Source organism: Ictalurus furcatus, chromosome 5 (genome assembly GCF_023375685.1).
Source record: "Ictalurus furcatus strain D&B chromosome 5, Billie_1.0, whole genome shotgun sequence".
Classification (NCBI taxonomy): Eukaryota; Metazoa; Chordata; class Actinopteri; order Siluriformes; family Ictaluridae; genus Ictalurus; species Ictalurus furcatus.
The window spans coordinates 19,631,482-19,846,706 of NC_071259.1; the positions used below are offsets into that span (position 1 = coordinate 19,631,482).

At 39.5% G+C, this 215,225-nt stretch overlaps 2 protein-coding genes across 2 annotated transcripts; both read right to left on the reverse strand.

Moving 5' to 3' along the window:
- Window positions 1-4,579: 4,579 nt before the first annotated feature.
- Window positions 4,580-117,451, reverse strand: LOC128608269 (IQ motif and SEC7 domain-containing protein 1). Its single transcript, XM_053625904.1, has 17 exons — window positions 116,449-117,451; window positions 24,093-24,381; window positions 21,900-22,242; window positions 21,518-21,522; window positions 20,998-21,174; window positions 19,605-20,270; window positions 19,201-19,553; window positions 18,530-18,691; window positions 16,449-16,571; window positions 16,154-16,320; window positions 14,374-14,513; window positions 14,105-14,230; window positions 9,846-9,945; window positions 9,209-9,370; window positions 8,457-8,651; window positions 8,021-8,070; window positions 4,580-7,605 (listed from the first exon to the last, which is right to left on the reverse strand). The coding sequence occupies exons 1-17, from the start codon at window positions 116,949-116,951 to the stop codon at window positions 6,439-6,441; spliced, it is 4,728 nt and encodes a 1,575-aa protein (XP_053481879.1). The 5' UTR covers window positions 116,952-117,451; the 3' UTR covers window positions 4,580-6,438.
- Window positions 117,452-131,565: 14,114 nt separating this feature from the next.
- Window positions 131,566-201,020, reverse strand: magixa (MAGI family member, X-linked a). Its single transcript, XM_053625072.1, has 16 exons — window positions 199,917-201,020; window positions 193,756-193,872; window positions 184,441-184,560; window positions 170,550-170,723; window positions 169,657-169,834; window positions 169,315-169,385; window positions 168,211-168,378; window positions 162,693-163,137; window positions 160,127-160,598; window positions 159,699-159,762; window positions 156,390-156,791; window positions 142,442-142,642; window positions 140,173-140,249; window positions 138,165-138,308; window positions 137,813-137,951; window positions 131,566-134,342 (listed from the first exon to the last, which is right to left on the reverse strand). The coding sequence occupies exons 1-16, from the start codon at window positions 200,218-200,220 to the stop codon at window positions 133,516-133,518; spliced, it is 3,903 nt and encodes a 1,300-aa protein (XP_053481047.1). The 5' UTR covers window positions 200,221-201,020; the 3' UTR covers window positions 131,566-133,515.
- Between the last annotated feature and the right edge of the window lie 14,205 nt (window positions 201,021-215,225).

Here is a 215,225-nt window from a genome sequence, read left to right on the forward strand (position 1 = left end):
AAACCACCACTGCCTCTAGTCTGGATCCTGTCTTAAGGAAATGCTTTTAGGAAATATTAGACCCCAGCACAAATTTTATCACGGCAAAATGAATACCCAGGCACAGAACCAGTACGTGTGTGTATTCTACATATTATATATGCTCACTGCATCAACTGCGAAGACAATGTACATTCTGGAACTAAACAAATGTTTTGACAAATTTAAAGCAAATGCTGTTACAACAGAAAACTGCAGTAAAGCACACAGCAAGACCGATCTAAATTCACTCCATGTTTCATGTCATTATCCAAACCAATCCAAATTGGGGCTCCTTAATACTGTAACTGCGGAATCCTGTAACGGTTATTTAATGGTTACTCAGTGCTGATACAATCATAATAAAATCTAATTTTAAGCACAGTTCTCCCCCTCAAAAAACATAATAGAAAAAAGCAATTAAATGCCAGTTCTTGCCAGAGACTACATTTTAGAATCACTGAGGTTAGAGAGACAACATGGTGCTAAATGGGCATGGTGCATGCTGGAAAAATACAGCCTATAACCTATAAACTAGGACAAGGTGAATGTGCATGAAAACACTAAGACCAGCGTAACATGGACACAATGGAGCGATGCCTTTTTTTGCTCATTGAAAGTAAGGTTACACAATATGGACACAATATCCTACTGTGCCATGTTTAATTACAATTAATGTGACATGGTTAAAGCCTTGAAACACTGGTGTGAATAATTCATTACCGATGATATTGGTTGCTGTGATTCTTCATACTCGAGCAGAATGGTAATATTAATCACAGCACACAAATAAAAGAAAATAGTCATTATCGGGATCATTTAAATGATATCGGTGATATTTACTGTTATATCAACATAGATAAAGCAAAGATAATATTGTCAATGGGATACACGGAGAGCGCTCATTCATGCAATTAACCAATCAGTCAGTTTTGTAGCAGCAGTGCATAAATGCAGAAAAAGAGTTTTAGCTAACGTTCACAGCAAATGTGAGAATGAGGGGAAAAATGTGATGTCAGTGACTTTGACTGTGGCATGGGTGTTGGTGCCAGATGGCCTGGTCTGAGTATTTCAGAAACAGCTGGTCTCTGGCATTTTGGCGGCTGTGGCTCAGGTGGTAGTTTGATTCCCGGCCCACATGACTCCACCTCCACATGATGAAGTGTCCTTGGGCAAGACACTGAACCCCAAATTGCTCCCTACAAAGGCAGCTCTGCTACCATTGGTGTGTGAGTGTGTGTGTGTGAATAGGTGTATGAGAACCAGTGTAAAGCGCTTTGGAACCACTAAGGTTAAAAATAGCACTATATAAGTGCAGACCATTTACTATTACACAGAATGGTGCAACAAAAAAACCCCCCCGACCACATCTACTAAGCGGATGTTCTGTGCGTGGAAATGTCTTCTTCATGAAAGAGGTCAAAGGAAAATAGCCAGACTTGCAAGAGCTGATCGGTAGCACAAGCCATCACTCTTTGCAACCATGGTGAGTAGAAAAGCATCTCAGCACACTGAATCTTGAGGCAGATGGGTTACAACAGCAGAAAAACACATCAAGTCTACAGTGGGTACAAGTTCACAGAAACTGGACATTTGAAGACTGGAAAAAGACCAAGTGACCATCTTCAACTGTCCAGTTTGGATGAGCCTGTGCCCACTGTGACCTCACATTCTTTTTCTTGGCGGACAGGAGCGAAACTTAATGTGGAAAGACCATTAGAACACACAAGGCTGTTGTGTTGTGCATTCTGGGATGCTTTTCTGCTCACCACGGTTGTAAAGAGTGGTCATTTGAGTCAATAAGATCACATTTTTCCTGCCATTCTGATGTTTGATGTGAACATTGACTGAAGCACCTGACCTGTAGCTGCATAATTTTATGCATTGTGTTGCTGCTGCTTCATAATTGGCTGTTTGGATTGGATAAATGCATGACTGTGCAGGTGCACAGGTTTTCCCAATAAAGTGGCCAATGACTGTATATTGTGCAGCTCTAAATGGAAGGTGCTGAGAATGGGTGTACAGCCATGTTGTCTAATAACTAGAGCAAACATGACCAGCTGCAACAGCTAAAGCACAAGACCAAAAAAAAAGGCCATATCTGTATTTCTGGTTGATTGATACCCCTCTGAGTGACCACCTGAACTCTGGACTACAGTTAGAGTTAGGTGTTGATTTGTAAATAATTGTGTGAACAAACTGCTTTGCTAATTATACTGACCACGCTCACCCTATCCATTCTATGCTTACAAAGTGACTTTTCCAACTTTTCGGACTGTGAAACATTTTTTTGCATGATTTTAATAAGTACACATTAACAGAAATATTCTATGGATTCTATTGATGTATATCCATTGCTCAGTATAGTATTTATGTGATCAGTGTTTCTTACCTCAGTTTCTATGGATTTGTTGGTATGTTAGTTACGAGTAGATTTCTATTCTATTGTTAGTGCAGTTGGTACCTGTTGATTCATATCAGTGGTCCTATTTACACAAGCTGTAACATGCATTCGATGTTAAATGGTCATTTCAGTGTGCTGTTAACATGGTCTTAATCTATGGCATTTTAGGGAAATAAAATCATTTTGTATCACTTAGTATAAATGCATTTGTCATGCGGATTATTTGGATCATTCCGCAATTGGGATTTGAGGCAAGAGAAAAAAATGTAAACATGCAAACACATACACAAATCAAAGTAATTGATTCATACAGATGATCAATCAGAAGAAAAACAAAAAAAACAACAATTTTCCAACAGCAAGAACATATTTTATAGAATAAGAGCAATAAATAATCACATAGAATTTCTCTGAATTAGGTTGTGATGGAAACGTCATACATATATACAAATAAAACTTCATACAATGTCATCTCTTTAAATATAGGTACTGCTCTGAAACACACACTGATACAACTATACAATTACATTTTGTTCCCCAGTCCCTAAAGTGTAAACAATAGCTCATCTCCCTGCTCCCAGCCAGTTATAGACATTATAACACAGCCCATTCCAGAGTAAATACAGAGTATTTATATTAGCTTATATGTACATTCAAGTTTTTATACAGCGTCATTCAGTTAAGTGCAGTAGAACATGCAACACATTGGCACACTGGCGCAAGACATCAGCATATCCAATCAGGAATAAAGACGCTTTCCAAAACTACTGAATCTACTCTAATAGGTCTGTTAGTCGTCTGTGATTTTTGTTTTTGAACCTGCTGTCCTTCAGGCCTCGTAACACTTAATGCAAGCACAAGAGTGAAACAAACTAGCTCATAGGAGGATCAAGAGTGATGGGAGAATGGTCAGAGTTGTGCTCAAAATTTAGACACGACATCCTACAGCCACATATTTCACACGTCCTTTGCTAAGCAGCCCCGTAACGACTAACGTATCCTATCCGAGATTAGATTACTCTAATGTAATTTCCACATAGTGATACGTAATGAACTATGAAAACAAATATGAACATCATCTGATGGTGGGTTTGCTGGTTTAAATATTATTCAAAAACCTCTAGAGCCATATTCAGAGTTGGCAACTTACACTTGCCGCTAAGTAAAAATAAATAAATCAATAAATCAATAGATTCACAGGAAAAATCCTTATATATCCTTATCCTTATATACTTCAGGTTCTTTTCTCTAGCGTTAATGCCTGGGACGTTCCTCAGTTGTGTCTCGGTCGCTCCCTTAAAAACACATATACGCCTTTAAGCTGAAAAAAGGCTATAGAAAATATATCAATACAAAAAATATACAAAGGCAAAGTCAAATATACTTATAATAATAATAATCATATATGGGTATGGGGAGATATTGATTATATATATATATATATATATATATATATATATATATATATATATATATATATATATATATATATATATATATAATAAACAAATACATTTAATTTATTTTTAATTTATTTATTAATATAAATTTCCCCTTAAATCTACATCCCATATTTGGGTGCCTGAAATTCCCCCAGGGAAAAAGAATTGCAAATTCCTCCGTCCTGCAAATTCTGATAGCACTTGATAATTAGATGATTCTGAAGTCTGGATGTCACTGTGCTCAATTTCTGTATTAACTCCTCAACTCAATAACTCAACTCTGAATATGGCCTTGTACTGAAATAAAGTGTATAGTGACAGAACGCCAAAGAGGATTGGGGTGTGTGTGTGTGTGTGTGTGTGTGTGTGTGTGTGTGTGTGTACATATATTGGGGTGCTGGAGATGGGAAATGATCTACTAACAAGGCACTGCACTTGTAGGCCTTGAGTCTTTGTGCGCAGACTAAAAACTCTTGTTTTGCCTCTAGAGCAAACACTATCTGCAGAAACATAAAAGCAGCATACAAATAGATGCACTGACAACCAAGTGCGAAATGTATTAGCTGGTGTGCACAGATGCACCAATCATATTAGCATGCTGTCATATATAAACAAGAGGGCAAAGATATGTAACTTGATGTAAATTCACATTCTTTAAAAGAGTGACTGGCTTAAGTACAAGTGTATGGCTTCTGGTAATGGGTTTGGTGTAAAATACCGAATTATTAATTTTTTTCCAAGCAAAACAATTTCCTGAAATATGTAGCCCAGTTAAGTTCTCAAAAGTTCAGTTTGTACACTTGAAATACCACTGTGTTAGATTGAAAAAACCTCTAATAGAAAACAAACCAGCACAGAAACAATATCCATATTAGTAGTAAGTGTTACATCAAAATATCAAGGATAATAGCAGTAATATTTGACATCGTAATATTAATAACGAAAAACACACTTGAATCATATCATTCTTGTAAATTGTACTGTACAATCAATGCTCGAGAGAACGTCTATCTATTTATGCTTATAATTCAGTCCAACTTACCGTCGAGTAAAAAATTAAAGTATTTATACAATTAATTCTGCAAGATTTAAATTAAATAACAATACAGTGCTCACCTCGCAAGCACTGTAAATATATCCATTTATTTATTTATTTATTTATTTACTTTTGTGGGAAATTCAGTTGCTGCACATTTAGGATCGAGAGATCCTAAAACCTTACATTAGGCACTAAGGCTATGTAATACTTTGCCAAATACAAGTAATTAGCAAATCATGTGAGCCTGTTCGAGTACTTATTGATAGCTCAAAAGTGTGTTAAAAGAAAAATAGTCATTAAAACAGAATTACCAGACAAGTCAGACTTATCGAGTAATTTTGACACTTAAATCACAATGACCTAATTACATCATTCTGGAAAAAAAATAAATATAGCTGAAATAGTACATAATAATAATAATAATAATTATATAATAAAAATATTAAATTCTTCACCTAATTGTAGACACAAATCCATTTCATCCAAAAAAAAAAACCCCCAAAAAACAAAAGCAAAGCAAACTGAATGGAAAGAATACTAAAGAAAACTAAAGAATCATTAAGAATTGAAACTTTTTTGGTTTATAAATTAGTGGGCTACGCCTCGATTTTGCAGATTTGAAATTCAGAACACAATTACATATTACATGTGCTGTTCTATATTCAAATATTTTCCCTTTTAGATTCCAAACATAGAATTAAATACTGGAATGCTCCTCCTGCATGGCTCTCTCTCCTATAATGGTCTCTTTCCACTAAAAAAATGTTTTATTACAAAAAATCCTTTAACATAAACAGGATGTGTTACACTTAAGAGTGTGTGGCTGAGACTTTTAAAGCTGTAGTCCAACAATGACAGCCATTTAGTCCAAGGTATGGGAAGGAATGTGGAATGTATCACTCAATTCTGTAAAAAAACAAAACAAAAAAAAACAGAAACAAAAAACAAAAACAAACTTGCCTCGACCTGTAATGATTGTCATTTGACATTAAAAATTAAACGCTGAAATGGAGCGAACAGGATTTCCATGTAACCTCAGTTGCTTTAATGTCCATGCTTTTTTTTTTAGTGCTGTTCATTAAAATTGATGCTTCTTTTGCGTTCTGTCCTCTCCTCAGGCTGCCTGGTAAAGCTCGCTTCCTGACCTCCTCTGTAGCGGAACAGTTGGATCCCTTAAAATTTTGAGTCTTAGTCTCTCACCTTATAGGTTGGCAGCAATCTCTCACAATTTCCACCTTTGGCAACACTGCATTTCCAGCTCATGCGTCTGTCAGCTTCTGAGGAATAACAGAATCAGCGCTTCCTTCAAATATTGATGAAATATTGTTTGGATGTTATCATGAGTACCAGCATGAAACGACAGCAAATGGCGTATGCATTTAGTAGCCCAGCTATAGGTTACCCTCCATCACCCTCACTCTACACATGTGGGAAGCGGATGTGGAAGTAGCAAAGTCGGACCACAGTGTGTTTCCGCTTGCGTGGGCTTCGGCTCCTCCTTCGGTGAACTCTTGCCCTGCGAGCTGTGCCACGTCTCACACCACTGTACTGATGCGGCTGATGGGCTTTGACTTGGAGCTGCCGGTCGTGCTGGCGCTGCCCCCTGTGCTTCCTGCTCCCGGCCCCTGGTTGACCACCTGTGGTGGCAGCGGCGAGAGAGGTGTAAGCGGTGTAAGAGGGGTGAGGGGGGAGGTAGGAGGGGGTAAAGGCGAGTGCGGCGGAGGAGGCGGGATGGAGGACAGAGGTGGGTACTGAGGCAGGTAGTGTGAGGGGGCCTGCGGCACGTGACGTGCTGTGATGGTGGATGGGGCCTGTGGAGGCGGGGCGAACACAAAGTGAGGTTGATGGGCGGAATGATGCAGTAGTGGATGGGGACTGTGGATGTGGCCGGCGTGACTGTGGGTATGAGAGAGAGCGTGGGAATGGCCGTGAGGGTGGGGGTGGGGCTGAGAGTGAGACAGTGTCAGTGGCAGCTTGGCGGGATGTGGCAGTGGGGTGTGAGTGTGGAAGAAGCTGAATGGGTTGATGGGCGAATGTGGTGAATGAGGAGACAACGGAGGAGGGGTGCAGCCCACGCTGGAATGGCGGCCGTGCTGATGCACGATATGATGGGAGTGCTGCTGCTGAAGTGGAGCGTGAGAGGGTATGGGTGAACCACGGCGGGGAAGTGAGCTGCGCTGCAGAGTGTGATGCATAGTGTGTGGATGGCCAGCGGCCGAGAGCTGTACGTGGTAACGATGGTGCTGATGGTGGTGGTATGGAGGTGGAGGTGGGCCGATATTGTTGTGGCAGTACTGTGCGTGTAGCGCCTGGATCTTGGAGGGCCCGCCGAGGTCGGATTGACTGAGAGCGGAAGGTGAGGGAGGAGGCGGGCCCCCGGTAGTAGGCGGGGCCACGGGAGCAGGATACGGTGGCCCTGGAGGAATAAGCGGGGCTGGGGGTTTGGCACGCTTGTTGCCAAACAGAGAACCCAGGAAGGAGCCGGAGCTGCCCCCTCCGGACCCTCGGTCGCCAGTGTTGGGGAGCACTCCTGCCCCAGCGTTCCCTACGGCGTTGTGTAACTGCCCCGGCCCACCCCCCACCCCTATCCCGGGGCTCAGGATGGGGCGGTGAGGCCGGTAGTCTTCCAGCCCGTAGCAGCTGGGAAGAGCGCCCCCCATAGGCAGACGCTGGTGAGGCCGTGGGCTGTTAATGATGGATCCCTATAAACACAAAATAAATTGTGATTAGATTTCAACAGTGTCAGCGGGTAAGGCAGCGTACTAATACATGCACTCACTTACATATTGTACACATCCAGTTTTCAGATGGAAACAAATCAACAACTAATAATGCTGAGAACCTCAGAGAGGACACCACATTATGTAAGATTGAAATAAATTCAGGATGTTGCACATGCCATGACAAGACAAGAGTCACAGTGAGGACAGATCCGTGTGTTTCACTCAAACACAGAGACCAGTACAGACATCAGGCAACGTTAAGGGAAATGTGCCACAGGACAATGTACACAAAAAACTCAGGCAGGGCCATTTTCGGAGCCATGCAGGGAAATGATAACATTCAAATATAATAACGAGTGAAAGACAATAACTTAGGACACCATCAAAAACTTACTTCAATGGTACTATCCAAAGAGCCCACACTGTTTCTCCGACCCCGCTTTCCTGTACCCGGTCAAGAAGAGTAAAGTTGTGTGTCAAAATTATAGTCTGCGTTTTGTATGTACTATTGGTACTTGTCAGTATTTGTCTTTTCACTACTTGACTTTTCTCTCCAGGGCTTAAAACCATTTGATCACTGTGTACTCATCACAGTCTCTGTTTACTCCTGATAACACACTGCATTTTTCACATCCTAATTTTCACCCCTAAAAACAGATTAACAAACACCTTTTCAAACACTTTCTGAAATGCAGGATGCCAAGTCTACTAAAGTGTAGTCTGAACCGCACCATAATTTCATATGTGTGTGTCTGTCTACTAAAAGAAATCACTATTTATTTATGGAAGCCTGTTAATGCACGACATTTGTGTGCTATTGTGTACTTTACCTGTCTCTGAGAGATCTCTGAGTGATGAGCTGAGCGCTGTGCGCTTAAGCCCATCCCCTGTGGCATATGTGTCATCGAGGCTGGGCCTACCCAGAGTGCCATTCACTGCCTCAGTCTTTATTCCATCCACCCCACCACTCACTTCTCCACTCATGAGCCCAGGCCGCATAACGCCTTTCTGCTTCTCTAGCTCCGCTGCAGAGATAGACAGACAGACAGAGAGACAGACAGAAAGAGAGAGAGAAAGAGAGAGAGAGAGAGAGAGAAAGTGAGAGAGAGAGAGAGAGAGAGAGAGAAAGTGAGAGAGAGAGAAAGAGCGAGCGAGAGAGAAAGAGAGCGAGAGAGAGAGAGCGAGAGAGAGAGAGAGAGAGAAAGAAAGAGAGAGAGAGAGAGAGAGAGAGAGAGAGACCAATACTATCTATATGATCAGGAAACATTCAGTTTTGCTTAGTTCATCACTGTTTATATTTAAGGAATGCAAATGTACATCACAAGACTTAGTTACATTGCAAGATTAGATGTTAGTGAAGAGAAATTCTGAGCTAAGCAATGGGTAGAGAGCACAAAAGAGAGAACAAGGGAATAATGGAATATCCATACAGTCTCATTACTGGTGTAGACAGCACACATCCTTAACAAAATTGGCAAATTAGTAGTGCCTAATATTCAGCAAACGTTAATTTATAATCGTTTGTGAGAATGACAAGGAGAACTTGTATAAGCTCCATTAGGAAAAGCAGAAAATGGCTCACACTCTACTCGATATTTTTCCATATCTTGCACTTCAGCAATGCTCTCTCTCAGGTCACTGACAAAACGTGTCCGATCTTGCTGACTCGGTGCTGTGAAGACAATCAGGACCTTACGCTCCCCTCCTGGGATGGCTGAGGTTAACCGAATCCCATGAGGATAGTCTGAGAGAGAGAGAGAGAGAGAGAGAGAGAGAGAGAGAGGGAGGGAGGGAGGGGGGGGGGGCGTGGGGTGTGAAAGATGATAAATCATGAGTATTATAAATAAACACACTCCATACACTTCAAAGCTCATTTGATGAGACAGCATGACTGATCATAATGAATATAATTTTGACTATATTCCAAGCTACTATACAGTACACCACAGACCAATGAATTCAGTACAAATAAAACAAAATGCCACCCAAAATGTTTTCCTATTACACAAACTGCACAACACAGTGAAAAAATATATATAAACAATAACAGTACATGATGAACTGGATCTCTTTTTCACTTATCTGTCATCAGCAAATGCACAAGGGCCAAGAGAGAGTGGCTAAATGTCACACTGAAGCACAGAGCCAGAACGAAGTGATAACATAAATAAAGAAGGAGGGACAGATGGAGAGACAGATGGAGGAATGAATATACTTACAGGAGTTTTGGAACATGTGAACCTGCATCTCCACTAGAGGAAAAGACTGTCTGAAACTGTATGTCACTGATGTCTTCTTCTTCTGGAAGATCTTTGTGACCTACATATGGAGACATGTAGGTTAAATCTAATAACACTATTAGGTTTAGATGTAATAACTGAGCTTTTAGAAGGGAGGTGAAATTGACTGTTGGATAATAAGGTGTTGGGAATAAGGTCAGCTATATAAGCTAGCATAACTACCAAAAGATTTTCGTGCCTGTTTCAGACTGCATTCTTTGTGAAAAACCTTTACTTGTAATGTACAAAGCTGCCAATCAAGCCTAAATGCCCAATTTAATCATCATGTGCAACTGCGTTTTTCCCCTTCATACATATGCATTTGAGGAAGGATTCTGCAAAATACTGGTAAATCACTGCGAAAAAAAAGGGTGTGAAGACATAGGAAGTGATTACATTTTCCATGAACATTTAAGCAATTAGCGCCATCCAATTTTGTGAGTGATTTTGCACACCTCCCAAAGCTGGCTGAAAAATCAGAGCTATGCATGTTGCGTGGAGTTAGAGTTGCCAGGTACAGGTTTTGTGCAGATCTGGGATACTTCTGAAATGTCATCAAGGGCCTTTAAAAAAAATTTATTCCACTTTAACACACTTAGAAGGAATTCTGACCTGTCCTGCAATTATTTCTGTTTGTACCCCCCTATGATATTTTCTAATGAACTTGTTTAGTTTCCCAAAACATAAAAGAGGTAAGGAATTTAAACCACAGTGACCCTGACTAGTAACAAGCAGTTTCTGTAGATGAATGAAAAATGAATGCATGAGCAAAGTCCCATTTACACCAGATGTGGTAAAGATACTGGGAGCACCACTAGAGCACTGGCCCACATTCATTATGCTCCCATGTTAATCAAAGAGCGACACATCAGAAAAATGTTTGCCCTATTGTCGGTATATAGCACGGTCAAATCTGGATGATACCAGCACTTTGTGGCCAGGAGTCCAAGACAGCAAAATTGCCTGTGCTCTCTGATTGGAAGACGTGGCATTAGGAATGGAGTTAGCACTTTCCTCTGATATGTACAGTATATGTGTACATTTATGTATAACTGTTTGTTCAGCATTGCACCATCTGTAGGCTATAAGAAAATATATTCAGTCCGCTCTGAAGCTATTGGAACGAGGCCAATTTGTTGGGGATTTTTTTTGCTGTAGACTGACGACATTTCTGTTTGAGATCAAAAGAAGAATATGAGAAGAGAGTTCAGAATTTCAGCCTATATTTTCTGGTATTTATATGTAGATGTGATAAACGACATAGAACATAGCACATTTTGTATCAGACCACCTAATCTGTCTGATATATTGGAACATGTGACTGACCGGTGTTTCTTGTTACCCAGATGTGTCCTGTTAGATTGACTGTTTAAACAATTAAATAGCTCTGAACATCTACTCTTGGTTTCAGCCTTCAGTTTCACCTGTGAAGACTGCGTTTGTTGTTAAAAAGGACAAGCCAACATGAAGATCTATGGGACACAAGCAAGCCATTTTGAAGCTGAGAAAAGATGGAAAAAAATCGATCAGAGGCATTGCACAATCATCGGGCATAACCGATACAACAATTTGGAATGTACGGAGCAACAGATACTGAATGGGTCGGCCAAGGAAACAACAGGGCAGGGGTGAAGGTCCACACAGTCCACCGTTTGAAGAAGACTTCAAGAGTAGAAATATAGAGGCCATACCACAAGATGCAAACCACTCATCATCAGTAAGAATCAGAAAGCCAGATTGGAATTCACAAAGAAAAACAGAGATGAGCCACAAAAGTTCTGGAACCAAGATTAACCTCTACCAAAGTGATGCAAAGGCCCAAGTGTGGAGAAAAAAAGGATCTGCTCATGATCCAATACATACAAGCTCATCAGTCAAGCATGGTAGAGGAAGGTGCTGTCATGGCTTGAACTTGTATGGCTGCTTTTGGAACAGGATCACAAATCTTTATTGATGATGTAACTCATGATGGTAGCAGCAGAATGAATTCAGAAGTTTACATTAGTCTTCCAATTTACAAAGAAATACATCCGATCTAACTGGGAGGAACTTTATCATGCAGCAATGACCCAAAAAGCACAGCCAACACAACGAAGGTCTTTATCAGTGGGAAAAAAGTGGAAGATTTTAGACTGGACAGGTCAATCACCAGACCTTAACCCAGTTGAGCATGCATGTCACCTCCTGAAGAGGAGAATGGAGGGAGAAGCCCCCCAAAACAAACAACTGAAACAGGCTGTGGTAAAAAGCTTGGGAAAGCATCACAAGAGAAGAAACCAACAATCTGGTGATGTCAGTGAGTCGTAGGCTTGATGCAGTTATTGCAAGCAAGGGATATGCAACCGAATATTAAGTGTTATTTACTTAAATTTACTTCAAGACTTAGGTGGTCTGATACAAAAGGTTCTATAGTGGGAAGAAAAAGTATGTGAACCTTTTGGAATTTCATGGTTTTCTGAATAAATTTGTCATAAAATGTGATCTGATCTTCATCTAAGTCAAGGGTATTGACAAATATAATGTGTCTAAAATTATAACACAAAATAAATTCTGATCCCTCATGTCTTTATTGAACACACTCCTTCAACATTCAAAATGGCAGTGGAAAAAGTAAGTGAACCCATAGAATTAATAACTGGTTGACAAAAACCCCCCCGCCCCGGCAGCAATAACCTCAACCAGGCGCTTCCTGTAGCTGTGGATCAGACCTGCCCATTCTTCCTGGCAGAACTGCTTTAGCTCTGTCATATTCTTTGGATGTCTCATGTGTATGGCTCTCTTCAAGTCGTTCCATAGCATCTCTATTGGGTTGAGGTCTGGGCTCTGACTCAGGCCCCTCCAAAAGGCAAATTTTGTTTTTCTGAAGCCATTCTGTTGTGGACTTGCTCCAGTGTTTTGGGTCGTTGTCCTGTCGCATCAACCAACTTCTACACAGTTTCAGCTGACGCACAGACATTCTCACATTATCCTGAAGAATTGTCTGATATACTTGGGAATTCATCTTCCCCTCAATGATTGCAAGCTGGCCAGGCCCTGATGTAGCAGAGCAGGCCCAAATCATGGTGTTTCCTCCACTATACTGTACGGTTGGGATGATGTTTTCATGATGATATGCCGTGCCCTTTCTACGCCAGATGTAGTGCTGTGTGGTTTTTCCAAATAGTTCAATCTTAGTTTCATCAGTCCACAAAACATTTTGCCAATACTGCTGTGGAGTGTCAATGTGCTCTTTTTGCAAACTTCAGGCGTGCAGCAATGTTCTTTTTAGTAAGCAGTGGCCTCCTTCGTGGTGTCCTGCCGTAGATATCCTGCTTGTTCAATGGTTTACATATTGTAGACTCATGAACAGAGATGTTAGCCAGTTCCAATGATGCCTTCAAATCTTTGGCTGTCATTCGGGGTTGTTTCTTTACCTCATTGACGAGTCTTCGTTGTGCTCTTGGTGTCATTTTGACTGGGCGCCCACTTCTTGGTAGAGTAGAAACAGTCCCAAAGTGTCTCCATTTGTAGAATGTTTGCCTAACTGTAGACTGGTGAATTTCTAGTCTTTGAAATCACTTTGTAACCCTTGCCAGCTTTATGTAAATCAACAATTCTTGATCGTACATCTTCTGAAAGCTCTTTTTGGCGAGGCATGGCTCACATAAGCGTGTGCTTCTTGTGCAGAGCAAACTCCAAAAATTTGAGGGGTTTTCATCAGTCAAAGTAGCTGTAGTCCACACCTTCAAACTCATTTTCTTAACGAGACTCCAATTAGCTTTTTTGAGGTCATTAACTCAAGGGTTCACATACCTTTTCCACAAGCACTATGAGGTTTTTTTGGTTGTTCTCAATAAAGACATGAGGGATCAGAATTTTTTTTGTGTTATTATTTTAGACACATTATATTTGTCAATACCCTTGACTTAGATGAAGATCAGATCACATTTTATGACAAATTTATTCAGAAAACCATGAAATTCTAAAAGGTTCACATACTTTTTCTTGCCACTGTATGTTTTATGTTGTTTAACACCGATGTAAATACCAGTATATAAGAGCTGAAATCTGAAACTCTCATCTCATATCCATCTTTTTCTTATCTCAAAGCCAAATATCTTTGGTGTATAATACAATCAAATTAATTGGCCTTGCTGTTCCAATAGTTTCAGAGGGGACTGTATGCATCGGTTTTCAGAGAGGTAGAAATATATTCATACCACCAGTAGGTCATTAAAGAGAAAGACTTCTCTTTGATGAACCCCACTCCGCTGTGGCCTGTTAGGATCAGGAACCTCATAAAGCTGGCAACAGCACACCAGTCTGCGGTGGGGTAGAGAGAGCACCTGACCACATAAAACACAAACACAACCACAAGAAAATGGGTAACTACTGTATAAATACCACAAAGCATAACCAATTGCAAGTTACTAAACAAATGCAAATACTGTTGTGCACTCATTCACACAACTACGATTCCTGAACTCACTGGCTTTTTGCCTACAATCACTCTCTCCACTGCCTGCACTTGAGACACATGATCATCATTGGTCCTCAGCTCCCACTTCTGGATACGATGGTAGATTCCTACCAACAGGTCCCTCGGGATGTCCTGTCCATTATCCACCCCTGGCATACATAAACAGAGAGAAAGAATTGAGAGCACAAGAAAGCACTTCTACTTTAACTCCAACCGAGCAGTGTTTATTATCACTGGACATTTTACATTTACATTTATTCATTTAGCAGACGCTTTTATCCAAAGCAATGAGGAAATACAAGCAAAGCAATATATCAAGCGGAGAATAATACAAGTAGTGCTACCATACAAGATTTATAATTGAGTTTTAGAGAAGCAAAGTGCGCAGAGTAGAGGTGTAAGAGTTAAGTGCTCACGGAAGGTGGCGGGGGCGGCGGGAGGGGGGGGTTTGGGGGGTGTGGGGTGGCGGGAGGACCTTTAGCTGTTTTTTAAAGATAGTGCCAGATTCTGTGGTCCGGATTGAGGTTGGAGGTTCATTCCACCACTGAGGGACAGTTAGTTTGAAGGTTCTGGAAAGGGACCTTGAGCCACGCTGTGTAGGCACTACTAAGCGTCGGTCGTTAACCAATCGCAGATTGCGTGAGGGAATGTAAGCCTCAAGGAGAGTGTTAGGAGAGGTTTGGGGGGTGCTGTTCCAGAGAAGGTCTTGTACGTGAGCATCAAGGCCTTGAATTTGATACGGGCGTCTACAGGAGGCTTCCATGTGGAGGGTATGACGTGGGTTCTTTTAACATGTTACTTTTTATTGCCACCAATCCTGATTCTATTTAATCATATTTTAAAAGTCCATCAATACATCAAACACTTAACATTCTTCTAAAGTTGCCCTGAACTCAAAATCACAAAGTCATCCAACTCCTCCTATATAATTGATTCAACACCATTATGTGTTTAGGATTAACATGTAATCTTTGGTTCAATTAAATTCATGCAATTATTCAATCCGTCAGTCATGTGGAATCAGCGCAATGCATAAAATCATGCAGATACAGGTCAAGATCTTCGGTTACTGCAGTTTGAGTATGTCAGAAACTGTTGATCTGGGATTTTCCCGCAACAGTCTTTAATGTTTAGACAGAATGCTGCGAAAAACAGCTCTGCAGGTGGAAACACCTTGTTGATGAGAGAGGTCAGAGGAGAATGGCCAGACTGGTTCCAGCTGACAGGAAGGCTATGGTATCTCAAATAAGAACTCTTTACAACCATGCTGAGCAGGAAGCATCTCAGGTTGCAAATCAAGCCTTGAGGTGGGTGGGATACAACAGCAGAAGACCATATCGTTCCACTCTGCTCAGCCAAGAACAGCAATCTCAGAGGATACACTGCGTACAGGCTCACAGAAACTGTGCAGCTAAAAATGGGAAAAAGACCAGGTGATATTTTCCAGTCTTCAACTGTCCAGTTTCAGTGACCATGAGCCTCAGATTCCTGTTCTTGTGTGACAGGAGTGGAAGCTAATGTGGTCGTTTGTTGTTGTTGACTATCCGCCAGAAGGTTCTGTGTATTATGCTTTCTGAGATGGTTTAAATCCCATAAATTAAAGTCAAGTCTCAAATAATAAATCATAAGTTACATTACAAGTCAAGACAATCACAACTTCAGCTGAACTTAAGTCCAGAATTTGAGTACCATATTACTGCTCTCATGCTGAAATAAAGCCCAACTTGTCTTTAGAGGCAAACAGTAAACACTCTACAAATGAAAATTCGGTATATTGAGGGACTGGTACCTCTTAAGTTCTTGATGAAGTCATCCAGCTTCATCTTCCTCTCTGGTTTGACGTTAGGGCTGTACATGTCTGTATTGAGAAGGATGATTGCGAAGGCCAGGATGAAAATGGTGTCAGGGTTCTGGAATTGCCGCACCAACGCAGGGTTACACACACAGTACCTCTGACTGAAGAAAAAAGAAGGACAGAGAGTTAATACTATGCCCTCTTTGAAACCGTTTCTAACACAATATACAGACGTTTAAAGTGCATAAATGTAACACTAGATAGTTTATAAAGGATGATCTGAGGGCACCTGAAGGCTTCCACCAGCCTCTCCACTTTCTGTGCTTCTCCTTGGACCTTAATCTGAGCCTGGAACTTGCGCAGGGCATCATCCAAATCCATTCCAGAGAAATCCATCTCATCCAGCACACAACTGAGTAAGACAGACCACTTATTTATCTTGTTATTTACCCTCCTGCATGCATTTCAATATTTCATACTTTAGCATATTTGCTATGGCTCCTTTTTTATAATTGTGCAACTGAATGGTATTTCAAAGGCAGAAGAGACTATATACAGAATTATGGCTCTCTATGAATGTTCCAGCCTAGTCTACTTATTCTGACTCTCCATCTACAGTGAGGGAAAAAAGTATTTGATCCCCTGCTGATTTTGTACGTTTGCCCACTGACAAAGAAATGATCAGTCTATAATTTTAATGGTAGTTGTATTTGAACAGTGAGAGACAGAATAACAACAAAAAAATCCAGAAAAACGCATGTCAAAAATTTTATAAATTAATTTGCATTTTAATGAGGGAAAAAAGTATTTGACCCCCTCTCAATCAGAAAGATTTCTGGCTCCCAGGTGTCTTTTATACAGGTAACGAGCTGAGATTAGGAGCACACACACATTGGGAGTGCTCCTAATATCAGTTTGTTACCTGTATAAAAGATACCTGTCCACAGAAGCAATCAATCAGTCATATTCCAAACTCTCCACCATGGCCAAGACCAAAGAGCTCTCCAAGGATGTCAGGGACAAGACTGTAGACCTACACAAGTCTGGAATGGGCTACAAGACCATTGCCAAGCAGCTTGGTGAGAAGGGGACAACAGTTGGTGCGATTATTCGCAAATGGAAGAAGCACAAAAGAACTGTCAATCTCCCTCGGCCTGGGGCTCCATGCAAGATCTCACCTCGTGGAGTTGCATTGATCATGAGAACAGTGAGGAATCAGCCCAGAACTACACGGGAGGATCTTGTCAATGATCTCAAGGCAGCTGGGACCATAGTCACCAAGAAAACAATTGGTAACACACTACGCCGTGAAGGACTGAAATCCTGCAGCGCGCGCAAGGTCCGCTGCTCAAGAAAACACATATACATGCCCGTCTGAAGTTTGCCAATGAACATCTGAATGATTCTGAGGACAACTGGGTGAAAGCGTTGAGGTCAGATGAGAACAAAATGGAGCTCTTTGGCATCAACTCAACTCGCCGTGTTTGGAGGAGGAGGAATGCTGCCTATGACCCCTGGAACACCATCCCCACCGTCAAACATGGAGGTGGAAACATTATGCTTTGGGTTTTTTTTTCTGCTAAGGGGACAGGACAACTTCACCGCATCAAAGGGACGATGGACGGGGCCATGTACTGTCAAATCTTGGGTGAAAACCTCCTTCCCTCAGACAGGGCATTGAAAATGGGTCGTGGATGGATATTCCAGCATGACAATGACCCAAAACACACGGCCAAGGCAACAAAGGAGTGGCTCAAGAAGAAGCACATTAAGGTCCTGGAGTGACCTAGGCAGTCTCCAGACCTTAATCCCATAGAAAATCTGTGGAGAGAGCAGAAGGTTCGAGTTGCCAAACGTCAGCCTCGAAACCTTAATGATTTGGAGAAGATCTGCAAAGAGGAGTGGGACAAAATCCCTCCTGAGATGTGTGCAAACCTGGTGGCCAACTACAAGAAACGTCTGACCTCTGTGATTGCCAACAAGGGTTTTTAAACCAAGTACTAAGTCATGTTTTGCAGAGGGGTCAAATACTTATTTCCCTCATTAAAATGCAAATCAATTTATAACATTTTTGATGTGCGTTTTTCTGGATTTTTTTGTTGTTATTCTGTCTCTTACTGTTCAAATAAATCTACCATTAAAGTTATAGACTGATCATTTCTTTGTCAGTGGGTAAACATACAAAATCAGCAGGGGATCAAATACTTTTTTCCCTCACTGTATATAGGTCTGAACCCACAATGCTAGCTGCTGTGTGTCTGTCCCGAGGCTAACATAGCTAATTGCTGCTTGAGCCGTCAAACTCAGCATGAAACCTGTCTGAATTGTTGGGGCTCCGAGAAGTCAGGGTGTGTACATGGTGGCACTCACTCCAGCACGTCCTTGTTGAACTGCTTCTGTCGGTTGCCCAGGAACTCCCCGATCATCTGACGACTCAAGCCTTTCCTCTCCAGGATAAAGCGTGCAATGCCCACTGGGGTGTCAGACATAAAGCCCCTCTCTATCAGGTACTGGATGCCCTTCTCCGGCTTCCTGAGATAGAAAGAAGTAGAGAGAGACAGAGATAAAGAAAGAGGGGGAGTTAGTGATGGGGGGAGAGAGAAAACTCAGAGGCATGAAGACAGTGCCAGCCAAACAATCACTTCACCCTGAATGCTTTACAGCAAAGACACTGATGAAACGGTTTTATGTTTGTTTTGTGTGTTTGCATACCATCCCTCTCTTCTTAACCTCAAATGGACTGTTTTTTTTAAAAATACTGCATAGCTTATAGCAAATATTTTGAAAATATTTATTACTAAAGGGGTATGTCTAACAATTCATTATTCTTATAAAAACTGAAAATGTTTTCATAATACATTAATACTAAGAGGTTATTTTGCGAAAGGGGATAGCAGTGTTGAGCTATAAGCTGTGAAGTAAGGATACAAAAAAACCCCTAAAATGTTATTGAAATTGAATTCTATTTGGCAAAAACATGTGATACCAATGTCTCCGACTGAAATACAGATATGATTTCACTCATTCTTCATGGTCCTTACTTGTTGAAAAGGTTGAGACCAATGCGGTACTGCCTTCGCTGCACCACGTCGTTGTTAAATGCGGGTGAGTCCCAGCTGTGGCGGCTCTCTCTCTGGTAGGTCTGCTTGGTGAGTGCGGGTAGCGGTTCCCTCAAGCTGTCCCGGGAGGACGAGCCAGAGCTGCAGTTAATCGTCTCATTGGAGTTGGTGGTGGAGTTAAGAGAGTCGTTGTCGCCATCAGATGGCTCCAGGCCAGTAGAAGGCAGCTGCGCTGATGAGGTGGAAGAGAGCGGCGTCAGTGGGGGTTGGGAAGGTGATACAGATGAGTCCGGGTACGGGTGATGAAGATGGGCCAGTGGGTGGTGGTGATGGTGCTGCAGTGGGTGATGGAGGTGTGGGTGGTGCTGCTGGTGCAGCAGGATTGCATGGTGTGGTGGTATGTGTGTGGGGAGGGGTGAAGGAATAGGACGACCCATAGGGCGAGTCTGGCCCTGGGCTGGGTTGTGTTTGAGAGTTCCCTGGGGTGAACCTCCACCTCCTCCCCCTCCGCCTCCTGCTGGTTCCTGCTCATACAGTAACTGCCTGCTGAGGGAGCCTCGGTCCGAACGGTCACTCATGTCCACGGAGCTGTCACTGGGCGGCTCGATAGTCAGAACGGGAAGGTGGGCACCACGGAGCCGATGGTCACGGCACTCGGTGCATGGTGTGCTGCGCCGGCTGTTGCTGCTGCCTCCACCCTCTGCATCTCGACTGTCCTCACGTCCTCCTGCTGTGCCGCCTAGCCCCCAGTACTCAGTGTCAGTACTGCTGGGTGCACGTTCCATGGAAAGTGGAGATGAAGGCACGCCGTCTTCCATGTAGAGAGTTACGTCACTGTAGGATGTGGCTGTACTGTCCTCGTGCATGCCCCCGAGTGTCCCCGCTGTCCGCTCTCGCTCACTCGTTGGTACTCCACGCCGAGATGGGATCTTGCTGCTCCAGACACACTCACTGAAATCCTCAACTTCGCCTCCACCATCACCCTCCTGGGAGTCGCCACGGCCAGACTGACATGTTAGAGTGTCATCCATGGAGTCTGCCAGTGATGTCACCTGAGACACACGCACACGTGTAACATTTAATGTGGAGGAAACAGCACTCCAATTTTACTATGCATTTATGCTGTATTTTTACTTGGGCTATTTGTCCATACCAATTCTTGGGAAGACCCACAAAAACTTCACCTCACCATGGACGATGGCTCCTCCTGATCATTATCACCTGCACTTGATCTCGTAATTTCCATTTATGGCATTTGGTAGATGCCCTTTTCCAGAGCAACGTGCATTTATCGCTTTTATACAACTGAACAGTTGACATCCACATATTTCTAATTTGCATGCAAGTCTTGACCATGTCTGGCTGTATGCTCAACTTTAAATTTTCTGGCCTAGTCCTAAGAAAGCTAGTGTGCATGTCCATCCTACCACCTCATTACAGATTTAAACATGTTCATTTCCCTTATTATAACACTGCTCCATAATACTGACATCATTCTGACTGGGCTTCATATATGAAATACCACAAGGTTTGAAAAATGCCAAAATCTATTGTGTTTTGCCCTCAATATCTGCTTATGCTATACCAACAAAAGCAATGTTACTTGTACCATCAATCGCTTAACATTCTTCCACAACTGGTCAGATGTCTTTCTAGCACCATACAATGTTTTTAAACAATAATCCTCAGTAGTCCTATACCACATTAAAAACTACTGTCAAAAACTATAAATGTACTACTATATGTCTGATTAATCTATATCACACACAGAGTTCTCACTTGTTTGGTAAAGGCATCGTCTGCATGTGAGTAATCCTCCCGGTCAGAAGGGCAGTGTGAAGGTGATTCTGTCTCCTGCTCTGTGTCAGCCGAACTCTGCTGGCCGGCCATGGCCAGGGAAGAGGGATGGCGAGGAGGGTAGAGCTGCTGCTGTTGTTGGGGGGTTTGAGGCTGCATCTGTGATACCAGCATAAATAATATCGTAATTTTTTACAACAATGTATTGAGTGTCATTATTTTGCACCTCTGAAATGATGGGTTAAAAATAGGGTGTGACGGCGATAAGGTGATACGATCTTATGAAGGTCATTCACGTTCAAAAAAATCAGCTATGGCTACGGTCAGCAGCAAGCAGGAACTGGAAGATTCCCCCATATCTTTAAGGTCTGGCATTTGGGAGCATTTCGGCTTCCTGCCAAGTTACAACACTGACAACAGAGTGAAGACGCACTGAGCTACATGACTCTGACAGCAAAACTAGCTAACAGCAGAATGGGATAAACCCCATGTCCTATCAGACACCAACTTGAGAGTCACACCAGTATAAGCTTAGCCATGTTTAAAAGGATCATACAAACACTGTCATTCTTAAATTTTAATTATTGTACTTTAATAATGCAGAATGTTTTAATCAATTAAATACGGCAACCTAAAGCACATACTCAAGCAATACTTATTTCTGTTGTGTTGACAATGTATCATATCGAGTCAGCATTGTATTGCATCATATCCAATTTGGTGTATTGTTACACCCCTAGTTAATGCATGTTAAGAGGTCATGAAGACAGTTGTTAATGGATGATATAGGTCAGGTCTATCTTGTAAAATGTAAGTCCAAACCCTTATAACAATAATTTAATGTCAGTATCATAAACTCTGCAGGATTATTTATGGGGTTGGACATATTTGTAACCGTAATCTCAAAATGCCATTTTTGGATGACTGCATTTGGATTAGCTGCTCTCTAAGTACCAGGGGAATTACTGTTAGACTAAAGTTAACCTCCTGACCACGGTGCGTTACGAGTTGCCCAGAATGAAGTACCTGCGGCTGGCGCTCGTCAAACGAGTACTGCATGCGCATATTAGAGAGGATAATACGGCGCGTCATGCGGTTTTCTGAGGCGGAGCTACGCAGCCGCTGAAAGTTCTTATTCATGCGGTACTGCCGGAAAGCGGTCTGGATGGTGCGTGCTGCTCGTCTGCTCAGGAAGGAACCACCATATTTCTTCTCCAGCATCTCCACCTGGCAGAGAAGATAATCAGAAAGGTTATTTCCAAATGACATTTCCTATCCTCACTACACCTAAAGCTGTCTAAGAAGGCTTCATCTGTTAACTGACATGTGTTTAAATAAAAAATTCCTAGTGTAGAAGAAATTTCTGTAAGATGTACTTATATTCTGAGACAACTCACACCATATAACTGTAAACACTAACTGTACTGATTTTTCCATAATTTCTTGTTTCCTTGTCTCTCTGGTCAAAATCGGATTTGATGCTTATATTACTGAGAAAAGCATGTGCGCAGAACTGAGAGGATGAAACTCTACTCAACGATTGGCTCATCATGTGCTTTCAATTCTCTAGGAAAGCAGAGCATTCTACGTGTTATTAAAATGCAGTAAGACCAGAGGTTCTCAACCTTTTTTAAGTAAAGCCCCCCAAGACCCCCCCCCAAAAATCCCCTATCACGTGGCACGCACACCCCCCCATATTGGAGGAGACCAGGTATAATGATATATATAAAATCTATATATAACCTAATCTATAACCTGTTTTGATAGATAGAATTTTTTTTTTGCTTTTGTGTTTTTGTACTTTTTTAAAATTACTTTTCATAACTTTTATGATTTAAAAAAAAACTTTTATGACTTTTATAAAACTATATAATGGACAGGTATTGAACATGAATGATCAAAAATGTTTCTGAACACTATAACTACTTTGAACAAGAGAACTAGGCTGTAACAACGTGTACTATTTTACATGTAAAACATGTTGTATTCCATTTGTCTTGCATTCTGAAAACATTCGCATATGAATGATGTAAATTGGGACGAAGGGCACGTCTCGTTATCCATGACATTGTTAAATCAATCAGTGGGACACCTGCACTTGCTTCTTTTTACATTCACGTCCATGTCAGCTGCCGTGCGATCACCGGGATGTGCTGCTCCGGCTCTCAGCCCCTCACTGAACAGAGCAGACACAGAGAGAGGTGAGAGTGCAGCGGGAAAGCAAGACTTCGCGCTTGCAGGACAGTACTGGCGACATTTGGAAAGTCGCTAAGGTTTGTCCAAAAAGTCGCTAGATTTGTCGCTAAGTGCTTTTATTATTTTTTTTTTAAAGTCACTAAAGGGGTCTGAAAAGTCACTAAGTTGGCAACACTGGTCTGCACTGACAGCTAGATAAAAGGCAGGATAAGCTCCACCTCTCCCCAGCAAAAAGGAAATACAGAAGGAGAGGGAATGCAGGGTTTTTCATTTACTCACATTCAATCTGAAAAGCAATAAAATACACCGAGTACCCAAATGATGCTCTGTCTGTGATTTTTTTTTTCTTCTTGAAAACAATTTGCGCCCGCTTTCTGATCTCTCCCATGTTGAGAACCACTGGGTAAGACTAAATGATATGCTCTGATCAAATCATGAATGCCTTGCTGTTTGATGAGGACTGACAGTTAGAGACAGTATGCATGAACTGCCAACAGTGTAGGATGGATAAAAATTGGTCAAAACTGTTGTAGTCGTGCATCTCTCAGGTGCATTACTACTACATAATATTAATAATAATAATTTACTGTTAAGATTGTAGGACTTCCTTGCATAATTAAAAAGAATATTCATCGACTCGTCCTAAAACAATGTAAATAAACGCTTATGTTTACATTGGCTGTGTGATCAAATGGAAGGTGTGAAAAGACATAACAACTGTCAGTAAGTTGAGTACATTACATAAGTATTTGGCTGCATTAGATAGCTTAAACACTGATAGACTGCTTTTGAATCGCTTGAATTAAAATTCACTCTGAATCAAAGAGGCACTAAAATTTCTCTCATGAAAAGAAAATTGTTCTTTCTGAACACACAAACACCTTCTTATCCTGCAGGTCTGTGGAGAGCTCATAGCTGTCTGAGAGTGCTTTGCAGCGTTTGTTCTCCTCCTCTTCCTGCTTACGCAGAGCCAGGCTGGCAGGCTGGAGGCGTGTGCGCTGGGCCCAGGCCAGGCTCGCTGGGCTTGGAGGGGCCACAGAAGGCCCCTGGGAGCCCAAAGGCTCTCCTGTAGCCTTGATGTATCGGTCCGAAATGCCCAGGTACGGGACCTGACTGCAGGAGCTGTCTGAGAAACTGCTTGTGTCCCCACAGTGAGGATCCCCTTCCACACTGAGATATATATATGTATATATATATGTAGAGAGAGAGAGAGTGAGAGAGAGAAAGAAGGAGGGGAGACAAGAGTATAAACAACACTTAAAAAAAGCTTAATTAATCGAGGTAGAAGTGAAAACAGATATAGAATGACTACATGTGTCAATTATGCCACCATGTTGCCAACAAAGCAAGATCAAAACAAGACCACTGACAACACTTACAGTGTGTAAACAGCCATATTAGCATGCTAACACAACATTAGCCCCACAAACACACAGAGCTCAGCCATCTGGCAGAAAACCAGAGGAACCAGAGAAGAGCGTGAAACAGGAATGCAGGGAGGGCATGGTGGAGAGCAAGAGAGAAACTGAGACAAAGAAGAGAGAAGAATGCAGAGCACCATGTGTGCCACTCTGTCATGTGAGAGAAGTCAGGCACCATGGGTAGCGACAGCTTTGCAGCTCTGAGTCACTCGGCGATGAGTCAGAGAAAGTGCGAGTAGGAGAGAGGAGAGTGAGAGAAATACTGGACAGAGTACAAAGACAGCGTGAAGAGCCATTCCACTGTACCTGCACCCACTCTGCTCTCTTTATTAACTAAAACAGTACAGCATAAATGATTCATTACTGAACACTGGTCCTGCTCAGCAGCTCCAGCTTTCATACAAATCACCTACAGAAACACACCTGAACCACATTCGTTCACAATGACCACATCCCATTATGTATGTCACATTGCATACACAGACTGTACACATACAGGCAAAACGTGTAGCTGGTTTTTCTGTCCCCTCAATAATGTTGGGTCAATAATTAATATTATTTTATTAATATATTGTTGTTATGTGACTTAGTTTGTGTACAGCATCCTGTAAATGATGCAGCGATTCCGGGTCCCGCTGTAAGAGCGGACGTTCTTGCGATACACAAACTAGAACAGTCACATAGAACAATCATTGTAACATAGATGTCTGCAGATTAGTATTTAATGACAGAATTTTCATTTTTGGGTGAACTATCCCTTTAAGTTAAAAAGTTACGTAAGTATTTAGACTGGGAAAGTTCCTTGTACTCAGACATGGATTATGCACATGCTTAAGTCAAATGAGAATGTGGCAAGCATTGAAATAAACATCTAAGTCTTGACAATACAGTCCCCTCCAAAACTATTAGAACGGCAAGAACAATTCATAATTTTTTTTGCTGTAGACTAAAGAGATTTGGGTTTGAGATCAAAAGATGAATATGAGAAGAAAGTTTAGAATGACAGCTTTTATATCCTGGTATTTATATATAGATGTGTTACACGACATAGAACATAGCACATTTTGTATCAGACCACCCAATTTGTAGATGAGCAAAAAGACTGGACTGACAGGTGTTTCTTGTTACCCAGGTGTGTCCTGTTAGATTGATTGTTTAAACAATAAATTGCTCTGAACATCTACTCTTGGTTTTAGCCTTCAGTTTTACCTGTGAAGACTGCAATTGTTGTTAAAAAGGACAAGCCAACATGAAGCTCAGAGAGCTGTCTATTAGGGCTGCACAATTAATCGAATATCGATCGCGATTACGATTTTGACTGCCCATGATTAAATGAACATGATCGACTGCGATATTAACGTTTAAAGTTCGTCCTCCGCTCATAGAAAACTCCATTGCAGATCAAATCATGCGCTGCCTACACTTATAGCCAATCACCATAGAGCGGCGCAGGGATGGCGTCATTTTGTAGTGCCAAAACCCCAAAACGCAGTTAGCATTTTAGCCCTCAAGCTGCCAGCTTCGCTTTGAGCTTCAGTGCTTTGTGCGAGGAAAAATCATGACATTAACATGATGCTAAATGGCACTACAGAGGTTGTCAGGGACATTAAACATCATCACGCAGAACGGGAAAAAACTTTGCAGATAAATTCAGGGCTCTACAGTGCGACCATTTCACTCGCATTTGTGACTGAAAAGTATTTTGTGCGACTGTGAATAAATATTTATTTGCACCGGTGCGAGTGATCTGTTCGAAGTTGTATAATACAATCGGAATAAAAACTACAACTCCAAAATGCATCTACACCGCGCAACAGTTACTTTCACACTGCTTTTCATCTCCTCAGTCAACCAAACAAACGTGGAAATACTGCAAAGAAGCCATTATGATGACAAGTAACTCTGTACATCATCTGCTTCAACTTCCCGATCTCACAAACCGCCGTCTTTTATTGATGCTGCAAAATGGCCTAAACTTGCACATGCTCGTGTAGACACAGCGTCTTCGTGTGGAGTAATTAATAATAATGCTAACGCTACAAGGTGGGTTTAATTCAAACTTCTTTATTAAATAATTCCTCACCAATCATAATCAAGAGTAGCAACTGTTCAGTCTGTAAACATACAGTACGCTGCAGCTCTCCATTCACTAACTCTAATTCACTTCATTTAAACTCACGGTTGCCAGAAATCACTAGAAAAGTCAACTCCAGTTTCCATGTTTTGATTTAATCCCCCCAAAACACCATATTATCAGCAGACATGGACACTGTACTGGGGAACCAATCTAAAACTGATAAACAAACAAAAATAAAACTACTAAAATGTAAAGACAGAAAATGTGCTTAGTTATAAATAAATCATTTAATATAAAAAATAGATATTATAATAACTTCATTAAATATAAATAAAATGAGAAATGAAATAATGTTTAATTACTATGGGTTGCATTTGATATCAATTTGACATTAAGCTTAGTTCGCTATTTCCTTAGAAGGCTATTAGCCTTTTTCCTAATATGGATCATTTTGTGTTAGTCTACTTTTAATTAGGACTCTTTATTGTTTAAGATATTTAAAAATAAATATTTTATGCTTGTTTATTTATCAATTAACCAACAGTATTTCTCATTGCTATTATTATTATTATTATTATTATTATTATTATTATTATTTTAACTCAATTAACAGTGACCATGAGCAGAGAGCTTACATTTAACTGTTTATGACCTCCTGATTAAAGTTCAAACAAAAAAGATCGGTATCTGGATCGGTATCGGTCGTAAAAATCCTGATCAGAGCATCAGTAATGAACACCATTAAACTAAAGCTCTTTGCATCTGATGGGTAAATGAACTCACCCAATCACATCCTATATGAGATTATTCAGATATATACACAATATATACAGAGCAGTTCGAGAATTGGCTCCAGCCCAGAACCATGACAGTGGAAAATGTCTAATAGTGTAGCTTTAAATATATTTAAGAGGAGTAGACTTCAAACACTGAACATTGTTGTATTTGTTTACAAGGTGGAACAGGTTAACGGTTGTTTTTTTGCATACAATCTGTAAAATTAACTGAAAATATTAAATTTAGTTTATCAAAAGGTAAATGAATTTGTCATGGCTCACACTATGTTCCTAAATTCTGTCATAATTGACCAGCTCAAGTTTTCTCATGCTACTTGTGTGTTATATTGTGGCATGAGAAAACTTAATAAATGTGAAAGTGCAATAAAAATATGTTGTCCCTAAAATCAATGAATAATCGTGATAAATATTCGAGATCTCAATATTGATCAAAATAATCGGCATTATCATTTTGGCCATAATCGTGCAGCCCTACTGTCTATGGGAGAAAAGCAAGCCATTTTGAAGCTGAGAAATGTGGGGAAAATCAATCAGAGGCATTGTACAAGCATCGGGCATAGCCAATACAACAATTTGCAATGTCCTGAAAAAGAAAGAAACCACTGGTGTACTGAGCAACAGACACTGAATGGGTCGGCCAAGGGGATAACATGCAAACCACTCATCAGCAGTAAGAATCGGAAAGTCAGATTGGAATTTGCAAATAAGTAAAGAGATGAACCATAAAAGCTCTGGAACCTGTACCAAAGTGATGGAAAGGCCAAAGTGTGGAGAAAGAAAGGATCTGCTCATGATCCAGTGCATACAAGCTGGCCTTGCCGTTCTGGTAGTTTCGGAGTGGACGGTATATTATTGCATGAATAGTCTTAGTTGTAATTATCAAATTAATTACTGCAAATCTGGATTAATTTAACAATATAGCTCCCATCCTCATTATTCAGCAGCTTCTTCTTCTTTTTTTTTTTTAAACCACTCGATCCAGCACATCCTATTATTTTGCTTTTTTTAATATTGTGTGCTGAATATCGACGTGCACTGTTTTAGTATTAAATCCTTCCTACGCCAGTTAACTCAACTCTGAATACGACCTATAGTATGTAAGTCAGGGGACACAACACTCTATAACAAGATGTTTCTGAGCTTCTGTGAGTCTCCTTGACAATCCTGTAATAGTAATTCACAGTCAGAGCTGTGTCAGGGGTGTTGGGTCAGAATTGGCAGGAAATTTGTCATATGCATTTGAGGAGGTCATATGCATAATTCATAACTCAGACTTCAGGCATGAAAAAAGTTCGACTCCAGAGTGAGAGACAGGTGCAGAATCAAGAGACTGAGTGTCCAATATTAATCAAGTTCTTATTGCTCTTTTTTTTCTCATAACACTTCTCACTGTAATTCTGAGGAAACGGCAATAGATAATTATATCCTCAGAGTCGCAAATACTTGGAATGCATCCTGCATACTACCATACTAAATAGTACACAACTGTAGTGCACAGTATGCTTTTTGGAACACAGCCCTGAACTCACATTGAATGTTTATTGACTTGGCACTCACAACCATGAGGCTAATCCATGGAGTAGAGAAATAATGGGAAAATAAAATAAAAAATATGACATTTTAGCAACTGAAAATATCTTGAATATAGTCTCATTTATCTAATATTTACTATTATAAGATTACAACAAATGTAAGATTATTAAACCAAATATAATTTTTTTTGCAATGAAGGTATAGCCAGTGAACATGAAGATCTCTGTTTATATAGAAACACTGTTTATTATACTTAACCTCTTTTAGCCTGTACATTTTTATATACAATGCCCTCCAGAATTATTGCCAATCTGCATGAAAATGTGAAAAATCTAACAAGAATAAAAACAATGACACAACCAATAACTGATATTTTGAGCTCAATCATAACGGAACATTGTAACTTTTATTTATACATGCGTCTTCAAAAGATTTATTTATTTATTTATAAGTAGTGCCATTTTTTCCCCCTACAAAACAAAATTACCGCCATTCTTACAATTAATATTTTGTGACACCTGCCCTGGAAAGAATAACAGCACTGAGTCGCTTCCTATTATATCAAGCAAATATATTGTTCCACCCCAGGCAAAAATACATTTTAAGCTCCTTTATATTCTGATCATGATTTAATTATAGTTGTCCTCATAAATTATAAACTATCTAGTCCAGAATGTAAATATATACTGCCATGAAAAAAAGCTATAATCAACATAATAAGCACATACAACAATCAGATATGAGCTGATGTAATTGAGTTTCCTTAATCTTTAATTGTGACAATATAACAGATGATAAATGAATAGTTAAAATCGCATTAACATCCCATTCTATCACAAGTCTTCATTTTTCTCTCTTTCCTCTTCATACTCACATGTAGGCTTGCGCCCTAAGTGGGAGTTTCTTCTTCCGATGGAACCACATGGCTCAAGTCACACACACACACACACACACACACACACACACACACACACACACACACACACACTCAAACGCAGTCCCAGTCCCAGCTACCTCTGTGCCTGGCATGCAGGATAGAGCTGAATGTATACTGCATGGTGGAACTCGCAGGACTTAAAGTCTGGAGCTGTGCTGGATATAGAATAATGCTGCATAAAAACTCCTGATGACTTGTCAATCAGCAATGACTGTTATGTGGTTTATCTGCAGCTTCAACACTCCCTCACTACTAAAAAGCACCAGTAGTACCAGTAGTGGACTCAAAAAAAAAAAAAAAAAAAAAAAGCTCCACGCAGTTCTCAACTTGTCTTTTCTATCTGATTCACTTCCTCTTACTATATCAATCTCACAGCATTGCAAATCTCTCTGCACAGCAAGCGGCTGGTAACCACCAACATAGCAGCACAGCATTAGCAACCGCTAAATGCTTTAGAAAGCAACAACAAACAAAGCATTAAAACACCCAAGTCATTTAAAAGAAAAATCGCTACAGCAACTGAACTCTACTGGTATGCCTTGCCTTCTTCTCTGATTAGATGTCTAATGAATTACGTTCTGTATTACATTCGAATTCATATGCAACACACACACACACACAGAGGAAGGAGAATTTATGTACTCATGTGCACGTCGGTCACACCAGAGCAGCTGCAGCAACCAATCACATGGTGTGTATATGTGTGTGTGTGTATGTGTGTGTCTCCCTCAGGGCAGCACCCACTGAGACCTAGGTCAACTCCACACACAGACACACAGACACACAGAGTGAGAGTGAGAGAGAGAGAGAGAGAGAGAGAGTACACGATCTATTTCTCTTTTCAAACATCTTTTCAAGCCTGTTCCTGGTCCTGTCGTCTAACACAATGATGTGCTGTAATGAGCAGAGAAAACAGCTACAAAGAATACATTTATAAGAACAGTAACAGATTTTTTTCTTTTTTTTTTAAAGTGCAAATAATTTTCAAGGCTGCAACAAACATTTGAAAGCTTTGACAAAATTGAAAATTAAATTCATTGAAAAGCAGTAAAACAATTTATTGAACATTTATCATTTGATACTGTACACACTACGTATCAAAACCATAAATATTTGGGCATTGGGAAAGTTATCGTTATTTGAGCTGTCTACAATAGTGTATTTGGAGCTGAAATTAAATAATGACGTCAAAGTGCAGACCTGCAGCTTTAATTCAAGGGTAATAGAAATCCAAATCAGGTGAACAGTGTAGGAATTACAGCACTTTATATATGGGGTCCCCCCTTTCAAAGGGACAAAAAAGTTGGCTGTTCAGCTGTTCCGTGGCCAGATGTGTGTTTATTACCTCATTATTTCATAGATCTAGAGTTGATTTCAAGTGTGGCCACATTAAAGCCATCATTATGCTGAAAAATCAAACTAAATCCACAAGAGAGACAACCAAAACATTAGGTGGGGCCAAATTAACTATTTAGTACATTCTTAAAAAAGAAGGTACTATGCCACTTAACTCAAGTCTGAATGCAGCCCACAGTGCCTTGGAATTTTTGTTAAGTCAGGAGAAAAACACTTTAGACTAAGATGATTTTGAGGTTCTGGCAGTCTCCCAGACAATCCTGTAATAGTGATTCACAGTCGGTGCTGTTTTATTTACAGCTACATTTTATATAGCGTTTTTCAAGACACTCAAAGTGCTTTACGTAGTACGGGGGGGCGGGGTCTCCTCCACCACCACTAGTGTGTAGCATCCACCTGAATGATGGGACGGCAGCCATACTGTGCCAGAACGCCCACCACACACCAGCTCTGGTGGAGAGGAGAGAGTGATGTATGTAGCCAATTCATAGCTGGAGATTATTAGGGGGACATGATAGATAAGGGTCAATGGGGGAATTTCGCCAGCACACCGGGGTTATACCCCTACACTTTTATGAGAAGTGTCCTGGGATTTTTAATGACCACAGTGAGTCAGGACCTCGGTTTAACGTCTCATCCGAAAGACGGTGCTGTTTTTACAGTATAGTGTTCCTGTCACTATACTGGGGCATTAGGACCCACACAGACCACAGGGTGAGCACCCCCTGCTGGCCTTCCTAATACCACTTCCAACATTAGACTTCACCAAGCAGTCTCCCATCCAGGTACTGGCCAGGCTCAACCCTGTCTAGCTTCAGTGGGGCACCAGGCGAGACCTGCAGGGAGATATGACTCTGGCTGTGTCAGGGGTCGAAATTGGCAGGAATTTTCTAAGGACGTTATACTTCAGTTCAGATGTCAAATTTCGCCCCGACACCAGACATGAAATAATGGAATAATGAAATTCAATTAGATAATTAACCCTCCTATTATGTTGTCAAAATGACTTCCACAGTTTAAATACACACAAAAACAGCAAAGAACAGCTTAAAACAGTAATTTGCCTATTTGAAGTTCATGACCCTAAATGAGGAAGGTCAAAAAATTTCAAAGACAAAAAGACAGATTAACCAATATTTCAGACATCTCAAATGTGGAAATGGGTCCCATAACATAATAGGAGGGTTAAATTAATTAAAAATGGTAAAAACTTTTACTAAAAACTCCCATAGACTTCTAGGGATGAAACAGTCACCGGTTTCACGATAAAATTCCCTGACGGTTAGTATTACCGTGTCACATTTAATTATCATTAAAATCGAGAGTGATTATCATGATTTGTACAACTCGCAGTAAATGCTGTCCACACACTCCCAGCACGAGTCTGACGCAGGCGCAGCATGCAACATTGTTTTTTGAGCATGAAAACGGACGCTACAATTAAAAACTGAACGTGTCTGCTTAATTCAGCATGAATGAGTCAGAGTTGCAGCACAGATCAGCAGGAGTCAGATTTCTTTCCTGACAGGAACAGCCAAGCGAGCTGAATGACTGGAAGATTGAGGCGAGCTGACTGACAGGAAGAGCGAGGTGAGCTGACTGACAGGAAGAGCCTGGCAAGCTGACTGACAGGAAGAGTGAGGCGAGCTGACTGACAAGAGAATGGCGGACGATTTGGTTTAATATAAGCGAGTTTGTCATTGTACTGTTTTGCTGTTGTTGTGTTTTTCATTAAGAATAATAATGAACCCACAATTCAAGCAATTTTCGCCTCTGAATTGCCCCTAATTGAAAGCGGAAGTGAAATGCACACGGCCGCAAGGGCATTCATAAGCAATTTAAAAGCGAGGGGAAACGTGCCAAGTAAGCGCCAAAGCCCACTTTCACAGCAATTTACTTCTAGTAAGCTCTGCAGACGGGGTTACCATCTTCTATTACGTTTCCCTCAGCATTTTTATAAAATCCCTAATATGACCACACTTCGGATTGGGTCCTCTTGGAAGGTTGTGAAACGTCCCAAACGCCGTCACTGCCTTCCGCTGTCACGATCTCGCCGGCAGATGGAGCTGCGGCGTCGACGTGCATGGACAGCTGCAGTGAGCGCGAGTGCACGAGATTACGTAATGAGGACTGTTTCCTATGGACACGTGCCTTTGTTTTGGTTTTGTTCTCTTCCTGTTCAGGTATTGGTTGATGTTCGAGGGTATGTCATGATTGGTCCCAGCTGTCTGTATTCAAGCGTGATTATGTTTGTTATTTAAAGCCCTCGTGTTGCTGTGCACTTCGCGCAGTATTAACTGAATGTATAGGTGAATACGTTTAAGTATGCTAAGTCGTGTTTTCGTGTCCTGTTCTTGTTTCATGTCTCGAATCTAGTTTCATGCTTACACCTCGTTTATCTCTTCCAGTCTAGACTGCGTTTCATGTTTATTGACTTCCATTTGAAAATAAAGACTTTGATCTGCACTTGCTTCTGCTCATAGACTCATTTCGTAACATCCGCCATGTTCTCTAACTGAACTAAATGATCACAGTAGGCCTAGTGACAACCGTCCATCACTTTATAGTATAATAATAATATAAAAATAATAATATAAAACCTGTTTAAATTATTTCAGTGTGTGTCAGTACCTTTTTTACATTTTCAGCACATTTGAACAAAACCGTGATAATACTCATAACCGTGATAGTTTTGTTCATGATAATCGTGATATGAAATTTATATACCATTACATCTCTACAGGCTTCCAAAGAGTGTGTTTTCTAACATCTTAATGCATGTGGTGCCTATAAAGACTCTTTCCATTTCACTAAAGGTTAATCCACCTGAAAATGTGGAACCACATGCAAACTTCCAAAGTTTGGGGAAAACTGTAACATTTTGTGCAATCTACACAAACATGAATTAGCCTGGCCCAACAGCACAACTTGTATGAGTAAGCAGCATCAAGTCATCAAGTGCGAATGACTTTTCTTAAGCTGAGGAGATGACTGTTAACAACTACTATTAATATGCCAATTTGTCATGTATTACAGTAAGGGAGGATGTAACAAATATTCTTTTATACAATTGTGGAAAAAATGTAACGTTAATTTAGTCATTTATAATTTTATTGTTGTTTCTGTTACATCTGTCATTTTACTGAAACACACACTTTGATCTGCCTTGTATATCATTTTAGCAATTTCTATTATAAATTCTATTATTTGTATACCGAAAATATACAGTCTGCTGTGAATAAGTTATGCTCTATAAGTGAATACGTTATGCTTTTATAAGTGTAATGGGGTGATGATATTAAGCCATTAAAATCAACCTTGAGTTTATTAGTTTCGTACCACAGTGCTGTTGAATTCTCAAATCTGATTGGGCAGAAAGTTGGTCGGATTGATTGGCTTATTTTTCTGTAACAGTAGCCCTGACAGTAGTGCTGGCTGTAATTCAAATCGCAGGTTTATATTAATGTGCTCGTTCTAATACTGTACATTATCATTTCTATAGTAACAACTCGGTCAAAGGGATTTGTATGCTCTACAAATCTAGGTTAATAATAAACTGACTAAAAATCACGTTATTTACCAAAGAAAACTATCTATTCGTTGATATGGTGAAGCTTTCTGTAAGGAGAAGTTTATTTAACATTTTTGGAAGATGTCTCAGGTCTCAGCACTTTGTACTATGTGCGTTTTGGTTTCTTGGTAACAAGACAAGACAAGCTGCAATTTTTAACACTGTTTTTTGTCTTATTAACCTCAAGAGAGAGAAAGACAGGCTGGTGAGGGAACAATATAATGTCATAACGGGAACTAACATGTCTCATGGATGGTCCACAACATTAAACATGACTATACATGGTAAAAAAGTATGACGTTTCACTCGTTAATACATTTAAAAGTGTAAATATTGCCAAACTGCTGTGGTATAAGAGAAGTAAAACAGTTCTTAAATTAGCCTTTTGGAGTGGGCCACACAACACCACGTTGACCACATCCTTTTAGAATATTCAAATATTCAGGGCAGTATTCAGTAGAATATTTGAAAACCAAAATAAGCAATAGTTGCCCTAATAATTAGCATGCACTATGAGTGCAGGAATAATCTTTTACTTTACAAGAAACAGCTCAAATAACTCACAAGTTAGGCCTCTACATATTTCATACAATATTAAAAATCTCCAAATTCCCACCAGACCCCATCAAAAGAAACACGCAGATATCTCAAACCTTCAGTGCGCACAACATCTGTCAGTAACGCCAAAAGGTTCTCGTATTCATGCTGTTCTCTAATAGGACATTTTTGTGCTTCCCCACAGAGCCTCACGCTCTGAAACTACAGCAACAACAATGCAATTGAGCTCAAATACAGAATCTCATCTCAAATACTTCAGCTGGAAGTCTCACTGCAGAACCTGGATCTGCAATGCAGAGGCATGGAGTTATTCCCACTTTCACTTCGATGTGGAACAATAAAGAAGTACTTTCAGCATTTTAGCCCAGATAGATAGTGAGGGGGCAGCCTTGGGCTACACTGAGACAGCTGTGAGGATGTCAGTTACCCCAATTGATAGACTCTTGTAGCATGTCGGTACATTTTCATTAAATCATCGCTGACCTGAGGAAAAAAAAAAAGCAATCAAAGTTTTTCCCCCTCTTCATGGACAGGATGAGGTGAGAGTCAGTGTTCATCGTACAACCCATAAGAAGTGTCTGTGTGAAAGAATATGTATATGGAAGAACGCGAAATAAAGATGGTGGGAAGGACAGAGAGGGAGTTGAGATTTCACAAGGGCACAGGCGGTCAGTGCTGGCTATAATTAACAATCCTGTGTGATTAATGGAAAGGCTGTTAATTAAAAGTGCTGCTCAGACTACTGCTGAGGTTTCTGTCTAGAGAGCCTGACAAAATGCACACAGCTTGTTAACTCACTGCTCAAACTATAATGGATACAAATCTTTATTTAAAAAAAAGAATTATTTATATAGATCTGGTTATAACAAATGGACTACACTTGCTGATACAAATGCATGACTAACAATACAAAATACTAAAAATCACTGTACTGTTAATTGTTATATACAAAGGGGGAGAATGTGCACTGGTTAGATTCAGTGATCGAGTAGCAATTGTGGTAGTGGTAAAGTAAAGAGAGAATATTCTCCTAAATGTAGTTGATCAGCCAAGATATTTTCAGTGTCTGAAGTTCCCTTCTTTATTAATTACCCTCTCATACGCTACAGTACGAGAGGAATGTAGCTAACATACAAATATCTCACCCTAATGACACCAGTAAGTGATGTAACTGTCAGGGATCATGTTTTACGTCACAGTTCCCAAGTGCCATGTGCTTTTGTTTTGGTCTCTCTGTCCCTGTCTTGTCGCCTTATTGTGTTCACCTGTTCTGTGTTACTCCTTGATTACCACTGCTTATACGTTCTTATCACATGAAATTAGTTACATTAAATCCAATCCTTGTTTCCTAGTTCAGTTCCATGTTCCAGGTGTATTACTTCCTGCCTTTGTTTGCCTCATTTATGAATACAGATTGCCCTGTGTTATGAATATAGCATGCTTACTTGTATTTTGACCCCCGCTATGGACAGTGACTACCGGATTGCCCACACTAAATATTATTCAGAGCACCCAAACTTGCATATGTCTCTACTCAAGTTACACCTGTTACAGTAACCTAATTTGCCCAAATGGCAAGTACATCGAGTCGAGCCATATCCTCATCCAAACCTCTAGCTTTCCAAAACAATTCCACCTTCACAATTTATGGCTTTAGAATCTGTCCAAAATGTTACCGCCTTCAGATACACTGTGAATTTTCTTCTTCTTTTCTATAGACTACAGTTGGTTGTGCTTTATCCTTAACCACATCAGTATGTCCGGGAGATACTTAAACTTGAGGTTTGGGGCAATTTACAGCCACTCTACCATTACATTAAAAATGAAATATATAGGAATTTTAAAAGTAGACAACAAATTCAGCAAATATATTCTCATAAGCTACAACATTATTGCACTTTTTATCCTGTCTATTAATAAATAAAAACAGCAGATGTATTAAAACAGTCATTACTGTTTACTTATATTAATATCCGTATCAGATTCAAAACTCCCATATAGAGCTGCAATAACCGATTACTTTGATAATCGATTAATATGTCGATTATTTCTTTGATTAATCGATTAGTTGGATTAAAAGGCCAATTTTTATTTTCTGTAATTCGAAAAAACTGCCCAATGTTGTCCTTCAAACATGGTGCAAATTGAAGGCTATGAAAAAGGTATTAAATGTATCTCTGTTTGCTGCATTTTGCTATACATTGTGCAAAAGGATTTTTTAAAATATTAACATTATATTTTGAAAAGAAAAAAACAACTGATTGTCCACAAACTTTAAAGCAGAAGTTAAATCACTATATTAAAAATGCTAAAAAAGAAAAACAAAAGCACAAAGTGTTAACTGGTAAGACGATGAATGTTCTGCAATAACACACACATTCACTCATTTGAACACGCTAACAAGTTACTTTATTCTGTAAATGTATGACGTCTTTACATTTATATATAATTACATGATATAATCCCTTTACAGTTACTCCTCTCATAAAAACACATATTTTCTTTCAAAAATAACTAAATATAGCATCAAACAACATATTTGAACAAAATGAATATTTTAGTCAGAGTTATTGCGCTTCCTTTCTGTTGCGTGCTGTTTGATTGTCGCGCATGCGTGGACTTGCGCTCATTCAGTGAAGGTTAATGGAGACTCGCTCGCTGTCAGGACGAGTCTTTATGTAAAATGGAAACACAGGTGTGAATTTCGAACATTTATAGATAAGGATATAAAGGTAAATATGTCATTTCTGTGCTGAAGAAAACATGTCTGGAACACATTAAACAGCACACGCATCTGTTTCAGCATCTGACACCACGAGCCACGTTAATACACTTACGAGTTTGTTTGAAGCGCTTAATATAAAACATTCTCATGTTTTGGACGACCTGGACCGTGCACTTTTACCACAGCAGCTCACTCAGTAACCTCTGCTGTTTTTCAGTGTTTTATTCATAGAAACGCGTTTTTCACCATTGTGAAGTGACGTCACTGACTGGGTTATCCACAGTGACGTCACAGACCCGACTAATCCATAATCAAATTCATTGTCCATTATTTTAATTAGCCATTATTATCGATTAGTTGTTGCAGCCCTACTCCCATATACCATTTTTTGCAACAAAAAATGCAAGCTACTACATACATTTGTGGCATGCAGTCTGTTAATTTTCCTAACCCTAACTCTAGTCTGAACAAATACATATCGATGTGTTATGAAAGAAAGGTAGAAGAGAATGTATCTCTGGCTCACTAGATGTATCAGAGTGACAACTACTCATTGTAGAAGGCTTACTGAATTCCATCACAGCTCATTGTAAATCTATATATCATATAACAGTTTTTATTTGATTTGATTTTTATTTTATAACAGCCAAAAACTGTCTCTACCAAGTTCACTTTTTCAAAACTCTACTCTCAGATAATTCAACAGTGTTCAAACTGTATCTGTAAATATATTTTGATTTGTACCACTAGCAAAACTATACACATTATACGGCCAAATGTTTGCGGACACCTGACTATCACACACCACCATTCCATATTTAGTCTCCCTTTGCTGCTATAATAACCTCCACTCTTCTGGGAAGGCTTTCCACTAGCTCTTGGAGTGTGGCTTTGGGGGTTTGCGCTTTCAACCACTAGAATATTTGTGAGGTCAAACACTGATGTCAGGTGAGGAGGCCTGGGGTGCAGTCAGAGTTCCAATTCATCCCAAAGGTGTTCAGTGGGGTTGAGGTCAGGGCTCTGTGCAGGTAACTTGAGATCTTCCACTCCAACATTAGCAAACCAGGTCTTCAATGGGCTTGTTTGTGCACAGGGGCATTATCATGCTGGAACAAGTTTGGGTTATTGCAATGCTACAGCATACAAAGACATTATATACAAGTGCACGTCCAACAGTTTGATAAAAGGCCACACATGGGTGTGATGGTGTATAGTGTATATCTACAGAGCTATTGTGTCTGATTAAATGAAAAACTGTGCCAAATGGATAGGAGTTCAGAGCCACAAGGATAGGAGATTGGATGCCAAATTGATAGCAGTTAGCTAAATAATAAATAGTATATTGAACTTAATCAAAACTGTGTAAGCCACAATGAATACTCTGAGTCAGAGCACAGTGCACAGTACAACAGCACAGTGTGTACCGAAACATCATACCACAAATCCTGAACTGGCTCGTACAATATAAAGTGCCTCGTTTCATTTTTGGATGACCTCCATGGAAGAAAAACACACACATCATTTGCATAGGACAACAAGGGATTTATTTCACCATCCTAATACAGTCGCACACTAGTTTACTAGTCCATTCAAGAATGGAGTGAGTTTTCCTCCTATATTATTTACTATCAATTAACCACACAGGAGAGACGGAAAGCATATGATCAACTGTCGTTTCTGCTACAGTTAGAATTTTGTTCTTTTTTTCTAGCACTTCATTTATTGTTTTTCCTGTTTTTTCCCCCCACTGTTGTTTACTGTATAATCCATGACACAGAATGCCAGTAGGATGCAAGTGCAGATTTGATTGAAATAAAACAAAAGTACTAACACAAATGATTAAACACATAAACTATAGACTCTAGGCAGAGAAACGAGACAACATAACAACGGAAAAATAAGACCAATGTATAACAACCAGTGTAGCGCAAACTGTGGCTGTAAATACTCGTTAACATGAATGAAGTTCAGGTGGAGGTGGTCATGTGACATGACGGTGTGGTGCAGTGGCTGCTGGGGACTGTAGTCCAGAGTTCCTTCTCGGATGTTACATGACAATATACCTTTCTGTTTGTAATCAAAAGTAAAAGAGGTGCTTTTCTAACAAGCAAGAGAAATGAATTACAATATGAAACTAACTAAAGAAAAGATTTGTTTCGCAACATGTACGGTATATACATTCTATAGCACACCTCCTGCAATGACTCTGCTCAAAACTTTGTTATTTATTTATTTATTTTTTGGTCATGAAATGAACTGATGTGCTAAGCTGTGTGTTTGTATAGAAAGATTTAATGAGTTTTGAAAAAAGGGAACTTGATAATGACTAATGACTCATGCTTGTTAGTAATTAATAAATACCTAATATGTGAGTGCTACTTTCACATTATAACCTATAAACATAACACAAACTCACCAAACCGTGCTGTGCATGACATGCCATACAGAACCGCAATGCACTGCTTGTTGGGTTAGCAGCCCCAGCTCGTTTGTCAATTTCGCTGAATTTCTTGTGATTGTTGCGGCCAAAAATCCTTGACTTTGCTGTGGCTTTGTTCAAAATTTGCGAAGCAACTTGCAGAGTTTTACAAACTACTTGAACTGTCTTTCACAGTATGTGTGTTGGTAAATGAGTCCTCTTAGTTGTACTCATGTTCAACACTCGTGAATGAAAACGGGCTTTGGCCGGATGCGCGTTGCCCAAATCTGCAAAAAACCGGCGGTAATTTAGAAAAATTGCGAGCTCCTCCGAATATTGCAGAGTTTGCTTGATTTCACGTTCATTTCTCTGCGCGCAAGATTGCGAAATCCTGGACGGACTGATTTGTTATGTCATTTCAAACGCTTTCAACCCACGCTGTGAATCAAGTCAACTTTGGATCAATAAATAATCAATCTCATGAGAAATAACACCGTAACTATTCATGCCAGTACTTCAGCAGGTGCTTTCTTTCTATTTCATTTTTACCTTCATTAGTCCACATCCCTGCTGGCTCATTTAGCAGACATGATCGTGTCCTGTGGTGTACTGAAGAAATGACTCAGAGAATTCGAGAAAAAATATGGCTTATAAAGCGAAATAAGAAAAAAAACCTTTTCCCACCAGAAAGCCTCAAGACACGTGTTCGTTCCACTAGAGTCTAATTTTAGCTCATGTATTTTAATCAGTCTGATAAAAATAAAATAAAAACCCTGTGGGGGTGTGTGTGTGCATGTGACAAGTGCATATGTGTCCATATATGCATACATCACAGGCTAATTCTGTACGGTTTCCCTGCAGCACTGTTTTTTTGTTTGGGTTTTTTTTATATAGAGACAAACAATCAGAAATGCCTTTAATAACAGGAAATGCTGTGTCATGTCAGGAAACACTAGAAACAAATGGTCTTTTAATTCAATACATTTCAGAGAAAGCTGGAAAAGCAATTACTGACATCACTGCACCTGTATCCATCTGATACAGCCAGAATAACTGGGCAGCATGATGATCTGCTAGCTCATCCTCTACATACTTACAGACAAGAGTAAAAATGGCACAGCAGCCTGTACAACCAGACAATACTTGCTGGAGCATAATATATGTCTACACGGCTCAGTCTAGTGACATGTTTATAAGAGCTAGGAGAGGGAAGAAGAGACATTTTATTTTCGAATGGCCATAAGTTTACTGAAGAGGGACTATTGCACAGGCTGACTGAGACAAGATCAGAAGCAATATAAAAGCGAATGTACTTTGATGTATTTCAGTTAACTTTACCGACCTGATTCAAATGTGCACGTCGGTTCCATGTGAATGAACTGCGTTACATAAACACAATTTGTTTTCTTATATCCAACTTGATTTGATCTTTGCATTTTCAATGTCCTGAATAAAACGGAACCCTCCACTCTCACCTGAGCTCAGGATCAAACCCAGGTCACTGGCCATATGAAACTTTACCCACTGAGCTGTACATAATATAATCAGTTTAGACTACAGTTACAGGTGCATCTCCAAAAATGTGAATATCGTGGGAAAAGTTCATTTTTTCCCATAATTGAATTCAAAAAGTTGAACTTTTCATATATTCTAGATTTATTGCACATAAAGTGAAATATTTGAAGCCTTTTTTTTGTTTTAATCTTGATGATTACGGTTTACAGCTCATGGAAATCAAAAATCCAGTATCTCAAAATACTAGAATGAAGAATTTATAATGCAGAAATGTCGACCTTCTGAAAAGTATGTTAATTTATGCACTCAGTACTTGGTTGGGGCTCCTTTTGCATGGATTAATGCATCAATGCAGCATGGCATGGAGTCAATCAGCCTGTGGCACTGCTGAGGTATTATAGAAGCCCATTCACACACTACCGACAATTTGGAAATGCCAGTCAGTCTGTACCGCTTGTCTTTGGACTGGGGGAGGAAACCAGAATACCCGGAGGAATACATATTCCCTCTTTTTCCATGTATCAAGCTGATATTCTTCATATTTGATCATATTTAGCATCTGCTATATAAGTTACATTTGTACAGACTTAACCCCAGTCAGATCAGGATGTCTCCTCTAGCTGCAGACCTCAGTAACCCAGAAGAGACCATATTACAGAGGAAGGAACAAGTATAGGATTATCCTCTTCTAACAACCATTCGAATGTAACATATCATGTTTGCACTCTTGACAGAATCAGCAGGTCAGTGTTTCAGCTATGAGATGTAGTGTTCTGTCCTCACATCACACATAAAAAAGCAAAGGTGGAAAAAGTACTGAGCAATTATACTCGAAAGTATAGATAATGTGTCAAAATCTTACTTAAAGTGCACCTATTATGGTTTTTCAGATATTACCTTTCATGCAGTGTTATGTAGCTGTTTGTGAATGTAAAAATGTCTGCAAAGTTTCAAAAATCAAAGCGCACGACAAACAGAGATATTGATTCCCAAAAGAAGGAACCGATTCTGATCAGCTGAAACGAGTCGTTAGTAATTCCAGACTTACTTCCTGTACTAACCTTCATAGGTTTGTAACAAAAAGCCCCACCTCTGGTGTTCATCGACTGCTGGCGAACAGACGGAGCTGAAACTCGTTATGGTAGTGGGTGTTTCCTTTTCGACACACGCTGACAGCGGTAGACAAATCACAACAGACTGGGACATCTGACCAATCAGAGCAGAGTATGCTCTCTGAAAGGAGGAGTTTAGAATGAATCCTTTAGAACGGATCATTTAACAAGTCATTTGTGACACTGGGGGGAAAAGGGTAATGCTGCAATTTAAATTATGCGCACATTAAAGTGTTTTTTTCAACTTGGATGCATGTAAATCTATTGTATGAGACCTTTAAAACAAAATTAGGCATGTTTCAAACCCTAATAGGTGCATTTTAAAGTGGGAGTACAGGGAGTCGAGACAAAAAATGTACAAGTCAAAGTGGAAATGTTGCTACTTTTTAAAAAAGTAAACATATACTTAAAACGCATTAAAAAGTCAATGTTTTTAACTAATGAAATTAAGTAAGCTCGTGTTTTCTTGTTGAAAGTATCTGTTGCTTATCTAAAACTGTTATAATTTTCGTTTTTTAAAACAGGTACGCCATTTTGCCTGTAAAATCTAATGTAAATAACCAACAATTACCATTAGCTAGAATTCAGTTGTTCACTACTGGAATCTATGCTCATCTAAACTGGTATTAGTAAAGAAAGCAGACTAACTTGGTTAAATATAGGCAGTTAATGTTAGCAAATTAGTAAAACGTCATAAGGTAAAAGTTCATGCGGCAGGAGGATGAACACCAATCCTACTTTTGACCACCCTACTTTTAAAAAAAAAATTCCATATATATAACATAGGACTACTGTACAGTACTGTGTGAACATTTTATTACGTCATTAGCATATGTATGTTTAATGTAAGTGAGTAAAAACCGAAGGAATATTCCTTGCACTGACAATGAGGTGTTGAACCTGGCTTATACTTGGGAAGTGATTTTGCGTGTATGCATGTGCAGAAACAGCGGCAACGTGAGCGGCATTATTATTCACATGCTCAGGCCATATGTTATGTACATCTGGAAGATTTAAAAGTGCCACGTAAGAGGCAAAAAGTCCTGTCTGACGGTTTCCAAGTCAACCTGTAAAATGTTTATCGACTTTATGCACAACGGTGCCAAACAGACTGATGAGCGCTGTCTCTCTTAAAACTTTCCACCATGGTCATGATTGTTGTCATAGGCTTCGTCTTAAATCAAAAACTCTGACCTTAATACTCAAAAGTATTTACTAATCTAGAAAATCCAGACGATTAGTATGCAAAACAGATCTGATTGGCACACTAACTGTAATAGGAAAGTGTTGGTACTCAATAATGGTCTAAAATAGTACATAGGCCTAAGTATGTGATTTGAGACTCAATGACTACGTTTACATGGACAGCAGTAATCTAATTATTGACCTTACTCTGAATAAGACAATATTGTGATTAAGGTGTTTACATGAGTTGCTTTTAGAATATTCCTTTCATGTTCCCGTTTTACATGTGATTATCGACACACGTCATTACGTCCCCACGCCACGCCGTCCCGATGTCCCTCCAGAATTTCACGTATTAACATACAGTTGGTCTTCGTTATATACAGTTTTAGGCGTTTCATTTTTAATTTTATGAAAGCTTCAAGTGCAGTTAATTATTTGTTATGCTATACGTTAAATAGACGACTATGGGCTGCATCCCAAACCGCATACTTACCTACTGTATAGTAGCCGAAATACATGTTTTTCACCTACTATATAGGTAAGTATGCGGTTTCGGACGCAACCGTGCTCTCTTGTTTACCGTCAAATGGTTGAGCACTGCCGTGTGTGTACGTGTCCTGTCGGAAAATGCGGTGAAAACTCCCACACGATGTTAATAGTGTGATTAAGGTGTGTACATGTCTGTAATAAACTTCGATAATGTGACTAAAACAGGAATACTCCACACGTCTTAATTCAATTTGTGTTTACTTCGAGAATGACTTTAGTCGGATTAAGGTCATCAATAATCACTGTTTACATGCTAGTTTCTTAATCAGAGTATTGTCTTAATTGGGTTAATATCCAGATTATTGTTGTCCATGTAAACATACTGAATGTTAGTTTGCTTAGCGGCGGTAGATGGATACGGAAATTTGTCAATTTTTATAGCAAAACGCTAGTGCTGTGTGTCAGGACAGTGGAAAAGCCTAAAATAACATCTACTCTATTAAATGAAATGTGGCTTACTGAAAGTGACTCCCATTAACAGTTTCAAATAATATTACAGAAAATCCACCTTCAATATATCTAATATCAATTTGTAAAATAAACGAATGAAACAAAAGAGGACATTGTGAATTTCTCTCATGACCCCATATGTAAATCAAGTGACCCTACGTAGGGTTGTGACCCCTAGTTTGGGAACCCCTGTTGTAACTGTATAGGTCCTTTATTGTTCTATATTGCTTGCCAAGTACTGGACACTCAAGGGCACTATTTTCAAAGTTGATTGTACCCAGCAGATCACTGCTTTTGGCTAGATTTTGTTTTATTATGGATTTATAATTTACGACTTGTTCGTTCATATTCCACAAATGTTCTGGCATATTTTTATGTTTGTGTTCTTGGTATCTGTTTTTCCACTGAGCCAGAGTCACTCAATGTTGTTGAAGAAATAGTGGAGGTAGATGAATGGAGAAATTTGTTTACTTTTACTGTGTTAACTGTGTGAAAAAGACTAAACAACAGTAGCATGTGCACTATTCATTTAAAATGTGGCTTGTTTAATTGTGATTCCCAGTATTATTTTTTAAAACAGATGAATAAAACTGAACAGGAGGTGAATTTCTCTCACAACCCCATTTATAAATCAAAAGACCCCACTTGGGGTCATGAAGCCTACTTTGGATCAGATTTGCAGATAACTTCGTTCCTTCCTGAAGTAGCAACTAAACACTAATGGTACACTTCCTGCACTTGATTCAACAATCAAATGGAACCCCGCTAGTGTTAATCTGCAACCAGACAGAACAATCCATTATGGTATCATTATGTAACTAATCTGAGCTTATGCTCCCAGAAACAACCAAAATATACGGAGAAAGAAATACAAAATGGTAAAATCCACTAACTCTAGTGTCAAGTGTGCAACCGAATGTGATCTCTGGGATGATGACAGGATTGTAAAGGGTTCTAGACCTACTTCTTGTTTGTACAGAGCTCCAAGGCCCAGGTTGGAACCCTGGCAACAAATGGAGGCCCTCGGGGGTTTTTGTGTATGTGTGTTAGTTGGCGAGGCTTGCCTCTGATCAATGCAACTACTGCCCTTAGACTGGAAAATATCCTGCAGTATTTGTGCCTACATCATGTGTATTGTGTATGTGTCCAAGTGTGTGAGAAAGAGACAGTCTTCATGCTTAATTCTGACTCCTTAATCATGCTGAGTATCATATGCTATAAATTAATTCTTAAAATAGTACTGTAACCTGTCTGAGTCATCAGTGTCTAAATCTGATGCTATATTTCTCTGTGTGTGAATTGTGTGTGTGTGCAATCACACTAGGCCAAGTGAGAAAGCTGGGTGTTGCACACTCTCTAATGTATTGCAGGTATACGTGAGAGACGACACACGAACGTGTCGATTGCAATTATTTTGAAGCAGACGAGCTCAAGCGTCTCATCATTTCGTAATGTCTACCCTCTCTCAAAAATCATGGATGAATCTTTTTTTCTGTACAGTATACAGTTTAATGGCAAAAACAAATGTACGAATATATGGAAAAGAGCTGTGAGAGGCAAGACGAGGAACGACGAAAGAGTTAGTGGAAGAGAAGAGCAGTAGGTGGATTGTGCATTTTAGGTCAAGGCCTTCGATTCAGTCTATGCCAATCAGAAACTATTTTAAATAGACGAGTGTGACGCACCACCATCTCAAAATAAAAAAGGATACTGGCGTTCAACAGCCAGTATAACAAAAAACTTATAAACAAAAAAAAAAAAAACTAATGTCAGTCTGAACGTCTAAAAGCCAATAGAGAGCATCAGGCGTGTAAAGCAATAGAGTCTAGGCTTGTGAGATCGTGTGTAATATACCATCGTCCTATCGAACCCCCCAAACTCTCGCAAACTGACAGTAGTGGCTTTGAGGATGGAAAAGAAGGGGGCGTGGCCAGACAGCGGCAAAAAATACTGGAAGCTGGTTCTTAGTCGACTGTAGCTTCAATCACAATCAATCAGTTTTTTAAAATACCCCTTAACAAGGTCAGGAATGTTTGCAAAACTCAAGTCAGGACTGTAAATAAACATAACAAGTTAGTAGCTGTGACTAAGCTCATTATTAAATCGAAATAAAATAACTACACATGTATGTGCTCTGTGTTCAACAGCAGCGGAGATACTTATTGAATTCTTGTACAGCGAAGTAGCCCTGATAAATAGCACGCTGTCATATTATCTACTATATTATCTTTATATATTACCTGGATGTTTTGTGAGCAAAGACATTCGCTGCTTTATCTGTTCGGCAGTATGGACGAGGGAAGCTGAGATACGTCAGAGAAAGATGTTTTGTTGCTCTGCTACGAAGTTAAAAAAAAGCAGCTTATTAAGGTTCATATAGGATACAAAACAGAAGAAAAGGAAACACATATTAGGAGATACAATGCAAGTTATTTTTATAGATCTTAAAGCTGCAGGCACCACATTCTCCAATAGACTTGATAATGGTTGTGACTTGATAATGACAGTCGCGATGTTTGGAATTGTTCTTTGATTCCCGATACTATCATCAATCATCCCAAGCCTAATACAGCTTACAATCGTTATTTTAAGAGCGTGTAATTGACTTTACGTCAATTGCATGATTATGTGAATTAAGGCCTTGTAGGTGGCATTCGACGATAACACATTTGCACAATTACACACATTGTTAAACACACAAACACTTAATTTTTACCTTAGCAACAATCACTGAAGCGTTTTTTTCATACAATTACTGAGTTTTTAGGGGGAGGCGTTCTTGGAGACTTCTTTTTGCATCAGACGGTCTGCTCTTGGGCTGAATTTGCTGGGACGGCCAGTCCTGGACTCATTGGCAGTCGTTTGAAATCTGCGCCGTTTGTAGATTATTTTCCTTACAGTGGAATGATCTTTTTAAATCCCCTGCCAGACTCATAGGCACCCACAACCTTTTTTCTGAAGGCCTTACAGAACTCTTTGAATCTTGGTATGATGACACATATCTCAATAAGAAAGGGAACACCAGACACTAGATATGAGAGGGGTTTAAATAAGACCAGTTCCACCTGCACTCTAATCACAGGTTTTAATCACTGGAACCGAATCTTGAACACCTGATTCTAATTTTATGGATTTGAAGGTGTGATAAATGCAGGGGTATACTTATTTTTTTGTTCATTTAAATTGTGAAAATTACTACAAAATGTCAAATTTATGTATCATTTGAGAGTGTATCAACTTTATTAATAGGCACTGTTTCAAAGAGGATCAAATGTTTGCTTGTCCAAATATGTCAAAAAATCCAACAATTTCCATGGAGTGTACTTATTTTTTCACACCTGTATCTTAGTGCACTGATTTTTTTTTTCCCTACTTTTGGAGACTTTCTCCAAGAGCTCATCAGTGGAGACCAGAGTCCAATACAAAAGAGAAAGGAAACTTAATTGCACCATGGAAGTAAATAGAGGAGAAAAAGAGAAGAATTAAAACAAAATGAACAGATGAACTATGATGATGAAAAGTAGGAGGAAGATGAGGAGGAAAGACATGGGTGTGATCTCACTGAAGTACACAAGGACCAGTCAACCACTGTTATTGGCTGGAGCACAGGACGAGCAGACAGGTGGCCAAGGCAGAATGAGCGGAGGATGCCTCATGCAGCGAGAGAGAGAAAGACAGAGAGAGAGAGAGAGAGAGAGAGAGAGAGAGAGCAAAACACATGCCTGAGATCATTTCAGTATTTACACAGCAGCAGTGAGAGTATTAGAGCTTGTCCATTTCATTTTAAGCTATGCAAATTAGAACACTAAAACCTATTTCCTGCTTGTCATTTTAATGAAGAAAAGTAATAGTCATTATTTGGTAGCGCTAAAACACACACGATTAAATTTCCAGCACTGAACTATCAAAGCAAATGATGCAAATGAACAATATAAAAGTGAATGCAACATTTTGTTACGCCAAGGAGCTCAGCTCTGAAAACTGCCCAGCACACTGAATCAACACATTGTCCTCTGCAGAGATACTCTGACATTGGACCAACACCAACACTGAGAGCATGCAGACAGACTTGGCAGTGTATCCACAGTCCTGCTGCCCACATCTGGACCAGAAAGACAGAGAAAGAGAGAAAGTGAGGGAAAGAAAAAGGGAGAGAGATAGAAAGAAAGAGACCCTCTTTGTAATCTAGTTTAGCTACCATAAAATACTTTGGGGTTTTTTTTTTTTTGATCATCTCAGCCACTCACCACTATGAGGTTCTTCAAATCAGAGTCTTAAAAAGATTCAACCAAAGACCAACGTAAAGACCACCACTGGCTCTGGCTTGTTGAACTTGAACACTAACTTCATTTAGCTTAATCACAGGCTCTCATTCTCCTGCTGTTTCACTCTATTACCCAGAAAGCATCTGAAGCTCAGTAAAGATAATGAATGTTTCACAGTTGCACCCTACAATGAATCTGTGCTCTGGCCTCGATCACCCAGTTCACCATAGATCACGATTTTGAACTCAAATCTCAAATTGACCAATCCAAAGCACTGCCCATGCCCAAGGCCAAAGTCAAGTCAGCTACAACACATAATAGATGTCGTGGGTGTAAACGAATATTATTCCATTATTTGGATTGAATGGATTATGTGCCTAAAACAAATATAAATATAGATCTGAAAAATAGTATTTTGGTTTTTTTCTTTTCTTGCCAGCTTCAGGGACTGGAATACCAGACAAAACAAAAAACAAAAAAAGTCATGTGAGTTTTTTACTTTACTATTGAGCAGTTCACTGAAGCTGGTGTGGAGGGTTGCCAGATATCAGTTAAATTCCCGCCACAACTTCAATTTCAAAAACAGCACAACATCCCACCCCCAAAAACAAACAAACAAACAAACAAACAAACAAACAAAAGCACTTCTGGTACTGACCACTCCCACTTTTCAGTTTAAATTCGAATATGAAAACAGATCTAAAGCACTAAATAGATACAGATACAGATACAGGCATTGCTTTACAATCCTAATAGATACATTAGAGATGGGATAAGACAGTAGAGCTTCAAGACAATTAGAACCTTGATCCACAATTTAACATTTAAAATTGTTAGTACAAGGTATTACTCAAAAATACATCAAAAAACCAATCTTTTTCTTCCCAATAAAATAGAAGATATCTACAGTACACCGTAAATGTGCAATGAGTTGTGCAGGTTTTTTGAAACCCTCACTCACAAGCAGATAGTTAACATCAGTTACCTATATTTATTAGGTATGCCATTTTTGGCCAAAAGAGTAAAAGAGGACAAAGATTTTGACTGAAAACAATGAAATAGGCCTACTTCAAAGTGTCAAAGTAATGCTATTGGTGACGACAAGAAAATTATTAAATACGGTTATTTCAGATTCAATTCAATTCAATTCAATTTTATGTGTATAGCGCTTTTAACAATGGACATTGTCTCAAAGCAGCTTTACAGAAACATATAAACACAGGATACAGATTTTAAGTGTGTGAATTTATGCCTACTGAGCAAGTCGGTGGCGACGGGGGTCAAGGAAAAATTCCCTAAGATGATATGAGGAAGAAACCTTGAAAGGAACCAGACTCCGAAGGGAACCCATCCTCATCTGGGTAACAACGGATAGTGTGAAAGTAAAGAAAAGTTCATTATGGTTCTTATATGAAGTCTGTTTGTTGAACTAGTCCACTGTTCACTACAGGAGACCTGAGTGCAAAATTGTATGTGGCAATTGCAGTCCTAAGACCACAGCAGCAACCGTAGTCCCAGCGACCACAGCGAGAATGTCCGCGTGGAATTTAGGTCCAAACCATTTCCATGGTACTTAATGCGTTCAAACACACTGAGCAGCAGCATCAACAATGAAAATGTTGACCATGTGGACATTAGACAAGTGATTTGTAAAAAGATTTTATTTAAAAAAAAATGTACTGGTATGTTATTTTTTCCCCCTGTTTAATGTGTATCACTGCACAATCACCTAAAAATCCACCATCCAGATGGAGTTTAATGATTCTCGCAGTTCCTGAATGCACAGCTGATAAAATTAGCATGCCCTCCCCTACTCTCCTTAAACCTGAAATGGTGGAAATGCTCGATTTCCGTCGGGACGATTCTGGAGAATAAAAATGTTTAAATGGCAAATCATGTGCAGGAAATAAAAAATCAATATCACACAAGCCTAGTTGGAAGGCTAAATCCCAGCACCACCAAACTACTGCTGTCCTTAACCTTCAACTATTTGCGTTGGAGGCTATACTCTCTCATTTGCAAGATTCTTTGGAGAAACGTGTCTGCCAAATGAATCTAAAAATACAACATAAAATACTTCAACTGCTCCTAGTCTGAGTTGCTCTAGATTACTTACTTCATCTAGTTGATTGAGCACAGATAATGTATAGTGTGCAATAATAAAGGGTAGTCACAGCTGAGCAATCAATATTACACTGGATTTTTAAAAAATTGTATTATTTCTGTTAACACCAATTCAAACATATGTCGATCATACAGATGTGTCTTTTGTTATAATGTCAGTGTTCAGCTGATGATGAGGCGTATCACATAGACATCACATGTATAAGCCTTCCGTTTCGTATTGGCGGTGGGCAGAAATACTCTATCAGGGTATAAGTGGTTGCTTTTATGGGTCCTCCACAGTCACGCATTTTAATGGAATTATATTGTAAATCCAATATAACTCCACGGAAAATGCTGGCCTAAGTGCTAAAAGCATGAATGATGTAATAGCAGATAGTAACAGCTGCTAAGCAGTGACTGGATGCCCAGGAAAACAAGGCACTCAGTCAATCGGTTAACTAGCAGCCTTAACAGGATCAATCTCTAAAATCATTTAGCTTTAGACAAAGTGGACACTGATAGTTTATTAATTAATTTAGCACAGATCCATTATGAAAACCCTTGGCATCATCCACTTACATGGTGTCATAGTACAGTCATTATTAAATCATATTACAGTCAACAAAAATCCCTTCAGTAAAGCAGGGTGTATTATAAATATAACACTCTAGCTCATAAATCATTTCTAAAGTCACACGATGCACCTTCTGGTGTGAACAATGACAAGGAAGTACTGCGAAAGCCTGAAACATCACTTGGCAGTACAACAGTGCACCTTCCATCCCTACAGCCCTCTCTGCCTGACAAGTGCGCTAATTCAGAGCGGCCTGTAAAAGAGAAATGAAATGTCATCTGCTGTTTGATCACACGAAAAGTCTTTCGGAATCAGACGGCCCCCTGCTAGGAAGGTGAGAGAGGGAAGGGGAGAAACGCTCCAGTATGGTATGTTCAGTACATGTCCCGCCTGTAGTCATCGTCAGAGTGTGCAGCGTTACAGCTTTCGGATTTCAACAGTGTGCTTCGAGTGTGAAGTAATGAAACAGACAACCATGTTACAAAACACAGTATTTGGATTTGTAATTTATTTGGATATAATATTAGGAAACACTACATGTCTCATCTATGCTGTAACGGGCAGAAACAAAATGTTCTCCACTGTTATATTCAATAGCACAGAAAGTGGATGGATGGGTGAAGTCATACATAAGCTCTAATTGGATAGGATTTAGTTTCACAGGACATGTGTAATAAAATATCTGCAGGTCTCCCTCGCATCTAGACAACATTGTATAAATGGGCTTAGTGGGTTTCCTTTTTTAATAAACCCAATGTTTGCAGAACTTATAATTACATTATAGATTTACATCATCGTTTATACACGTACAAAAAAAAAGTTCTTCTTTAAAGGTGCGTTGGATAATTAAGTGATCTTACCTTCCTATTGAGAACCCTTTCTGTCAAGGAAACGGTTTCAAAGACAACCGAAGAACCTGAAAGAGTTCTGCATTTTCTAAGACTGTAGAACACTACAATTCGCATGATATTCTGGCATATTCATATGAATATGAAGTGAGATTTAATAAGTAGCTGTCACCATAACAGAGCATTTAATCAGCTCGTTCATCTTCTTTGATGAACTTGATTTGCCTTCTAATGAGCTCTCAGTGAAGACAGTAAGGAAATGATGGGATACCACCCAAGCCATCTACGCTTTTTAGAGACTCGTCTAGAGCATGAAGCCCTTATTTTGTGACTGCTGGATGATGATTGCCTTTCTTAAGATTTTAGGTTAGGCAATATTGCAATATGTCATGAATATCATGCTAAATAACATCACAGTTCATTTTTCTGAGATATTACAGATATCAATAGTTTTATATCACTGAAATCCATTGCTGCTGACAAAAACACTAATTAGATGTTATTATATATATATATATATATATATATATATATATATATATATATATATATATATATATATATATATAAAAACACATAAAAGACTTTTTTCCTCATTTTCCATTGACTTTTTTTTTAATAGAAATTTTTTTTTTACACAATGATTGTTAGCAAACCTAATATGAAAAACAGCAACACTAATGATTCAGATAGCATGGGAATAAAATCACCGTAAAAATACCTTGAAGATGGGCATATGTGTCTAATATTTTTTTTATTATGAGATCAAATCTAATATTATTCAGCCTATTTTTAGATGATTTTTTTAGACACATTTCAGTATTTACATTTCCTTACTTCGTTAGCCGATAATTGTACTTCTTTCTGGAACTAAATACTTAAAATGAGAATAATTAGCATATTGAAACTTGAAATTAGTAAAAAAAAAAAAAAAAAAGTCTACAAATGTGTAATAATCATATATTTAGTTAATTCTAATTATATAACAGGAAGACTAGACACATTTGACTATATTTGAGATCTTTTCACATGCTAAGATGTCAATTCGTGTGGACAGTGTGGTTTTGCCTCATCTCCCAGTGTAAAGATAATGCTTTTTGAACAAACCCAATATTTGATCAGTATTTATACAATATCAGTGATGTCAAGTACATTTCTGAAAACAGGGTTTGTGCACAATACAGAGGAGCGATTACACAGAGATTAAAATACACACTGCAAAATCTGCAGCACTGAATAAACATGCTGGATTAACACCTACAGTGTTGGACTAACACCAACCAATAGTGTTAATTTAACACCAACATATAGGTGTTTATATAAATCCAGATGGACCAGAGACAAAAAAACTGTAAAAAAAAAAAAAAAAAAAAAAGCACCGCATAACAGCGCAGCACGTGGACGCAAAAGATCACGATGCGTGTCTCACATGCGCTGTTACACACATCACCGCTTCACTGCCTAGAAGGATTATACTGTAATTCAAGTTTAGACACATCAGCCTTACAGTGCCAGTTCGAGCATGTCCGTTGCTGTTACTGCTGAAAAAAGAAACAGATGCATTTGTGCACAGAGAACTGACTGAACACTGAAAATACTGAACTCATCCATCCATCCATCCATTTTCCATGCAGGGAGCCTGGAGCCTATCAAAGGGAACATGGGGCACAAGGCGAGGGACACCCTGGACAGGGTGCCAGCCTTAATCACACACAGGGCACAATCACACACACTACAGACAATTTGGAAATGCCAATCAACCTAAAACGCATGTTTTGGACTGGGGAGGAAACTGGAGTACCCCGAGGAAACCATCGAACACGGGAAGAATGTGCAAACTCTGCGCACACAGGGGGGAGGCAGGAAACAAACCCCTAACCTTGGAGGTGCGAGGCAAACGGTTAAACTCATCCATTTTTTTTTTAAAAATACACCATTTATGTTCAGTAACTGGTGAGGGTTGCAGTGGATCCGGAGCCTGTCCCGGGAACAACGGGTGAGAAGCCGGTTAATAGGACTCCAGTCTATCACATTCACACAATCCTTCATACTTATGAGCAATGGGAGAACATGCGAAAGACAGCACGCCGACATGAACAGACAGTAACCCCAGCTCGGATGAAACCGGGGACCCTGGACTACCCACTGCACCGCCATGCTGCCTCGATCTTATCCTGATCTGATCCCACAGCACTAACATAACACCTGCGCATTCAATCCGGCTGGACAACAAAAAGCACTCGGATCATTAGTAAATCACGATTACGCATATTTGATCATTTTGACCTTATCATTGCTGTACTGACGTGACAATGACATCTAACATGCTGCTGATGTTTTCACACCTGTTTTTAAAAAATTTTTTTTTTTACCCTTGTTCATTCTGGTCAATGCACAAAAGGGTTACAGTGGGTGTCGTGTCAGATGTCATGTTTCCACTGCATGGATTCCTCATGCTTAAGGGATAGGATGACAGCCTGCAGTTCTACCAGGGCACATCTGTATGCGAGCTGATCCTCTCCACACCATCCTCTCTGTCTGAGTAACAGCACCAGACTAACATACAGCAGATATCGCAGCACAATATCAAATAAATGCTGCATTTACATGTTCACCTGCCTGGCATCCTCTCCCTAACACTGGACCATGCAAAAACAACACCAGCAGCACTCAGGCTCACACACACGCGCACTTGTTTTGCAGTGACGCCGTGTCCTTTTCCAGCTGCTATTACACACCACGAGTAGGATTCAAAACATTATTACCTTCAAAACATGCCACCCTCGAGCAGCTGAATTCTGACTGACAACCGTGCGATAACCACAAACACGATACACGATTAACAACATCGGCGTCTTACCAGTAAACAAGCTTGTTGTTGAGAATAGCAGGAGTCTTATCCGACGCGCAGTTGATGCACCACATTGTTGCTAAAAACGTGCAGCCGTTTAAACCGCTATAATGATTTAGTGCTCATTTGTCTCTGTCATCCATTACAGCGCGCGCGGGAATAAAATGCAGGGTTTGGGAGCTGAACTCCTGCCAGAGAGCTGAGGGGAAACGTCAAAGCATCTCTCTCTCTCTCTCTCTCTCGCTCTCTCTCTCCTTTAAAATCCTCGACGCGGTAAAATCTGGCTCGCGCGCGTTCAGCGTGACACAGCACTCACACCGCTCATACTCAAAACGATTTATTTATTTATTTATATACATCACAAAATTAGTTCAGTAAAATGATTTGACTCGTTGATTCATTCAGTTAAATCCTTTAGAAAAGAAAAATAAAACGTAAAGAGGGTCAAAAAATACCGTGTCAAATGACTAGTAACATGTAGACTAAATGTTTACAAGCGTTTTAGTATTTAGCCTGTTACTGACAGGGACTAGTATACTCAACAACAACAACAACAACAACAACAACAATGTTGTTTAGGAGTCCATGGAGGTTACTGAAAGATGGTCAAAAATATGTGCACACTTGACCATCACACCCATACGCATTCCAGAAACCATGGGCATTATCCCTGCTGAAAAACAAACAAACTCTATTGGTTTCTGTGGGTCTCTACTGGCAATTTGTTGCCTTCTATTGGTGACATTGTCTAGTGGATACCATTAAAGAGCACCTATTATGGTTTTGAAACGTGCCTAATTTTGTTTTAAAGGTCTCATACAATAGATTTACAAGCATCCAAGCTACAAAAAAAAAACAACAACATTTTGATGTGCTCATAATTTAAATTATAGCTTTAACTACCCCCCCCCCCCCCCCCCACAAACGACTCATTTAATGATCCGTTCTAAAGGATTCACTCTAAACTCCTCCTTTCAGAGACCATACTCTGCTCTGATTGGTTAGATGTCCCAGTCTGTTGTGATTGGTCCACCGCTGTCAGCGTGTATCGGAAAAGGAAACGCTCACTACCATTACTAGTATCAGCTCAGTCTGTTCGCGAGCTGCCACTGAAGACCAGAGGTGGGGCATTTTGTTACAAACCTACGTAGGTTAGTACAGGAAGTAAGTCTGGAATTACTAACGACTCACTTCAGCTGTTCAGAATCGGTTCCTTCTTTTGGGAGTATAATAACTCAGTTTGTCGTGCACTTTTATTTTTGAAACTTCGCAGACGTTTTTACATTCACAAACAGCTACATAACACTACAAGAAAGGTAATATCGGAAAAACCATAATAGGTGCACTTTAAGGACCAATACTGGTAATGGTTTTGATGGTTAGCTGATGGTTTGTAACGGTATTTTTAGTGGAAACCATGGAATTTGTCTGATGGTCTTTATTGTTTGTTTTTTTAAGAAGGGATAACAATAATAATAACAACACTCTTCTGGGAAGGCTTTCCACTAGATTTTGAAGTGTAGCTGTAGGGAGAAAAGGCATTCCTGAGGTCAGGCACTGATGTCGGGTGAGGAGGCCTGGGGTGCCTTCAGCGTTCCAGTTTGTCCCAAAGGTGTTCACTGGGGTTGAGGTCTGGGCTCTGTGCAGGTCACTTGAGTTCTTCCATGTCAACCTTGTCAAAACATGTCTCTATGGATCTCGCTTTGTGAACGGGGTATTGCCATGATGAAACAGGTTTGGGCCTTTTAGCTCAAGTGTAGGGGAATTTTAATGCTACAGCATAAAAAGACATTCTAGACAGTTGTTAGCTTACAACTATGTGGCAACAGTTTGGTGAAGACCCACATGATTGTGATGGTCAGCTGTCCACATACAGTACCTTTAGTCATATAGTGTAATTTTGTCCAATTTAGAAAGGTAAATTACCACAACCTTTTCTGGCAATACCTTTCATGCCTTTTCTTATAGAGAAGATTCCATGCCAAAGCAAAATGCAAACTCATTGGTGAAGAAATTACCTAAACTAAGTTGGTTTTATAGGTTCAGTGACCTACAGAAAATGTTACATACTGAAAACCAAAATCTTCATACCTCTTACCTGTCAGTGAGGTATTGTTGTTTTTTTTTAAATAATGAAACGCTGACTTTGCATCAGAAGTGAATGTAATTCCCTTATTGCACTGCATTTCACTTTCATCACTGTGATGCATCATTTCCCAGGAGAAGTTCCCTTTTATATAAAGGCATGCCCTTTATAGTTTCTTGTTGGTTTCATCATACTACTGCATTGACTGGTAAACCCTTACTCAACAGCTTTTCAGATTTACTACAAAAACAGTGTTAATATGACTTAAAATACTTACAGCTCATAGTAAAGAGTTATGCTATCCATGTTCTTACTGTGGTATATTTTCTGCATGTAACTAAAGAAAAGCAGTATTGTTTGTGCATTGTATTACATCCTTTTTTCACTAGTGAGAGTGAATTTCGCAATAACACTGAATTTCATCCATATGTTGATGCTAGTATTTTTATTCTTTATTTTTATGAACCACGCCACTCCTGTGTGACCTAGACATTTTTCATTTTTTCAGGAATCACATATCCCTGTTTTAATTACCACTGTTTTTATTTTTTATAAAACACAATAGCCTGTGTGGTTATGAGGTCAGAATTATAAAACAGTAATGTATAATGATAATGTACATGATGTATTTGCATTGTTTATAATGTACATAATATGAGAATTTTGTTATTCAGTTACGGACACATGTGCCTATGATTTAAAGACTGTTTACATTTAACCATTAACCATGCTAAATTAGGAATGCTCTTAAATGGCACCAGAATATATATATATATATATATATATATATATATATATATATATATATATATATATATATATATATATATATATATATAAGAAACTTAAATCTTTCGCAGTTGAAAGCTCCCAGTTGTTCAGCTTACTACTACTACTACTCTTTGCTTTTTTATTACTCTTTAATCCATACCTTGTAAGGAAGATCAATCATCATCTGAGTCAATCAAGTGGCTTTATTGTCATTTCAGTCATATACAACTGTTAGAGTACACAGTGAAAAGAAACCACATTCCTCCAGGACCATGGTGCTACATAAAACAACAGAGAACAGTCACATAGTTGAACCGCAAACTAGCCTGAGTGGTTGAAGTATTTTCAAGGCTACTCCAAAAAAACAAATCCACACACACTAATTAATTAATCCATTTTCAGTGGTCTTGCACCACTGCTCTTAGACCAATGAAGCACATTCAGATTGCATATCCCTCCCAGCAGGGACACAAGCAAAATCACTGGCTCTCCTCCCCACACTGGCATTCTCATTATGACAATGGCCGGGAGGACACGTCAGCCTCCATCTTTCATCCTTGTTCCAGGGTAATTGTATAATTCATTACATTCTGCATTAACCACCATTTTGATGATGCATCCTTAATCCACTAATTTTAATATTGTATACATACAGATTAATAACATTTACATTTATTAATTTGGCAGATGCCTTTATCCAAAGAGACATATGGCTTTTTTTTTTTTTTGGATTGACAACAGGTATTGACAACAGGACAATATACTCTATGTCCTGATATACGGTATATCTAATGCATTAGCAATTGAATAGCAATTTCAATTAGCAATAGTATGTGGGAGCATTCACAATCATCTTTGAGGTTCATAGACAGTATAAGAGATGACAGCCTAGAGCCTTTCATATCTTTCAAGGATTTTATACCCTACAGCAATAAGCGGACAATTTTATTGAGCCTGACATTCACACATTTCAAATCTGTATATATGCTTCTGTAAAGCTGCTTTTGAGACAATGTCCATTGTAAAAAGCGCTATACAAATAAAATTGAATTGATACAAATTTATCTCTACTTTATCACACAAGAACAACATAGATGCCCTTAAAACAAAAAACATCTGAGCTAGCTGAACCACAAGAAAGCTGGCTTTACTGCTTTCATTAGAAAGTTGCTCCTGTCACGTAAATGAGGCAAAGGCAGATGCAAGTGCAGATGTGAATTGAATGAAAAGTAATAAAAAGACTAAACACACATAACATGAACTATGAACAATGGGCAGAGGGAAGTACAAGAACTAAGGAACTAGACAACAAAACAATGGCAACATAAGACAAACGCAAGACAATACAGTAGGTGTGTTCGACTTCGGCTGCATGTAACTGATCGGCGAGAGTTGCCGTTTGTAGTTGAAAACGGAGCTGTCTATTCGGACACTTTCGGCTTCCCGTATGCACGCTTGTGTGGTGTTTGCTTTCTTTATCGCAGAGGCAGTGGATTACACGTAATATTTCTCCGATCAGACATCTGAATTTTACCATGTAGTGACCAGAAACACTTTTCACTGAATAGGTTAATACAGTGCCTGTATGTACAAGAAGAAAGTTCACCATAATTCTGTATTATTTAAAAACAATAAATAGGGTCTATATATTTTTTAAATCCATTTTATTTTGATAAACATGACACAATATAATATTAAGATTACATGAAAAGTTATAAAAATAAAAAAAACGTATTTGTGAGCCTTAGTGGAACTGAAGGTGTGAGAATAAACATGAAAAGCATGTCATCGTTGACGTCGGTGAGTCTGGCCAATCGTGAAATAGCTGTGTCGTCATCAGAGCTCGTGCAGCCGTTCTGGAGAAGCTGCGCTGCCTGAGGGAGCCGGCTGCTCTCATATCGCGGTACTACTTTGAAGCCATACGTCACAGTGACGTGGCGTTGGTGGCGTCTCAAGTTGGACGAAATTTCTAACCGGCATGCGCTGCTTCAATCAGTCTGCACAGCGCCACATGAAGTCGAACACATCTAATGTGTGCAGTGCAAAACGTGACTGATATACAAGTGCTAATTAACTTCAAACGGGAATCAGGTGCAGGCAGTCATGTGACATGATCACGTAAGATGCAGTGATGGGAATCGTAGACCGGTGCCTATTTCAGCATATCCATGACATCTCCAAACAGTTCACACACTTAGGCAGGGGTTTGGCCTTCTTGGGAACACTTAGGAACTCAAGTGTTACAGAACACTGCTCTTTTATGCAGTTATCTAATCAGCAAATCATGGGACAGCAGCACAATGCATAAAATCATGCAGAGCTTAGAGTAATGTTCACATCAAACATCAAAATGAAGAAAAATGTGTGTTCTCTGTGACTTTAACCGTGGCATGGTTGTTGGTGCTACATAGGGTGGTTTGAGTCGTTCAGAAACTGCTGATCTCCTGGGATTTTCACACACAACAGTCTGTTTATCCAGCATAGTGTGAAAAAACAAAAAAACTGCGAAAACACTGAGTGAGTGACAGTTCTGTGGGTGGAAATGCCTTGTTGATAAGACAGGTCAGAGGAAACTGGCCAGATTGGTTTGAGCTGCCAGGACGGATATAACAACTCATACTGTATAATCATGGTGAGCTGAAAGGTGTCAGCATGCGCAAAACATCTAACCTTGAGGTGGATGAGCTACAACAGCAGAAGACCATATCGGGTTCCACTCCTGCCAGTCAAGAACAGGAATCTGAGGCTATCACTGGTACAGACTCACCCAAACTGGACTGTTGAAGATTAGAAGAAGAAAAAAAATCACCTGGTCTTTTTCCAATCTTCAACTGTCCAGTTTAGGATGGCTTCTAGTTAAAGTTTACCTTTACAAAGTTTACATCAAAGAAATATATTATTTCACACCACACAAACTGCACAAAATAATAGTCTATCATATATCAAGTCCTATTTGTCAAATCAGCTTATCAAACTCATACAATTCATTTATGTCATGTTAAAAGTTCCTATTTATTTCCTAACATTTATAATTCATCTCTTGGCATTTCCTTCCTCCTATTTCTTTAGTTTGCAACCGTAAATTGTAATTACCCTTGTGTTCATTTTTTCTCTCTGTTCCTCCCTCTTTCATGCGTTCCTTTTTTTTTTTTATATCTCTCCTTCCAAGGCTGTCACTCTATCCATCCCTCCTCTTTCATCCCTATGTTGTCATTCTCTCCTAATCAAGTCAGACTGGAGGAAGATACAGAGAAATGGAAGAGAGCAAGAGAGGGGAGGGTTGCTTGGTAACGGTTACCGAGTAACGGATGTGGGAGGGTGCAGCGAACCGGAGTCCAGAATGGTGTTGCCATGGCAACCAAGGTTTCACACTGTCTTATTGAATTTGTCGCAAAATGGGAGGGCTTAAAGTGCAGATAATTCCCATGCACATTCGCATATGCTCTCTCTCTCTCACACACACATACACACACACACACACACACATCCACACATGCACATATGTGCAAAGCCCCCTCCACCCCATGCAAATATGCAAGTGATTCCTTCATACTACACACACACACACACACATATAAAAACCACTTTACATAAGCCAGATACTATATCAACAGTAAGTGCAGAGCTTGTGAGTAAGGAAATCAGTTAAGCAAAGAGTTAACCCCATGCTAAGACAACAACATTTAAGACATTAATTTCAGATTTTGTTTCAGCATTTTTATCATGGTGGTAGGTAAAGTAAATAAAAAGTCACATGTGCCGATGGGTAAGAGAAATAAAAAGTTATCTCCATGCTTATGAGGATCTGTCCATGGTGCTGAAGAAAGCCAAGGTGAAAATGAGGCGGAGCAAATGTGAATGTAAAAAAAAAGATCATATTTTTAGTAAGAAGAGAAAGGAAAATGTTATTAACAAGCCACTGAATATATGTGAGAGGTTGTCCAGCACGATACTGCTTGGAAGTATAACAACATAATGAATTTCAATACGGTAAAAAGCATAAGACTGTTGTGCTGTTTATTTTTAGTGTGGAGTAAAAAGGGTTGGGTTTGAATGAGTCTATAATTAAGAGGTGTGGGAAGCACAGTATGGCAACAGGAAAAGAAAAAGGTAAACAAACCTTTACCAAGTGCGTGCAGAATTCTCACAAATCACCCGAGCATGGAGAACACAGAGTCAGCACTCGATAAATTAGGAGATAATTATATATACATCTAGATTTACACATTTTGCCTGATGCCAGCTTTGATTTTTTTTGACTGAGACTCATATGGTATTGGACCAATCATTTTCTGTATGTGAACGAACCCTTACAGAATGAAAAACTAGAGAGAACTGATAAAGCTTCTCTTTCCCTGCTAACTCATACACCCTGTAGGCATTCACTAAATTTCAGGGGTTTCAGTACCACAAAAAGTAGAATAGGTGTTTCTGGAGGTGTGGGGAAGACGACCCCCTTAAAAAAAATGAGAGGTCATCAAACATGTGCAGAACACTTTGTTGTTTTTGTGCGGGGATTCCCAGGATCAGCGATGTATGATGAAGTACAAAGCAGTCATACCAGTAACTATTTGTTCGATGTTTAAAAATCCTGTAAATCCTGAATCAATTGGTTCTTCAAACTGTCATCTTAGCTCTTTTTGTGGAAATAGAGCAAGAGTTGAGTATGAAACTGTGGATAATTATGAGTTTTTTTTTTTTTATAATGGAGCAACAGTAGTGGAAATAATACTGAGGAAAAAAAAACAAAAAACAACCTAAGATTTCATTGCAGATTTTTAGTTTTGCATGATAGGACACATGATGGAATTGATGTAATGTCAGTAAGACTTTCAGCTTATTTAAGTGAAACAAGCATTGCATAACTGAATATTATTTTTAAAACATGAAGCCGCTGCGATCGTGGACAGGTATCTGAAGTTATAGCAGTATGAATGTAATAGGGTATTTGGCACGGAACCCTAAATCCTAAATAGTATCCGAGATTAGACTTAGTGTGTCCCAAATCGTAGTATGTTGAAATAAGTTTCCCCGAAGGTACACGGATGGTCTACTATTTCTAAAGTATGGCTCCGTGGACACTTTTTCTGCTAAGATTGCCTACAACTCCTCGCAAGAGGGAGGGAGGAGGAGTTTTGTGGTGGTTTGCTTCAACGAATTCAACTTGCAAACATGGTGGACTAGTGTAATGTCGGTGATGCGTCTTCGGTATTTACAGAGCAAAGAAGGCTGAGAAAAATTCTTCACTGTTTAACCTTTTGATCTGTTGTTTAAAAAAAATCACAAAAATACTCTGCTCTCATGGATATCAAACAGTTGCAAACACAACACAGGTTTATCAAAGAAAAAACTTTGTTAAATATAGGTGTGCAAGAATTATTGGCACCCTTTTAGTCAATACTTTGTGCTACCTCCCTTTGCCAAGATAACAGCTCTGAGTCTTCTCCTATAATGCCTGATGAGGTTGGAGAATACATGGGAAAGGATCTGAGACCATTCCTCCATACAGAATCTCTCCAGATCCTTCAAATTTCGAGGTCCACGCTGGTAGACTCTCCTCTTCAGTTCACCCCACAGGTTTTCTATGGGTTTCAAGTCAGGGAACTGGGATGGCCATGGCAGGACCTTGATTTTGTGGTCAGTAAACCATTTTTGTGTTTTATTAATATCTGTTGATATTTGATAGAGTCCATAATTCCATGTATCCTAACAAAATGTCCAGGTCCTCTGGCAGAAAAACAGTCCCAAAACATTAAAGAGCCACCACCATATTTAACCGTGGGCATGAGGTACTTTTCCATATGGCTACCTCTCTGTGTGCACCAAACCACTTCTGATGTGTATTACCAAAAAGCTCTATTTTGGTTTCATCTGACCATAGAACCCGATCCCATTTGTTCCACAATTTCCATTAGTGTTGGGGCAAACTGAAGAAGCTTGAGTTTGTTTTTGGATGAGAGTAGAGGATTTTTTCTTTAAACCCTTCCAAACAACCTGTGGTGATGTAGGTGACTTCGAATTGTAGTTTTGGAGACTTTCTGACCCCAAGACAAAAAGGAACTTCTGCAATTCTCCAGCTGTGATCCTTGAAGATTTCTTGGCCACTCGAACCATCCTCTTCACAGTGTGTTGAGACAATATAGACTCACGTCCTCTTCCAGGTTGATTCATAACATTTCCAGTTGACTGGAACTTCTTAATTATTGCTCTGGTGGTGGAAATGTGCATTTTCAACGCTTTTACTATTTTCTTATAGCCACTTCCCATTTTGTGAAGCTCAACAACCTTTTCCTGCACATCACAGCTATATTCCTTGGTCTTACCCATTGGTATGAATGACTAAGGGAATTAGGCCTATGTGGTACCTCATATTTATACCCCCGTGAAACAGGAAGTCATGGCTGAACAATTTCCTGGTTCTAGTCACCCAGGTGTACTAAAAAAATTTTAAATATCAATGGGAATATACTTAAAATATATTTTTCTCATATGAATTCATAGGGGTGTGAATTTATAGTGGTGCCAATAGTTGTTACAAGAAAATGGACCAAATTAGGAATCACTGGTTACTGTTTATTTATAATGCTGTTCCTGACCAGTACAACCTGAAAGATTGCTTGTGCACAGCACATTTTACAGAGGACAGCTTTCTGAACCTGGGCGAGTACAAGGCAGGCTACACACAAAGGCTTATCATGAAAAGTGGGGCGATTCCCACTTTGCTTGGACAATCTTGTGCTTCTAAATCAGACCCTGTAAGTGTGTGATTATTTTATGAAGTATCTGCTATTGACTGTTCAAATGCGGAGTGTTGTGTTGTGTCTCAGTTGTAGACCTCTGCTAACATTCTAGCTAAGGTTTGTTAAGATGCCTCAGTGGTTAATGTTTGTTTGTATGTTGGTCGTCTCACAGAGACGTTGATTCTAGCTGCTGTTGTGCTTGTATCTTGAAACAGTTTATATCAATCGAGTCACAAGAATCCTAGCTTTCCAAAGCTATATGGCATGGGTACCCATGTACACACAGAGGCTGTGTACAGCACAGTTAGTCCCGGCTGGCAGGGTTGGAATTTACATCGTAAATAAAAGCTTAGAGGGTTACAAACTAAAAACTTACCACTGTGAAACATTCTGCTCTGAACTCATTCTGAACTCATGTTTGCAAAGTCTTGATCACCTGCATTTTCTGAATCTGACTCAGACTCGAAATGATACGGTAAAACCGACGACATGTTGCTTAGGAACTTAGAATTGCTCTAGAAGGCTTGGAGGCTAAGGTTAAAGCTAAAGCTAAGGGGTGTTACATTTCTGACAAATCTAAAACTTTTGGCCAATCACAATGCAATGGATCAGCTGGCCAATCAGAGCACTCTGGGCTTTTCGGAAGGGGTGGCTTTAAAGAAATTGGAGTGTTTTAGGCAGCCTGGGAATCGAAATACTGCAATAATGTCCATTATTTCACAAATAATGCGTTCTTTGAACATTAAAGCACATTATCCTATTTTATTACACCCAATAAACAACATTATTAACATTTTTAAAAATCATGATATGTCCCCTTTAAATTTTCATTCCCCAATGGGCCAATCAAACTTTTAAGCTGGCTACCTGTTTATATAAAATATAAAGCAGGGTTAATAAAAGAAAGTTTCAATAAGCAGATTTTAATAAGCAGTATTTAAGAGATGTAATCATAGAAAATAGCAGTTGCTTAGTAATATGCTGTAAAATCAAGAACTGAATATGAAGCTGAGCGTTTAAGCGGTTAATCATGAGATATTTTCTTGCTGACAAGGGCTGAACACGGTTTTTGTGGTCGCTAATGAAGAGAGGCAAAGTGAGCACAGAAGTGGGTGGCTGGAATCTGTGCTTTCTGTTTTTAGCAAGCACTTTACAGATAAATGACCTGAAGCAGGCAGTGGAACAATATACCAAAGGGATTCCTAAATTTTTCATAGTTAATTAGCTTTGGTGTTATTTGTATTTCCAAATGCTTAAACGACTGATTGTATTTTTACAGCAAGCATGACAGGTCTAACAGCTGAAATTGTGTAAGCATCTCTTTTGAGTATCTGAAGCCCGGCACAGCTATTCAAAGATGGCAGTCCTTCTCTCAACAAAGAGTTACATTATAGTAACTTATCTTCAAGCCATCCTTCCGCTGTAAGAGGTGATCATTTCCACACATTTCATCTTGTCTACATTTTTCTGTCCAAAGCACTTTTAATTTCATTCCAAATCCGTACCTTCTAATTCATATCATCAATTCTTATTTTGTCTGATTTCAAGCCTTAAGCATTTAATACCCATTAAAAGCCTGGAAGGCTGACATCACAGAGAGCTGACTGTAGACATTGTACCACTATTGCTGTAAAAAGCACAGAGTAAAAGCCAAATCAGAGTCAATAAAGAGCTTTTGAAATTAATTAGTTCATTTAGCTTATTCAGATAACAGATAAGAGTTTATCTGGAAAACAGCCAAATGGGAGGAAACCAGTGGCTCAGAACCAGGACCATGCAGAGACTCATAGAGGGCCAAGTTAAAAAGGGCCACAGGGCAGTGGTGGCTTGACGGTTAAGGCTCTGGGTTACTAATTGGAAGGTCAGGGGTTCAAGCCCCAATACTACCAAACTGTCACTGTTGGGCTCCTTGAGGAAGGCCCTTAACCCTCTCTGCTCCAGGGGCACTGTATCATGGCTGACCCCAGTTTCCTGAAATGCTGGGGTATGTGAAGAAAAAAGAATTTCACTGTGCATATGTATGTGATAAATAAGGACTCGTTATCACAGCAGAATTTTTTTTTTAAACACCAACTACAGCATACCTGCTGAGCTATTTGCAACTGATATTCAAAACAGAACCTAACAGACCACACCATATATGATTAGGCTGGCTATATAATTAGTTATAGCTATAATTAGGATAATAATCACACAATATGATACACATCATAAAATAATTTAAGCTGAATTAACCTAGCCAGTCTGTGATGAAAGGAATGACGACAAGTTCTCCAGCAGTAAGTTAGCAAGTAGATTCATTTTGATGCAAAGAAAAATAAAAACTGAAGGAACAGCCTAAACCTGGACAAAACGAGATCTAACTGCACAGGAATACACATGTGAAATCAGCAATTAGTTGGCTAGCCTACCAGTTGATTAGCTTAATTACTGCAGTATAGTGCAAATACATTTTAAGGCATTGGGTTTGTCTTACTATATAAACTCAAGTTTATAAAATTAATTCCAAAGGACATATTTTAGTGGTGACTTTACCTTTCTGCTAGACTACTGTAGACATACTACTGTATTTGACATACAGGGTGTCCCAAAAGTTTCCATACATAGGGGAAATTAACACTTCTTAGCAAAATGTTTTCCTAAATGTCTTCCAATACTCAGTTTATATATATATATATATATATGTACACACACACATATATATGTGTGTGTGTGTATATATATATATATACACACACACACACCACACACACACACACACACACACACACACACATATATATATATATATATATATATATATATATATATGTATATGTATGTGTATGTATATATATATATATATATATATATATATATATATATATATATATATATATATATATATACATACAGAGAGAGAGACAGAGAGAGAGTTCTCTTCCAGATAGCCTTTAAGAATGCCTTTGACGAAAGAAGACCGTATTGAAATCATTCTCATGGCTGGATCCGGAAGATGTTACAAGGTTGCGATGGACTTTAACAGGAAACATGGCGAGCACAGCACACACACGACACTGTTGCCAAACTTATTAACAAATTCAAAAAGACTGGAAGTGTTTTGCGGACCATCCGAGAAGTGGACATCCACGGACATCCACTGATGAAGGCACGATCGATGTGTTGCTGGCATACAGTCCCCTATGTATGGAGACTTTTGGGACACCCTGTAGAGGATGATCTTTTTTTTTTTTCTAACCAGAGGCAAAGTATACCCTTGCATCCCTGACAAAGTCCTGTGTATATTAAAATTCTTGGCCCAGCACTATTTCTGGATTTTCATCTTCTGCAGTGAGATTGATGTTTTCTGTTCATCCATACACAAACTGGAATACATATAAAGAATCTAAACACTCCAGCTCCTAAAATCACTATTTATATACATGCCCTTACCTGCTCTTGCCACATCTATCACTACTGTTGTCATGTCTTCCTTTTATTTTTACGTTAATATCAATAGGAAATATCGATCTAGCTGGTTCATCATTGTCTGTATATCTGGATGTAAAAGTCCTACAGGATTGTAGCTCTGTTGTTTTTCATCACTCCCTGTGGTTCTTCCTATTTAGATTTATCAAGTGTGCAATCGGTAATCCTTACAGATGTTCCTTTGTACGATCCATACTTCTATATTATGCATGTAAGGGTATGCGGTTCCCACATCCAAGCAAGTGTTGGGCATACACTTTTTGGTCAAAAGTATGTGGGTCTTTCCCAAACCGTTGCCACATAGTTGTAAGCACACAGTTGTGTAGGTCGTGCTTGTATGCTGTAGCATTAAGATTTCCCATCACTTGAACTAAGGTACCCATGTTCTAGCATGACAATGCCCCTGTACACAAAGTGGTGTTTGCCAAGGTTAGTGTGGAAGAACTCGAGTAGCCTGAACAGAGCCCTGACCTCAACAACACTGGAAACCTTTTGGATGAACTGAAATTATGACTTCACCCCAGGCCTCCTGGTCACCTCAATAATGCTTTAGTGGATAAATGAGCAAATCCCTACATCCGTGCTCTAAAATCTAGTGGATAGTCTTCCCAAAAGAGTGGAGGTTATTATAACGGCAAATGGGGGGGACCAAACCAGGAATGGGACGTTCAAAAAGCACGAGTGTTATGGTCAGGTGTCCACAAACCTTTGGCCATATAGTGTAGTTTCCCCAGCATTCATTTTTCTCCCACAATCCATTTAAAATCTTTTCATTTCCTGATTTTTTTTAACATCTTTACTTTTTTCAGTTTATTATTGCGGTTAATACTATCCCAGTAACTGAAGCTCTTAACTGGGACTGTGCTTTGAATGTGTAGCATTCACCTCTTCCTTTCCTTGGTTCCTCATTATGCGTGTCCTTGCCGTGTCGCTCAGTGCTGTATTCGTTGGTCTTACGGAATATCTGATTCACAGTAGTCGCTGGGTTTCTGCATGGCCCTAAACTTGGCTGATAATGATGCGTGTCCTTGATGGGTTTGTTGTTTTCATTGACTGTCAATCAGTGTGCTTGGAGGCTTGATAATGTACCAAAACAAAAACAAAGCTGCTGTATTTGCTCAGGCATGGATTTGATTTGAAATCATAATGAGCCTCGTATTCTCTGCGTGCTCTGAAGGACCAGCTACAGCAGGGGGTCAAACTGCAGTACTGGAAGATCAAACATTGCTGACTCAATTTATCAGACTTTCATTAACTGACTTTGGTGTGCTAGTACAGGAAACCAATCTCTGGAGGTCTGCTGCCCTAAAGCAATGGTTCTTTATATTATTTTATTTGATAAAAATGGTTCTCAAAGTGGAGTTCAGGGACCCCCAAGGGTCTATGAGGTAGAGCTGGGGTACTCGATCCTGGACTCGAGTCCAATTATGAACGAAAGACTTGTCACGCACTCGGGCAAATTTGTACTTGAACTTGACACGGACTCTGACATTTTGAAATTTTTCAGAGTACAGTCGAGTGTAACATGAATAGAAAGACAAAAAATTAATAATAACATACAATTAAGATAACAAGAAATTAATGAATGTCTCCCTGCCTGACCTGACAAGCCGTCTGGTCGTACGAGTACCGAATGGACTCTATGCACCATTGTGCACCATCGTGCGAGTACCGAATGGACTCTATGCACCATTGTGCGCCGTCGTGCGAGTACCGAATGGACTCTATGCATGATCGCTTCCACATTTTGTCTCAGCCAGCTCCGTTACATCTGGTGCCGCGCCGGAAGCAGTTTTCGCTATGGGCGATAACTGTATGAAGATTGCACAGGAGAGTATGACATTACACTCGCTGTTTACAAGAGCTTCCCCAGATTACCGTGAATGAAATTGATCGTATTGTGAGGCAGTCAGCTGTTACACCCAACAGTAAGAAGGAGAATTGCTTCAAATGATATATTTCGAGTTAGAGGGCGAGTATTCTCATGTTATATACGACTAGAGAATCAAGCCAAGTCTCCATTTCTGACACTTCATACCTGTCTTTGCGTTATTTGTATTTATTTATATAATTTAAATTTACATTACACAATAAATTATCTGCACTTGCATCCACCTCCTCCTCCAGTCCATGACAACTTGAGTGCATGGTTCACTGTAATGGTACCTTTTTGAGTATAATTAAATCATAGTACTTTTACTTGTTTTTTTTTTGTTTTTTTTATAAATAGAACATTAACCTTCATTACATTTATTTTGAATCACTGTTTCAGATGCATTTAAACATGGAAGACTCTAAGAGTTGAACTTTGAGGAGGTCTCACATAACGGGACACAACAATGTTCAGCTACTGTCTACCCGCCGTTGATACTTGAACTTTCTGCAAGCCATTAATAAAATGATTTATTATATTTTATTTATATTTTATTATATTTATTATATATATAGTGTTAATGTATTAATTAATAATATATAGTGCTAATGTATAGTATTAATGTATAATTTATAGTAATAATGTACTAATATACATATATATAGTGTTAATGTATTAATAATATATAGTACTAATGTATAGTATTAATGTATTATTTATAGTGATAATGTACTATTATACATATATATACAGTATTAATGTATCAATTAATAATATATAGTACTAATGTATAGTATTAATGTACTAATATATATATATATATATATAAAAATGAGTTATACTTTGTATACAAGCATTTGCTGTAGGTCAATGAACCTACAGACATATTCGCCTGTTAAATCGCCTGTTAAATCTATAACACTGACTACACAGTTCACTGTTTTGAGGAGAAAAATTGTACATCACTGATTACAGTTATCTGGCTAGCTTCTTGCTAACAAAACATGAACCTACTTTGTAGCTCGAATACACGGAAGTTGAAAATGATGTAATTCCGAACGCTGATTTCCTGCTTCTGAGGAAAGTTGAATGCAGCATTAGACTCTGTGGTTTGTAATGCTATATGCTGTGGCTTTCAAATAATTTTTTTTTTTATTTTAATCATCTTTGCTCATTTTTAATCATTTCAATAATTCTGGAGGGCATTGCATGATGTGAATGGTTTGCACAAAATCAGTTCAGTAATTAGCTTTTAGTAATTTATTTATTTTTTTAGACACAGGATAATTGAATCTTACTTTCATGGTGGAAAGTTGCCATGGTAACTCCATTACCGGCTACGAGCTGCAAAAACACAGGCCGAGCTGGTTGAAATGGTACATCGTCTTTGCCAGGTGGTAAGGTATTTTCCAGCTTCCTAATTACTTGACTAAACTGCTCAATAAATATTTGAGATTACCTAATTGCTTTATTATTGTTACAGCTTTGATGCAGCATTAGTAGTGGTAATTCAGAACCATTTCTTTTATTTATTTATTTACTTACTTACTGACCAACACTTACCAGCTGGAAGAGATGCTCTACCCGTTAAACCAGCTCGGCCTGTATTTTAGCAGCTTGTAGCTGGTCAGACCAAGCAGGATTTTTCAGCAGGGGAAATAAACTACAGTGTTTCTTCAAACAAGCATAAAAACGTTATGTTTCTTAGAGAGAAGAAGAGAATAAAAACTTCGCCAACAGCCTTGGTGGCTTTGATGTGTGTTCCCTAATCTGCTGCTTCATTCCCTTTCATGATTACCTGACAGCCAAGGCTTAACCAGCCGGATTATCCTTCTATGTACTCGTTCCTTCCAGAACATATTAGCAAATTAACACTTCACAAATTCCATGCTCAGCATGGTGTTTTAATCCGACAAAAAGTTCCTACGCACTTTAGTAGAATGGGAACCATATTGTGTCACCATCACTGATCATAACATTTACTGACAACATACTGACTGCTTTTGTGTATTCTAATGAATAGCTATAAACATCTACTGCCAAAAAGACACTCGAATGGCTGTGGGGCATTAAAACGTTAGTGACTGGGAGTGTTTTTGTGTGTTAAAATCTTATATACGGACTTTAGCTGCAATTATACATTTGCTAGTATCTGTGTAGATGGTCCACCCATGGGTCACTGAGCATCGTATGAACATTTGAGCATCATGCAGTGTTTCCCAAAGAGTTCCCAGGAATATACTTGGGTGGTGCTCTGAGGGGACCGTAGCGTGGAGACTCCATGTCTATCTCTCTTTCTCTCACTTCCACACTCAGCACTTTCTAGCTCTCTTGTCAGTTGGAACTCACAAAAAACATTTAAAATGTTTATCTTTACTTTTTGAAAAAGAATCTTTGCAATTGTAGTCTAATTAATCGTAGTCTAATTGTAGTCTAAATGGTTATACACAAAATAAAATCCGGGTTTTTTCAAGATTTTCTTCATATTAACTAATAATATATTAACTCTCTCTCTCTCTCTCTCTCTCTCTCTCTCTCTATATATATATATATATATATATATATATATATATATATATATATATATATATATATATATATATATGTATACACACACACATATATATTATGTTTCCCCTCTCACACCCATCCCCCTTTCATTTCCTTAAAGACCCATTTACAGCTGGTCGTTTTCTTCATATCAAGTTTATATCTGGACAGAGACTAAATTGCGCACAAGACTCATTTGTAACAGATTAAATCCGGTAACCAAAACCTTCAGGAGGTGGTTTAGCCACATATTATGACTGTAAATGCATTCATCTTGTCAAGCCACATATGACAGCCAAAACCTCTCCCAATAGGTGACGCACATGCACTGTTACTGTCCATGTCTATACTTTTAAAACATTAGCAAGGCGAAGAAAAGGTCACAAAGAATCACTATTTTGGTGCAGCCAGCATATTCATAGAACAACTAAAAATGACAAACAACAGTGGAAGGTGGCGTTTGAAGGTAATGAGCTTATTTGCATGTCGACGTGCAATACAGCTATCAGATTTCAGTCTGCCTGAGCAGGGATATGAATTGGACTACTAGTGTAAAATGCATGGGGTTAAAATCTTATCGGGACACATTCCAGATACAAGGCGCAAAAAAAGCATGTCTAAGTAGGGTCAAAGGCTCCTCTTGATTTCTCAAGCAGTCACTGTATTCCTCCAGGTGTCATTTCATCACTATCTACCCACGAACAGGAGAAGGAAATAAAAGCCACCGTGGATAAAACCATTATTGATGTTTTTCTCCTTCTTAACCGTCTTAAGCCCACACATTCTGTCAAAGAAGCAGCAAAAACAAGTTTCATTATCAAGGAGATGAACCTCTCTTGTTTAAGGGTAACGTAATGATGTGTGACCTCTTTTCTGTGTTCTTCCCTCAGCATCAGAGCAATGAGAATTCAGTCAAAGAACATAAGCAAAGTGAGAGGAGGGAAAACATCCTGCTCTTTCCGTTTCCCATCTACCCCCACAGCAAGTACTAAAGCAGGCTTGCAGCTGCACAGTGCTAGTCCAAACTGGTAAATTATTGAGAGTTGCTTTGCTTCGGTACATTGCACTTTGCTTCGTTCAGGCCCTGATGGGTTGAGGCTTTTATATTTCCAGCAATATTTACATAAAGCCTGCCATAAATAAACTCACAATAAAATCATATTGAAACAAACTACTCAATAAGCTCACATACAAACATATAGTTCAAAAACGACAGCCATTTATGGATCTACAAACACTTGAGCTGTGATGAGGAAAAAGGCAGAAGAGCACAGAGAATAGAGATATAACACTGAAGGCATTTACCGCTATGCTTAATTAAAGCTGTGCTACTGCTACAAAGCTGCGATCTGTATTTGGAACTGTCCCACACACAGACACTGAGATATCCATAGAGCAAGGCACATCTTGCTGATAAAAATGCATGTAGAGCAAATATACAGTACATAAGCAAATGACAAGAACTATTACACTACGATGCACTTCTACATGCACACATGCTTAATGTAAACATAACAGTACAGGGAATCTAGCAAACACAAACAGAGTACGAGAGTGGTGTATTCCTGAACAGAAAAGCATGCAGTTAGATAATGAATGAACAGGACCTTACCGTTGAGAGAGGTGTCCCACAAAACAAATTGATCTTGTATATCAGGATACTGGAGAACAAGCAAACCCTCTCAAACCCCCCTTAACTCACTCGTTCCCTTTCTCTCTCCCTCTCTCTCTACATCATTCATTCTTGCTCTGACACACTCACTCTCTCTGGCGAAATGCATGACTGCATTCCTCTTCAATCTTCTGCACACACACACACACACACACACAGATGTGTGAATGAGGTGTGAGCTGTGCACTGCATGTGGAGGAAATGCAGAAATTAGATGAGCATGCTGCCATGCCACAAATCAGATGAACAGGCACAGTGCACATGAATCTGGATTGAAATGCTTAACCGTATTCCTCTAAAAGTGGCCCATGCAGTTCAGATAAACATTCAGTACTGTAATCCAGCAATTCAGTACTAAACCAAACCCATATTCTTGTTTTTCATTGAAAAACTTGCTGCATGTATCTCTATTAAGGTTGTAACGGAATACAAATACATTATTCTCACTCGAACAGATTAACATGTTCGAAACAGATAGCGATGAAGTCATGATCGATTAGAAGGTGCACTAATCGATTTCCGTTTGCACTACACATTTCATTTTCATGCATCAAGGCATGTCAGAAAGGTTCACACAGTAGAGAATCTTGCTGAGGACTGTCCATATGAGATGGATTTGTAACCTTTTCCAGCCTGATGAGCATCAACTCTTTTTTTCCCCCCCGAGGTCCTCAGAAATCTTCCTTGTTCGTGCCATGATACACTTCCACAAACATGTGTTGTGAAGATCAGACTTTGATAGATCCCTGTTCTTTAAATAAAACACGGCATCCCAGTCATCCCATTGACTGAAAACACCTGACTCTAATTTCACCTTCAAACTAACTTGTAAACACAGAGTTCACATACTTTTACATGTAATATTGGATAATTTTCCTCAACAAATAAATGAGAAAAGTTTAACTGGGTTTCCTATTGTCTACTTTTAGGACTCATGTGAAAATTTTATGTTTTTAGGCCATATTTATGCAGAAATGTAGAAAATTCAAAACAAACTTTTAAGCAACACTGTATAAGGACTGGGATCCCGTGGGACAAGTCTTGCAAGCAGGAGGTTTGTACTTCCATGCAGGCACGAACAAACAGTCAGATGCGAAGCTTGTGGGACAAACAAAGACTCTGTTTTCAAATGTGATGTACGTTAATGTTAACATGATTCCATGAGTTTACAGTGTCCTAGTTTGCATTAACTGCCAGTTGAGGTTTGCAGAGGTTTAAATTAGGGTACAAGTTGTTTATATTTTAGGAAATAGAACCAACTAAACACTCATTAGAAAACACTGTAATAATAACTTTCTGTAGCTTCCAGTTTAGGCCACGCCTCACTTTAGGTTTAAAACCAAATGCAGACACAGATATGTGCAGTACATGGAATCAGCCTGCTCACGTGCATGAAGAACATTCCTAGTTCAGATGCATTTCATAAGCTGCATGTGTATAGGCAAAAATTATTGTGGACACCTGACCATCACACCCATATGTGGGACTTCCCCAAACTGCTTTCACAAACTTGGAAGCACACAATTTTCTAGAACGTCTTTGCTTTTATAATTTACCGGAATTAAGCGGCCCAAACCTGATTCATCATAACAATGCCCCTGTGCACAAAGCGAGGTCCATGAAGACTTGGTTTGCCAAGGTTGTTGTGAAAGAACTTGAGTGGTCTGTACAGAGCTCTGACCTCAACCGCACTCAACACCTTTGGGATGAACTGGCACGCCGACTGCACCCCAGATCTCCTCACCCGACATCATTTCCCAACCTCACTAATGCTCTTGTGGCTGAATGGATAAATCCCCACAGCCATGCTCCAAAATCTAGTGGAAAGCCTTCCCAGAAGAGTGGAGGGTATTATAACAATAAAGTTTTAATGTCAATGGTTTTGGAATGAGATGTTCAAGAAGCACATATGGGTGTGATGATCAGGTGTCCACAAACTTTTGGTTATATAGTGTACATTTATTTGACCAAATGAGTAGGCATATTTGAGATATAAAATCTAAGCACCTGTCATAGACATGGAACCAGGAAAGGAAAAGCAGACGTTATGGCACATCAACATTACATATATCATTTGTCATAGTTCATAACAACTACTAGCATTGTAACAACATTCAATTGTAAAGGCCTAGTTTGCAATTCTGAAAAATACATTTAAAGATCTATGTCATATAACTTAAGAAATACAGTAATTTCCGTGCAATTGATTTTGCTAATTCATTTTGATTTCAGTCTTCAACTGACATTTTTCAGGCCTGGAATTGAGCTCTACCACAAGCTGGAACAAATGTAAATCAGCCATGAACCTTTTCTGTCACAGGCATATATAATTTCAACAGATGGATTGGGTTAGTCAGCAGGATGGGAGTGTTCATCAGTATTTTCATTAGAAGTGCGACTTACTTTGTAGGTAGCAGAGGACATTGCAAATCAGAAACTGCTCATTTAACACTGATGAAAAGCTGGTGTTATTTTCAGCACATTCATGGCTAAAAATTCAAGGCTGCAAAGACAGTGTGCTCGAAAAACAAGCGTTTTTAAATGTGTAATAATGATAATGAATTTTTATTGGTCACATATACATTACAGCACAGTGAAATGATTCTTTCTTCACATATCCCAGCATGTCAGGAAGCTGGGGTCAGAGCACAGGTCAGCCATGATGCAACGCCCCTGGAGCAGAGAGGGTTAAGGGCCCTGCTCAAGGGCCCAACAGTGGGCTTGGCAGTGATGGGGCTTGAACACCTGACCTTCTGATCAGTAACCCAGAGCCTTAACTGTCAAGCCACCACTGGCACTGAATGTAATAACTTACATACAATGACCTATTAAACCACTGGGTGAACAGGAGTCGCATTAATATGAGTTTGTTGGAAGAAATCAAAAGCGCATAACACAATTTCACAAACTTTAAAGCACTGTACAGTTTTCAGATACAGGTACCAATTAAATCCATCAGCCAAACAGAAATCCCACATACATGTACATTCAGACTGTGTGTGATTTAAACCTTGATAACAAATGTCACTAGAAATACACCCTAGGTCTACTTGTTTGTTTGCTGACAGGAGCTCATTCACCTAAACATGGGGTTGATAATCTGCTAGATACGGTGCACCTGTGCTCACTTGCTTGCATGTTCTCGCCTGCTAATTGGCCACTACCACCATAACAAAGGCTTGTTAAAACACCTTTAATTAGCTCTTAGTAAATACTGCCTTAATGGGCAACAAAACTTACTACCTGAAATGTGAATCATGAAAACCGTACCATGAGTTCTGGAGGTGATTTTCATACATTTAAAAATTGCACAGGAAGAGTCCTTGAAGGTTTTCAAAACAGTAACATTGACCCATCATTTCTCTCTATCAGTACGTTTACATGGATGACAATAATCAAATATTAACCCGATTAAGTCGTCTATTTGCACGTACAGCATGACAAATAATTAACTGCACTCGAAGCTTTCATAAAATTAAAAATGAAACACAAAACTGTATACGGTACCATAATAAAGATGAATTGTTTGCTGATACGTGAAATTCTGGAGGGACGTCGGATGGCGTGGCGTGTGGACATAATGACGTGTACCGTTAATCGATCTATGTTCTATAACATGTAAAATGGGAACATGAAAGGAATATTCTAAAAGCATCTCATGTAAACATCTTAATCACAATATTGTCTTACCCAGAATAAGGTCAATAATTAGATTATTGCTGTCCATTTACATGCAGTCTATATATCTGTACGTTCCACACCACTCCACTCCACTGTCAAAACTATCTTTCAATCAGAGATTAAATTTGGAAGAAGTACAATAAATACTAATAGAGTTATACTGTTTCTAATAACTGAACAGAATATTTACTAGGATTACATTGTTTGTTTTTAGTCTTGACTTAAGTTCTAGAAAGTAAATTACTTCTCGATCAATAACCTCTGTCCTGAACACAGAATATGCTAGATATGTATGTAACTGTAGTTCTATTGACACCAGAAATTTGCCAGGGGTGTTGAATATCATAAGAACACCTTCTTGTATATGTGCCCATGCATGCTAAAACCTTCAGTAAAGTCACAAAGTGACTGTATGACAGTATTTTATATAAATACTGTTGTCATACAGCCATTGTTTCCCTGTAACCTTCTCAAGAGTGGGATCGCCAAATCAGTTACATGTAGTTATATGCAGTTATATGTAACCAGCATTCTATTTCACTCCTCCTTACAACCAGGACAATGAATATCACCTGGATAGCATATTCCACAATGTCATGAGGAAGCAATCCACTTTAGCAGTGGTTCTCAACCTTTTGTGAGCTCTGGACCCCTAGCATATTTCGAACAATCCACAAGGACCCCCTCACTCCACAACGATTATAGGCTATATATTTAACAGTCATTTCTATATATGCTACTTTATTTTATTAATATTTAACATGAATAATATTAACATTGGACATTTAAAATATTAACAAAACATTTCAACATTTTATTGTTGGTGTGACATTTTATTTGACTCTCTGAATTATCTTTTGTTTATTTTATCCGTCAGTGCGACACTTGAGCTTGTCTACCGCTCATAGGTTTTTGCAAATTATCATTTCATTTGTAAACAAATTTAAAATAAATCCATCAATGAACGATCGTCAGCTCAGCTAACGTGATAATTGTGAATGCACGCGAAAAACCAAATTGGTTAATTACATCTGATGGACGTGTTATATATTTGAATATATTTTGATACATTTAACTATTTTTTTTATAAATAAATAAATAAATAAATACACTATATATATATATATATATATATATATATATATATATATATATATATATATATATATATATATATATATATAATGTGTGTGTGTGTGTGAAATATTTAAAAATTTTAAAAACTTTCCCACAGACCCCCTGCAATTACGCCACGGACCCCCGATTGAGAAACACTGCACTATAGGACAATTGGAAAGCTGTTTGGATATAATCAACACATTAATGTCACTGGGGCAGGTGGTGTTAACCTTGTAGAACCTGGAAAATGTCCAGGGTAGGAGCAGCACAGACATCCTAATGACTGTGATGGTTTGAGGGTGTCATGTGCCAAGACTTCCTATAATGCTTTCAGTACAAATTGTTATTGAAATGCTGTGTATTTACTGGTGCTGTGCAGAAGAGCACATGTGCTGCATGTCTGCATCTGGTTCAATTCAGACCCAGACATTTTGAGGTCGGATGTCAATGGAAGGAACCACCGAGAGAGGAAATAAATAGCAGAGAGAATGAGGTCTGAATGGAGGACACCCAACTCCAGCCCCGGTGTGTTGTGTTAGTAATTCGGGTAATATCGTAGGTTTTCTATGTGCAGAGACTTCAACATGCTGGCATCACTTAGCAACATGCCCACTAGTTGGCTAGACAACAAAGCATGTAGAAAGTGAAATAAATTAAAAAAAGAGCGGAGATGCAGAAGGAAACCCTACCTGCACAGATGAAAGAGGGTGTATTAAGGGAGAATCCTAATACCCACTCCAGTAGTAAGTTGAACGTCCGTCCATGAGACATCCGTCCATTTTTTGTACCGTTCATCTTACACAGGGTCACTGGGGAACCTGGAGCCTATCCCAGCGAATATGAGGCAGGGGACACCCTGGACAGGGTACCAATCCATCGCAGGGCACAAATTCCGTGGGGGGGGTATGGTATGGTGAGGGAGGACAACTCAATCATGTGCTCCCAGGCCTGCAGATATTTACAAGGCTGGCAAAGTGAAAAACTCAGAGTGCCGAAAGGAAAAAAAAACAAACCGAGAGAACAGTTCGTAACTAACTCATGGACAGCACAACAGTGATAGTTAACAAGGCTAGCAAGCCAACTATGTAACCCAACTGAAGCTAGTAGCTAGAGTTCTAAATTGACTGATTAAATACAATCACAAGCTGTTAAAAAGATAGCTAAAAGATGCAAATAAAGTCTGGAATGTGTATGAGCAGAGAACAAAGGGATACAATGGATGTAAAACAACAGTACTTATATGAAACACTACATCATACAGTCTTGTTGTGACTTTGTTGAAAGTCTCAGCATGTGAGAGTATGCGTACAAGAAGGTATCCAGGTGATTCACACAGCCTCTAGTGGTTAGAAAAAATGAAACAGAACCACAATGTCTGAATAGCCCATTTCATTTATAGATAATCAGTTCTTTTCTACAAGTGCTCTTTTATTAATAATGTTTCATTAGTATTTACATATGACTCTACCACATTACGAATTCTGAATGGTCAGAAGGTTCATTTTCTATGCAAATGCGACTGGCAGTAGTGCCAGCTGCAGTGCAAATCACAGGTTTATCATAACGTGCTTGTTCTAATTAACAAGATAATAAGTTAGTACAGCTATACAATACTGTGCATGAGACATATTTCTTTTTAAATACCAATTTTAATATCCATATTGAATGTGTTTATTTTATGACTTCTACATTATTGGGTCTATTTAAAAAAAAAATCGATTTCCAAATGTTACTTTTCCAACCAAAATGAAATGTTTTACATGATAGATGACGTTTCAGAGAAGAAAAAAAAAAGAAAAAAGAAAAAGAAAAGAATGGTTGATGTCAGGGATTACCTGCGAAACTAGAAGCAAGCATGACAGTCAAAGTCTCCAAGACAACCGTGGCAGATTCTTAAAAAAGATGCTTAGAAAAAGCAGTCTAAGCTGACCGAGCAGTCAATTGCCTTATAAAACTGCACAGAATGTACCTGAGACTACTGACAAAGGGTCATCATGCCAAGAACTGACTTTGTGTAGTTTAGTGCTGTCTTTATAGAATGTAGAAAATGCTGCATTGCGTTATTTTCAAATGCTTATTTTTCTTTGCATTACTTTTGCTTGCCTTTCTTTACATGTGACTTTTGCACAATACCGTATGTCAGAAAATGTTTACATGTTTATGAACGTTGCTGAGAGATTCACAATTTACAGCTGTTATAAACTGTTAGAAGTTATAAAACCAAGAATTAACTTGCTTCTGATAAATGCAGAGACTACATTACATTCTTTATTAGGAACTGGAACTATTAAAGGATAAAATTGTTTGTTAATGAGGAGATTCTTTATTGAAGAGAACTGTGTGTTCATTTGCAGTGGTATAAGAATAAAGCAAGTCCAGCACATGCAGTTATAGGAAATAATCCACTCTGGGCTAATTGCTGCATCAACATTGAAATGTCATGTGACCGGAGAAGATTTTAGGGCGGAGAATTAGGGAATCTCTAAAGCCAACAAATTTTGAACCTTGGAATGACACATTACAGAATTTGCATTTTCATTATATCCATAAGCTGAATTTGAATACTTTTCTAGGTCTGGACATGAATGTTTTTCTAGACCTGCTGCAAGATCTGCCAGAGTATCAAAAGCCTTACACACAGGGAATAAAGCAGTACAGGTGTAGACATCAGTGACTACGTTTACACGGACAGCAGTAATGTAGCCATGGGCTGCGTCCCAAACCACATACTTACCTACTATATAGTAGCCAAAATACAAGTATTTCACCTACTATATAGCAGGTAAGTACACGGTTTGGGACGCAGCCTTGCTCTCTTGTTCGTTTATTTCACCTACTATAGTAGGTAAATACGCAGTTCCGGACACAGCCTTGCTCTCTTGTTCGTTTATTTCACCTACTATAGTAGGTAAATACGCAGTTCCGGACACAGCCTTGCTCTCTTGTTCGCGGTCAGACGGTTGAGCACTGCCGTGTGTGTATGTGTCCTGTCGCAGAATGCGGTGAAAACTCCCACACAACGTTAATAGTGTGATTAAGGTGTGTACATGTCTATAATGCACTTCAATAATGCGCCTAAAACAGGAATACTCCACATGTCTTAATTCGATTTGTGTTTACTTCGAGTATGACTTTAATCAGATTAAGGTAAACAATAATCATTGTTTACATGCTAGTTTCTTAATCAGAGTATTGTCTTAATCGGGTTAATATCAGATTATTGTTGTCCATGTAAATGTACTGATTGAGAAATACAATACACATGACACTGACACACACGTCACATTTTTCCCTGGTTGTTCCCAGAATGACTAATATGCAGACAAGAATTTAAGCAGTTATCTAAACACTATATATTGAAGATTTTAAAAAATAACCACAAAACAAATATTTCTCAGCATGTCAGGGCACAGGCTGAACATAGACTGCGTTTCGCTGACCACAGTACAAAGCTGCCCACTCGTTCAATCAGCGTAAAAATGCAATCAATATAACGTGCAATCAATAATAAATCAGGAAGAATAAACAACACCGACATGCCACATTAACAGACTTGTCCCTCTAGGCCTGCACAAAATATCACTTGTTTATGTGTTATTGTAAAATATACTGTTATTGCACTATCGGATTATTTTTAGAACAAACTAATTTGCTATGATTTCTCTCCAGCAGCAGTGTGGGATTGGGATTGCCGAGAGGCTGATAGATTGAGATAAGCTTGGTTTCATTAACTCAGAATCGGGGGCTTCGAGCCTCAGCAGGCATTAGCGAAGACAGGGAAAAGAATATCTTAAAGTGATTCACTGATAAAATAAAATAAAAAAATCTAACACGCTATTAGGAATGCATTTACCACAAGAAGTAACACACTCGACATGTTACAAAGTTTGCTTATTTGTTGATATCACTGAAAACGTTTGCCATCATAGGCTGTCACAGACTGAGATAAGAGCATTGCAAAAATAACATCTTAGCCAATGAAATGACCTTGAATGTAGTCAGATTTATCTAGTCGTTCCCTTAAGAGTACAACAATACAGATATAAGATTATTAAACATATTTCTGGACCTTTGTTACTAGTTTCTTCACATAGAACTGGACACAGTCATGATCATTTTGCTAACGTTAAGCATTTATTTCTACAAAGAAGCAAAAATATGCCAATTTAATAAGAACAAGCTTGAAATGAGTAACACAAATGTCTAGAAATGGGTTTAATAATCTTATATTTGGTTTATTGTAATCTCAGGTAAGAATAATAGGAAATATTAAATAAATCTGACTATAATCAAGATACATTATAGGACCAAACGTTTCTGGATACCTGACCATTATACAAACATGTGGGTCTTCTACAAACTGTTGCCACAATTGTATAGGATTGTATAGGAGTTTGTATGCTGTAGCATTAAGATTTCCCTTCACTGGAACTAAAGGGCTCAAACCTGTCAATGCCCCTGTGCATAATGTGGTGTTTGCCAAAGTTGAGGTCAGAGCTCTGACCTCAACCCCACTGAACATCTTTGGGAATGAACTGGAACTCTGACTGCACTCCAGACCTCCTCACCAGTGAACATCAGTGACTGACTTCACTAATATTTTTGTTGCTGAATAGGCAAATCCCCACATTCAAAAATCTGGGACGTTCCCAGAAGAAACAGGGATCTGGGCCTTCCCAGAAGAAACAGGGATTACATCCAGAACAGAATGTTCACCACGCACATATGATTGTGATGGTTAGATGTCCACGCCTCCTACTTTTAGCCAAATAGTGTGTTTTCACTTTCTAATATGTTTTTTTTTTTTGCAGCGAGGCCTGATTTTGCAACCAAACCCACAGGGTTGCCTGCATGGCTTGATGATTTCCCTGCTGTAATGCATCTCCTTATATTTATGAGCTGAAAAGGGAAATTGCCAAACTCACAAATATCAACAAGACATCAAAACATTTCAACTATTTTCTGCAGCAGAGTCTGTGTTTGGTTAGTCGCAGCTCTTTTATCCTACCGGTGGCAGGCTCCATCCGAATGCAGCAATAAAAAAAATAAACTTTCTCTTCTCTGCACAGCCACAGCTACTTGCTGACAAGCTGACACTCTTATTCCAAACTACTCAGTCCTGTCAACACTCTGCAGGCTGTGAGTGAGTGAGGCGTGCCCAACAGGACCACAGCATATCTCTCAAGGCCCTTTTGTCTGTCCTTGTTGTCCATCACACACACACACACACACACACACACACACACACACACACTCTCTGTCTGGCTTATGATGATGGAGCTGAAAGCCTGGTGTTTATTCTAAATTACATTCCTCAAACTCAAGGTCCATCCCAATACAGCTCGCTATATTATATATCATTCAGCTCACATGAACTTTTTCTCAACTCATCATTTTCTCGTTACTAGAATTCTCACCAGACCCCCAGAGCAGCGGTCGACTGCGTTTGATGGGGTGAGGAAATATACTAAATAAAACCATGCTCCTTTTCATGATCTGTACAGCTAAATTGAGATGTGTGAAGCCCTCGTGCATCTTGGGTGCATACCACACAGTAATAAAAGCAGTGTTGGCAAACACTTGTTATTTAATCATTTAAGGCACGATCGACCGTCAACCAGTCTTGCCGTATTAATAACCTTTATGACAATTCAGTTGAAAATGATTCAAATAAAACGATGATTAAAAACAACAACAACAAAAAAAAAACAGACATACTCTTCATTTCTAAATAAGAAGGAATGGTAATGATGATTTCGTTGCCCTTTGTTTATGAACAGCCTTGTAATGCAATTATTTAATCTGAATCTATTCAGCTGCACTGTATGTATATGTTAATTCCCCACGAATAAGCATTCAGAACTGTCAGAAAATATTTTAATTTGATTTAAAACCCAAAATCCCTTCTTCTTCAGCTTTGCCTCTGGGGTGTTGGCCTTCAATGTGTTCATTGATTGATTCCAAAACCAGAAGTGTAATTCACCCAGTGTAGAGATCTATAAATATGTTGAAGAAAATCTGAAGACAAGAGAGCTCTATGAGAGCGAAGTCTATTTGAGTTCTTCTTAAATCTTGCTCTTAACATTATATGTTTACAGTATTTAGAATATATATATATATATATATATATATATATATATATATATATATATATATATATATATATATAAACAACTTTAATCAGTATAATAAATTTTACCACCCGATTAGATCATATATCTGAATAGTTTAGTTTAGTTTCAGAGCCAAGGATATTGGCTTCAATTGATATAAATAATATGTTTAAAAATGAATAGCGATGGATTATGGCCCTTCGAAGGCTCACAAAAATGTTGAAATGGCCCGGGCAGAATTCAAGCTTGACACCCCTGTTCTAAGTCAAGGAAAGTGGTGCAGACAGCCAATGCGTACACCTGGCAAGATAAGACTATCTTTAGTGGAAAGTGTCCTTTCCTGATGCATTCTTTTTGAGTTTTAGACTTAGTTGTGGACATTCCCATGAGAATCAAATAAGTATCACTTTCTGATAGATATATCAATAAATACATGTATAGGTTGTATGTACATGTATACATGTCAGGTTGATAAATATATGGACATTGACCAAGGTATTGTTATTTTAACTGTCTACCACTGTATACTGGAGTCCAAATGAAATAATATGAAATCAAAGTGCTTTAAGGTTTCAGATTTCAGTTAGTTTCATCTAGTTTATAACAAGATGTAAACCATTGGTAAGCCTCAAAAACAGAAAGTACAGATTAGGGTTTGCCAAAAACACTTTTAAAAACCCTGTACAGTTCTAAAACCCCATCCTATGGACAAATGGGGAAAAGATCTACTTGTACCAGAATGACAGGAAGAGAAGAGTATGGAGAAGGGAAGGAACTGCTCATGATCTGATATGGGCATGTATGGGACTTCCAGTGGAACTGGTTCCCTTGTATTTATTGATGATGTGACAGCTGACAAAAGCAGTAGGATGAATTCTGAAGTGTATTTGGTTATGTTATCTGCCCAGCTTTAGCCAAATGCTTTGAAACTCATTGGACAGTGCTTCATTGGCAAAGAAGTGAAATGTTCTGCAATGGGCAAGTGAATCACCTGACCTGAATCCAATTGAGCATGTATTTCACCTGTTGAAACTGAAAGCAAAATGCCCCAAGAACAAGCAGAAACTGAACGCAGCTGCAGTACAGGTCTGGCAGAGCATCGCCAAGGAAGAAAACCATTGTCTGGTGATGTCTATGGGTTCTAGGGTTACACTGTTCACCTGACTTGGAAGTAAATACCCTCAAATTAAGGCTAAAAGTCTGTACTTTGAGCCCATATACATTATTTAATTTAAACTTGTATATACAGAGACAGCTAAAATAATGTCCTAGTATTTATGGACCTGACTGTAGATATGAGAGCTATCATGACCTATTATATCATTTTAAATGATCTATTATCTATGATTAAAACTCTTATTATCAATAGTGAGAGCAAAAGAACTGCATCGTGGATGAATGTCCGTGGTACTGATGCTTCTTGTCTTTATCTTCATTCCTCTTTCCACTTTCTAAAAGGAACAATCTTCTGCACTGTTATAACTGTCCTTATCTAGCACTAGTGATTTACTCTGCTCTTCCTTCACCCCACCACCACCACCTTTCTCTCTCTCTCTCTCTCTCCCTCTGTCACTAAGACTTTAATCACATTATCCCTGCCTTGACCGTCTCTTATACAGTGCCTTGTGGTCACATGTGCACACAGCCTCACATGCAGGAGTCTATGTCACCAATTAACCAATTGCCACATATGCAGAAACAAACAAAGGTCTCAGGTTTGAATGAACAATGTACTTGTATGTTTTCTTTGGAAGGTTCATCCGCCATGATGGTTTTCGCTACAAAGAAACAAACTGTATAGTCCACTCTTATGTTATCTGAATAACTGGAGCTTTATTCATTGTCAACATCATAACCATCATTAACATTCTTATAGAATTCAGTAAATTATATTCTTTAATGGTTCAATATTATATAGCTGTTATCATTCATGAAATATACAGACATCAATGAATGTCACCTCCTTAGGTAACCGGAGTAAGAGCATAGTTGTATATACAGCACTGCAATGACAGATGGAAAGGGAATAAAAATAGTAAAGAAGGACTCTCTTTCATCATTCATTCCCGCTGTAAGAATGTGCTAAATACAGATAATATGGCAACCCTGCGCTGTTTGCAGTCCAGGCCATGCTTCCCAATTCTCCCTGTAGGGTCGCGGTTGTCTTCTGTTATCTCCTTGGGTCAAATGCCATATTTTTCTCTTTTCATTATCACAACCTGCTCCATGAAACTCGACTGCTAGCAATGATGTGTTCAGTAGAGGAGAAACACTTTCACGTTCAATGTCATGTTCACTCCATGAGATTGCTGTTTGATCTAGAGGGCTCTTAGTTAGTCACCTAGATATGGACTTCCCTCTAGCAAAAAGCTTGTTTGCAAAAAGCTTGTTTTTTTTTTTTTTAATCAGTAATAAATAAGTGCTTAAAACAAAATAGCATTCTGCATTTCCTCTTGGCTTATTATTTTGTAAATCCTATACATAAAGGTCCTCAGAATGCTGGAATTAAAGTGTTAAACTCAAATATTCCCAAAGGAGAATCCATGACTTCTATATTTGGGAACATTTCATGAGGCATCATGGTGGCAGGTACTGTATAGCCCAAGCAAGGACAGCCATGGGAATCTGTCATTCATCTAAAATTTGGCTATTTTCAAAATATATTACACATTATTACTGTTATTACTTCTGCATTATTATTTAAAAAAAAAAAAAAAAGCTCCAAATGAACCATGAAATCCTTATTCCGGATATGAATAGAAAGGTTAAATGGCCAGATGGAGCATAGCAGTTGGGCTGCCGGGTTGGAGGATGGAAAAAAAAATAAGTGTCTGTAATAGCTAATAATGGAAACACTGCTTTGTCATTAGTATGTAAATATTTCTTTTAACCTCAATTTGTATTTGCAGATTTGTTTTTACAAACCCCAATTTGTATTTGTTAAATTTTTCTTACATTATTTTGTTATTCAAGAAAGATTATAATTTCGTTAACACTGTTCTAAGCATTAAGTAAGGATTCCAGCATCACAGACAGGATTTCGAAGTGGATGTGAAGTAAAAGCCTGGAGCAATTCAAATTCCAATTCAAAATCCATTCAAAGGTCTTAAAAATACTCAAAATGTTATGCCATATGCTCAATGCCTGGCACTTAACAAGAGGAATTAATAGCCAGTTAATAAGTTAGTATTGTCTTTTTGCATAACTAAGAAATGCAATTGATGAATGCATGTCAAATAAAATTAAAAAAAAAAAAAAAAAAAAAAAACCCTCCAGATCATGGCAAACAAGTGTAATTTTTGTACCACAGCCATCAAATCTATATGTCAAATTTATATCTGTTCCTGCATTTTTCAGCTGCTTTAACTGACTGCAGGTAACAAACAGATACAGACAACTGTCAGAGCTGTCTCCAAACAACTGATGGGAAATGGGAACATTGTCCCTCAACCAAAAATGCCTATATAGGAATTCTGACTAAATCTCCAGGCTGAGTAAAATAAAGCTTACTGAGAAACAAGCCAAGAGCTGGATGCATTCGTGTTGGTTCTGCTCCACTTAAACAGTAATGCTTCATCAAAGAAAAGAAAATAGAGTCTGTTAAATGAAGAAAACAAAAAAGTCACAATGATGAAAAAGTCTAGCAATGAGTCTGCATGAAAGAAACTCACATTAATATTTTTGTATATTTCATTTACAATCAGCTACTCAGTTTGTGCAAGTTAACAGTACTGTCAGTGTTACTCTGGAGAGCTTCATTACTGAATAACAGAGCCAGTCAGCATGTCTAAGTGTGTGAGTGCGACCGAGAGACAAACATGTAGAGACAGAGACACGACAACATAGCAAAACAATAAATTAAAAATAGAAGACGATGAGAGACAAAGAGCTCAATTCTTTGTAATAAGAGGTGAGTCATTTTGCAGAGATATAATTGTTTTCCTTTACAGAAACGTCCTTGTTGTATGACATCAGGCCAGCTGTCACGCTGCCTATTAAATGACATCAGCAGTAGTATCAACATGCGCAGACCCATTAGGGTTGATCAGAGAGAATAGAATACCTTGCTTTAAAAACGAATGGTTTGATTTACAAGAATGATAAGCACTGGATTTTATACTTGATTTGTATACCTGAGGTGTGGTAAGCATTATAATACAGTCAAAACTTTAGACGTTAATATTACATCAGGATTACTTTGATCCAAATGTGTGCAAATAAATTGTCGACTGTTGAGTATGGTCTGATTCCTCAATCGTGTGCTAAAACGAATTTGTTTATCACTAGGTATACAGTTGAATCTAATCATGTGTTATCACTGCACTCCTCTCAATAATCAGCATAGTGTCCTGCACTGTATTATGTTCTTATATCCACATCATGCTATATAACGTACCATATATGTTATTATATTATTGTGGATGGTATGGTAATGAGAAGTGGGAAGGCCACCAGTTTGGCCTGCTCAAATACACTGCGTATTTCATTCACTCATCTTCAGTAACCGCGTCATGGTTGTGGATGCGTAAGCCTATCCCAGGAACACTGGGAGACAGGCAGGAATACACCCTGAATGGGACACCAATACATTGCAGGGCAGCATGCACATACATTCACACCTAAGCCCAATTTAGAGTAGCCAATTCTCCCTACTGGCATGTCTTTGAGAGGTAAGAGGACACCAGAGAATTTGGAGGAAACCCACACAGACACAGAGAGAGTACACAAAGCTACACTCAGACCGTAACCCAAGCTCAGGATTTAACCGGGGATCCTGGAGCTGCGAAGTTGAAATGCCAGCTGCTGTGCCACCATGCCACCCCCAGTGTATTTTCCAACATGAAATGCCAACATGGTCACCTGATTAATATGCAAATTCATAAATATTTCCACATGACAAGTTATGCCTAGAACAAGGGTAGGTTAGCAATAATGGGTCTTCTTACAACACCAATGAAAATACTTCCATTTGTTATAATTCATAGGGATTTTGTCTGAGATCAGGTTGCAAATATATGCCAAGAAACTTAGCAGTGCGAATCAACAGCACAGCAGAAGAGAGACGAGAGTGTCCAGAAACAGGAGAAAAAGGAGGTAGCGAGAATAAAGATGCTAAATACTGAAGTCGTACATTCAAATATGGCTTTAGGAGAATCCCCATGTCACCTGACCCTATAGTCGACCTGAAACGCCGCACATCAGTGGTATGAAATATCGGCCCCCTTCTCTTCACTTTCACACTTTTGCAGTTTCTTTGACAGTGATGTTGATGGCTGACATAGTTTTCCTACTGAGAAAAAGAAGGAAAGTAACACACGTACACGCATATTTTTTTTAACAAATAATGTGACTAGCACAGGACAGCACAACACAGATGACACTGTAGCATCACAGTGGCTTGGTGGACAAAGCAAGAGTTTCTAGAGAGCAGAATAAAACAAAAAGGCTGAGAATACGTGAATGGGACGTGGAGGGTAAGGGCTCGAATGTCCCTTTTGTTGCTTTTTCATCCCTTATTTCTTCAACTCTATCGCTCCAGCTTGTAACAGTCTTTCTTTCCTCACATTTTTTTTCCTTTCCATCAGCACACAGAAAGCGATCTGTCCATGTCAGAGAGGTGGCAGGATGCAGGTGGCATGCTAGTGCAAAGAAAGGAAGTGTTTTTTTTTGTTTGTTTGTTTATTTGATTCGTTAGTCTGATGCTTTCAGTTCAGTCAAAGCACGTTTTAGAGTCAACCTGCTGAGCACTGAGTTTGAGATCCAACATCCTGCTGATGAGCGTTTATCCACCGCTTCCTGGTTGAAGTAGATGCTGAGAGAACAAATCGCAGACCAAGGTGCTGCTGGTTACCTAGAGGAAGGACTACTGCACTCTGAGGCGGGGCAACAGAACTGATGGGCGATGTCATCATCGTCCTCTTCTCTACCAACCAACAGGAGGACGAGCAGAGAAAGGCAGAGAGAGACAGAGATTCAGACACTGAAAATGGATGAGTGGAGTAATATGGTGAAGGGGAGTTGAATGAGAGAAGATGACAGCAGAATGGTCAGTGCACTCTGATTTGGCCTAAAACACCCAACTGGTTTCTTCCTTTTAGATTTATCATGGTTTTGCTATAGTCAGAGGACACTTAATAGCACGAAAATGTCATCAAACTATTCAGTCAAGCGTACAGTAATTCCCAAATCCAGTGCTCAGGGACTTCAGGACAGCACACAATAATTGAATGTGCTAGAATCAATTATTTTGTTCTAAGACAGAAAAATGTCCTACTCTATTTGCAAAAGAAGTATGTGCATATGTTGTGCATATTTCCATCCAAATATTCTTTAATATATTAATTCTTAATATAATTTGTCATTTTTGTTCCTCACATTTTGTGCTACAGTTTATTCTGAAGTGATCATGACTATACCCTACTCCTTCCAAAGGCTCCAACCTTCACACTCTGAAATGGTCCTCTAACGTCCCTCTAACGGCCATTTGGAACGCACCTGAACATCATTTTTCAAAGTGCTTTATTGTTGCACATTGGCCGACAGTGAGGTAAACAAGAACAAGAAGTATCACAATTTAATAATGAACAGTTTGTTTAAAAAAAATAATAAATCCCAGGCTGCCACCAATTTCATTTAGTTCACGAATTAGTCCATTTTGTAAATTTGCAGAGGCAAACAATAGAGATAAAAATATGAATCCTACATCGAAGACATTTAAAGTTGCAATTTAATCTACACTAAATTTATTTAGTGTACTACAATTTATTTATTACTGAATATAATGATTCTTACTTGGGCTTGCTCTTGACCCTACAAATGGCGGCCATCTTCCAAGTATCTTATTGGGGTGCATCACGTCAGAATGGGTCGCAGCATATGAGTGTGTAATTTTGAACAATTTCATCTCAAGCTAAGATATTGAAAATCAAGTTTGATGTTCCTTGTTTGCGACGTTGTACAAACTTTTTTTTTCTTCACATTTTTGCTTTCTCTCATCCACTAGCACTACTGTAGCAGGCTGTCACTGTGTTACAATAAATTGTAGAGGTGGCATTGAGCAGATATCCAGAATCAGTATTGGCTGATATCAGCAGAAAATACTACACCAAATTTCACAGGAAAAAAATAACAAATTTGATTCTGTAACAAATCTAGCCTGAAATATTTCTGCCATTCGCTTGTGATTCAAGGTAACATAATGGCAACATAAATTAGGTCACGCAATAATAACTGTAGCCACCTAACTTACCATAACAATGAAGAGTATCTACTGTAGTATCTACTGTATCTACTGTAGCTATCAAATCAGCTGTAGAGAAAAGCAAAACAGCAGATTGCAATGTATGTAAAGCTAGTGTATGGAGCGGTGTCACCAGCGCTAGAAACCTTAACATGACCAAACTTAATATTCCACTTACAGAAGCAAAATGCCAGAATGGTATCGGATGATACTCAAGGATTTGGTATCAGGATTGAAAAGTGAAAGTGCTATTGTGCCATCTTTAATAAACTTACTGATCTACATTTACTTCTTAGTGACGTACAGTGCTGTGAAAAAGTATTCGCCCCATTCTGATTTCTTCTTCTTTTTATGTATAACTCATACTAAACAGTTTTAGATATTCAAACGAAATACAACATAAAACAAAGGCAACCTGAGTAAACACTCAGTACAGTTTTGATTATTTTTATTGAAGCAAAAAAGTTATCCAACACCTATCATCCATGTGAAAAACTAATTGCCCCCTTAAAACTTAAAATCTGCTTGTGCCACCTTTAGCAGCAATAACTGCAACCAAACACTTCCCTTAACTGGAGTGGTGGAATTTTGGCACACTCTTCTTTGCAGAATTGCATTAGTTCAGCCACATTGGTGGGTTTTCGAGCATGAACTGTCCATTTAAAGTCCTGCCACCCACAGCATCTCAACTGGTTCAAGTCAGGATTTTGACTAGGCCACTCAAACTTTAATTTAGCTTTTTTTGAGCCATTCAGGGATGGATTTACTCCTATGCTTTGGATCATTGGCTTGCTGCATAATCCATTTGCGCTTGAGTTTTAACTTACAAATTGAAGAGCGGATATTCTCCTTTAGGATTTTCTGGTAGAGAGAAGGATTCATGTTTCCCTCAATTATTGCAGGTTGCCCAGGCCCTGAAGCATCAAAGCATCCCCACACCATCACACCTCCATCACCATGCTTGACTGTAGGTATGATATTCTTTTTGTGGAATTCTGTGTTTAGTTTACACCAAATGTAACGGGACTCCTGTCTTCCAAACAGTTCCACTTTCGACTCAATTCACAGAAAATTCTCCCAAAAGGTTTGAAGATTATCAATGTGTGTTTTGGCAAAAGTCAGACGAGACTTAATGATCTTCTGGGTTAGCAGTGGTTTTCACCTCGCCACTTTTCCATGGATGCCATTTTTGCCCAGTGTCTTTCTGATAGTGGAGCCATGAACAGTGACCTTTATTGATGCAAGAGAGGCCTGTACGTCCTTTTATGTTGTCCTTGGCTCTTTTGTGACTTCCTGGATGAGTAGTTGCTGTGTTCTTGGAGGAATTTCTGGGAAGGTTTACTACTGTGCCGAGTTTTTCCGTTTGGAGATAATGGCTCTCACTGTGGTTCTTTGGAGTCTCAGAGACTTTAAAATAGCTTTGTAACCCTTCCCAGACTGATGTATTTCAATCACCTTCTTCCTCATCATTTCTGGAATTTCTTTCAACTTTGACATAGTGTGTTACTGGGCAAGACCTTTTAACCAACTTCATGTTGCTGAAAAAGTTCTCTTTAAGTGTTGATTTGATTGAACAGGGTTTGCAGTAATCAGGCCTGATTGTGTCTAGTCCAGCTGAACCGCGTTATGAATGCAGTTTCATGGATTTAGGGAATTAGTAACTACAGGGGCAAATACATTTTCACATAGGCCCAGTTGGTATTGGATAACTTTTTTGCTTCAATAAATTTAAAAAACTGTATTTTTATGTTTACTCAGGTTGCCTTTGTTTTATCTTAGATTTTGTTTTAATTAACATGAGATCGACACAAATACAGAAGAAATCAGGAGCTAACTACAGTGCTTGCACAAATATGTACTGACTTTAACTAATTCCCACTCACTGACTTTTACTGCATGGTCAGAAATAGTTGCAGTTGTGCCGTATTCTTTCCATTTTCTAATAACGAATTGTGCTCCATGGAATATTCAAAGTGTGGGAATTTTTTCAAACCAAACCCTGATTGCTACTTTTTCCAGAACTTTCCCCTGGAATTGTTTTGATAACTCATTGGTCTTCATAATGCTGTTTGTTCTACTTATGTTCTCTAATGAACTCTGGAGTCTCCGTCCAACTAATTATGTGATTTTCGCTGATATTTGGCTGCGCCGGAAGTATTTTAGGGGTTTCGCAACAACGTTCCTGAACACTTAACCAAGAACAACTTGTGTTTTTATTTGTAAATAACTTTGTTGTTGATTCCATTTCAGTTCCAGATTATTACACTACAAAATGTGGAAAGGTTCAAGGGGGTGAATACTTTCCAAGGCACTATATTGCAATAAATTGGTATATTGCAAAGTAAATATAACAAAGCAATATCCATCATTTATAGATGGAGTACTTGGCTAAATTACAACTCAACGTGGAAAGTGTTACATTTTACAGACGTTCATTATTGAATTGCTGTTTATGATTTTAAACAAGAGTTCCCTTGAAAAGGAAACCGTCATGCGACTGGGTTAGTCCTGCTCCTGAAGTGTAGCTACGTCAGTTTGTTCCGATTGCTCTCTGAGGGCTCGTCTCTAATGCACTTCAATCGAGCTGATACAGTAATGACACAGCCCGTAAGATGAACGCTGGATTTTCCCCGAGGGAGGATGGGTAAGTACATGTGGATGATTGTGTTGTAAACAGTAATGATGCACGAGGGCTGCTCTTGATTGCTTTCTTTGATTTTGTTGGAAGGTGGAATAGAGAAAAGACATGGATCATTAGCGATCCCATGGACTGGATTTGAAATCACTGTTAGAAGATGTTAATGTGTTCCATTGCATGTTTTTTTTTGGCAGCACAAAGCTGTGTTAAGTATCATGTCCAGCAGGTGGCAGTCTTACATCATTAGCCACTTGAACGCCACCGAGCTTCCCTGCATCTCCCCACAGCTGCTCGATTCTGAACCCCGACCAATGAAAAAGGCTCTCTAATTAATGTAATCACCAAAATGTTTTTCAGCTGTATATAAATACTGAATACAGTCTCTGTCTAAAACACATCTAACGCAAATGTATAATTCAAGCCACACTTTTAGCGCTACAAAAGATCAAATACATATTTATAAGTCACTGATATAATAATAGGCCAAATAGAGATGCTCAGTGTGGAAATGATTAAAGGATAGACACAGAGAGGGAATTTATGACTGGATGGGTCATGCAGTGACAGCATGTGGGAGAATTCAGAGTGGGTTAGAGAATGTGTGTGTGTGTGTGTGTGTGTGTGTGTGTGTGGGAGCAGGGAGTATCATGTCCGTTGTGATCTGTATCTGTGTATGATTCATGCCTGAAGCGGTAGGAGGTACAGTGTTCAAGTAGCTGGTATCAGGATGTAGGCATGTGTGCTCGAGTGTGTGTGTTGTTTAGCAAACTAATTTAGTCCGGTGTTATTTGTGTGTGGATAGAGTAATTGCACGCTGGGGACCAGGAGAGACTGAAGTAAAACACTGAAGCACTCATTAAGAGAGAGGCTCACCTCAGCATCTTCATGAAATCGGAGGAAGAGATCAAGAACTCAATGTCAATCTGGATATTATATAACAATTGCCTCTTAGAGCTGTGAGCTTTAAAGGAAAACGCCACTCTGAAACACATTCAATGTGTTTAAATTGAAATAATTGTGATGTGTTCAGTGAATCTGGTGCTAATTTGGTGGCTGGTGCCGGTACAGTATTTTTGTTATTCCTCTGAAAAGTTACAACAGTGTTTAACAGGTGAAAGAAATTCAGAGGCCTCAAACATAAGGGATAACGGGCAGGGTTCGCAGTTAGCTACTAAATACAAAACAGCCGTCGCTTCTTTTATCGTTCACTATTTTCAAACAACATTCGCTGTCATATTAATGAGAAATAAAGTGTAGGATTAGTGGAGACAGCAAACGTTGAACTTAAACCAGAATGCAATGCAGCTCTACAACACAGTTGTGCTGGGTTAAAGTGAGCAAGGGATAAATCCCGCTGGCACCACGAACAGCAGGTAGCCGAACGGCATTGTGGGTAATGTAGAAAACCTGAAGCACCTGAAGTAGACGAACATGTTGATGAAAGAAGTTTAAATTATTTACATTTTTTGTTTTACAAAATAAATATTGGACTCCACTGAAGCTCACATGTTCATTATAAAGATTAATATGGAGGTTGTTCAAGGTGGATTTTCCCTTTAAATGTGCTCATTTTACCATCACATGCTTTACAAATAGTATTCGAACTACCTAACATTAATAGAACTGAAGTAGTAATAGTGGAAAAGTATTTATATTAAAGCCTTATAATTGTCGACAGTTAAATGATTATTTTACAGTTGGGGTTGAGGTGAAGATTAACTGAGGAAATATTGTATATCCACAAAATAAAACGGATTAAAACGAAATGACTAAATGGCAATTATAAGTTAAAGAGCAGTTAATCAAATCAACTAAATGTGAACTGGAAAAACAAACGGGGATGTAAACTTAACGTCATAATGTCTATTTATATCTAATAATACATAATCTGTCAAAGTTGAGTATTTCACTTATTTACTTTGAGTGCTATACGATGTTTATTAAACTGTTTAACTACTGAAATGAGCTAGTGATGTGTTATAAAGTAAGAATTTCTCTTGTCTATCTTATATTTAGTGATGGGTGAGGACTCTGGGGTGATCAGAAAGGTACTATGGGTATTGTAGAGCTTACTGACTGGCTAGTCTGTTGCTGGCTACATGAGCAGAGGAGGAAGATGAGGAGTGAGATTGTAGGCAGGTGAATAGAAAGATGCAGGGTGTAGGGGGACAGGGGGGGTTGAGTTTTAGGGGCTCTTGCCCTTACCTTGCCTGCTCCGGATGCCGGGCAGGGGGGAGGGCATGGCATGGCGGCTTGGGCAGGAGAAGCCGCGCGGGGCAGCAGTACTGGTGCTGGCTCGAGTGGCTGTTTGCGCTCAGACTGGTGTGGAGAGAGGTAGTAGTAGTAGCAGGAGGAGAAGTAGCAGGAGTGGTGGTGGTAGGATTGGTACAACTAGTAGTACAGGTGGAATAGGGTGGTGACCTGACAGAGAGAGAGAGAAAGAAAGAGAGAGAGAGACAAAGAGAGAGAGAGAGAGAGAGAGAGAGAGAGAGAGAGAGAGTGGGGAGGAGTACAGAGGAGATGATAGAGATAGACACCGGAGAAGAGAGAGAAAAAAAGAGAGAGAAAAAAAGTCAAGAAAGAAACAAAAGGAAACAGACAACAAAGACAGCCACATGCATACAATACAAACACTTTAGCAGCAGCAGTAGAAGCACAGTTAGGCAGCATTATGTTGAGTTATGTAGTATTATGTTATGTCTAATGTTTTAATGGAGTTACACAGGCGCATAGTCACAGTTATGAAGTAGTTATGTACTGTATGGTTATGTAGGATTTTGACCTGGAGTAATTGTCTATGTAATTATTGCACGTTATATACTTACTTTATATACTCACATTCACCACTACTGACCACAAGAGAGCAAGTTAACAAAACTCTACAGCTGTTAAAACTATCATAGAATCGTGCATTAGGTAGTAAACAGTGGGTGGAGGTGCAGTGTGGAATAAGCAATAATCCAATAATGAATCAAGTCACTGAGCAAACTAGAGTAAATTATTTCTCCAGAAACACTTCTAGCAATTCTGAGGCACATGTCAGAGAGCTGGTAAAGGCACAAAAAATATAAAAGCAAACAAAAAAAGAAAAAAAAAAAAGACAGCGTTCATAACGGCAAATAAGGAAAATAAGAATACCTCGGAATTAATAAATCATGAAGAAAAGTATGGTATAAAGTGTTTACCAAGGCTCAGGTTGAGCAATGTAATTACATGTTTATTTAAGGTGCACAGTAATTACATTCAGACACATGCACCCACACCTCCATGCAATTATGCATGAGCTCAGTTAGATATGCGCAGAGCGGCCTACGGGAATTAAGATATCTATTTCTCATTTCAATAAGCTGTTTCTCACATAAAGCACAGAAGCATCTATAAATTGGGGAGAAATTCTTTACTTAAATTATACCTAAAACCAATTACTTTATTGAATAATAATATAGTTCTGGTTGGTTTATTATTTTTTTTCCAAGGGATTTACAGTAGATGAAAACCTCTACTTGGTGAAATCAAACCTCTAGCAGCTGACCAGTGTGTGGGTTTATTTTGCCCAGCTGTTTTGCTGGTGTAAAATTAGACCATTAGCCACAGCCACTGTGTGTACCTTTCTAGCAACGTGTCAATTTGCCTGTCAAATCTACCAATGAATATATTTAATACACAGCTGCTGACCGAAAGTTCTTCCCATCCTTTTCTTCATTGTCTTCGAAGAAACCTATTGGTCATAGATGATCTAATCTATTAGGCTCACACTGAACAAGGACACATCAAAATACAGCAATAGCGGCATAAATAGCTAAAGCAGACACAAAGACACACAACACAGGAGGGGGAGGGGGAGAGAAAGGGATGCCAACTTAAACCTGGGGACATACGGCAACAGAAATATAAACTAATAAGAGAGAGCACTGTGGGGGAGAAGAGTGAGGATAGAGAGGAAGGAAGAGCAGGAATGGAGGAGTGCATGTTACAGGGAGGGAGTGATGACTGAGTGGGCAGAGGGGAGAGATGGAGAGATGCAGGAAATGAGTGCTCGAGTGTGTCCAGGCAGGAGAAGTGGGCCATCCTTGGTTTGGCTTGTGGAGTGAACAGGCAGGAGGTGTCAGGTGAATAAACAAAAGGGATCTAGAGGAAACTAACTGCCCGGTTCAGGTTAGCGTTTTCAAACAAGTGGAAAACAACTACAATACTTCCTTGAACAACTACAACAACGCCCTGGCCATTCAGCCATTCTCGGTTCATGGGAATGACATTGTCTCTTGTGGATTTACATTACAGGGCCATCATGGAGAAATTATGAAATGTCGTCGATACTCGATCAAAGTGAACTTGGGAGGAAAGACTTACTGAAGAGTTCTTTTTTTTTTATATGTAGCAAAATCTGCCTTTACATAACATCTAACAAATGTTCTGACCGAGTACTTTCTCACACACACACACACACCACAGGGAGTTTTCCACACGAGCTCACAAAATGAGAAATTTGGAGTTCAGACAACTGCAGTGCTCAAGCATAAAAACTGTTCATCATTTGATGCAAAGATCAGAAATAATGGTCCATCTGAACATGTTCCTCAAAAGAGAGCTATCCATGAGAGACCAGCAGATGTCACACGTTACTATTAATCAAACATGGTTTGAAAAGGCTTCGCTGCGTTTCGATAAACGCAGCCTTTCCTACAAGTGCTGCCTTCTGAAGGCAGGTTTTCCAACAGGTGTAGCGCCTTACAGCACCAACGAACATTCACACAGAGACGTGCGGCGCATTTAATATTTCAAAATGCTCGGTCTGAAAAGCCAGATGCTTTGTACAGTAACTGTGTATAGATGTTGTGTAATATAAAATGGCGTTGCTGGTGTGAATACATGTATGTACTTTCTTGTTCTTTTCACTTCATTTGTGAAGCTATCATCCTCCTTCAAGCTCATGATCTCACTATTCCCAGCCGCTCCACATGCAGAATTCCTTGCCCGTTTTTCTCTCAACCGCTCACTACCATTCCCTTCCTTCTCTTCTTTCTCTCCCTCTCACTCTCTCCATCGCCCACTCGCTTCTTCACGTAAACGCACTTGTGATAACTCTCCACGTTCCCACAGCAACCATTCTCTAGCTGAAACCCAGGAGAGAGCAGAGAGGCAGAGGAAGCCAGATAGGGAGGGAGAAGGTGAAGAAGAGAATGGGGAGGCAAAGGAGAATTAGGAAGATAGGAAAAGGGAGAAGCAATGCCAGTTCCAGATCTCAAATATTGGTACATTATTAATGTACTACATTAATGTGGAATTAACCTGACTCCCTTTTGTTGGTGGCATCATTACCAGTGAAATGAAAGCTGCTGATTAAGGCTGGTACAGTACCAGAATGCATGATGCCTCCCAGATCAGCTAGGTCCAATCAAAATGATTTCACTCCAATCCGCAGCCTCTCTGCTGGTCAGACACAATGTCAAACTGGGAAATGTCAGCACTGCTCAGGTGACCTGTCAGTTCCATTCCAGCAAATTTAGCGGGTGAATGTCTGGAAGAATTCATCTACCATTTTATCTCTTGATGTTCCTTTGATCTTTTTTCTTACACATTCATGACACGTGTGCCCATCATATATTTATGTAACGATTATTGATGTAATCGGATTAAATCACATAAATGCACATATAATCTCACTAAAGTATATATCCAGATGTAGGTGTCTATTGGCACCTGGTTAAAAGTAGGTCTTTTTTCATAGGTTGGGGGGTTGGGGGGGGGCAGTTGAACGTTCAGGTGTAAACATGCTTTACAAATTTGCCATGTCCTTATTTAAAAAGATTAGCTAAGCTTGGCAGCTACCTAAACATAGTGATGGACTAATGCTACATGCTTAAATAATATTACTAATAGGAATATAAAATGTATATGAAATCTCATTGTGAGAAGGTATCAATCAGTAGAGCAGTACAAAATCATTTTTATTTTTAAAAATGAATTCAAAACATTACATGTTGCACGGAACACCGTGAAGGCCATCATCAAAAAGTGGAGAAAACTGGGCACCACAGTGACATTACCCAGAACAGGATGTCACTTCAAAATTGAAGAAGGGTTAAAGCATATCAGGGAGGCTGCCAAGAGACCTACCGCAACATTAAAGAAGTTGCAGGAATATCTGGCAAGTACTGGTCACTCCCTACATGTACCTGGGCTATGAGGTAGCATGCCCAGATGGATGCCCTTTCTCAAGAAAAACAAAAAAAACAAAACATCCAAGCCTGCTTAAATCACCCTAAACCATGAGGCAAAAGTTTTGGTCTGATGAGCCCAAGGTAGAACTTTCTGGGCATAATTCTAAAAGATAGATTTGACATTAAAATGAAGACAGCTTATCTTCCAAAGAACACCATAACCATGGTGAAGCATGGTGGTGGCAGCACCAAGCTATGGGGATGCCTCTCCAGCTGGGACTGGGGCTCTAATCAATATAGACAGAATCATGGATAGCTCCAAATACCAATCTAACCTGTAGGTTTCTGTTAGTCAGCTGAAGATGAGAAAAAAAAGCACCTTCCAGCATGATAACGACCCAAAACACAAATCCAAATTTACCAAGGAATGGCTGCAAAAGAAGTAGGTCAACATTTTGGAATAATGAGTCTTTATTGGTCACATACACATTACAGCACACTGAAATTCTTTTTCACATATCCCAGCATGCTAGGAGGTTGGGGACAGAGCACAGGGTCAGCCATTGATACGGCACCTCTGGAGCAGAGAGGGTTAAGGGCCCAACAGTGGCAGCTTGGGAGTGCTGGTGCTTGAACCCCCAACCTCCCAATCAGTAACCCAGAGCCTGGCAGTGCTATGGCTTGAACCCCCAACCTTCCGATCAGTAACCCAGAGCCTTAACCGTCAAGCTGTCAAGCCACCACTGCCCCCTGGGTTCTGAATGGCCCAGTATGGGCACCATAGTGTCTAAATTCTTCCAAAAACCAGTGGAAAAACTTGAAGAGGGCTGTGCAGTTCCCTCTCAATTAGACAGATATGGAGCATTTTGGTAGACTTTTAAGTTGATAGACTTTTATCTAAAAAGACTTGAGTGCTGTATAACATGCAAACGGTGTTTTAATATGTATTAGCTAAGGGGTGTACAGACTAATGCAAGCAGGTTATTGCAAGTCTTTTCTTATTCTTTTTTTGCCATAAAATATTTCTACTTTTTTTCACTTGAATTTTCATCTATATCACATTAAAGGTGGGAAAAGATCACACATTATTTATTTAGTTTCGTTCACAAAAAAAAACCCCTGCCATTTTCACTTTAACAGGGGTTTGTAGACTTTTCATATTCACTTTATACCACATTATACCTACCATACTGCAGCAGTATATCTATACAGTACCAGCAGACAAAGATGCTAGAAAACTAGCTTACCTCAGGCTAACAATTATATTGTGTAAAACAGTAGGCAAGTTTGCTTGAAGGTGTTAATCCTCACATTCCCAGATTGTGTCATAGGTGCAGACATTTTCCTCTGCCTTCTCAGCAGCTAATGATCAACATCATCAAATCAGCTGAGTTTCAGCAACAACTGCTAAACTAGGAAGTGCAAGGATCCTTCATGATCAGATCTGACAGATTTACAAAGGTAGCGGCAGATAAGAAGCAAGCAAGAATCCACCCTTAGGCCAGTTTTGTGTGCAGCAGTATTTTAAGATGAATAATTGTTACACTGCACAAGACGATCCCAGTAAAATCCTTTATAACAGACTGTGAGAAAACATGCTCTCCATGTCAGATTATCTGATGAAGATCTTCTAATGATCGGCCTGCAATTAAAGAAAATGACTACAATTTGCTTCACATAATCAATCAGTGTGATCTGGACTCAAGCAGAAAATGTCAATTAGGATATTTTTCTGTCCATTAGAATTTTTCTTTGACATTTCATCATTGCCACTTCTGTATTTTAACCGCAAATGTCACATAATCCCACACTGCCTGGCCGAAGAAAAGCTCGCTGTTTGGATTTAAATAAGCAAATACTTAAGAGTCTATAATAGCAATTACACTGTGTGCTAGTTATGATCCTGTCATACCAAACTAGCAATAATAATTACCCCGTTTGCTGTTTCACTTCCTCAGGGACATGTACGGAGCCTGACAAAATTCAAACGGAATATCAAATTCCTTTGTGTTTGTAATTCCGATGCCTTGCACATAGAGCTGCAACAACTAATCGATAAAATCGATAATAATCGATTACGAAAATCGTTGTCAACGAATCTCATTATCGATTAGTTGTTGTGCGCGCAATACGTTTACTCATTACGTTACTTCTGTTCCTAAAATATGCTTCAGAGAGTAAATACTAAAGTTGTGTCCCAAATGACGCACTATACACTTACACTATCCATTATATACTCTATCGTCTAGTGCAGTGTTTCCGCGGACCCCTAGTGGTCAGTGGTGTAATTGCAGGAGGTCCGTAGGAAAGTTTTAAAAATGTTTAAATAATATTGTATATTTTTTTGTTAAATGTAGCAAAATATAGTCAAACGAGATGTTTTAAAATTAATCAATTTGGTTTTTCACACACACACACACACACACACACATATATATATATATATATATATATATATATATATATATATATATATATATATATATATATAGTGTATTTATTTATTTATCTATTTATAAAAAAAATAGTTAAATGTATCAAAATATATTCAAATATATAACACGTCCATCAGATGTAATTAACCAATTTGGTTTTTCGCGTGCACTCACAAATATCACGTTAGCTGAGCTGACGATCGTTCATTGATGGATTTATTTTAAATTTATTTACAAATGAAATGATAATTTGCAAAAACCTATGAGTGGCAGACAAGTTCAAGTGTCGCATTGATGGATAAAATAAACAAAAGATAATTCAGAGAGTCAAATTAAATGTTGCACCAACAATAAAATGTAATTGAACCTGGTATTTGAACCAATCCCTGGGGAATGAAAGTTTACATTTACATTTATTCATTTAGCAGATGCTTTTATCCAAAGTGACTTACAAATGAGTTTCTATGAATCAATATATATATAAATAAAGTATTTATGTATTACTTTTATAGAAGCAAAAAAAGCACAGAATTAAACTATAGTCCTAAATTAATAATATAATCTGTTGTGTCTGTGTGTATTGGATTCTTTGCAGTCTTATATAATTGGACAAACAGTTTTGATTTAAAGAACAGTAAAGATTTAGTCTTATGTTTATATTTGTAACATTCAGTTTGTGGATTTTATTTTAAACAAATGAAAAAATCGAAAGAATAATCGGCCAACTAATCGATTATGAAAATAATCGTTAGTTGCAGCCCTACTTGCACAGAAGTCTGCCAATCGGTGTTGGGGGTGGGAGTATACTGTTTGTATTTGGAAGAACATTTTCACACGCACAACTTGACACAGAACTTACAGGATTAGAACTAAACCGCTGTGTTGGCCAGAAGAAAGGCACTTGTTAGTGAGGCTAATCAAAAAACAACTTCAATTTGCTAGGGAGCATGAAGACTGGACTGTGGATAAATGGAAAAAGGTCATGTGGTCCGAGTCCAGATTTACCCTATTCCAAAGCAATGGGCACGTCAGGGTAAGAAGGAAAGCGAAGTGATGCACCCATCATGCACTGTGCCTACTGTAGAAGCCTCTGGAGGTGTTATGATCTGGGGTTGCTTCAATTGGGCAAGTCTAGGCTCAGCAACATTACGTGGCAATAAAATGAACTCAGCTGAGTACCTGAAATTACTGAATGACCAGGTTATCCAAACAGTGGATTTTTTTCTTTCCTGACAGCACAGGCATATTCAAGGATGACAATGCCAAGATTCATCAAGCTCAAATTGTGAAACAGTGGTTCAGGGAGCATGGGGAATAATTTTCACACATGAATTGGTCCTGACCTTAACCCCATTGAAAGTTTTAGGGATGTGCCGGAGAAGACTTTACGGAGTGGTTTGTCTCTCCCGTTCTCGATACAAGATCTCACCCAAAAATGAATGCAACGCTGGACGGAAATAAACATTGTGACCTTGCATAAGGTTGTCAAAACAATGCCACGCCGTATCAAAGCTAAAGGCGGTGCAACGAAATGTTAGTGTGTGTGTCTTTGTTTTTTGGCCAGGCAGTGTATGTCTTCCTGCTATTGGTGGCTTTTAGATGAGCATCTTTGTAGTAGTCACACTCTGAGATTTTAATCCTGACACTACCAGAACTTTGTACTAAATCGACCGTGGATCTTGACTCACAGCCAAAGAATTCATTTACATTGTGCGATTTTTGTCTATGACAACAAAATCTGGCCAAAGATTGCGTAATATAAACCCGATTGCAAATAAACATCACTATTGCTACAGAACACAATACGTCACACTGGGAAGAAAATGTTCTTAAATTTAAACTCAATCACACCGATTTAATCTTTCAAAAAAAAAATTTTTTTTTACGAAGTTTATGACACGTTTTGTCATAAACGTCATACACATCTTGTCATACTTCATATTTACTATTACCATGCTATGTATACAGTTGCAATCAATATTATGCAACCCCCATTGCAAATCAGGTTTATTGTCAAAATATACAGACTTTCAGCTGTTTCAATGAACAAATCAAACAAAAAAAACACAACGAATGCTTCAAGTGGTTTCCCCAAATTCAACTGAAAATGTACTTATAATGACTTCTCCAGTTTCAAAATTATTCAACCCCCCCCCGAATAGAATCCCTCACAACAGCACAAATATGCAAAACAGGTGTTGTCTAAAGCACAGCCGAGGCACCTAATCAAGAGCTTCATTAGTTGCACCAGGTGTGCTTGAGCTGGAACGCACAAAATACCTTAACTGGCTAGGGGCAGAAAATTTATGAAATACCTGGACGGGGCAGAAAAATGAAGCTATCAACGGCTGCAACCAGATTTCTGAGAAGACAGGTTGTGAAAAACCCTCGAGTGACTGCAAAAGACCTGCAGCAAGACTTGGTGGCAACAGGCACTGAGGTTTCAGTGAGCACAGTGAGGCGCATACTAAACGCAGAAGGTTTCCATGCCACGACTCCAAGATGTACACCACTACTGACCCAAAAGCACAAAATCATATAAATAAGCCACAGAAGTTTTGGAATTCTGATCTGTTGAGCGATGAAACAAAACTGAAACTTTTCGGCACAATGGATCAGCAGTATGTCTGGAGGAAGAAGAATGAAGAAAGAACACTCTGTCCACAGTCAAGCATGGTGGAGGCTCGGTGATGCTCTGGGGCTGCTTTGCATCCTCTGGCACTGGAAACCTGCAGCGTGTGGAGGGTAAGGTGGATTCATTGAAGTATCAGGAAATCCTCTGAGAAAACATCATGCAGTCTGTCAGGAAGCTAAAGCTTGGGTGTCACTGGACCTTCCAATAGGACAATGATCCCAAGCATACCTCAAACTCCACCAAAGCTTTGTTGCAGAAGAAGTCCTGGAAGATTCTAGGGCTGTCACAGTCACCTGACTTGAACCCCATAGAAAATCTCTGGTGGGATTTGAAGAAGGCGGCTGCAGCACGCAAACCCAAGAATATTACTGAACTGGAGGACATTGCTCATGAGGAATGGGATAAGATTCCTCAGGAACGCTGCCAGAAGCTATGCATCTCGTTTGCAGCAGGTCATAACAGCAAAAGGGTGCTCTACTAAGTACTAAAGATGCTTGCCAAGAAGGGGTTGAATAATTTTGAGACTGGAGAAACCATTATAAGTTGCATTTTCAGTTTAATTTGTGGAAACCACTTCGTTGCATTCGTTGTAATGAACTATTTCACTTGCTTTCGTTTGAGTTGATCATTGCAAACAGCTGAAAGTCTGTACATTTTGTCAATAAACCTGATTTACAATGAATAATTTTGATTGCAACATCATGCCTTGCTTTGCAGATGTGTATTTCATAATACAGATAATGTAATGTATTTGAGTTACACCTCAATTCTGCACAGAGCCCACACTGTTATAATCATATTGCACATGTATTCATTAACAGGATGTCGTAACATTAAACCGTTCATCATGCAGCTACTGAATGGCATCTAGAGCGCCCTCTCATTCTCGCTCTCCTTTTACACACACACACACACACACACACAATCTTTCCCCGCCACCCTGGCTTGGACAGAATGATGTATTGTTGTGGGATGACTGCAGTTGCCTCTGTGTTGCATTGCGAAGGAAGCTGAGGATAGGCTCATACAAAGCCTCCCTCTCCGAGCTATTTTTTGCCCCGGTAGCCAGTGGAGAGCAAGCATACTCATATACAATCACATCCAGTTAAGAAGGGAATGACAGGATAAGATCACGCCGGCAATTTCATTAATCACTGCCGACCCTTTATTACATTCCTTTTGTTCATAATAGAGCGCAAAGTGTAATTCAGACCACAATGGCAGAGCATAAAAGACGTTTATTCTGACAAAATTGACGACACTCCAATCTATTATAAAACCCTGTTCCTGAAACGAACAATTCGATTTGCATATCAATATGAGCACAAGTGAATGGGGACGCAGGGACGACAACTGGGTGGGCCTATTTAATTTTGAAATGTGAAATCATTTGTCCTTGTCCTTAAGTGCATGTCCAAGCCTTGTCCTACTGCCATGTATGGCGATAAAAATGTGCGCTGCACAAATAAGTTGTCCTGGGGATGGAAGACTCAGACGCACACGCGTGTGCACACTCACTCTCAGTCTCTCTCTCTCTCTCGCACATACACAGAGAAATAAAGGCAGAAAAGCGAGATATGCGTGCAAATTTTTTCTCTTTTTTAAGCAATGCGGTTCATCCAGAGTTGTTGCTATGACAACCCGTCATTTATCCTTCAGCTGCGTGGTTCATTTTCATCCAAGTGAGCTGTCCTAAACCTATTACAGAGCAAAGTTACCCAGAGCTGACCATATTACACCCTAGCGTCATCAGAGAAATGTGCAAAATAATTATAATAAACCCATAAAGCAATGGTTGCACCAGAACTCCAAGGGATCATCATCTGAGAATCATTGACGCTTTAATTATGCACAGAATTAAACGAAACAAAACACGAAACCCTCTAGCCTCTGAACATCTTGGATTTCACCCGACATTTCATCCATTAAGCCCCCCCCAACCCCAACCCCCCAAAGCTGTATAATAACTGATGTTTCATATCAAATCTGCAAGAACCAGTGCAGGTTCAGCTGTACAAATACACACACATATTTTTTTTACTCTGCATCGTTCGCTACAGCTAATAGGGTGTCTCATACAGTAAATGACACATAAGCTTAGATGATACCTTGGTAAGTTATATAAGTCTTAGTGTTTCAAGCTTCTGGCACTAAATTCTTGGAATGTGTCAATATGACTGTGACCTTCAGGACCACAACTCATTACTCCAGCCCAGATGAAGGTGCTCCAGCATAAAAGCTAATCAGTCATTATAATCAATGTCTCATTTTGACTTAGGATTAGCCACTGCAACGCTGCCAGGAGCAACAGCGCAGTCCATCTTCCTGCAGATTAACATGAATCTAAATATATGTCATCCAGCAGCATGAAGGCTACGGTCTACAATCTCATCTGCGCAGGACAAGAGGAGGAAATGAGGAACGAGAGAATTGAAAGGGTCGTTACAGACCTGTGTTTGTTGATGTCTCCATCTGGCCTACAGATCCAGCAGGGTGAGGAGTGGTGAGAGAGACAGAAGAGAGAACACGAAGCAAAGAGGGAGAGTCACAGAGAAAGAAAAACACAAAACACGTAGCGATAAATGCAAGGAAAGGGGTCAATCATTAAACACAAACGGGACAAGAATACAAAGCATACTGATACCTTTATAATCGTATATACAATGCAATGATGGCCTCATTCCCAAGACATAAGCACGTGATTACGTGTGTTAGACTAAAACCTCAGTAGTAGAAATAACAAAACTCCGACCTGAAAAAAGCTAATTAAGAAATACGCTATTTTTACCATTTACAGCACAGGACTATATGTGTAACACACAGTACGTTTACATGGACAACAATAATCCAATATTAACCCGATTAAGATAATACTCTGATTAAGAAACTACCATGTAAACAGCAATTTTTTATTACCTTAATCCGATTAAAGTCATACTCGAAGTAAACACAAATCGAATTAAGACGTGGAGTATTCCTGTTTTAGTCGCATTATCGACGTGCATTACAGACATGTAAACACCTTAATCACACTATTAATGTCGTGTGGGAGTTTTCACCGCATTTTGTGACAGGACACGATCACACACGGCAGTGCTCAACCGTTTGACGGTAAACGGGAGTGCACGGCTGCGTCCCAAACCACGTACTTACCTACTATATAGTAGACGAATTACATGTATCTCAGCTACTATATAGTAGGTAAGTACAGTTTCGGACGCAGCCCATGGCTTCAAGCAGTCATCTATTTTCACGTATAGCATGACAAATAATTAACTGCCCTTGAAGCTTTCGTAAAATTAAAAATGAAACACCCAAAACTGTATACGGTACCATAACAAAGAGAACTGTATGTTGATACATGAAATTCTGGAGGGAACATCGGACAGTGTGGCGTGGGGACGTAATGACGTGTGCCGTTAATCAATCTGTGTTATATAACATGTAAAACGGGAATGTGAAAGGAATATTCAAAAAGCAACTCATGTAAACACCTTAATCAGAATATTGTCTTATTCAGAATAAGGTCAGTAATTAGATTACTGCTGTCCATGTAAATCTATTCACAGTGCCACTATCTGTATCTGTTTAATGCTCCAAATATATATTTCTGAATTCAGCTTTAAGTGAGCATGGCCATTTAAAAAAAAATGTATATGAACCCTAACATTATACCCCCAGAAACAGTAGAAAACACTAAAACACACACACATACACACACATAAGAATGCCAGCATTATCAGCAAGGTCTGTGAATCCTGGATCTGACAATTCCACAACCACAACTACATCACCCGAGTTCATTATGGGTCTCAGCTAATCCCGCTTGTGCGGTTATTACTTTTGCTTGTATATATATACCTGCCAAGTATATTCTCTAACAAAGGTTATATAGGTTATTTTTTCACATGACTGTAGATCACCATTATAGCCGCATAATGTAGTTCGCTGTTTAAACAGTGGTATTCAAAAAACACGGTAAAGAAAGTACATATTTTTACAAATTGACCAGTTGGTGAACTGCTTGAATAGCAAGCAAGCTTAGCTCTGGATATATAGGCAGGCTTAGCAGCATGCTCACCCCAGACCAGTCTGACACATTTCTTAGAGATGTGTGGACGAAACATAGAGACCTTTAGTAACTAACATAGATTCGCCTTTTCATCTATTAATAGCTATAACCTTGACTTGTACCCAAATCACCATTGTTACAAAAAAAAAAACTAAGACTGTGATAGATTTAGCACAATATCTGGAACGTTGCTCACAGAACCTGCAGTCCGACAGGAATTGCCTTAAAAAGATACTGTTACAGGACCAGGTCTTTGACGGTAGTAGAGTTTGTAATTAATTATTTAGAGCTCATTTCAGCAACAGATGCTGCTGATTAACAAGAGCTATATACAGCACATACTGACTCGTCAAGAAAAAAAATAGCTTGAAGCAGAATGGTTACTGCCAGGTTTAGTTTATGTAGTGGGTCTGAGAAAGTTTTCACGAGAGACAACTTTGGTAACATGACAAGCTGCATTTTTTGTCTTACTGAGAAATAAATGAGGGGATTAATAACAACTCAATGTTAATAGTTACATTTAACAGTTAAACATGTGTTATTCTTTAATAAATAATAATTGGAATCGTTTACATATTGCTATGATATAAGGGGAATAAAAACACAGTGGGAGATGCTGTTATTGGTAAATAATTAACTTCATCTCTAAAGGAACCATCAAATGAACAAAATTATAGATACAATGATTAACATCCTGTACTATTCCGGCTATTCACCAAATTCCACCGTGTCTATAGATTAAGGACTTGAATTTTTAATGGAATGTGTGAACTAATAAGCAGTTTTATCCTGTGAAGCTTTATCCTGGCCAGGTTGGTGGTGGTGGAGGATGCAGAGCCTATCCTGGGAACACAAAATGGGAATATTCCCTTGATGGAATACTGTATAGTCCACTGCAGAAAAAAAAAGCAGCATTAAATCTTATGTCGAAATGATGATATTTGTAAAGTAGCAGATTCCTAGTGATCACAGCTGTATGCTAGCTTGTTGTTTTTTGTTAGCTACTATTATATTGTGCCCAGACAGATGTGTCACCCTGTGTCTTAAAGGGACGTCTGCTTTTATCGGAAAGTAAACTCTGGGTCTGCTCAGTCTATCTGAACTCTATTAGAATTTTTTTTTTTTTAAATACTTATATAAATTCTTGCCAGTCAGCAAATTATGTTTTTATTTATTTGTTTTTTTATTGTAGTAAACAAACTGACAGAGATTTTTAACAGAAAACAACACAGTAAGCAGGCTTGCTGCGATAGCCAGTATTCCTGGTGTTGGGGCGGCACACTGATTACATCACTTGCCCACTGTGGCACCGCCCCCACCACTGTTTTGCCTTTTTATAGTAATAAAAATCATTTAGTCCAGTTAGAGAACGGACACTACAATAAAAACGTGTCTGCTCAATTCTGCATGAGCCGAATAAGTCACAGATCAGCAGAAGTCAGATTTCATTTAGCACGAGTTGGAGTGAGGTGAACTGACTGACAACACGATGGCGGAAGATTTTTTCAAAAGTTCTATGTTTAATATAAGTGAGTTTGTCATTGTACTGTTTTGTAGTTGTTGTGTTTTTCATTAAGAATAATAATGAACCCACCATTCAAGCAATTGCCGTCCCCGAATTGCCGCTAACTTCGAAAGCGGCACGTGCATTCATAAGCAAGGGGGAAACTTTAATACTCTTTTCTTTGTATATTTGGGTGTTTTCAGGCTCTGCTTTAGGTGTTTTTAGCATGCTTAAAATTGCAAAAGATAAGACATGGGTGTGGAGAGAGGGCTCTGAATTACTGATGGCACCGTCGTGCTTGGGCCCGTCATCGCTGCTTGCAGCTATATTTTGCTTTATTCTGCCACAGAACTGCTGAGAGCTTTGACCCCATCTCTATTTAGCTGCTGTTAAAGTCCCAATTTTTTCAAGCGCAAGTAATATGTAATTTACTTTGATAATATGATAGTGATCTGTCTTGGCTTGTTGCCTGTATCTTGGCTCAGCAACAGTTTTCTGAAGATCTTTCTTGGAATATGAGGGTCTTATGCAGCTTATGCTTGTAACAGTGTCACACTGTAATGGACAATACACATTTTCATATTACTATGATCAGCAATGGCTCAACAAATATCCTGTAGTACTGAGGGAAGGTGGCTGGACTTGTGTTTCACGTTCAAAGGCAGTAGGTCTCTCATTTATTAAAATGTATATTTTATACATATATTTATATATTTGAGAGAGGGAGTGAGGGGGAGAGAGAGACACAGGGACAGAGAGAGACAGAGATAGAAAAAAGAAAGAAGGAAGAAAGAAAGAAAGAAGAAAGAAGGGATGACGCCCATGTCCCCTATGAGTGTAATGCAAATCAGAGAAAAGGATCACGTGGTCTACCATCTGCTCAGTACAGAAGGAGGGATGAAGGATGGAGAAAGGAAAAGAACTGAAGATCAGGAAATTATCTTAGAAAAACAGCATTTTTCTTCAATGAAGAGGCCAGACCTCTGCACCAATCTTAATCATTAAGCAACTAGGACTGGCTAAGATTTAGCATTTCCCATTCTGTGCGTTCACGTAATGCTAATGCTAGCAGTGCTACAGCTAAAGGAACAGATGGGCACACCAGCACACAGACTGAGTCAGTCTTGGACGTCTTTGTGTCTGATAGCTTAAATAACGAGACACCAATATACAGTATGTAACTTACTACTCACTATGCTAAGCTCCCATCAGAGAGCTGGAAAATAGTATACGTTTAGCCAACTCCCAGCATGAAAAGAGACAGAAAAAGCATTGGAGTATGTGGATGGAAAAACAAAGGGTGCTCAGATTGAAAACAATTTTTTTTCTCTTGACCTTTCTGGCATTCTCTTACAAACAAATGCTCACTTACATTCTCTCTTTCCCTCTGTGCTCCCACACAAGCTCAGTCCACAATCTGACACTGCAGTGAATATTAATCACAAACTCTCCTACACAACCGGCGCTGTGCTTCATGCGAAACCACAAAATGGCCCCACAGTCCTCTTGAAGAGCAACGACTCAGCTTCTTCCTACAGACTCAACTACAGTATGCACTGTGCCCAAAATACACTTAAAAGGGCACGAACTACAAGCTGTAGTGATCAAATGATGGAGACAAACTGCATAACAGCTTGGGGGTTTAAGGCTTGAAAGCAAAGCAAGAAGTCTGGAGTGACCAACATGGCACTTTGCCTTCAGAGATTCAACCTGCTCATGTGTCTGATCATAGAAGAGGATTCTTCCAATATTATGAAAGTAATTTGACCTAACAAGCCTTTTATTCTTTTAACTATTTATTTTAAGAAGCCTGGGAAAGCTCAGATGTCCATTGGTGTTTTCTCTGCTGACGTTTTTGTTTGAACGGGCTGAGCATCAGCAATGCCATCACATAGACTGATCCTGTTTTGACCTGTTAGACAGCTAGCTAATTAGCTAGAGAACATGTAGATTAAAGCACAAGGAGGGTGGAAACATTGAGATGATAGTGGACGGTGACAGTAATAGGAGTTCTGCTGATCAGTACTAGTGCTGAATCGTTTAGTCTGAGGTAAAACTACAACTAGGTTGAGTGTTTGTACAAAAACGTAAGCAGTTTAACATAGCTGTGTCTAAGTCTAGCTAGCAAGTTAAACGTATCTGTGGCAAGTCATGCTACATTATCTAGCTATTTTTTGAACCACACGAAGGGTTTTCGACCAACGAAAATGATAGAAGCAGAAACTTTTATTACAGTTAACATGAGTATGAACACGAATCCATGAATTTTAGTTATCTGGTGTGTAACTTAGTAGACAGTTTTAAGGCTGTCACCTGAACGACTCATCAGATTAACAGTGGATCCAGAGTCTATCCCATAAACAGCGGCAGCGAGGTGGGAATATACCATGACTGGAACGCCAGTCCATCGCAGGATACCTTACATACACATTCACACATAGGGGCAATTTAAAGTAGCCAATCTACCCAACAACATGGTTTTCCGGAGGTGAGATGGAACCGGAGAACCAGGAGGAATCCCACTCAGAACATGTGAAACACAGACAGTAACCCAAGCTCAGGATCAAACCGGGGACCTTGTGAGAGGCAACACTACTGTACCTGCTGCGCTATTGAGATCTCAGCAGATGCTTTTCAACTGAAAATGCAAATAAAGGATTTGACCCTAAATTCTCTTTCATTTCAAAAGATATTAACCAAATATCTATGAATACAATAGTTGCATTGCTGTAATGCACTGTGTACCTAGATAGTTTAATAGTGTTTCAGTTATTGTTTAACAAATAATAGAGCCCCCGCTCTTAACCCCCCAACCCCTAAAAATCATAAAGGAAACCAATGAGTGTGTGATTTTTGGGCTCACTATCAGCATTGATATTTCATTACGTAAGCAGAACGACTGTGATGTAGGCACTACGAAAAGAAATGCATCCCACCTATAGACAAGAACAGTTTTTTTTAAATAAAAATGTGTGGCATATCATTCTAGCCATAATCTGCCCACAACCTTTCAACCTATCTGAAATAATCCGAGAGATTTTAGTAATCCCGACACCACTGTTTCTATATCTGGCCTTTTTGAAGTTAATCCCACAGCAGGACTGCATGACTTTATGGATTTAGGTGAACTCTGTTTGACTTACGCAATCATCAGCTTCGTCAGCACTGCGATCTGATTATGCACTATGTCAAAAGCTACAGGTGAGTCCGAGTTTTAAACAATATTCAGAGGGTGAAATCAAGGGGTAGTAATTCAATGTGATTGTGACTGGAGTCACATTTGGCTTCAAGTCTGAAAGCAGTTCAAAATCAAAAATTTCTTATGCGCAGTGCTTTCACCAAATGTGGGTATGACATTCAGCTTTCTGGTTGCCATGGCAATCAAGTGTCCACCTAAATGCACTCTATGTTACAGACTCACAGAGCCCAGTAGCTTCAAAACGTTACATAACTCTATGCTAAGCTGGAACAAAATCACACTTGCATAAACACATGCTTTCCTAGCCTCCAATGAGGGCTGAGGAAGTTCCCAATCTATCTGACTGCCACCCAAACAGTGTTAAAAGTCACACTGGCCTCACAGTATCCACAGGTATGCAGCAGAAGAGCCTGCATGCTTATACTCACTGTCTCTGCAGAGTGGTGGCCGTGCCGGTGCTGACGCTCTCTCTGTGTCGTTCTCTGTCCCTCTCATTTTCTGTTGGGTTGGACCCAGTGGACAGGCCACGGCTGAGGCGTGTGTGTGCATTGACAATACGCCGGTCGCGTGGAGGCACGGGCGGAGGAGGGGGAGGAGGAGCCGCGGCAGATGTAGGGTTAGGGCCCGGCACGTTGTTGTGGCTCTGGATGGGGTACACAGTGGCGGAGTTCTGCACATGTGAATGGTGCCCATGGGTCTGGTTGGAGGCCCCTAGTGGCGGCGGTGGTGGTGGTGGTGGTGGACATGGCTGCCTGTCCAGCCGGAGGTCCTTGTTCTCCTGGTTGAGGCGGTCCAACTGCACCTCCAGCTCCTCAATGCGTCGCCGCTGTGTCTCCAGCAACTTCTGCTGGCTTTCGATGATGTTGTTGAGCTCCAACAGGTACTCCACAGCCCGATTAGGGCTCTCCGGGCTGCCCTGGCCCGTGTCCATGCTTAAGGAACCTTGTATCTCGGAACAGCTGTTCACTGCTGGATTGATGGAGCTATGGGATTACAATCACCCCAAATATGAGAGCTCTCCCCCCCACGTGATACTAGTGGGGGGGGAGAGTGAGCGAACTAAGTGCTGGCTGTTGGAGAGGAATTGAACAGATACACACTGTTTTTACTCTCCTATTGTATTCCCTTAACGACAAGAAGAATAATTCGAGTCAAAGTGTCTGAATCTTTTGATGAGCCAAGACGCTAATTTGCATAAACATAGAAGAGAATGGATGGGAATGTCTGAGTCAGCAGATGCTCAACGTTTCACAGGGTTCACCACGCAACTACTTAGACAAGACATCTGTTGAGATAAATGCATTTCCTCTCTGCAAGTCAACGATTCAGTAATCTTACCAGCCTGTCCGACTCCGATAGCAGAACGTGACGAAAGTAAGAAAGTGAAATAGTCTTGCTTTCATCTGTGTCTCCAGCACATATTGGCGTCTCCTTCCCTTCTCCAGCGTGGAGCTGAATGTCAAATGTCGCAGCGGTGCAGATGCTTGCTCGCCACAGAGCCTTCATGACTCATAGCGTGGAGAAGAGGTTGGGAGACATTTTCTCGCTGAGCCATTCCCCCAGAGATTCTGAGGAAAGGGGAGGGGGGGTTTACAAAAGTTGAACCTTTACACCGCAGTGCAAAATTGGATGATGTGCGCATGTCTTAATGGGACTCTGCTCTTCTCTCTTCTCTCGTGGCCTCTTCGTCGTCTGTCTCTAAATCATTCGAGTCATCTGTGTTAATATGTGCTGTGTCCTGAAAGCATGGAACACTACTCTCAGTGTGCACATCCTATGTTCATGCACTGCAGTCTCATACAGTGGAACACCTGGATGCTCGATGCATCACTTCGACTGCCCTATAACCTACCTGTCACTTACACATGACTGGAATCTGTTTCACTGCACCAACAGACTCTGCTGATTCGGATTAAAACTCAGTACAGATTGAATGATTCGTCCTGTCTTGGCGTTTGTCTTCATTCGTTTAGCTCGAGTATTCCTCGTTCGTCTTTAACATGTGTCCAAACGCACCAAAACACGCTTCTTTTCTATTCTGGGTCTCGTCGACGGTCATCCCTGAATCTCTCTCGCGTTTACCGAATGAGTATTCTGCATTTCCAGAGCATCACTGGTCCAGTCTTCCTGCATTCCCAGCCGCTATTTGCTGCCCTCCGGTTTTATGATGCGTTACGAAGGTGTAACAACCTGCCTTTATATTCCTCCATCTCTGTTAACACGTTCACCTAGTTATAACACACCAATGTGGCTCCATTCGGTGATACGAATATACATTTTGTACATATTCAGTCCAGACAGCTTAGTAGTAGTACACGCCGGCATTTTCCCCAACTTCGCCTTCGTGTGTCTTTAGGTCTCGCGCTCCAATTGGCAGGCAGCGCGCGGCTGCTCATGGGTGCCCGAAAACACAAGCAAGCTGCACACGAGTCATTTCAACAGTTTCTTACAGGAACACATTTACATTATCTTCGGGTGAGCAGTCCTTCTGTAGTGCGGCTTGACTCCCTGTGATGTGCTCTGGTCTGCGCTGCACCTGCCGCCTGTTTCCGCCATTCAGCCTCCACCGCAGTGTCCACGCTGTCCACATGCGTCAACGCCAAAGTCTCCCCTCCCAACCTAGCCTTTTCTTACCTCGCTGCCTGCTCCCAAGCGGCTTAACATTCAAATTCATGTCCCGCTCTCAAAACAGATCATCGTTTTCCTTAGCTGAGGTTCTTAATAGAGGTTCTTTTATGTGTAAAGCTAGCGATACATACTGAGTGAAACTGGGCGCTCTGCGGCGGCCATCTTGGATCCAAAAATCTGTTTGACTCGGCGGTGAAAGCTCTCCTCGGGCAGAGCCGCAATGAACACAGTGACACACGCACGCGCACGCGATCACACACACACACACACCACTCAAGATGCGAGATGCGTGGTGCATTGATTCTGCAGAAAGAAGAGAGAAGGCAGTGGTTTGAAGTAGAGAAGTGTGATCTGCAGATTTGTCCAATACTTAAACTCATTGAACTAGTTTTATTTCTGTTCATTCACAAATTGATCTACAGGCTCAGTACACGTTTTGGGTCCCATCACAAGTTAATACACGAAGTTAGGGGTTCCCAAACTTTTCCAGGGCAAGGCACCCCCAAATGGCATTTACATTTGACCGAGGCCCCCCTTTTGCAAGATGTCTTTAAAACACATTAAAAATACAGATTTCTAAATATATCCCACTTTTTTTATTATTAATAACATCTTACATCTTTACATTACATTATATTAGGAATTGAGTGAGTGTGTGTGTGTGTGTGTGTGTGTGTGTGTGTGTGTGTCTGAGAGTGAGAAAGAGAAAACATAGTAGTGGGAGGTATGGGCACACCAAATTGTTGAGGCCCCTACTTTGAAAACCACTGCACTAAGTCATTTCCATCCCCCTCCTGGACGTTTTTTGTTCCTTATGGTTTATTTTCCCCTCTCCTGGGCTCACTGTGAGTACTGTAAAAGTTTGGAAACTTTCTGTGCAGAGACGGATAATGATTTTCCTCAAGTACAACAACTTCTGATTCATTTTGTGGAAAGTTACATATTGTCATAAATCCGTTCAACCATTTCTAATGAGTTGTTAGTCCTATCCTGTCTTTATTCTGCAAGACAGCTGTGCGTGATGTGACCAGTCTGATGAGCCCCTTAATCCTCATCTTATTTGGTCATTCATTTATGAATGATTTAGTAACTACAGTGAAACAAACAAGCAAAAAGGTATGTAGTTTTACAAGTGAAAACTATAAGTGAAGACCTGGTCCTGGGACATGCTTAATTATGCTGCTGTTTAATCCTCTCTAGTATCTGCATTGTTGGCACTAGGGATTATTTTAAGGTTTACTGTGTGATTATATCATTTGGGATGAGCAGCTTGCATTAATCTTCACACTTTTTTGTCTCTGGCGTTTACTAAGCCGGAGCAGTGTCTTTTTCACCTGCATTCACCTTTACGTTCTACATAACTAATGACAAATGTGTTTGTGTGTCCAAATGAAATTGTGTTTCCTTTGTCTTTACACTGAGAATAATGATATCCAATGCGTGTTTACGTAACAGTGTGAATATGGGCAGAATGGAGAGTGTGTGTGAGAGAGAGTGATGAAGAGAGCAATACATTTCTGATACACCCACACAATGGCCTTAATTATTCAGCTGCAGCAAAAAAAGAAGAAGAAGAAAAAAAAAGGAATCTCGTTGATTCGTTTTAATGTTCTTTTCCTCTGTTTGTTCATCTGTCTGTCCATCTGGCAGTCAGCCTGTCTGTCTCTGTGTCTACATTGGGTAGAACTGGAAGGGCCAATGTGAAAATCTCTATTCTGATATCTCTCCAGTACTTCTAAAGACTATCTGTCTTCCCAGTCTTTTTTTTTTTTTGGAAGACTTCCTTGCCTTTATGTATTAATTTATAAAGAGATACATTAACATTTGATGTCATTGTTAAATTCTTCAACTGCTCGATATTTGCTTAACACTGTAGAGTCAGTCATTTGGTTTTTAAATGTGTCTTGTACATGTGGAGAAATAAAATCAAAGGATAGAAGAAGAGGAATTTATTACTAGCTTCTAAAATGAATAATTGAGTCTAGTTTGTGAATAGCTGCAATTAATTCATGGATTAAATAAGATTAGACCTAAAATCTTTGGTTTTAAGTTGCATAGAGGAATACAACAGAGTTAAACATTTAAAATCCCCAGGATTTGGGTATACTGTATACAGTGGTGCTTGAAAGTTTGTGAACCCTTTAGAATGTTCTATATTTCTGCATGAATATGACCTAAAACACCATCAGATTTTCACACAAGTCCTAAAAGTAGACAGCAAGAAACCAATTAAACAAATGAGACAAGAATATTATACGTGGTCATTTATTTATTGAGGAAAATGATCCAATATTACATATTTGTGAATGGCAAAAGTATGTGAACCACTAATATTAGCAGTTAATTTGAAGGTGAAATTAGAGTCAGTTTTTTTCAATAAATCGAATGACAATCAGGTGTGAGTTAGCACCAAGTTTTATTTAAAGAACAGGGATCTATCAAAGTCTGATCTTCACAACACATGTTGTGGAAGTGTATCGTGGCATGAACAAAAAAGATTTCTGAGGACCTCAGAAAAAGTGTTGTTGATGCTCATCAGGCTGGAAAAGGTTACAAGTCAATGACCCTAAGCACACAAGTCATTGCACCAAAGAATGGTTACATGAGAATAAAGTTAATGTTTTGGTATGGCCAAGTCAAAGTCCTGACCATTGAGGAGACCCACAGGAGACCCACCAACATCCTAGAGTCGAAGCTGTTCTGTACTGAGGAATGGGCTAAAATTTCTCAAAGCCTCAAATATAGGTGAGGTGAGGGTGAGGAGACATGGTGATTTTCTCTTGCCAGCCGTGCTCCATTCTCTCACTCTGCCCTGTGGCCATGTGCCTTCCTGTAGTCCACAACATTGGTGCTGAAACAGCACTGTCAATCCCACACCACGACAGCAGTAGTGTAAGGAGCATGCAGTGGTTTGTGTGTGTGGTACAGAGGCCCTCCTCAGCTCCGTGGACCCATGCTTGATGTTGTACCTTGAATGAGTCCCACAACTACAGAAACCCCAGGTTATCCAAGCATTACTGTCTTTTGCCTTTGCCATCCACTGAAGGGTGGCATGATCCGTGACCAGAGAGAAATGTCTACTGGAGAGGTAGTATTTCAACTCCTCAATGGCCCATTTTATGGCCAGAGCTTCTCTTTCCATGGTAGCATATTGCTGTTCCTCAGGGTTTGTTTTCTACTCATGTACTGGACCGAGTGTTCTTCCTCATTGTAGTTCTGGTAGAGGACAGTCCTGTCTCTGAAGCATCTGTGTGTATGGTGAAGGGACGATCAAAATCTGGGTCCTTTAGCACTGGCGAGCTCATAAGCACTTGCTTCAGTGTCTGGAATGCCTTCTCCACTGCTTTGGACCATCGTACCCAGTCTGGTTGTCCTTTTTTTGTTAGGACTGAGAGGGGGATGCTAGAGAGGAGAAGTTAGGGACAAAACCTCTGCTGTACCCTTCCAACCCCAAGAAGGCATGTACCTGTCACTTGGAAGAGGATCATAGGTATTCTTTGACCACTTAAATTTTTTTCTCCTGGGATTTCAGCAGGCCCTGACCGATGCATCAGCCCAGGTACTGTGCCTTGGTCAGCCCCAGATGACACTTTTGTGAGTTTGCTGTTAATCAGGCCAGTCGGAGCTCATTCACCTCCTTCAGATGGTATAGGTGGTCACACCATATGCGCGAGTGTCTAGGTAGGCTTCTGCGAACTGGAGATGTGGTCATAGGACAATGTCCATGAGCCACTGGAATGTCACAGGTGCTCCATGAAGCCCAAAGGGGAGAACCTGTTACTGCCAGTGGCCACTGGAGGTGCAGAACAGAGTCTTGGGTTTTGCATTAGGGGCTAGGGATACCTGCCAGTACCTTTTTGTGAGGTCAAGGGTCGAGATGAACTGGGCTCTCCCAAGGCACTCCACCAGGTCGTCCACCCAGGGAAGGGGGTAGCTGTCAAACTCCGACACCCGATTTGGTCTCTGGAAGTCGTTACAAACCCTGAGACTTCCTTCAGGTTTTGGGGCAACCACAATGGGGCTGGGCCAGGGGTTGGCAGACTCTTCAATAATGCCGTCATGTAGCATCTTGGCAACTTCCTCTTCAATAGCCTGGTGGCAGGCTTCTTGGACTCAGTAGGGCCTCTGTTGGACCACCACTCCAGGTGGGGCCATGATGTCACATTGCACTAAATGTGTCAGCCATGGCTCTGTTGAAAACATGTCTGCAAACTGATCCACCAACTCACCACCACGCTGCTGTGAAGGTGTGAGGTTTTCACCCCTTGGGACCAAGGTAAATCCAGGCAGTTCTGGGGTACTTCAACAAGGCTGACAAGGTAGGAGCAGGTTTAATCCACTTTTTTATTAGATTGATGTGAGACTGTTGAGCATTTATTCTCTTACCCGGCTGTTGTAGGCACTAGTTCACTGGGGCCACCAGTTCATGTACGGGCCTTGCCAGAGGGCCAGGAACCTGCAATTTGCACTGGGCAGCAGGAGGAGCACACTGTCAACTGGCTGGAACTCGTGGGGTTGGGCTGGTCAGTTGTAGATCAGTTTCTGTTCCGCTTGTGCTTCCTCCATGTGTTTCGGCATGATGGGAACTACCCAGTCGATCCAATCCTGCATACGCTGGCCGTTTTTGATCATGGAGTGGAACAGGGATGGCTGCTCCTCCCAGTCTTCCTTGGCCATGTCTAGTAGTCTTCCGGGTCTCCTCCCAAAGAGGAGCTTGAACAGGATGAAGCTTGTGGATGCCTGTGGGGTTTCATAGACCGAAAAAATGACGTAGAGCGGAGGAGATCCCAGGTCCTCCCTTCCTCGTCTACCACCCACAACAGCATTCTCTTCAGCATTTGGTTGAACCTTTCAATCAGGCTAGCTGTTTCTGGGTGGTAGACAGACATCCTGATTTGCTTAACCTGCAACAACCAACAAAGACAAGACATTAACTTGGAAACAAAGAGCATACCTTAGTCAGTTAAGAGGTCCTTGGGAATCCCTACTCGGCTGAAGAGGAGGACAAGTTAACTGGAAATGTTATGGGAAATGTTCCGGAGTGGAACTGTCTCAAGGAACCGGGTGGCATAATCCACAATCACTAGTATATACTCACGTCCCTGTGCATGTTTTGGGAGCGGCCCTATGAGATCCATTACCACCCTTTAAAAGGGCACGCCAATGGTGGGAAGCGGAAGGAGCGAGGCGGGTGCAGCCTTCTTGGGGAAGGTGTGCTGGCACTGAGGGCACTGCTGGCAGAGGTGTCATACTTCTGCCTCAATGCCAGACCATTGTGGGTGAGAGTGGACCAGGTGCATCAGCAGGTTGATTTTGGGTCTCTTTTGGATTTTTGCTCCCATCCAAAATTGATCACTTGAAAAATGGGTGGGTTCAAACAAAAGGTGCCATGTTCTAAGTTGTCTAACACATCTAGATGCAAATATCATTAAATGAAAGCTGAAATTCTGATCTATTGACTCATTCTTTTTTCTTCTTTTTTATCTCAAACCCAAATGTCTTTAGTGTGAAACAAATGAATTGGCCTTGCTGTTCCACAAATTTTCCAATATCAAATTAAAGGCAATTACATGGTTACACAAAAATATTATGAACCTGGAAAAAGCATAATTATGTGTCCTTTTCACAAAGAGCACACCTCCATCTTATGAGAGTATTACAGATGTTATAATGATACATAAGAGTGGCAGTGCCTTAGCCTGGAGCTGATGGCCGGGTGACTGAGTGACACAGGCCCCCCTTATTTCATCTGGAGCATCCACCAGTACTGTGAATCAAAAGGTCAACATGACATTTTCCTGCTGCTTATTCAATGGGAAAATGAGTGCACCTACAATGGGCTGAATGCTATGCTTAAATGAGATAATCAAAGAAGATAATTAGATTGCGGACTCTAGAATAGGGCCTAAATATAAAAATACCAAATTGCTCACCAACCATGAGATGTGACTATGAAGGCCAGGGCATCCAGGGAGCTTTTTAATACAATGCCAGTTTTACTGCTGTACTACTATTCTAGCTACTCCCATAGTATTTTCATACTAGTTATAGATACTACCATATTTGTTGTATGTACCTTTACATCAGTGTTTAAAATGTTTATATATTTCTATTACAAACAAATCGAATTAAATTTATGTGAACAAAAATAAGACTAGCTATTCAATCAGGACAAAAGAAACATTGTGTTATAACAGGAGGAAGAGTGTGCCTGTGCTAACAGATGCTCTGCAATGGCTCAGCAACATTCCTGGATGATTTAGCACACACTGTACTAGGAAGAGCTCTTTTACTGCCTTGCCATCATTTTTGCCTTTTTCTGCTCTCTTTGCCTTTTATGGAGTTTTGTGGACGTGACGAAATGCAGATCAGCTGTGCCATGAAAACACTTGGTAATTTACCTGTGTTTGGCATTTATCAACATACCCTTTGAGCATGAGGAAAAGCACAAAGAAAATCAAAAACATCATCTGTCAGGAAACTTTCCTCCACCTCATACAAAAGGCTGTATTCAGAGTGGAGTTAAGTGTGTATAGGGAGAAATTAATACTGAAAATGTGCACATCAATATTTATATGTAAATACAGACTTATGCACCACTTGGACAGTTGCATGCAGAGGGCAGACTTTTCTGAAAACAGAGTAGTCTCTGTTTTTATTTATTTATTTATTTTTATATTGGCTTCAGCAGTATTAAGTCCAGCACCAAAGTCTAACAGATTGATGGAACCGAATTGTTAATTCAATCATTCACCACTTTCAGGATCTAGGGTCATAGAGCCTATCCCAGGAATACTGGATGTATTAAAGGAATAGCAGTCCATTGCAAGACATTATGTTATTTACACTATTTTACACTGAGGAGAAATTGAGCACCCTGAAATTCACAATTTGGACATGTTGTCTATTTTCTTCCAAATTTGGTCACCTGGCAATTCCCACCCAGCAACCAGTTCTCCGCTATCATATCAGGGTGAAGGCTAATACAGTACATGCCTGCTCCAAGACATGTTACACCAGTATGCTGCTCATACGGCATCACAGGGTAGTGTAACGAGGTGCTATTTTCTATGTTGTTGAAGAATAAATGTGGAAGCCATATTTTTTTAATTATACTAAACTTCCATTGATTACTATAATAATTACAACTAGAACTATTCACGTTCAGTAGCGATATATTGGCAATATACTAGACTCCCATTATATTTTACTTGAATGCTTGCCATAGTCTCATTCATATATTATAGTATTAGTCTTTCTTTTTATTTTCAAATTGTCTATTGCTTATCTTATTGCAGTTCTGTCCAAGTATTCTGTCCAAGTTTTTTTCCAGGCTTAACGGCAAGAGCTTGTGATTAAAGGTGGTGGTCTAAACACTACTGAATAACTTCATCTCAGAAGCTTCTAATCAAGAAAAATCTGATGTCCACTCAGATGAACTTTTGGCAATGAACATCATCGACATGTGTGGCAAAAAATGGGGATAGTATAAAAGGAAATGCATCTGACACGCCATTATAAAATATGGTGGTGGACTACTGATGAGGCTGGTTTGCAACTAGTGATGAAAAGGCTATTCAATTAGGAAAAGTGGGGAATGAGCCATGGATACAGAATTTAAAATGTAAAAGGTTTTTGTTAAAAAAAAAATTGCTTTAGCATAAAACTAGTTAGTATCTCAATAAGCTTAAGCTTAAAAATAAAATAAAAAAATGTAAAACATGTTATGCCCAAAATTCTGCCCTCAATTCCTTCTAATCAGGTTCTGAAAAGCTGTAGACAAGGGTGAAATTTTCCAGAACACTCCTCGTCCATTTTGTCCGCCCCCTTATTTCAGAGTTAGCATAGCAGAGCACGGAGAGTGTAATTAGTGAGCGCAATTAAGAGAATGTTCACGATTCCCCAGAAGAGCCCACAGACACAGCTGACAATGTGTAGCTTAAGTGTGATCATCAGTGGTACAAATGTGTTTTGATGTATGCTAATGTCTGTGTGCTTAGGGATGTGATACTGGAAGGGGTGTTAGGAGTGTGTGTGTGTGTGTGTGTGTGGGAAGCGAGCATTAGAAAGTTTATGGAGAGACAAAGAGTACCAAGATTGCAAAAAAAAGAAAAAAGAAAACCTTTAGTCAGTTGTATTCTCAGTCTTCAAAAAGAGCAGAATATGTGCAAATCAAATAAACAACCCAGACCCAGTTCATTGCTTCTAACTTGTATAATGTTGTGTGTATTTGTGTGTTTTCCCTACATTGAAATAGCAACTAGAAACAAAGTAGTATAAAAAATGTGCTAAATAAAAAGGACAAAAAGATAGATTAGTACACGTCTCAAACACAAGGCCTGCGGGTCAAATCCAGCCCACAGACTCGTATCATTTGGCACACGTGAACTTAGAAAATAGCAGTGAAACGGCCCACAGTAGGCCTACACTCCTGCTCAACCTTTTCACACTTATCCAGAATTCAGTGCAGATCCGTAGCGTAGTTTTGTACAGCGCACGCGAACACATTTCACCCAGCTTAACGAAAACTGACAAGTGGTAGCCTTTTTCCAGCTTTTTAAAAAAAATATCCAAAGGGTACGTACTGTAAACTGCCGTATACATGCGGTTTCTACCACGGCTGGCTTGACTGTGGTCTGAATGTGGCATCTTTGCATCTAAGTCATCTTTGCATCTAAAATCGATTCAGAAGCATCTTGTGTGTTGTGCTGGCAAAGTGTAACCAGAAATTCATTTCTGTAGGATGAGGAAATAAGATCGTGATTGTTTTTCGCATATGTAGAATTTAATTTGGGGCAGTGGTGGCTTGACAGTTAAGGCTCTGGGTTACTGATCAGAAGGTCAGGGGTTCAAGCCCCAGTGCTGACAAGCTGCCACTGTTGGGCCCTTGAGCAAGGCCCTTAACTCTCTCTGCACCAGGGATGCCGTATCATGGCTGACCCTGCGCTCTGACCCTGCGAAGAAAAGAATTTCACTGTGCTGTAATGTATACGTGCCCAATAAAACACTCATTATCATCAACTGGTAAACGTGACACGTTCGTGCTTTTCAGGTGGATGTCCGACAGCAGTAGGAGCGCTGATGACACTAATTTGTTATTTGATCTTTTTAAAGCGAGCTTGACCCCCGAACAGTCTTTCCACATTAACAAGGTTGCCATAAAATACCTTTATCACAGCTCCACTGAAAATGATTAAAACAACATGTTAATAATAGGGGAAAATGATCCATAATATTAGGATTCTGAGCTACTTTTCTTTTGCAGTAAACTCAAGCAGCTACTTCAGCAGCTCTTGCCTCCATTTGACACACCTGTGTTAAAAGGTTAGAGATTGTTTTTGTGTAGCTACCACTGCAGGTTACAGGCAATTCCCTTGCGATTCACTCCATTTGCTCGGCTGCAAATGAAATGAATTGCATTTTTATGCATCTTAGCCTTACTTATCTGGGGTTAGACAAATCACGTGGAACAAGATTATTAAACATTTTTTATTCATTGTTGTCTGGTGGAAATTAGGTTCAGTAAGCAGAGCATAGGATAAACTGTACAGAAAATGGATGGATGGATGGATGGATGGATGGCACAGAGTGTGTGCATGTGTGTGTGTGAACAAGGACTCCCGAGCATTTCTTTCTAAAGAGAAGATGTGTCCCTGCAGTAACACGACTGATGTGTGGGAGGGAGACTATATATTACTTTGTGTGGGAGTTAAACATCTCCCACAAGCTGTCTGTTTGTGCGTACGAGTATGAAATTAAACAGATTCAACAACCTCTGAATGAAATTACAACGAGGTGAAATTGAGAACGCACACTCTGGTCATGCAGGCGATAATGCTAATAAGAAGTTCTTATGCTAGGATTTGTTCCGGACAGTTTCTGAGAGAAAATTTCTCTGTAGTATTACAATGAAAAACATGTACGCATGTACTAAGGATAATGTGATATACATTTCATTTGTGGGTTGGAATATAACTGCATGTAAGATTTAAAAATATAAGTAAAAATGTAACATTTACTCCTAGCTAATATGTCTATAGAAGATCATGAGTTCAAACCCCAGCACCGCCAAGCTACCACTGTTGGGCCCTTGAGCAAGGCCCTTAACCCTCAACTGCTCAAATGTATAAATGAGATAAATCTAAGTCGGTCTGGATAAGGGCATCTGCCAAATGCTGCAAATGTAAAAGGTAACCGTTCTGTTGGAAGCAGTTTAGAAAAATCATATTTAGCAAAACACATAAGGATGACTCAGTGAACATGAGCGACTCGTTTCAGTTTAATCACTTTATTGTGGTAACTGCATGTCATTATTTCATTGTTCATAATTCAAAACTCCCTGTTGATGCATTCAAAAACAATACAATTATCTTCATACATATCAAGAGCAACGAATAAAAACCTGTACATCTGTACTATTAAGTATCATATGGACTGCTATGTACACACCCTCAGATATAGTCAAAGTTCCTGCTGCACAACTGCAGCTTTAGAACAGTGGCTACTTGTTCGGCTTCAAGTCAGGAGGAGGGAATCCGAGACCTGGTTAACAAATAAAAAAAATTATAACAATACTAAAAAAAAAATCTGCCTACATTTTCTTCCTGTTTAACTGAAGCAGAAGAAAGAAAACAAAGGAGAGGGCAGTAGTTGTGGAGGAATATATTGATATATTTCTGGCTAGGGTTATAGTAATGACTGTGGTTTAGGATATAACCAGGAGCGGTGTGCTATATCAAGCATGCAAGTATTTTAGTCTAATCAAGCCTTCTACATCTTAGAGGTAGTGATGCACCGAAAATAAGTCCAGTCTCAGGACACACTGGACTGAAACAAAAACAAGTGCCAGGTTTTCATTTATTTATTTATTTATTTTTAATTTATTATTATTTTTTTTTAATCAGTTTACTTTCTCAACCATTGCAGGACTTACTTTAATTAATTACCCTTTTAATTTATGCTTTGGAATAATTTAAAATAATTAACCGAAGCAGTACGTGGTGATGAAATAACATCACTGATCATTTGCATAGCAGGTAGCATTTTAAAAAAATCCAGCACTGCAAAAAACACATGCAAATACAAATAAGTATTCATCATTGGCATGTGCAGTACGGATCAGGTAGCGTCGGAAAATGTAACGTAGTGTGTGTGCACGTGTGTGTGTGTGTGTGTGTGTGTGTGTGTGTGTGAAATGGTGCACGCATATCTTCTAAAACAGGAAAAAGAGATTCAGGGTTACCAGCCTGGATCCACTGTTTTGAGCAACAGCAAACAAACTGATTCACTGCATGAACATGTCAGTGATGTATTATTAAATTCTCAAGACTAACTGCAACAACAAATTGTTTGTAAATAACCTGTTGTTGTACTCAGTCTTAAAAGTGAAAACTGTGTTCATCAGTCCAAAAAACCTGTCAGCACCATTCATTTGCAGGCGGTGGTGGAACTCTCGGTGCATCCCTACTTTGGGATGGTATGTTTATAACCCCAAAAAGCTCATTTACACTGACTAATTTGTTTCTCGCCATACAACCCATGATCGTGTTGTTACATCCTTAATCTCTGAGTTTATTTCGAGCCAGAAGCATTCATCATTGTAGCTTTTTTAAACCAGCTACACATGGCAAGTGGTGCAGCAGCACTCACGCACGTCAGGGCGCAATACACGTCTATTTTGGCTGCGAGCGGCATGCCACTGGAAGCATGTCCAAAAGCATGTACACTCCTGCGACGGTTTTGAGTGGTGGACTATGTGAAAACAAGAAAGCGTCGCAGAAACGTGCTGCTTTGCCGGCCGTGCCCTCTCCTTCAGTCATCTTTCTCCTAGCTGTCCAGCTGCTCCTCTAACTACTGTCTACAGTATATATATATATATATATATATATATATATATATATATATATATATATATATATATATATATACGCTAGTGGGGAGAAGCAATGTGTTTACTTTTTTTTTTTTTCTTCTGTACAATGGCTGATTCCTTAACAAGGCTAATGTAATAAATTCAAGTTGAAATTCAAAGCTGAACCTTAACTGTCACATATCAACTGTCAACACTTACAAAAACATACAAGAACAAAGGCCTTATTCCTTTATTCAAAGGGAACGAGGATGACATCGTTAATTAGCATTTCAATAGTGCACTAGCACTGCGCGTAGACTGACCTCAGAAGTTATAGTATCAAAACATGGCACCGTTTGTTAAATACAATGACTGGCTCATATTATGGCTCCTTCTTGTAAGACAATCTCAATTTTTTTTATTTTATTATTAATTTTTTTATTTTATTTTACCTACACTGCATCTAATGGGTTACTGGCTGAAATAAACCGACACCTTTTTGATGGTGATTATTGGGCATGCTGTTCAAAACTGTTCTTCTGGATTGCATACTTATATGTATATTGGCACTGTGGGTGACTATTTGCCTTGGTTTTAGAGTGAAGGAGGGAGCTAAAGCAAGGAGCCTGTTAACTTGTTTGCTACAAAAAGCACTAGGGTGCGACCATGCTAAGTTTTCTTTTCGAGGGGTAAGAGGGCCACTAAAAAGCATTTCACATTTCACCACATTACATTATGACAAAAGTGTCAAAAAAAACCAAAAAAACAAACAAAATTCAAAAACAAGGGGGGTCAGGACAATAAAAACAAATGTTTCTACATTGTGATGCTCGTAGAGTACATCTATCAGTCATGCAACTTTGAAATATTTTCAATCTTTTTTTGCCGAACATCATATTACATCACGGAAGAAGTTGGAACTTTTAGCCTGTTTTCGTGTGCCTGGGTTTAATAATAAGTTGTTATTGTAAACATACCTTGAAGGATATTATATTCTGTGCTACATATAGTATTTCTGATATGTTGGTGGCTGAGAAATCAGACTAGGATTTATAACGTTGTTCTGGTGTAAAGCCTACAAGTTTTCTGGGATTTCTCTTTATGTACAATAGTCTTTGCTTTACAAGAAGCATCTGCTACAGTACCGTCTCTCCGACATGAAAAACGTTACCAAACATTAACAATTCATCCCAATTCAACACAAACACGATGGAGGGTTTTGTTACGTTTTGCCCTTTTAGGTATCAAATACAAAGTGGACATGTAGGCTGGATAAGGTCTCCATTAGGTAAATGAACTTAAACTTTACTTATATTCTTATAATACGTTTGGACTCCTTTTAACTCGATATATGCTTATCACATGCTATTACATACAGCATGAATAAGAAGACATATCCTGCATAAGCATCTACCAGTGTTCTAAATCTCACAAATGCATTATGAAATGCTTGTCCTTTTTTTTTTTTTTTTTTTTTTTTTTTTTTTTTTTTTTAAATCAATTACTTGAAATACTGCTCTGTTGTGAATATTTTTGGGCATAAAGTTACGCTGCGTATACTGAAACGGAAAACACGGAGATGGCCTCTTATTGCTTAGACAGTCAGAGGTAAAGAGAGATGCATAAGCTGGTGCTGCAGTACGTCTGACACTAGATCACCTCAGAAAATCTCTTACGTTCCACGCCAGTCACATCCCAGCAATCATCCCACCTGCGCTTCGATAGTACATAATATTCCCAATCTAGGCCTCAGTAGAAAAAGGAGGAAAAAAAAGAAAACCAAAACAAACGCCTCTGCAATTTTGATCAGTAAGTCTTACAAAATGCATAGAAGACCAGTATCAAAATGCCCTTTTTTTAATCTCCTGAAACGAGGGATCAACAGATGAAGCTAGAGAGTGAGTGACAGATGTGGTAACAGCGGTCTTGATGCAGACTGGAGGAGGGCTGAGCAAATGGGATCTCATTGGCCTTGGTTTCTTTTTCTGCGATTTTGAAAATGTGCTGGGAATCTGGAACGGCCTTGAAACGCCAGTTCTAAACACAAATGTGAGAAACATGAGAAACAAAAGCTCTGGGATCCTGAATTCACACAGACCTCTTAAGAGAAGTCTAGTGTTTCACGTAAAGGAATAATCACATGAGGCACTTGTAATGACTCGCTGACCGGTTGCAGAATGTGTGCAGAATTTATTTTTTTTTTGTCCTCTGTCTTGTGTACTGAGTCTTGCAAAGGTTTATAGTTCAAGAGGCAGAAGAATGCTTAATTGCACACTCTCTACTTTGCTACTTCATTAAATATTTTCTTCATTTGAGAATTTTTTTTTTAAATATTATATTATATAGATTCCTTTTTTTTTTTTTTTGGTAAACACCAGCTAAAGAAGCAGAAGGCACCTGGAGAAGTCTGAGATGGCTCGCTAGCCTCGTAATAAAACAGTTCTTTCCCCGTCCTTTCCCCAGCACGGACAGCTAGATCGACACACCCAGTGGGGGAGAGGGTTACAGTCTGGTCACAGAAAAGCAAGCAGCTAATACAGATCTTAAATAAATCTTCCTCTTTTTTTTCTGTAATAGAATCTTAATGCATTCATAAGAAAATAAAATATCAAAATAAAAAAGAAAAAAAATGTCAAAATGACCAGATTAAAAAATAAACTTGTACATGCTATGAACAACACTATGAATACATACACGCATATGGGTTTGCCTTGCAGGTTAGCAACCGATCAGAACCATGCCATGATGGCAGCATGCTCTCTCCTTCTGTTTCGCTGACCTCTGGGTGATGGTAATTTCAGTTTGCCTGGACTGCAGACATGGGCACTGGTTGCAATTGAGCGGCTCTTCTTGAAAATGTGAACACAGGTGTGGGGTTTTTCAAGGTGGGCTGGAGGGCTGGTAGGATGATGGCGGTGTGCTGGTCTGAAAATGACATGCGTGTGTGTGTGTGTGTGTGTGTGTGTGTGTGTGTCTGTGTGTATGAGAGAGAGAGAGTTCAGAGAGAATAAGCTTTTCAGAACCACAGGCCTCCTGAATGTTGGCTCAGCCGGTTTCCTTCTAAGACCTGAGAGAGTTTATGGGGGCTGGGGACGAGCCATGGGCCCGGGGTGAGGTTTGGGGTGTCAGGGATCTCATGGGAGTTGCTGAGGTCTCTGGGGTCAAGGGGCCACTGTGCCCCTGCAAACGAAATGCTAGCTGCAGACACGCTGACTTCCGAAAAACTGAGTGCAGAGTCGGCGTCAGAAAGATTACCTTCGTCATCCAGAGACATGAGGAAGGAGAAGGGTGCTTTCTGTGTGACCCCAGTGACCTCTTCTGCACCCTCAGGGACATCATTGTTGTTTTCTATTTTTCCCTTCCTTTTTCCCTCCTTCTTTTCATCTCTCCCCCTCCTCCCTCTTGAATCTGACCGCTCCCTTTCCTCTTCCTGTTCCCTCTCTTCTGTTCCAGTTTTCACTCTGCTCCTTCTGCCTCCTGAACTCCTCCTCTTCTCCTTCTCCCTCCTCTCTCTTTGCTGCACATCCTCTACCTCCCCCTCTGTACTTCTTGGAGCCTTTTTGGTTGTACTCTGGGTTGGTTTCTCTCTCTCTCTCTTCCTCCCTGAGTGGGAGCTCGCTGTGATGCTAACCAAGTCACCCGAAGCCCGCTCAATCTCAGGAGTGCCTCTCCTCTCCTCCTCTGCTCCTCCTCGGCTGCTGCCTCCTTTTCTCCGCCCCTTTCGTCTCTCTGCCTCTCTGTCCACCCCTTTCTCAATGATTCTTGGCAAGGAGAAAGCCACTCCACTCTCACCTGGTTCCTCAGAGTGGAAGGAGGAGGGGGAGGCTGCTCCACCTTCATGGCCTGAGAGAGATGTAGATTTGAAAAGACATACACTCAGTTGACCATATGAGAGCTCATGCTATAGTGTCTAAACAAATAGGCATTGTAGACTGGAATGAACGTGAGGTGAGCAGACAAATGAGTAAAAAGAGCTTTCATTCATCTCCTTTTCACTTTGCTGAATGGAGAATCCACTGTTTTTGGACAACACACCTGCTGCATACCATAATACTTCCACATGCTATATAAATAACAAGTCATATGTGTTTAATAAGTTCTAGGGACCAGAGTGTAACACTTTTTGTATTACTTTTGAGTTAAAAATGAGTTCTATATCGAAATTCAGAAAAATGTCAATAAAAGATATAGCATCAAGCAACAATCATTGTGATCGAAACCCTACCTGGCATACACTTGATATACAACCCAAATTCCAAAAGAGTTGGGACGCTGTGTAAAATGTAAATAAAAACAGAATGCAATGATTTGCAAATCTCAGAAACCCATCTGTTATTCACAATAGCACATAGAAAAGATATCAAATGTTTAAACTGAGGAAATGTACCATTTTAAGGAAAAAATAAGGTAATTTTGAATTTGATGGCCACAACACATCTCAAAAAAGTTGGGACAGGACAACAAAAGGCTGGAAAAGTGTTACTAAAAAGAAACAGCTGGAGGTTAATTGACAACAGGTCAGTAACATGATTGGGTATAAAAGAGTATCTTGGAGAGTCTTTCAGAAGTAAAGATGGGCAGAGGTTCACCAATCTGAGAAAAACTGAGTCTACATATTTTGGAGCAATTTTAGAATAATGTTCCTCAACGTAAAATTGCGAAGACTATGAATATCTCATGATCTACAGTACATAATATCATCAAAAGATTCAGAGAATCTGGAGAAATCTCTGTGCACAAGGGACAAGGGTGAAAATCAATATTGTATGCCCGTGATCTTCGGGCCCTCAGGCGGCACACATTAAAAACAGGCATGATTCTGTAATGGAAATCACTGCATGAGCTCAGAAACACCTCCAGAACTCAGTGTCTGTGAACACAGTTCACCGTGCCATCCACAAATGCTGGATAAAGCTCTATCATGCAAAGAAGAAGCCACATGTGAACATGATCCAGAAATGCTGCCATCTTCTCTGGCACAAAGCTCATTTAAAATGGACTGAGTGGAAAACTGTTCTGTGGTCAGATAAATCGAAATTTGGCATTCTTTTTCAAAACCATGGACACCACGTCCTCTAAACTAAAGAGGACTAAAGAGGAGAGGGACCACGCGTTTTTTTTAAATTTTATTTTTTAAATAAGCGCTCAGTTCAAAAGCCTGCATCTCTGATGGTATGGGGGTGCATTAGTGCCTATGGAATGGGCAGCTTGCACATCTGGGAAGGCCCCATCAATGCTGAAAGGTATATACAGATTTTAGAGCAACATCCAGATTCTATCCCATCTTAACTTCTGAGAGACTCTCTAAAATACTCTTCTTTTTTTTTTTTTATACCCAATCATGTTACTGACCTGTTGAAAATGAATCTAATTAGTTGCAAAATGTTCCTCCAGCTGTTTCATTTTAGCAACACTTACTTTTCCAGCCTTTTGTTGCCCTGTACCAACTTTTTTGAGATGTAATTCCAAATGACCTTATTTACTCAGTTTAAACATTTGACATGTTTTCTATGTTCTACTGTGAATAACATATGGGTTTATGAAATTTGCAAATCATTGCATTCTGTTTTTATTTACATTTTACACTGTGTCCCAACTATTTTGGTATCGGGGTTGTACATGCTACAAACTTGGTATGTGTCCCCTCAGACACATCTCATGTAGCAGGATTTTCTTAAATTTAGTAAGCAGTCACTGTATAATTAACTTCTGGCAGCCATGAATGTTGGTTGGGCCAACTGTTATTTAGGTATATTTAGAGACATCTCCAAGAAAAATCGTACCAAATTTCAACTGTTATTCAGGTATTATTTGCAGCTCTCCCTAGTGGAGAATGTTCAAGAAATTCCTATCGACTGCATGGACAAAGTCCTAACAATGAATTTATTCTCAGCATCCATATTGTTGGCCGGTCAAAATGTAAAATGGTGCACTTGGGCCCCTAAAAACAAGACAGAAATATCATAAAACAAAACCTGCTGATAACACTGATCAGATCGACCTGCAAACCATCCATGCATGGCCTAATATTTGAATAAGCATGCATAAATGGCAACACTCTGTGAGATTCTCACCTGCTACACCGTATGATCAAACAAACAGAGTGCTGCAAGCAGGTAGAATTGGAATTCTACATGTACCAACCTAGAGAGTTACAGAATGATCACAGCAGACTGCTCTTGCTAAGTCAGCTTTCACTTGCTAGGATGTTCAGACACGAAGAGACAGTTCAAGCATCTATGGAAAGTTTGGATAAATGCTAATTGGTTGGGACAAGCGTCATCAGCCTTGTGATTGGTGTGACTGAAGGTGAAACATTATGCATGCATTACCCAAGATTAAAACAGACCAATTTACACTGAAGATGGAAGGGCATTAATTAATGCTATACTTCACATGTACCTATTGCTGCTAAACTAAGAAACAGTTTACAACTCATGTTCTTATGTATTTATTGTTCTGTGTATTAACTGTCCTGCACTCGTCTCACATGCTGTGTCTATTTGCACCATGGTCCTGAAGAAATGACATTTTGTTCCAATGTATACAAGCTTTATAGGGGAATGACAATAAAAAAAAAAAAAACACACTTGACTTGACTTGAGTGACAGTACCCCGACTTTGTATATGCATATTGAATTTCCACTGGACTAACATTAACCTAATTAGTAAGCAATGACGGACTGAAATTCCCTGAGACTTAAGTCCTTAAAATGACTACTTGGTACGTCCGTCTACTGTTAAAGTGAATGGTGTCAATGAGTGTACAGAATGTGTAAGATGAAGGTGAAAGGTTAACTCTAGCAGTCACTTAAAGACAATAGGCAGGGAAGAAAAGAAAAGAGCCAAAACACAAATGTGAACCTAAAGAAACCTCAAATAAAAAATAAAAGACAGGCAAAACTAATAGGAACAGCTACCAACCGTGTGTTTTCGGTCCGGCCGATGACATAGAAGCAAGGCTCGCCCTGTTTGGAGTTGGTCATGCAGAGCGATAAGCTGGAAAGCTCCACTGAGGGACAGAGAGAGAAAGAAAAAGAAGGAGAGAGAAGGGGGAGGGGGGGGGGAATGACAGCCGCATGGAAGACCGATAGAAATAAAAAAAAAAAAAAAGGGAAAAACAGACAAGACAAAGAAGAAAAATCCCAAAGCATAGTTAGGAAAAGGTGAACAGAAAGTTGCCCATCGTGCTGGAAGTGAACAGAGAGATTCCCTCCACACAAGCTAAGACCAAAGAAGAGTATCGAAATCCCAAGAGCAAAATGAATCAGTCAGCTGTGAAAGAAAGCCTACACATGTCCCTTTCTCCTTACCGTAGTCGGGTACGTATCCGTTTCCTCTCTTCAGGACCAGGTGGATGCGGTGTCCTCCTTTGCGGATCTGTTCCACGGCTTGGCTATGCGTCATGCCTACTGTGCTGTCCCCGTTAATCTCCACCAGCTGATCACTCACCTAAAACCATAAGACAGGCCTTACTGAACAATTTACTGAGTAAATTAGTGAGCAAACACCACCTGCCACAAAGGTAAGCCATGCTATCCTGTGCTGGATTACACCGTGAGAATTTACTGTAATCAGAGATGTGCTCCAGGCTGTGTTAAGCACAAAGTCCGTAACGGTATGTACAGAACGTGTCAGAAAGGATTTTTCTGTGCGTTTGTCCACCTGTATTTTTTGGCTGCGGGATGCTGGTCCTCCCTCCATCAACCCCAACACATAGAGTCCCATGTTGTACTCGCTTCCCCCTCTCAAACTGAAGCCAAACCCAGTCGGGCCTCTCTCCAGGTCCACACTGTAATACCGTGGGTCCTGATGGAAAAAAGAAAAAGAGTTAGGACAAAGAGGGAAATGTGAAAGAGATAATAATAGTGGTGAAAGGTGAACTAAACTATCCTAATGAAATTCCATATCCAATATTGCTCATATTTAAAGCCTTCTAAATACTATTAAACCAGCATGCCTCTGGATTTGTAATGTCTCAAATTTAAAATCAGTGATTGTAATGTGATAGTGTAGATGCTCCTTACTGCTCCTAGTGGTGGGCTTTGGTAACTTTACATTATATGGAAAAAAGGCTTGTGGACCTCTGACCATCACACCCATATGTGCTTTTTGGATATCCCATTCCAGATTTAGTGCCCCCTTTGCTGTTAAAATTACCTCCACTCTTCCAATAGATTTTGGAGCATGCCTGTGGGGATTTGCCCATTCAGTGACAAGAGCATTAGTGAGGTCAGGCACTGATGCCAGGCCTGGTGTGCAGTCAGAGTTCCAGTTCATCCCAAAGGTGTTCAGTGGGGTTGAGGTCAGCGCTCTGTGCTGGCCATTCAAGTTCTTCCACTCCAACCACTCTTAATGGATCTCACTTTGTGTACAGGGGCATTGCCATGCTGGAACATGTTTGGGCCTCTTAGTTCCACTGAAGGGAAATTGTAACGCTACTGTACAACATACAAAGACATTCTATACAACTGTGTGCTTCCTACTTTGAAGCTACAGTTTTGGGAAGAACCACATATGGGTGTGATGGTTAGGTGTCCACAAACTTTTGGCCATATAACGTATCTGTGTTCGCTCCTAGCCAGTGCTAAGGAAAAACTGTTTTAAAATCATGAGGTCAGAATAATATAACTTATTAGAATGGGAATTAGCAAAAAACTGCTCGACTACGGCAAGTTAGTCGCAATCTTCAGCAGTCGCCCTAGACGTCTGCTGTCAGATAAGAGAGGCGGATACAGTACAAGTGCATCTTCTACTTATTAAAGGAAATCCAAAATTCACAAACAAAAATAGAAACAAGAATCCTGTATGGAAACAAACATAAAGCAAAAACGAGGGCAAGAGCAAGGTGAAACAAAACGCGCAGGAGACTATATACAATAGAGGTTATGCAGGATAAAAGCTTTGACGACGAAACACTGGCTGCATCCGAATTCGCATACTGTGACAGTACCTACTGCATTCGATTCAGTACCTACTGCTCGGCCGTTGATACACTACGTACTGATCCGTATAAGTGGTAAGCATGAATACAATCCGGACGTACTATACGGTGCAGATTCTGACAGCTCTTCTGCCCCAGTCCCGTTGCATTATGGGATAGAATAGTATCCACAGTTTCCATTATTGCCATACTGCAGAATCTCGGCGGAAGCAGTAGGTCATCCGGGTATTTCTCGCCTACTGTTTTATGAATACTGAGAATTCGGATATACTAATTCTTTGGCGTACTGCTTTTTGCCTACCGTCTAGTAGGGTAGTAGGGATATTCAGATGCAGCCACAGCAACCAGAACAGTGCTGCTAATTAATGAAACAAAACAGGTGTGAGTAATCAGTGAGGCATGTGAGCATGTCATGTAAATTACTAGGGGTGATGGGAGGTGTAGTTGACTGCACTGACATGACATCTGCCTGTTCTAAAAGGAAAGCCCCTTGTTAATTAATCCACACCCATTGTAATATATAGCCTCTAAGCCAATATGTGTTATATTTGAAATCTAAAAAATGTGATTCGTTTTTGTGTCCTCTGGTCTCTGAGAAATAACGGTTACTAGGTACCTCGCCAACTGAAATGATACTAACTGCTATAATAATATATTTATGATAATAATAATATATTTATGATATCATGGTTTCCAAGCCATAAGAAACATAAGACATAAGAAAGTCACCTTTTGTTTGGCTATGTGCCCTTTTCTTAACTTGTTATCTGCATCAAAGTCTGTGTACTCTGTCAGGTTGGAGGCATCTAAAAGAGAGAGAGAGAGAGAGAGAGAGAGAGAGAGAGAGAAAGAGAAAAAATAAATGTCATGAAAAGAAAAAAAAATTAACAAATGATGCACTGGTGCCCTCTGGAGGACACGCTGGTCTACAAACAGCTGCCCTGAGACACAGAATTTATAAACAATCTAATCGGAAGTACAAAGATTAGATGCAACAAAGCAAACCTTGCCACTGCCAAACATTACTTGCGTTTACTGTTTATCTTCTGTTCTTTTTGAGACAAGATGACCCATTTTGAAGTTGGAGCAATACACATTTATTCGACACAAAGCATCATATACTTAGCTCAATTTCCCTAATGAACAAGATTGTATTGTTTAAAATCAAATAAATGTTTCACAGATTTGGTCATTGTTACCTGAAAGTATAGAACAGAAAGGTGATTCTAGTTCTTGTCACATTCTTTACATTTACAGACATGTGAAAAAATAAGTACACCCCATGGAAATTGTCTTTTTTTTTCTTCTACATATTTGGACAAGCAAACATTTGATCATCTTTGAAACAGTGCCAGTTAATAAAGTTGATACACTTGAACAAAACCATAAAGAAAATTTGCAAAAAAAGCAATAGATGTGATATTCTTCTGTGGAAAAATATAAGTACACCCTTGGATTCAGAAGCTAGTATTGCCCCCCCTTAGCAGAAATAACTTCTTGTAGGTGTTTTGCATAAATTTCCACCAGGCTTGCTGGAATTTTTGACCACTCTTCCATACAATATTCTTTCAGCTGTAAGATGTTTGAAGGTTTTCTTGCATGTACAGCCCATTTCAAATTCCCCCACAACATTTCAATGGGATTCAAATCCGGGCTTTGACTAGGCCATTCCATAACCCTCCATTTCTTCTTTTTGAGCCATTCCTTGGTGGATTTGCTAGTGTGCTTAAAGTCATTATCCTGTTGAAAGGTCCACTTTCGGTTCAACTTCGACTTTTGGACAGATGGCTTCACATTATCTTCAAGCACTCTTTGATACGATGCAGAATTCATAGTTGAATCAATGAATGCAAGCTGTCCAGTCCCTGAGGAAGTGAAGCAACCCCAAACCATAACATTTCCACCACCGTGCTTCACAGTTGGTATGAGGTGCTTCTCCTGAAAAGCTGTCTTTGGTCATCACCAAACATGTCTACTGTTACTGTGGCCAAACAACTCTGTCTTTGATTCGTCTGTTCAGAGCACATTATTCCAAAAGACCTGGTCTTTGCCTATATGCTCACTGGCAGACTGCAGTCTTGCAAAGGCTTTTTCCTGGCATGCCTCACATGCAGGTCAAATTTGTGCAGTCTCTTTCTGATTGTAGAAGCATGCACTTTAACACCAACAGTTACAAAACTTACTGGCTGTGATGAAATTTTGGGTTTCTTGGAGACTTCTTTTTGCATCAGACGATCTGCTCTTGGGCTGAATTTGCTGGGACGGCCAGTCCTGGACAAATTGGCAGTCGTTTTAAATCTGTGCCATTTGTAGATGATTTTCCTTACATTGGAATGATGTGTTTCAAATAATTTGGAGATCATTTTAAATCCCTTGCCAGACTCATATGCATCCACAACCTTTATTCTGAAGGCCTTACAGAACTCTTTAGATCTTGGCATGATGACACCACACACCTCAATAATAAAGGGAGCACCAGACACTAGATATGAGAGGGGCATAAATAAGACAGGTTCCACCTGCACTCCCTAAGCAGGTTCTAATCACTGGAACCCAATCTTGAACACGTGATTCTAATTTTATGGATTTGAAGGTGTGATAAATGTAGGGGTGTACTTACTTTTTCCATGTGACGGATCTGGGTGTTTTTTTTGTTCATTTAAATTGTGGAAATACCTGCAAAATTTCAATTTTGTGTGTCATTTGATAATCACCTTTATTAATAGGCACTGTTTCAAAGAGGATCAAATGTTTGCTTGTCCAAATATGTCAAAAATAACAACAATTTCCATGGGGTGTACTTATTTTTTTTCCCCCACATGACAGTATGTACACGCATGCCAACAGTAGCGCTTTGTGATTTAAAAATGAATCTAAATGAAATTTCCACAAACAAGGATAAGATGCTAAAGTTAAAACTATAAGTGTACTGCTAATCAAAGGAGATCCTGTATCATGCACTGATAAGTATTGAACAGAACAAGAAAGGTAGGCATACTGTTGTTGGAGCGCGGGATGATGGTGAGGCGGAGTGTGTTTCCTGCTCGCCGCAGGATCTGTGCCAGCTCTCTGTGAGGCAGTGTGAGCACAGAGCGGCCCTCCGCTGCCTCCAGATGATCACCCTGCTGGATCTGACCGCTGCGTGCTGCTGGACTGCCCCTCCGCACAGTCACAAACCTGTGAGAGAACAGCGACGATGCTGGAGAGAGGCAGAGGGAGGACAGAGAGAGAGAACGAGAGAGAGAGAGAGAGAGAGAGAGACAATCCTGAATTAGTGTTAATGTGCCAAACTGCTCAGTGTGTATACCTTGTCTTCCATGGAATGTTACTTTCAACATGCGTATAAAGGATTATTGTTTAAATCAGTCTGTATTATGAAAGCCCTTCAAATAAAGGAGTTCAAGATTATAACACAAGTCCTTTACAACTTTACTATCAGACAATAGCCGTGTCTGAATATACCCATTACCCTAATATATAGTAGGCGAAAAGCAGTACGCCAAAGGGGTATGTCTGGATTCTCAGTATTCATAAAACAGTAGGCGAGAAACACTCGGATGACCTACTGCTTCCCACGATATTCTGCAGTATGGAACCACCCTATCCCATAAGCCAACAGGACTAGCATGTAAGAGCTGTCAGAATAAAAAATGGTGGAAGGCAGCGCATCAGCTTTTTTTTTTTAATTTTTTTAATTTTTTTTTTTTATAGGTGTAGGTCACATGACAATGCCAATATTGCGGATTGTACATACGTAGTGCATCAACGGTCGAGCAGTAGGTACTGAATCGAATGCCGTAGGAATAACTGTAGGTACATGATTTTGGATGCACAGAAACACTTATTTTGTTGGGTTTTATAGAGCAAAATATATTTTTTAATGTGGCTGCTATGCAGATGTACTGCATTTGTAAATGTATTATTGCACTTTAAGCAGCTATGCAATATACATTCATTTCCTCCATGATTACTGCTAGTAATTATATAGCAAAATGAAATTATTCAATACAAACCTGTTCTCAGGTTTAACAATTATATTCTGTTGGGGTCAAAATGACCCATTTTATATTTTTACTAGTGCAGCACAAAGAGGCTAATATGCTAATAGGCTAATATCAAGCTTTATATGAACATAAAACATCTTTTAAAAAGAGTCACAAAGATCAAACAAAAAGATTACATTAGTGCCTGTCGCATCCGCCCCATCTTTGCTTTTGCACTCTTGACCTGGCTCCATGGGGCATGCACTGCTAAGCAGAGAATGGAACATGAGGGTTAAAGGATCTATTGCGGCCCCCCTCTTTCCTTCTATGAGGACATGCATACATAATCAATATTAAGCAAGGATGGTCCAAAATAGTTCCATCAACCACCAAAGAGGCCACACATAGTGACAGTGCTGCTAATAATTGATGAAAGATTTAATAATAGAGTGCAGGCTGTGTGTGTGTCCGATTATGCCATGAAGTGAAGCTTGAGCTCATGGCAACTGAATCACAACACATTTCACACACACAGTACTGGATATTTAACTTCTTCAGATAGAAATTTGTTACAGTATGTGTGGTGTGCATGTAGTGTCTTGAGTCCTATAAAGTGTTTGGCTTATTTGTAAGTTGATTCCGCTGCAGCAAGGGAGGGAGGCTGGTGAGAACTTGATCCAAATAAGCAATTCAATCCTCCTTTTGAGAGGCAACAAGTGAAAGGTGTGATAGCGTAATACAGCGTTTCTGACAGGTGTCGGCACAATGTAGCGTATCGTTCAAGCAGTTCTCACTTTCCTGTTTCAGTCCAACAAATGCAATCGGCCAGTGAGAAGCTGCATGAAAATAAAATAGAAACACAAGCATTCCCAGATGCAAACAACACTAGACACACTTTTCTCATATTTACTATTAAGAACTGGATTTAGTCTGAAGACCAGAAATTCAATTAAAAAAGTACAACCACGGATTGCTATTCTGAAGGATCCAAAAATCTCCAGTCCAGTACAAATAAATGTCCCGGCACCCCAAGAGAAAAGCTAACACAATTTTGACAAGATAATCATCAACATGTACAAGCTGTAAATGAATTATTAAAAAATAAATAAAATCACCCAAACTTTAGATTAGTTTTTGATAAATGATTGAATCAGTTCTTGGTTGTAGGCTCAGACTTTTAGACTGCAGTGTATATAATGATGTCCTGAATACCATTTTTAACATTTTACATCTAGGCCCTGATTTACCCCAAATAACAAGCAAGCATGCCCTGATTCAAAATCACAATCTCCTGACAGTAAGGTGAAGGGCAATTATTTGATTGAAGTTGACCTCCAGTTAAGCTCCTGTCCCGCTTTAAAGTCACCTGATTACTAACAGAACTCAACTATTTGCAATCACACTACTCCTTTTAAAGAACCAGGACTCTCATTGCTCCAGCACTGTGTCTGCGAGGATTTGAAAAGCCTTTGTTATATGCCTGTCTTGAACAAGCTGCTGATTTAGTCTTGTTTAGTTTATGCCTGTTTGCTGATCGCCTGACTAGTTCACACTATTTCCTCACATTTCTGAGTATTGTCTAGCACTTTGGTTTGTCTGATACATTGCTCCACTTGAGTCTGTCTACTTAAGATGTTTTGCAACATGGTATATCAGCCAACCAATGGCAAAAAAGCAGGTGAAGATATCATGTACCTCAAGCAAGGTTAAAGATCAGCAGCTGTGAAAACCCTAGTGTTTTGCATATTAGCAGATGGAAGCAGATAAAAGGAGCCTGTACTCATCGCTGAGTTTAACTAAGACCTAAAAAGGGACTGATTTGCAAGTTGGATTGCCATGACTGTCATCTGTCACTAGATGCACTCATCTGCTTGGTGAAGATGTTACGGGTCATGCTAAACCCTAAAAACTATGTTGTCCTTGACGAACCCTGGCTTGGACTGAACAAGGAATCACAGCGTGGTCTCCTTTCTGAGAACTGCCTGTGTCCTTCAACAATCAATATACAGTATGTAGTCTTATGATCTGTACAGAGCCCAGAAACCACCCAAGAAAGGACAATCCTTGGATCGTATGCATCCTACCACCACAGGCACCTTTAGACCTGCTTTCTCATTCTGATCATGCATCTATCCACCCTCTAACTACCAAAGAAAACAAGGCCATGGAACAATATATTGCTCAGGCTTTGCAGCAAAGATACATCGCCTTGCTGCATCTGCAGGGTTCGTCTTCGTACGAAAGCAGGAAGGGCATCTTCGTCTCTGCATAGATTATTGTCATCTAAACCAAAACACAGTAATCTAAAGATACCAATAAACCCTCTGTCTTCCAGGCCTTTCTTAATGTTGTACTCAGAGACATTTGTCTCCCTACAAATAATATTTTATTCCATACATTGATGAGATTTTCATTTTCCCACACTCCCTATCCAGGCACATCTATGGGATTAAATTTGAGCCAAAAGTATTGAACGTAACTTTTCAAGAAACGAACAAAAAATATACAATGAGAAAGAAGAAAAAGACTCTGAAATGGAAAACATTGAAATCAGTGGCAAAAATTGAACATAGTTTTCAAATAAACAGCACTCTTTGTTTACAGTTCTCCAAGCTTCGTTTTTGCTAATCATGTTTATGCGCTGCCAGAGTTTTCGTTTACGCTCCCTAAGTTTATGTTCGCCAATCTCACTAGCCAATGAGAGTAAATTGCTGTTAATCCCGCCCACACTAGAGGTTCGTGCCAGAGTGGTGAACGCAAACATGTGGAGCGTAAATGAAAACTCTGGCAGCGCATTCATAAACAATGATTAGCACAAATGAAGCTTAGAAAATTATTAACAAAGAATGCTCTTTATTTGAAGACCATGTTAAATTTTTTGCCACTGAGTTCCATTTCAGACTGTTTTTCTTCTATCTCGTTGTATATTTTTGTTCATTTCTTGAAAAGTTACATTCAATACGCTTGGCACAAATTTAATCCCATACACATCCACAATGTAATCTTTAAGTGCATCCAGTGCTGTTAGATAGCCCTGCTCCTGCCCAATGCCCTCCAATTAAGAGCTATGCCCCCACCAATCTTTGTGCTTACCTGCTAACCTGGGCTCATACCTCCAGAACCAGCAACACTCTTTGATAGTAAAAATTACTCTTTGGTTACCACAAGCACAAAGCTGCAAAGTTCTAAGTCCCAGTTGCAGGACTGACTGATTAATTGATTTGTTCTGATCTAAATTTTGCAGATAGACGTTTTATCTGCAATTAAGTTTGGTATATTTTTGCACAAACAGACGTCTTTAACATGTCAGTGGTCAGTACATGGGACTAAAATAGGAGTAAATATTACAGCAATTTCCTTAATTGTAAGCCTATTATGTTTAAATTAGGGTTTGATCACTATACAAACACATAATAACTCCGTAAAAATGTCTATTTTAATACGTTATAAGTTGATGAGCAGTCCATGTGATTCACACAGAGTTGGCATGCTCGAAGTTTATTCACACAATGTTTAGATGCAACATGTTCTTACATACACTGGCAGCTCAATCCATATGCTTTAACCAATATGACGTGTGGAGTAACATTAATGACTTAATTAGAAAAACTTCAACGGTCTGCTATTTGCAAAAGGTAATATTAATAAATAATGGTTTATGTGATATGTGGCTTTTCAGCAGACATAAATAAGTAGTATCACATCGCTAAACCCATATAGTTTGCAGAGACAATATCATTGCTTTCACAGTGTGATTTTCGTTGATAAGCTACTGATAAACTTTTAGAATGTTAATTTTATTGCATAACAGATATATCAATTGGGCCCTAGATTTGAACAATGCCCAGGCCTCCGATTCTAACAGTAAAGGCTCATGTTTAGATTTACTTTGACCTGATTGTCCTATCATCTGCAACAGATTGTGAGAATGGCCCACAAATTTCAAAACTTGAGAATGCTATAATGTAACCAATTGCTTACAGCAAGCTACTGTATATCAAAATATTCTCAAACATTCATGTAGCACAGCTAATCAAACTGTATGCAAGATTATGCTCCACAGAAATCCATACGGTCAATAAAGTTTATGAGATAAAAGAAAGACATATTTCATACTCTAAACCTCACAGAAGAAACACATCTCTCTCTCTCTCAAGATCCCCAAATTAAAAATACAAGAGCAGATGGGGCATTACTTTATTATAGTGAAAGAGCACTATGTTAGCAACAAAAAAATTGGTCTCATCAAATTTAACCATCTATTTTGGGAAGTAATAAAATGAACATCATTAAACGTAAGCACTTGCATGCTAGTACTGGACACTATGTAAAAGATTCCATGTATAAAAAGCCATCTGTCTTTACTACATTCCATAGCTCATATTTGCAACCTGATAAAACAGCCAGATGGTGATCATTTCGTGAACTAAAACATGGTAGTCTGAAATATTGTCCTTACGTACTCCAACTGAAAGACAAGCTATATCTAATTTGTTACTGCCAAGACAAGATACAGTGTATTAATGTATGTATAGACAATCAGAGGCTTTTCATGACAACCAGTGTGTATGTATGTACTGTGTTGGAGAACAAGTGATTGCTCAGTTAGGAAAGCGGCCTGCTTCTTTCTACATGCTGACAGTTATCAGGGTAGACCAAAATCTACATTATTCATCACACTGTCCATTATTGAGAATATCCATATATTATTCATGTTAAATACCTATGTTAATTTCATTATTCATTAAGGGCTTGTACAGTACCACTCAAAAAAACCAAAAAAACCTCAAGATTTATATGAGAAATGCATTCTTAATCAGGTGCAGAAGATTTTAGGTGATCAAACTCACTTCTTGTATCCACAGTATGAACTACTTCCCTCTGGTAGAAGATACAGAGTCTCGATATGCAAATTAAACAGACACAAGGATTCCTTTGCATCTGTGCGAATGTTTCATAAGTGTTTATCTTGATAATAGGTTTTTATTTATTTTTATTATTACTACTGTGTATCTATTATATGTCTATGCAGCACATGTCCAGAATACACTTAGTTTCGGGGACAATAAAGTATACTTCAAACTCTGAATGGGTTGTACAGTTGAACAAACTTAGTCAAAAATGTATATTAAAATAAAAATATTGAAATGGTCTTTTTCTACATTTTTAAAATAACAGAGTGATCTTCAATGATCGTGTAATCTCAAAGGCACAATTTGTTGGACGTGACTGTGGTGGTCCACCTGACATAAAAAAAAAAGGCTCTTGAGGAACACATCCCATCCTAGGGTTCAGAAATCAGTTTGTCTAGCAATACCTACATAACCTAATACTTTATTTAATGCTTTATTTTTCAGAGTTTTTTTTTTTTAAAGAGCTGAGTGAAATGCCAATAGCTTGCTAGCTATTTCACTATGCACCCAAGATAACCATAGGACTTCCCCTTGTTATAATAGCAGCTAGTTTACTCAATAGTAAACTAAAGGAAGCTTAGCAGTTATCCAGCTTTATAATACATAAAAATACAGTGCTGTGAAAAAGGATTTGATTTCTTCTGTTTTTGTGTATATCTCATTAATTGTTTCAGAAATTAAAACAAAATCCAAGATAAAACAAAGGCAACCTGAGTAAACACAAAATACAGTTTTTAAATGATAATGTTATTTATTAAAGCAAAAAAGTTATCCCATAACAACTGGGCCTGTGTGAAAATGAATTTGTCCACATAGTTAATAATACACAAATCTATGAAACTGCATTCATAACTGGGTTCAGCTGGACTAGAGGCAATGAGGCCTGATTACTGCAAACCCTGTTCAATCAAATCAACACTTAAAGAGAACTTTTTCAACAACATGAAGTTGGTTCTAAGGTCTTACCCATTAACACACTATGCCAAAGTTGAAAGAAATTCCAGAAATGCTGAGGAAGAAGGTGATTGAAATTCATAATTCTGGGAAGGACTACAAAGCTATTTCAAAGGCTCTGGGACTCCAAAGAACCACGGTGAGAGCCATTATCTCCAAGTGGAAAAACTCGGCATGGTAGTGAAACTTCCCAGAAGTGGCCGACCTCCAAAATTCCTCCAAGAGCACAGCAACTACTCATCCAGGAAGTCACAAAAGACCCAAGGACAACATCAAAGGACCTACAGGCCTCTCCTGCATCAGTAAAGGTACCTGTTCATGACTCCACTATCAGAAAGACACTGGGCAAAAATGGCATCCATGGAAGAGTGGTGAGGTGAAAACCACTGCAAACCCAGAAGAACATTAAGGCTCATCTGAATTTTGCCAAAACACACCTTGATCATCCTCATACCTTTGGGGTCCTGTTACATTTGGCGTAAACCAAACGCAGAATTCCACAAAAAGAATGTCATACCTATGGTCAAGCATGGTGGTGGCAGAGTGATGGTGTTGGGATGCTTTGCTGCTTCAGGGCCTGGGCAACTTGCACTAATTGAGAAAAACATTAATTCTGCTCTCTACCAGAAAATCCTAAAGGAGAATGTCCAGTCTTCAGTCTGTAAGTTGAAACTCAAGCACAAATGGATTATGCAGCAAGACAATGATCCAAAGCATAGGAGTAAATCCTAGTCCTAGAAGTAAATGAAAGTCTTATCTCCAGTTATCGGAAATGTTTTGTTGCAGTTATTGTTGCTAAAACCAGATTTTAAAGACGTAAATAGCTTTTCACATGGGTGATAAGTGTTGGATAACTTTTTTTTTGCGTCAATAAAAAATGTAATAAAAATTGTATTGTATTGAATGTTTACTCAGGTTACCTTTGTTTTATGTTGTGATTCGTTTCTTTTTCTAAAACTATTTAGTATGAGATATGCACAAAGACAGAAGGAATCAGAATACTTTTTCAGAGCACTGTAGTTTCCACCATATCTTAACATAATATATGGGACACATAAGTACGACAGGATGTAGAATGGAAGAGTTGAGGAGGCAATAATTAGAGTACAGAAAAGAACCCATTGTCTAAAATTGGCCCTGCCCCAGCTTGTACCGAGCTGCACAGCTTTATAAAGCACTGCCCCCTTTACCCCAAACGGCATCTACAGAGGTATTACAGATACAAGTCTGAGATTTAGGTCAGAGACCTTGCTATGGTATAAAATGGAAGGTGTTTTGTACATATGTGGAGTTGTGTTTCAGATTTCTTTTTACAAGATGGGTGGTGCTGGTGCAATCTACAGAAAACCCTTTTACCCTAAAGGCTTTGTATAGGCAATATGCCAAATCTTCTTTATTTTACAACAACTAAACCAGCTTACCAAAAAAAATTCATAATGACAAAAACCATTTCATAAACACTTTGATCTTTTAAGTAGATGGATCTTCTAATAAACACACCTGCATGTTCCAGATCAAACACTTGCAAAGTCCTAAAATATCAGCAAAACTAAACAATCAGAAACTCCTGCAGACATGAGAAACAATGGGGTGAAATTTCAAAGCTCCTCAGCAACACAGTTCTGATGTTTTTCCATGGCATTTCCTCACATGAACTGACCACAGAGATGCAGTGTCTTGCATTCAAACTGTTTATACGCCTGAAAGTGCCTGGGATTTTATTTCTTGGCTAGGTTTTCCCTGAGCTGACAGCTAACTATCCATGTGAAAGCGTGTGGCTTTACACGTGCTACAACGTTCCAGAGTTAGCAGTTTGAGCCAGTGTGTGGTGGAGACAAGTTGTGCAATGGTGAAGAACAGTTTCTGCATGGTGGAGTTTAAAGCAGAAGGAAGATTTATGCTGTTGTCGGACATGGATGAAGAATGTTGAGTAAAGCAGTCCACACCTACACACACAGGCATGTAGGTACAAAATACAGAAAAGGGCAATACACATGAACAGCTCTAGCACTAATTTACTACATGGAAATGTGGATGTAGTGCATCCTTCAGGTGTTTGTGTCCTGCAAGTGACAGCATGTACGTACGAGTCCTTCATGAATCCCTGCTTCAGGAAGAAACAAGGAAAGTGAGACTTACACTGAATGTTTTTTAGTGTGTATTAAACTGCACGTTGCAGGTGTGAGTGTGAGCTTACCTGTACTGTTTGAGTTGCATTACACCAGACCAGTCAGTATTTTACCCCCATAAGTTCATCCTCTGTTCTGAAATCATGTATGTGTTATGCAGGTCAGGTGGTAACATGATGAAATGCTCAGATTGTAATGAGCTACGACAGAACCAAATGGCAATAAACTATCACACAGGATGGTCTTCCATGTCTGTGTTTATGTACGGTGTCCTCCACTAATATTGGCACCCTTGGTAACTATGAGCAGAGTATTTTTGTGAATGTTTTGAACAAAATATCAAAAGGTTAATTTTCATATTTACTTTGTTCATATTTACCAAGGGTGCTAATATTAGTGGATGGCACTGTATGTGTATTGTGTTTCAAGGTGTAGTCAGTGCTTTCGTTATTCTTGAAGTTAATCTTGAAATTCAGAATATGAGAACATTCAGTGTTCCCTGAAACACACTTCCTGGGCTAGGATGCCTGAATGCTAGAACAAGAGTAATAACTGGCTGAATTGCCAGGCTACATAACGGACAGGCAAGTTGTCTCGCCGATACCTCCAGGTCCAGGTCGGTTGGATTTTAGTGGGTCACATCATTTGTCCCCACATTTCTCAATTTTCCCCCATTGATTTAGCCTGGAGCAGTACTGAGACCAGACATTTTCAGCCACATACATATTTTATTGACGGCTATGAAATATATATATATAAAAAAATTAATTTTAAATCTCATTCTTTCTCACTCACTTACTTACTCACTCCATCACACTCACTCATTCCATCTCACTTACTCACTCTCTCTAACTCACTCACTCTCTCCCACTCATTCACACTCTCTCCCTATCTCACTCACTCAATCTTTCTCACCCACTCATTCTCCATCTCACCCTCTCCATCTTATTCACTCCCTCCCTCTCTCCATCTCACTCACACTCTCTCTATCTCACTCACTCACTCAATCTTTCTCACCCACTTACTCTCCATCTCACCCTCTCTATCTCACTCACTCACTATCACACGCACTCACTCTATCTCTCTTACCCACTCTATTGCATGCTCTCCATGTCACTCACTCTCTCATTCTTTCACTCACTATCTCACTCTCTCCATCCCTCACTCTCTCAGCTCATTCACTCACTCTCACTTTCACACACTCACTCACTCCATCACTCAATCACTCACTCCATCTCACTCAATCACTCACTCCATCTCACTCACTCAATCCCTCACTCACTCCATCTCACTCAACCACTCATTCACTCCATCTCACTCAATCACTTACTCAATCTCACTCAATCACTCACTCACTCACTCACTCACTCAATCCATCTCACTCCATCTCACTCACTCACTCAATCACTCACTCACTCCATCTCACTCAATCACTCATTCACTCCATCTCACTCAATCACTCACTCCATCTCACTCAATCTCACCCCCCCCTCGGAGAAACAGGGGCAGAAAACTTAACCATCTGTTTAATATTTCACCAAATGCAACTTTTCGTCTTCTGAGTACAGAGCACAGCACATGTAAACACAAGGACATTCTAGTAATACTACACATCTTTGACCTGTGAACTCTCATCTGATTATTGCGTTTTAAACCACTGAACATATAGAGCGACTGTTCCGTACATCACGCCATGGTGAACAGAGTACTCCCCTGCTTGTACAATGCCAGCTACAGCAAAACAAGATGTTCTTCAGTACTGTTCTCGGGAACATTCTCATTAAATGAGATCATGTGCACATGAGCACACACTTTGATATGTTTTTCAAACTTCTATCTTGCATGTATTACATTTAACTGCCAGCTCTTGAAACGACACAGAAGATGTGTAGATACTGCCATTTAAGACATGAAAAGGATTTTTCATGCCCAGATATTTGTCTTTTCTATGTTAACCATTCTTAAACATCATAAATCAAACCATTTAAAAGTTATTGTGACTGCTAAAATGTCTAATGGGTCATAAGACTCTGTCAATGATTTACCATTCAAACACATGCAAGACATACAAGCTTGTACACTGCCAAGTTCTACATGAACCCTGTTCAAGAGGTAACCATGAAGGAGGTATTTTGGATTAAATGTTTGTTCGGTCAAACCGTTCCACAGCAATATAAACAAAACAATAATGAGTGAAATTAGTGAAAAGCTATAATCTCTTAGACTCCTAAGGGTTATGGTATAGAATTAATTGTCTTCACTGATCGATGCTAAATTGTGTGAAACGCTGACAGTCTGCTTGTGAGAAATTCCTGTATCTGTGTGGTTTAATAAAAGAGCTCAAATCCCTCTCTGATGCAGAGGCAAAGAATTAGGCCATTCATGACTGTAAGAGGCAGCTGGAAATATTTCAGGTATTCAGTTCGGGTTCACCAAAGCTGTACAATTAGAGTTGGGCTGAAATCAAAGGGACACGGATCAGTGTCACAATGCAGCGGTGCCTCACTACTTATACAGCACAATGCTTTCTCTCTGTACACACACACGCACACACACACACACACACACACACACACACACACACACACACACACACACACACACACAGAGCAAGGGAATCCGTATGGTGTGTGCACATCCTGAACGTTCCCATGCCGACACGTGCGCACACCATGCAGAATCAGGACTGATAAACAAACAGCACAACAAGGCAGAAAATACAGGAAAATGCTGAGCAAAGATTTGTCAGAATATTAACAGGTTTGCCATCTGAAAAAAAATACATCTATAAATACATGGTCAGAAAATTATTAACATTAGTTAGCGTATTTACGTTTAGAGTCCTTGACGGATTTCATGGCAGACTGGAGTCGCTCCAACATGGTGTTTTGATGAGATGTTCGAAGAGTTTAAATCCAAAGAGAGCTAACCGCCAATCTTTAAAGTTACATAAAGTTCTAGAAAGAGAATGCAGAAAGAAACGTCTAGGGCTATTTTTCTTCGAGTAGAGACAGAAACGGAACAAACTCTTGCGCTGTTCGAGTGAAACTGAGAGATGGGGAGTGGGTGAAAGTGTATAAACCGAGTGAGTGAGCGAGTGAGTGAGTGAGTGAGAGAGAGGGGGAGGAGGGAGGTCATGAGAGAGCGCGCGCACGCGAGAGAGAGAGAAAGAGAGGAGGGGTGGGAGGACCAGAGGTAGATAGCAGTGAGCGGCATATTTGAGGATATTTATGTGCTTGTGTATGGTTTAAAATGGAGAGTGAGATTTAACATTGCGCAGGCATGTGCAAGGAAGGTCGACTTAAAGAGAAAAGCAAAGATACAGTGAAGTCAAGTGTCTGTTTGTATATCTGTGTATCTGTGAGGGGAGAGAATTTGAGACGGACAGAAAGCAGAAATGGGTAATGTGGCCACGCACTTTAAGTTGCGTAACATGATGCGTGAGGGTATAGGAGTGATACAGTAAAGGAGCCATGTCTCTTTAACTCTTAAATACTCAAAAGAGCCCATCTGGCATCAACAACCATGCCACAGTTAAAGTGACCGAGATCACACTTTTCTGATGTTTGATGTGAACATTAACTGAAGCTCTTGACTTGTATCTGCATGAGTTTATGCATAGTGCTGCTGCCAAATGATTGGCTGATTAGATAACTGCATAAAAGTTGTAGGTGTACAGTTATTCCTAAAAAAAAAAAAGTGGATAGTGATTGATTAATATATATACACATATACATATATACACACACACATATACATATATATATATAAAAAGCAGGTGAGAATTAAAGGCCTCTCCCAAGGGTTGTACAGTTGCAGTGAGATCTGAACTCACAACTTTCTGTACAGAACCAAGTACCAAATTAACTTGCATTACAACTAAACCTTTGCAGGAATGAGGTCAAATCGGATGATGTCAAACTCCCAGAGATAAGCTTATGCCTCCTTACGATGGTGCACTTTATTAAAGCATTGCGAAACATGACCTTAGCTTGCACAACATGGCAAAAAGATCAAGGATTCATCTAGGTCCTCACTTCACATACATAAGCTTAAACTCAGAATGAATCATGATTAGCACTATTCTGTGACTCATAGCAGTCACAAGTTTTCCTGTTTTAAAAAAAAAAAAATATATATATATATATATATATATATATATATATATATATAAAAAGAATTTGTAATGGATTTACTGTTTATTTGCTTGCTGGTCTCTCCTCTACTGAGCGAGTGAAATAAAGTAGGATTAGGGTGTTACTCGTTGCTCCTCTGCACTAAACCTGGTACAAATTCACTGCAGTAAGAAGGCAAACAGGCTTTTTTCAGCAGCTGGTCTTAGTTTCGATACAAAGTATGTCAGTCTAATCTATCCAGCAAATTCCTCCGTGGTTTCTATTTGGAGTTCTGGTAAAAGATTTAGAGAATAAAGTTTAAACTCGAACAAACAATATGAAACGAATGCATGTTGATCTTATTCAAATAAAGCAAAATGATGAATTTTAGCACCAGCAGGACTATAAACAGAAACTTTGTTGAAATGTGTTAAAGGAACTTCCACAACCCATACTGTAGCACTGATGAAGACATAATCAGTCTTTTGATATCATTTCGATTTCTAGTCAAAACCAATTCATGCATGATGCACTGAAATGAAAATAGTGATATTGGTCAATATGGTCATTACTAATCTTTTTTTCTTAATAAAAATAAAAAAAGGCAAAAACAAAGAAAATGATACTTTTGAAATACAATGAAGTTCAAAAACACAATGAAGTTGAAAAAACACACTTTCTCTATATGTAAACTCTTATACTTGTATTGCCTTTTTATGCCATAGGTTTTGTATTCTGTACAAATTACTGTTATACTGCCACATTAAGTCCCAGACAGCATTGTAAAATGGAAACATAACCCCTGAAGCTGGAACTGAATCTGAGTCAGTAATAAAAGCCGCCAGTACTCACAGCCATTTGTCATGTCCTGTGTGGCGATGACAAAGCCAAAACCCTCTCCAGGCCTTCTCCTCAGCTCCACCTCCAAAGATTTGCTAGGCACTGCTCCTCTACCCTCGGGCTGGGTTTTGGACACAGCTCCAAGGGCATTAGAGGAAGGCAGACGAGGACCCTGCACAGCCACGTCCTCAACCCCCATCCAGTCCCGTGGCTCCATGGTCAGTGTAACAGGCACAGAGTCCAGAAAGCTGGTGCTCTGGACCAAAGGAGGGAGCTCGTTGGAGGGCGACTGGGGGGATAGGGTGCTTTGGCTAGTTGTGGGGCCATCTGATGAAGGGGACATCAAATCTGGAGGGCCCTGGGGTGGGGGAACGCTGTTGTACGAGTTTGGGGTGACAGGAGAAGGGACGTTTCCTATAGAGGAGTATAGATGAGAACATTGATGCTATTTAGCAATATGTACGCAAAAGTAAATTTTGTTAAAATAGTGCCTGCATCTACCTACATATTTACTCTGTTTACTTATGGTCATTTGAATTATGTATCTGGATTGTATCAGGACATGATTTCAACATGTATTTACATCAGTATTCAAATGCATAATGCATCAGCTCATTGCATTTGACCACCTGTGGTGGTCCTGTGGTGGTGGTGTTTTTTTTTTGAATGAGGTTTAGCATTTCGTTTTTAATTTTTGTTTGTCAGATGTAGTTTGGTGAGAGATGAATGCATGTTTAATTGTATAATATCCAGATAAAACGCATAACTTCTGAAGAGGTTTGAGCAATAAGACTGAAATCAGATTTGAATGGATTTCAGGCAGATTCATACCTACATTTTTATGTGAATAATCTCTATCTGGATATAATCCTGATACTCAAAATGCACAAAACAATTCTAGTCATATATACAATATATGGCCAAAAGTATGTGGTCACCTGGCCATCACACCTACACTGTATGTGGTTCTTCCCCAAATTGTTACCACATAGTTGAAAGCACATAACTGTATAAGATGTCTTTGTATACTGTAACATTACAATTTCCCTTATTGGAACTAAGTGGCCCAAACCTGTTCCAGCATGACACTGCCAAGGTTGTCACGGAAGAACTCAGCCTGCAGCCTGCACAGATCCCTGACCTCAACCCCACTCAACACCTTTGGGATGAACTGGAATGCTGACTGCACCCCAGGCCTCCTCACCCAACATCAGTGCTTGACCTCACTAATGCTCTTGTGGCTGAATGAACAAATCCCCACAGCAGCGCTCAAAAAACAAGAGGAAAGCCTTCTCAGAAGAATGGAGGTTATTATAACAGCAATGGGGGACTAAATCTGGACTGGGATGATCAAAAAGCACATATGGGTGTGACAGTCAGGTGCCCACAAAGGTTTAGCCATATAGAATATAAAAAAAATACCACAATAGTGCATACAATAGTTATTTAACATCATGCACACTATTTCAGTAAGAACATTAAATTTGTGCTCTTATTACAAAGGTAACTTCTCTCATAGTCCCCTACTTTTGCTCTTGTCCGTCTTCAAGGCGTTCTGTGTATTGTTAGGTGTAGCAGTTTAACACATCTCCATTACACACTATACAGTATCTCACAAAAGTGAGTACACCCCTCATATTTTTGTAAATATTTGATTATATCTTGTCATGTGACAACACTGAAAAAATGCCACTTTGCTACAATGTGAAGTAGTGAGTGTACAGCTTGTACAACAGTGTAAATTAGCTGTCCCCTCAAAATAACTCAACACACAGCCATTAATATCTAAACCACTGGCAACAAAAGTGAGTACACCCCTAAGTGAAAATGTCCAAATTGGGCCCAATTAGCCATTTTCCCTCCCCGGTGTCATGTGACTTGTTAGTGTTACAAGGTCTCAGGTGTAAATGGGGAGCAGATGTGTTTGGTGTCATCGCTCTCACACTCCCTCATACTGGTCACTGGAAGTTCAACATGGCACCTCATGGCAAAGAACTCTTTGAGGATCTGTAAAAAAGAATTGTTGCTCTACATAAAGATGGCCTAGGATATAAGAAGATTGCCAAGACCCTGACACTGAGCTGCAGCACGGTGGCCAAGACCACACAGCGGTTTAACAGGACAGGTCCCACTCAGAACAGGCCTCGCCATGGTCGACCAAAGAAGTTGAGTGCACGTGCTCCGCGTCATATCCAGAGGTTGTCTTTGGGAAACAGATGTATGAGTGCTGCCAGCATTGCTGCAGAAGTTGAATGGGTGGGGGGTCAGCCTGTCAGTGCTCAGACCATACGCCGCACACTGCATCAAATTGGTCTGCATGGCTATCATCCCAGAAGGAAGCCTCTTCTACAGATGATGCACAAGAAAGCCCGCAAACAGTTTGCTGAAGACAAGCAGCCTAAGGACATGGATTACTGGAACCATGTCCTGTGGTCTGATGAGACCAAGATAAACTTATTTGGTTCAGATGGTGTCAGGCGTGTGTGGCAGCAAGCAGGTGAGGAGTACAAAGACAAGTGTGTCTTGCCTACAGTCAAGCATGGTGGTGGGAGTGTCATGGTCTGGGGCTGCATGAGTGCTGCCGGCACTGGGGAGCTACAGTTCATTAAGGGAACCATGAATGCCAACATGTACTGTGACATACTGAAGCAGAGCATGATCCCCTCCCTTCGGAGACTGGGCCACAGGGCAGTATGCAAGCATGATAATGACCCCAAACACACCTCCAAGACGACCAATGCCTTGCTAAAGAAGCTGAGGGTGAAGGTGATGGACTGGCCAAGTATGTCTCCAGACCTAAACCCTATTGAGCATCTGTGGGGCATCCTCAAATGGAAGGTGGAGGAGCACAAGGTCTCCAACATCCACCAGCTCCGTGATGTCGTCATGAAGGAGTGGAAGAGGACTCCAGTGGCAACCTGTGAAGCTCTGGTGAACTCCATGCCCAAGTGGGTTAAGGCAGTGCTGGAAAATAATGGTGGCCACACAAAATATTGACACTTTGGGCCCAATTTGAACATTTTCACTTAGGGGTGTACTCACTTTTCTTGCCAGTGGTTTAGACATTAGTGGCTGTGTGTCGAGTTATTTTGAGGGGACAGCAAATTTACACTGTTACACAAGCTGAACACTCACTACTTTACATTGTAGCAAAGTGTCATTTCTTCAGTGTCGTCACATGAAAAGATATAATCAAATATTTACAAAAATGTGAGGGGTGTACTCACTTTTGAGAGATACTGTACATACGTATGTATGTATAGAATATATACTCTACGTAGTATGTAATATTCTATACTATAATGTATAGTGTATGCTTACCTCCTCTGTAAACCAGTAAGACCACCTCACCCTGTCTGGTATGCTCTTGCAGTACTCTCTGTACCTGTGGATGTAAAAAACAAAAAAAAAAAACAACCCAAAATAACCCAAAAATATGTGTGCAGGAAATTTAATTCTGAGAATATAGAAACCAGCTGTGGTATATTTATGTTTGCATGTTTAAACAATGTTTTCTTTTGTGAAAGCCAATAGAAAATAGAGGGTTTATTAAAAAAAATAATAAAAAGAACTGCTGGTGAGCATTATAACAACAGGTTACAGAACCTGCTTATCCACTGAAAAACCTATAGCCCATATACATTACCTGCTTGTTCCAGGTTCCCAGGATAGCAATTTCTCCACTTCTGTATTATATATGATGCAACGAAAAAAAATTGTACTTTAATTGAACAGGTGGCTCAAGTTACCTGTGCGAAGCTCAGGCTCTGCACATCAGCGCCATTGATCTTGATGATGGCATCGCCCGGCTGCAGGGACGGGCACTGGCGCCGGTCCCACACCCGCTTGATCAGCGCCAACTGCCCGCCCTGCCCGCCTGCTGTCACGCTGAAGCCCATGCCCCCTCCCTCGCTTCTCCCCAGGGCCACAGGCACAAGCTCACCTCCTGTGCCAGCCCCAGGCGATCCCAGGTTGCCTGGGGCAGGCCGAGGGGGGTTGCTGGCCGGGCAGCCATTGAAGCCACAGGGTGGCAGCTCAGTTGGGGGCACGAGTGGGCGTTGGGCACTGGGGACACCCGGCGGCGCTGGTGCACTTCCTACCTCAGGCTGCGGCAGAGGGAGGGCACCGCTGGACAGATCACTCTCGGAAGACTTGGAGTTCTGGTGAGCCAGAGATGGGGCAGGAAGGGTATTGTTGTTGTAGCTGCGAATGAGTGAGGCTCTGGTCAAGTGAGGGAAGAGAGGAGAGAAAAAGAGAAAGAATAAATGATACACAACCTATACATCTGAACAACACCAAACAACAAAATATAAACCCTGGATTTACTGCCATGTTGAGCAGAAACTAGTCTGATTAGTTAGTGTGACATTGGGGATCGGGACTTACATTAGACCGAGACGCCAAGAATAATTTCTAATACCGAGTTCACATTATCATGAAAATAAGTTACGGAAGACCACTGATTTCTGCTATACACTCACTGGTCACTTTAATAGGAACACTTGTATATTCTTATGGCTATCCAAACCGCCAATCATGTGGCAGTAGTTCAATGTATAAAATCATGCAGCTCGGGTCAAGAGCTTCAGTTAATGTTCACATTAAACATCAGGATGGGGGAAAAGTGTGATCTCGGTGACTTTGGCCGTGGCATAGTTGTTGGTGCCAGACAATATTTCCGAAAATGCCGATCTCCTGGAATTCTCACACACACAATAATCTCTAGAGTTTTCTTGTGGTGAGAAAAACAAGAAAACATCCAGTGAGTGGCAGTTCTGCTGGTGGACATGCCTTGTTGATGAGAGAATTCAGAGAAGAATGGCCAGACTTGTTTGAGCTGATAGGAAGTCTACTGTAACTCAAATAACGACTCTCTACAACCGTGGTGAGCAAAAAAGCATTTCAGAATGCATCAAACCTCGTGTCTGATGGGCTACAACATCAGAAGACCACATCAGCTTCCACACCTGTCAGTCAAGTCAAGATGCTCACTGACTCTGGACTGTTGAAGAATGGAAAAACATTGCATTGTATCAAATTCCTGTTTTTTGGCTGACAGGAGTGTGGTCTCTTGATGTTATAACCCATCGGCCTCAATGTGGTACAATCTGAGATGCTTTTCTGTAAACAGTGGTTATTTGAGTTACCATGCAGAGCCATGTGACACAACAACAGGGAAACAAGTGACCTATTACTTCAAGATTTCATCATTTTTATGCAAATAAGTTATAAAATGGTCCAATTCATTTTAGTACATTTCTCTCACCAAATGTGTGGTGCAGGTGGTCCCCAAAAAAAAGAAACATGGCGACAGGTAGAAATTATACAGAACCTTGAATGCGTTTTGTCTACTACCATTTCTAATCAGAACTTAATAAGCAGCTAGACACTGGATAACAGCTGAAAACAGTAGCCACACCCACAAGTGACAAACTATGAACACCACTATCAATCTGTACTGCATATAATGGCTATATTGTATATATTATATAGCATGTATGGGCCTCGTACACAGGGATTGGAAGATCTCAAAGTGAGGTACAAACGTTTTGCTTTCCCAAGAAATGTGTTGATGGGAATTATATTATTCCTGGAAGCAGCCTTCCTGCTTAGGTCTCAGAGCCCAAGTGCACACCAAGGAATAACAATGGTTCTTAATGCTTTGTTCCATTGTACTCGTATGTTTTATGTCCAAGTCGCTAATCCTGACTTCCGATTCTAATACATTCAATTGTTTCTACTCGGGGAAAACATTGACGCCTGCAGAAAACTGATGTTTGCATGGCAAATTGTGAAATAAACTAGAAAATTTCCATCTAGTATTCTTAAGAAACAGAATCCTGTTACAGATGAAAACAAAATGTAGTCATAACAGAAAATAACAAAACAATGTTATCCAGTAAAATATAATGAAGAGAGTAATGCTTTGTTCGGTAATTCTAATAGACTAAGATGACAATTAGTTCCATTTGTTTGAAATATTTTAGGGTTATCATTCATTTTGGCACATGTTTTTGAGAGGGAAAAAAAACTTTTAATGACAGTCCTTTTATTATTTGAAAGATAAATAATTTAACCAATTGAATACTTATATTTTAAATAATGGAATTCATTAATTTATCAATTTATAAAAACACAATTGTACGCTGCTAATAAAAGGTGCCAATAATTATGCAGTTATCTGCATATCATTACAAACAACCGTATTCTGTCTTGAATTCGTTTCTCCTCTCTTCCCTTTATTGTTAACCACAGCTTTCCAAGGTAAAGCCTCGGTTCAGTAAAAACTCCATGGTGTGTTTGTGTGTATATTACCTGCGTGTGACGACAGTGCTGACCTCTGTATCACTGTGGCTTGAGCTCAGTCTCTCCGACCTTGCCATTGGCAGATTTGAGGGTAGGCCTGCAATCCCTACAGTTCTGTCTACTGAGTTTCCATTGGGCATGTGGTAGCTAGGCGGGGCTGCCACATTACCGTTGGTGTCTAAAGGCTCTTTTTGCATCCGAGGGTAGAAACCGTTGTGGTGGGAGGTGGAACGGTTCAGATTGTGAGGTGGGGCCTGGGCAGACCCTGGGCTGGGATCAGAGGGTGAAGACAGGCTGGTCTTGGGGCAGCCATCAGGATTGTAAAGCATGGGATAGCCCCTACGCAGCACCACATCCACACTGTGGCCCATAGGCACGGCCTTCAGCATCTCCACCACCTCCTTGTGGGACATACCCAGCACACATGTGTCGTTAATGTAGACCAGGATGTCCGCTGAGGTCATGGACAGACAGAAATAGACAGAGTGAAAAACAGAAAGAGGGAAAGAGAGCGATCATAACACATATTCTACTCTGGAAGTTATAAAAAGTTCTTCTTTCATTTTTAAGCTTGGAAAGCTTTTCTTTTTAAAAGATTCCAGTCACAACTCTCTAAGTTCAGGTTTCTTGGTAAGAACTTTAAATGTGATATGCATTAGGACAGAAAATATGTGAATGTCTAAAGACCATATTTAGAACCTTAATCTCTGTAATTCATTCATTCTTAAACTCTGCAATTTCCTATTTTTCTGTCTGAAAATGAATGTCTTTTACTTTCATACATTTCCAGGCCTGCACAAGAACCCTGTAACAGATACAGTCACAGCAAAATAAAGCTGTCTAGAATTGAGCAGAATCAAACAGCCTTGCGTCAAGAGCAGCCGCTCCATCAAAATTGTCCTTTTGAATGTTCTGGACACCTTGCAACCTGTCGAGAAATCCTCAGTTTAGTGCTGGATCTGTCTGCAGTTTTTGATAAACGGAACCACCAACATGCCTCTGATAAACTGTCTGTAAACTGCCACTCGGACAGCTTTAGTCCTATCTTTCAGGAAAACTGTACAGGGTGGTGAATTCAGCTGTACCTGTCTTTCCCACCATCTCAGCATCTCAACATTTCAGCTGTCATACATACGTCTTTCCCAGGATGAAGAACCACCTTCAACTCAACTTTTTGAAGAAAGAGCTTCCTGTCATCCCAAGTCAACACAATGTCACCATCAACTGTGACTCCTCATATATGGAAATGTCATTGAAGCCGTGTGCTGCGTCCGAAACCGCGTACTTACCTACTCTATAGTAGCTAAAATACGCATGTCCCGCCTAATACATAGCGGGTAAGTACACGGTTTCGGACGCAGCCGTGCTCTCTTGTTTACTGTCAAACAGTTGAGCACTGCCGTGTGTGTACGTGTCCTGTCGTAGAATGCGGTGAAAACTCCCACACGACGTTAACAGTATGATTAAGGTGTTTACATGTCTGTAATAAACTCCAATAATGTGACTAAAACAGGAATACTCCACACGTCTTAATTCGATTTGTGTTTACTTCGAGTGTGACTTTAGTCGGATTAAGGTCATCAATAATCACTGTTTATATGGTAGTTTCTTAACCAGAGTATCGTGTTAATATCGGATTATTATCATCCATGTGAACCTACTGAATGAGTACTGGATTTATCCTAATAAACACCACACTGATTTTATGTTCTGCCTTAACTTCATGCATGCTACAATGTGCACCATCATCAAGTTCTGCCAGGAAGGGTGGGTTACTCAACAGCTGATGACTAGCTTTCTTTCACAAATCATACTGCAGCAGTGTCTAGAGCTGTACTGATGGCGACCATCAGTACAGCTGAAGACCATTTTATGCCACAGATAAAATGATAATATAATAGCATAATAATGCATGTACGCCATTTCAAAGAGCAATTAACTTTTAGTTCTTAAGAGTATTCTGAAACTGCAATACAGTACTGTGAATTCTTTAGGCTTTAGTTCTTCACTATCCGTGTTTTAGAGCGTTGCTATGGAAAGAGCGTCTTCACAATGTGACTTACCATTCTGACTGGCGCCTTACTTAAGTTCATTTGTGCATCCGTGTCATTTTGTGCACAAGCAAGTTGTAATATTAGGTTTACGTTGTGTATACGTCTGATTAATCTCATATGTGTATAAGATGCATTTGGATGAGTTAATTAAGCCGATAGTAAAGCGTTTCAGTTTACCGGTGTAAAACATTCACTGTTCAGCTTCAGCTCAGGCATTTTAAGCGGCTCAATCCCACACATTATTAACTAGATTATTTGAAACATTGGAACTATTCTTTCTAGATTTTTCTTCTTTAAAAAACAATCGCTGGTGCACTGTTAATACCTTGCATGTTGGTGGCATTCATTCTTACATAGACAAACACGCATGTAAACACAAAGCACAATATCAAGGTCAGCAAAAATAATCAAGGTCATGTCCATAATGTTGTACGATAAGTCGATAACGTAATTATTGTGACAGGCCTAATGTCCTCGATCCTTACTGAGACCATCAGTGTGCACTCGTGAGCAGGCAGTGGTGAGGGATACAAGGATTAAAAGCCCATCCCAATCAGGATTAAGAGCAGATCAGCGGATTCATACCCAACAACCCCCCTATCACATCGCTGTAATCCCGCATAGGCGGTGAGAGAGATTTAAAATACTAAACAAGGTAGGGAAAGGAAAGAAAGTGTAAGTCAGGATAAATCAGTTAGAAAGAGGAAAGAGAGACAAACAAAAGAAACGTTAATAAGAGTAAAGAAAGATACTTGAAGAGAGAGAGAGATAAATAGAGAGCAACTAAACAACCATTATTTCATCCATATCTATGTTCTTTTCATCCTTTCTCGGTCTCTTTTATTCTGCCACGTAACTCCGTCGCTCACGCTGAGCGAAGATACTAAACTTTATTGGTGCTCACTACTGAGAGGTCGTTGTACATTTGCACATAGAAAGCCATTTGCCAATCAATTACGCAATAAACATTTAAACCGGTAACCAATATTATCAACATGGCTCCGAAACTGCTCTGGCTTTATTAACAAGCTACACCTCAGCTTCTTTGTAATTGTATTAAGTTATTCAGAAACCTCTCGAGAGTATAATAGGTTTACTTCTATAATACCAAACCTGGTATTTTCAACGTTAATATTTCCCGCTCCAGACAGCTTTCAGTTCATGGTATACGCTGCATCCACTGATTGCATATATGTACAACAAAAACACCCAAACCTTTCCTTGTTGAACTATAGCAGAAAAGCCAGACATGTATAATAAGTCCCTACCACAGAAAACGCACTAGAGTTATTCCTCCTAATACTGTGTGCATCATAACAAACAATCAACATGCAGATTGCTATCTACCCTTCACATTCAACTTTATTTCAGAAGCTTCCTCTTGGCTAATTCATTAAAACGCGATTATTTACAAACCTGGAAGACAAACATAGACTATCACCTGCCTCCATACTAAGCGATTCATTTTTAATTTCTGGTGGCTTATCAACATTTGCCAAGGTGAAATACGCTGTAGAGAAGCTGTCTTTGTTGGTTCCATGATTACACTGATGTCTCTTTTGGATGGTGTGATGTTAGGATTGTGGGTAATCTAGTTGTTCTCCAGAACAACATCAAACAAAACAAAATACCAAGACAAGACAAAATGACTTAAAATGACTTCTATAGGACATGAATCAATCCCATTTTTGTTGTTGTTGGTTTTTTTTTGTTTGTTACTATAATTTAATCATCTCATAGTTAATAGTAAGCCAGTTTTTGAAGGTTTATACATTAGTTATAAAAGTACAGTGCTGTGAAAAAGTATTTGCCTGATTTCTTCTGTTTTTGTGCATCTCATATACTAAATAGTTTTAGTTCTTCAAACAAAATACAACATAAAACAAAGGCAACCTGAGTAAAGACACAGTACAGTTTTTTTATTTGTTTATTTTTATTGAAGCAAAAAAAAGTTATCAAACACCTATCACCCATGTGAAAAACTAATTGCCCCCTTAAACTTAAAATCTGGTTGTGCCACCTTTAGCAACAATAACTGCAACCAAATGCTTCTGATAACTGGAGATCAGTCTTTCACTTACTTCTAGGATTAGGATTTACTCCTATGCTTTGGATCATTGTCTTGCTGCATAATCCAGTTGTGCTTGAGTTTCAATTTACGGACTGAAGACCGGACATTCTCCTTTAGGATTTTCTGGTAGAGAGCAGGATTAATGTTTCGCCTCACTTATTGCAGGTTGCCCAGGCCCTGAAGCAGCAAAGCATCCCCACACTATCACACTGCCACCACCATGCTTGACTGTAGGTATGATATTCTTTTTGTGGAATTCTGTGTTTGGTTTACGCCAGATGTAACAGGACCCCTGTCTCGCAAACAGTTCCACTTTCGACTCATCTATCCATAGAGCATTCTCCCAAAAGGTATGAGGATCATCAAGGTGTGTTTTGGCAAAATACAGACGAGTCTTAATGATCTTCTGGGTTAGCAGTGGTTTTCACCTCGCAACATTTTTGCCCAGTGTCTTTCTGATAGTGGAGTCATGAACAGGTACCTTTATTGATGCAAGAGAGGCCTGTAGGCGCTTTGATGTTGTCCTTGGCTCTTTTGACTTGCTGGATGAGTAGTTGCTGTGCTCTTGGAGGAATATTGGAAGGTCGGCCACTTCAGGGAAGGTTCACTACTGTGCTGAGTTTTTCCATTTGGAGATAATGGCTCTCACTGTGGTGCTTTGGAGTCCCAGAGGCTTTAAAATAGCTTTGTAAACCTTCGTAGAGTGATGTACTTCAATCACCTTCATCATTTCTGGTATTTCGTTCAATTTTAGCATAGTGTTCTTAACTTCAGGCTGTTGAAAAAGTTCTCTTTAAGTGTTGATTTGATTGAACAGGGTTTGTAGTAATCAGGCCTGATTGCATCTAGTCCAGCTGAACCCCATTATGAATGCAGTTTCATAGATTTGGGGAATTAGTAACTATGGGGGCAAATACATTTTCACACAGGCCCAGTTGGTATTAGATAACTTTTTTGCTTCAATAAATAACATTATCATTTAAAAACTGTATTTTGTGTTTACTCAGGTTGCATTTGAGATTACATATATATATATATATATATATATATATATATATATATATATATATATATATATATATAATATATCTTCAGAAAAAAAAAATAGTATGGGATATACACAAAAAAAAAACATTTTCACACCACTGTAAAATGAACTATAGAATTATAAATTACTTCTGGAACCATTGTTCAGCCTGACATGCTCAAAATGTTATCATGAACTTTGACTGCCCTCTAGTGCCCATTTCTAATTTTCATCATTCAACACCTCATGTCCTCGGAAATCGAAATTCAACCTGTTCACAGGACCCAAATGTCTTTAATGTAGACATTTCCTTGAAAGACTGAGACCTCTGGTTGTTATAACACAGTGAAAGCTTTATGCATAGTGCAGGTGTACCTGTGTTAAGGGCAGGTGGGCCTCCAGGTGTGACGCTGTACACCTGCAGGAATTCTCTGGGTCTGCTTCCCCCAACAATGTTAAAGCCAAAACCTCGTGGCCCTTTGGAGAGACGTGTGTGGATGGAATAGCCCTTCAGTTCAGATGGCTGGTCTGTGAATGGAGGTACTGAGGCAGGGAGACAAACACACACACACACACACACACACACACACACACCCCTGTATAACTTTAATGCCCTCTGCTGGTTAATAAACTGTACCAGCATGTAAATATTTTGAGGAAATACGCTTTTTTCACTATAAAAATACAGAAAATATTAGAAGCTGTTAGACTATTAAACTCTGATAAACTGATAAGCTGAACCTTTTTTCCATGTCTTTTACTATGCTGCTAATTTATCAGGTTTTAGTGTATATATACATACATACATACACACACACACACACATACATATACACACACACACACACACACACACACACACACACACACACACACACACATACACACACACATACACACACACATACACACACACATACACACACACACACACACACACACACACACACACACACACACACACACACACACACACATATACACATATATATATATATATGTGTGTGTGTGTGTATGATTGGGTATTGGGTGTTTATTTATTTATGAGTGAGTTAGCTGTTATTACTTGTGAGTGGTTTTAACCGGACCTTTGGTACTTCATTTCATTCCAGCTCATGTACAGGTGTTGGAATGACAATAAAAAAATCCTTGAATCCTTGAAGTAATATTGCTAGGACACAGAAAATATATTTGCATGCATGTAACAAACCTTGGAGAAATACATTATTCTGACTATAACCTGAGCTGGAGTGACGGCTAGAAAATCACTAGGTGTTTAAAAAAAGACTTGGGGTTGGGATGGGGGTTTAGATAGTAGAGGAAGCACAGGATAAAAAAGAAAGAAAAAAAAAAGAACCCTCTGATCTCATTAACGTCAGAGATGCAGAAAAGACAAAAAGGGAAGACTCTGCAAGAGCACACAGTCATCACAGAACACACACAGGACAGGCAGGAGTGAGATGCAATGCACACACTTACACTCCGTCTTGCTGACCACCTCTTTGCTGTGAGTCCGCGGGTCCAGCCAGCTCGTCGTCTTTGAGTTATGACTAAAAACATGTATGCACATTAAATGAGTTTTTCCTCCACTTATAACCATGTCATCATGTATGCAATCTTCCTAATGTATTAAATGAATACTTCCTCCATAACCTTGGATGTGATCAATCTGTCAGGGTCAGTGTTATATAAAAATTCATTAGACTAGTTGTTGTGGTTCCCATGAGAGTGCTGACTGGGTGTTCAAATATTATGGTTCAAAATATGGTACCTGCTAGGGAACTTAAAAACTATGCTCTTTCCTTCATCTCTCTGACTCACTCGATGTAGTAAGGTTCTCCTGAGTCACTGAATGCCATCTCCCAGTTTTCAGGCAGCGCACCTCCACGGGCACCATTCTCTACCGGGACACCACCATCCCGAGGTCCACCGGAGTCCCACGTCTGATTTGGCGAAACAATAGTAGTAGTAGGGGCACTGCTCGCTCCTGCAGAACCAGCTAGGCAGAGGAAACATAACGCACGGAACAGGCTTCAAATACCAAGTCTTATCCAATATCCATCCTTTATCTGTAGCACTTATCCTACGTAGGGTCACAGGAAGCCTGGAGCCTACCTCAGGGGACTTGGGGAACAAGGTGGGGGACAATCGCACACACATTCACACACCCTTTCACACACAATGGACAATTTGGAAATGCCAATCAGCCGACACAGCATGTCTTTGGACTGGGGGAGGAAACTGGAGTACCAGGAGGAAACCCAAGAAGCATGGGGAGAACATGAAAACTCCGTGCGCACAGGGCGGAGGTGGGAACCAAACCCCCAACACCAGAGTTGCGAGGCAAATGTGCTAACCACTAAGCCACTATGCCCCCATTATGCAACATTAGAAGTAAAAAACAAAACAAAACAAAACTTATGGCCTTAATTTCAAAGCTAAAAAATACATTTAAAGCAATATATAATGTCAAACTACAAAAGCATCATTATCATTGTATCATCCATCCATCCATCCATCCATCCATTTTCTGTACCACTTATCCTACACAGAGTTGCAGGGAGCCTAGAGCCTATCCCAGGGGACTCGGGGCACAAGGCGTGGGACACCCTGGACAGGGTGCCAACCCATCGCAGGTCACAATCACACACACTCCCGCACTACAGACAATTTGGAAATGCCAGTCAGCCTACAAATCATTGCATTTTTGGTACCTGAGAGACCAGAGTCTTCCTCACTGTTGTCCCCCTCTTCGACAGCTTTCTCCAGGTTACTGAGGGACTTGCTGCGTGTGCGGAAGTTCCTCAGCAGGTTGCGGTGCTCCTGGTAGGTGATAGGTGGGCTTTCGGGCCCAATGTGGACCGGCCGTGGCGTACCATAGTAGTTCCCTACAGACAGATATAGTACTTCCTTTTTCATTGTGTTCCCCATACATGCTTCTTACTTTGCGTATCAAAAGTAAGAAGAGCTATGAAGAGCTTTCTCCCTGGTTCTTCAGATGATGGTTGCCTATATCTTACTTACTAACCATAATGTTTACATAGCTACATGATAAAATCATCATAGTAACTAACAAAAACTTACCAACAACAACAACTTTTGTTCTTGTGTATATTCCAATTTCCAGCCTTACTGTACATTAGAACATCATGCTTTTAATTTAATGCAACATTTAATGCAATGCCATGACACTGTCACAATATAGTTATGTATATACAGTACTGTGCAAAAGTCTTAGGCACCCTAATTTTTTTAAATACAAATTTTGTTACAGATATTATTATTATTATTGAGTCTAGTAACAAAAAAAATCTAAATATTGGATGCAAACATGAATGTTATTTGAAAATTTTTCACTGTTATAAATGTATTTCATGGCAACGCTATTTAAGGGATAGTCCACACAAAAATAAAAACTCTCATCAGTTACTCACCCTCATGTCTTTCCAAACCCGTAAGACTTTCGTTCGTCTTCGGAACACAAATGAACAGATTTTTAATGAAACCTGCGAGATTTCTGTCCCTCCAGTTCATAAACAAAAGTTCACACAAAGCATTATAAAACTGGGATTAAACCACTGGAGTCACATGGATCACTATTACGATGCCTTTATGAACTTTTTGGAGCTTGAACATTTTGGTTACTTGGAATCTAAACAGAGGGACAGAAATCTCCCTGGTTTCATTAAAAACCTCTTCTGAACATAAAAGAAAGTCTTATATTTTTGGAACGACATGAGGGCAGAGGTGGGTACTCAAGTTCAAGTAAAACTACTTATAAAAATAATTACTCAAGTGACAATAAAAGTAATATTGTTAATAATGACTTGAGAAAGACCAATAAAGTATCCATTCAGTACGTTTACATGGACGACAATAATCCAATGTTAACCCAATTAAGACGATACTCTGATTAAGAAACTAGCATGTAAACAGCGATTATTGATGACCTTAATCCAACTAAAGTCATACTCGAAGTAAACACAAATCGAATTAAGACGTGGAGTATTCCTATTTTAGTCGCATCATCGATGTACATTACAGACATGTACACACCTTAATCACATTATTAACGTCGTGTGGGAGTTTTCACCACATTTTGTGACAGGACACGATCACACACGGCAGTGCTCAACCGTTTGCCGTTGAACAGGAGAGCATGGCTGTGTCTGAAACCGCGTACTTACTTACTGTATAATAAGTGAAATACATGTATCTCAGCTACTATATAGTAGGTAAATACGGACGCAGCCCTTGGCTTCAAGCAGTCGTTTATTTTCACGTATAGCATGACTAATAATTAACTGCACTTGAAGCTTTCATAAAATTAAAAATGAAACATCCAAAACTGTATACGGTACCATAACGAAGACCAACTGTATGTCGATACGTGAAATTCTGGCGGGAACGTCGGATGGCATGACGTGGGGACGTAATGACGTGTGCTGTTAATCGACGGGAACATGAAAGGAATATTCTAAAAGCAACTCATGTAAACACCTTAATCATAATATTGTCATACAGAATAAGGTCAATAATTAGATTATTGTTGTCCACGTAAACGTAGTCAATGAGAAGTCTACTCAAGCAGCAAGTTACTAGTTATTTCGGATCTGATTAAAATGAAGGGAAAATCCTGAATCTCAGACTACATGGAGAACTGTAAGTTGCACCTCTCCTTGAATGTCTGTCTGTTCTGTTTATACGATATAAAACCTGGGCTCAAGATGAAGCAGCATATCCCAGTCATGTGATGGGCACAATAACACAAAAACGGTCATGTTCAACTCCAAAAAAACCCCAAAACAAAACATTTTCCCCACAGTCGACTGTCTTTATTTTCACATGTTAACAACACAAACTTGTCAGCACGGAAGTCATGTCATTAATAATAATGTCATTAATAGACACTCCTGCTGATGGCTGTCTAGTAAATGCTTATTAGTGCAAAAACTACATTAATTACATTGCAGCAAAAGTAAACAAACAAACAAACAAAAAAACAAACATTTTCTATTACTCAAATGACAGCGTAAAACTGCAGTGCTAATGTGTGCTAACAAAATAAAGTGCTGTCTTTTCAGGGCCAGATACAGCCACAAGATGGCAGATCTTACTTAGCCAATGACGTGTTTCTAGGTGCATCTAGGTCTTTATATGTTTATAGCTACAGTATTAATAAGAAGCCAACTTCAGCCTCGAGCTAACGTTAGCTGTTAACGTTAAACTGCTACTCAACTGGATAGAATGAAGACACTTGTATGATTAAGAACTGTGTGTGAATGCAGAATGCATCTACAAACAATCCAGTAGCTACTCATATTATTGTCAACTTTTAATGAAATGCAACTACATTACAGTTTACCTCCTGCTGAGCGCTTAACCCTGTTTGTTCCACCGTGGTTAATAGCGTGGGCGTGGCTAACTTTCAGAGCACCTCCCAGTCCAAAATCAGTTGACCGAAAGAGTGCAGCAAAAAAAGTGTCATATTTTTGTAGGCTAACCAGGAAGTTAGCATCACCCTGGTTCCCTCGACAAAAAGCCAATAGGATTTTTTCATTAGTTTTTGGATTATTGCAGAAAATAAACTCTTAACTGTTTATGATTCTTACACATTTTGTTCATCAAGATAATCTTCACAAATGAACACAACTATTATGAATTTTGAAGCCTAAATACAATTTCCAGAAGAAAAAAGCAAAAAAGTTAGGCTATAAACAAACTACACCAGGGTCGCATGACTTCAACGTCACCGCCATGATGCTTTATAGCACTACATTTCGAAACAAAAAACACTATTGGAAAATACTATAAATTGATAAATCTACAAGTTGGAAATTTCTAGCTGGAATAGTTTGCAAGAGTGCGAGTATAAACATAACGAGGCTGTAGTAGATGAGTTTTCCTGTTCAACGGGATGACGTTTAATGTCCCCGACAACCTCTGTAGTCCATTTTTGCCACTTGTTAGCAACCGCCTTTTTCAAGACACGTAAAAGCTTAACAAAATCGCGAGTGAGGTATTAAGCCGGGTGCACACTGTGCGATTGTTAATAGTCCTTTGCGACTGTTGCTTGTCAGAGTGTACGAACACGATCCCCGCTGTAAGCCATGTCATACAGTAGGATCTCAGTTGTCGGTTAACAACCGAAGCTTAGTAGTTCCTACTCAGCGTGGCTCAAGGTCCCTATCCAGCACCTTCAAACTAACTGTCCCTCAGTCGTGGAATGAACTTCCAACCTCATTCCAGACAGCAGAACCTGTCACTATATTTAAAAAACAGCTAAAGACTCACCACCTCCATGTGAGCATGTAACTAACCCCTAAAACGCCAACCCCACATTATTTAAAAAAACAAAACAAAAACAACGTACTCTGACTCTTACACGTCGACTCTGCGCACTTTGCTTCTCTAGAATTCAATTATAAATCTTGTATGGTAGCACTACTTGTATTGTTCTCCGCTTGATATGTCGCTTTGCTTGTATTTCCTCATTTGTAAGTCCCTTTGGATAAAAGCGTCTGCTAAGTGAATAAATGTAGATGTAAATGTCATTAATGTTCGACTGTACGACGGTCAAGAGGCATGCGAGAAGACTTGTAGAGTCTCAAATCTTCTGAGACTGCCAGAATTTAATCGGAGGAAAGATTAGATCATCTGCCGGTGAACACGTTGAACTAGCGATCAAAGGCAACAGATTTTGGCCTAGGATTATAGGACTCTCTAAGGCTTCTCAAAATTTGTCTCAGACGACCAAATCGTGACTAAAATCGTACAGCGTGAACCCGGCTGATGTATACCGATGTATTTTATGTCGTAGAACAAAACGTGAAAATATCTTGAGCTTGTGTTTACCACAGACCTTATTTCACACATTCAACCAAAAACCCACTGATTTCGGGACGATGGAACCGGGAAGTGCTAAAATGCTAACTCATTTCCGGGTTTTAGGACTCATTTTTACAGCACACTATAGAGACTTTAAGGGGAACGGCTTCTATCTAAGACCCACTCCCTGTAAAAAATAAATTTTTTTAAATATGCCAAAAGGTCAGAAGCAAAAGAAAAATTTTAGAAGTGTGACTGCAGAAGCAAATAATACATTAGTGAAATCCACAAATATATTTTAAAAAAATAAAATGAAAGCAATGAGAGTGTAAATGAGTAGCACAGATGAATGCTGTAAGACTACATGGGAAGCCCGGCTTCTCCTAAAATTTCATTAAAAAGTGGCAATGAAATGTTTGCTAAAGTATTCTTGGTCGAATTCAATATTTAAGCGAATCAAAGGATCAAATCTCTCACTGCAGTATCAGATCAACTCTTTCTGGTGAACAATGCAGCCTGCATGAAAATCTCTTTTGAAGCTCCTGACCCAGTGCTAATACACAACTATTGAAGCTCGGGTGTCAGGTATTGTGTGAGGTGTTTGTGCACTCGCTGATTTAATGGGACATAAGATAAAACACTCACTGGGCAACAGGCTTTTAACGCGCCACCCGAGTCCCCTCAGACGCAGAGCTTCACTGGGAGTGAACGGTTTGTTGGACGGGTGAATTTTGCACAGAAAAAAGAAAGAAAGAAAAAAAAAAGTCAACGTTTATTGGACAGTGCACTCAGTTTGTCCCTGGAGGCCTGGAAACATGGCTTTTCCGTATGAGAACTGGTTGACTCTCCAAGCAGCGGAACCATATAACCACCAGCAGGTTAGTAAAGTATGAAACGTATGGAATATGTTACAGCACTTTGAGGAGCGCACGCCACCTAAGAGGTCAAGACTAAGCTTCAAGCATGCAGCATTCAACCTTTTGCTGTACCGGCATATGTGGACCCCAAGGGAAAGTGTTGAGAAATAACCTACGTTTTTGTTAACAAATTGGATGTAATTGCTGCGATTACTAATTCTAATTGCTAATGAGGAACAAAAGCGACAGATTATGGAAAGATGCTAATTTTAAAGAAACCTTTGTAAAAAAAAAAAAGCCTGCCTAAAGATGCCAAGACCATAATAAACTGGTGAAGATATATTTATTATAATGTTGCTAACATGTTGATATAAATGACTGAATTCTTGCTACACCAAACCCAGTCCTTGATTTTTTTTTTTAATCTATGAGGATGCAACAACATTGCCTTAGGGTAACCCTGACAAAACCCTTGGCATAGGTGACTTAGCTGTTATGAAAGGTGGCGAAGTTCTACTTATGGGTACAGAATTGTACTTCACCAGCATTCCATTGCTCAACAGGCTAAAAAAGAAAGGCCTGCTTGCTCCTGGGACAATAAACACAAACAGGATGTTGAAAGCAAAGGCTGGGGATACTAACATGAACTGGTCAGGAGTGATTAAACACTGGGAGTCTTTAAATTGATGGACTACAATAGGGATGTTGTCACGGCAACCACAGTTCATGGATTACAGCCACATACAAAAATGATAGGGATGCATTTTTTTTAACATTCCAGCAGACATTATACCAATAAAGCACAATATAAAGCACAATATAACTTAAAATAAATTAATGAGTAAAATAGAAATATTTTTATTTGGCCATCTTTGAGCCCCCCTTCTTGAAAAGCCTATTCATTCTCTGTACACCTACAACAAAAAAGTGCATTAAAATGAGCGCAAAAAATTGCATGGACCCACAACATATGAATAATCGTCCTAGACATAATCCTACTTAGCCTACTTCTTCAGGAAAAAGTGGCAGGTTCTTCTTTATGGAAAGTAGCTTCTCTGCTTTCTCATATGAAAGTCGGTTCTTCTTCTCATCGATGACATGAGATGCAGTGCTAAACAGTCTCTCGCTGTCGGTGCTTGTGCATGGAACAGACACGTACCTATGATCAGAATCGTTAAATATTTAAATATTTACATATAGCCGTTTTTTGGACAGTTGCTAATATAATGAAGATAATGAAATGATGAACCGGTGTAGGCCTACTATTTTCCCCCACACTGAAAATAGTACAAAATACATAATAAAAAAATATAGGTAACACTTTACAATAAGGTTCCATTAGTTTACGTTATTTAATGCATTAACTAACATTAACTAACAATGAGCAATACATTTGTTACAGTATTTATCAACCTTTGTTAATGTAAGTTTAACAAAAATACAATTGTTCATTGTTAGTTCGTGCTAGTAAAAGTGCATTACCTAATGTTAAGAGATACAACTTTTGATTTTAATACTGTATTAGTAAATGTTGAAATTAACATTAACTAAGATTAGTAAATGCTTTAGATGTATTTTTCATTCTTAGTTCATGTTAACTAATGTTAACAAATGGAAACTTATTATAAAGTGTTACCAAAACAGAAATAAAATCGTTCATTGCTTTGCCATCCCTACAAGTAGCCAACCTGTGTGCCATCTGTGCCAGGTCGGGAAAGCGGCCTTGATTGGTCGTCGAATATCCGAGAGGATTATTGCTCCCGGGGATAGGGACTTCTGAGAGATAACCATCTAACTGTTGAGCGGTTGAGCTTGTCTCTGTGTTGCATTTGGATTATTCTCTTGGAGGATCTCATCGAACATGTCGGACATCGAGGCTGTGCATGGCTCATTTGTAGTACGGCCCTTTTTCTCTTTGTGCTGTCTCCCTCATCTCCTGCGCTGTGCGTCCCCTGACTGTCTCCATCACCAAGCGGCTTTCCCAAATCCAACTCGGACTGGATCATTTCTCGCGTGTCTTTATATCGTGGATCAAGTAAAGTTGCGATGCAGTACAGGGGTTCGGAGTCCGCCTGCCCAAATCGTGTGTTCACAGCCTCCAAGAGAGCAATGCTTTCACACTGCCGACATGTTTGCTGCATTTATAAAGGGTGTGCGCACCTCTCACTCTACGCTGGGTGCTATTTGATCGCGGCATGAAAAACGTCATTGTTCGGTAAAATTTCACTTACATTTTGGTTGCCAAACATGTGGTTCATCCCTAAAAAATTAGATGCTACTCAAAATAAGACCAGGTACACACAGAAGTCAGCAGACCATGTGACAGGTACCTACAACCAGAACATGGTTTAAGTTGATTTTGGTGATTGAATTATCTCATTCCATAGGATCAAAAAAATGGGTTTGAAATGGGCAGAACTTTTGCCAGTGGTGGGGAGGGAATGTACGAACTTTTAGAGTTGTAGGAACACAAGAACAACAGCAAAAATCAAGGTTGAAATATTCAAAATGCAAGGCATTCCTTTGCATACAGGTTGCCCAAATACAGTACTGAGTCCTATTAAAGCCAGCTTTACATTGTATGAATGTAAGTTGAGCTCATTGTCTTAGAACACAATTCTACATACTTACTAACAGTTGATTTAGTGCCACTGCGACCAAAGACAGCCAATAACAATGTTCTGGAAGTGTCCCAAAAATTTTTCAAACCGCAAATAAAAAACAAGAAACAAAACAAAACGAAAAAACTCTCTCTAAAATGGCTACTATGATATTCATCTAAAAGTCACAAAGAGGAGAATTGCATAGAATTACACAAAACGCACAGGGCAGTGCGGCAATGGCAAAATGTAAAGAAAACACTGGTTAGTAATAGATGAGCGGATTGTTGAATCGTGACGGCAGAGAGAGTGCCTGTATGATGCCACATCAAAGTTCCATCACGTTCTCGCACAGCACAAAAAAGGGACATGGCATGAAAATAAATGAAAGATGAATTACTGTACAGCTTCCAGCTATGAGGCTAACTGATTAGCATGCAAATATTCTGATCAAACACGTCGAGTTTATGTACCATTATGACAACATGAAACTATTTCATGGAGGGAAGTGGGTGGTAAGTAACTGCTGTTTATTGGATATGTATTGATAAGTATCTGATGTTTAATATGTACGCATTGGTTTTTATTTTGCCCAAACCCCCGGTAGTAGCAGGGAAGCGTGTGGTAAGTAGATGGTGTTTATTGGGTAGGTATGGGTAAATATCCGGTGTTTAATATCTACATGTTTGAGTGTATACTGCAGGTAGCAGCAGGGAGGCATGTGGAAAGTAGTTGGTGTTTAATGGGCGAGTATGAATAAATATCTGGTGTTTAATATCTATTCTTTTTTGTGTGTAAACCTTTAGTAATAGCAGGGAAGTATGTGGCAATTATCTGGTGATTAATGGCTGAGTTTAGTGATAAATATCCTGTGTATATTATATACGTTTATCTACTTGCACTGCAGGCTAACTAACTGCTGTTTAATGTTAAGTACGGGTAAAAGTATGGTGTTAACATCAAGTGGTAAGCACGCAATGTTAAATGGATAGAAATGGGTAAATATCTCGTCTTTACGATCTAAATGTCTGTTTTTATTTTTATTGCAAACCACAGTTAATACCAAAGAAGCATGTAGTAAGTAGCCTGTGTTTAATGTGTAGGTTTGGTAAATATCTGGTGTTTAATACCAACATCTTTTTCTATATAAAACACAGGTAGAATCAGGGAAGTCTGAGGTAAGTAACTGCTGTTGCATATGGGTAAGTATCTGGTGTTTAATTTCTACAAGTTTTTCCATTTACACTGCAGGTAGTAGCAGGAAACTCGTCATAAGTAGCTGGTGTTTATTGGGCAGGTATGGCTAAATATCTGGTGTTTAATATCTGCATTTGTTTGTGTGTAAACTGCAGGTAGTAGCAGGGAAGCATGTGGTAAATAGCTGGTGTTTACTGGGCAAGTAAATATCTCTTGTTTAATATCAACATGGTTTTTTTTGTGTGTGTAAACCCCAAAACAGGAAGGCTTATTATAAGTCTGCATTCCAGCAGCTCTCTCAATCAGATTTCTTGCAGCACGGGATTAAATTTCCGAATTAAATTAAACACGGTTGGTAACTGGTGTATTTTTGGTGGAAGTGGGCGGCCTGTATTAATATATATATATATATTATATATATATATATATATTAATTTACTTTTATAAATCTCAATCTGTATGCATTAATCCCCCTAAGTGTTAAAATGTTCAAGGCAACACACTGGAGTCATATTAAACATGCTATAGATCAGAGGCAAAGCAAAGCTCCAGCTGCATTTAACTCTTCAATGCTCAAACCAAGACACGCCCCGCAATCCTATAGGATTTTCTGTAGAATGTTCGTAATTTTCGTGAATTTTATTTTTAAATAAATAAATAAATAAATAATTAAAATGTTACTTCCGCCATTAAAATATTGCTTTGATTACGGCTTTGAGTCAAAGCCTGCCAGAGACGAGCTTTCTCTCTCTGAAAGCAGTAGCGTTCTGAAAGCAGTGGCTTTTGATTTCAGCAGTGAAAAAGTAGTGAGAGACAGCAGAAGAGCAGAGGGAATTGAAACAGGGATTACAGAGAAAAGCCTCTTTTCTCCTCTGCACAGTGATGAATAGCAGTTGCAGTTTAGCTTTTCAGTACAAACATCTCTACTAGGAGAAGTTAGAGGTTAGGTAAGTGCTCACGGAAAAGAGGTGGGGGGTCTTTAGCTGTTTTTTGAACATAGTGATAGATTCTGTGGTCCGGATTGAGGTTGGAAGTTCATTCCACTAATAAGGGACAGTCAGTTTGAAGGTTCTGGAAAGGGACCTCATGCCTTGCTGAGTAGGCACTACCAGGCGTCGATCGCAGGTTGCATGAGGGAACATAAACTTCAAGGAGAGTGTTGAGGTAGGGACGTGCTGTTCCACACAAGACCTTTGTCAATAATGGCTAGCTAGCAAACAAAATAACTGAGTTTACACACTTGTGAACTGCATGGAGTAGGTAAACTCAGTTTGTGGCCCCGTGAGAGCAGAGAGACACTAAAACCCCAGCTCTGGTGCTAGCTAGCTAATAATAGGTGAATTTCTTGTTCCCGTCACCCCAGTGTGTGGGAGACATCATCACATTTGGCAGTCGTATTTGGGCAGGTCGCTACTGTATGTGCAGTACCAGCTCCTGCTGAAGGATTGCTAACTGCAACTGCAACAGTAGTTCTCATGAGCCTGTTGGATTTAAGGACATTTTAGAAGTGGGTTATCAGCCTAGGGCTAAATGCCAAATACTACAGACAGAGACATGTCCTCATCTCAGCAATAGTAGCGCACGCACTAGCTTGCTGGAGACACAAGGCTTTTCTCATGAATGGGGTCCACCTGGGAGTGCTGTCCCATTAAAGTTAGTCTTGACAGATGCCTCCCTCACTGGTTTAGGAACAACGTGGTGCCACAAGACAACGCATACACACATGGAGAATGGCTCCGGCACCCAGAAGTGGTGTCCCAGATCTGGAAAAAGTTTGGCAGGGCACACTTTTTGCCAATACCAGATTTACTCACAGTACATAGTAAAAACAGGGGCAATGGTGGCTTGACAGTTAAGGCTCTGGGTTACTGATCGGAAGGTCGGGTGTTCAAGCCCCAGCACTGCCAAGCTGCCACTGTTGGGAAGGCCGTTAACGACAAGGCCGTTAACCCTCTCTGCGTCAGGGGCGCTGCATCATGGCTGCTCTGACCCCAACTTCCTGACATGCTGGGATATGCGAAGAAAAGAATTTCACTGTGCTGTAATGTATGTGAGACCAATAAAAGACTCATTATCATTACGCACTGTGCCCAATGGGTCCACTGGGTTGGTTCAGTAGCCAACGTCTGCATTACTGTATACTGTTTGCATTTCCCTCCTCTAGCAGTGACTCTGCCCTCACTGCAAAGAATTGAGCAAATCAGGCCACAGACTGGGCTTGGCCCGACAGAGTGAAGTGCAGGTTGAATACCGTGAATAATGTGCATGCCATCATCTGGATCCAGTGTGCTGCCTGGTTCCTAGGGTACTAGCCCTTCTGCAGGAATTTCTGGACAGAGTAATGGGCCTGTCTATGTTGAACGTGTATGTGGCAGCCATTTCAGTGCTTCACAGCACCATGGATGGCATCTCATTGGGGGCTCACAAAACTGTCACAACCTTTTTGAAGAGCGTGAGGTACCTTTCTCTGACATGGTCCCTTGAGAGCCCAGACTGGGATCTCACAGTTGTACTGGGGCCGCCTAAAAATTGTAGGATGTCAAACTGAAATGTGTCTCTAAAAAAATTTTTTTTTTTTTTTTTTGTATAAACACACTAAGAGTGTCCAGGACATTACCCATCCCTTCCAGCAGAGGTTGCAATAACCAGAATACTAGCATAGTTCTATGTCTCCGCTTCCTGGATTTAGCATATATAAGCCCAGCGCTTGCTACAAAACAAAGTCATGCCATTCCCATTTTTGGTGTGAGATCTAAGCCTTGTATTAATCTGATTGCCATTACCATGTATAGACCCTTTGGATTATGGTTAGATATTCACTGTTTGACCCTTGCCTGTTCTATGACTCAGATTTGGGTTGTATTTGTCTGTCCTGTCTTTGTAAATAAACACCTCCTCCACACGGATCCTGAAACTTCTCCAGAGTCCAGTGCATTGCATAGAATCATAAATTGTATGCAAACAAACAGACAATTAAATCACAGCCCTGTCAGTTAATATACACCTTAAAGTAATACAATGCTAGTCATTTAGATACTTTTAAGCGTACCAATATCAATAACAATGTTTAACCTTTATTTTAGTCAGCAGAGGGACACCAGGCAATGATTGATCAAGTGCCTGACAAAAAAGGACAACAAAAATGACCTGACGCTGGGATTCGACTCGGCCAGCAGCCAGCGGCGATGATAATACCTCGCATTGAGAATGTGGACAACAGCTACAACTGTAACCCACGTTTGGGTCTCTTAAATAACAATTTAAATCTTTATACAAAGTAAAAATGTTATTTTCTGATTTTAACATAGCTAAGAAAAAAAAATCTGTCAAAATTGAATAAAGCCTGGCATTTATACAGTATGCAATCATCCTCAAAATAGTATATATCTCAAGCCTACAACTAATGAAGATTGGAAATTCTTCTCATAACACATGCTGACTTTACACATCATAGATACTGAAATCACAATGAAAATACTTGTGACTGACTTCAGTTTCATTGGTTTCATTATCTGCCTTAACTGTCTGTTGATAAAAAAAAAAGGATGAGGAAGACAGAACTGGTGAAGATATCAGATATAAGGAATCGAAGTTACTGTATCAGCAGTACGAAAATCTATAAAAGCACATCTCGGTTTTGTGATTTTGTTCGTGGTGCATTTTGCTTGCATAGCTAATGAAGGACTTCTGTCCAAAATGTCTGCTTTCAAGCAACTTTGTGTTCTGCTCCATAATACAAAACTACACATAAATAATATCTTTTTGAGGCACATTTCTGGAACTGATTCACTTAAAAATAAATAAATAAATCAATTCAAACAACCTAAAGGATTTTACAGGTTTTCTCTCTGGTGGAAGCTTTAAAGGTGATGTGTGGAACCCCGAAACAGAAGTTTCCCCATACAGATAATGTCCAAGGTGCAACTGCTTTAGAAACCTAGAACCTTTAACTATGAAGAGAATTATTGAGCATTTATTTTTCACACATGGTTCGTTTGGAGCGTTTGTTTCAGAACCTGTTTCTGAACTTGTTTTTTTCCCCTTGGTTCGGTTGGTTTAGACATACTTAGATGAACACCGCGATCGCGCTCCGATCCGCACCAGAATAATCGGTCCGACTGCGAAAGAACCAACCTGTATAGCAATGCATGATGGAAACTGTGTTACGTAAAAAGAATGCTTGTTTTGCTAATGGCTCGCAACATGAATCGCACTTGGACCAAAGATGAGGTAAAATTTCTCATTGACATTTGGTCTGTTGTACATATTTCTGAACAACTTGAGGTTTACAAGGTGTCTAGCGAGCGTCTCAAAAGTGTTATAAAAAAATAAAATAATAAAAAATTATTTAAAAAAATAAATAAATTTACAACAACCCTCAGCCAACAGAACATTATAGTTCGAGATTACGCAGGACTGGGAGTTCTGGGGATGAAAAAGACAAATTTGCCTGAAACATGAGACTTTGATTTCTGCTCAAACCGATCAATTATCATAACTACAGCTAAAAAGAACATCACAATAAGCTCACTGAGCTGCTGTCTATCCATCTTGATGGATGACTGTTATGGGCGGAACCCCAGAACATATATTGGTCCACACTCTGACCAATGAGAGAAGTTTACTCACATGTTACTCGCATAAACACATTTTGGTATGCTTTGAAACATTGCTTTGTGAAAGCAAACCAAGCCAAGGATAAAATACAACACTAACAATTTAAGTCCCTGTTTCGGAACAAAGCACAGATCTCCAGGTCTGAAAACGCCTAAGAGTCACTGTAGCATATTAGCAAAATACTGGCTCGGGCAAAATCAGCCAAATAACACATAACAGCAAATATCAGCCAAGGTTGCACTTAGTAATGTACAAAGGTTATTTGCCATGTACAGGTTCTACAGAATGAGACAAAAATAGTAATTTAGCATGATGTGTTTACATGAATACAGCATTGCTCAAGCATTAAATATTTCCTTCACTCAGCAATCTATTCAAAACCTACTTTGAATGACAAACAGCTATATGGGATGTAATGATTCAGTGAACACACGTCCCAGAATGTTAATTTGTAAAAATGTAATGCATTTGTATTCTGATAGATGTATACGTGTGCTGATCCTGACCTTTGAACTTGCCGCTCTCAAGCAGAGCTCCTGATTCCTCCAGAGAGAAGAACTCCTCAATTGAGACGAAGTTGTAGTCCACTCCGGAGATCTCCCCGTCCCGCGGCTGCCTGGTGGTACCTACATCACGTATACACACCATAATCAATACAGAGATTTAAATTGAGGTAAACTGTACTATATTATACTTCATGAATAACCTGCATATTCATTATCTAGCCAAAAAATGTGACTGACAACAATGTTAACGCTCCTGGCAACAAAAAAAGGTCTCAAAATAGATTCAATGAATATATACAGTTTGTGGATGGTATCACTTAAAAACCATGAAGATTACTTTGGACTACAATTGATACTGTACGAACAGTTTTCAACTCAAGTCTCCATCAGTGAACAGTAAACGCTTATGAATTTCCTGGTTACACAACTGCACTTCTTGACATATAGTGCACAATTATAGAAGGGAATTATTTATAATCGCAGTATTCGTTGTCACCCTATAGAGTCTAGTTCCTCTCAAGGTTTGTTCATCATATTGTCCCAGGGAGTTATTCCTTCCCACCATCGCCTATGTCTTTCTCATTAGGAATAAATGTATAAATGTAAAGTTTATATCTGGAATTTGTATATTTCTGTAAAGCTGCTTTGTGACAATGTCCATCCATCCATCCATCCATGCATCCATCCATCTTCTACCGCTTTCTCCTTTTCAGGGTCACGGGGAACCTGGAGCCTATCCCAGGGAGCATCAGGCACAAGGTGGGATACACCCTGGACAGGGTTTGTGACAATGTCCACTGTTTAATGCACTGTGCAAATAAAAATGGAACTGAATTGAACTAGAGCTGCAACAACTTAATCGTTAAAATCAATAATAATCTATTATGAAAATCGTTGTCAACGAATCTCATTATGGATTAGGTGGTCTGCGTGCAGCACGGGGTACGTTTACTCATTGCGTTACTTCAGTTCCGAAAACACGCATTGGAGAGTACAGACCAAAGCTGTGTCCCAAATGATGTACTATACACTTACACTATGCATTATGTACTCTACCGTCTATGAATTTTAGAACGGTAGTATCGTCTCAAATGGAACACTAGCGTTTTTTTACTAACCAGAAGTATAAGCCGCTTCCTAGTCGATGGCACATGACATCATACGCACATAATATGATGACGCTAGCTTTAGCAGATACCCAGAGTCAATGACAATGCATTTCTTCAGTTTACTGTTTATGTCATCGTTAACTTTTATACCCAACATGACTCCAGTCACCATCAGACGGAGGAGTAATCGTCAAGTGACTGCAGAAAAAAGTGTGCGACCTCCAAGTCCTCTAAGTCAGGGGAGAATTGTATATTAAATGCCGCAAAGAAGACTGCAACCTGCTAACAAACCTGCTAGCATGGAAGCACGACAATGATGCACAAGCACAAACTTATGTTTATATCCAAAATGCTCCACTGTGTACAAGAGGTTATGGAAACCGGTGCGAGTTGCTTAAAAGGTTTAGTTTAATTCAAGTTTATTGTCATTATATGCTGTATTTGCATGCGTGCAGTGCAAATTCTGTGGTTTATTAAAACAGAAGTGATGTGTTAGCAACGAGGCCGCGTTGCTCCTCAGTCGCAATGTAGACGTGGTGATAAACAGTGTTGCGCGAGTTAGATCTGTAATGTCAAATTAAAACGGTACGATCAAAGTAAACATAAGTAAAAACAAAGGCAGTGAGTAACAGAAACCATAAGGTGCAGTGATAAATTCTCACTATTATTAATTTAGGATTGTAGTTTAATTATTAGTGCTTTTTTTTGGTGTAAAAAATAATGCAATTGTGTTAATGTAAAGTTTTAGTCATTTACCGTTTACAATTTACCATAGTCTGAAGTTTATATTTCTAACACTGACTCAATTTGTGGATTTAATTTTAAATAAACAGGGGAAAATGGTACTGAAAGTTTGTTTGTTCTACCCCCAAATTGATTAATCGAAGGAGAAAAAATAATAATATATCAGCCGATTAATCGATTATGAAAATAATCGTTATTTGCAGCCCTACATTGAATATATTCCTAATTACAATTGAATTATAACTAAAATCCCCCCTGGAAAGGTGAATAACTCATGAACAGTACTAGTGCTAGAACAGCATACAGGTCAAAAGCAGAGCTTCCACTGCACATTTGGTTTTACATGTGGGGTAATGAATTGTGTTGTATTGTATTGTAATATATTGTATTTTAAAACACAATCACAATGTTTGCGATTAACTATTGTCGCCATTTAAACTAAAATGATCCCAAATGTAACTACGGCGCACTCGGCTTCATTTTTCCTCGTGTGTCTGCTGCACGTGTTTTGCGCACGAGCCAGCAAGCACCTCAAAACTACACACTCTAATGATGACCTTACTCAAATCGACCATCGTTTAGTTTTATTGATTAAATTATTAATGACAAGGACTCGATCGTCGATGAATTATTAGCATTCCTGGTGTCAAATATAAATACTTTCAATGCTGTACAGTGTTGTTCTCTATTTGCTAAGACATTTAAAAGCCAACTTTTCCAGCTGAAAGTGTTCAAATCTCAGATTCTGTTTGAGAATAGTACAAAAAATGTACAATTATGGGCAATCCAAATGAATGATTTAAGGTATAACAAACAGATCTTTTGGTTTAGGGAGAAATAGTGATGATCATTCATGTCACCCATCACAAGCTCCAGGCTTTCCTTCCCCCCCTCATCTACTATCCTCCTGAGATGAAAAGTCTCTTGTGCTTCTCCATTTCCAGGGCAATTTTTTAATTTTTCATTGCCTGAAGCTAGCAGTGATCTAATCAATAGAGGAAAAATCACTTTGTGTTCAGTGTCAAAGTCAGTCCACTGGATTGGCACCATCTATTTTAATGTTTTATTTATTCAGGTAAATTCTGTTTCTCTAAGCAACAGGCCACATCTACAGAAACAATATCAGCCTTTCAGAGCCATTGTGCCTGAATGGAATTACATATAAATTAAGTTGATAGTCTTTGTAGTAGCAAATATGCTTAATGTAAACACTAATTTGCTGTGGTTAAATTTTATGATTTTAATATATCAGAGTCACCAGAATGCAATTTCTGTAAAACGGTTATCTGAGGAAGGAGCCATGGAGCTCAACATTTCAATTTGAAGAAAAAAAAGGCCAGAATTTACACTCACACACACACACACACACACACACACACACACACACACACATATAACATCTGATCCTCTTTGATACAGTGCCTATTAATATAGGTGATACTCTCTAGAAAATGACAAAGTACTGAGGATATCTGTGATATCTTTGAAAAGTATACTGTGACATAATTTATCACAACATTGCTATTATATTGTCATATTGCCCAGTCTAGCACACTATGCATCCATAAACAATACAGTGGATAAAGGCTTAATGTGTTGTGCCATTCCAATACAAAAATCTTTCAATAAACCCCACCCCCAAAACAACCATCAACCAATTGCAGCTTAGTGGTTTTATCATTTCTTAAATCCAAGACACAGGAGTAGTGTACGGTCTGGGTTAAACAGAGCATTAGTGATAATAAAGTGACTGTTTTTTAATGGTTCAAAACATACATTTGAAATGTAAATGGATTTGAATTTATATTAAATTTATATTATATATATAATGTATATATGTGTGTGTGTGTGTATATATGTGTGTGTGTGTGTGTGTGTATGTAAGTTCATAATGCTTTATAATGCTATGTGGTGCAGTATGGAGGCGTATTCTACACAATAGTTTTGTTGTTGTTTTTATATTCTTTTAATGCCATGCCAGCTTCTATGGCTATTTTCATGGTGAGAAATGTCTAACGTACTTTATATAAAGTTTTTAAAAATCTTTTTTTCCTAAAAACTCTAAAATTGCATTAGGTTTGACTTCGTTACAAATTTCTTCCAGCGTGTTGACTGAATAAAAAAAGGTTTCTCACAGGGTTAAGACCAGTACAGTCTAACAAAATATGTTTCAAGGATAATAGATTCTGGCAGAAGGTACATGTTGGTGAGTCTTCTCCTAATATTAAAAACTTGTGTCATCCTGGTGTAGATGGTCCCAGTGATTTAAAAACAGAGACAGGTTTCTTTTGCAAACAATAGGGCTGATTTCATGGAGTTTGTTCATGGTGCACTGGTCCCACTCAGTTTGCCATTTATTAATATAGGAGTTTATTATGGGTTTTAGGTCAGTGGGACGTATTGGACACTTTTTGAAATCCGCTGTAATGCTTCTTTTGCAGCAGTGTCTGCTTCTTCGTTTCCCGAGATTCCAGTGTGTCCCGGGCCCCAGCAGAAGTAGATATTATAATTTTGGGCCTCCAGATCCAACAATTTGCAAAGAATATTATTTACAAGCATTGGGTGATCCTTTTTTAGGGATGGCATTGCTTGAAGACATCATTTTGAATCTGTAATTATCAGAAAGTTTTTCTGCTGCATAGTCTTTATGAAGTCCAGCTCTAAGACGATAGCGTTTGCCTCTGCTGTAAAAATTGAGCTGTGGTTGGGGATGGATATTCTAGGTCTATGACTGATCACAAATGCAGATGATACATGGTCTTCAGATTGTGATCCATCTGTATATATAAGGGCATGTGATGTATATATTTCTCTAATGTAGAGGAGTTGTTGAAAGTCATTTGGGTGGGTTTCAGATTTTTTGTTTCTTGTTAGGTCTGAAATTATTTTGGGTTTGTTTTTTTTTGTTTTTTTAAAGTTCCACGGGGGGATTAAAACAGAAGTGTATCTGTTCCAGTATACTCAGATCTACTTTGAGATTTTGTAAATGTGGTTTGATCCATAGTCCAAAAGGTCAGATGTGTCTTGGTTTTTGTTCGTATAGGTTTGAAGACGGGGTTGAGAAAACAGGACGGTAAGCTGGGTTTTCTTTGTTGGTCTTCAGCTTTGTTGTATATTGTAGGGCTAGTTTGAGGCATCTGTTCTCCAGAGAAAGTTCATTTGCTTCTACATACAAACCGAGTTGGTGACGTTCTGAAGGCCCCTAAAGCCAGTCATATGCCTTGATGATGTACTGTGCCCAAGGGTCAGATATACGATTGTTTTAGATAAAACCTTTAAAATGTTCATGGCTTTAAGACATTTATCTTTTAAAATCTTTATGTGGGGGATAAAGCTCAGTTTACTGTCCAGAGTTATTCCAAGGAATTTGGTTTCCTAAACCACTCTGGTCTGTTCACCATCCATCATGAATATCTCTGGATCAAGATAGAGAGAGCGTAGCTGGCAAAAATGCATATACAAACAAGTTTTGTTCTTTGAAAATTTTAACCCATTTAATACTGACCAGGACTGCATGCTGTTAATTGTTAGCTGGATTTTCTGTTCAATGTTATTCATGTATTTGCCTCTGTAGCAAATGCCAATGTCATCCACATAAAGACTGCAATGGATATCCGGCCCGATGGCTTTTGCGATGCTGTTGATTTTGATACTAAAAGGTGTAACTGATAGAATGCTTCCTTGAGGTACTCCTAGTTCTTGTTTATGTGGGTCAGATAGGGTATTACTTACTCCGACTTTAAAATGTCTGTTTCACAAAAAATTAGCAATAAAAATGGGTAAGTGTCCTCTAAAACCAAGTTGATATAAATCCTTTAAAATACAGAAATTCCAAGTGGTGTCATAAGCTTTCTCCAAGTCGAAAAAGACTGCCACTGCATGCATCTCGTATGTAGATTTCAAGGCTGATGAGATGAACGACAGTACTTTTTCCTTTTCTGAAGCCACACTGAATTTTACTTAAGAGATGTTGCGATTCCAGGATCCATACTAGACGTTCATTAACCATTCTCTCCATGGTTTTGCATAAGCAACTTGTAAGGGCTATTTTGCAGTAATTGTTGGGGTCATGATGATCTTTTCCTGCTTTTGGGATGGGAATGATTATTACTTCTTTCCAAGAGAGTGAAATATTCCCTGATATTCAAATTAAGTTAAAAAGTTTTAGCAGTAAAGACAGGACAATGTGAGGCAAAATTTTTAAAAACTGGTAGTGGATATCATCTGGTCCTACTGCTGTATCACGTGCTCTGTTTATGGCTCGTGTCAATTCTTCCATTGTGAACAGTTGATTATAAGATTCCTTATTATTAGATGAAAAATTGATCCCTTTCTTTTCGTCCTGTGCTAGGAAAACTTGGAAGGTATTGAAGCAATTTCCAATGGAGGAGTTCTTTTCAAAGGTGTTTGCTAGGGTATTTGCAATCTCTAGTTTTGAAGTTAGAATAGTGTCTTGATATTTGATGTGCTGAATTTGAGCTCCATCATTCGTTCTCTTCATCCTGAGAATCAGATTCCAGACCTTTTTTGTTGAGGTACTTGATGTCAGACCAGATACAAATTGTCTCCAACTTTTCCACTTAGCTTCATTTATTATTCTTCGAGCTTGTTCCCTACTTATTTTACCCTTAACAAGATTTTCACTTGTAGGCCTTCTGAAGAATAATCTTTCAGCCTTCTTCCATACTTTTATAGCCATCTTGCATTTATCATCAAACCATTTTGTGTTTGGATGTGTGTTTGAAACGGTATCATTTGCTATGGAGAGGAGTGTACTGGTGAAATGTTTAATAGCATCTGGATCATCTTCAGAAGCTTCATTAAACCTTTTATAGCAAAGCGTTTGAAAATGATACCAGTTAACTTTTTTAAACTGCCATCTTGGTATTTTTAGAGCTTTCCATGAAAGGTGTAAAAATAATTCAGGTTCACAAATTGTTAGGTCAATTGCCGAGTATGTTCCATGCCCTGGGTGTAGGTAAGTGCTGGATCCATCATTTAAAATACATAAGGCGTGATTAGGAATTCTTCTATCCTCTTTCCTTTGGTGTCACAGTGGGTATTTCCCCATAGAGTGACTATTAAAGTCTCCCATGAGTATATATGGAGAAGGAAGTTGGGCTACTAGGCCATCCAGGTCCTTGTGTGTAACAGTAAGGTTCAGTGGGATGTATATGGAACATACTGTAATGGTTCTCTGCAGGTTTAAACGCACTGCTGTTACCGGTACAGTAAATTACTGTTCACAATGATGCAACTATGAATCACATCATTTCTGATTAAAATAGCTGTGCCACCAAACGTCTGTCTATTAGTAGGACCAAAAGTATTTAAAGTTGTAAACCTTTTTAAAAGAGAAGGTAAAATCTGGTGGTAGTTTTGTCTCCTGAAGACAAAACCCAAGAGGATTGAGAACTGTAACTAAACATTGCAACTCTGCAAAATGTCTGCAAACAAGGTCCACAACAGTTCCACTGGATAAAAATATTTTCCATTCTCACATAGGAAAAACAGGAATATTTCCCCCGAGTTTTCCTTTTGGGAAAATTTTTTTTATCCCTTTCTTTCATTTCAACATCTTTGGTTTGTTTTGTCTTTGCCATTTAGTCTTTTGCTTGCGAAAAACTTAATCTTCTTCTATTAATATTTGAAGTTTGATTTTTCTGTTCAGAAAACCAAGTTCGGATTAGGCTGAGAGTTGATTGTGATAGATTCACTTTGTGTTCTTGTATTCTTGGTCCTTGGGATAGATTTATTGCTGTTAACATTTTGAGGTTTATCTTTGTACATCCAGGTGAAGTCTGTCTGGCATTCCATGGACTTCACAGATTTCTTGACAACGGAGGCATATGTTTTATTCAGTGTAGAAGGAGGGACAACGTCCACCATTCTCCTTGCCTCGGGGTAACTGATGATCTTTGTGCATCTGATTCTCTGTATTTCCCTCTCCTTAACCATGTAGGACATTCTTTTGATGCAGCCGAATGGTCTCCTGTACAGTTACAGCATTTGGGTGGTTTTTGGCAGCTCTCCATGTTGTGGTCTTCTTCACCACACTTGCAACAGATGCTTTTATTTTTGCAACTATTTGACTCATGTCCATATTTTTGATATTTAAAACATCGCAGTGGGTTGGGCACAAATAAATCCACCGTGACACTCAAATATCCGATTTGGGCTTATTAAAAGTGAGGATGTATGTACAAGTTTTGATAACTCATTCCTCTCTTTTGATTGTTATCCGTTTCACATTTACTACTCCTTGGGTTTTGAGCTCACAGTTAATTTCATCTTCATCTACATCATCCAATTCTTTAGTGCTGATCACTCCTTTGCAGTAGTTTAATGTTGGATGAGGTGATGTCTTTATTTGAACTCCAGCTTGTACTGTGGCGAGTAATAAATTCTCTGCATTTGCCTTTTTACAGCATTCAACTAGAATTTGTCAGGATCATAACGTTTTCACTTCTTTCACTGTTCCTGCTATTCCTGTGATACCCTTATGTATAGCAAATGGAGAAAGTTTAGTGACTGGTAAAACTGGTGATACTGCTTCAAGGGTTATAAACCTTGTCCACTCTTCAATATTTGGCATGAATAAACATTTACTCTCTAAGATGCATTCTGCATCCAAGTCTAGAAACCGCTTTTTGGAAGTGTATTTTGAAGCCATATTTTAAGTTTTTTGTTTCATCATCCTTATTCCCCACCCACCTTGGAGCCCAAAAAACAGGTTGCACACCGCCATGGAATTCCAGTAGATTATGCATCAGGGCTATAAGAATGATATACTTGAGCAGTTAAAGCAGATTATAACCCACTCTATCCACTCGATTGACCCTTGGACAGTGCTTACTGGGGACTCTGTAAAGTTAGAAGTTGTTAGAAGCTATCGCAGAACTCTCAGAGCATGTCTTGACCAGCCGATTGATTGGAGTGGGCCATTGCAACCTCCCATCTAGGTGAAGTATGAGCCAAAGTACAGTGTTGAAACGGTGGCAGCCGCAGCAAACCATATCTCCCAGGCACCAGGATCTCTTCCTCCACCGACATGGGTCTAAACTTACGACAAACATATCGCTCTTTGCGAAAAGTATTGGGATACTGAGGATCTATTTTACTCTGCATCCTTACAGAGAGATGAAGGATGGTATTAGCACATCTAGATGGAAAAGCATGTGTAAAAGGTATAATCTAGAAAACTGTAACTCTCGTAAGTGGGCCCCAAAGGTTATTCTCTCTTGCCCAAGGAGAAGACCCTAGCACTACGGAGGGAAGGAGCATGCCACTGTTCCTTTCATGAGCTGCCACCAAGTAGATGGGTCTCGTGCCGTACCCGGTCTACACGATAGGTAAAATGTGACAACACTCTGCCATACACTAATTTCTACTGATGCATATGTAAATATTTGTGTATATGTCAGCTATAAAATAAACGTATGAATGTGTGAGTCACACTCACAGGGCACAGCGCGCAGGTAAAGGTTCTCCCGTATGACCTGTTGCAGTTGGCTGTCCATGGATCCAGGTGTGAAGCACTTGCTTAAATATAATCTCAGGTCTTTACACAGAGTGGAGCCTAGGAAAAAGTATACAGTAATAATCATCACCAATGACATCTGAAACTCAAACCACACTCAATATCTCACCTAATAATTATTCAAAGTTTCGATGCACCAAAATGATGCTTCCTACTGACATAAAAAACCAGCATGATTTTTGCATCAAATGCACAAATTCTATTCATTTACTTTCCTTTTGAAAAGAATTTTTGAAAGAAGGCCACCACTTATCACTGAAAAGGTACAGCCAGCACATGATGCTAAACATTTTATCATTGGACATTCAATAATGGAACAAGTAGTGCCAGAAAATGTGACGTGTATACATGAGTTAAAATGGCACATGTGTAAAGCAAAACTGTAATTGGCCAGATATTAAGATGACCTATAAATTCAGAATTGCTACACTGAATTTGTGGTTTTCAGTGCAAGTAGTGGTTTAGAACTCACTCAACCCAGTTTACAGTAAACCAGCCCAGAAATGTAACTTTTTCAGAGTTAGGCACTGGTACCAGGCACTGGATACCACCGGTACAGGTTGAATGTCTGGTGCAGTAGAGCATAGAAAAAGTGCCTTCTCACCCAGTATTTTAAATTATGACGATTACTCCTGAAATTATTTGTAAAATGTTACCTGTATATTGACATGTTGTATTTTATGTTAAAAACTGGAAACAGTGTAACCTTTTTTTCTTTTCTTTCATAAGCCATATTTACTCACTTGGCAGACAACTGAATGTCATTTTTGGCCAATTTTTTCAGTGACTGTAAATTCAGTACACCCCTGACTGACAACAGTAAGTCACATTCACAAGTATGTGCATATATAATGTCACATATGCCCATATATGCACAAAAAATAACATCAGGGATGGGAATTATTAGGGGGCCATGATGGAGAAAGGCCAATGGGGGAATTTCACACCAGGACAATAGGGTATACCCCTAGTAATAAATATATATATATATATATATATATATATATATATATATATATATATGTGTGTGTGTGTGTGTGTGTGTGTGGGGTATACCCCACAAAATCAGCGACAGCAAGTGATGGCACTTTTCAGCAAGTGAAACAATTTAGTCTACAGTAAACCACATAGGAAAATCAACAAACTAATAGCGCTGTTTGAATCCAACACTCAGTGGATAAGAACTCAAATTCAGCTGCTTCCCTGCATCACTTTCCTCGATTTTATCCTTTTTCAAACTGTGCTAATTCACACAAAACCACTCCCTATTCACAATAAAAATGAATCAAGAAGCCAGCAAAAGCCATAAGGACTAGTGTGAATTGTGGGGCAAAGCAGTTTTGCCTTCCCATCTGTTCATTTTTTAAAGTGCTTTGTGACCTTAAACAACAGCCCCTTCTATATAACGAGCAGACGGATACGGGGACCAGTATATGCATCTGACTTCTCTTCTCTACTGACAGTGATCAATCCTGCCAGGGTGAGCAGGGAGCTCAGTAAAGGTTAAGTAATGGAGTGTGCTTACCACATCTACTTAACAGCAAACGGTCAAGTGTATCACTAGGGACAAGGAAGAAAAGCAGAAGCATGGCTGAACTATTAACAAAACCACAAACTGTCCAAAAAAAACAAATTACTGTATAGTTTCAATTTGTTTTGCAAACAAATGTACTCTCAAAGTTGCAAGAGTAGTCCTTAAGAGGTGTACCTTTAGTCTGCTCCTCTACAATTATGCTCCTCTCGGTACAAAAGACTTACCTTTAGATGCATATATACAGTCCTTCTGAAACTATTAGAATGGCAAGGACCAGTCTTTTGTTTCAGCTATCCACTGAAGACATTTGGGTTTGAGATAAATCAGAATTTTAGCTTTCATTTCCTGATATTTACAACCAGATGTGTTAAACAAATTAGAAAATGGCACCTTTCATTTGAACCCACCCATTTTTCAAGTGATCAAAAATACTGGGACATGTGACTGACCGGTCTTTCTTGTTGCCCTGGTGCGTCATGTTAGATTGACTGTTCAAACAATTAATAGCTCCAAATGTCTACTCTTGGTTTGAGCTCTAGTTCTTACCTGTGAACGGTGCATTTGCTATTACAAATGATAAACCAACATGAAAACCAGAGAACTGTCTATGGGAGTAAAGCAAGCAATTTTGAAGCTGAGAAAATATGGTAACTCAATCAGAGGCATGCACAAGCATTATTGTAAAAGACTAGGGGTATACCCCATTGTCCTGATGAAATTCCCGCATTAGCCTTTCTCCATCATGACCCCCTAATAATTCCCATCCCTGATCAATCTCTCCTCTCCACTAATAGCTGGTGTGTGGTGGGTGTTCTGGTGCACTATGGCTGCCGTCGCATCATCCCGGTGGATGCTACACACTAGTGGTGGTTGAGGAGAATGTAAAGCGCTTTGAGTGTCTAGAAAAGCGCTACATAAATGTAACTGTAACTAACTAACATTGGGCATAACCAATACAACAATTTTCAATGTCCTGGAAAAAAAAGAAAGAAACAACTGGTGTACTAACAACCAGACATGGAACAGGTTGGCCAAGGAAAAACAACAACAGTTGTTGGCAGGAACATTGTGAAAAGTTGTGAAGAAAAACCCAAAAACAACAGTCAGTGACATCAACAATAACCTCCACAAGGCAGGGGTGAAGGTATCACAAGCCACCTTTTGAAGAAGAATTTGAGAGCAGATATATAGAGGCCATACCACAAGATGCAAACCACTCATCATCAGTAAGAATCAGAAGGAAGATTTTCTGGAACCAAGATTAACCGCTACCAAAGTGATGGAAAGTCCAAAGTGTGCAGAAAGAAGGGATCTGCTCATGATCCAATACATACAGGCTCATCAGTCAAGCACAGTGATGGTGGTGTCATGACTTGGACTTGCATGGCTGCTTCTGGAACAGGATCACAAATCTTTATGGATGATGTAACTCGTGATGGTAGCAGCAGAATGAATTCAGAAGTTTACAGAAACATTTTGTCTTCCAATTTACAGAGAAATGCATCCCCAATCTAAGACAATGACCCCAAAAGCACTGCCAACAGAACAAAGGACTTCATCAGGGGGAAAAAGTGGAAACTTTTAGACTGGCACTGTCAATCACCAGACCTTAATCCAGTTGAGCATACATTTCACCTCCTGAAGTGCAGACTGAAGGAAGAAACTCCCCAAAACAAACAACAACTGAAAAAAGCTACAGTGCAAGTCTGAAAAAGCATCACAAAAGAAGAATGAAACACTTTGGTGAGGTCAGTGAGTTGCCTGCTTGATGCAGTTATTGCAAGCAAGAAATATGCAACCAAATATTAAGTGTTATTTGTTTTCATTTATTAACATACTGTTCATATACTTTTGCTCACCTAAAAATTGGGTGATCTGCCACCTACAGTGCCATGTTGTAAGCTATGTAACACATCTAGATGTAAATATCAGGAAATGAAAGCTGAAATTCTGATGGCCTCCCTGGACGCCCTGGGTGTACCCCAAGTTCCCTGGGATAGGCTCCAGGCTCCCCTGTGACCCAGTGTATCGAAAATGGATGGATGGAGATTCACATCAAACATCAGAATGGGGAAAAATGTGATCTCTGTGACTTTAACCATGGTATGGATATTGGTGCCAGATACTGTAGGATGGTTTGACTATTTCAGAATGGGATTTTCACACATGACAGTCTCTAGAATTTACACATCTCAGCATGCACAAAACATCAAACCTAGAGGTGGATGAGCTTCAACAGCAGAAGACCACATCAGGTTTCACTCCTGTCAGCCAAGAACAGGAATCTGAAGCTATTGTGGGCACAGATTCAGACTTAAAATAAAAATCTATCAGCCTGATTTTTTCCAGTCTAATACTGTCCAGTTTGGGCGAGTCTGTGCCCACGATGGCTTCAGATTTCTGTTCTTGGCTGACAGGAGTGGAACCTGATGTGGTTTTCTGCTGTTGTAGCTCATCCACCTCAAGGTTTGATGTGTGGTGCTTTTCTGCTCACCACGGTTGTAAAGACTGATTATTTGAGTTACTATATTCTTCCTGGCAGCTCGAACCAATCTGGCCATTTTCCTCTCTCGTCTCTTATCAACAAGGCGTTTCCACCCACAGAACTGTCGCTCATTCAATGTTTTTTGCTTTTCGCACCATTCAGTGTAAACTCTAGAAACTGTTGTGTGTGAAAATCCCAGGAGATCAGTAGTTTCTGAAATACTCAAACCAGCCCATCTGGCACCAACAACCATTCTTCATTCTGATGCTTGATGTGAACATTAACTAAAGCACTTGAGTCTGCATGATTTTATGCACTGTGCTGCTGCCACACGATTGGCTGATTGGATAACTGCATAAATGAGCAGGTGTACAGGTATTCTTAATAAAGTGGACAGTGTGTGTGTGTGTGTACTGGGAACAAAATTAATGAATGTTCCTGAATGAACTGTGATGTGCAGCAGCATTTACTAGGTAGTAGCAAGAAGAGAGTAGATTGCAGATTGTCATTAGTGCATGATGTACTAATATGGATCACTATGTGCTTTTCAAAAATAGCAAGAGGGTGACAGTTAAGGAGGACGATATGGCGGATGGAAAAAATTTGCAGGATTTTCTGGGTGCTAGGAATAAATATGCTAAGGATACTTTAAAATCACCAAAATGATATCAAAATGTATTTCTACATATGTTGATCCTGTATTGTTTTTATCATATCTTCTATGCAATCAGGACAAGGCTCCAAAGTACACGTCATAACCAGAGAAAAGCCTGTAGAATAGAATACTTTCAGGCCAACTCTGCTCACAATGAAAACTACTATAGTGACCTTTTTATATATATAATAAAGTAGATATTATATACATGGATTCAGTAATATTTGATTTCTAGACTTTGTGTGGTGTCAAAAAAAGACTGATTGAAAAAATTATTAATTCCCTATTTCAGTGCATGCCAAGAACTAACAAAAATTAAATTAAAAGCCGTTTCCTTGTTTTCCCATTTTTATTTCAAAATTAAAAAGGAATTAATGCACTGTGCACTGTGTATGTATATAAAATGTAGGGCTGCAACAAGTAATTGATAATAATAGATAATTAAAATAATGGACAATGAATTTGATTATGGATTAGTCGGGTCTGTGACGTCACTGTGGATAACCCAGTCAGTGACGTCACTTCACAGTGGTGAAAAACGCGTTTCTATGAATAAAACACATCCGAAAAACAGCAGAGGTTACGGAGTGAGCTGCTGCGGGAAAAGTGCACGGTCCAGGTCGTCCAAAACATGAGAATGTTTTATATTAAGCGCTTCAAACAAACTCGTAAGTGTATTAACGTGGCTCGTGGTGTCAGATGCTGAAACAGATGCGTGTGCTGTTTAATGTGTTCCAGACATGTTTTCTTCAGCACAGAAATGATATATTTACCTTTATATCCTTATCTGTAAATGTTCGAAATTCACACCTGTGTTTCCATTTTACATAAAGACTCGTCCTGACGGCGAGTGAGTCTCCATTAACCATCACTGAATGAGCGCGAGTCCATGCATGCGCGTCAATCAAACAGCGCGCATCAGAAAGGAAGCGCAATAACTCTGACTAAAATATTCATTTTGATCCAATATGTTGTTTGATGCTATATTTAGTTATTTTTAGAACCAAAAGTAATTGTGTTTTTATGAGAGCAGTAACTGTAATGGGGTTATATCATGTAATTGTATATAAATATAAGACGTGTCATACATTTACAGAATAAAGTAACATGCTACTGTGTTCGGATGAGTGGATGTGTGTGTTACTGCAGAACATTCAACCTCAATCAAATTTAATTAACCTAATTAAATGTTTCTGTTCTAAAAGAGCAACTGTTTTGAAACAAAAGTGGGAAATATACAGGAGTAAAGAGCTTTTAAGAGCTCATTATGCAGCATTTCAGGAATCCGCTACCTGCAGAGCAGAGAGCAGAAGCAGGCTGACATGCCAGTATAGTCTGCAAATACAAGAACACCTTACTCAGCTAATCAAAACAGCCTGGAATAAACTAATAAGCTTTACTGCTTTTACCTGGTGAAACGGTTTTGATGCGAATGGGATGAGGACACGAATTTAGAACCCCTCTGACGTCTCCCAGGGTCATGCCCAGGACAGGAGTGCCGCCAATCTCCAGGATGATGTCACCCACTGTGGCGCCTCCTCCGGGTGCTGCTGTGACGAATGGGAACTCGCCATAATCGGCGCCACCTCCAATGGCCACACCCAGCTCTCCAGAGGCTCCACCCAGAGGAACGAAGCTCTCCTGAACTTTGGAACGCCAGTGCAGCTTCTTGACTGTAGCCTTAGACATGGCGCCAGCGCTGAAAGAAGACATTAAAACAGAGATGTAAACAGTTACTGCAGCATAATTGTAAAAAGTGGAGACAATCAGCTCAACTGTTCTCGTTCCCTTTAAGAGAGAGATGTGCAGCGAAGTTGCAGTTTCGATTATGTACAACTAGATTTCGGTTATACATCTCACGCCGAATGTTTAATGGTAAAATGGTTGCTCTAGTGTCTGCACTAATAAGGTGCCTCAGCATGCGATAATGCAATCTGGACAACAGTGAGTCACTCCACCTATTTCCATTTCCACCCAAATAAATGTATGCAAATACCTGCTGGTTGAGAACAGGAAAAAGTAGGTAATCAACTAATTAAGCATATCTATATAATCTACATCATTTAATTAGCAAAAACACTGGGCTCATATCACCAAGGTTAGCGAGCACAAGAATTTGCTTGTGCCTGCACAAAAAAATAAAATAAAATAAAAAATAAATAAATAAAAATCGAGCCCCTAAACTTAATCCCATGTCCAGCCAGTGTGTTCTACTTTCTTAATGTCTTGTAGTGCAAACAATGGCATCTTAGCAAGAGAAATGATTTAATATAGTCGACTCTATCCAGTATTTCATATTATAAAATTACAAGATCAACCAAATATATAATTACTAAACCCTATTCCACACATTTTTACTCATTTCAAGTGTTCTTGTATTTATTTATTTATAGAAAGAATTTTCCACTAATAGAATAAGAAAACAAAGCTTGAAATAAGTCAAAGCATCTAAAAAAACAGATCGACTAATTGTATTTTTGATTTTTTAGAAGCTCATAAGAAATAGTAGAGAAATTCACCCATAGTTGCTAAGAAAACTTTTTTCTTTTCACACCGAGAAGATTTCATAAATGGTATATGTATACTGTAAACCTCATTGCTGTAGTTGTAGCACCTGTAATCACAAATTGAACGGGAATGTTTTGCAAAAATTTTTTTTAAAAACCCAGAAATAACACATGACTATGTGGTACCTCACATCACTGAACTGTGGCAAAACAGCTTCCATATAGGATCAACAACCACAAGTAAAATTTAAACTGCAGTGCCATTTGGAGGCGCCACCTTATCTGTTAACTTTATTTTCCCAGAGCTTGTAGTACATTAGAGGTCAACCGATAATCGGCACAAACCACACCGATCATGTTTCACGGTCGCGGAAGCGGTTGAGAAGGATCTGCTTTCATTAAACAGTACGAGAGCGGTACTGTAGAATGTGATGAAATAAATAAAACAAATCACTGACACAATTTTCTTGTGTTATTTTAAGTGTTTATTAATTCATTTTGGACGTCTCTATTTTGAGTTGCTATTTGGAGTGTTACTCTTTGGTTCAGTTTGAATGTATATCTTTTATTTACTTTAATATTTATTATTAATATTTATACATTTATTTCATTTTTTAAAAACTACAGTAAATTTTCATAGTACAGTCAATATGGGTTATTCTTGTAATAAAGTTCAGCGATATTTTACTTTGTTGTTTTCATTCAGTATCAATTTTTTAAACTATGATTAATTGGTTATCGGCAGGTAGTGCCCAACTTAGTTATCAGCATTGGTAGAATCTACTATTGGTCGACTTCTATAGTACATTATCTGGGTATTAATAGTAACTAGATCTCAATGAGTTTCCCATTTTAGATAAGGTTTATATCTAGCTAACTACTAAATATATTGAGCAAAATCAAGACTGGAAAGACCACATTAAATTATCTAGCCTGAAAGCTAGATAATCAACCCCCCCCGCCCCCGCCCCCCCAATAATCTGTATAGTAGTGTTCAGTTTTAACTTAAAAAAACAAAACCCTGAACAGTAGTGTTCTTTCAGGCTTTCATTTACATTGTGGTGCAGTTAAGTATGTATTTTCTTGACCTTGGCAGGAATTAAAGCCACGGGGCAGCACACAAATAGTGAAATCAGTGGTGCATAGTTCTCAATTCTTTAAAAGTTTACAGGGGAAATAAGCTTTCCTCATAAATGTTATTCAGCAGGGAGTTTTGCTTCCCTATGGCAGTCTGCAGGCTGAATACATAAGGCTGAGTTTCTAAACTAAAAAAATAAACAAACAGATGGTCAAAACACGCGAGGGGGTGGGGGGGGGGGGTGACGGACTGAATCCGCAAACACGACTTCCCAGAGTTCATTAAAAATGCATAAGGCTATTTCAGGTGTTAACAATTGTGTAGTGATACTACACCCGCACAATTTTAAATACATAATGCCAAGATACATACACTCGTACATTAGGGGTACATCTTCCTCGGATCCGTTATCGCATAACTTTCACTACAAACGTATATGACGTTCTCTTTAATGGGACTGCTAATATAGACCGAATGAATAAATTGATTAGTAAACAAATGAATCGAGATGAACTCTCATTGAAAACTGTAAAAACTTGTATGTAAAAGCATTTGAGCATATTTGTGCACAACTCCTAATACATGTGGCTCGCGCAAACACACATTTTACGATAGTGGAACTGCAGAGCAAAGGGCAAACATTAAGTAAGAGAACTTTTGCTGATAAGCACTGTAGGGAATAGGGAATTGCGATGTGGAGGTGGAGGGGGTGGGGGTAACGACAACATTAGCTCACGGAGACTAGAACTCTGCTGCAGATCACCTGCAGCTTTCTCAATATTCATTTAGTGAGAGCAAGTGGGTTTGAAAAACCACTCGGGGGGGCACAATAACAAAACAACAGGTTACCATTTTCATTCCAATGGTCAAAGAGATCAGCTAAAGTATACATAAACTATTCATAATCAAAAGCAAACAGAGGCGTGAGCAATTCGGACAGGATATCAAAGTCCACTCAGTCTGGTGCTTTGTATTCACACCTCTGTAATACAGCCAAGGGCATTACAGATGCACGCTCCTCAAAACAGGAAGAATGAGGAAGCCTCCTACCTTTACTGCGAGCGAGTTCAGCTCTATGTGCAATAAATCACTAAAACATAACTGTGGATCATGGGCTTGTCTGTCTACTTGTCCAGTGCAGTGCTTATTATCCTTCTGAGGACCTTCCATTGATATAATTATTAATACAGCTTATTTATGCTATACCTACACCTAAACCTCACCCTGGCCTTAACCTCGGTAACCAAGAGGAAACATTTTAGATCTTTATTTTTAATTAAAAGCTGCCGTTTTTGTTAACAAAAGATATTCTATCCTTGCCCCTGCATTTGGTCTCTAACAAGATATAAAAACATGCCCACACCCGCACTCACACACACACACACACACACACACACACACACACGTCTATGGAGAGATAACTTTCTTTCGTCTCATGGGATATCAGGAATAGATCCTTCACATGTTTCGCAAATGTATCCTGCCAATGGGCTACATAAAATCTGAAATCTTCCTTCTGGAAAATAATCTGTGCTATATCTGTATATGCGGCATGAGATAAAACCCGTGTCCTCTGTTTCACCCCGTGCATGCGGAGAACTTGAGAATAACTATGCTTTTTTTTGGACAAAAACTTAAATGAACACCATCCTAATACATAACACTATTCTACACTATTCCACTGCATATAACACCTACAGTATATCTAGGTACAAGAACTATAACAACAACTCTCAAAAAAAACATCATTCAGCCTATGCAGTTATTTTCCAATTAAATATTTTAAGGTTGTTTTTTTTTTTTTTTTTTTTAGATGTTTTTTTTATGGAATCCCCAAAATTACAAATCATTAAAAGGCTATGTAATGAATCAATAACTGAATCACAAATACTGATCATAGAGTGAGCTCTTAAAAAACTTGAGCCTTGTATACGAAGAAAACATCATGCAGAAATGCATTATTAGTTGCTGAAATGCAATACCACTGCAAGAATGCAACACCTATTTGTGCAAGACACAAAAGCATAAAAAAGTCAACTACATTTTACCACTGCATCCCTACAACCCATGAGGAATTTAAAACATTACAAGCATTGTTAAGAAAGTATTTCTGTAAAAAAAAAAAAGAAAAAACAATAAATAATAATAATAATAATAATAATAATAATAATAATAATAATATTTTCCCAGCCTGTTATTTAATGCAACAAAATAGAGAAGCACACTTAATCAGGTCATGACATTTTCAATAATTTTTTTTTTTAAACATTTCTGAAAATAGTTGAGAGCAAGGCGTAGCCTAATCTAGATGCTGTCAAGTTCTATCCTAAATAGGTAGTATGGTCGGCATGGACACTTTCGATCGCTAGTCTGCATTAACTGATATCATATCAGTAATCAAACTCATGATGTGTCATTTAAGAAGGTAAACATTGAGTGCTGACTCGCCTTTGGGTTTTTTTTCCCTCTTTTGTAAACGCAGTTACTCTCATGGTGCAATTGAGTCAAAATGCTTCCATGGAAACCTCTTTTCATCATCTGAGCTGTACATTTGTGTGAATAACGAGACGTACATTTGACCGTCAGGTGTGTATGAGGCAGCATGATAGGGAGATCCGCTGCACTGCTGCTTGCTGAGGATGGCAATCCGTTATCAGGATAAATGGAAATGAAGCACAGACACACCAGGGACAATGACATTAAGTCAGAGATGCTTACTTTTATTTGTCAATGCCTTGCTGGTTCAAAAATTTGTTAAATAGATGTTATAAATGAAATGCAACATAAAGTTCTTTGTGAATTAGATGTTCGATATTCCATTAAAGTTACATATTTTCTAGTTAAGCAAAAAAAAAAAAAAAATCACTGGTCCAAAGATTGCAAAATCTGTCTGGTTTAGAAAAGAATAATGGCAACAAGTTGCTTGAGAGCTGAAAGAGTCAGCTTGTATTGATGAGCTGAGCTACATGATCTGACTGACTGAAACGAGTCAGAATTCCCCTCACCAGTTCAAACCCCCTGAACTAAAGGTGCTGCATGGGACTGTTTTTTTGTTTGTTTGTTTTTTGTTTTTTTAAATCCCACTCCTACCCATTCCTGTAGTTATGTTAATCAATGTGTCCTTTCTTTGGCATTTCAAATCTCACTGTCCACATGAAAGACCCCAGGTCTGACACACAATTCTCCCTGGATGAATAGAACACCTAGATACAGTCATGTGAAAAATATAAGTACACCCCATGGAAACTGTCGGCTTTTTTTGACATATTTGGACAAGCACACATTTGACCCTCTTTGAAACGGTGCCTATTAATACTGTTCATATACTTATAGGAAAATGAGCTTTTTCAATCATTTATTCAACAGACAGATCAATAGGTGCGATATTCTTCTGTGGAAAAAGTAAGCACACCCTCAGCCCCAGAAGCTAGCACTGCTTCCTTAAGCAAAAATACCATCTTGTAGGCGTTTTGCATAATTGTCCATCAGGCTTGCTGGGATTTTTGATCACTCTTCCAGTTGCAAAATGTTTGAGGGTTTTCTTGCATGTACTGCCCGTTTAAAATCCCCCCACAACATTTCATTTTTGAGCCATTACTTGGTGGATTTGTTAGTGTGCTTAGGATCATTATCCTGTTGAACTTTCTGTCCAGAGCACGTTATTCCAAAAGGCCTGGTCTTTGCTTACACGCTCATTGGCAGACTGTAGTCTTGCAAAGGCTTTTTTCTCCCATGCAGGTCAAATTTGTGCAGTCTCTTTCTGATTGCAGAAGCATGCACTTTGACACCAACAGTTGTAAGGCTTACTAGCAGATCCTGTGATGAAATTTTGGGGTTCTTGGAGACTTCTTTTTGTATCAGACGATCTGCTCTTGGGCTGAATTAGCTGGGACAGCCAGTCCTGGACTCATTGGCAGTCATTCGAAATCTGCACCATCTGTAGATGATTTTCCTTACAATGGAATGATTTATTTCAAATAATTTGGAGATCTTTTTAAATCCCTTGCCAGACTCATAGGCATCCACAACCTTTTTCTAAAAGCCTTACAGAACTCTTTAGAGTTCTTTTGAGTATCAGTAAGGTTTTAACGATATTACTATTCTTACAGATACTGCCTATCGATCCGGTACATTAACGGTATTCTTATCTGTACTTTGTGTTGTGTTTTTTTTTTTTTTTTTTTTAATGAAAAAAGAAACAAATTGAGAACAGAATTAGCATTGCTTTAATTTTTTTTATAAAATAAGTTTATTATTATATATCTATTTGTAAATGCACCAGTATGAAGGTATTTTTTTTTAGGTGTTTAAGATTTATATACTGCTGAAAAAAATACTCTAAAGATTTATATGTAGGCTATTTGTAAAGAAACTGAAAGTGATGTGCATGTAATGGTCTAAATGTTTACATACTGATTTATTTCTTTATTTGGGATTTTAAAAACAAGTAGAAAATATGTTGAATGCGTAATGTCCTTTCACCCAAATGAAATCAACATCATTTCAACATAAGATAAGCAAACCAATTAGGGCAATTTTACATTTATTTTAAATGGCGTGAAAAACGTTGATTCAATATGACTTTAATGAGCAAAAAGATGTTGGATCAATATCGGAGATGAACACTGTTTTGATGCCACGAGAGACCTCGATTATGCGATGATTACATGTCACTATTGGGAAGGCTGCTAGCATACAAACCTGACATAGATGGGGCAAACAGAGACGAGCTAGCTAGGCAGTCGAAAACTTTGCATTTCTCGGTCTGCACATAATGCAGATTTTGAAAGATGCGTTGACAGGTTGTTTGTGTTTTCGGCCTTACATGCAAAAATCTTGTTGCACTTGTGGCAACGACGTTGTCTGCATCAACTCTAGTGATTGCAACACTTTTGAATGTTTGGTTCTCCCCACCATCATCACTCTGTGTATTAAGCAAGAGCTTTCATGTTGTGTGTGCGCTCGCTGTCGCGTGTGACAGACGGTCTCGACGCACGAGAGATCTCACTTCTGGACTCCAAATGACGAAAATACAGACGAATGTCTTAATATTGTCGCAAATTAGAAATGGTTGTTGAGATAAAATGTGCAAGATAGCGTTTATTTAGCAATAATAAATAGGAAATATATTTGATTAATTTCTCCAGTACTGAAAGCAGAACCGATAGTGTCAGAGCTTATCGATACTACTGTCTTTCATAATTTAGCACCGGGGCCAGTTTAATACCGGGTTTCGGTACCCATCCCTAATGACACCACACACCTCAATAACAAAGGGAACACCAGTCACTAGATATGAGAGGGGTAGAAATAAGACAGGTTCCACCTGCACTCCCTAAGCAGGTTCTAATCACTGGAACCCAATCCTGAACACCTGATTCTAATTTTATGGATTTGAAGGTGTGATAAATGTATACTTACTTTTTCCATGTGACTGGTCGGTTCTTTGTTCATTTGTGAAAATTAGTACAAAATGTCAAATTTATGTGTCATTTGATAGAGTATAAACTTTATTAATAGGCAACGTTTCAAAGAAGATCAAATGTTTGCTTGTCCAAATTTGTCAAAAAACCCAATTTCCATGGGGTGTACTTATTTTTCCACATGACTGTAGATAGTTTTGGACCCTCCCCTTTCATTATCATAAGCGGTGAGGAAATTAGAAAATGTTGTGTAAGTAAAATAGGAAGTAGATGAACGATATGGATAGACTATAGGGGCAAAGGTTTGAAGTCACCTGACCATCACACCCATATGTGGTTCTGCCACAGACTGTTGTAACTAAGATGGAAGCACACAACTGTATAGGATGTATTTGTATTATGTATCATTAGAAATTCCCTTTACTGGAACTAAGAAGCCTAAACATGCTCCAGCACAACAATGCCCCTGTGCACAAAGCAAGATCCATGAAGACATGGTTTGCCAAGGTTGGTGTAGAAAAACCTGAGTGACCTGCACAGAGCCCGACTAGAACACCGACTGCACCCCAGGCCTCCTCACCTTACATCAATGCTTGACCTCACTAATGCCCTTGTTGCTGAATAGGACATCCCCACAGCCATGCTCCAAAATCTAGTGGAAAGTCTTCCCTGAAGAGTGGAGGTTACTATAACTGCCAGAGGAGGACTACATCTCGAATGGAATGTTCAACAAGTACATATGTGTGTGATGGTCAGGTATAGACAGTGTCCTCCATCAATACTGGCACACTTGGTAAATATGAGCAAAGAGGGCTGTGAAAAATTATTTTTATTGTTTAACTTTTTGATCTTCTGTTAAAAATAAACAAATAAATTCTCTGCTCTCACGGATATCAAGCAATTGCAAAGAAAACAGGTTTATACAAACAATATCTTTGTTAAATATGTGTGCCACAATTATTGGTATCCTTTTAGTCAATAATTTGTGGTACTTCCCTTTGTCAAAATAACAGCTCTGAGTCTCCTCCTATGATGCCTGATGAGGTTGGAGAATACATGGCAAGGGATCTGAGACCATTCCTCCATACAGAATCTCTCCAGATCCTTCAAATTTCGAGGTCCACACTAGTGGACTCTCCTCTTCAGTTCACCCCACAGGTTTTCTCTGGGTTTCAAGTCAGGGAACTGGGATGGCCATGGCAGGACCTTGATTCTGTGTTCAGTAAACCATTTTTGTGTTGATTTTGACGTATGTTTTGGATCATTGTCCTGCTGGAAGATCCAACCATGGACTATTTGAAGCATTCTGGAAGGGGCAGTCAGGTTTTCATTTAATATCTGTTGATATTTGATAGAGCCCATGATGCCATGTATGCTAACAAAATGTCCAGGTTTGGGATTATGTATATGTAGATAGATAACTGACTAAACATGTGCTGGGGCAGATAAAATTGTAAAAGTTGAAAATAGAATGGGATAGTAAATGATAAATGGAGGAGTAATACAAATTTGATATTTACATTGGGTTAACACTTTGTTCCATTACTATATACCCACTAAAGATAATGGTATAAGAAGGAGAGAATTACTTTGCAAGCTTTTGCCTGAGTACTTTGGGACAGCATAGATTTATACAGTATACTGTAGAACACTTTGATATCCCTGCCTGCATCAATATCCTGTTCGGGTGTAGAGCTCCTGCACCAGCTCTCATTAGCCTGGAGCTATGAGGTCCACAGGAGATAAAATGCAGGAGGGAGATCAATCCTGCAAGGGCCCTCCAATGAGGTGATGGATGAGCTCCAATTGAGCATGGGCTTTAATTGAAAACTTAAGGTCCAGGAGGCACCAAGCCAACGGAGACACAGAACATCAGGATGGAAATGAACGGTTTTGCAAAAGGCACTGGATTGACGTGCCTTTTTGATTGACTTGATTGACTTGCCGACGGATGATGGACAGCTCAACCTGAAATATGATTCTGAAGAAACATCTTGGGAGTTTACCGTTTTGACATTTTTTTTTTATTCCCACAAAAAAAATGGATGACCATAATAAACAAAATAGTACGTTTAGCTAGTACTAGAACATGAACACACATGCATTCTCTAACAAGGTGTTATTTTGTGTGAAGCCTGGTTTGAGACAGCAAAGTAGTATTACGAGACAAAACGTCACAGCCTCTCTCCAGAAAGTTGCTTCTGCCCTCATCAATATTATACACTGCTTAAAGACACATTTTAAAAACACTCTGCAGCAACGCACTGCGGCTTACTAGTGTGTGAAGCGGTTGAGCTAGCACAGCTTGGCATTCTACACAGAATCATTAAAGCATTCTGAGGGCTGGAGAGCCAGAAGCTATTTTCACTTTTCCCCCACATCAGCACCAAAAGCTCCTCTGTTAATAAAGAGGGGAAAGCGCTTACATGTTTTTTACTGTACAAATACTTGTTAACACTCTTATCTGTAATGGGGGACATCATCTTTGTCAGGCTTACCTTGAATGCCCTGGTATGAATCACTATATTTATAACACATCCGTTCTCAAATTAAGCTCGTTTCAACTGAACATCCTCTCAGTCCAAGTGATTTGTGCTATTTGTTGCACTTAGTGCAAAAAACTGCTACATGCATCCACTTGGAAATATTGAGCCAGCTTGATAGTAACATCTTCATGGTACCTGCACACATTTTCATATGAATACCCCCGACCGACACCTGCAGTTTGCATAATGACACCATTGGCCTCGTGCCTTTTAACCTTCATGCTATTGAGCTTTATGGCTGGTAGGGTTGAACGGTGCATGCAAGGAGAGACGAAGGGAGGAGTGTAAAGAAGAGAAGAGGAACGTTAAAAAAAAAAAGAGATCGGGAGAGGAGAGGGGAGAAAAGAAGAGGAAAGGTGACAGGTGTAAATGAGAAGAAACGAGCGATAAAGATAGGAGTGAAAGAAAGAGCAGTGTAAAGGAAAGGAAATGAGAGGAGAAAAGAGGAGTGGGGTGTAAAGGAAAGGAATGTAATGTAAAGGAAAGTAAATGAGAGGAGAAAAAAGTGAGAGAGGAGTGGAGTGTAAATGAAAGGAATGGAAAGGAAACGAAAGAGGAAAGGAACATAAAGGAAAGGAAAGGATTTGTGAATGGAAAGGAAAAGAAAGGAGAAGACACATGAAAGGAAAGTAAGAAGGAAAAGCAGAAAGGTGGAAGAAGAGAAACAGCAACAGAGAGAGAGAGAGAGAGAGAGAGGGAGAGAGAGAGAGAGAGAGATGCGGGATCCTTCTGGCACGTGTCTGGTGTAAACATCTAAATGTGTAAGTGTGTATAACAGGTGCTTCAGTGCATGCTGACTCCACAGTTACGAATGACCCATCCTGAAATATTGTCCGTTCCGTTTACTGAAGCCATATATTGCCAGAAATCTGCTTAGCCACCCAAAGAACACTCACCTCCCCAACATGCCCTGTATCCACCATGAATATTTACTAGGGCTGCACTGATCCCATGTTTTTTTCCCTTTTTTTCCCCCCCATTTCCCATACAACACTGATATCAAAACTGTAGATATGGACGTCTTCATAATAATCAAACAACCTCTTTACAATCTTCTGTTGCTGAGCTGTGTGAAACGTGACAGCGTACTGTAAAACAATTTGTGGCTTACATTCACATGCATGATCTGTCAGTGGATAGAATCAGCAAAAAAATATAGCTCTATTTCAATGTGTGTCCTTATGTGATGTGATCATCATCCACCGCCGAAGTTCAATTGCAGTACGCAAGAACGCAAGTACCAGCGTCACATGAAATTACCTGGATGTGTCCTTGATATCGAGGATGCATCGGATGCAGATTTGAGCGCATTGAACCTGCCTGAAGACCCAGAAGTCATTAGAGCAAAACAACGGCGAATGACGGAAGCCTGACCCATAACTAAGTTTTAACGTCTTTTTAATGACAATAATCTAAATATGCATCGAAAAAGACATGATTTAGATTGAGATGTATATGAGGTTTTTGAAAAGAAGTATTTTAATTAAACTACGGCAGCTTCCATCCGGAGGTTACGATAAACTCGTTAGCTTAGTTTTTAGTTCTTGTGAGGTTGCAGTTGCAAACACTGTACATTCGAACATGCTCAATTAACTTTTGGTTAAATCAGTCATTTAACAGTAAATCTATTAACCAGCTGAAACATATTACATAGGGAGCACTGAAGAAATGATGGTCCTTTCCCACTACTAGACGGTCCATTGCGCAGCAGGAAGATTCGCACAAAGATGCGTTCTACAGTACAGTACAGAACGTCCTCCTGTCCTTCTGAGTTCGTTCTTCTTCCAATGTAGCCTAGAAAGCCCGGTCTTCACGAGAACGCCAGCCCATTCGTTGCGTTCTTAGAATCGAGAAATGGCCAGTCAGGTCAGAGCCGTCGTTCCAGGCCACTATGAGGTCCGTTATCGATACTTATTACCGGAAATGGTCCAGCTGTAATACTTACTCTTCCAGGTCATGGTATGAACTTACACAAAACTACAAATGACACACGAGTGAGACTACTCTACGATATTATCCTGAACAGACAGTTTAATGCCTGGAGCTAGTCAAGGACGACAATTAGGATTATTTACACTGTGGGCAGAACTACAGGGGACTCCAGGGATCGGTGTACATGGAGGCCTACATGTGATCATAAATATGCATCTAATCATGCACCTAATTAGCCTAGGCAATTAAAGTCATTGGAAATAAAGTCATTGCAATAGAAATAAATGTGCTGCATGAGAGTGCACTGAAATGCTCCATCTCTCTCTCTCACTCACTCACACTCACATTTTAGAAACTGTCAGGACAGATTTGCACACAATTCTAAGTCACTGCTACATCATTTGAAGCTCCAGCATCCACTCAGGCGTTTACTGCTGCTGAAGGAAACTGCCAGGCTCGTGCATGAAACCTCAGTCCTGAACATACCGTGCTCATGTGTGGTGTTTAGACGTTGAACACCAAACCAACCATCAGATCTGACATAAACTGCGCGTGCAGAAAGCTTTTAAACCGTGCCACGGTGCACGGCACTGAAACGAAAGCGAGGCAGAGTGAGGCAAACAAGGCAAGCAAGGCAAGCACGCTAACGCTAGTGTAATATTTCGCATAATGGAAGTTGTAGCGTAGCGGTAGTGGGCATGACGTGTCGCGCGCACAAGGGGTGGAAATAAAAAGGCAGCAAGTGCACTAAAGCATATGGCCAAAGAAATCAAATGCGACAACATACCTTCATAATTCCGGCTCCCGCCGTCGACGCGTCGCCTTGCGGCTCTATTCTGGTTATTTCAAGCGCTCTCTCTATACCTGCGGATCCTCCTGCTGCTGCTGTAGTATGTATGTATGTATGTGTGTGTATGTGTGTGTGTGTGTGTGTGTGTATGAGGGAACGCGGTTTAGCTTACGGATCCATAGCACTGCACTGCTGCTGATGTTGAGGATGGATGAGCTTGTGAGGGAAGAGGACAGCAGCGCAGCATTACAGCGCGGTGGCCATGCCTTCAGAGCTCCTCGGTTAAAACAACAGCGGTCCGAATCACCGCGATCAGTGCAGCTCCGTGTGTCCCGGGTTCGGCGGTAAGGAAGCGGTGACAAACCAGAGAGGAGCGCGGAGCCCGGATGGGGAGGGGATGCCGTGTGAAACAGTGAGATTAGGACCGCCTATTGGGGGTTAGCGATTGGACAAGCAGCCTGCCTTTGCGACTGAACTCGACTGCTCACCTAAATACTTCAGTCACACAGCAGTGTTGCATTGTGGACAGTCTGGGATTAGATGTAGCCTACAGTAGTTTGTGTTCCGTAGGGTATCGTCTTGAGTGTAATAATACCGCATGCTGTTGTTGTTTGTTTGGGGGGGTTTCTCCTTTTTTCCCCTCCATTTTTGCTTGTATTCGCTTTTGTATTTCTTTTCGTGATGCTGTGCTTATCAAAGAAATAAATACACTTACAAAATGTACAGCACCGTTCATGTGAATGTATTCAAATGGCTCGTGTTCATGTGTTATAGGCTACAGTAATATCCTGTAAACATGGGCGTAAGCATTTGTCTAAAATTGCTAGCGTAGCTAGTTATTAGCCTAATTGCATTAGGGCCTGTATTGTTTGTAGTATTTTAGTCAATATTAAATATAACATCTTTATTTCAATATAATTATCCTAAATATGAAACATATTCATTATCCCCTTCACTGTAATTTTAGTTTATGAAACACTTCGTCTCCGTCCAAACAGCACAACATCATAATATCAATATTTATACTATTGCACAATTTTGATAGTGTTTAGTGCGGTATGCGGTTTTGGGATGTAGCCATGGTGACAGGTAGGCATGGTATCTCTCTCGCTCTCTCTCTCTGCTGCAATGCTCTGCTGCCCCTGTAGCTCAGTGCTGACATCAGCAAATGCGCTCGCTGTTTACGCTCTGCCATGACGTACTGCCCCTAAAGCCACGCGCGGCGTCGCCCCCACTTCCGGTTCAGACCAATGGTCATTTAACGGGTTCGGGAAAGAGCTGGGACACTGCAGAAGGATGCGTTGTGTGGTTTTGAAGAAGAAGTGAGGGAGCGCGTTTTCCACGCACGCTGTTGCCTTGCCATGGAAACAGAAGTATCCTGGATACCGTGGCTGATGTGTGTGCTACCCGGAAACACCTCCCTGAGCGATACGTCATTTTTGGGCACGCTGACCATCATAGCACGATGCACCTCTGGGGACGAAAGTCTCACCTGTTTGTTTGTTTGTTGTTAATTTGACTACTTTTGCTATATTGGGCGTTGAATAAAGCTCAGGGGTCCATATTTTATCTGTGGAGATATTCTCACAACAAATATTAAATAATCAGTTATTGATGACAGAAGGTATATGGCAAATTGTGTGGGGGTGTGGGTGGGTGGGTGTGTGTGTGTGTGTGTGTGTGTGTGGGGGGGGGGGGGGGTTACACCCTGGACAGGGTGCCAGTCCATCGCAGGGCACTCTCACATACTCACTCACACATCATTCATACACTACAGACACTTTAGACACGCCAATCAGCCTACCATGCATGTCTTTGGACTGGGGGAGGAAACCGGAGTACCTGGAGGAAACCCCCACAGCACGGGGAGAACATGCAAACTCCGCACACACATGGCCCCGGCGGGACTCGAACCCCTGATCCTGGAGGTGTGCGCCCATACATGTAACCATGTGCACACTAAAATCAGGAAGAGGTGCATTACAAATCTGATTTAAGATGCTAACACATTTACTCAGGGACCAATCAAACACTGCAATTTGGATGGTGTCATCAAATAAAAGAAAAAAAAAATATATATATATATATATATATATATATATATATATATATATATATATATATATATATATATATATATATATATATATATATATCTGCAACGTGCTCAATGTGGAACATTCATTGTGATTTTCACTGTTTATCTGAATCCATTAAGTTGTCACCTGTCACTCGTATTTAAAAAAAAAATTTTTTAAATCCCTTTTTTAAAAAACTTGGCAAAGCATACAATCAGAGAAGAGAGAGAGAAGGATTGAAGGTGAGATAGTATTCAGAGACAAAATAGATACATTAATGACAGCAGACTGAACGTGTCAATAATATATTAAGATCTAATTCAATGGGAGAGTAACTGTAACACTGGATCTATCATTTGAAAAA

Excerpts from the sequence above, each read along its gene's own strand:
- LOC128608269 (XM_053625904.1), bottom strand. The coding sequence starts at position 116,951 with ATGGACACGGGCCAGGGCAGCCCGGAGAGCCCTAATCGGGCTGTGGAG. Across the intron at positions 22,243-24,092 it reads CAGACCTGCAGGATAAGAAG|GTGGAGATGCTGGAGAAGAA; the intron begins GTGTTTGTGTGT and ends CTTCTCTGCCAG. Across the intron at positions 16,321-16,448 it reads AGGCTGGTGGAAGCCTTCAG|TCAGAGGTACTGTGTGTGTA; the intron begins GTGCCCTCAGAT and ends TTTTTTCTTCAG.
- magixa (XM_053625072.1), bottom strand. The coding sequence starts at position 200,220 with ATGTCTTCTTTCAGCGCTGGCGCCATGTCTAAGGCTACAGTCAAGAAG. Across the intron at positions 159,763-160,126 it reads AGAGCCTGAGCTTCGCACAG|GTACAGAGAGTACTGCAAGA; the intron begins GTAACTTGAGCC and ends TTACATCCACAG. Across the intron at positions 140,250-142,441 it reads CATCCCGCGCTCCAACAACA|ATGCCTCCAACCTGACAGAG; the intron begins GTATGCCTACCT and ends TCTCTCTTTTAG.